The 242748-nt window shown below is 61.3% G+C and overlaps 7 protein-coding genes across 18 annotated transcripts; 1 reads left to right on the top strand and 6 right to left on the bottom strand.

Moving 5' to 3' along the window:
- FASN (fatty acid synthase) lies at positions 7691-22846 on the bottom strand. Its single transcript, NM_001099930.1, is given in 43 exon segments — positions 7691-8551; positions 8636-8734; positions 8829-9049; positions 9133-9363; positions 9546-9734; positions 9913-10158; positions 10246-10397; positions 10567-10658; positions 10786-10937; positions 11034-11235; positions 11316-11539; positions 11643-11765; positions 11889-12008; positions 12094-12272; positions 12362-12512; positions 12608-12811; positions 12979-13133; positions 13210-13328; positions 13427-13591; positions 13702-13801; positions 13804-14087; positions 14294-14598; positions 15114-15317; positions 15395-15574; positions 15704-15883; positions 16003-16086; positions 16168-16359; positions 16446-16560; positions 16563-16617; positions 16787-16902; positions 16994-17197; positions 17286-17420; positions 17548-17642; positions 18251-18440; positions 18516-18703; positions 18788-19250; positions 19566-19700; positions 19788-19903; positions 19994-20116; positions 20231-20431; positions 20644-20817; positions 21936-22088; positions 22707-22846. Coding segments are annotated over 43 exon segments (7533 nt in total). The 5' UTR covers positions 22834-22846; the 3' UTR covers positions 7691-8161.
- Positions 48589-125917, bottom strand: CCDC57 (coiled-coil domain containing 57). 2 transcript variants are annotated; one of them, XM_021066370.1, is made up of 21 exons: positions 125121-125917; positions 111724-112144; positions 110303-110411; positions 102527-102628; positions 101311-101468; positions 101096-101170; positions 100180-100380; positions 96847-97005; positions 93744-93906; positions 93306-93437; positions 88038-88257; positions 87202-87377; positions 84563-84573; positions 83230-83350; positions 80151-80327; positions 77044-77251; positions 54293-54390; positions 51375-51494; positions 50854-51076; positions 50366-50567; positions 48589-49920 (listed from the first exon to the last, which is right to left on the bottom strand). In XM_021066370.1, exons 1-21 carry the CDS (start codon positions 125743-125745, stop codon positions 49770-49772), a joined length of 3852 nt encoding a protein of 1283 aa, XP_020922029.1. In that variant the 5' UTR covers positions 125746-125917; the 3' UTR covers positions 48589-49769. The 2 variants fall into 2 exon arrangements, with proteins under 2 accessions (XP_020922029.1, XP_020922028.1); XM_021066369.1 differs by lacking the exon at positions 84563-84573 and having other exon boundaries at positions 83230-83333; positions 87228-87377; positions 125121-125915.
- SLC16A3 (solute carrier family 16 member 3) lies at positions 137771-148369 on the top strand. Of its 9 annotated transcripts, none has more exons than XM_021066362.1 (7): positions 140773-140926; positions 141657-141795; positions 144263-144389; positions 145362-145609; positions 146019-146162; positions 146280-147038; positions 147514-148369. In XM_021066362.1, the coding sequence occupies exons 4-7, from the start codon at positions 145387-145389 to the stop codon at positions 147762-147764; spliced, it is 1377 nt and encodes a 458-aa protein (XP_020922021.1). In that variant the 5' UTR covers positions 140773-140926; positions 141657-141795; positions 144263-144389; positions 145362-145386; the 3' UTR covers positions 147765-148369. The 9 variants fall into 9 exon arrangements, with proteins under 9 accessions (XP_020922025.1, XP_013845288.2, XP_020922021.1 ...); XM_021066363.1 differs by lacking the exon at positions 140773-140926 and adding an exon at positions 140947-141097; XM_021066366.1 differs by lacking the exons at positions 140773-140926; positions 141657-141795 and adding an exon at positions 137771-138095.
- Positions 150756-176395, bottom strand: CSNK1D (casein kinase 1 delta). Of its 3 annotated transcripts, XM_021066360.1 has the most exons (10): positions 175983-176395; positions 168991-169101; positions 159148-159296; positions 158507-158735; positions 158150-158320; positions 157556-157704; positions 155961-156132; positions 155309-155448; positions 153167-153230; positions 150756-152266 (listed from the first exon to the last, which is right to left on the bottom strand). In XM_021066360.1, exons 1-9 carry the CDS (start codon positions 176056-176058, stop codon positions 153198-153200), a joined length of 1230 nt encoding a protein of 409 aa, XP_020922019.1. In that variant the 5' UTR covers positions 176059-176395; the 3' UTR covers positions 150756-152266; positions 153167-153197. The 3 variants fall into 3 exon arrangements, 2 of the variants coding, with proteins under 2 accessions (XP_020922019.1, XP_020922017.1); XR_002336914.1 differs by having other exon boundaries at positions 153167-155448; positions 175983-176393; XM_021066358.1 differs by lacking the exon at positions 153167-153230 and having other exon boundaries at positions 175983-176392.
- On the bottom strand, positions 200375-204906 carry CD7 (CD7 molecule). Its single transcript, XM_021066357.1, is given in 5 exon segments — positions 200375-200714; positions 201341-201474; positions 201687-202001; positions 203178-203219; positions 203222-204906. Coding segments are annotated over 5 exon segments (624 nt in total). The 5' UTR covers positions 203247-204906; the 3' UTR covers positions 200375-200606.
- SECTM1 (secreted and transmembrane 1) lies at positions 205352-214792 on the bottom strand. The gene is made up of 6 exons (XM_021066356.1): positions 214545-214792; positions 207466-207611; positions 206996-207310; positions 206497-206529; positions 206128-206343; positions 205352-205756 (listed from the first exon to the last, which is right to left on the bottom strand). Exons 2-6 carry the CDS (start codon positions 207551-207553, stop codon positions 205722-205724), a joined length of 687 nt encoding a protein of 228 aa, XP_020922015.1. The 5' UTR covers positions 207554-207611; positions 214545-214792; the 3' UTR covers positions 205352-205721.
- TEX19 (testis expressed 19) lies at positions 229547-232072 on the bottom strand (the record flags this gene model as incomplete). Its single annotated transcript, XM_021068066.1, is given in 2 exon segments — positions 229547-231742; positions 231745-232072. Coding segments are annotated over 2 exon segments (1014 nt in total), but the record flags the coding sequence as incomplete, so codon positions are not given.

Here is a 242748-nt window from a genome sequence, read left to right as displayed (position 1 = left end):
GTGTCCGTGAGGATACGGGTTTGATCCTCAGTCTCGCTCACTGGGTTAGGTATCCGGCGTTGCCGTGAGCTGTGGTGTAGGTGGCAGTCAGCTTAGACCCCGCGTTGCTGTGGCTGTGGCGAAGGCTGGCAGCTGCAGCTCGGATTCAACTCCTAGGCTGGGAACTTCCATGGGCTGCACCTGTGGTCTTAAGAAAAACATCCGTTGGGCTCAGTGGGTTAAGGATCCAGCATTGTTGCTGCAGCAGCTCGGGTCACTGTTGTGGCTCAGGTTCTATCCCTGGCCCAGGAACTTCCACATGCTGTGGGCAAGGCCGGAAAAAAATAGAAAAAGAAAAAAAAAAAAAGAAAAGCATTCCCAGATAAAGATGGAGAGAATATGCTGCTAGCCGACCTGCCTTACATAAAATATTAAAGAAGTCTTTTATTTATTTATTTATTTATTTTTATTTATTTATTTTTTTGCTATTTCTTGGGCCGCTCCTGCGGCATATGGAGGTTCTCAGGCTAGGGGTCTAATCGGAGCTGTAGCCACAGGCCTACGCCAGAGCCACAGCAACTCGGGATCCGAGCCACGTCTGCAACCTACACCACAGCTCACGGCAACGCCGGATCCTTAACCCACTGAGCAAGTACAGGGACCGAACCCGCAACCTCATGGTTCCCAGTCGGATTCGTTAACCACTGCGCCACGACGGGAACTCCCTATTTTTTTATTTAAACTTTTTTTTTTTTTCATTTTTTCAGGGCTGCACCTGAATGAAACATATGGAAATTCCCAGGCTAGGGGTGGAATCAGGGCTACAGCTGCTGGCCTCCACCACAGCCACAGTAACACTGGGTCCGAGCCCCATCTGCAACCTACACCACAGCTCACGGCAACGCCGGATCCTTAACCCACTGAGTGGGGCCAGGATCGAACCTGCAACCTCATGGATCCTAGTCGGGTTTGTTACCTCTGAGCCACAGGGGGAGATCCTGGAAGTCTTTTTAGAATTAAAAGAAATGACATCAGGTTGTAACATGAATCCATATGAAAATATAAGGAACACCAGTAATTACATAGATGATTGCTTTAAAACAGTATAAAGACACAAACATGGTAAAAAACTACACACTCATATCTTATGAGCAGCGATGAAAATCCTCAAGACATTAGCAAACACGATCCCACCAACATATAGAAAGAATTACATACCATGACAAAGTGGCATTTTTCCTAGGAATACAGCGTTGGCTTGTTTTCTGAAAATCAGTTAATGTAACGAAGTATAAAAAACACATGATCATCTCAGTAAATGCAGATGACAAAATCCAACACCCACTCATGATTTAAAAAAAAAAAACCTTGGAGTCGCCGTTGTGGCTCAGTGGTGAACGAACCCCACAAGGATCCATGAGGATGCAGGTTCGATCCCTGGCCTCGATCATGGGTTAAGGATCCAGCGTTGCTGTGAGCTGTGGTGCAGGCCGGCAGCTACACCTCTGATTTGACCCCTAGCCTGGGAATCTCCATATGCCACCTTAACAAGACAAAAGACAAAACAAAACAAAATAAAACAAAAACGGAGTTCCCGGAGTTCCCATCGTGGCGCAGTGGTTAACGAATCCGACTAGGAACCATGAGGTTGCGGGTTCGGTCCCTGCCCTTGCTCAGCGGGTTAAGGATCTGGCGTTGCCGTGAGCTGTGGTGTAGGTTGCAGACGCGGCTCGGATCCCACGTTGCTGTGGCTCTGGCGTAGGCTGGCAGCTACAGCTCCGATTAGACCCCTAGCCTGGGAACCTCCATATGCCGCGGAAGCGGCCCAAGAAATAGCAACAGCAACAACAAAAGACAAAAGACAAAAAAAAAAAAAAAAAAAAAAAAACGGAGTTCCCATTATGGCTCAGTGATTACTGAATCTGACTAGCATCCATGAGGACGCAGGTTCGATCCCTGGCCTTGCTTCCATCCCTGGTGGCTTAAGGATCCAGTGTTGCCGTGAGCTGTGGCGTATGTAGGTCACAGAGTGGCTCGGGTCTGGCGTGGCTGTGGCTGTGGTGGAGTCCAGCAGCTGTAGCTCTGATTCGACCCCTAGCCTAGGAACCTCCATGGGCTACAGGTGCAGCCCTAAAAAGCAACAAGCAAACAAACAAACAGGAGAAAACCTTGATAAACTAGGAATGGGGGGAGAACTTCCTCAGCTTGAAAACAAATATCTACTCAAAAACCTTATAATTAATACTCAGTGGTGACAGACCAGACTGCTTTTCACCTAAGATCAGGACAAAGCAAGCACGCCTGCTCTCACAGCTCTTATTCAAAATAGTGTGGGCAATTCCAACCTGGCCAATAAAGCAATAAAAAGAAAAAAAAGGCATGTGGCTGGGAACAAAAGAAGCGTCCCACCTTGCACGTGGCAGATGGTCCTAATAGAAACTCCTAAGAAAGCTCCGAAAACAAAAAGCCCAATTCTAACAAATGCGTTCAGCAAGGTCCGTGCAGAAATTCAATCACATTTTTATTTATTTTTATTTAGTTATTATTATTTTTTGTCTTTTTGCCATTTCTTTGGGCCGCTCCCACGGCATATGGAGGTTCCCAGGCTTGGGGTCGAATCGGAGCTGTAGCCACCGGCCTACACCAGAGCCACAGCAACGCGGGATCCGAGCCGTGTCTGCAACCTACACCACAGCTCACGGCAACGCCGGATCCTTAACCCGCTGAGAGAGGGCAGGGATCGAACCCGCAACCCTATGGTTCCTAGTCGGATTTGTTAACCACTGTGCCACCATGGGAACTCCTCAATCACATTTTTATATACTAACCACAAACACACGAAAATTGACATTGTAACCCCGATACCATTTACCGTTGCGCCAAAGAAAAGTAAATACTTCGGAATAAATCGAACACAATATGTACGAGATCCACGTGCTGACGATCACAGAATTTTGGTGAAAGAAATCAAAGAAGACTTTCTTTCACGGTCTGGAGGGTCTGCCGTGATCACAGATCAGACGACTAGACAGCGCATAGATTCTGTCTATGCAGGTCAATGTGCGGATTTGATGTAAATCTATCCAAAAGATCCAGCAAGTTTTGTAGACATAAACAAATATATTTAAATGCATATGAAAAAGCAAAGCACCTAGAATAGCTAAAGCAACTTTGAAAAAGAGCAGGAGACTATACTCGTTCACTTGTAATAACGGAAGAGACTGTAAAAATAGAATATATACGTGCACCAGGCCACTTGCCGTACTCCTGGAATTAAGGCGACATTGTAAATCAACCACAATCCAATAAAAACTGAAAAAAGCAGACGGGAAAGGCATTGCTTTCCCCACTGTTCAGGCTCGCTGTCCAGCTACAGCAGCGAAGATGGTGGCTGTCCTGTCGGCAGATACACACGACACAGGGGAGAGAACCCAGAAAAAGACCCACACGGTTAAGCCCAACTAAACCTTGACAGAGGGCCAGCAGCCATTCTCCCGTGGACGGATCGTGCAACTGACCGTCTGTAGGCAAAACAGGAACAAAAACCCTTGACCTCAAACTTTATACCAACATTAATTCCAAATGGATCATGAGCTTAAATGCAAAAGGTGAAACTATAGGGATTCCCTGGTGGTCCGGTGATTAGGATGCAGTGCATGCTTTGTCTTATTACTGCCCCCTACTTGTTCTTTGCATAATTTGGGGAAGAAATCCTTTGTCGGCGCTGGGAATTCTAAATAGCAGCCCCCCTCCCCTAAGTCTGGGGCTTATCGTTTTGTTTTTTTCTTTGTTTTTTGGCTGCGTCTGCGGCAGGCAGACGTTCTCCGGCCAGGCGTCAAACCTGAGCCACAGCGGTGACCTGGACCACAGTGGTTCATGATGCCAGATCCTTAACCCGCTGGGCCGCCAGGGAACTCCTGGTATTGATCTTTATATACCAATGTCTATGAGCTCATTCCTTGCACAAAACCATACAACTGGGTTTTGTATATTGATCTTCTCTCCTGCAATCAATTGTCCCAAATGCACTCCTTCTAGGAGCTCTTTGCAGATTTCATCAGCTTTTCTACAAGGACAGTTACGTTGTCTGCAAATAGGGGAATTTTTATGTCTTCCTTTTTGATCTGTATGCCTTTTATTCCCTTTCTTGGAATTGCTGCCCTGGCTGGAACTTCCAGCACAAGGCTGAGCAGAAGGGGTGAGACTGGAACTCTCCGTCTGGTTCCCGATCTTGAATAACACGTCCTCTTTCAGCCTTAAGTGTGATGGTAGCTGCTGTATGTTTTTTGCCGAAGTCTTTAAGCGGGTTGAGGAAGTGGCTGAGTTTTTCTCTAAATGCTGCCTTCTACTGCCTTTGGCACGGATGAGCAACGAGATCCTGCTGCGTGGCACTGGGAACTCCGTCTAGTCACTCAGGATGGAGCCTGATCATGTGAGGAAATAAAATGTGTACGTGCATGCGTCACTGGGTCACCTTGCTGTACCGTAGGGAAAAAAAAATTTGTATTGGGGAAATAATTACAAAAATAAAGTAAATAAAAAAAATGCTGCCTTCTACATCCACTGAGATGACCAACGTTTTTATTAATAACATGGTGAATTATAGCGATTTTTTTTTTTTTTTTTTGCATTTTTGCCTTTTCGCCTTTGCTAAGGCCACTCCGGCGGCATGTGGAGGTTCCCAGGCTAGGGGTCAAATCGAGGCTGTAGCCGCCGGCCTGCACCACAGCCACAGCCACGCAGGATCTCAGCCACGCCTGCGACCTCCACCACAGCTCACGGCAACGCCGGATCCTTTACCCACTGAGGGAGGCCAGGGATCGAACCCGAGACCTCATGGTTCCTCGTCGGATTCACTTCCACTGCGCCGCGGCAGGAACTCTGGTAGCTTCCTTATTATGCCTTCTTTGGGGGTTTTGGTATCAAAAGTCACGCTGGCCTCCAGGAAGAGCTGCAAATTTTTCCCTTGCGGTGACCGAATCCCACATCCTCTCTTCATTCCCACTGAAGCCCTAACCCCCAAGGGGGCCGTATTTGGAGACGAGGCCGCCTACGAGGCGCTAAAAAATTCAATGGAGTCACAAGCGTGGGGTCCTGGCCCGGGAGGATGGGTGACACTCCAAGAGGAAGAGTCACCTTGGCCGGCGCTCACGCTGCCAAGGGCACAGCAAGGCAGAAGGCGGCTAAGGCGGAAGGCAGCTGCTGAGAGCCAGGAGGAGGGCTGTCACCAGCAACCAAATTGGCAGGAACCTTAGTTTTGGGCTTCCTAGCCTCTAGAACTGTGAGAAAACAAATTCCTGCTGTTTAAGCCATTCAGTCTATGGGATTTTGTTACGGCCGCCTAAACAGACAGAGACATCCAAAAAATGTTTATTTTGTTTTAATTTAAAAAATTTGTTTTGCTTTTTAGGGCCACACCTGCAGCCTATGGAAGTTCCTAGGCCAGAGGACAGGTTACAACAGCCACCCAGCAACGCCAGATCCCTGCCTGTGGAGCAGGGCCAGGGATTGAACCCACATTCTCACGGACACTAGTCGGGTTCATCACCCATTTGAGCCCCAACAGGAATCCCCCAAAACATTTTATGTAACTTGAGTTCTTTTGAACGTATTTCCATTCCAGAATTCTGGAAGCGTCTGAGTAGAACTGGTAGTATTTTCCCACCAGATACTGGGCAGAGGCTGCCACACAGGCCTGGCGTTTTCTTCACGGTTACGCTTTTAATCCCAGATTCATTTTCTTCCACGGATGCGGGCTTTTTCAGATGTCTCCTTCTTGCCCTTGGGGCTTGTGCGGAATTTCCTCATTCCCAAGTTGTCCAGTTGTTTGGCATGAAGTTGGTGGTGATAATTCCTCATTAGCCTTTTAACGTGTGTCGAATCTCAGCGATGTCGCCTCCGTCATCCTCTCTTTTCTTTTTGTGTCTTTTTAGGGCCGAACCCGCGGCATAAGGAGGTTCCCAGGCTAGGGATCTCATCGGAGCTACCGCTGCCGGCCTACCCCACGGCCATGGCCACGACCGCACCAGATCCCAGACAGGCCTGCGGCTCACGGCAACACCGGATCCTTCACCCATGGAGCGAGGCCAGGGATCGAACCTGCGTCCTCATGGATCCTAGTCGGGTTCCTTAACCTCTGAGCCACGAAGGGACCTCCAGCTCAATCTCGTTTAAGGTTTATGAATTACTGGTTTTCTCGAAAAGTGGTTTTTGACTATTTGATTCTCACTGATTTGTATTATTTCCTCTATTTTGCTTGGTTTGGGTGTCATCTGCTCTTCTTTTTTCAGTTCCACAAGGAAGAATTCGCAGCCACCGAGAAATGTCTGTATTGACACGGGCCTCTGGGTTAACTCTTCCCCTCACGCTGCTTTAGCTGCAGGCCGCAGATTTTGGCCTGCCGCCTTTGAATTCAGTTCAAGAGGCGTTCTAATTTCTTTTCTTCCTCCCTTAACTCTGGAGGTATCTGCAGTATGTTATTTGGTTTCTAAATCTCTGAAGATAGCCTAGCGTCCTTTTTGCTACTGGTTCTCATTTGATTCAGTTGCGGTCAAAGAAACTTCTTCATAGACGTTGAGCTCCTGTGAGCGTGTCCAGACTGGTTTGATGCTGCAGGATGCAAAGCATCTCGGTGAATGTTCCACGTGGATCTGGAAAGAGGCGCACTCTGCTCTCGTTGGGTGCGCTGTCCCCTGGTTGACTGTATCGTTCGGGACTGAGGTCCCTGTGCGTCTTCCGTCCACTCGTTCCCTTGCCAGGAGGGGTTCTGCCGTCTGCAGCTGTTGTCCTGCCCGATTCCGCTGTCAGAGCTGGAGCTTTGACTTCCTGTAACTTGGAGCTGCCGGAGGAGCCCCGGAGCTGCAGGCCTCGTGTCCTTTGCATCAGCTGACCTGCGTCGTGTCAAAGGCCCCTCTTCAGACCTGATAGCTTCCTCGCTCTGAAATGTACTGTACCTGATGTCAGCACACGCCCGTCCTAGAAAGCCTCTCGCTACCATTGGCGTGCTTTCAAGGTCCGCGCCTGTCGTGGCTGCTATCGGAGCTTCTTTCCTTTTTAAGGCTATTGGGTGACAGCCCATCTCGGCACAGGCCATGTTTGTGTGCTCATTTTTCTGTCCCAGATGCTTTTCGGCTGTCGTGGTGAGTGACGCTGCTGTGAGCATTGGTGTACTGGCTTCGGAGTCTGATTCCAGCTGTTCTGGGTTCTACCTGGGAGTGGAGTTACCGGCTCACGGGCTAGTTCTCTGAGGAGCGCGGAAGAGCTCCAGGCCCGCTTCTGGGCTCAACCGCGCACCCTCCTGGGCGTCTAGCAGTGGGCCTGTTCTCCCGGCCCAGAAGCCCCAGCCCCTGGGATCAGATCCGCGGGGGCCTCCCTCCGTCCCTCCCTCCCAGCGCAGCCGCCGTTCCTCCGCCTACAGCCGAGGGACGGGCAGCGCACACGGTCCAGGCGCTGCCGGGAAGGGCGGTGGCGACTTCAGGCAAAGGTGGTCTGAGCCACGGGGCCGGGCCCCCTCCACTCAGCTGAGGCCCGGCCGCGTGAGGTAAGCGGCTCGGGCAGGGGCCCCCCACCGAGGGGCCTGCGTGCCTGTCTCCCCCCGGCCGCGTTTCCCTGCTTGGAGGCCCTTCCCGCCGGCCGGCGGGGAGCGAGCGGGGGTCCCCTCCAGGCTGCCGGCGCAGGCGCGCGGGGAGAAAGGAAGGACGGACGCCGGGCGGTCAGAGCACACGTGCACTTTAATCGTGGGGGGGGCTCCAGAGGAGACAGGGTTTTCCCCAGGTTCGTGTAAAAATGAAACGGGGTCCAGATACTGTTTACACAGACAATGACAGTAAATTTCAAGGCCGCGACTCGAGCCACGTGTCTCGACAGACAGAACACAGGGGAGCAGGGGTGGGTGCCCGGCGCCGGGGCTGCTCCGCTCGCCGCGGGCTTCATGGGACCCGGGCCGGGCTCCTGCGCCGGCCTCCTGGGTGGCCCGGCCGGCGCCTCCCGGCAGCACAATAAATAGGAGAATCCCACGGAGAAGGGACAGGCAGCCCCGCCCCGCGAGAGGCTGGGCCGACTCTTCACAGACCGAGCAGGTCTCCGAGCGGTGGCGGTGGCGTGGGTCCCGGCCCCACACCCGGCGCCGCCTCGCCCGGGGGCGGGGCGGGGGCGGGGGCGGGCGCCGGCCCTGCGGGGCGGCCTAGCCCTCCCGCACGCTGACGCGCGGCTCGGCCAGGCAGCTGTGGATGATGCTGAGGATGGACTCCAGGCCGCTGCCCTCCAGCAGCGTGCGGTGGTCGCCCTCGATGACGTGCACCGAGACCTTGCCGTCGCACACCTGCGACAGGTTGTAGTCGGCGCCCAGGTCCTCGCCGTAGGCGCCGCCCGTCTTGGCGCGCAGCAGCGTCACGTTGCCGTGGTAGGTGGCCTGCGGCCAGTAGTTCTCGGCGGCGCGCAGCTTCTGGTAGAAGGAGCGAGCGGCGAAGCTGAGGGCGTGGCGGTCCAGGCCCGCGTGGCTCTGCGTGATCAGGTCCACGGTGGCCGCCACGCGCGCCTCCAGGCCCTGGAGCGGTATCAGCGCCTCCAGCACCTGCGGGACAGGACGGTGAGCGGAGCCAGGGGCGGGGCGGGGCGGGGCCGGACCTCCCGCCCCCGGGATGCCCCGGAGCCTCACCTTGCCTTGCTCCATGTCGGTGAACTGCTGCACGAAGAAGTACATGGCCTTGGCCTCGGCCTCGGCCTCGCAGCCGGGGGTCATCTTAGCGCGGACGCTCTGCAAGGGGAGGAGGGGCTGCTGTAGCCACAGGCTCCTGGGCGTGACCCTGGACCCCACGGCAGGCCCGGGGGGCGGGGGAGGCCGCCCTCACCTGCGTGTAGGCCAGCACGAAGGTGTGTGAGCCGTCGAACAGGAAGAGGCTGTGGTTCCCGGGGGTGGCGCTCTGCTGGGCCTGCAGCTGCGAGCACATCTCGAAGGCCACGCAGGCCCCGTAAGAGTAGCCGGCGATGCGGTAAGGCCCCTCGGGCTGCACCTGTCTGATGCACTCGATGTAGTAGGAGGCCAGGCTCTGGATGCTGTCCAGCGGGGCGGCTGTGGGGACAGGGGGAGGCTTAGCCTCTGCCGGGGGCGTGGGGGGCCGCGGTGGGGCCAGCCCCGGGGGGCCTCTGACGCACCTCCCGTGCACTGCAGGCCGTAGGTGGGGATGCTGAGCTTGGCGGCCAGGCCGTGGAACACGGTGATGGAGCCCTCGATGGGGTGGACCAGGAACAGGGGCCGCTCTGCGCTCTGCACGGAGTTGAGCCGCGTCAAGGTCGGGCCCTCGGGGTTCACCAGCAGGGTGCTCAGGTTCAGCGTTGCCTGCTGCCGCACAGGGCTGTCCTCGTGGGATGTGGGAGTCGCCGGGTCTGTGAAGAGGGGCGGATGCCAGGGAGGGCGGGGTTGTGCGGGCTCCCCGCCACAGACCCAGAGGGCACACCCAGGAGTGTGTGCGAGCGTGGGCACACAGCCGACAAGGGGCCAGGTGGACAAGCCCTGACCTAGGGGTGGCCCAGGCTGCCCACAGGCCGGCAGCCCCGAGGGGACGTACCGGCGTCCGTGCTGGTCTTCGAGGAGAGTTCCTGTAGCTTCCGGAGGCTGAGCTGCCGCACCTCCCGCATGGACAGCACCAGGTCGTGCTCTCGCTCCAGTATCTGGCGCACCTCCACGCCCATGAGCGAGTCCAGGCCCAGGTCCACCAGCGTGCTGTCCGGATTGATGGAGGCCACGTCCCGGATGCCTGGGGAGAGGCGCTCAGCTGGCGGTGGGGTACGGGCACCCCCGTCGTGGCACGCAGCCCCCACCCCGCTCTGCAGACCCCTCCTGTCCCTCCCTCCACCCGCGCGCACGGCCCCTTCGGCGGCCAGGAGGCCGGGCCGGGGCGCCGCGTCTGCCAGGGGCGCGGCGAGCTCCCTCACCCAGGATGTGAGCCACGGCCTTGACCAGGTCCTTCTGGCTGCTGCCGTCCCTGGGGGCGGCGGCCTTCTTCTCAGCCAGGACGAAGCTGCTCAGGACGGGGTGGGGCTGGCTCAGGAAGAGATCCAGCACCTCCAGGCAGGAGGCGATGCGCTGGGGCAGCGTCCCGCCGATGACCGTGTCGTTGGTGCCCATGGTCTCCAGGACGACGCCCACGTCGCCGATCGCACCCCACTGCACGGCGAGGCCTGTGGGCCGGGGCGTGGGGGGGGGCCGCCGTGAGCAGAAGCCCCGGGGAGGGTGGCCCCGCGGGCTGGGGGTGGGGGTGGGCCCACCTGGGAGCCCGTCGTGCCGGCGCTTCTCGCAGATGCGCTCCATGGCAGAGTTGGCGAAGCCGTAGTTGGCCTGGCCGGCATTGCCGCGCCCGCAGCTCACGGAGGAGAAGATCACGAAGTAGTCCAGCTCGGGACACGCCTCCCGGGTCACCCTGTGGGACCCTGAGTCACCCCCAAGCCGGCTGCGCCAGCCCACCGGCTGGCATGCCCAGGACCCCCGCCTGCCCGCCACACTGCCCCCACTTGCCCAGCCCCTTGGCTCAGCCCCAGCAGAGGCCTGCGGCCTGGTCTCTGCACAGCAGTGCGGCGGGGTTGGCGCACCTGTCCAGGTTCGCGGTGCCGCTGTACTTGGGCTTACTGACGTCCTGGAAGAACTCCGGGGTCTGGTTCTCCAGCACGGCGTCTCTCAGGACCTGGGGCGAGGGGAGCTTTGTACCCAACTGCCCTGGCCCCAGGGCTCCAGACGGCTGGCGCAGGGGGTGGGGGGTGGGGGGAGCTTCCCCGGGCGGCTGGCTCCAGCCCCTCCAGAGCCGTCCTCACCATGGCCAGGTTGAAGACGCCTCCCACGGGCCCAAGCTGTGTGGCCTCAGTGATGAGGCTCCGAGCGCCGTCCAGCGAGCTGGCGTTGCTGGTGGACACCAGGACCTGGACGCCCTGGCGTCTCCACTCTCGGACCTGCCTGGCCTGGTAGCCTGTGGGAGGTGGACAGCGGGGCTGGGCCATCAGGGCTCTGGCCGCGGGCCCCCGCCCGCCCGCCCGCCCGCCCGCGGGACCCCAGGGCCCCTCACCTGTGCGGATGCCCGAGCGGGAGGTGAGCACCAGCTTCTGGGCCCCTCGCAGCCGGAGCCACTGCGCCAGCTGCAGGCCGAAGCCGCCCAGGCCCCCGGTGATGACGTAGCTCTTGTGGGGGGGGCAGAAGGTCTTGGACAAGCCGGTCAATGCGATGGGCGGCAGCCCGCGCGGCGCCGGCCCCTGCTCCTCCTCGCGCACCTGCAGCGGAGCCGCACGCCTGTCAGGTGCCGCCCGCCGCCCGCAGGCGCGGCGCTGGGGCGCTGGGGTGCCCCGCTCACCTGGATGACCACTTTGCCTATGTGCTTGCCCTGGGCCATGTAGCGGAAGGCGGCCTCCACCTTGGTCCTGGGGAACACGGTGCACTTGAGCGGCTGCACCACGCCCTCCTGGATGCCCGCCTTCAGCAGCTCCGACACCTCCTGCCAGGTGGCGCCGCCCTCCTCAAAGAGCGAGTCCAGCAGGATCCCGTGGAAGGTCACATTCTTCAGGAAGACGGCCATGCCTGCGCGGGCGGGCAGGGGTGCTCCACGGCTCAGCCCCCACCCGCCCCGCCCGCCAGCCCCCCGCCCACCCAGCCGCCCACCAGGACTGCTGCCCAGCCTCACCCAGGGCGTGGTTGTTGGAAAGGTCGAATTTGCCGATTTCCAGGAAGCGGCCGTGCTGGGCCAGACACCGCACGCTGGCCTGCAGCTTCTCTTCCGCCAGGGAGTTCAGGACCAGGTCGACACCTTCGTCGGGGGAGAGGGGTTCTCGCGGTCAGGACTGCGGCCTGGCCAACCTGGCTCAAGCGGGTGAGGAGCCGAGGGGCCGTGACACGGCTGGACGCGGCTGGCGGCGGGGGCGCTACTCACCCTTCCCGGCCGTGTGCCGCAGCACGTGCTGCTCAAAGGACGTGTCGCGGGAGTTGGCGAAGCAGGTCTCGTCGAGCTGGGGGAACCTGGCCTGGAGGTACGCCCGCTTCTCGGCCGACCCTGGGAGGGGGAGGTGCTGCTGGGGAGCCTGGCCTTCGGGGGCTGGAGGGGCAGGCCCGGGCCCCGGCGAGGGCTGGCGGCTTACCCACGGTGGTGAAGACGCGGCAGCCCCGGCTGAGGGCGATGGCGATGGCGGCCTGGCCCACGCCGCCCGAGCCCGAGTGGATGAGCACCGACTCCCCGGGCTGCATGCGCCCTCGCACCACCAGCGAGTAGTAGGCCGTCGTGTAGACGATGGGCACCGACGCTGCCTCCTCCAGGGTCCTGTGGGCACGGCACGGGGGTCAGCTTGGGCTCGACCCAGGCCATGCCCATGGGGGGGGGGGCTCAGGTCACACCCCTCACCGACTCACCAGGTGGAGGGCACCTCCCAGGTGGCGTGCGGAAGCAGCAGAACAGAGGTGGCCAGGCCTCCCGCGGGCACCATTCCCATCACGCGCCTGCCGCTGGCATCTCGGCCGGAGAACTCCATGCCCAGCATGCAGTCTCGAGTGAGCCACTTTCCTGGGGGCAGACAGCGGGGTGAGGCCCTTATCTTCCCAGGGAGGTCCCCCCCCCCGCCTCCCCCAGGGCCGGCCCGGCCTGGGTGCTGCCCGCACCTGGGATGGAGTCAGGGGACAGCTTGCCCGTGGCCAGCATGACGTCTCGGAAGTTGAGGGAGGTGTAATAGACACTGCAGAGGCGGTCCTGGCAGGAGGCGGGCAGGGCGTAGTGCAGCGGGGAGCAGACCCAGCGGATGGAGGAGAGGTCCCCCCGGCTGAGGACGTTTACGAAGGCGTGCTCCGTCTGCTTCTCTGGCCGGTCTGGGGGTGGCAGGACGCGGGGCTGCCACGGGGCCACGTGCAGCCGGGGGCCAGGTGGGGCTTCCGCCCAGGTCCACCCCCCACCCCCGCCCCCCGCTTTCCTTCTCGGCCCTCCAGGCTGTGATGCGAGGAGCCTGGGGGGTGGGGGGCAGGCTGGGGGGGCTCACCCTGCTCCAGCGGGAAGTGGCGGAAGGCCCCCCAGGCTCCGTCCCGGTAGACGTTCATCACCAGGTCCCCCTGCAGCACCTTCTGCAGCTCCGAGGAGCTCGGGTGCATCTCAGGGGCGGGCGACGTGCTGCTGAGGTTGGACACCAGGACGCACCTGTGGGCAGCCAGGCTGGTGAGGGGAAGCTGGGGGGCAGGGGGGGGCCGGGGGCGGGGCTCAGTGAGCATCTCACCGAATGCGGTGGCCGCCGGGCTCTTTTCGGAGACAGTTCACCATGCCCACGACGCCCGAGGTGCTGCAGCCGACAGCCATCAGCCACACCGGCCGGGAGGAGGCGTCGGCCAGGATGTCCTGGAGGAGGGGCGGGGGGTGTTGGCTTCTGCAGGTCCCCAGGCCCACGTGTTGGAGCTGGGCGAGCTGGGCACGGCTGGGGCCTGGGAGCAACTGACCTTCAGTGAGTTGACCCAACGGAAGCTAGTGTCTTCCACGGACAGGAAGACGGGGCTGTCCTGTGGGGTCTGCTGGCGGCACAGGAAGAGCACGGAGCCGTAGAAGGACCTCTTCAGGGCCACCAGGTGCAGGGACGCCCCAGCGAACAGGCTCTCCCACTGGTCCTGCAGGGCCGGGCAGTCAGCGCGCAGGGGGGCGGGGCCCCGCCCCCTTCCGCCCGGGCCCCGCCCCCTTCCGCCCGGGCCCCGCCCCCTCCCCCCGGGCCCCGCCCTACCTGGCTCAGGAGGTGCCTGCCCCCTTGCTCAGGGGAGGTGAGGAAGCCGACCATCTCCCCGAGGGGGTGTCCTGCGAGCAGCGTGTGCAGCAGCAGGAAGCCCCCTCCTTCAGGGTGGCTGCCATGTTGCCAACAGCCACAGCCGGGTCGCCGAGGGTGGCCAGGGCACAGTTGCACACCAGGAGGTCAGCCTTGCCCAGGCTGCCAGGGGCTGGGTTGGCGGGGTCCCACTGGCCCTGGGTCACGTGGAGCTGCTCCAGCTTGGCCTGGGCGGCCTCCAGGGCCTGCGGGTTGCGGTCAGTGGCCGTGTAGTCCAGATCCATCACGGGCTGGGTGTTGAGCAGCGCCGGGATGCGGGAGTACAGTTGGCCGTCACCAGCCAGCACCTGGGGCAGAACAGCTTCCTGGATCGGCTGCCACGGGGCAGGCATTCCCCCCCTGGGCTGAGTGTCTCCCAGAAAGCCCGCCCCAGCTACCGGGAGCCGGCCAAGGCAGTGACCTCCTGTCCGACAGGCCCTGGCCCTCCTTAGCTGTGGCGCTGCCCTGCCTGGGTCCACACGCGCTGTGCTGGACCACCGCGCTCGGCACGCACCTCCACCACCTTCATCTTGGGGCTGGCCATGTTCTCCAGGGCGGTGTCCACGCACGCCTTGAGTGCCGGGGCGTCGAGGAGGCCGCTGAGCAGGGGGTCATCACACAGCAGAGGCCTCTCCTGGGCCAGCACCTGGCCCAGTTCCAGCTGCAGGTTCCCGTTGAGTTGCAGCTGGCAGGCGGCAGCCAGCAGCCGAGGCAGGCTCTGCTGCGGGGCCTCCCGGGGGGCCTGGGCACCGTCCAGCCCAGGCACCACCATCTTCAGCCCCTGCTGGGCCACCTTGGTCTGCAGTGCCTGTGCCAGCCCTGGAGAAGGGGAACAGCCTCGGTCGGGCTGGGGTTCCTCAAGCCCCCCCACAGCAGGTGGCTGCTCGGAGCAGGCGGTAACCAGGACCTACCTCCCACCCCTGCCCACTGACAGCAAACAGAGATGGGGTGGGGGCAGCCCGGTCAAGCACCAGGATCCGCCTCGGGTCCCCTGCCTGAGGCGTGAGCCCCAGAGGGTGGGTTCGGTGCCCTGATGTCCCTGGCTGCATCCCCCAGCTCTCTGCCCCTACCCCCGCCCACTGGCTCGGCAGGGGGCTGGCCTTGCGGGCAGCTGGCTGGGGGCACAGGCAGAAGGGGCCAAGCCTGGCCCCTCTGAAGACTTCGGCTGTGGGCGGGGGCCAGGCCTGGGGGCCCTGAGGGGGCAGGTTTGGGCTCCACAGGGAAGAGGGGCTGGGACGGGGCGGACGGGGACGCGACGAGCTCCCAGCTGCCAGAGACAGGCACAGGCCCTGGGAGCAGGACCCTGGGATGCAGGTGGTGGGTGCAGGCCTCACCCCTGCACAGCTGCAGCTCCTCCTGCAGGGCCGTGTTCCCGGCCAGGCACCCGCTCTCCACGTGGGGTGTGAAGCAGAACTTCTCCAGGATAGGCTTGAGATGCTCCTGGGGTCGCCGTGGGGCCACTGAGGAGTGGGCCCCCAAGAAGAGGGCGCCTCCAGCCACCACTGTGTTCAGATTCCTGTCCACCACCACGTCGGCCGCTGCGGGGACACGCGGGGTGAGTGCGGGTGGCACCTGGTGTGGGGACCCGGGGGCGCGGGGGCTGGGCCAGCGCTACCTTGGGTGGTGTCCTGCAGCGTGTACAGCTTCTGCCGGTGGGTGACGGGGTCGATGCGGATGGAGGTGAAACGCGTGGGCAGGTACAGGCCGAGCTGGCCGGGGGCCAGGATGGACATGTGCAGCATGGCGTCCAGGAAGCTCACCCAGCTGTCGTTCCACTGCAGGCGGCCCCTGTTCCCTGCGGCAAGAGGGACGTCGGCTCGGCTGGGCCCCGACCCGGGTGCCCCTGTGGCCCCCTCACGCCTACCATTACCCCCTTCCACCCGGCCCGGGCCCCAGGCAGCAGGAGGGTCCCCCTCGCCCTCACCTTCGAGGTCGCTCTCGAGGACGAGCTGGAAGAAGGGCCCGTAGTCATAGCCCCGCAGCCGCAGATCCTTGTACACGTCGCCCTGGCTCAGGCGGAACTCAGCCGTGGAGTCCGCGGGGTCCACGGCGGCCCGGGTGTCAAAGAGCTTGGGGTCAGGGCTCTCCCACTGGTACACCTTCCCTGGGGGGGGCGGGGTGCAGCAGAATGGCCTGAGCGTGGGGCAGGGCGAGGCAGCAGCCAGCGTCCCCCCGGAACCCCCCGCTGGGGACCCTGCAGCCTGGCCAGGTGCCCCTGCTCACCGCTTGCGATCAGGCTGCCGTTGCTGTCAGACACCTCAAAGGCGTGGGAAGCCTCTAGAAGCCGCACTTCCAAGGACACGGTCCCTGTGGGCAACAGGACCGGGGGTCAGCTGCGGGGGTCAGCGGCCGGCACCCCCGCCCACTCCCCTAGCACGGCCTCCCTACCGGTCTTGGGCAGGATGGTGGCCTGGTGCAGCGTCACGTCCTCAAACACCACAGGCGTCTCCTCCAAGTTCTGGCTCAGGGCTCGTGCCAGCGTCTTCCAGGTCAGCCACAGGTAGCCAGTGCCAGGGAAAAGGACCCGGCCGTCTATGCAGTGATCCACAAGGTAGTGATCCGGGGACTCCGGGCTGACGTCTGGAAGACGGGCGGCTTCAGCGCTGGGCGCAGGCGCAGGCGCTGCCCGCCCGCCCCGCCCGCCTCGCCCGCCCCGCCCGCCTCACCGAACTTATAGACGGCGACAGAGGAGCAGCTGGAGCCGCTGGGGAAGTCGGCCGCGGAGGGCACATCCCAGGCCTGGCTGTGGTCCCACTTGATGTGCGGGGAGATGAGGGGAGTCCCCGGGGAGCAGGGAACTCCACGGGTGGGAACAGACCGTTGGGGTTGACGCTGACGCTGGAAGGTCGGGGGGGGGGAGGCATGAGGACCCTCACCCAGGGCCCATCATTCTCCCCTAAGGCCCCGGAGACAGCCGAGGCGGGGCGGGGCGGGGTGGGGGGCACCCCGCAGGCCTGCTGCCTCCTGGGGACGGGGGCCTGGGGGGAGTCCGGGTGGGAGGACGCACCCCGCCAGGTGGAGCCTGCCCACGTTGCTGAGGAAGAACTCCAGGTTGTCCCTGTGGTCCTTCTTCATCAGCGGGATGATGGTGCAGCTGGACTCGAGGCTTCTCTTCAGCACGGCCTGGGGAGGCACACAGGGCTGGGCCTCTCCTGCCAGGCCCCTGCCTGCGAGGCCGCCACGACCCCGCCCGCCGACCTTCCCGGCCGCGCACCTGCAGCAGGGCGTGCGGGGCGATCTCCACCACCACGGCGTGCGCGGGCACGTGCTGCAGCGCCTCCTGGAACAGCACCGGGCTCACCAGGTTGTTGACGCTGTACTCGGCCGAGAAGGTGCGGGCCAGGCTGCCCTGCCACTGGGCCTCAGGGATGGAGGTGCTGAGCCAGCGCTTGGAGCGGGGCTTCGGATCCAGGATCACCTGCACGCACCGGACCGTCAGTCTGCGCCAGGGCGCGCGCAGCCCGCCAGCCCGCCCACCCCGGGAGCCCCTCTGGGCAGCAGCCCACCTTCCTGAGCTGGCGCAGCAGCGTGGGGGCGATGGACTCCATGAAGTAGGAGTGGAAGGCGATGCCGCCCGTCCGCACCTCCTTGACAAACACGTCCTCCCGCTTCAGCTGCTGCAGGAACTCGGACATAGCGGCCTGGGGGCAGGGGCGGGGGCAGGGCGCTGGACGAGCAGGCCTTGGCCTGCGCCCGGCTCCCCGTGCAGAGCTCACCCTGAGGGACGGGAGGGGACTTGGGGACGAGGCCTTGCCTCCCAGGGCCCACCTGAGGTCCCGAGATGGTCACCGTGTCTTTGGAGTTGTGGCAGGCGGGCACGATGCCAGGGGGGCAGCGCTGCTTACACTCTTCCCAGGACAAGCCTGGGGACAGAGAGAGCCTCAGAGGGTGGTCGTGGGGAGCCCGCACCCCTGCCCGGCCCCTCCCGGCATGGAGGCGGGGCGACGCTGCCAAGGTGGCCCTAAGGACAGGCAGTGATGACAACTGCAAAGCGGCACCTCTACGAGGGACTTTCACCCCTGCCGCGTCTGACCTCAGGCCGAAGGGCCGTTACTGCCAACCGTGGGTGGGCGCTGGTTTTGGCTCAGCATGGGCACCGGAGGCTCCCAGGCCCCGCTTGTGCCCTGCCCCGCCTGCCCCACGTGCGAGCAGCCCCCCAGGAGCGGCTGCCAACAGGGGGGAGCAGGGCTGGGTCATCCCAACTTTATCACAAACCCGGTGGCTTCCCATGTGAAAACCATGCCAGCCTCTGCTGACACCAGTCCCTGAGGGCAAGGGGCCGGGCACTGAGGCCAGCAGGCGCGGGGAGGCTGTCCAGGGCCGCGCACGGCCTGCAGTGACGACGTGGCAGCTGGTCGCCCCCAGGCCCCAGCCCAACACCACCGGCAAAGGCCCCTCCGTACACGCCCCTCCCAAGGAGCCCCTCAGGCCCGTGGGCAGAGGAGGGTGGGGAGCCCAGGGCAACACCTACCCACGGCTGCCATGGCCCCTGGCAGGACGTTGGCCTCCTTGATGCAATAGCCCCTCCAGTAGCTGGAGAGCACAGCCTCCTCCTGGGTCAGGCAGCCGTCGGCATAGCCGCAGGCCACCTCGCCCAGGGAGTGCCCGATGATGCCGTCAGGCTGCAGGCCCAAGGAGGTCAGCAGGTCTATGAGGGCGATCTGGGGGGACAGGGCACGTCACGGGGATGCCCAGCCGAGCGCCCGCCGGCCCGCCGGCCCCGGGTCTGGGCTCACCTGGATGGAGGTGAGGCTCACGAAGGAAGAGACGATGTCGTCGAGGACGGCCTCGTCCGTGCTCAGCAGCAGGTCGGACACCCGCAGCCCCAGAGGCTTCAAGGCCTGGTCCGAGCGAAGGATGGAGTCGCGGAAGCGGTCCAGGCGCATGAGGCTCAGCCCCATCCCCTGCCACTGTGCGCCCATCCCTGTGCCGGAGAAAGGCGTCAGGGGACGGCTGCGCGGCCCCGCCCCACCGCCCTCGGGGACGGCCTGGGGGGCGGGGGGCTCACCTGAGCAGATGAACCAGACCGGGCGCTTGCTGCCTGGCACCTGCTGCACCTCCTGGCTGCCGGCCTCGCCGCCCAGCACGGCGTAGCCGCGGAAGGGCATGGCGACCGGGGAGACAGCCGCGATCTCGTTGAGCATGCCCACAAAGGCCAGGTCTCGGCTGTGCCGGAGGCCCTGCTCCAGCAGGGTCTGCACGGCCTCGAGGGTGCGCCCACTGGCCTGCAGCAGACGGGGCAGCGCGGCATGCTGGGCGGGCGGTGGGGCGGGGCGGGAGTTGGGCTGAAGGATGACGTGCACGTTGGAGCCGCCGAAGCCGAAGGAGTTTATGCCCACGTTGCCCCCACGGATGGGCAGGGGCCGGTCCACCACCTGTAGCCGCCCGTCCTGCAATGCTGGGATCTCGGGGTTCGGGGTGTGGTAGTGCAGATTCGGGGCCCAGACCCCATGCTCCAACGACAGCAGCACCTGCGAGTGGCTCGAGGTCAGTGGCGTGGCTGCCCCAGGGGTGCTGTGGGCACATCCCCCGGGGACCCTCTGAGGCCACCTTACAGTCCTGCCTGCTGCCCAGGGTCCCCAGGTCCCCCCACCCCGCTCCCAGCTCCCTCCCCCGGCAGGCCCCCTCCCCGCCCCCCCAGACTGATGGGCCGTGTGGGAACCAGGGCAGGGACTGGCCGCAAGCTGGCACCCTGAGGTCCAGGCCTCAGTAGCTCCCACCCCACAGCAGAGCCTGCGGGGACCTGCCCCCCACTGGGCAGGACGGCCTCAGGCCCACACCCCTACCTTGATCAGCGCCGCGACCCCCGAGGCAGGCTCCGGGTGTCCCATGTTCGACTTGGTGGATCCGATCAACAGGGGCTCCCGGCGGGTGGCACACAGGGCATTCACGATGCCGTTCAGCTCCTGGGGGTCGCCCACCTGCGGGGACTCGGGGAGGTGAAGACTCACGGGAGCGTCTCTGGGGGTGGGGGGGTAGGGGGTGGACGCGGCCAGGCGGGGCCTCACCTTGGTGCCGGTGCCGTGGGCTTCGATGTACTCCAGGGACTCGGGGTCCGGCCCGGCTGGCGCGTACAGGGAGCGGATGAGCTGCTCCTGCACGTCTCCCGAGGGGAAGGTCACACCTGCAGTGGGGGCGGGGCCGGGCCTCAGCACCCCTGCCACCGGGTGGACCCCCCCCGCGCCCCCCTCCCCTCCCCGAGGCCCGCCCGCACCTTGCTCCTTGGAACCGTCTGTGTTCGTGCCCGCATTGAGGATGGTGGCGTATACCCGTCGGGCCAGGGACTTCTTGGTCAGCAAGACCGCCACCACGGCCTCCGCACGGCAATAGCCGGTCCCTGGGGGCAGAGGGCACTCAGGCCTGGGGGCAACGCCCAGTCCCCCCACCTGGCCAGGAGCTCTGGACAGCGAGAGGGGGGCTGGTGCCGCCCCGCGCCCTTCCGCCCCCTCACCTTCGGCATCGAAGGACCTGCAGGTGCCGTCCTGGCTGAGCATGCCCAGCTTCATGAATTGCAGCGAGGAGTTGGGCTTCAGCAGGACGTTGAGGCCGCCCACGACGGCCGCAGAGCACTCCCCTCCGCGAATGGCCTGGTAGGCGGACTGCAGAGCCAGCAGGCTGGAGGAGCAGGCCGTGTCTATGGTGATGCTGGGCCCTGCGGGCAAGGTCGCGGGCTGTGGGATCCCCAGGACCCTGGCAGCTTTAGCGGGTGCCCCCCACGTGGAGCCCATGACACGGGGACCTCACCCCTGCAGGGCGCCCCACCCCCCGCCCGGCGGGAGGTTGTCAGGAAGGGTCTCGGCTGCTGTCCGGCCCCACCGCCACTACTGGGAACCCGAGGCCCAGAGGGGCTGGGTGGGCGCTCACCCTTGAAGTCAAAGAAGAAGGAGACACGGTTGGCCATCATGGCGCGCTGGCAGCCTATCATGCTGTAGCCCACGAGGGTCTCGGGGTCTCGGCTCAGAGCCTCTGAGGCATCAGAGCTGCTCACACCCACCCAGACACCGGTGCTCGTGCCACGAAGGGAAGCAGGGTTGATGCCTGTGGAGGGCAGAGGTCCGAGCTGGCAACTGCGGCACCTAGCCCGCCGCCCAGCTCTGGGGTGAGAGGGGCTCCCTGTCAACCTGACTCTGGAGGGGCAGTCGGCAGGGGGCAGCCCAGGTAGAGCTGGGAACGGAAAACAGGTCACAAGGAACCGGGGCCTGGGGGCGGGCAGGGTGCCAGGTGGGGCTCCAGGCTCTGGGTCAGGCAGCAGGCAGAGACAGCCAGAGGTGGAGACAGAGGGTGGCATTGTCCCCAGGCTACTCCCCTGGCCCCTGGTGTTGCTGGCAGGGTCCGGTGGGCCCCAAGGGCGGCCTGCCCTGGGTTGGCCGAGATAAGACGACAGAGGAAGACAAAGGCTGAGTGTCCAGGCTTAGGAAGAAGGGAGGGACCCTGCCCAGCCCCCGGGGAGCGGTACCCAAGGTCGCCGGGTGGGGCCCAGGCAGTGGAAGCCCCCCTCACCCCCCATCAGCAGCATGTGTCCATGACCTGGTCACGCTCAACGTCAGCTCCGGGGGCTGGCTCACATCTGCTGCAGGCCATGAGACCTGCAAGCTGGGACGTCCTCCACCCCCATGGGCTGCCAAGCACAGGCAGGAGCGGGCAGGCCCGCGGCTCCCATCGCCGCCCACCTGCTAAGACGCCACACCCACATGGCCAGCCTCCTCTCTCACCAGGCAGGCCTTCCATGCTCCAGTGGCCCTGGCATGGGTCTGTGTCCTGGGACAAGGGGCAGCTGGCTTCAGGCACCTGTCTGAGGCCACACGCAACCCAGCGGAGGGGAGAGTGGATGGTGACGAGTCCTGGGGCCAGATCGCACCTCCCGCTCGGCCTGGCAACCTGCTCTCACCCCGAGATCAGCCATGCAACGGGAAGCGAGGAAACTGGGGCATCAGGACACACCCGGGACACTTCTGGCATGCGGTTGTGAAATGTGACCTGCCCGAGGCCCACGCCTTCCCAGCCACCAGCCCCAGCCCGCGCACCCCCCGCGGCCGCTTCTGGTTCTAGGCGTTCTGCTGCACACACGTGCTGGTTTCAAAAGCAGAAAGAGGGACTGTTTTCAAGAGAGGCAAGAACCTCAGGGCAGGGCCCCCGGCCGCCGCCCGACGACCCACCTCCGTCCACAATGGCCTCGTAGGTGACCTCCAGCAGCATCCGCAGCTGGGGGTCCATCGTGTTCGCCTGCTTGGAGTGGACCCCGAAGAAGGAGGCGTCGAAGCGGGACAGGTCCTTCAGCTTGCCCATCCGCCGGGGCAGGCCGTACAGCCCTGCGGAAGGCACGCAGCTGGAGCGCCGGCCGCGGGACCCCACAGCCCTGAGCCGCCGACTGGGGGGGGCGGCGCTGGCCGCCCCTGGGAGCTGAGGCTCCCCGGGACCGCTGTGCCCACTCCCAGAGCAGAGCCCCGTGGGGGCAGAGCCACCCCTTCCCACCCACCGCTGTCCTGCCCTGGCTGCAGACCCTCTGCCTGAGGCCAGGCCAGGCTCCGCCACACTGACTCACATCCTGCGGATCAGGTAGAACCGCTCCGCGGTTCCCCTGTTGGGCGTGAGGGAGTCAGAGTCAGACCAACTCCCCGGCAGGGAGCTGTTCCAGCAAACACGTGGGCTGGCCGTGGCCGGCCAGGCTCTGCGGGGACGAGGCCGCAGGGCTGGAGGAGCCCAGCCCCTGGCCCGGCCCCGGCCCTGCCCCCCGGCAGCTCGCCTAGCCCGTCTGTAAAGCGGGCCAGCCCTCGGCGTCCTGCAAGCGGGCGCTCCATCCCCAGCCCACTGGCCGGAGGGCCCAGGCTTCCTCGTCCTCGGCCTTCTCCTGGCGCCACCTCCAGGAAGAGCCTGCAGAGCACGCGGCGCACCACGCAGGGAGAGGAGGGCGCCCCAGGCCCACGTACCCGCCTTCCACCGCCTGTCGTCGGCCGTCACCATGTCCACGCCGCCGATGAGGTTGGCCCAGAACTCCTCCAGGTTCTCCGACTCGGGCAGCTTCCCGGACATGCCGGCGATCACCACCTCCTCCATGGCTGCTCTCTCTGCAGGGAGGGCCGCGCGGGCGTCAGCTGCTGCCCCGCACTGCCTCTGCCTCGTCGGCAGCCTCAGTGGAGGTCCATCCGGTCCGGGAGCCGCAGCTCAGAAGGCCTTGCGACCCAAGATCCGCACGGCCAGCCCCTGCGTCCGCGTGGGTCCTGCCTGCCCGCACGACGCTTGGGGCACCGGCCTTGGTCTGGGGTCAGCCCGCCACGGCCAAGCTGCCCTGGGCCCGCTCTCCAGCACTTAGCTGGCTGCTGACCCCCTGTGGGGGTGCAAGGTCGGAGGGCCAGTCCTGAGAAGGGCCCAAACCCTTCCGAGGAAGGCACCGCCCCGCCAGGTGGTCAGCTTGTTAAGAGAACGCAGCAGGCAAAGGAAAAAAGGCAAACACGGTGGTGGGAAGGAAGGCCCAGGCCCAGGCCGGCTCTGGACTCAGCGCCCACCGCTGCCCTCCACGCTGGGGCCACGGCTCGGGTGCTATGGGTGCCAAGGCCTCGTGGGACTCTGGGGGGAAAGTGGTCCCTGCCCCATGGTGGACAGGCTCAGACAGTATGGCTTCCCCGGCAGGCTCGGACCTGGACAACCACTCCTGGTCAGGTGCCAGGAAAGTCCTACCTGGACCCATACACCTGCACAGGTGAGGCCTTAGGGTCCTGCTTGGCTACCTTCATGCACCCTGCCCACCCACCCAGGCCCAGGTCCCCAAGGCGCCAAAGAGGGCGGCTGGGCCACTCTGAGCCTGTGGATCCAGGATGGGGGTTCCTGGGAAGCCCTCCAGAGAGGGGGCATGGCCAGGACTGGTCCTGCAACTTCCGCCAAGGCTCCAGGCCTCATGGCACTGAGGACCAGGGGACTGGCCAATCACCGGCCCTCCTGGGGCTCTCTGAGCAAGGAAGACCCCTAGCCAGTGGAGCCAGCATCCACTCGCTGGGGGTCTTCCACCGGTGGCCTGATCGCTCTGCTGTCCCGGCAAAGAGGGAGCCCCCTCCCCCAGCGCTGAATAAAGAGCCCTCTGCCGGCTCAGAGGCACCAGCTCCCGGGGCTGCCGCTTCCTCCAGAAAGTGCCTGTTCTGTTCTCCTCCTACTTGCTATTCACGCGGAGTCCGGCGGGCGGGCGAGGCAGGGGGGTGGAGACCCCTGCAGCGCGCGCGCGGCCTGGCCTGCGCCGCAGCGGGGCCGTCCGGAGCGGGAGCTGCTATCCCCCCAGAACTTCAGGGGCTGCGTTCGGAGCCCACGTGGTGGGGAAGCCGTCCGCACCCAGCCCCGCGCCTCCTCGGCCCACCCCCTCCTCAGTCCCTCCGGACGGCTGAGACTCGGCTATCCGGCACCCGGAGGTGGGGGGATGGCGCGAATGAAGGGCTTGGAGGCCCGGCCCGAAAGGAGGCTCTTGTGGGCGCCGGGAGCGGGGCGCGAACCCTACAGGCCTCGAGGGTCCGCGGCCTCCCGGCCCAGCCCAAGACCAAAATGGCTGTTGGCGGCGCTCCCTGGCGTCTGCCCCTCGCCATCCGCCCACCTGCCCCACCGGGCCTGGGACGAGGCGCTAGGGCCCTTCGCGGCCCGGCCTCGGGAGCCCCATGGGGCTCAAACGTCCAGGCCGGGGGCTCGGACCCCGGGACCAAGGCAGCCTGCGCGGGGCGACAGTCACCACGGTCGCTCCGGAGCACGCGCGCCCAAGGCCGGAGGATGCGGGTCGGCGGCGCCCCCTCGAGCCAGGCCGCGTCGCCCCCAGCTCGGCCCCGGCCCCGGGGTTCCCCCGACCCCAGGATCCAGGTCTCTGGCTCCCAAAACCCATCCTCGGCCCGGTCCGGCCGATCCTACCTGGTCTGGAGACGGGTGGCGGAGGGAGAGCGAGGATGGAGCGAGCGGAGGAGATGAGGCCCGGCCGCTGCCGTCTCTCTGGCTCCCTCTAGGCCCGCGCCGGCGCTATTTAACCGCGGCCGTCCCCGCGCGGACACGCCACATGGGCTGACAGCTTGGCTGCGCCGCCCAGGCCAATGAGCGTCGGGGCTGCGCCCCGGGACCAGGCGCGCCGCCGCCGGTGGGGTGATGCCGCGCGCCGCCGCCGGGCGCCGGGACCCTGCACGGAGGCGCGCCCTGGGGGCGTGGAGCTGGGGGCCCGGCACTCGGGGAGCGCAGGGGCGGGGCGCGGCGTCACCCCGCCCCCGACTTCCTTTCCGCGCCCCGCGCCTCCCGGGGCCACCTCTACCCTCGCGGACGTGGGGGCCACGTGTGCACCGCGCGCGCGGGGAAACGGGACGGGGCGTGCTTGGGTCACTCTGGGGGTCATACTGGGGCCACTACGGGGGTCGGACGGACCCCCCGGGCGTCCGGACCGACAGGCCCGCTTCCGAGCCCCTCGGAGCCGGGCCGGGGGCGTGCCTCGCTCCGCCGCCGCAGCCAATAGGGGACCGGGGGCGTGCGCGCCGACCCAATGGAGACGCGCGAGTGGGCGTTGCTAGGCGATAGGGTGATGGGCCGGGCGGGCCCCGGGCGCTGAGCTGAACGCCGCGGGGCGAGCGCGGTCGTTGACCCGGACGAGGGCGCCCCGCGCGGGGTTACTGCCGGTCACCCCAGTGCAGCCAGGCTGGTCCTCCTTGCTTTGCCGCCCAAATCCGCGAGGCCAGCGCGGGAACCCACGGGGACGTTCCTGGGGACCGGCGGGTGCTCCCCGCGGCTCCCTGGAGGCGGCCGCTGGGAGAGGGCTTGGCCATCTGGCGAGCGGGCTCTTCGTATGACTCGAACAAAGGAGCCTCGCTACACAGGGCACTGGCGCGCGCACAGAAACCGGTGTCTTGGCGCAGCAGCGCGCCCTCCCTTGTAATTCCCCTCCTCAAATGTGCACCAAATTTACCAAAAAACCCCTTAACTTCCAAACCAAAGGGAAAACAGTCCCCGGGGTCACGTGAGAATCCAGGAGGGCTGCCCTCGTGGCCTGACTGCCACGCCCTGCAGCGCTCTGGCTACCTCCTGGGGCCTCAGACAGACCCTTGGGAGGCCAGAGGAGCCCTGGCAGGTCCCCGGGCCCCGCAGCCTCATGGTCTTGAAATCAAACGCGGCTGCTTCTTGCCCCTGCTCTCTGGCAACCCCTCCTGCCTTGCCCTCGGAAGCTCAAGGGCTGTCCGTGGTGCATTGTACCGGCCAGGGGCGTTCAGGGCCGGCACAGAATGGGACTGGCACGTGAAACCACAGCTTTCTGTGCCCACACGCCCCCAGGCACCACAGTGCTCTCTTCCCAGGCCTCTACGTAGGTCCCGCTGGCAGCTCCATACCTTGGTCCCAACCTTCCCTTTGGCCTCGTCCCTGGGGGCTTCTGATTCACACACTGTAGGGAAGAGAGGGGTGGGCAAAGAGGGAAGAGCCCCAAGGTTCCATGGCTGAACTGCCGTCCCCACCATGCCAGATTTTCTGTAACTTCCCTCTTAAGAGCTTTCAGACCCCCGGCACCCCGGACAAGGAGTGGATGGCCATGCTGCACCAACACCCCAACTCTTGGTGCCTTGAACTATCCTAGGCTTACTTCCTGATGGTCAGTGGGGCTCTGCTCACTGCAGGGGGACAGGGGCCCAGGCTGGGCAGCTAGAACGAGACCCTGGTCTGCAGCCCAGCGGCTGGCGCTGCTCGTGGGCACTGAAGCACTCTGAGGAAAAGCAGCAGGGCATCTCGCTTCACTTTTTCCACTACAGGAAGTCACGAGGCCACCCCTCACTTAAGGAGGCGCAAGCCAGAAAGAGGGAGCATGGAGACCCCTGCCAGCTGGCTGCAAATCTGCTGCCAGCAGTCTGCTGCCTGGCACATCAGAGAGACCTGCCACTGCCTCTGCAGCTCCCCATGCATGGCAGCCCGGCACAAGCAGAGTGCCCGCCTGGGTGCTGGCCTGCCTCCTCTCCGTGGAGATCGAAGCGGGGGGGCGTGCACCAAGGTGAAATTCAAGAAAGGCCGCGGGGCTCTGCCCCAGGGGAGGCCCGGCCAGGGTGCAGCCCACAGGCCACGCGCCTCCAGGGCCGGCTCTCTGCTCCTCCTGGCAGGACAGCTGTGCCCGGGGCCACGCTCCCCTTTTCCACAGAAACGTGGCCCCTCGGGAGAGCCACCACTGGCAGGCACGCGCCAGCTGCCTGGCTCAGTCCAGGCCCCAGGATGACCTGAGGACCCCACGGACAGCTCTCAGTCCCCCTCCAACCCCGGGAGGAGAGGCCAGGGACAGCCAGGCCCAGCAGGGCAGGCAGCTGGCACTCGGGCCGGGAGTGGGCATCACACACACCCACTGGGTTGCCCGGGTGCTCCCCGCACCTTCTCCACGGCTCCCCATCCCATGTCACCCTGGGGGAGGCCCGAGGCTGGCAGGGAGGTCAGGAGGCCTCTCAGGGACCGCGTGAGGGCAGGGAAGCGTCTGCCCAGTGCCGGCCCGGTGACAGGCTCGGCTCCGGGCAAAGCTTCCTGGCCTACAGCCGCCTCACGCCCCAGCCCCTACACGGGGGCTGTGGGGCCCCGGCCTGACACGGAGCTGGTGCAGCAGGGCCGAGGGCAGAGGCTGCCGGGCTGGAGGTCAGAAGGCCTCCTGTGGGTGCTGCCAAGACAAGGGCCCCGACCCACGGCCCAGCCCCCTGGGTCGGGTGCCCCTTCCGTGGGTGGCTGGGTTTCTCTGCCCGTCTGCAGGGTTCCCTCCGTCCCCACGCGGACCAGGGAGCCTCGGCCGGGACCACACAGCGCGCCCTGGAACCCACGTTTGCAGCAGGGGCCGCGGAGCCCAACGGCGGGACGTCAGGCTGGGAGGGCTGCTCACGCGCGTGGCACCTGCCGTCAGGTCGGTCCCTGGCTCTCGGGGTTAAACCAGAATGTAAACGGAGTGGGGGCAGCGTGCGGGACGGTGCCAAAAGCCGTCATAGTTGGACCTTTGATTCACAAGAGACCCGGCCACGAGCGTCACTCGTGCAAAGCCCAGGAAATCTTTTACTGCCTTTCCCAAGTGGAAAAAACAACTGGGGCTTTGGGGCTGGTCTGGGAGGCAGCTGAGCAGCACTGCGGAGGCTGCTCTGCAGCTCGCCAGGGCACACACAGCCCTGATGTGGAGATAAAAGCGCCAAGGAGGAGGAGGGAGAAGGGGGAGGGGTGGGAAGGCGGGGGGCGGGGGGTGCTGGTGGCCGAGGAGGTCAGTCCTTGGCGTTGTAGTTACGAATCTTGGGGGGCCGCTGGCAGCCTTTAGGTCTGGCAGGACGCGCCCTGAGCTGTCTGGCGGGCTTGCCCCTCGCCTGGGTGTCCATCTTCATCCCTTCCATGGCAAAGACCATCTGGGGCCGCAGGGGGCTCCCCTCGGGGTGTTGGAGGCTGTAGGCCACTGGGGGTGCCGGGTGCTCTAGCAGGTGGAGAGAAACGGGGGGGGGTCACCAGGAGGTGGGAGGGGGCCGGATGCTGTGCTTGGAGAGCTGGGTTCACTCCAAGCCCGCCCCCTGTTCCTTGAGCACACGCAGGCCAGTGGCCGCCAGCAGTAACAGCCCAGCGGCATCAGCTGTGCCTGGGGGCCCGGCCCTGGCCTCCCGCACAGAGGGGCTCTGTGGGCACGTGCTCTCCAGATGCTCTATGGGGCTTGGCCTGGCCCTCCGCTGGGCACTCAGGACATCTGGCCCTGAAAGGGACATCTCCCGTCGTAACCGTTTCGTAACGGGTCCCACAGGGGTGCCGAGGTTAATGGTTGACTCACTTTCCAGGCTTTCAACCACCCCTGCCCTCTGGCCATGCTTGCCCGGCCCCTCTGGCAGCCCCCCCGCCCCAGGCGTGGACAGGCCCAGGCCCAGCGATGCTCCGGGGGCAGCCTCAACAACGTGGACAAGGGCTGTCTTTGCACCAGGGACCACGGGTGATTTTCAACAGTGCTTTGAGCTTTGCTCTCTTTTCCTAGTTTTTAGAACTAAGAATGTATTTCTTTTTTTAAAAGTACCGAGAAGATGTTGTTAAAAAGCAGTTATGAGAGTTCCCCTCGTGGCTCAGTGGTTAACGCACCCGACTGGGATCCATGGGGATGCGGATTCGATCCTGGCCTCGCTCAGTGGATTAAGGATCCCGTGTTGCCATGAGCTGCAGGGCAGGTCACAGATGTGGCTCAGATCTGTCATTGCTGGGGCTGTGGCGTAGGCTGGTGGCTACAGCTCCAATTGGACCCCTAGCCTGGGAACCTCCTTATGCCGCAGTGGGTGCAGCCCTAAAAAAAAAAAAAAAAAATATTGTCTACAAATGTATTTAAAAATTGAAAAATAAAACAAACAAAGCAATTATGACGTGCAAGCTCCGAGGCTGCTCTCCCTCCCTAGTGCACTGGCCCAGTGGGTGGCGGTCTGGGCTCCAGAATGGTCTGCACCGGGGAAGGACCCTGCCCCGGGGTCGGTAAGCCTGGCTGAGTGGCACTGGCATCCCTCACGGGGGCTGCCAAGCCACCACCTGGGCGTGGAACCCTGATGCTGTGGGGAGAGGTCTGGAGGCCCGGCCAGGACGTGGCCCAGCACCGCGAGCTGCACAGGCAGACCCACCTGGGAGAGTCTGGAGGCTGAGGCCAGGCCAGCAGGGCAGCCGCACAGCCTCTGGAGGGAGACGGGAAGCTGGGCTCTGAAAGCACACAGCCCACACTGCACTTCCTCCAGCGACCTCAGGCTGGGGGTCTTCCAGGCGCACCCGGGCCAGCCTCTCTGCTCCGCTCGCATCTGGAAACATCTAGAACCGTCTCCCCTTCCCAGAGCCTCCCTGGGGTCATAGCCGGTGGTGCCCCTCCTGTGTCCTCATGGCCGCTGTCCTCTGGCTGTGGGCCTCTGAGGGCGGGCGTCTCAGGTGGGGTGAGGATGTGGGTCCCTAGACAACCCCCCCGCCGGCCCCCGGCTTCCTTGGCCATGGCTGCTTCCTGCTCATTAAGAAAAGGCTTGGGAGTTCCCGTCGTGGCGCAGTGGTGAACGAATCCAACTAGGAACCATGAGGTTGTGGGTTCGGTCCCTGCCCTTGCTCAGTGGGTTAACGATCCGGCGTTGCCGTGAGCTGTGGTGGAGGTTGCAGACGCGGCTCGGATCCCGCATTGTTGTGGCTCTGGCGTAGGCCGGTGACTACAGCTCCAATTCGACCCCTAGCCTGGGAACCTCCATGTGCCGCGGGAACGGCCCAAGAAATAGCAAAAAAAAAAAGAAAAAGAAAAGGCTTGTGTCGGGAGTTCCCTTGTGGCTCAGCAGGTTAAGGATCTGGCATTGTCACTGCTGTGGCACGGGTTTGATACCAGGTCCAAGAACTTCCATGTGGGGCAATAGGCACGGGCCCTCCCAGCCCAGACGCCTCTACAAGTGGAGAAGGGGCCTCTGGCCAGCTCCAGCCGTTTGCCTGCTTTCCTGATGGAAGGCAGCAGCCAGTGGGGAGGAGCAGGGCCAGGACTCCGACCGCCGGGATGCTGGGGTCCCTCCCTCAGGGGTTTCCGGTGGTCTGAGTTCATCCCAGAGCCACCTCGGGCTCCCGGGCTCCCGGGGAAAGCGGGCTGGAGGGCGAAGGCCAGCCCGCCTCTGGCTGCGAGGCCAGCGCCCTGGGACCAGAGGCTGCCTCCCAGGGTCGCCCGGGACTGGGGTGGGACCTGCGCACAAGGCCAAGCTCCTGGTCTCTGGTTTTCATCCTTCTCTCTGCAGAGTCGCCCTGGGGGGTGACTGGCTCCTCCAGGACAGGCCTCCAGGGCAGCGCGGGCCTGGCTCAGGCATGAAGCCGGACAGGACAGGCCTGTTCGCCCTAGGATGTCTCCCTGTGCCCACGCCGTGGTCCCGCAACTCAGAGCAGGAGCTGGCACATGGCAGCGAGGCCCCCACCCTGCTGCCTGCCTTCGCTTCCTTACCCGGCCCGTTCTGCCGTCCTCCTGCGCTGGGTGCTAGGGGCACGGCTCTGGCCTCCCAGGCGCCAATAGTCCAGCCCCCACTCTCGGGAAGGTTCCGTGAGATGCAGGCGGGGCTCCTAGGGCAGAGGGGCATGTGCTTGCCCTTCGGTGGGTGGCCTTCCCCGAGACCTTCAGGGCACCCTAGGGCCTTGGGTGGGGAAGGCCTCGTGGACCAGCGCTGGGGGAGGCGGCCCAGTCTCCCATCTGGGGACTCCAAGGCTCTGCGCGCGGAGGCCTGAGCTGGCCCAGCTGGCCTGGCCCTTCCATGTTGGCCTCCAGGGTGCCTGCCTTGCGGGCTGAGCCCGAGGACACGCGGCCAGGCCTCTAAGGGCCACTGCACTGCTGAGAAAGGGGATATCCGCCCTGGCTCTCCAGAGCCTTCCCTGGAGCTGGGGCCACTCAAGACTCAGCTCCCGGCAGCGGCTTTGGCCACCAGGGACAAGGCCCTCTGAGGCTCACCTGGGCCTCAGCTGCTCTAGCCGGTTCTTCGGGCTCCTCTCTGGGGGGACCCCGCCCCGTGCCGACGGCCCCTCCTCTCTGCCAAGGCCTCTCTCCTGCTTCCCCGGGAGTCTCCTCACCCCCACCCTGGACCCAAGGGAATCGGTGGTTACGAGGTAGAGTCTGCTGCTGCCCCCACAATCCGCCCAACAGAGCCCGAGCCTTCAGTGTGGGATCCCTGCGGGCAGGACGCTGTGACCAGACCCTGAGCCTGCCCGGCCGCTGGCCCCTGGGGCAGAAGCTCTGGGCGGACACGCACTGCTCTGCTGGGCGGCGGGGAAGGAGGGCAGGCAGGAAACCCTTGAGTCTCCAGGGCCCGGAGGCCACTCCCAGCCTGGGGCTGCAGCAGCCTTCAAACCCACGCTGGGGAACACAGCGGCGCCCTCCTCCGCCCTTCCCGAGGCCGGGACAGTGGCCCTGATCCTCCTCACGTCATTTTTAGGGGCACCTCCTCCCTGGTTTGGGGCTTCCCCAAGCCCACGTGCGGGCACCCCTCCTTGTGGCCCAGCCTGGCTGCCATCGTGGGCTCTGGGAAGGGCCGCTGGGCTGCAGGGAGCCAGGCCTCGGGCAGGGGACCAGGGGTGACGCTCTGTGAAGAGAGCCGGCCGCCCTCTGAGGGAACCCAGCCCTTCTGGAGGCCCGTCTGAGACGCAGCTCCATGGGAGAGGGGCTGGGGAGGCCAGGCTGGGAGGGGGGCAGAGGAGCTGGCGCCAGGACAGAGGTCAGGACAGCGGGGGCTGGGCCCAGGGATGGGGCTTGGTCCCCCTTGGGAGGCAGAGTGTAGGCAGGAGTCGAGGAGCCAGAGGCCCCCGTCGGGACCCTGGCCGGCTGTGTGTGGGGACAGCCTGGAGCACACTGACCAGAGCGCTGGGGGGCTGGCCTGCCTCCTCTCCGTGGAGATCGAAGCGGGGGGGCGTGCACCAAGGTGAAATTCAAGAAAGGCCGCGGGGCTCTGCCCCAGGGGAGGCCCGGCCAGGGTGCAGCCCACAGGCCACGCGCCTCCAGGGCCGGCTCTCTGCTCCTCCTGGCAGGACAGCTGTGCCCGGGGCCACGCTCCCCTTTTCCACAGAAACGTGGCCCCTCGGGAGAGCCACCACTGGCAGGCACGCGCCAGCTGCCTGGCTCAGTCCAGGCCCCAGGATGACCTGAGGACCCCACGGACAGCTCTCAGTCCCCCTCCAACCCCGGGAGGAGAGGCCAGGGACAGCCAGGCCCAGCAGGGCAGGCAGCTGGCACTCGGGCCGGGAGTGGGCATCACACACACCCACTGGGTTGCCCGGGTGCTCCCCGCACCTTCTCCACGGCTCCCCATCCCATGTCACCCTGGGGGGAGGCCCGAGGCTGGCAGGGAGGTCAGGAGGCCTCTCAGGGACCGCGTGAGGGCAGGGAAGCGTCTGCCCAGTGCCGGCCCGGTGACAGGCTCGGCTCCGGGCAAAGCTTCCTGGCCTACAGCCGCCTCACGCCCCAGCCCCTACACGGGGGCTGTGGGGCCCCGGCCTGACACGGAGCTGGTGCAGCAGGGCCGAGGGCAGAGGCTGCCGGGCTGGAGGTCAGAAGGCCTCCTGTGGGTGCTGCCAAGACAAGGGCCCCGACCCACGGCCCAGCCCCCTGGGTCGGGTGCCCCTTCCGTGGGTGGCTGGGTTTCTCTGCCCGTCTGCAGGGTTCCCTCCGTCCCCACGCGGACCAGGGAGCCTCGGCCGGACCACACAGCGCGCCCTGGAACCCACGTTTGCAGCAGGGGCCGCGGAGCCCAACGGCGGGACGTCAGGCTGGGAGGGCTGCTCACGCGCGTGGCACCTGCCGTCAGGTCGGTCCCTGGCTCTCGGGGTTAAACCAGAATGTAAACGGAGTGGGGGCAGCGTGCGGGACGGTGCCAAAAGCCGTCATAGTTGGACCTTTGATTCACAAGAGACCCGGCCACGAGTGTCACTCGTGCAAAGCCCAGGAAATACTCTTCCTTTTTTTTTTTTTTTGCTTTGTAGGGCCACACTCGCAGCCTACAGAGGTTCCCAGGCTAGGGGTCCAATCAGAGCTACAGCTGCCGGCCTACACCACAGCCAGAGCCACGCGGGATCCGAGCCGTGTCTGTGACCTACACCACAGCCACAGCAACGCCGGATCCTTAACCACGGAGCGAGGCCAGGATTGAACCCGCTCCTCACGGATCCCAGTCTGACTGGTTTCTGCTGATGAGGGACTCCCGCCCAGGAACTCTTTTACCGCCCGTCCCAGGCTGGAGAACAACCCCTCGCTGTCCAGCAGTCGTTACACATTTACGCGGCTTACTGCCCCGGCAGTGCTCAGAGGACGCAGTTCCCATGAGGCCAAGGCGACAGGAGCCCTGCCACCTCTTTACTGAATTCCGGGGACCACACACTTTAAACCCCTCCGGGCACGGGCGTGAGTGTTTCTTAAACAAGCAGGATCACACTCGTGGTTCAGTAGAAGGGTCTGTGTAGAGGGTGCTCCCAGGAGAAGTGCTGACATGAGGAGAAAAGCAAACCAGAAGCAGCGGCCAGAGACCTGGGAAGTGGGGACAGCAAAGCAGCCCCAAAGGAGAGTTCCAGTCACAGTGCCTGGGGGGGCAGAGAAGGGGGGATTGGGGGGCAGGGCACTGTGTGTAAAGATGGGGGAGGAATTGGGGGGCAGGGCACTGTGTGTAAAGACGCGGGGGGGGGAATTGGGGGGCAGGGCACTGTGTAAAGATGCGGGGGGGAATTGGGGGGCAGGGCACTGTGTAAAGATGTGGGGGGGAATTGGGGGGCAGGGCACTGTGTGTAAAGACGCGGGGGGGGGATTGGGGGGCAGGGCACTGTGTGTAAAGACGCGGGGGCGGGGAATTGGGGGCAGGGCACTGTGTGTAAAGACGCGGGGGGGGAATTGGGGGGCAGGGCACTGTGTGTAAAGACGCGGGGGGCGGGAATTGGGGGGCAGGGCACTGTGTGTAAAGACGCGGGGGCGGGAATTGGGGGGCAGGGCACTGTGTGTAAAGACGCGGGGGGGAATTGGGGGCAGGGCACTGTGTGTAAAGATGGGGGGAATTGGGGGGCAGGGCACTGTGTGTAAAGACGCGGGGGGGGATTGGGGGGCAGGGCACTGTGTGTAAAGATGGGGGGGAATTGGGGGGCAGGGCACTGTGTGTAAAGACGCGGGGGGGATTGGGGGGCAGGGCACTGTGTGTAAAGACGCGGGGGGGGGAATTGGGGGGCAGGGGGACCACCCGCAAGCGCTCACAGGGCTGGGAGGGAGGGAGTTGCCCCAGGGCAGGAGGAGAGCATGGTAAGAATTACGTCAATGAGCTGAATTCACCAATGAGAAAAAGACTCTCAAATTGGTTCTATGTAGAAAACAAACAAGATCCAGAAAGATGTTGTGTAAAAGACCCATTCAAAACAAAAGACACATAGATATCCAACCAACCCAGAATTAGGGAGTTCCCTCTGGGCACAATAGAATTAGCAGCTACTCTACAGCACTGGGAGGCAGACCTCTGGCCTGGTACCGAGGGTTCGCGGATCTGAGGTTGCCACAGGCGTGGTGTAGGTGGAAATTGCCTCTGATCTGACCCCTGGCTCGGGAACTCCATGTGAACTCCATGTGCGACACGGCAGGCAAAACAACCAAAAAAAGGGAATTAGGCAAAAATGTCCTAAGAGGCAAAGAAGCACTCTGTGTGCTGGTGAAGAGACGCCTTTAAAACATGTCAGGTGACACGGGACAGCGGTGCAGCAGGTGCAGCGTAAAGCAAGTGGCAGAAACAGGTAGGTGAAGGGTTTAATCTCCCCGGAGATCACAAGCTCATACAGAGACGCAGAGACTCAGGCAAAGGTATGGATTAGCATGAAGTTAGGAGGCACGTTACCTGCCTAAACTAAGGGCAGCTCATGCACTTTCCTTTTCTAAGACACAGGCATATACAGAACCAAACCACTTATCAGGCCACAGGGCAGGTCTCAATGGTTCCAAAGAGAGTACAACAAAGCCTGAAGCCACATCAAAACCCTCCCAAGCCTGTACTGCCCTGACGGAGCAGAGCAATCCCGGAGCGCTGCTGGAAATCGCGGAGCGAGTCACGAGACATTTCCAAGCGGAGTCTCGGAGTTTGCAGGTCACGGCTGAAAGGGCCTTCGGTCCCCTTTATCCGGAAACACGGACGGTTCAAACTACCAGGAGGTGGGCCAGCCTCCAGCGTGAGGAGGCAGAGAGAAAGACACAGAACACACTCGGCAACAAGGAAAAGGAAGTCGGAGCGACAAGGGCAAACTCCAGCGAAGTAAGAACCCAGGCAAACAAACAGCACAGCGCAAGATTAACCTCTGTCAAGACTGACCCAAAAAACGGAGAGGAAACGAACCCAGCAGGGGTAACTCGGGTGACCGAGGAGCCATCCAGGCCGTCGCGTGGGGCGCACGCTGAGCTCCTCAGCCCGCCGCACAAGCGTCCAGTCCCTTCTCGGGAGCTGCGACGGCGACGGACCGGCTCAGACGGCTGGAGGAGAGCCTCCTGGAGCTTCACGGAAACCGGGTTTTCCAGGGACAGTCGATGTCTGCGGTGCTCACTTACTCAGATCAGCAGAGAGAGCGTGTGTGACAGCGGCCCAGCTCGCTGACGAGCGAAGCTATTCCCACCCCAGGGGAGGGCCGCGCAAGAGGCGGCTAATGCCGGCCGTGGTCGGCTTGTGCGTGTGGCTCTACAACCTGCACACAAACGGTGATCTGATCTGTACACATCAGATGAGTCTTAAAAACATATGGTCTTCACCTTAAGAGGAGCCCAGGTCTCACCACAAAGGGGAAGGAAAGGCGTGTCTGAATGCGGAAGACCACGCCTGACGTGTGACCCCCGCTTCTGACGGACAGCGAGACAGTGGAGGAAGGTTCTTAGCTCGGTAGAGGTGTGATTTTAAACACCCTCTGCAATCCTTTTTCGTTGTGGAAAACGAGCCCCAGTCCTCTCGAGTCAGGGGACGAGACAAGGGGACCCCCCGGCTGAGATGGTTCCAGGGTCCCCACCACCTCTGGCGGGTACGCGTCAGCCCTGAGGGAGGAAAGTCACCACGGGGACGACAGGGCCACAGGCCGCTCTCAGGGACAAGGCCCCAAGGAACAGCCGCTAGTGAAGCGTGGACGTTCGTGGGGACAGGGCAGCCTGGGCCCCGGAGCCCCCCAGCCAAGAGGACAACATCTTAGAAGCAGCGAGAAAACGCCAAACCCGCCTGCCGCCTGGCTGGTAGAGGGAGTCTCGCTGGGACGGGCCGGACGCCTTGCCGTCACTGTCTGCGGCTGGAGGACAGGGGTGGCGGCTGGTTTCCGTGGCCGCTTCTGCCACTAGCCGCTGGTGGCGTTCCCCGCCCAGGCAGGCGGGGTCCAGGCCACCACCGCTTTCCACAACGAGTGAGAGATGTGCCATGGTCCCCGGGGTGCAAATCACCGTGCGACTCCAGCAAACAGGCGTGTGTTTGTTTTACCCACGGGTTCCTAATGGGTTTTCCAGCCGAGGAACTGCGTCTTCACACGCGTCCTGAGTGCAGGTCTGCAGCCCAGGGCAGCTCTGGCCAAGTGGGAGGGGAGGCCAGCCGCTCCTCCACCCCAAGGCCTCCCGGAGGCCCTGGGCCCCGGCAGTGAGGACACCCCCTAGGAGTCCTAGCGCCTCGGCGGAGGATAATTAGGAGCAGCCAAGTGAGCTGATGGGAATTAGAGCAACTCTGCAGGGACCCACAGCGGCCAACAGGCGAGGGGACACCCTGTCCTTCCCACCATGGTCCTCGTGGCGCTGCCTGTGACAGACTCCGATCTCCTGGACTGGAGACAGGGACTGGGAGGGGGGGCAGGGCCAGGAGAGAGACAGACGTGGGGAGCAGGACGGCCGCCTGGTCCACGGCGGGTCCCCGCGGCTGCCCGCGGCTGCCCGGTGGCCCTGAGCTCAGGTAGTCCTGCTGCACCTGAAAACGGAGCTGCCACCGCTCGGTCATTCCCATCCAGTGAGACGCACCCATTCTGAGTGTGCAGCACATGCCGGGGGCGGCAGAGAGTCCACACAACCGCGGGCCTGGAGGCTTCCGTCCCCCCAGCGCCCCCCACCCCCGGCACCCACCCTCTGCTCTCCGTCGTTATGACTTTATGGCATGATGGTCGTCCGCAGAATTTCACTGTCTGGTCCTTCCGGAGGGCAGCGCGCTGCTTCTGCGGTCACGGCCATCGGGCCCTGCGCGTGTGGGACGGCGACACTACTCAGCACGGGACGCCTTCCGTTCATCTGCTCCCGCCCGAGTTCAGGCCTTTGGCTGCGGGACCCTTCTCCCTCGCGCTCTCCCAGCCACGCGGGCCGGAGCGGCGGGGCCGTGTGGGGTGTGGTTCACTTTTTAAGCAGCGGCCACGCTGCCTTCCAGGCGCGGTCATCCGTGCTCCCTCGGGTGGGTTCCAACCGCACCAGGCTCGGGTCAGTGTCCGGGTTTGGAGGTTTCCCGTCGTCGGAGTGACCGTGCCGTGTCCTCTGGCCGTGGCTTATATCCGCGTCCCCGGTGACGCGGACAGGGTCTTTCAGAACTTGCTGGCCACGTGGGCCTCATCTTCTGTAAAACGTCTGCTCGAGTATCTTGGCTGTTTTTTAAAATGGGCCTTATTTGTTTCCACGTAAATTTTAATTTTCAATTTCAATTGTAAGAGCCTGCTGGCATTTTGATTTGGATTGTGTTAAATCTATAAATTTTGTAAGAAATGACCTCTGAACATGGAGACCGGGAATGGGTCCCATCTCTCCGTTACCCGGGTCTTAACTTTCTCTGCAATGGTCTTTTTTTAAGCATACAGGATTTTGCTTAGTGTATCCCCAAGTATTTCATGGTTTTGGATGCTATCGTTAATGGTATTTTTATTGCAATTTCTAACAGATACAGAAATACAATTGATTTGGTATATTGATCTTGGATCATGGGCCTTTGCTAAAATCACTTTTTAGTTCTACTAAGGTTTTTTTGGGGGTATGCTATTTACGATTTTTATGTAAATAAAAATATAAATGTTTTACGTACTAGATGAGTACTATGTGAATAAAGACGGTGGGATGTCTTCTTCTTTTTTTGTCTTTTTGCCTTTTCTAGGGCTGCTCCCGCGGCATATGGAGGTTCCCAGGCTAGGGGTCTAATCGGAGCTGCAGCTGCCGGCCTACAGCCAGAGCCACAGCAACGTGGGATCCGAGTCGTGTCTGCAACCTACACCACAGCTTAAGGCAACACCGGATCCTTAACCCACTGAGCAAGGCCAGGGATCGAACCCCCAACCTCACGGTTCCTGGTCGGATTCGTTAACCACTGAGCCCATGACGGGAACGCCACACGGTGGGACTTCTTGTGCAAAATCTGTTTCATTACGTGGCCACAGCTCCACCAGCACAGCGTGGAATGGACATCAGCCTTTCGCCATCGAGTGAAACATTAGCTGTAGGCGTTGCCTAAATGCCCTTTATGGGGCAAACAAGTTCCTTTCTGCTCCTAAATTGCTGAGGGTTTTAAAGAAATCACGAGTGGGTGTTCCATTTGGTTAAATATTCTTCTGTATTTATTGAGACAATCATATGGTTTCCCTCTTTTTATTTTTAGCCTTTTCTAGGGCCGCACCCAAGGAATATGGAGTGGAGGGCCCCAGGCTAGGGGTCGAATCAGAGCTGTAGCCGCCGGCCTACGCCACAGCCACAGCAATGCGGGATCCGAGCCGCGTCTGCGACCCACACCACAGCTCACGGCAGCGCCGGGTCCTTAACCCACGGAGCGAGGCCAGGGATCAAACCTGCAACCTCATGGATGCTCGTCGGATTCGTTAACCACAGAGCCACGACGGGAACTCCTGGTTTCCTGCTTTGAATCTGTAAATACAGCATACCGATAGTCTAACGTGGTGCTAACCTGCGTCGGTGTAGCAGGTCCGGATGTACCACCTTTATCGCGAGCTGCTGACTGTGGTGCTCTAGTGCCTTACTCAGCATTTCCCGGCCTCTGCTCATTGAGCACAGCGCCCACAGTTCCCGCTTCCTATAACGTCTGTGTCTCCCCGCATCTCGCCATCAGGACAGTGCTGGCCTCGCAAGACCAATTATCTTCTTCCACCCTTTAGTTTTTAAAAAATGAGTTTGGGTAGGATTAATACTATTTTTTTCTTAAGTATTTTATAAACTTCGCCAGTGAAGCCATCCTGTAATTTTTCACTGGCTGTTGGACATTTTAACCACCTCGTTGAATTTTCTTGTCTTTTTTCAGAGCACTGGGCTTTGTTTTGTAGGCGGTTAGGTTCCCTATTTGGCCATGTCAAAGACTCTTCTTCAGCTTTTAGGGTAAGTCCGGAGGGGCTCGCACTCCAGAGGCCGCTGGCTCTGGGCGCAAGGTGTGGCTTCTCTGGGGCTGCAGAGGGAAGGCTGGAGCCTGAACACTGCCCCCCACGAGAGCCCTGGAGGTGGGGCAGCTTACAGGCTGTCGGTCCTTCCTTCGCCTGGGTTCACGGAGTTTGACTCTGTCCATCTACGGGCTGGTACCCAGTAAAGACGCAAGACAATCCCTGCACAGGCTCCCATGAGAGCCCTGGAGGTGGGGCAGCTTACAGGCTGTCGGCCCTTCCTTCGCCCGGGTTCACGGAGTTTGACTCTGTCCATCTACGGGCTGGTACCCAGTAAAGACGCAAGACAATCCCTGCACAGGCTCTGGGCGCTTCCTCCGCACCCCCGGCCGGCTCTGGACCCTTTCCTGCCACCCCAACCCTCTGCCTCCCCACGCTCAACTCCTGCTTCTCCCCCCGCCCCCCGGAGGGCGCTGCGTTCTGCTTGGCGTTCCTGTCGCTGTGCCTGCAGCCAGAAACCCTGGGGCGGGAAGCAGGGGATCCCAGTGGCGCCGTCTCTGTCTTCCCTCATTCAAGGACCACCGTCCTGGGCCCTCGTCTGATGCCTGAAGCGGCTGTTTCACACACTCTGTTTATGGAGGGTGCGGCTGCCCAGTCCTCAGCCCGGCCAGAAGCGGGAGCGAGTGCTGGTCACGCTGTGGCCCCAGAATAAACATCACTAACCTATAAGCCCATCTGGCTCTTTCTTCAAGTATTTACTTTGTTTTAAAAGTTATTTCAACACAAGTGTTTTCCAAGTGCCAGCCGCACACGGCGTTGCATCGTGACAACTTCGAAGAAAGAGCTCACCAAGGCCTAGCTCGCCGTCTGCTTCTCGAAACCTTTCCTTCGGAGGGTCTCTGAGGGGAGAGACATCTTGGAAGGTGTCCCAAGGTCTCAGGGACACTTGAGGCTTTGGCGAGTCTCAGCAAGTCAGGCAGGCAGGCTGCGGGGGGCTGCTCAGCTCACACAGACCCGCGGTGACCCCCTCTGACCAGGACGCGGGTTCTCAGCTGCAAGGGCTTGCCCAGGGCGGAGCAGGCCTCTTCCGTGGCTGCGCAGCCTGCTCCCCCGCCTGGCCCCGTCCTGTGGGTGAGGCTGGCACCAGCAGAGCCCCTGGGACAGTGCCGATCATGGTGCCCACGGGCACGTCCCACTGCCGCCTACGGCCCGAGGCCCCGGAGCCCTGCCCTTCTGAGGTCTGGCTCTTGGAATATCCTCCCGCGTGGGGGGGGGTGGAGCTTGGACCCCCACCCCACCAGGCTCCCCCGGGGCCCGCCCGCCTCACTGTGACGCACCAGAAGCCCAAGTCCACCTTCTAGAACGGGGTCCCAGGCCCAAGGGCGCCTGCTTTGCACACAGGTGTGGGGACCACAGCTGGGAAGAAGCAAAGTAACGTTCCTGGTGAGTCTGTCCCTGGAATCACACACGGCTCTCTGAGGCCGTCTGTACCCGGATCACACACCCTCTTTTTGCTTCCCTCTAGTCCGACCACAAGCGGCTGCTCCCTCTGCCTGTCCCTCGGCCGTGGCTCTGGGCACGTGGCCCTGCTCTCCTGTGCTCAGAGCCCGGGTTTCGTGAGAAGCACGAAGCATCTGTGGGGAGGCCAGACTGAGGGCACACAGACAAGGTGACTCCAAGGTCCTGTGTTCAGAGTGTGTTTTTGTGTCCTCGGAGCACAGCTGGGCTGGCAGAGCCACGGCTGAGTCACGACCTGACTTGCGAGGAAGGCCCCAAACTCTGCTTCTCCACTCAGGAACACAAAATGCCAGGATGAGGGGGTGTCCTGGGCCCCCTCGGAGGCTGGTGACCCCTGCAGGCCGGTCCACTAACCACGAGAACGAGAATGGGGACGGGAGCGTCTGCTCTGCGGTGCCATCACTGCGACCCTCCCAGTGGGAGACAGACTCTGGACTTCCCGGCTCGCGCTTCTTCCTGGTCTGGGAAGGTGCCCTGCTGGAGGCCGCCCCCTCCCCAGCCCAAGCTGAAGGGCCACAGAGACCACGTGCCACCTGGCAGGGATGGGTCTGGCTCCCGGGGTGCAAGCTCTCAAGCTGGGCAGTAATTTGGCCTGTCCTTTGATTTTGTAATTAGTTGCCAATATTCAAAATGGGGAGGTCCCACTGTGGCACAGCGGAAACGAATCCGACTAGGAACCATGAGGTTGAGGGTTCGATCCCTGGCCTTGCTCAGTGGGTTGAGGATCTGGCATTGCCGTGAACTGTGGTGTAGTCACGGACGTGGCTCAGATCTGGCGTGGCTGTGGCATAAACCAGCAGCTATAGCTCTAATTAGATCCCCAGCCTGGGAACCTCCATATGCCGCAGGTGCGGCCCTGAAAGAAGACAAAAAAACCCCCCACAAAACCCCACAAAAAACGAAACACGGAAACATTCTGTATAAAAAACAAGATTTCCGGCATCTCTCAAAACCCAGGACGACCTCGCTTTGCTGGCCCCACGCTGCCATGGAGGGCAGCTGTGAGGTGCTGGCATCAACTGCCTCTGCTGGACAAGGCAGCTGCCCAGGCCCCCCACCCCCTGACCAGGCCAAGCACTGCCCGGTAGTCAGCACAGCCCTGCCCACCTGCACTCAGTCACCTGCTGCCTGAGCCACTGGCATCCGGGACCCTTCTCAGGTGGGCTCAGGGAATCCACGAACAGGGGACTGTGTGACCTTGGGAAGCAGCCTAGCCTCTCTGGGCCTGGCCTCTTTGTCTGAATGCCATCCCGGGGCTCCTGGAGCAGCTGGAAGAGGACACACTGAGGTGGGCAGAGGGACAGCTATCGGCAGTGGCGGTGGCACAGGGCACCAGCAGCAAACTCAGGCTGAGGGAGGGCGGGAGGGGCAGGGGCTGCCTGTTTGCTTCCTGGAGCCTCCGTATAGCCCGCGCTCTGATTCAGGCATCTCCCCGGGGAGATGGGCCCAGAAGCATTCCCGCCACACAGAGGCTAAAGATAACTTTGGATCAGCAGCCAGTTAACAGGCCCGTGCAGGTCGCATCTTAGCGCCTCAGGCAACCCGTGTTAAAGGCAGAATGTAATTCTGCAGAAAACCAATGTAATTTCTAAAAGAACAAAAACTTAGACACCCTCCCGCAACATGAACCCTGGACCTCTTTCATTCCCTCATCCTGGGGGGCCTCTTCCCCCCAGGAGGAAGCAGGGTGCCCACCTGCTGGGGACCTGAGATGGGCAGGCCTGTCCGCCCTGGGGCAGGGCCAGGAGGCCCTTCCTCTGGAAGGCAGGCGCTCGCGTTCCTCAGGAGCCTCTGCCCATCATCTGCCTGGCCTCAGGGACAACCCTGGCCCCTGCGGGCCACCTGCAACTCCAGAGGGGGAGCGGGGCTTGGGACTTGGGACCTTGGGCAGTGGCCGTGGCACCAGCAGGCCCTCAGAAAATACAGGCTTCTAGCTGGACCTCCCTCTCTTTTTTCCTTTGCTTTTTAGGGCCATCCCCTTAACGCATGGAGGTTCCCAGGCTAGAGGTCAAATTGGAACTACAGCTGCACCACAGCCACAGCAATGCAGGATCCGAGCCACATCTGCAGCCTACACCACAGCTCACGGCAATGCCAGAACCTTATCCCACTGAGCAAGGCCAGGGATCGAACCTGCAACCTCATGGATCCCAGCCATGTTCTTAACCTGCTGAGTCACGATGGGAGCTCCCTGGACTCTCCTCTGCATCTGTGTGTGAAAACTGGCCCTCAGCCCCACCGCCCACAGCTGGCCCTTCCCAGAGTACTTTTCTATCCTTTGCCTTGATTTCAAGACCGGAGCCAAGGTTCATTTCCTTCTGCTGCTGCCCCTCATGGTCGCCTTGCAAAGGCCGCAAAGCTGAACACCAAGCAGACGTCAACCGGCTGGTCTCACCCATCATTTAAAATCTGCAGCTTTTTTTTTTTTTTCTTTTTGCCATTTTCTTGGGCCGCTCTCGTGGCATATGGAGGTTCCCAGGCTAGGGGTCGAATCAGAGCTGTAGCTGCTGGTCTACACCAGAGCCACAGCAACGCGGGATCAGAACCGCGTCTGCAACCTACAGCTCACGGCAATGCCAGAACCTTAACCCACTGAGAAAGGCCAGGGATCGAACCCGCAACCTCATGGTTCCTAGTTGGATTCGTTAACCACTGAGCCACAACGGGAACTCCTAAAATCTGCAGCTTAAAACCACCATTCACCCATCAGATTGGCCAAAAAAAGAAAACGTTTGATGAGACACACCAGAACTGGAGTGAGGGAAGATGCCTCACGCCCGGGACCATGAACATGACCTGTGCCAACCCTCCAAGGGTGATTAGGTAACCCGTCCTGGAGCGCGGTTTGCTCACCTCTGCCCAGTGGTGTCTCTCCGAGGCACTCGCCTGACTGCGCGCGCCCACAAGCACCCACACACACCGGCAGGGTCGCTGAAGCACCCAGGTGTCGTGAGCCGAGTGAAAGGTACCCACAGCAGGTCATTAAACTACTGAAAAGATCCATCGGCTCTGTGCCCACAGGCAGGGGAGATGCCACAGACAGGGGTCCAGGAAGCAGGGCAGGGCCCCCCGAGATCTCTGCTTCTATAGTGTGAGCCTGGCGTCTGCGGGAGAGGTGGGCACAGACTGTCACCTAAAACCCCAGGCGCTGTGCTGGTTTCCCAGCCACAAGGAGGTGTCACTCAGGCTGGACCAGGCCTGGGCCCCTCTGCTCCAGTGCTGCCCAGCCAGGCCACCTGCGCCTGCAGTGTAGACACTAGGCAGGCTGATGTCCCAACGAGCCCCTGGTCCACCGCCAAATGTCTCCACGGGCCAGGCCTGGCTCAGCTCTCCCAGGGCTGCCTGGCCGGCAGAGCCAGCACCCTGCTCTCTGCGGCTGCCCTGGCTGAGCGCTTCTGCTCTGAGAGCGCGGCTGGTCGTTCTGGATGGGTTATTTACACATGACTGGCCCCTGCCACGGTGCTTCAAAATACCTTTTCAATTGGGTTATTTATGAGGTCAGAAAGAAGAAATCTGAGATTTGAAGGCTATGACCTTCTAGCCAGTTGTAAACAGTTCCAATTCGGTATAATTGCGGCCTGACTCTGAGGCACTGAGGTGCCCCGGGGCTGAGCTTGGGGCCCAGGTGATGGAACCTACCTGCCGCCCACCCGCCCCAGGCTCTGGTCCCTGAGCTGCAGACACGGCCCTGCTGGGCGCCCATGCTTCTTGGTTATCTGCTTGCACGATCTGACTGACTGCCTATTGTGTACCTGCCTGTGCTGGCCAGGGGTCAAGGGTCAAGGAAGATGCAGTTGCAGACCCCCCACCCCGCCCCGCCCGCATTCTCCCATCGACAGAACAGAACCAAGATAGGTGACACAAACAACCCGTGGTGTGGAGGCTAGTGCTGGGGAGAAGGGCGGGCAGCCGGGTCGGGGCTGAGCCCTGGGAGGAGGTGGCCAGGGCGGGCTTTGCCCGCTTCAGGGAAGCAGCAGGTGCTGGGGAGAGGAGGGCCGGGGGTGCCCGCATATGCACAGGGCTCCGCAGGTGCGGGCAGGAGGGGGGGGGAAGAGTCCCGGAGCCACTGCTACCAGGAAACGTGGGGGCGGAGGCAGGTCTGGCCAAGGGTCTGTCCAGATGCAGCGAGGATTAGGGTCAGAGGAGGCTGGGCGCACTCCTCGGATCCAGGACAGTGAGGGACGGGCTACAGTGGCCCTGGGGTCTGCGGTGCCGCGGGGTGATCCAGACCCCAGGCCAGTGTCCAGGCCGGGGGGGCGGGGGGGGGTCAGGCTGCGGCTCGGCCTTGAGACCCGCTTGCAGCAGCACCCGGTCAGGCTCACAAAGGGCCAGCAGTGCGCATGTGCGGCGTGGGAGGGGGCGGGGCGCGGCCCTGGCTCCACCCCCAAGCCCGAGGGGCTGGGCCTTCCCCCTGCGCTGGAAATACCCCGCCCGCGGCCCCGTTCTTAACGCCCGCGCCGACCGCACACGTGGTTCAACGGCGTGGGTCCCACTTTCAACTCTGCTCGGGAGGGTGGGCCTGCCTGTCCCCCGCCACGCGCTGAAAATGTAAAGCAGGCGGCGCACAGGGCCTTCCAGTTTCAGCACCGAGCTTCCGGAGCGGCCGACCGGCCGGGGCCCCCGCGGGCCTCCCCGTCAGGAGGGCCAGCACGCTCACGGCCTCAGAGCTGTGGTCACCGCTGAGGGCGCCGGCCAGGTTTTCAAAAGTACTTTACACAAAGTGGAGACACCCCACGGTTGCTCGGTGAGACCGGCTCAGTGTTCAAGACGCAAGGAGAGGAGACGGGGGTACCTAAGACGGCGAAACGGCATCGATTCCAACCTTCTTTCCAACCAAGTCTCTCTCAAAGCCGAGGCAGCAGTGCACCGCTCCCGCCGCTCACCGCCAAGAGCTGCCTACCGTCCCAGGGGCAGACCCGGCGGCGGCCCACCCACAGCCCCTCCCGGCTCTTCTGCCCTGGAAGCCTAACCCTGTTTGGTTCCAGGCAGTGGGTTCTCAGGGTCTGCAACCGTCTCCCTGAGACCCATCAAGGGAGGCTGCATGACCCAGGTGAGATGGAAGAGGGGGGCCTGTTGGGAGCTCCGGGAAAACCTTCCTTTTCCGGTTAAAAGAGGGCAAAGCAGGGGGGGAGAGGGAGGCCTTCTGCCGTGATGCACAGAGCTGCGGCAGCCCTCGTGGAACCCTGGGGAAGGAAGCGTCCCAGTGGAGCCAGCCCGAGGCCCACTCACTTCCGGCCTGGACGTGCACGGTCTCAGTCAGGGTGTCCCGCCGCTGTGTGTGCAGGCTGCCTATCAGGAAGGCTACCACCTTGGCCCTCTCCTGCCCATTCAATGACCACAGGTAATTTTCTATGGGTGTCAACAGACAGAGGTTGGGAAGCGTTCTCTTTCATCAGGCTGTGCCACAACTTGTACCCAAAGCATTTAAACGAACGTGCAGTGCCTCCTCCCCTCGGCCGTCCCGTCCCGCCTCTGGGCTGCTCCGGCTGCGCGCAGTGGCGCCGGCCCTGCCCTGTTTCCTCCTGCAGCCCGAGTGGGCTCCTCTCGCCCGACCCAGGCGCTGTTCTCTCGGGGCTGCGCTGGGAGGCCGTGCAGATGCTGCAGCCCCAGAGGGAAGACCGACACGTGCCCTGGCCCTGGCCGCCTGCCGCGCGAGAGGGACGAGTCCCCCGGGTCTTCCCCTCGCTCCCCCCGGAGCCTGCACCCCCACCCCCACCCCCGCCAAGCATCCCGTCTCGCACTCTCCCACCTGCGGACAGACAGGCTGCGCCTCCGCACCTTCCTGCAGGGTCGTCCTTGAGCTGTGGCTGCCGCCGGCCCTCCGGGCGCTCCAGCCAGAAGGCTGGGTGACAGCTCCAGCGCTCCCTGAGGTGCCAGGAGGCCACGGTGCCGCTCTCGCTCTGGCCTCACGCAGACGACGGGCACTTGGCCGCCCGGGGCCAGCTGACCACGCCCCGCTCCCGAGAGCGCCGCCGCCGCATCAGCACACAGGACACACGTGTGCTCAGCTCCAGGCGCACCGCACTGCTCGCACCTGCTGTGGTCAATCAGGCTTTAGGGCCGCCCAGCACACACGCAGTTTCCACCTGGCCTGGGGCGGCTTTCGAGCCGCAGGCAGCAACGAGCTGCAAAAGCCCAACGTGTCACATGGGGCCCTAAAGGAAAGTTGCTGAACCGGATGCGGCAACTGCTCCAAGGCGGCCGGGCAGGCAGAGGTGCTTGGCCTTTGCCGTCTTTGTTTTGCCCTCATCAGTGGGATTCGAGGCGGACAGCCTCTGCTCATCCAGTTCTGTCTCCCGTCCCAGACCCCCCGGCAGTGGCCAGTGAGTTGTCACCCTTCAGGCCAGCCGTCAGGCCGTGCCCTCTGAGGGTAGCCTGCCTGCTCGGACAGCTTTCAAAGTCCCCCTTTACCCCGGGGCTCCTGGGTGGTGTCAGGGCAGATGCAGGCGTGGTTGCTTCTTAATCACGGGGCCTGGGGTTCGCTAGGCCTCCTGGGCTGAGACTGGGTGTGCGGCCAGAGTTCCCTGCCGGCCCCCGGAGCTCCGGGCAGTGCGGCCCAGGACCTCGCACGCTCTTCTCCAGGCTCCGCACCTGCTCCCCTCTTTCTTTGCTGTGTCTCTCTGGGTAGCGGGTATTAGGTAGCGTCACTCCAGTGAATTCTACTGAGTTCTTAACTTCAATAATTCCATTTTCCTTCTTCTTCTTTTTTTTTTTTTTTTGTTGTCTTTTAGGGCCATACCTATGGCACATGGAGGTTCCCAGGCTAGGGGTCCAATCAGAGCCTTTGCTGCTGGCCTACACCACAGCCACAGCAATGCAGGATCCGAGCCGCATCTGCGACCCACACCACAGCTCATGGCAATGCTGGATCCTTAACCCACTGAGTGAGGCCAGGGATCGAACCCACATCCTCTTGGATACTAGTCAGGTTTGTTAACCACTGCACCACAACGGGAACCCCCACTTTCCTTCACCTCTTAGAGCTCTCTGGTTCTTTCTTAAGGCTGCTTGGCTTTTCTGTTTCCTTCTTCCTTGACTGTGTTTTCTTGCTGGCATTTTACTCATTTAAACATGTGGGCACAGTTTCCTGTACCCTGGCCTCATCCCTGGTGCCTCGCATGCATGCTGTTGCTAGCTCTCGGAGACGCCACCAGCTCAGAGTCACTCTAAGTTAAAGTTACAGGCCAACCAGGGTTTCAGCTGGAACTAAACAAGTAACAACCTTCCCGCTGCCACCAGAGCAAGGCCCTCGGTCCTTCCAGCACAGGGAGGGCGTAGCCCTTTGAGTCCAGCGGTGGGGACACCCTGGGCTGTGCTGCTGTCGCCTGAACTCATCACCTTCCTGACTTTTGACGCCTCCTAAGCATGTTTCCACTATTTTCTTTTCTTCTTTTTAGGGCCACATCTGCTGCATATAGAGGGTCCCAAACTAGGGGTTGAATCAGAGCTGCAGCTGCCGGCCTACACCACAGCCACAGCAATGCCGGATCCGAGCCTCGTCTGCATCCTACTCCGCAGCTCATGGCAACGCCGGATCCTTAACCCACTGAATGAGGCCAGGGATCGAACCTGCAACCTCATGGTTCCTAGTTGGATTCGGTTCCACTGCGCCACGATGGGAACCCCATGCTTTCACTTTTTATTCAGCAGGTTTCAGTGCAAGTCTCAATCCAGGCCCTCGGTCTGTCACATTATGAGAAACGAAAGCCTGGAGACTGATACTCAACTGAAGCGTATTTAAATGTGAAGCAGAAAGAAAAACACTCTCTCACATACAGGCCTCAGAGAGTTTCTCATATAAAAATTCTCTTTTAAAATTATGTTGGGAAGAGAAAAACGGATCTTAAGAGGCTCCTATGAGATTTTGAAAGCAAATACGGACAAATTATAGGACGCAGTCAAGTGACTGTTGTCCAAAAGATAGCTGCCTGCAGCCAACTGCTACCGCTCGAACTGAACCCAAGGAAAATACAGGCAATACGGAAGTTGCTAAGTCTTAAGAACGGTACAGGTGAAATGAAAATAGGTCTAAGTAGTTGAGGAAGAGTGAAAACGGAGCGGGTAACTTAAAAACAGGCAGAAGGCGACGAAAGAGGTGATCTCAACCACGAGACTGGAGACAGTGCCTACGAGCTGCCAAGCACAGGACACAAAGACCGCCAGAGGAGGGCGCTGGCAGAGGAGCAGTTCATGCCAGCGGGGCCACGCCGATGGAAGCACAGAAAAAGCCCAGGGCGCCAGGCTTTCTCAGACGCCCAGAGAGCGCATCTGGGCTGCAGAGCCCCAGGGAGACGGATGGACCATCAGTGGTCGCAGCTGTAGGAGTACAGTCCTGTCAGAAGAAGCATGTCTTATTCTCCAACCAAGATGTAAAAACAGCAGAAATCACTAACTAAAAGACAGCCCCCCCCAAATCACATGACTCTGGAAACAGCGAAAACCCATTTGAGGAGTTCCCTGGTGGCTCAGTGGGTTAAGGACCTGGCACTGGCACTGCTGGCACAAGTTCAATCCCTGGCCTGTGAACTTCCGCATGCCATGGATGCGGCCAGAAATAAATAAGTCGATATAACGTGTGTCTGACAAAACCCCCCATGGGCAAAGTCAAAAAACAAATGGAAAACCATGGAAAAATATTTGCAGTTCATGTCTCAGAAAAGGTCTACTTTCCAATTTATATAACAAGCTCTGACAAATCAATAAGAAAATTATTCTAAACCCAATGTACAAAGGGGCAGAGAACTGAAGACAAGGAAAAGGAGGCAGCTCCAGTGTGAAAAGATGCACACCGTCCCCCAGGAGAGACACCACTTAAAACGACACCTGTCGGCCTGGCAGAGCTGCGCCTTGATGACACTGCTGCAGAGAGAGGGTCTGGAGGAAGAAGCTGCCCAGCCTTTGCTGGGTGGGCATCAATTGGTTCCCTCTGATGGAGCCCAACCGACATCTTTCCAAACTAGAGAAGCACGGCCCTGCGGACAGAGCCATCCCTACTTTGGGAATTTACATTTACGCCTTTTTTTTCCTTGGCTTTCTAGGGCCGCTCCCGCGGCATATGGAGGTTCCCAGGCTAGGGGTCGAATCGGAGCTGTAGCCGCCGGCCTGCGCCAGAGCCACAGCGACACCAGATCGGAGCCATGTCTGCGACCCACACCACAGCTCAAGGCAACCCACTGAGGGAGGCTAGGTATCGAACCCGCAACCCCATGGTTCCTAGTCAGATTTGCTAACCACTGAGCCACGATGGCAACTCCCCATTTACGCCTTTTGGCATTAATTTGCAATGGCCAAAGATGGAACTCACCCCAAACGCCCATCCATGGAGACTGACCCCGGGAAGCGGTGAGCTGACCGGGAGGGGCTCCAGGTTTGCTCCCTACCCCGGTTCCCTTCTGTCCACATCTTGCTACATCTGATCTCACGCAGTTCCCACAAAGGTGCCCCTTCGCAGTGGCAAGGGTTGAGCGAGTTTCCTACCCTGCCAGGCTGCCCTGGGCCTCGGGAGCCTGAGAGGACACAGAAGCCTGTCCCTCCCAGAGTGACAGACGGACCGTGCGGTGCCCCCCCCACCGCCCCATGGAGCCATGGAGGGTCCCAGGGACCCGAGGGCACCGCCGTGTAGACACAGGGATGTCAGCCGGACCCTGGGCTGGGAGGCATGCTCCGTCTCCAAGGGCCACTCAGGCGTAACTCAGAGGACAGGACTGCGGGATGGAGATTCCTAAAGCACCACGCGGCGGCCTGCAGGCAGCCAGCATCCAGATCGAGGGTCCTGGCAAGCTCATCACCTACCTGCAGGGGAGTCGTCCTGGGAGGTGAGGCCAGAAGGGCTGGACCCCAGGTCCAGCAGCCTCCATGTGTCCTGGAGGGAACTGCTGGCCAGTGATGAGGAGCCCTGGCTGTGGCGGCCGCTCGCCTCCTGGAATTCCTGAGCCAGGCGCGGCCGCGGAGAGCGGTTCTCCCTCCGAGGGGCTGGTTTGCAAGTCACCGTGGAGATGCCGCGCTGCCTCTGTGACTGTGAGGAAAGAGGAGTAACCCTGGGAGCCGCCCTCTCTCCTCCTGGGGTGAGACAGAGAACGTGGACATTGAAACACGAGAGGTGACCCAGACGGAAGGGGTGGGACTGGGGACCAGGGCCAAGCCCAAGGCCCTGTCCCTACAGCTTCGAGAAGGCCCCGAGGGTCGTGGGCTCCGGGGTCCCAGTTGGGGTCCCAGTCTTCCCAGGACCCAGTCCAAGGCACTCCCTTGCCCCCGGGGGGCGAGGTCACTCAGGGCGCAGCCGCAGCTCTGGCTGCAGGTGCTTCCGAGCCTACCAGTCCTGGTCCCGGCGCGCAGCCTGGCCGAGCATCCCTTCTGTGGACGGTCTGTGCCAAGCGGGCTTGGCTCTTCCCGGAGCATTCGGACACACCTTCTTTCTTGGCATTCTTCGAGTCCTGTCGTGGAAATTTAGGTAAAAGAAAGTCAGCAGGTCGTCGATGGGCTGCGTTACTAAGTCTTCCCTCAAGAGGAGGAAGAACCATGTTCCCCAAATTTCTGGTGTTCGGGACTCACTGGGCTCTGGACAAGTCCAGAGCAGGGACCAGGACGGCTGGTGGCTGATGATCTCAGTACCTCTCCAGCCCTCCCGGAGGCCAGGCACCTGAACGCCCCTCAGCTCTCCTGCAGTGCCCAGGGGGCCTGCACCTCGCTTTTGGGGCAGGTCTTTGGTGCCTAACTGAGCAACTGAGCCCCTGGGGCCCCTGCAGCCTGGACCCTCAGCACATCCTCCCGCAGGGGAAGCCCCTGTGGAAAGGCAGTCGGGTGGGTCAGCAAGGAGCATGGAAGCCCTGGACTGAGCAGAGAGTGGGTCACCTGCTGCGGGGCTGCCTTTCCTGCTCAAGCTGATTTAAGTTTTGAATTTTCGGCCAAGTAGTAACACATGCGTGTCTTTTGGTTTTGACTCCCAGTGCCTGGGTGGTACTGATAACAAGCACCTTCTTAAGTTTGTTGACTGACTCATGGAGATTCTTCCTCGGTGGCTTCTGCCTATCCTTTGCTTACTTTCCTACCAGTTATCTGTCCCTTTTCTTTTTCCTCCCTCACTTCCTTCCTTCCTTTCATTCCTTCTGCCACGCTTGCAACATATGGAAGTTCCCAAGCAAGGGGTCAAATCAGAGCTGCAGCTGCCGGCCTACGCCAGAGCCACACCAGATCTGAGCACAGCTGTGACCTATGCCACACCTCGAGGCAGCACTAGGTCCTTAACCCACTGAGGAGGCCAGGGATGCAACCCACGTCCTCACAGACACTGTGCTGGGTTCTTTTTTTTTTGCTTTTTTTAGGCCTGCTCCTGCGGCATATGGAGGTTCCTAGGCTAGGGGTCTAATCCGAGCTACTACTGCTGGCCTACACCTCGGCCACAGCAACGCAGGATCCGAGCTGCGTCTGCAACCAACACCACAGCTCATGGCAATGCCGGATCCTTAACCCACTGAATGAGGCCAGGGATCGAACCCGCATCCTCATGGATCCTAGTCAGATTCGTTTCAGCTGCACCACCCCAGGAACTCCCATGCTGGGTTCTTAACCTGCTGCGCCCCAAGAACTCCTGTCTGTTCTTTTTCTTACTGATCTATGGTTCTTTTCTGCATGTTCTGTCGCTTCCCATGCACCATCACCTATTACCGGGAATAAAGAGGAACCAAACGGGGATCCCAGTCTTCTTTTCTCGAATTTTAAGATGAGTTACCTCACTGGGTACAAAGAACACAAGACAGTTTTACAGCTTGAAGGACATCGATCGAGTTTAATAAAGTATCTCACGTACTAGAAAGAAGTGGGGCTCTAGATAACAACATATGTTCTACCATAACCTTCACGGATGACTTGGGAGCGATTTTTTTCTGAAAACATCCATCTAGAAGTTGAGGCAACCCGTGCAGACGACCTCAAAGCTACCAGCTTTCCACCGCCGCCCGCAGCGGGAGGCGGAGGCCCCTGGGCGCAGGCGCGTCCGTGCGCCCACGCGCGCCCGTGGGGCGAGTCGGCCGGGCGCTGCCCCCCACCCCGCCCGGGGCCGCTCGGCCTTCCTTCCTTCCGGCCTGTTTCCCTCTCCCCAGAGGCCGCCGCCCCGGTTCCCGGGCGCAGCCCCCACGCGTCTCTGCCCAGGCCCCCGGCCGACCTCGCGCGGTCGCGGGCCTGACCCCGCCCTCTGCCCCCACCCGCTCGCCCGCAAGCGCCGGCGCGGACTGGCTGTCGTCATGGCGACGGAGCGCGGCCGCCGCAGGCTAAGCCCCGCCCTCGCGCCGCCACCTGCGCCCCGCGGCGGGGCCTCTACCCGCCCGCCGCCTCCGTCGCTTCGGACCTGCGGCCCCTGCCCTGCCCGGTGGCCGCCCCCGCCCGGGCTCGCTCCTCCTCGCCAGCCGGCCCCACCCGCACCCGGGACGGACTGTCGCTGCTGCTGAGAGCAGAGCAAACGCACGGCACCTCGCGGCCCGGGGGCCCTCGTCTCTCACCTGCCTATTTATTTTTTTCTTATATTTTCTGCCTCTTTATTTCTTTAAATAAACTGCAAAGACAGAGATACACTGGGAGTCTAGGTGTAGAACACCCATAAGGATTAGACTGTAGACTTTAGAACGCTCCCACATCCTTTAAAGAAACTGAGCATCAGGCGTTGGAAGAGGACAGACACGTGCACACGCACAGCTCCAAGGCACTAACTAGTCAGAGTGAAAATCTCGCGAAGCACAGAAAAGAGAGGCAGGAACACCGCCACCCCCGCCGAGAGCAGAGGGCATCTGGCACACACAGGCTGTGACCCCCGAGGACGGCCCCCGCCTGGCTGTCTGGGCCGGCGGACAGAAGCTATGTGAAAACGCATCTCCATGATATAGTTTTAATTTTTAAAACCGGCAGGAGGAGTTCCCGTGGTGGCGCAGTGGTTAACGAATCCGACTAGGAACCATGAGGTTGCGGGTTCCGTCCCTGCCCTTGCTCAGTGGGTTAACGATCCGGCGTTGCCGTGAGCTGTGGTGTAGGTCGCAGACGCGGCTCGGATCCCGCGTTGCTGTGGCTCTGGCGTAGGCCGGTGGCTACAGCTCCGATTCAACCCCTAGCCTGGGAACCTCCATATGCCGCGGGAGCGGCCCAAGAAATAGCAACAATAACAACAACAACAAAGACAAAAGACAAAAGACAAAAAAAAAAAAAAAAAAAAAAAACATTTCTTAGATCAAGGAGTGTTACCTACCTGAGTTGTGAGACGGGGCTGCAGCTGTCCCAGGGGTGCCTGAGGTGCCTCACCCACGCCGCCCGGTGCCTCGGCGACAGGGAGACCAGCCGGCTTCCCTGCGAATGAGATGAGGGAGCGGGTTTGTCGTCTGTGTGCACAACCCTTGGGCTTCTTGCATGCTGAACAGAGCCCCCGGCCCTTCTCTCACAGAGACTCGGGGTGGACAGTCGTGAGGTATGTGACACAGACTGGCATTTCAGCAGAATTTGTGAACACGCAGAAACTTACTGCGGCTTCTCCAAGTGGCTGTAATGAACACACACGTTCACAGACCCCGAGACACACCCTCTCAACAGCACCCAGATGGAGGAAGCAAAATTTAAGGGTGTAAACTTGAGGACTGCTCTTGTAATCAATCAATGCTTCGGCATTCGGCCTCACTCGGGAATGATCTAGGCATCAAGTGAATATGCCCATCAAGTCAATTTGTGTTCTGTTACCTAAGACTCTTGGAGATTCATCTTCAAGATGACATGCTACAAAACATAATTACTATTGAAACGGTATTTCTCAGAATAACAAATCAACCTGGTTAAACAGAGGTTACTGAGGGCTCAGAGTCTGTGTGGAAGTTAGGTGAAAACCAATAAAGGCAGCCTCACTAAATCGGAGTTGGGGGGCACAAGGGGAGCCCTCACCCGAGTCCTACTCCCATCAACGCAGACCCCAAGGGACGAGACCACCTCCCCCCTCCATCAGGAAATGAAGCTGCTGCACTGCCCCCGGCGGGAGGAAGCTTTTCTCCTCGCCCAGCAACAGCCCAGCCAATGCGCTGTCACAACCCAGCCAAAACAAGCCACCAAACTCTAAGGTCTCAGTTTCCTCCAACGAACTTTCTGATTTTTTTTTTTACCTCTGCGCCTGTGGTATATGAAGTTCCTGGGCCAAGGGTCAAATCGTAGCTTCATCTGCAACCTACACTGCAGCCTGCAGCGAGGCTGGATCCTTAACCCACTGAGCAAGGCCAGGATTCGAACCTGCATCCCCACAGAGACAATGTCAGGGCCTTAACCCACTGGGCCACAGTGGGAACTCCTGGACCTGTGACAGCCCTTCCCAACTGCCCCTTCTTGTCTACGAGTTTCCTCTTCTTTGTCTCCCCAGACCTGCATGGAGTCCATTATAATTGTATGTCCCAAATTGCAGTTCTTTGCTGCTCCTGAATAAACCCATTTTGCCTATAAAATAACTGGCTGTTTTACTGTTTTAGGCTAATAGTTAAAACTATTGATATTGACCATATTGGAAACTGAATCAGGAGTTTCCGTCGTGGCTCAGCAGTGAACGAACCCGACTAACATCCATGAGGACACGGGTTCGATCCCTGGCCTCGCTCAGTGGGTTAAGGGTCCGGCGTTGCTGTGAGCTGTGGTGTAGGTTGCAGATGCCGCTTGGATCCCGCATGGCTGTGGCTGTGGCTTAGGCTGGCCGCTACAGCTCTGATTTGCACCCTAGCCTGGGAGCCTCCATATGCCACAGGTGCAGCCCTAAAAAGATGAAAAGAAAAGAAATTGATTCAGAGGAATTTTTCAAAAGCTTACAGATTCCTTCATTTACCGAGAGCAGGGACGGACACTCTGCAGTTCATGAACATCTGAGCTTAGTTCCGACGCCACAGTCCTGAGATGGGGCCTAAAGGAATGCATCCCTTTGTTCCAGGTGATAAAAGGGCATGTGAAGGACAAGATCTGGAAATGAATTTATTTTCCTTAGTTTATAATACCCAAGTTTAAAGGCTATACAATCTAGAAGATACACAAATGGCTAGCAAGCCATCAAAAGACAGATGCCCAACATCATTCGTCATCTGAGAAAGGCAAAATCAAAACGCGCTGAGATGGTCCGTCGCACCCCCAGGACGGCTAAGACCAAAAAGGCAGAAAGTAAATGTTGAGAAAAACCAGAGCCTCCTATGCTGCTGGTGGGAAAGTAAAATGCAGCTGGGAGTTCCCGTCGTGACTCAGCAGGTTAAGAGCCTGACTAGTATCCATGAAGAAGCAGGTTCCGTCCCTGGCCTTGCTCAGTGGGTTAAGGATCTGGCGTTGCGGCGGCTGTGGCGGAGGCCGGCAGCTACAGCTCCGATTCGACGGCTAGCCTGGGAACCTCCATATGCTGCAGCTGCGGCCCTAAAAGGCAAAAATAAATAAATAAATGAATAAATAATAAAATGCGGGTGCTGTGGAGAACAATTTGGTGGCTCCCCAATGCGTTCAAGTTTGAATTACTGTATCACTCCAGCCCTTCCGATTCGAGGTATACACCCAGAACTGAAACAAGTCCAAAGAAAACCTTGCACGTGAATTTCCATAGCCGTATTATTCACAACAGCCAAAAGACAGAAAAAACCCACATGTCCGTTACTGATGAATGGACCGAGGGGGGTGCAGCCACGCAAAGGAATATTACGGAGCCATGAAAAGGGGTGAAGCACAGACACTGCACCATGACCGAACCTCACACACACCCCGCTCGGTGAAAGAAGCCAGACGTAAGAGGGCACATGACACGCGACTGCACTGATGTGAAATGCCCAGAACAGGCAAGTTGTGGAGGCGGAGAGCAGAGCGCGGGGCTGCCAGGGGAGGGGCACAGGGAGTAACTGGTGGGGACGGGGTTTCTTCTGAGGCAACGAAAAGGTTCCGGAACTAGATGTGACTGCGTGAAATGACAACGATCGTACACTTTCCAACGGTCCACCTGCTGGAGGCCGTCGTACGTGTCCTACCTGAGTTGAAGACACCTTTAAAAAGCTATGGAAAGTGTTAACATCTCTGCAGTTTGCTCCATTTTGATGGGCTTGTCAGTTTGCTATTTATTGCCTCCGCCTAAAATATGAAAACGTAGTCTCCACCTTCTAAGAAATATGCCCGAACAGCAGAGCTTCCGTGTCTTACGGAAACAATTTTCTTTGCTTTATGTTGAGTTTATTATGTTTCATGGCTTGAAAACAACAAAGCTTTCCTACGTATGAGAGCTAAAGTTCTCTACAACGGCATTCGTTTCTGTGTTTATTTTTATTTTATTTATTTTTGGCTGCACTTGCCGCCTGTGGAAGGTCCCAGGCCAGGGATCGAACCTGATTCACGGCAGTGACCCGAGCCACAGCAGTGACGATGCCAGATCCTTAACCACTAGGCCACCGGGGAACTCCCTCTGTGTTTATTTTGAAATATTCGTTATCACTCTCACCTGAGTAGGTAGATACTGTTATCTCAGGCAGCCGTGACCCTATTTTAGTGTTCAGATCTCCTGGTGGCTTTTTATATTTTTCCTCATCAAACTGAACCTAGCTGTAAAATGAGATGAAACGCTCCGGATGCCTTTCTCACCTGAAATCATCTGAGATTTCCCCGGGCCCCAGAGAAGCCCGAAGATCAGTTCTTAGAAGAAGGCGGATGCTAGAAATAATTAGGTTTCAGCTGCTATGGAGAGCAGTGTGGAGGTACCTTAGAAATTTACACATACAACTACCATATGACCCTGAAATCCCACTCCTGGGCATCTATCCGGACAACACTTTCCTTGAAAAAGACGCATGCACCTGTATGTTCATTGCAGCACTATTCACAATAGCTGAGACATGGAAACAACCCAAATGTCCACCGACAGACGACTGGATTAGGAAGATGTGGTATATATACACAATGGAATACTACTCAGCCAGAAAAAAGAATGAAACAATGCCATTTGCAGCGACCTGGATGGAACTAGAGACTCTCATCCTGAGTGAAGTAAGTCAGAAGGAGAAAGACAAGTACCACATGATATCACTTATATCTGGTATCTATATCCAGCACAAATGAACCTTTCCACAGAAAAGAAAATCATGGACTTGGAAAACAGACTTGTGGTTGCCCTGGGGTGAGAGGAAGGGCGTGGGAGGGCTCGGGAGCTTGGGGTTAACGGATGCAAACTCTTGCCTTTGGAATGGGTTTGCGATGAGATCCTGCTGTGTCCCACTGGGAACTGTGTCTAGATCCTGGCATCGCAGCCCGACCGTGGGAGACTCGGAAGAAAATCGATAAAAATACAAATAAAGAAATAATTAGGTTTATTTGAGGCGTTTCCCGAGGAGAGCCGCCCAATCGGAAAAGACGCCCCGCTGAGCCACTTTACGCCGTGCTTGTCAGTGAAGGGTCGTCCAAATCACGCGTCTGAGGAGCTTCCCAGCGATGGGCCGGGGCCCCGGCTGCTCGCAAAGGTCCTCTCACCGGAGGCCCGCAGGGAGACCACGCGGCGCTTCGTGTCCTAAGCCGGCTGCGGTTCTGTGCCCACGTGGTCACAGTCTGACTTCTTTACCTGCAGCCGGCGTCTGGGAGGCCAGGGGCCTGCAGCTGTGGCTTCACATCTGCAGCTGGTGCCGTCAGCCAGGACCTGCTCCACGAGGCCTGACTCTCCACTTGATGCTCCTGGCTCATTCACGGTGAGTGATGTTTCAGGGTTATTTTGCGTCAGATCTCACGGGACTTTCCCCTCTAAAGGCTATTTTCACCCATTTTTATAGGTCAGGTGTAACAGTCACCGTCTGCTTTGAAAACAGTCATAAACATCTTAGATTAACTGTATCTAGAACGTTGGGGGAGGGGATACCTTTACTTCGCATGATGCAGAGACAACCCGATGTAACTTCTCAGTTGCACTATTTTTTTTTAGGGTCCCACTGCACCACATGGACGTTTTTGTCTTTTTAGGGCCGCACTGGCGGCAGATGGAGGTTCCCAGGCTAGGGGTCTAATCGGAGCCGTAGCCACCGGCCTCCACCAGAGCCACAGCCACGGGGGATCCGAGCCGCGTCTGCGACCCACACCACAGCTCCCGGCAACGCCGGATCCTTCACCCACTGAGCGAGGCCAGGGATCGAAGCCACATCCTCACGGATCCCAGTCAGGTTCAATAACCGCTGCGCCACGACGGGAGCTCCCTCAGTGGCCCTCTTCCTGCTGGGAGCTCCCTTCAGATCTGTTACTTCTGAAAGTTACTGGCACGTTAACCACAGCCACGGTAAGTCTTTGTCGTCTGTGTGACCAAAAAAAGTTTGCCATTTCAATCAACAAAGAATGTTGCCTGCCACGAAGCCAGCCGCCACCTGTGCCCCTGCCCGTCCCTCCACGTGCACCTTGAGGGGACCCAGGATGGAGAGAAGCCCCAGGCAGTGAGGAGGCACATGAAAGGGATGAATTCAAAGGGTCCAGGTTCTGGCACCTTCCCAGAGGAGAAAAGCACTAAAACCTTTAACCGGAGACGCAGATTCTGGGGATTAGCAATAATCTTTGGATGTTCAACAATTTCTTCTCAGCAAAATCTGCTGCACGTGCTGTCTCCTCCGTCACCTCTTTGGAACAGTCCTCGGGAGCCACAGGGAGGCTGCCTCCTGCGCTACTGTCCTCACTCGTGTTCCCGAATAAAACAGAATTCCCGGAGTTCCCGGCGCAGCTCAGTGGTTAACGAATCCGACCAGGAACCATGAGGTTGTGGGTTCGATCCCTGGCCTCGCTCAGTGGGTGAAGGATCCGGCGTTGCCAGGAGCTGTGGTGTGGGTCGCAGACGTGGCTCGGATCCCCCGTGGCTGTGGCTCTGGTGGAGGCCGGCGGCTACGGCTCTGATTTGACCCCTGGCCTGGGAACCTCCACACGCCACGGGAGCGGCCCAAGAAATGGCAAAAAGACAAAAAAATAATAAACTAATTAAAAAAATAAAATAAAACAGAATCCCCAACTTGTAGGTTGTGCACCGATTTTCAGTTGATCCTGACAAAGATTTTCTTTTCCTTTATTTAAAAAGGAAAGAAAGAGAAAGAGGAGAAAGAGAGGGAGCTGCGGAGTCGGGCCAGCGAGCTCCTCTTCCCAAGGGCAGAGGCCTGCAGTCTGGGCGCGGCCGTGCCCCACCCCGGGGGCTGCCGTGAGCTCCAGGCTCCTGGCCCGGAGCGCCGGCCGTTTAGGCGGAGCGGAATGAGGACTCACACCCAGGAATGAAGGCTCTGATGACGGATGACGCAAGGCTGCCGAGACTCCCGCCGAGGCCACTTTCCCGTTCTGCTTCCTGGATACACAAGCCACCTGCCCTCCTTCCTCCTTAGCTGTAAAAATGAGTGGTCTCTGGTTTTGTAACGGAAACGAAACACTTCTGCGTGGTATCTGCTCTCCCTGCCCGGGTCCTCCTGGACTCAGAAGCCCTGCTGAACACGCCTGCTTGCCTGGCAATGCGGCTCTTGGCACAGGTTCAGAGAGCCTCTGCCCGTTTTGTCCCGGGAGGTGACGGAGGCCCGGGCCGTGCAGGCGAGGCCAGATTTGACAGTGACACGCACTGACCCATGGGCCCGTCGCTCGTAGGGAATGGTGGTTGACGACGGAGCCTCCTAGGGAGACTGCCAGGAACCAGGCTCACAGGGAGGTCGAAGGTCATCTCCTGGCAGGTGCAGGGCCCTCGGGGTGATTTGGAAACCCTGAGAAAAAAGGCATTTGCTCAGAATCACCCAGCAGGTGAAACATGGTGAGTTCTTGGCTTCTTAGATTCGAAACAATAAACAAGACGCTTGCGAAAGCCCAATCTGAAATCCTTACAGAAACTTCCAGTAAAACAAACTCGAGAGGGCCACTGTGGCCACGTAAACTTGTTAAGATCACTTAACACAATCAGGCCAAATGGGACCAACGCTGTTTCGTGACCAAGAATAACTCTCCTTTGGACTCCCTGGTGGCTCAGCAGGTAAGGATCTGGTGTTGCCATTGCTGTAGCTCAGGTTCGATCCCTGGCCAGGACACTCACATGCCTCAGGTGCGATTTAAAAGGAAAAAAAGAAAAAAAAAAAAAAAAGAAAGAAAGAATGAAAAAAGAGGAGTTCCCGTTGTGGCTCAGCAGTTAACGAACCCAACCAGGAGCCATGAGGACGTGGGTTTGATCCCTGGCCTCGCTCAGTGGGTTGAGGATCCGGCGTTGCCCTGAGTTGTGGTGTAGGTGGCAGACGTGACCCGGATCCCACGTTGCTATGGCTGTGGTGTAGACGACCGGCAGCAGTGGCTCCGATTCAACCCCAAGCCTGGGAAACCTCCACATGCCTCAAGTGCCGCCCTAAAAATGCAAATTAAAAAAAAAACCCACAATCTTTCTTTGAGATTATTTTTTATCAAAAGCTGAGAGACAATAGGAAAAATTTTGTGCTTCAAGGACCTGCGATCCCTGAGACGCGCTCAGAGGCTGTCCGGTCTGCTTCTCACTGTGTCCAAGCCACCTCGGGTAGGCTCGGGAATTCGGGAAGTCGACAGATCTGCATATGACGCCTGGTCCTTGGGGGGTTCACTGGCTGCCCTCCCTCCCTTTTGAGAAGCCAGTTCTGCCTCCATTTGCAATTCAATTTTTTTTTTTTTTTTGGTCTTTTTAGGGCCTCACCCATCGCACAAGGAGGCTCCCAGGTTGGGGTCACTGCCAGCCTACCCCACAGCCACAGCACTGCGGGATCCGAGCTGAGTCTGCAGCCTACGTCACAGCGCATGGCGATGCCGAATCTCTAACCCACTGAGCGAGGCCAGGGATCGAACCTACATCCTCATGGATACTAGTCGGGTTCGTTAACCGCTGCGCCACGACGGGAACTCCTGCAATTCAATTCTTTTATTCCCCATAAATCTGTGCTCTTTGGATTTTTCTTTGGAACTGGTTCTCACATCTGTTTAATGAAAAGAACAAAATCCTAAATACGTGCTCATTTTCATGCCTGAGAGCCATATTTTACTTCTTTCTGAAAATGATAACATCTTGTTAAAGAATTATTAACCATTATTTTTTGTGTGTGTGTCTTTTTTTTTTTTTTTTTTGCCATTTTCCTGGGCCGCTCCCGCGGCATATGGAGGTTCCCAGGCTAGGGGTCGAATCGGAGCTGCAGCCACCGGCCTACACCAGAGCCACAGCAACGCGGGATCCAAGCCGCATCTGCGACCTACGCCACAGCTCACAGCAACGCCGGATCGTTAACCCACTGAGCAAGGGCAGGGACCGAACCCTCATGGTTTCTAGTCGGATTCGTTAACCACTGCGCCACGACGGGAACTCCTATTAACCATTATTAAACATCAGAAAGGACACTGAATAATACGAACCATGAGGAGCTTCTGCTGAAAGTTGGTATGACGGTGAGTGGAAGGAGAAACGGAAAGAAATACAAGAGCAGTGCAAGATTTTAGCCGGGAAAATGGTTCTTGGCATTTTAAGCGACCAAGTATAAATCGTTTTAGATAGAACGTTAATAATTAATAGGGCTGCTTAACAGACGCAAAAGTCGACTTCATGCTTAAAAACTAAAGGAGTTTTGAAACTCTCTTGTGTAGACCAACCAAGGGAAATCTCACTGAAACGGAGTTGGGGGGGAGCAGAAGGGGAGCCCCCCCCAGTCCCACTCACATGGCCACAGATCCCAGCAGAAGAGACCAGCTCCCACCTCCAGCAGGAAATGAGGCTGCTTCACTGTGGCCAGTGGGGGGAGATACTCTCCTCGCCCAGCAACAGCCCAGCCAATGAGAGGCCACTACACCAGGACCTCCTGGTTCCCTCCAATGGCCTCTCATTTAGGACAGCCCCTCCCACCCGCCCTTCTCCTCTATAAAAGAGCCTCCTCTCTGTTGCTTTAAGGACCTGCCTGAGATTTGCCATCGATGTGTGTTCAGAATTGCAATTCTTTGCTGCTCCTGAATAAACTCGTTTTTCTGGTAAAAAATATCAGTTTTAGGTTGACATGGCATGGACGTCCCACTGAGATCCAGAGCTGACCCCCCGCAGCCCTGAGGCTGGTGCGCAAACATGTGTGGGCCCCAGAACCCGCTGAGCTCGCTGTTTGTCCAGCCAACCCTGGAGGGGGAGGGTAAGCGCCTCTCGGGTCCGAGCTCCGCTGTCTTGCATTCTGAGGCTCCGGCCCTTATCTGGGACCTGCTGGCAGGCTTCGGCCTCTTTTGCTAAGGCCTTGTTTGGTCTGCGAGGACTCACTTGGCACCTCCTCCAGACCCTGTGCTGGCCTCCAGGCCCTTCCTTTTGGACCTCGGCCACTCGGCCTTTGTCCTGATTCTGTGGGATCCGGCCGTTCCTACTGGAGCTGGGCTGGTATTTGGCCTGCAGGCTGTTTAAGAATTACCCCTTTGCTTTAGAGGGAGAAGGAATTCTAAAAATTGAGATCCCGGTCCTCTAAGCGTCTCGAGGGCACCCCGCTCGGGGACCCTGGTTAAAAGCCAATTCCTCCTCGCGCACGTTTCTAACGAAAGGGACCAATTTAACCGAAAGTCATTAGAATATCAGTGACCGCCACGGTGGATTCTGGACTCCCCGAACTTCCCTTTCTTAAAACTGGGTTAAGCCGCCACGGCTCGCACATGATCAAAATTAAACTGGATGCCTTTTTTGATGGCTGTTTCGAGGCTTCCAAGTGGATCAGGAATCTGAAGGTGCTTCTCTGCACATACAGTGCTTACACTTACTGAGGCAAACAGTTAAGACAAACAGGCCTGACGCCTCTGCCCCTCGCCCCCGGCTCCCCCATCCCTGGTGTGGCCTTGTCCATCCCCACACCTGCCTTTGCTCCCAGGGTCACCCTCCCCTGCCCTGCCCCTCCCTCTCCGAATCGGCCCTTCGTAGTCAAACCTTCCGAGAATCCAGATAAACCCCAGATACTCATGTTCCTTTGACCAAGGCTGAGTTGCCAGGCGCAGCTAAAGACTTTCCCAAAGCACCCGAGGACCCGGAGGCTTGAAGAATTTCGCAGTTCCTCAGACCCGCCAGTCTGCCTTCTCAGATCTGTACCAGCGTTCACGTGCTTTGGGTGAGGGGCAAGCTAAAGACCGGATGAAATTAGCCCGATGGCAACACCCTGGAGGGGATTCAGAAAGAAAACAACCCTTTGGCTTCTGGCAAGAGGCTAGACTCCCGTCTGAAAACCTTCACTCCGAAGCCTTCAGATGGGAACAAAATTCACGTTTACACATCACAACTTGATGAGCCTGTTCATGACTGCGGTAACTGACTTCAGCTTGTTTTTAAAGGAAATTCAGGGCTTCCTTCAGGTGTCGAGACCACTCCCATGGTCCTTCTCTTCCTACGCACCAGTGGGGGCTGGATCCAAATCGTTCTCTTTCAGTTAACAGGACGAGGGCGGAACGGGAAACTGTGTCCACTCTAGATCTAGGTAACTTGGCCAATCAGCTCACTTGACCCCTAGATGAGTCCCCTAAAAGACACTCAATTCTTTCTAAACATGTTTCTAAAGTATATTTATTTATTTATTTTGAGGGCTGGGCCCACAGCACATGGAAGTTCCTGGGCCAGGGATCAAACCCGCGCCACAGCAGCGACCCCAGCCACTGCAGTGGCAATGGCCGGATCCTTAACCTGCTGGGTCACAAGAGAACTCCAAGAAAGACCACTAAATTCTTGGTGTTTCTGTCGTGGCACAGTGGAAACAAATCCAACTAGGAACCATAAGGTTGCAGGTTCAATCCCTGGCCTCGCTCAGTGGGTTAAGGATCCTGCGTGGCTGTGGCTGTGGTGGAGGCTGGCAGTGGCAGCTCCGATTAGACCCGTAGCCTGGGAACCTCCATAAGCCGCAGGTGTGGCCCTAAAGAGCAAAACAAAAACAAAACCCACTAAATTCTTAAGCTTCGACCCCCACAAATGAAGGCTCCTGAACAGAATCAAAAACTTTCCGGCTTCTGCTACTACTACAAAGAATGCTGACAAGTTTAATAAGCACCGGGGCACCGTCAGCCCTCAAACTGGCCTTTCCAACGACCTCACTCTCAAGGAGGGGCTTGAGGAAGGCTGGGGCTCTTTCAACCCTGTCTTTGCTTTGTTTTGTTTTTGGCTGTGCCCGTGGCATGTGGTAATGCCCAGGCCCCAGACTGAACCTACACCACAGCAGCGACCCAGGCCGCTGCAGTGACAATGGCAGGTCCTTAACCCCAAGCCACATGGGGCCTCCTCAATCCCCTCGCTGAATCGGCTTGGGGAAACCGCTCTCCAGGCGGGGGTGAGCGTCTCTGTGCTGCTGACACCCCACTCTGACGGCAGCCCCTGCCTCAGAGCACTCACTCGGTCCAAACAGCGGGGTCTCTACTCAACCTCGGGGGGCGCCTGTCTCTGAGCCTGTTCTCTGTTGCTCTGACCCTTTGGGAGACTCCTGCCCCTTCCTCTGCAGCTTCTCTGATGCTAGTCATTTACAAGGCTGAGGCTTCTCGGGAAAGTATCGTGCTGAACTCCTTTCTCCCAAAAGGGGGAAATAGGTTTTTTTTGGGGGGGGGACACACCTGCAGCAGATGGAGGCTCCCGGGCTAGGGGTCGAATTGGAGCTACAGCCGCCGGCCTACACTACAGCCACAGCAGCGTGGGATCCGAGCCACATCTGTGACCCACACCACAGCTCACGGCAACGCCGGCTCCTTCACCCACTGAGTGAGGCCAGGGATCAAACCCGCAACCTCATGGTTCCCAGTCGGATTCGTTAACCCCTGCGCCACGACGGGACCCCACATTTCATTTTCTTTTGCGCAGAAGCCTGGCCCCTGTATAACCTGTCGGATGGAGAGCCATGGCCATCCGAAGGCTCTCTAGATTTTAATACCATTCTCCCACGAGACCGATTGGTAGACGAGAAGGGAAGTGGTCAGAGGCGCCTTACGTCGCATCCGCTTTACAAGGAGGGAGACACTACGCTGAGGAAGCCTGTGGACGCTCTCAGTGTGGGATGCCAATTCCCTCAGGACCTAGGTGCCCACCGTATGCCCACCCGACGGGGTGCGACCCTCCGGCAGGTCATCCGCCTTCTCCAACACCGCCCACGGCTCCTCCTCTCCCCCTCCAGTGCCAGAGGTACATCCCCCTTCGCTGCCTTTGCGAGTCGTGGCAAACAGAGAATGGGGACCCACACGGGTCCATACGCCTTTCTCACTTCAGGACTTACGGCGGATAAAGGCAGATCTGGGACAATTTGCTGAAGACCCGGAGAGATGCACGGAGGCCTTTCAGGGTCTCACGCAGTCCTTCGACTTGGCCGGGAAGGACGTCATGTTCTTAGGAAAACAGACACGGCCGACGGTGAAAGAGAGCAAGTCTCAGCCACCGCGCAAGGCTGGGGCGACGGGCCTACGCGGAAAGTGCCAGAGGCAGTCAGGAGAGGAACGGACAAGCCTGCCCACGGGGGTCAGGCAGTTCCCGGCGCGACCCCCGCGGGTCTGCGAATGGGGGATGATGACGACTGGCGTGGGACTAAGAGCCTCGCGAGTCAGGACCACAGTCTGCCCCAGACCGTCGGGGGCCTGTCACGGGGCGCGGAAGTCCATCATCGGCTTTCTCAGAAACCCTCCGAGGGGCACTGAGCAAGCACACACCGATGGACCCAGAATCGATGGGGGCGCCAAACAATCCCAGAGACACATTTAGAGCTCAGTCGGCGCCGGAGAGACGGAGAAAGCCCCCACGTTGGCTTTCGGCTGGTCGGGACCTGGAGCCCCACCTCAGAGCAGCAACTCGAGTGTGTCACAGTCGGGTCCGGGAAGAACGAAAGGAGAGCAAGGAGAGAGACAGGGACCCGGCCGAGGCTCTGGCTCCAGCGCTGCAGGGAGCCAGCCTGGGGGCCTCCAAGGGGAGCGGACAAGCGCAGAGACCTGAGCCCGCAGCCTGTGTCCTCTGCGGAAACGAGGGACCCCCTGAAGTGGGAATGCCCCCAGGCTCAGACCCCAGCACCCAGGCCGGGTCCCCTATGTCGGGGAGATCACTGCAAGGGCTGCCCCCAAAGACGAAGGTCCCTGGGGCTGATCCTCAAACCCAGGATGGAGGCTGACCGGACGCGGGGCTGTCCATCTCGGCTCCTGTCCTCATCACCACCCAGGAGCCCCGGGCGGCCCTAAGTGTAGGAAGACAGCCTGTCCACTTCCTCCTGGATACGGGAGCCACCTTGTCCTCCAAGCCTGGCCCCCCTCAAATAAATCTGCCACCATTTGTGGCATTCCTGGCAAGCCGGTCACAAAGTTCTTCGCACAGCCTTTGAGTGGTGACTGGGGGCCCGTTTTCTTCTCTCTTGCTTTTCTGATTGTTCCAGAGCCAACTCCAATTTTAGGAAGAGCTGTTTTGTCACAGGCTAAAGCCCCCATCACAGGCCACGGAGCCTAATCGAGGTTTGTGCCTGCCTTTGACGGAAATGGATATGGACCCAGCAGTCTGGGCCACAGGACGAAAGACAGGAAGAGCAAAAAATGCTCGAGCATTAGAAATAACTCTTAAAGAGCAGAAGTTCTTTCCTTGCCAACAGCAACATCCTCTGAGACCCGAGGCACGACGGGGACTTATCCCAATCGTAAGAGACCTAGAGGAACGGGGTCTCACGGCCTATATTCGAGCACAAAAGCCTAATGGGGATTGGCGCCGAGTGCAGGGCCCTCCTCTGATAAATGAGGCGGTGGTCCCACTGCATCCGGTGGTGCCCCCCACCCTCCTCTCGCAGATCCAGGAACAGCAGCCTGGGTGACTGTAGGAGATTTCAAAGATGCCTTTTTCTGCATTCCCTTGACTGAGGCTTCGCATATATAGAGTCTCAAAACATGGACGGGAACTAACCGGCCAAAATTAATTTTAGGTTCACATGAACTGGGAAATAGTATCAAATTAATGTCTTATATGAAAATTGAAGCTTGTCGATCTAATTAATACAGGCATGGGCATTAAACATAACGCCTTGTACGTGGATTTATCAGAAGTCAACGAGACCCTGGGAGTCAGGTACGAAACACAGCCCAGAGGAACGCAGGATGATGAACCAGTGTGGTCAGGGCCGCCCTGAGACGTTCTCCGGGAGAAAAACACGTGCTTCCAGAAATTATGACAGACAGTCGGTGGCTGCTTTAGAAAGGAAGGATGTGTGAACTGCCTTTTATTAAGGGAAAAGAAAGTCGGTCTGACTTCAGCTTGTTGCTCTGGATGGAAAGACAAGGGACAGACTGACACATACAGAAAGTGATGCAGGTGGGCGGGAATGTAGGAGAAGCTGTCCCAAGAAAAACGTAGAAAGGAGAGACCCCGGCCATGCCGACTGAGCGAAGTCCAGCCAACTCCCCAACCACCCCTGCCCACACATCTGCTTCTGCAAATGTGGTTCCGCATCGACTCCCTGGCCTGACGTCACCCGGTCCCCCCAGCCTCGCGTGGACCCGGAAGAGGGAGCCCACAAAAGCCTTGCGAAACCCTCCTTCGGGGCGCAGACTCTGGAGAGCGGTCTCCTCTGAGCCCGCCGGCGTCGTAAACCTGGGGGCTCCAGCTCTCTGAGGGCCCGCTTGGTCTCTCGCCGGGTGAAAGAGCTGATCCACTGCGGCCACAGGGCTGCTGGAGCCAGTAGGCTACAGCCACGGGGCTGTCGCCAGAGCAGATACGCTGCGGTGCAGGGCTGCTGGGCAGCTGCCGTAACAGAGGCAGACTGTTCACTCGGGTCGTCCGTGCAGGAGCGTGGGCTTCGACGCCCGCTTGGACGTGGCCACTGATGAGCATGTGTGGCTTAAGGGCTCCGGGAGTAACAGCCCCGCAGGCCTTGTTGGCTGCAGGGAGTGCACCTGCGCCCAGAGGGACAGGAGTCCCTCACCCCGAGACTCCCTTTACGGGAAGAAAAGGTCAAAGAAACTCTGAGGCGTACGGGACATTTCCACCCCTAGGACCCTACTGGACAAGGACGGATGTGGGTAATTGAGCAAGGCCAATGGGAGAAGACCCCACCTCTCTGGACCCCATCTTTAAGGAACAAAAACCCCTATAAGGCAATGGGGGGGGGACTCTTCTCCCTGCTCCCAGCAGCCCTGGGAGCTGTTTGCTTTCCTTTATCTTCTTTATTTTTAAAATTTTTTTTGTCTTTTTGCTATTTCTTGGGCCGCTCCCACGGCATATGGAGGTTTCCAGGCTAGGGGTCCAATCGGAGCTGTAGCCACCAGCCTATGCCAGAGCCACAGCAACGCGGGATCCGAGCCGCGTCTGCAACCTACACCGCAGCTCACGGCAACGCCGGATCGTTAACCCACTGAACAAGGGCAGGGACTGAACCCGCAACCTCATGGTTCCTAGTCGGATTCGTTAACCACTGCGCCACGACGGGAACTCCTGTTTGCTTTCCTTTAGTAAAGACTTTGCTTGCTTGAAGAAGAAAAAAACAAAACAAAACGCAAAAACCAGAATCCTCACAGACACTATGTCAGGTTCTTAACCTGCTGGCCACAGTGGGAACTCTGGAAATCATTTTAAAACTTGACAGATGCCATCAAAATAGCCAAGTAAGTGATTTAAACAACACTTTGACCCCCCCCCTTTTTTTTTGGTCTTTTTAGGGACACACTGGCGGCATATGGAGGTTCCCAGACGAGGGTCTAATCAGAGGAGCTGGAGCTGCCGGCCTATGCCACAGCCACAGCAATGCAGGGTCTGAGCCGTATCTGCAACCTACACCACAGCTCACGGCAACGCCAGGTCCTTAACCCACTGATCGAGGCCAGGGACGGAACCCGCGTCCTCATGGCTCCTAGTCGGGTTCGCTAGCCGCTGCGCCCCGACGGGAACTCCCCACCCTGACGTGTTTTATTGTTTCTGTCTCTGATGGTCCTGGACCCGATTCTGGAAACACGACCGTTTGTCCCTTTCAGGCCAGCTGCCACCCTCCTTTGGGCAAAATCTCCCACTGGTATCAGCAAATCCACAGGGCACCTCCCACCAAGATTCAAACCTGGCCCCCGAATTAATCCGTGCCGCCCAGGCAAAGGGCCTTTCCCTTGCGGCCTAAAGTCCCTGAGAGAGGGTGTGAGGCGGGGCCACCCTCCTCTCCCTGTAAGAAACCCCTGCCTCCCTCTGCAGCTGGCTCGCCGTGGCTGCAGGTCTCAAACGGCAATTCTTTGCTGCTCCCCCAGAAACCTCTTTTGCTGGTAAAATAACTGGCCATGGCGTTCCTGCTGTGGGCACAGGCTTGATCCCCGGCTGGGCACGGTAGGCGAAAGGATGTGGCATCACTGCAGCCGCCACGTAGGCCACAACGGAGGCTCAGATCTGCTCCCGGGCCCAGGAACTCCACGGGCCATGGGGCAAAACCGAAAAAGGAAGAAACAAAAAAACCAAAAAAACTGGCCACACCTCTTCGTTTTAGGTGAACATTCCCACCAACTTGAGTTAAACAGAAAAGCTGAGCCGTAACGGCAAACTACCCGGCAACTCATGGCACCGAGGCCAGAGTCCCTGGAAACCTCGGGGACGGGGTCGAGGGGCTGCTCGGATGGGAAAGCCACCCTTGAACACGCAAGTACTGCACGCAAAGGAAGAAAATAGGTGCCAAAGAAATCCGGGAAGGACAGTAAAATAAGCCCGAGGGAAGTAATGGATGAAGATGAGATGGAAACGTCTGGAAAAGACACAGGAGTCCACACGCTGGCCTTTGAGGAAACCCCCCAGAAGCCAGCAGAGAAGTTCTCCCCCCCTCCCCCTCCTTCTCCCCCCCCCCCCTTTCTCCCCTCCCCCTTCTCTCTCTCCCCCCGCCCCCGCTCTCTCACAGCACCGCCCCGTTAATAAACCCATCTAATGTGCTCCAAAGGAGATTAGAAAAAGTGATGTTTAAAGAAATAGCGGCTGAGAGTTTTCAGAAATGGAGGAAAACCCCAAACAGCAAGGCTTAAGATTTAAAAACACACTGATTCCGGAGCAGGTTAAATGAAAGCAGAGCAACCCCCACTTAGACTCAGGACTGAACAGGAGCACATACTGCTGAGAAGAAAAATCTGGAAGCAGCCGGGGAGGAGAGAGAGGCCGCCAGGGAGGAAGGCGCTCAGACTGTGGCCGGCTTCTCCCAGGACAGCGGGTATTGTTTGGAAAAAAGGTGCGAGAAAATGCCAGTCAGAGGTCCCTGTCCCCGTGCCACGCTCCAGGAAGCGCGTGACGAGACCCCCGTCCAGCAGATGGAGAGCGGCCGCCGCAGGCTCCTCCTAAGGAGGTCTGGGCCCCGAGCGCGGCAGCCCCTTCCCCTCCCAGCCCCTCGGGGGAGACGCGGGTGCAGGGCGCGGGGCAGGGCGCTGCTGTCGAGGAGCCAGCACGCGGGAGGCCACAAAATGGGACTGAACATCACTGCCTCTAAGTCAGCACCGTCTCCAGCAGGGCTGCCCACGCAGACCTGAGGCTGGAGCGAGCTCGTTAAGTGTGCAGAGGGCTTCAGTCTGCCCACAGGGCCTGAGCAACAGCCCTGGGCCAGCCCGCTGGACACTTAGATAAAAATAGAGCCGGATCCCCGATGGGTCCTCTTCTACCGACTCTTTCTAGTTTTATTTTTTGTCTTTTTAGGGCCACGCCCGCGGCATACGGAGGTTCCCAGGCTAGGGGTCGAATCAGAGCTGCATCCGCCGGCCTCCACCGCAGCCACAGCCACGTGGGATCCGAGCCACATCTGCAACCTACACCGCAGCTCACGGCAATGCCGGATCGTTAACCCACTGAGCAAGGGCAGGGACCGAACCCGCAACCTCATGGTTCCTTGTCAGATTTGTTAACCACTGCGCCACGACGGAAACTCCCAAATCATTTCTTGATGAATCAAAAATTCAGCAGAAAGAGGACCTCCCGTCGTGGCTGAGTGGTGAACCAACCGGACTACTAGTTAGTGATTTGTGCTTTCCAGCAGAAACCAGCGATTTCACAGCACGCATTTCAAGGTTTATAGCACAAGCAGCCTTTTCACGATCAGAAAACAACAAAGACTTTTCAAATGTCAAATGTCAAAGGCTCCACCCTGTGTGGTTCCGGGCCTCCGACATTCTGGAGAAGGGGGCCTCCGACATTCTGGAGAAGGCGGCCACAGAGCCGGTGAGGAGGGAGCGGGGCAGAGGCCAGGCGCGAAGCCCCTCCGCGCCCTGCAGGTGGGGACCTGTCCATCACCTCCCCTTGTCCACGCCCACAGGGGCCCGAGCTACACCTCGGGCTCTGGCTGAGGGCTCTCTGGTGGTGACAGACGACGGTCCAGGGCGGCGGCCGAGGGCGGGGCCTGCTCCCTTGCGCCGTGAACCGCAGATGCGCCCCCCGCCCCGAGGTAAGAGCCGGGCAGGATGTGGGCAGCAGGGCGCACGGGAGGGACGAGGGACGCGGGACGCGAAGCCGGCCACCACAGCGGGGCCCCAGGAGTGGAAACGGCCGGGGCCGAGGAGAGGTGGCTCCCGACACTGCCACCCACCCGCCTGGAGGAGCGGAGGGGCGGGCCTAGCTCAGGGGCCCCGCCGGCTTCGGGCCACGCACCTGTCCGCAGACGCGGACCCAAGGCCTGGACCCAAGAGGGTCGTTCGTGGCCGTGGGGAGCCCGACCCTAGGCCTCGGGGGCTGCGGAATGAATAAGGGCAGCATCTTCATCCGGCGGCGACCGGGCTGCTCCGGCAGCTCCCGGGGGGTGAGGGCCCACCGGAGGCCAAGCCTGGAGGGCAGGGCAGCCGTGAGCAGAGCTACCGCGTGGGCGAGGCTCCGCCTGGGCCGGCCGGGCTCGCGTTTGTGCTGCTGTCAAGTGATGGGAGGACCCTTCCTGGGCAGCGCGTCCCTGCACTGCGTGATGACCGCGGCCACCGCCACGGGGTTCATGACCTGACAGGTCATCTCTGTAAGAAAATGCAGACAGACCAGCCTCTGCTGTCAAGTCTGAACGCCCACGAGGGACAGGAAGACCCCCCCGCCCCCGCCCCGGCCCCCACCCCGCGGTGCTGGGGAAGGAAGCAGGTGGAGAGAGGCCCCCACTGCCCTCTCTCCTCTCCCCCTCCCCGGGCTCCTCAAAGTGCTGACGCTCGTCCGGTCTGCCCTGGGTGTGGGCACGCGTGGGCACACACACGGACGCGCACACGCTGCGCGCACGCCTGGGCTCCATGCGCACTGCTCTGCCGGTGGATCCCTCCCTGCGCCCAGGCTGCTCCTCCCGGCCCGAGATGAGGACACAGAAGTGGTTCTGAAGTCACGGGGACTGGCCGCGTTTTCACCACACTTGACAAAAGAACCGCCCAAGTGGGCGGGGCTTGCGGACGGTGCCGCCCCTGCTCCCTTGAGCAGCTCTGTGCGGAGGGGGCACCCAGGCCCTGGTTCTGGTGCCCCGAGGGGGGCACCCAGACCCCAGCTACCCTCTCACTGCAGCAGAAACGCTGCGGCAGATGCCCCTGAAGCAGTACGTTTCTCAAATGTGGGAGAAAAAGATCTGGGGAGACCCACCCATCCGACGGGTCTGAATATTTAAACATTTCAAACAGGCAACCAAGCGGCTTCCCCAGTGAGGGCTCCTGCCACCGAGGCAGGGTGTCCCCACGCTCTCCCGCACACTGAGCGTGGGCCTTTTAGTCTGAGGTGGCAACTCAGGCCCCTGCGGAGACGCCTGACACCCGTCCCTCAGCAGCTCTGTGCGTTTTCTCCAGGAGGTGCCACCCAGCACTCTGCCCGTCCCTGGTACCGACCCTTTGTACCTGTCACCACATGGCCAACATTTCCCGAGTCTGCTCTTTGTCTTTTATCTTTATGGTGACTTTTCCTTAGAGACATTTTAAAATAGAATGACGGAGGTCCCGCCATGGCGCCGCAGAAGCAAATCCGACAAGGAGCCACGAGGGTGCAGGTTCCATCCCCGGCCTCACTCAGCGGGTCAAGGATCCGGCGTTGCGGTGAGCTGTGGTGTAGGTCGCAGACGCGGCTCGGATCCCGCGTTGCTGTGGCTCTGGCGTAGTCTGGTAGCTGTAGCTCCTACGGGACCCCTAGCCTGGGAACCTCCATGTGCCGTGGGTGCGGCCCTCAAAAGCAATAAATTAATAAATAAATAAAATTTTAAAAATAAAATACGATGTTAATGACATCAAATCTGCTTTCCCATGTCCAGGTGGTTTTAAACTTTTACCCTTATTTGGGGAGCCTTCTACCCAGCCTGGGGTTGTTGCAAAGATGAAGTGAGCTAGTACGCGCACAGCCCAGGGGAGGGCAGGTCTCCCACAGACTGGGAGAAAATGCCTGCCAATGAAGCGACTGACAGGGACTCATCTCCAAAACTTATAAACACCTCCTGCAGCTCCATGCCAAGAAAACAAACAACCCCATCAAAAATGGGCAGAAGACCTAAACAGACAGTTCTCCAAAGACGACATACGGTCGGCCGAGAAACACATGAAAGGATGCTCAGCGTCACTCGTCATTAGAGAGACGCACAGCAGAGCCGCGACGAGGCACCAGCTCACACCCGCCAGAATGGCCTTCATCCAAACGTCTGCCAACAGTAAGTGCTGGAGAGGCTGTGGCGAAAAAGGAGCCCTGTGACACTGTCGGTGGGATTGTGAACGGGTGCAACCACTGTGGAAAGCAGTAAGGAGAGTCCTCAGAAAGCTAAACACAGAACTGCCATGTGACCCAGCAATCCCACTCCCGGGCACCTACCCAGAGGAAACCACGACTCGCAAGGACACATGTGCCCCGATGTTCACTGCAGCACTGTTCACAACAGCCAAGACATGGAAACCACCTCAGTGTCCACTGACAGAGGCGTGGATCCAGAAGGGTGGTACATATACACAAGGGAACATGACTCAGCCATTAAAAAGAGCGAGACACCGGCATTTTTAGCAACACGGATGGACCTAGAAACTATCATGCTACGTGAAGTCAGCCAGACAATGAGACGCCGACATCCAGTGCTTTCACTTACATGTGGAGTCTGAAAGCAGGACTCAAGGACCCTCTTTGCAGAGCAGATGCTGACTCACAGACTTTGAAAAGCTTACAGGTTCGGACTGAGACAGGTTGGGGGGCGGGGGGATGCTGGGGACTCGGGACGGAAATGCCGTGACGCTGGGTTGTGATGGTCACCGTACGCCGTAAACGTAACTGAGGAATAAACATAAATGAAAAATAAAGACACCCATGGAAGACGAAAGCAACCACCGCCACAGGGGACAGATAAGGACGTGGTACATACATGCAATGGAACATTACTCACCCGTAAAAACAATGACATAATTCCATTTGCAGCAGCATAGATGAATCCAGAGATTAACGTACGCAGTGACATAAGTCAGAAAAAGATAAATATAAGATCACTTCTATGTGGACTCTAATAAAAATGATACAAAAGAATTTATTTATAAGACGGAAACAAACGCCCAGATTTTGACACCAAGTTTATCGTGACCATAGGGGACCGGGGGGCGAAGGGACAAAAGAGGAGGCCGGGAAAGAGCACATCACACGCCTGCTTCTCAGTCAGACCATCTCGGGCCTGCTGCACAGCTCGGGGAGATCTACTCGGCCTGCAACCACCCACACGGCAAAAAAGCAGCGTGTGTGCGCGTGCGTGCGTGCGTGTGTGTGTGTGTGCGCGTGTGCGTGTGCGCGCGCTACTGACCCGTAAGTCAACTGTACGCCAATAAAATCCAATTGAATAAGCCGATAGATGAAAAAATTAAAATAAAATGCTAACGACATCAAATCTGCTGATCTTTGGCGCTCCCATGTCCAGGTGGTTTTAGACTTTCTACCCTCATTCAGGGGAGCCTTCCACACGGCTTGGGCTTGTTGCCAAGGCGCAGTGAGCACAGCCCAGGGGAGAAGGACGGCTCCAGCGAATCCCACCTCGCGGCACAAGGTAGTCAGCGAAGGCGGGGAACTGGGCAGAAAGCCCACACAGACAAGGCAGCAGAGAGGAGCTGAAGAGCGAGTTGAAAACCTACTGCTGAGGAGGTCTCTCTAACGCTCGGTCACTGGGGGTCCCTGGCCCCCCGACCTGCAGGGGTGCGGGGAGCAGGCCTGGGCAGAGCAGACCGTGAGGTCGGCGGGCAGCATCGGGCCCCGCGCGGGTGGGGGGCGGGCAGCAAGACAGCCGGGTGAACAGGTGGGTGATGGACGGCGGCTGGACAGGCAGGCGGACAACTTACTGGGATACTTGGCCGTGAGGCCTGCTGACCACAGGGACCCGCGGGAAGGGGAGAGACGGGTTCACCGAGGTGAAAGGTCAGAGGGACAGGCAGCCATGGCTGTGCTCACAGGAACCTTCTGGGGCCGTGGGAGCCGGGGAGGGTGCCCCTGTAGGGCAGCGCTTGGCAAGGAGGCCAAGGTCCACTGGCAGCCTCGGAGGACAGGGGTGCCAACCTGCCGCCCTGCACCCCGGGCGCCGGCACCGGGGGCCCAGACCCGCGGCCATCCAGGGGTCTCCCAAGCCCACGGCCTGACGGGGTCTCTTTGGGAGTCTTACGGACGCATTCAAAGCTACGGCTGCTGCCCACACAGCTTAGCGCCGGGAAGAGCCCACCGCCCAGGCCCTGTCTTCCGGGCTCTGCAGGTGGGGGAGCCCGAGCGCTCGAGAGGCCCTCGGCAGGGAGTGCGGGCCCGGGGCCTTCCCGGCCGCTCTGTGCTGCAAACATGGGACACGGGGGCGGCTTTCTCGGGAACCAGCACCCCAAGCACGATGGGGGCCTGGCATCTGCAGCCCAGAGGCCGTGCCTCGCCCAGACACTGCTGCTTTGTGCAAAGGAGACTGAGGCCCCAGCCGGCCTGGGGACACGCAGCCTCTGCCGCAGCCACAAAAGGCCAGCTGCTCGGCTAACCTGCAGTATTTTTCTCACAAACGCCGCCAGAGCGGGCGCCTGGGAGTCCCCACGCGGAGGTGAGGCGCCCTGGCCTCCCCCCCGTCCCCCTTGACCCCCAGCCCCAACCACGGGGGTGAGGCGGGCACTCACCAGGGCACTCGCCACCAGGGAGGCGGCCCAGCTCTGCACGGAGCCGGTTCCCCAGCTCCAGGAGCTGCTCCTTCTCCAGGCGCAGCCGCAGGATTTTCCTTGCCGCCTCCCTGAGCTTCCTCTGGAGCCGGGGCACACACAGGGCCTGGGGGGGCCGTGCCCCCGGATCCCCGGTGCCCGCACGCCCTCCGTCTGCCTCCGTGGGGCCCTGTGAACAAACCTGCTGTGAGAAGCGCCCCCGCTGGGAACAGGTAGGAGGGCGCGAGGCCAGAGCGGCACCGCTGGGCGAGGTCCCTCCATGGGGACGCACCGAAGGGCAGGGTCTCGTGCTGCGGTGCCCTGGTGGCAAGACGCAGCCGCCTCCTGGCTCACAGTGGGCCTGGGGTGTCAAGGCCTCCAGGCTCCCTGGCCAAGGCCTGCCGGTCTGCGTTGACTCTGTGCCCCCCAAACCTGTGTGTCCCCAGGGACCAGGAGGAGCCATCGTCCCCGGACCCCTGAGGGCTGCCCACATGCTCTGACCCTGCTTCCCGTGTGCCGCCCGCCCAAGGTGCAAGGAGGCTGGCGGCGCCCCAGCAGGGCTGGGGGGGGCGGCGGCCTCCTTCTCTCTCCCTCTGTCCTGGAAGCACGGCTGGCCCCTCCACCGGATCCCAGCCCAGCCCCCCACCTTCTCTACCTGCGGTGGATGCCACCCCTACCATGTGCGGCCCGCCCAGGGGAGGCAGAGGGAGGGGGCAGCGGCCACCTGGGGCCTCAGCTTCTGGGCCTGGGGGCTGCCCTGGGCCAGCACCGAGCTGAGCTACAGCCCATGGACCCGGCTTGGACTCCTGGTCCCGCCGCGAGGGCCCGGCGGAGGCACTGGGAACAGGGTGGGGGTGGGGGAGGGGAGGTGGGCCAGCGGGGCGGTGGCGTCCGAGGCCCCGAGGGAAGCAGGTGGCCTACTTAGCCTGGCTGCTCTTGACACCTATGAAAAGCCACCCTGTGCCGTTCCACCCCCAGGAGCTGGCACCAGAAGGAGGAACTGGCTAGAACAGAGCAGCACGCCCTGTCCCGGCCAGTTTCCTGGTGCACCTTTGCAGGCTGCGGGCGCCAGGCTCTCCTGTGGCTTGGGGCCCACGGTGGTTGCACAATGTCCCCGGGCACATGCCTGCTGTGAAGGGGGCCGAGGTGGCCAAGGGAAGGCCAGGGAAAGGCCTCGGGCCCCGGCCCCCAGGCAGGCCTGGCTTGGGTGCTGGGGCACAGGAGTCCCTGTGGCCTCCAGGCAAGCAGCCCTGGGGCCGGGACCCAGGCCGCCCCTTCTCCAGGCCTGAGCCTCCACAGGGACTTGCTCTTGGAGTCTCCTGTTCTTTTAAGTGGGGGACAACCGCAAAAGCAGACCCGCAAACTGCAGAACCTTACAGACTGAAAATCTCTTCAAATTCGGTAGCAGGCGCGTCCCGACCTTGACCGGCCCCCGCGCCACACGGGGTGGGGGCTGAGGGGTGTGTGATGACTCCCGCCTGTCCCCACAACACTAGGCTCACCATGAACTGGGACGCCCAGAGCTCCTGCCCCCGCTGAGCTCAGGCCCCGAGGCCACGGGCCCACCAGCCCAGCCCCCGCCCTGGTCGGCTCCCAAGGGCCACGAAAGAGGTTCCTGAACTTCCAGGCTGAGCCGGCGGGAGGACTGCCAGCCAACACTGCCCCCCAGCGGCCGAGGGCAGTGGGAAGGCCTGGGGCTGCCCAGCGGTGTTTGTGACAGAGTGACAGTGTGACCCTGCAGCGCCCGCCCCATGGGGGCCGCTGTAACCACGAGAGCCCCCAGGCTCCCAGGCTCCCTTCCAGGCGGCACTGGCCCCTTCGGGGCAGAGCCTCAACCCTGCACGGAGGCCCTCAGCTGCCCAAGGCCCCAGGCCACTGTCCCGCCCCTCACGGTGACTGCCCCCCGCACACACGCTCCCCGCGCCAGGCGAGAGTGAGCTGGACACTCCGCGCCCCGGAGCCCTGCAGCCAGCACGTCCTAAGAACCACCGGTTCTCAGAACCTCCCGTCTCCCAGGGGCTCAGCCATGTGAGCCGACGCGGGGGCCTGGGAGCCTCCAGCCGCGTCCAGAGCACGTCCTTTCCGGCCTCTCTGAGGCCTGTGTCTCGGGCCCGGGGCCCAGGACCCCGCGCGGCTTTCGGGTACAGGGTCCTCTTGGCAAACACCCGGGCTGTAACTCCCTCACGTGCACGGCCTCTTTCCCTTCACTCTGAACAAGTGGGACCAGCTCGTGACGCCAGGGCTGCAACGGAGGCCGCGAGGGCCAGGGCTGCAGCGAGTGCCTGGCGCCCTTGGAGCGGCTGTGCTGTGGGACAGCACGTGGGTCACGCCCGTGTTGGCCGCCAGCCGGCCCAGAGCCCGGCCTAGACCACGAGGCTCCTGGGCGTCCACCTTCCAAAAGAACCGAGGGCCTGGCCCTCCTCCGGGCCCCCCACACCAGCTCCTCCCCTGCAGGCCCCCCGAACTCCACCAGGCAGCCAGCCCCGGGCCGCATTTGTCCAGCCCAGGCCCTTCGCTGCCTGGACACGAGGCCCTTGTCCTCTTGCGCTCCCAAGGGTCGCTCTCAACCCTTGGCCCCTGTGGCTTCCAGACGGCGTCTAGCGGTCCCCGGACCCGCTCGTGAGCAGGTCACTGCCTGCAACCACAGGGAACACAGGTAACCGATGGGCCTGGGAAGCGGGTCGGAGGACACCCGTGAGGAGAGCTTTGTGTCCCTGCACTCAGGGTGCAGGAAGGTGGCCTGACTCAGCGATGGGCCCAGCGTGCTGCCCCGGAGCCCTTGCCCCGGCTCAGCCTGGCCACAGACACCCCGAGAAGCTGCTGGGACCTGCAGGGCCCACCCTCAGGCATCCCGGGAAGGAAAAGCTGCCATTTTGCGCGCGGAGGCTTCCCAGGGCCCGAGGCAGGCGGTCCAGGAGCCGGTGTTGGAGGAGACAGGAGAGCCTCCTCACGTGTGCAGGCTCCCCACCCGGTTTGAACCCAGGGGCTCGGAGACCTGGAGGCCGGAGATGGGATGGCAGCCCCGCCAGAGGCAGCAGAGGGAGGGCCAGGTGGCCAGGACCCAGCCGAGACCGGCACAGGGCACCCACCTCTGCTCCGAGGCCCGCAGTGTCCAAGGTGTCCCCGCCTTCCTTCCGGGCCGCCCCGAGATGCTGCTCCAGCTCAGCCACCTGCCTCCGCAGCTGCAGAACCTCCAGGTGCATCTGGTCCAGCTCGTGGGGAAGCTCTCGCTGGACGGTGTCCACGTCCAGGGGCTCCTGCAGCACCTGGGAGGCCGTGCGGGGACAACGTTAGGAAGGCGGCCGGCTCTGGGGGAGGACGGGCAGCTGGGACGAGGACAGAGGAGGACGGCGGTCAGTGCAGGAAGGGCGGGAGGGCGTGCGACGGCTGCCCACCCCCCCCAGCCTCAAAAGGGGCCGTGGCCCCTGCAGCAAAGCCCGGCTGGGCAGAGGCCGTGCGCGCCGGGGTCTGCACGGAGGCCCTCGTCCCGCAGGCCAAGGGCGGCGTGGGGAGGCCCAGCAGGGCCAGAGGTGGGTGGACGGGCTGGCAGGGAGGTGCGGCCGCAGGAACAGTTGGGGCGGCTGCAGGCAGCCAGCAAGTGCCCGGGCAGAGTCCTGGCCGGAGCCCGGGGACCAGCCTCAGCCTTCGGCTGCTCTTGACATCTGCCCCCGCTCCCGACCCCAGGCGGGAAAAAGGAACAGGCAGAAAGCCACAGCTCTCTGCACCGCACCCTGCCCGTCGGAGTCTCAGGAAGATAAAACGCCGTCGGCCTGTGGCAGAGGCTCCTGTGAAGAGCGGCAGCGGGAGTGTTTCACGTCTCGTCTCACAGACACTGGAAAGTGACCCCGGGCTGAGCAGACACCGCTAAGGAAAACGCAAAAGCTCCTCGAGGCGGACTTTTTCCCTCAGGATAATCAAGCCACGCGGGACCACTGAGGACAGACTGACGGCTCTTACTTCCATGTCTCCTTCCTGTTAGTAGTGTGAGTGGGGGGGGGTTGAGTTGTATGCTGGTGTGTGTGTGCATGTGTGCGTGCCTTCCATGTGTGCGTGCGCGTGAACTCCTGACAGTGGGCTAAACTGGGGCTGAGGTCTGAAGACCTCCCCTCAGAGTTCCCGTCGGGGCGCAGTGGTTAACAAATCCGACTGGGAACCATGAGGTTGCGGGTTCAATCCCTGCCCTTGCTCAGCGGGTTAAGGATCCAGCGTTGCCGTGAGCTGTGGTGTAGGTTGCAGACGCGGCTTGGATCCTGCGTTGCTGTGGCTCTGGCGTAGGCCGGTGGCTCCAGCTCCGATTGGACCCCTAGCCTGGGAACCTCCATATGCCGTGGGAGCGGCCCAAGAAATGGCAGAAAGACAAAAAAAAAAAAAAAAAAAAAGGCCTCCCCTCCTACGTGACAAAGACCCACGATCCCAGAAACAGAAATGCCGTCGAGTTCGTCTCCACTGAGACAGCAAAAGTGCACTTTCCGCCAGGATGAGGCCTCTGATTTCCGGAGCACTGCCTGCCCCTTGTGGGGACGGAAAGCTCGAGTGACGTGTCACCAGCCGGGTGATCTGTTTCACAGAAGGTGCAAAGCCCACCAGGCACTGGAATTTACATGCTTACGGACTTCAGAGGACACGTGAAAATCGCCTCGCGGGAATGTGCAAAAGGCGACGGAACCGCGTGGTTCCCCAGGAAGATGGGCTGCTCCCGAGGACACTGCCAGACTGAGAAAAGACAAGACATGGGATGGCAGCAAACGTTCACGACCTGCACATGTGACAAGGGGCTTGTATCCAGAACGCACAAGCCCTCTGAGGCTGCAACAACAGACAACCCGACTGAAAGTGGGCCGAGGGTGTTCTCGGGAAAGAAGAGGTACGAACGGCAGCAGTGAGCGCGTGAGGGGACTCTCAGCATCAACCCCCACCAGGAAAGTGCAAGTCAAAACCACAGCGCTGTCCCAGAGTCAAAAAGACATAAGGCGGCGGGCGCTGGGCGGGCACGGGACGCGGGACCCTCGTGCGCCCAGCCAGGTGTGGACGGCACAGAGCCGCCCTGGGTGCATTTGGTGGGTGCTGGCAGTCAGGTGCAGAGCTGCCCTGTGACCCGGAAGGTGCTCCATGCACACGGCCGGGGAGCCGGAGCGGGCGTGGACAGACAGCAGCCCGGGGTGGAGCAGAAGGACACACAGTGTGGGATGAAGCCCTGACACCTGCCACAGCGCGGATGCACCCTGGGGACACTGCCCATGCAGGGAGCCGGTCTCAGGGGCTGAGGCTGTGCAGTTCCAGTGCCATGCACTCGCCGCATGAGGGCCACGGAGACAGAGGGGCAGGGGGTGCGGAGCTGGTGCCCAATGGGGACAGAGCTCTGTTCAAACGATGGACATGCCTGACAACAGACTGCTGACGGCTACACAATACCATGGGTATACTCGGTGCCACCAGATTGTACCCACAAAAATGGTATATTTGAGCCGTTCCTGCTGTGGTGCAGTGGGACGCGAGTTCAATCCCTGGCCTGGTGCAGTGGGTTAAGGCTCTGGCTCGGATTTGATCCCTGCCCTGGGAAATTCCGTATGCTGCTGGGTGGCCAAAAAAACCAAGGTATGGGAGTTCCCACTGTGGCTCAGTGATAATGAACCCAACTAGTATCCATGACGATACAGGTTGGATCCCGGGCCTTGATCAGTGGGTTAAGGATCCAGCATTGTCCGGAGCTGCAGTGTAGGCGGCTGTGGTGTAGGCCAGTCTAACTCGACCTCTAGCCTGGGAACTTCCATATGCCACAGGTGCGGCTCTAAAAAGAAAAGAAAAGAAAAAAAGGTACGTTTTACCGCATGGCCTACCCACCCCGGAGTACCAGCTGGAGCTGCGCTGGGAACTCCGCAGGAAGAGCCGGGTCAGCCCAGCACTGGTGACCACCTTCCGGCAGCTGGTCCCCCGTTAGGATGGTCCCAGGACTTGCCCGAGCACCTGCTGGAGGGGCAGAGACCAGGCCCCGTGCACCTGCTCCAGCTCCCTCCCTTGTGCACCAGGCCCTCACCACACATGCCTCCCTGCGGCTCCTCAAATAACCCCCGCCTCGGAGGGGCCGTGGCCGGCCGGGCTCACTCCCGGCCCAGGAGCGTTCTCCAGCCGTTAGGCCCTCACAGCCCGAGGGTCAGAGGGTGGCCATACCTTCCGTCTGAGCCGCGCCACCAGGAAGTTCAAGAGCCGTGCCCTGTCTCGAAGCTTCCGGAGCGCCAGTCCCGCGGAGGTGCTGTCGCCGGGCACAGCTCCTCCTGCAGAAAGAGCGACCCTGTCAGACGCACCTCCTACAGCCGGGGGGGAGCTTCCACTGAAGAAGTCACCGTGCAGGTTAGAAGTTCTGAACTGTCCCCAAAGCACGGCTGATGAAATCTCAAGGATGTATGTGGAGCTCTCCTCTCAGAAGTATTCATAGCTTATTTTAAAGAAAGATAAAAGACAAATGAGCTGAACGTTCATCTCAAAACCTGGGACTGTGGTGCATCTGGGGAGCACGTGGACGCGGGTTCGATCCCAGCGCGTGGGTTAAGGATCTGACGTTGCGGACCTCCATGTGCCTCAAGGGAGCCCAAAAACTTACTAGGGGAGAAGCAAATAAAGTAGAGGAGGGAGAGAATAAAGCCAACAGCAGACACCGAGGAAACGGAAAGCAGCGCGGGTGCTGAGGGCAGGGCAAGACCGGGCTGGGGTTCCCTGCTGGCCTAGAGGTTAATTACGGGTTTGACGCCGTCGCTGCTGTGACTCGGGCTGGATCCCCGGCCCAGGAATCGACTGGGAACCATGAGGACGCATGTTCGATCCTTGGCCTCGCTCCGTGGGTTAATGATCCAGCGTTGCCGTGAGCTGGGGTGTAGGTCGCAGATGCGGTTCGGATCTGGCCTCGCTGTGGCTGTGGTGTAGACCAGCAGCTGTAGCTCCAATTTGAGCCCTAGCCTGGGAACTTCCATATGCCGCCGGTGTGGCCCTAAAAAAAAAAAAAATTAAAAAGGCTCTTAAAAAACAAAAAGAAAGACCAGAGTCGGTTCTTTTCAAACTAAGTCCCTGGTGAGATTCAGCAGGAAAGGGGGACAGAAACAGCGAAAGCAACGGGAAGGCTGCCCCGGCGGATCCTGAACAGCGCGGAAAGGCAGGCAGCGAGGCTGCGGGCCTCGGAGGCAGAGGCGGGGGCTCCAACCCCAGGGAGCGCCTGCCTTTCCCCACCGTGCCTCCCCCTTCAGCACTGGAGCAGCCACAGCCCGGAGAGACCGCTGAGCTCAGCAGGAGGCAGGGCCGGACGAGGAAAACCCCATGGCCGCTAACAGAAAAGACGCGGAATTAAAACAGACTCTGTGACAGGCAGGTTTTCCCGACCTGAGACTCAAAATGCCCAGGACAGAAGCGAAGTCACTCGTGGTACTCACAAGGGAAGTCTCGCCCCGAAAGAAAGAAGGCACCACCGGTCGGCAGACGCTGGAACTCCCACAACTCCAACAGGCAATCTGACACGCTCCCTCGCTCTCTTTTTAACATCCACACTTTCTTCTTGACTTTTTAAGGCCATATCTGCAGTATATGGAAGTTCCTGGGCCAGGGGTCGCACTGGAGTGCATCCGCCGGCCTACGCCGCAGCCACAGCAAAGTGGGATCCCAGTTGCGTCTGCGACCTGCACCCCAGCTCCCAGCAACGCCGGGTCCTTAACCCACTGAGCGAGGCCAGGGATCGAACCTGCGTCTTCACGGACACTGTCAGTTTCTTAACTTACTGAGCCACGACAGGAACTCCCAAGAGAACATAATTCTAAACGTACGTGCATCTAACAATGTTAACCAAAAATGGACACAATTGTGGTTTAAAAAAAGATCTGTATGACAATAGGAAGACTCTTCCTTTTTTTTCTTTTTGTCCTTTTTTTTTTGCCATCTCTTGGGCCGCTCCCGCGGCATATGGAGGTTCCCAGGCTAGGGGTCCAATCGGAGCTGAAGCCGCTGGCCTACACCAGAGCCAAAGCAATGCTGGATCCGAGCCACGTCTGCAACCTACACCACAGCTCACGGCAACGCCGGATCCTTAACCCACTGAGCAAGGGCAGGGACCAAACCCACAACCTCATGGTTCCTGGTCGGGGCTGTTAACCAGTGCACCACGACGGGAAGTCCAGGAAGAATCTTCTTTAATCTAACCAAAAGGAAGGAAGGAAGGAAGGCAGGAAAGCGAAAGTAAACATGAAAGTAAAATGTGGAAAGTCTCTCTCTGGAGTCAGGCAGAAACTCGGGCATGATCCCTCACACGGGAGATTCCGGCCCAAGGAAATCGCACAAAGAAGCAAGAGACACCAGCCCTGGAAAAGAAAAACAAAACCGCACCATCTGGGAGGCAATGCCTCCGCAGGCAGAGGGCCCTGCTGCCCTGCCCTTCCTGGCGGCCACCCCGTCCCCTGGTCCCCCGGGCGCCAGCCGCCTGGGGGCCTCGCGGGGAGGGTCACCTGGCGGGGCGTCCGAGCGCGGAGCCCGGGCTGAGGGGGCGGCCTCCGACTGGGCGGGAGACGCGCGGCGGCCGCGGGAGCCAGGCGTCTCCGTCGGAAAAGGAAGTTGGAGCGAGGAGACGGGACGGACCCTGCGCTGCGGGGCCTGCCCAGAGGGCCAGCCGGACGCCCGGCTCGCCCGAGATCCACGCCTGCCGGGCCTCGGGCCGTGGATCCAGACGGATGCCGCGGCTGCAATTTACGGCCGCGCGCCTGCCGGCCTCGCCTCCGGGCCCGCCCCGCTGTCTGGTCGCGGGTGTGGGTCTTTGGTCCACCCGGAGTTTGTGTCTGCACCCGTGTTGGCGGGTGTGCCGACCTCCAGGGGTCCCTGCGCCACTGACAAGAGTGCTGTCTCCCCTGCCTATTCCGCCTCCTTGGTCACAGACTAACACGGACAGACGTGGGGGGCGTTCTGCTCGTGGGACACGGCAGGGGGCGAGAACAAGTGCTGTGTGGCACCCCGACATGCGGGTCTGGGGACACAGCGGGCCAGTGGGCGGAGCAAAACCGCAGCAGACTCACAGGTGCAGAGAGCAAGCCCACGGGGAGCGGTGGGGAGCAGGGAGGGCGAGACAGCGCAGGGGAGTGAGACGGACAAACTGTCAGGTATAAAGTGAAGAAGCTGGGAGTTCTCATCGTGGCTCAGTAGTTAACAAACCCGACTAGGAACCATGAGGTTGCGGGTTCGATCCCTGGCCTTGCTCAGGGGGTTAACGATCCAGCATGGCCGTGAGCTGTGGTGTAGGCTGCAGACGCGGCTCGGATCCCGAGTCGCTGTGGCTGTGGTGGAGGCCGGTGGCTGTGGCTCCGATTAGACCCCTAGCCTGGGAGCCTCCATATGCCGTGGGAGTGGCCCTAAAAAGACAGGGGAGAAAAAAAAAGTGAAGAAGCTACTGCCCAGGGAACAGGCAACGTTTTACAATGACTTCTAATGGAGTAAAATCTATGAAATGTTTGAATCACAGTTGTACACCTGAAACATAACACTGTAAGTCAGCGATACCTCAAAAAAACAGCAATTCACAAATAAAAAAAGACCGTCTAGGAGTCCCCGCTGCGCTGCGGCGGAGGCAGATCCAGCTAGGGTCATGCGGACTTGCGCTGGATCCCTGGCCTCGCTCAGCGGGTTGGGGACCCGGCGTTGCTGTGAGCTGGGGTGTAGGCTGCAGACGCGGCTGGGATCCCGCGTCGCTGTGGCCGCGGGGAAGGCCGGCAGCTGCAGCTCCGAGCGACCCCGAGCCTGGGACCCTCCATAGGCTGTGGGTGTGGCCCAAAAGAGCAGAGACCCAAACCCAACAAAAAAGACCTTCCATCACCAAAGACAGCAGTGAAGGCACAAAGGTCGGTGGTTTCGGCCCCCGCCTCAGGGTCTGCCGTGGAGCCCAAGCAGACGGACACCACAGGGAACACGGAAAAAGTCGACGGGTACAGACGACAGCCACTGCGGCAGCCACTTCATAGCCACCGGGAGGCCACGGGGAGAGGGCGGCTGCGTCCACACTGACCACACCCACGGCTCGGAAGGCAGACGAGCCCGCGCGTGATCCCACCTACACGGAAAAGGGCAGCCCCCGCTGCGGGCACCCGATGGCTCTGGGTGGCACGTCTGCCGCAGCTCCGCGGCTGTGCCGCTGCTCAGGGACTCACCGGCAGCATCTGCGGAAGCCGGGACACCGGGCTGAGCACCGGCGCAGGACGAGGGGGTCTTCCAAGGCTCTGACACTTCCAGGTGTTCCTCCAGGGTTTTAAACTTATGCTTTAGGTGTCGCATTTCTGCTTCAAGAGCCAGAACGTAACCTTGCAAAACCCAGTGAACACAAGGGCACATGCGTTTACTCTCCGCCCTTCATCTGTCACCCGTGCTTGCCTGCCGACCCACGACTCTCCCACGCCGGCCTTGCAAGGAGGTCTGCCCCCGGGACTGGCACAGCCGCGGCTTCGGGCACCTGCACCTCCCTTCGTGGGTCGCCCACCGGTGCCGGGGTCCCCGCCATCCCAGCCCCTGCTCGGCTCTGGTCTCTCCCCGTGTTGTGCGCACGCCCTGTGCCCCCCCCACGCCCAGGTGCGTGTACATCCGACTGAAGGTGCCCTCCCCTGGGGAAAAGCAGCTGCCACTCTGCAGAAAGCACTGAAGGGGCGTTCTCGACGCAGCTCAGCGGCTAACGAACCCGGCTGGCATCCATGAGGACGCGGGTTCGATTCCTGGCCTCCCTCAGTGGGTTAAGGATCCGGCGTTGCCGTGAGCTGGGGTGTAGGTGGCAGACGTGGCTCGGATCTGGCGTGGCTGTGGCTGTGGTGCAGGCTGGCAGCGACAGCTCCGATTCGACCCCGAGCCTGGGAACCTCCATGTGCCATGAGTCTGGCCCCCAAAAGACACACACACCAAAAAACCCCAAACAAAAAACAACCACTGCAGCGGTGTCAGTTTGTGGGTTCAGCAGACCCTCCCCCGCTCACCAGGAACGGTGGGATCGGCCGCTGCCTTTGGGTCCTGGGTGGCCTCGGGGGCCCCCGCCCCTAAGCGGGCAGGAGGGAGCATCTGATCGCTGAGCGTTTCCATCTCTTGTCTCATCTGTGCGATGACACTTCGCAAGCTCGCGTTCTGCTCTTGCAGCTGCTGCACCGAGAGAGCCGGAGAGCCGGTCCCCGTTTCCTCTTCACGAGGCCTCAGGAGCGTCTGTCAAACACAGGAAAACAAAGCAAGAAACAGAGGCGTCACCACTGAGAACCGACGGCTGGCTCCTGCACCTCCCGCCCTCTGTCCCTGCCCCCGGCTGTCCCCGAGGTGGCTGGTGTTGACAGAAGCACGGAGAACTTTTTCCTTCTAGGTTTCACAAACACGAGACCACTGGTTTCAAACAAAACTTTCGTTGAGAAATGTGGGGACCCTGCCTCTTCGGTTAAAAAGCCATTACTGGACTTCCCTGGGGAAGCCGAGGCACACCCTCAGCCACATCTATGAGGGACAGAAAAGATTCAGCCCTTGTAGGCAGCTACTGCAATGGCTTTTCCCTGGAGCCAAGTGGTTAAGGATTTGGTGTTGTCGCTGCTGTGACTCGGGTTCGCTTCCTGGCCGAGGAATTTCTGTAGGCCGTGGCACAGCCAAAAAAAATAGCCGTTGTGCATCTATTAGGGTGGCAGTGACAAGAAGACAGACAACAACTAGTGTTGGGAGGATGTGGAGCAGACCGAGCCCTGTGGGCTGCAGAACCCGACGCAGAGCAGCTGCTCCTCTCAAGGGAACCGCGGAGCCTCCACACAGAGAGAGCTGAGAACACACAGCCCCACGGAAACCCGAGCACACGTTCACAGCAGCAATATTCAGAGCAGCCAAAGTGCAGAAACACGCAAATGCCCACCACCAGGTGAATGGATCAACACAAAGCAACAGGGTGGAATATTATTCAGCCACGAAAAGGGTGATGTCCTGACACAAAGTACAACATGGACAAACCATGAAAACATCATGCTAAGTGACAGTTAGGACTTTAAAGCAGTTCCCATAAATATGCTCAGAGATTTTTTTTTTTTTTTGCTCAGAGATTTATAAAGAAAACAAGAACACGAAAAGAGAAATGGGAATTTCCACTGTGGGCAATGGGTTAGGGATCCAGTTTATCTCTGTAGGGGCGCAGGTTTGATCCCTGGCCCAGCCCAGTAGGTTAAGGCTCTGGCGTTGCTGCAGCTGCAGCGTAGGTCACAGGAGTGGCTCACATTCCATCGCTGGCCTGAGAACTTCCATATGCTGTGGGTGCAGTGGAAAAAGGAAAAAAATCAGAGAGAGAGAAACGGAAGAGGGCGTTCCCTTGCGGCACAATGGGTTAGGGACCCGGCGTTGTCCCTGCAGCATGTGTGTCACTGCTGTAGTGTGGGTTTGACCCCTGCCCCGGCAACTTCCACATCCCACAGGCACAGCCGAGAAAAAGAGAGCGAGAGAGAGTGCAATGGCAGATACACACAAAGAGAGAGTCAAATGCGACCTACAGAGACAGAAACCGCATGATCTGAAAGAAACACTTACTGGGACGGCTGCGGATTATGAGCAGGTCGGAAACTGCGGGGGGAGCGGCGGGTGAGGGTAAACACAGGGCAGTACCCAAACTCCAGCAGAGAGAGGGAGGCCGAGAAGAACCAACAGCGGGGGGCACTGGCGGCCGTGCAACAGCGAGTGGCCGACACACGCACCGGCCCAGACCGATGAGGAGGACGGGGAATGTGCAGAACGTGCGGGCCGAAGATTTCAAACCTGATGAAAAGCTACGTCCGCGGGTTCAAGAAGTTTAACAAACCCGAAGCAGGATAAACACAAAGAAGCTCACAGCAGCGGGTGCCTCACAGTCCAACTGCTGAGAAAAGCCTCGTAAAAATAACCAGAGCAGGCTTTCCCGTCGGGGCGCAGTGGTCGACGGATCCCACGAGGAACCATGAGGTGGCGGGTTCGATCCCTGGCCTTGATCCATGGGTTAAGGACCCGGAGTGGCTGTGGCTCTGGCGGAGGCCTGCAGCTGCAGCTCCGATTCGACCCCTAGTCTGGGAACCTCCATATGCCGCGAGAGCGGCCCCAGAAAAGACACAAAGACGAAAAAAAAAAAAAAAAAAAAACAGAAAAAAGATAGGTGACGATACTGCCGAGGAGCAGTGACATACAACAAACTGCCAACTTCCCGTGAGAACCAGGGCGACCTAGAAGACGCCGGAACCACACTCAGAAAGAAAAGCCCGTGAGGCCTGCAGTGACTGAGAACAGCCTCCGAGAGGCGCGGCGAGACACCGCCTTGGCCCCGGAGGCGTTCGCGGCCGCAGGACTCGCCCGGCGGCGGCGGCGGCGACTCCGCCGGGAAAGCCCAGGAGAGCGGGAGGCACCGCGGCCCAGGACGGGGGGCGGAGGAGGGCGGCCCGGGTCTGCGGGTGCCCGCGTCTGGCCTGGCACCGCCCAGCCCTCCGCGGAGTCTGCTGGAGGAAAGCCCCTGCCTCCTGCTGGACACGCTGCCCCCCGCAGAGGCTCCGTGCTGGGAAGTCGCGCCGCAGCCAAGAGCGGACACCGCGGGGGCCGCCACCCGGGGATGCTCGGCGCTGCCTCCCTGTGCAGCCTCCGTCCGACCTCGGCGTAGGCAGGGATCCTGCTGCTCCCAGAGGAGCGTGTGCCAGGAGGGCCCCGCCCTGCAGAAGCAAGCGCCACCCGCTGCCCACTGACAGCTGCCACTTTGCCAGGGGGCCACACCCCGCCGTGGGAGCCAGGAAGGCTCCGCGAGGGGGGATGCAGGTGCTGTGTCCTGCTGGATTACCTGCAGGGCTCGGAACCTCACTCCACTGTGTCAGCCAGAAGCTTGGGCAGCCCCGGCCCCCATGCCGTCCCGGCTCAGAAGCCACGTCTCTCCGTCAGGGCCGGTCACGTTCAGACCACCCGCTCCGCCACGCCCCGCTCGCTTCGCCCCCGTGGCCGCGTGGCCAGACCCTCTGGACAGGGCCAAGGTGTGGGTGCCCCCTGCCACGCGGGATGGCCAGGTGCCTGTGCCCGACTGCCAGGCATTTCTAAGGCTCCTTGTTTACTGAACAAGGAGAGCGCCGAGAGGCCTCCTCCAATGCTGAGCTGGGGCCTGGACACAAACAACTTGGAACTGCCGGACTGGGGAAAGAACACGACAAAGAACTGGGGCGGGGGATGGCTCACTGACAGAAAAAGAGGCCTTCGTTTTCTCCTGCGCCCTGGAGGAGGCGCCCATGCAAAGACCACCTGCCGTGAGCCCTGGGACCGTGGGGAACCCTGGTGGCCAGAGTCGGTCCCACCTCGCCTCCGGGGACACCGGTGCTCCCAGGCCTGACCCCCTGCTGACCTCGACTGTTCCTGGGGGCTTCTTCAGGCACGCCTTCCAGAACTCGACCCCTCGGGCATGCAGCCTAGCAGCCCAGGTGGGAGGCTGAGGGGTGCATTCCGGACGCCGCGGGCTTTCCCAGCAGCAGGCTGGGGCTCTGCAGGCCCCTGTGCAAACAGGACTGTCACTGGCCACACGGCATGGCTGGTGGAGGCCACCTCGTCCAGGCGAAGTCCCGGTCAACCCTGACCAACTGCCGGCATGCACCAGCCCCAGAGGCCACAGGGGGCCCCGGCAGCCTTTCCCCGCAGGGAGCCCGTGTCCCTCGCAGAGGGCCCAGGGACTGTGAGCTGTGCCCCCGACAGTGTGAGCAGGCAGGGGGATGCCTGGAGACGTGGCTCCTGCTCACCCAGAGCCCCTGCGGGCGGATGGCAGGAAGAGGCCGGTACCCCGGAAACAGCAAGGGGTCTGGGGCTCCGCTGCCCTGGAGGACCGGGCGAACGGCTTTCCACAAAGGGACGCGGAACCAGGACGGCCGCGTCCGAGATGGTCTGGTTGTGCCAAGTGTCGCTGCAGCGGCTCCGCAGGCCCCGTCCTTGCGGGTTCCCTCCAGGCCCCAGGTGGACGGGGACAAGGCCTGGGCCGAGCAGAGTGCACGTGACACCCGAGTCCAGGCACAAGCCCCCCTGTGGCCGCTTGCAGCCTCCGTGTCCTCGGCGCTCGTCCTGGCGCCCGTCGGCTGAAGATGCGTCGCCCTGTGCTGCCCCGTCGCCCCTCCCCCCTGCCGTCTCGCGTGTTCCTTCCCACGGACGCAGGTCCCACCTGCTCCAGTGTGACCTCCTCCTCACCAACTCCGTGCCGGAAGCCCCATGGCCGTGAAGGTCGCCCGCCGGGGCACTGGGCCCACGGTCAGCCAGGCCCGGCCACAGCGGTGGGAGGGAGCGGCCGTCTTCACGGCTCTGGTGGCTCCGTCACCAGGCAGGGAGAGGCAAGGGGAGGACTCGGTTCTCGTGTCACCGGGGGCCCTTGCGGCGGCGGCGCTCTGGGCACCTGAAGCAAGCCGGCGGGGGCACCGCCCAGGTCTGCCAAGTGAGGGCCGGCCGGCTCCACAGCCGGGATGGCGTGCGGTGGACGCTGGCCTTCCCGCTCCTGCGCGGGGCCGCCCGCCCCGCCTCCGTCCACTCAGCCACCAGCTCAGTCTCCAGGTTCGACAGTCCCCGGGGGCCGCTAAGACAGAGTCACTGATGTCGACGCCGACGCTGTGTGAGAGCGTCAAGCTCTCGGAAGAGGCAGACGGGCACCTGGTCTGCGTCCTTGTCAGCGAGGGGCTGGGTGAGTGACGAGGCGACACAGTCCGGGGTTTTGTGGACACTCGGCCGCTGGGCGCCTGGCGGAAAGCCTGCCCGGCTGGGTCCCCATGACAAGCCTCGGGGGGGGGGCACAGGGAGAGCACGGGGACCTTCTGGGGTGGCCACACGCTGCGCGCATCAGCGGCGTGGGTAGCAGGTGCCTCTCCCTGCACAGCGATGCCCCCATTTAAACAGACAAGCAGGAGGAGACGCGAGTCCCGCACGGCCTGGAGCGACCCCCAGCCCCAGCCCCTCCCTCCCGCTGGCCCTTCTAACCAGGGACCCTCCCTCCGAGCTGCGACAGCTCAGGCCAGTCGATCAGGGTCCACCTCGGAGGCAGGCCAGGCGGGGGGGTGAGCTGGCACCAGGCGCGGGTGTCGTCCCCAGGCAGACTCAGGGCGCACGCGGCCCGGGCGGCCCTGGGAGGAGCCCGCCACACGGCCTGCGAGCTGTCTGAACCTGGGGTCTCTTAGGACCGCAGAGGCGGAAGATACAGAGCGAGAGCAGGCTCCCCTGGGTTAAGGCTGGGACGGAGAGGCCCCCACGTGGCCCCAGGGCCTCACCTGCGCCTCCTCAGGGCGGGGCCCGTGCGTGCGCAGCGCCTGCAGGGCCTGGTCTCGCTCCCGGGTCACCGCCTTCAGCACCACGTCCTGCTCGTGCAGCACCCGCTCTGCCTCCTGGAGCTTGGCGGCAGCCTGGGGAAGAGGCAGACTCGGCTCAACCTGGGGGGGCTACGAAGGGGCAGTGTCGGCCCCCAGGGTCCAGACGGTGCCCCTCGGGCCTCCGCGAAGCAGGCAGCCCGCTCGGGGGCCAGGGACCCAGCAGCCGGGCACACGAGCGCTGTGATCACCCCGAGTCCGGCTGGTCCACAGCGAGCTGCTGGGCGCGGCTGGGGTTCTGAAGGCAGAGGACGACTGGGGGCAGCCCAGGCCGGTTCCCGCGCTGAGTGGAGCTCCCCGCCCTTCTTCCCGCGGACGGGAGTGAGCCCTGGGGGCGCAGACCTGGTCTCTGGCTGCGGTCAGGCCCTGAATCAAGTCCTCGGACCGCTGGTACTGCTCGCGCTCGACGCCGTCGCAGCGGCGCTGCCAGTCCAGCTCCAGCTGCACCTTCTCCCGCTCCAGGCTCTGCTCTCTCTCCGCCGCCAGGGACAGCTGCTGCTTATACCTGGGGTGACAGAACCAGCGTCAGCTCCCCGCGCCCAGGGGTGGGAGGCAGCTGAGCGGGCGGCCCCCAGGCCACGCCCCCACTTGCAGGCCCAGCATCAGAGAGCAGCGGGGCGGCGAGAGAGAAGGGCCGGCTCCAGGAAGAGGAGCCAGGGGCCAAGAGGAGCCCAGGAGGATGACTGCAGGCGAGGACGTGGCCGTGCAGGTGGATGGACGGAGCTGGAGTGGCAACGGCCAGCGGGGCGTCCAACAGGACGCACGAGACCAGCATCCATCCACGAGGGGGCTGGGAGAGGCCAGGACGGAGGAAGGACCAGCACGGAAGCAGAAGGTGAGCCACCTCAGCCGCGGAGGGACACGGTCCGCGGGGCCAGACGGGCGGCGCCTCACGCCGGGAAGGCAGCTGGCACGGAGAGGGAGGCTTCTCGGCAGCCACAGGGCCACGCGGACCAGCGCGGGTGGGGGTCCCTGGTGGGCGGGGCCGGGACAGGGCAGGAGGTCACCCTCCCCAGGGGGACCCGGGAGGATGTGTCGTGCCCACTGCAGGGGACGCTCCTGCTGGCCACACGGAGAAGGAACGTGGCCAGGACAGCCCAGCTGCCGGCCAGCAGGGGTGGAGGAGAGGAGGAGACGGAGGAGACGGAGGCCTCGCCCCCGAGCAGACCTCCCCAGCAGCCTGAACAGGCCGGGAGGTGGCCGCGCCCGAGAAGAGACGCAGCCGAGGGAGTGGGCCGTGCTGGGCCTCTGAGCACAGAGGCCGAAGTCCCGGGGGCGCGGGGCGGGGGGGGTACCGAGTCAGGCCGCTCCGATGGCGTCACGCGCACAAAGCGACGACGGTCACCCTCGACGGATTTAAAATCCAGAGGGAAAAGGATGTGCATCCGGCACCCAAAGCGCAGCCAGGTCCCCACTGACACAGGAGGGAAGACGGAGCCCCGGAAGACAGAGCCCGGAACCGGTCGCCCGGAGCCGGTCACCCGGAGGCGGACCGTCGGATGGCGGTTCTTACAGGCCGCGAAGATCCCGTCCCAGGCAGCAAGTCTTTAAAGCGCCCGCTGCTGGGCCCCAGGCTTTCACACAGTGGACGCGGGACCTCACCCGCCTGAGCTCTCTGCGCCCTGCCTCCCGGGTGGAGGCTGTCACCCTGTCGCCCAAAGGCCAAGGCCCAGGACGCTCCGTGGGAGGTCGCGGGGGGCACCGCTGCAGCATCTGGGACGCGGCCTCGCTTCCGCGAGCAGGATGTGTTCGACGGAGGCCGCTTTCCGAGAGAAACCCCTCGGTTAATCCAAGTCAGGCTCGGGAACGCAGACCCGAGTCAGGCCCGGGCAGATCCCGCTCCAGGGCCCTCGCGTCCGCCCGGGGCCGTGCCCTGCCCACGCTGAGGGAAGGGCTCCGCGAGCGGCCCCGACGGGGCGGCAGTGGAAGCTGGGGTGGGAGGGACGAGAGCCCCGAGCCACAGGAGGCCGAGCAGAAGATGAGCACACACGGTCACAGACGTCCAATCCCCGCGGCTGCGAGGGGGAGCCAAGCTCGGGGCCAGCTCGGCGCCTCCACAGACACCTGTCGGCAGGCTTGCCCTCCCTCTTCAACAGCCAGGACACCCGATGAAGCCGAACCGGCTGTCAGTTCCTGGACAGCAGGCCGGGGAGGCCCATGAGCCGCAGAGGCAGTGGTCAGGGTAAGACGGAGAATGAGACTAAAGACAGGAAACGCAGTGAAACCGAGCGTGAGCTCTTTGGAAAGATCTGTGAGGAGGACAAACCTCTAGCTAGACTGATGGAGGAAAAAAGAGAAAACGCAGGGGTTCCCCAGTGGTGCAGCAGGTTGAGGATCCAGCATGGTCACTGCTGTGGCCCGGGTTCAATCCTTCGCCCAGGAACTTCCACCTATCAGAGGGACAGTAAAGAAACCCTCCAGGAGCTCCCGTCGTGGCTCCACAGTTCACGAACCCGACTGGCATCCATGAGGACGAGGGTTTGATCCCTGGCCTCGGTCAGTGGGTTAAGGGTCCAGGGTTGCTGTGGGCTGTGGAGTAGGTGGCAGATGTGGCTCAGAAGCGGTGTGGCTGTGGCTGTGGCTCCCAGGCGACCCCTAGTCTGGGAACCTCCACGCACCATGGGTGTAGCCCAAAGAAGAAAAAAGAAAAAAGGAAAGAAACATTACAAACAACTTCATCCCAGTAATAAAGACGAAAGAGACAAACTCACCAACTGACACAAATTGCCAAAAGTAACACAGGAAGAAACTAGAGATCCTGAATATGCAAATAAGCACCCAAAGAAGCTAGACACAGGAAAGAGCAAACTGCGGGGCTCCTCCCGTGAGGCGGGGTCCCCCAGGAGGCGAGCAGCCTGGCGGCCGTGCTGGGTGCGTGCCTGTCAGAGAACACGTGCTCGGTACTCCAAAGACGCCTCAAGAAAGAGCAGCCTGACAGATGAACCTTTTCGGCAGAAGAGAAACGCACGCCCCTGCAGCACAGACTTGTGGTTGCCGAGGGGGAGGGGAGGGTGGGCGTCTGGGCTTAAGAGGTGCAGACCGTCGCCCTTGAGCCAGGAAGCAATGAGATCCTGCTGTGTCGCCTGGGAACTAAGCCCAGTCCCTCGGGGTGCGGCATGACAGTGAGAGCCAAAGAGTGTGTACCCCTACGTGTGACGGGCTCACCTTGCTGCACAGGAGAAAACGGACAGAACACTGTAAACCAGCTATGATGGGAAAAATACAAATCATTATAAAAAACCAACCAAAACCCCCTGTCTCTCAAGTGTCCATTCCCTCGGAAGGAAGAGACTCTCAGACACCAACAATCACACAAAAGGCTCCAGAGGTTTCCTGACCGGGACCAGACGGCACGCGCCCCTGGCCAGCCCCGGGGCCCCACTGGCAGCCCTGCTCCGTGGGGAGGGCCTCCTCCGCCCGCTGCCCCACCTGCCCCGCTCAGTACCTTCCGACGTCCTGCTGGCATCTGGCCAGCTGTGCCTTCAGCTCCCCCTCTTTTTCCCGCAGCGACTGGACCTGCAGGTCTTGGGCCGTCATCTCCCTGGACAGCCGGGCCACCTCGGCATCCCAGGCGGATTTCAGAGCCGACGCATCTTCCCGGAGTCTAAACAGAGACGGGAGCCACGTGAACGAGGGCGGGTTCCCGCCGGAGCGCCCTCACGCCCGCCCGCACGCGCACGAGCGCGAGCGCGAGCCCGCACAGCCCGCACGGGGAGGGCAGACCAGGGGCTCTTCACGCAGGGCAGGGGCCTCCTCGCCCTCCCCGCCCAGATCAGGGGCTGGTCCCTCCCGAGACCCGGCCTCCATCCCCCACCAACCCAGGCCTGGATCGGGCACCGGCAGCAGCCAAGCCCACGCCAAGCCCGCTGCAGGCCCACGCCAGGCCCGTGGGGAACCGTGGGCCAGGACACACCTCGCGGAGCCCAGGGTCCTGAGGCAGCGCCAGCCGTCGTGCCGCTGCCGGCCCAGCACCGGCCCCCTGTGTAGACGGTCACACGTTTCCACGCCAACAGAGAGACACGGTCCGGCAGAAACCCTTCCGCTCCCGGGAGCGGCACCAAAACTGGGCGAGTCTCCCGGGAGGCGGAGCTTCGGGGGCAACACCTGCAGATGCTGACCAGAGGGGCCGAGCTACCAGCCGCACAGCGCCCGCGGGCCGTCACCCCATCTGCAGCCCTGGCCTGCCCCCTTCTAAGCTGCACGTGGCCCCGCTGCAGGGTGGATGTGTGGCCACGCCCGGCCACGGCCCAGAGCCACGAGCCCACGGGGCAGAGGCGGACGAGGTCCGAGCCCAGACAGAACCCACCCCAACCCAGCAGACGGGAAGAAGGGAGCAGCCTCCTCGTGGGAGACTTCTCTGGAGGTTTCAGCTTAAAGAGGCCTCACTCAGCATCAAGGCAGATGACTCAGCAAAGGGTCAGCTGATCCCCGGGCACCCCGCGTCCTGGCCCGGCCCTGCGTGCGGGGACAGCGCGGCTCTCTGCTCAGGGCAGACCCGCCGCGGCGCAGGCTGGGAGGGTTTGTGCCTTTTCCAGCCGCCACCTCTTCGCGCCCCCGGGGCTTCAGCGCGTCTTCCCACACGGCTCTTGCCGCCGTCCTTCCCACCAGGTCACTCCGCTCCTCTGCCCAGCCCGACTCTTCCAGGGCTGAGGCTGTGCAGGGCGCCCCGGGCTACGTGGGTCCAGGACTGGGACCTGGCTCCTGCCCCCTCCGCCAAGACCAGCCCAGCGCGAGCAGCTGCGCGTTCAGAGAGCCCGGGAACTCGCCCTTTCCGAGTCCAGCCCCCATCCAGCGCTCACACCAGCACTGCCCACACTGCTCCACGTCCACGCGGGGCTCCCGGGCAGGCGGCCGGTCTGAACTGAGATGTGGCTTCAAATCTTAGCACCAAAAAGTGCAAATCACGCAACAGTAACTTGCTCGGTACGTTCATCCTTCGTTAGTGATCGCACACGGCTCGCTCTGGCTCAGACGAAGAAGGGTGGTCGCAGGAAGTAACCTCGCCTGTTCCTTTCTGCGTCTCAGCTGTGGGTTCGGGAAGCAGGGGTGCATGTGGCCCACGCACGGTACCGTGTCGCGGGGGCCAGGTCTCACGCTCCTCCCCGCTGCCACTCACGAACCACGCTCCCAGGAAAACCTCTCCAGCAGGCCCAAAGAGACGGCGAGCTCGCCACACGTGCTGCTGCCCAGCAGGCCCATCGGGAGCCGCCTCACAAAGATGGACACTGGCGCGACACCCAGGCTCTCCTGGGGACCACAGCCCCGGCCTGGGGTCACACGGGGAGCAGGAGGGAATGTGAAGGTGGAGACCCCGAGAGGCCCCTGGGCCCAGAGAGCTCCCATGCACGCGACGCCACACAGAGCCACCTCTGCTCCCCCAGCCACTGCTGCTGCCTCTAACAGACCCGACCGACTGTAACACGAGCCACGTCTAAGGAAGCTCAGGAGCGAGTGTACCTCGCGTATCTCACAGCTGCTGGGCCCTCAGACAGAAACAGAATCTGGCAGAGAATTCGGTAAAGAAGAGACAGAAATATGCCCCAACAAAGGGGAAGCCAGCTGCTACACAGCAGACTCTGCAAGGGACCTATTTGTCTGATTCACGCTCCGGAAACACAGCTGCCCTAAGGACCACTTCCTTCCTGGCCGCCAAGACGGAGGTCAGTCAACTTCAATCACGGGCACACGCCCCCCCACCCCACCCCAGACACCAGGCACAGCGGGACAGAGCGGCTCACAGCGTGGCCTGGCCTAGACGCCAAAAAGAAAACTGGGTTTGTTTGGGTTTTCTGCCTTTTTGTCTTTTTAGGGCCGCACCTGCGGCACATGGAGGTTCCCAGGCTAGGGGTCGAATCGGAGCTGTCGCTGCTGGCCTACAGCACAGCCACAGCCACGCCGGATCCGAGCCACGTCTGCCACCTACACCACAGCTCACGGCAACTCCAGATCCTTAACCCACTGAGGGAGGCCAGGGATTGAACCCGAAACCTCATGGTTCCTAGTTGGATTCGTTTCTGCTGCACCATGATGGGAACTCCAGAAAACCGGGTTTAAAAAGAAACTGGAACCCTTGTGAAAAACGGCGCATCCACTGTGGAAAAGTCAGGCAGTTCCTCCAAGAGCGGAACCCAGAGTCCCCAAGTGCCCCGGCAAACCCACCTCCGGGAACGCGCCCCCAAAGAGCTGAAGAGAGACTGCACAGGTGCCGCTCGCTCACACTCACGGCGGGACTGGTCACCGCAGCCAAAGGCGGAACCGACCCAAACGGCGGCACCGGCGGAGCCGATAAAGCACGTGCAGCTCTCACCCAACGCTGCGACGCGCCCGCCTCCACCTCACGGAGGGGGACCGGCCGCAACACCCTGGACCCTGGCGCCATCACGCCCAGGGGACCCGCTGCAAGGGTCCTGCTCCCCTGCACCCCGGGGTGGCCAAGTTCATGGACAGGACAGGAGGGGCCCGGAGTGGGAGCGCCGCGCACGGTGGACGCAGGCCTGGCTCCGCAAAGCGAAGGCCTCGGGCGAGTGGGGGGCAGCGCCCGGCAAGGGAACGCCCTAACGTGCTGAACTTAAAGCCGGCTCGCACGGGAGGCTCTGGCCGCGTGTATTTCACCACCAGCACCCGCGCACTGCCGCACGGCCGCCACGCTCACCGCGCGGCTTCGAAACAAAGAGCGAAGATTACGGTGAGAACACCGACGGGGACGCCCCCCCGGGGGGGCCCACTTCCCTTCCTCTGACCCGGGGAGCAGGCAGCCAGGCCCTGGGCCCGGGCTCACTTGTCAATGGTGGCGTCCCTCTCCCGGGAGGCGGCCGTCTGTCCCCACTCGGCCCGGCGCAGCTGCACCTCCAGGCCCTCGCAGCGCGCCTGCAGCTCCAGGGCCCGGGCCTCGGCCGCCCGCAGCTGCTCCTCGTGCGCGCTCTCGGCCGCCGCCAGCGCCGCGTCTCTCTCCCGGGCCAGACGGTCCAGCTCCTCGTGCCTGAAACACAGCAGCAGCGTCCCGGGCAGCTCGCGGGGCCCCGGAGCCCTGGAGCCGGGTGCTGAGCGGAACAGACTCCGTCTCAAGGAGACGGCGGCTGCTGAGCGTCGCGAAGCGGAGGAGGCGCTGCTCGCTCTGCACCTTCATTCTGTTCGGTTGCAAAGAATCGTGAGAAGCCCCAGCGCTGCTCCGAGAGACGAGAGACGGCTGGCTCAACGTCTCCTCCCAGTCACTCAGCTCACTTATCTTGCCGACTGGCCAGTGTGTCCCACCGTCTCGGGGCAAAAGCTCTGCCCAGGCCCGTCGCGGGGCCGTTCCTTTCCGGCGGGCCACACGCGTCCTCCTCACCGCGGCACAAGCCGGGTCGGGTCCAGACGGCCGGGGAAGCAAGGGAGTTATTTCCCAACTGCTTGCTTTCATGCCCCTCGGTTAGTTTTTCTCCACACAGGTCCCTCGTCACCTCGGCCGCGTGTGCGCCTGCCGGTCCCGCGGCAGGGGAGGGACGGGGGTCTGCGTGCGCCCGGCTCCGACCGGGCCGTTCGTTTCAAGGAGGCACGTGGACGAGGGCGAACTGCCCTCGCCCCCCCCACGCGGAAACACGCCCCCTGGAAGGGAGCGCGAAGGCTGACCCGGACGAGGGACCCACAGCAGGCCTGGGACCTTCTGCCGCCTGGGGGGGTACCGTGCTCCCCAAACTGGCACGAGACACACTCACTTCCTCCTGAGCGTTTCCTCTTCTTTTTTCCTGGTGACACGTGCCCAGCGAAGTGTCCCCTCTAAGTCCTTTATCCTGGAAAGAATCGGCCCCCAGTGGGGAGGCAGATAAGGCCGCAGCACAGCCTGAGCCAGACGGGCGGATGCCTCCAGACCAAGTCCAGATGCTCAACACGGCAGCCACGTCCACCCACGGGGCAGGGCTGGGGGGCACACCTGGCGTCCTTCACGGCGGCCAGGTCCCTGAGCTCCAGCTCTTTGCGCTGCAGCTGGCCCGCCAGCTCGGCACGCGCCGCCTCCGTGCTCTGCAGGGACTCCGCCGCCTGTGCCCCGGCCTCTCTCAGGGCCGCCAGCTCCTTGTTCAACAGCTTGACCTTGGAGAGGGCAGACATTCAAAATGAGGCTGTAAGCGGAACAAGATGAGGCGTGAGGACAGCCTCACTGTCTTACCAGGAGCAGCAGAGAAGAAAGCCTGGAACTCAGGGGCCGTGAACCAGTGGGAGCCTCCTCAGGCGCTCCCAGCATGTGGGGTCCCGACCCCGGCCGGCCTGTAGGCGCTGGACTCACACGGCAGGGGTGGTTTAGGGACGGGGCTCCCGTGAGGGCTCAGGCGGCCCGGGCTGGGACCGCGGGCTACAGGGGCTGGTGGCGGGGGCAGGGGTCTGTCTTACTAAGGCCTGGCTGGATGCTGCCCAGGGCAACCAGCTGGGGCCCTGGGCCCAAGCCAGGTGTCACCCCCGCTTCCTCGTCCCCCACACACCCCTGTCCCCTCCAGGCTGGTCCTTGTCTCAGTGAGTGGTTCTGGCGCCTGCCCTGGGCTGGGGTGGGGGCAGCACTTTAGAGAACTCGAGTTCGGGTGTTGGGGGCGTGAAGCACAGACAGGCCTCCTGAGAGCTGGGATGGGCAGCATCCCCACACAGGCCCATTCTTGGGGTCCGGGTCACCCCCCACAGGCCCACGCTCAGGGTCCCAGGTCACCCCCCAAAGGCCCATTCTCAGGGGTCCAGGGTCACCGCCACACAGGCCCACTCTCAGGGGTCCTGGGTCACCCCCCACACAGACCCACTCTCAGGCTCCAGGGTCACCCCCACACAGGCCCACTCTCAGGGGCCCCGTGTCACCCCCACACAGGCCCACTCTCAGGGTCCCGGTCACCCCACACAGGCCCACTCTCAGGGTCCTGGGTCACCCCCACACAGGCCCATTCTCAGGGGTCCCAGGAAGCCACAGGCCAAGGACAGGGCTTACAAGAGGGCATTTTATTCTGGGGGTGCCGCTTCCTGGAGGCCGGGTAACAGGACCTGACACAGCAGCTACCGCAGCACCCACATGTCACCCCAGCCCCTGTATAAAGGGGCCTTGGTGTGAACCCTAACTCCCAAGGGGCTTCCCAGCTCCGAGGGGACCAGGCACAGCTGCAGGGCGGCGCTACCTTGAGCTCGTGCGCCCGGACCACATTGCTCATGCTGTCGGCCTGCAGGCGGAACCCGTGCTCCCGCTTCTGCATCTCGGATTCAAACTCCTGGAGCAGCTCCTGGAACAGGAAGGGCTCGTGGTGAGAGCGCCACGTGGGGCCCCCTGGAGCACGCAGTCCACAGCGACCTGTGACCCTGCACAGAGGGCATCAGCGGGTTCGCGGTGCCCCGGCCGCCTACGTGGGCAGGTCCCGGCGGTGCCGGGCACAGACAGCTGCTGGTGGCTCAGAGGAGAGGCACCAGGCCCGCCAGCCGCCCTCCCAGCCCACGGCCGTTGGTCGCTGGTTCCCGTCTGTCTCGAGCAGGCGCCCCCCGACGCCTGACACCGGCTCACGGCTCCAACCCCTGGCTCTGGCTGCCCTGGCTTCTGAGCCTCACTCCAGGCTGAGTCCACGAGGCCCAGGTACAAGAACCACTGGACCACGACCACCGCCCTGCAGCTTTCAATCCCAACTCCTGACCCCGCCCCCTCATCACTTCCCTGTCCACGTCCCAGGTCACCCCCACAGCGTGACCCTCTCTGGGGTCCCCCGGGCCACCACCCCCCTGCAGCTCTCCTGGGTCCAGAGGCCTCCCCTCTTGGGTCATTCCTGCCAGAAAGGACCTTCCTGCCCCTCGTCTCGTCCCAGGCTCCCATTTCCGCTTCTAGTGCGAAGCTGCCGGTCAGCCCTGGGGCCAGGGAGCCTGCCCTGCCCGGGCCTCCTCCTCCAGGCAGGCTGCTCTGCGCCATCTCTTGGTTCTCAGACTCAGAGGAGAAAGTGGGGCAGGAGTTCCCGTTGTGGTGCAGAGGAAACGCATCCGACTAGGAACCATGAGGACTCGGATTCGATCCCTGGCCTCCCTCAGTGGGTTAAGGATCTGGTGTTGCCGTGAGCTGTGGTGGAGGCCGGCAGCTGCAGCTCCAATTCGACCCCTAGCCTGGGAACCTCCATATGCCGCGGGTGCGGCCCTAAAAAGACAAAAAATAAAACAAAGGAAAGTGAGGCAGCCTTAGGCTGAGCCCTTGTCCCCCCCGCAACAGCACCCCACACAGCACTCACTCAGTGGTCACGCTCCAGCCACCCCACGGGCGGCCGTGGCCGAGCCGGGCGGTGCACACCCCCACATGTGGGCTGGGCCCCCCGCTTACAGCTCCCCCCAAGACACCGAAGACCTCGTCCCAAGTCTCCTAGCCCAGCTGCGCTTGTGGGGTTGGGGCCTGGCGGTACCTTTGGGTGTTTTTTGTCTTTTTGCCTTTTCTAGGGCCGCTCCCGCGGCATATGGAGGTTCCCAGGCTAGGGGTCAAATCGGAGCTGCAGCCCCGGCCTACACCAGAGCCACAGCAACGTGGGATCCGAGCCGCGTCTGCGACCTACGCCACAGCTCACGGCAACGCCAGGTCCTTAACCCACTGAGCGAGGCCAGGGATGGAAGCCACGTCCTCGTGATTCCTAATCGGATTCGTTAACCACTGCGCCATGACAGGAACTCCGGGCGGTACCTTTGTTGGCGGCGTCCCTGTCTGCTCGGTACACCCCGCCCCCGCCCCGTTCTCCCCTGCAGGGTCCCGGAATTTCCGTCGCGGGTGAACCCTGGATTCATCCTCCGTGTCTTTTAAATGTTCTCTAGGATGTTCTGTCTTTTCTTCTATTTCCTGAATTTAGTTTTCAAATCATACTTCTAATTGTCACAATCCTTCTTGTTCTGATGCCCTTTCTCCTGGCATCCTGTTCTCGAGTTTTGGACACAAAACACAACTCTGGGGGTGCTCGTCACAGGGCGCCCCGCAGCACGCCCTGAGAGGCTGAAAACGAAGCGCTAGCGGGTGAGGGGCCCTGTCCCCACCGCCGGTTCCAACAGGCTCAAGTTCTCGCCTGGGGGAGGGCACAGAATGAGCCCGGGAAGGAGGAACACGGCCAGCCCTCCTCCAGGGCTGCCTGCGGGGCCCAGAGCCACAGGCAGACAGCTGCACCGGCAAGGACGGGCAGGGCCACGCTCGGGCAGGGCCACGCGCACAGCCTGGGCCGCCGTCTCCCTGCTGGCCAGGCAGCCCACCCCGTCGCCTCACACCTGAGTGGACCACACGGTGGCCGGTTTTGGGGTCACCGCCTCAGGAGTCGTCTCCGTCCTACCCGGGTCACTTCCCCCGTCTCCCTGGGCTTCTTCTCGTGTTGTGGGCATTGCTGCTGCATGATCCCCCTCAGCTGTAAGCCTCTCCTCCGGACTGAGGCAACAGAGAGCTCACTGGGACGTCAAAATTAAAGACACCTGCTTCTCATGCGCGACAGGAAAAGAGGAGGCACAGAGTGAGAAGCTACTTCAAATGTATGCATCTAAAGATGAGCTTCTGGGAGGTCCCGTCGTGGCGCAGCGGGTAACAAATCCGACTAGGAACCAGGAGGATGTGGGTTCGATCCCTGGCCTCGCTCAGTGGGTTAAGGATCCGGCGTTGCCGTGAGCTGTGGTGTAGGTCGCAGCCGCGGCTTGGATCCTGCATTGCTGTGGCTCTGGTGTAGGCCAGTGCTGCAGCTCCGATTCGACCCCTAGCCTGGAAACCTCCATATGCTGAGGGAGCGGCCCAAGAAATGGCAAAAAAAAAAAGATGTGTTTCTGGAGTACACAAGAAGCACTCTTACACATTGATAATGCGAAAATAAGGAGTTCCCTGGTGGCCTAATGGTTAAGGACCCGGCACTGTCACTGCTGGGGCTTGGGTTGCTGCGGTGCTGCAGGCCTGCTCCCTGGCCTGGGAGCTTCTGCCTGCCGTGGGTGCGGCCAAATAATAATAGGAAGACAAATAACAAGTTGAACAGACACGTCCCAAAAGAAGACGTGTGACAACGAGCGCAGGAAAAGGCGCTCAGACGCTGATCATCAGGAGTGCTCAAGCCACAGCCCGGCACGACTACGGGCCCACGAGACGGGGGACAGAGAGAGACCGACGGCGCCGAGGGCCGGGACCGGAGCGACCAGAAGGCCCATCTGTGAAACGCCCCAACCGTCCAGGAAGACGGCTGGGCAGGCTCTGACGTCAGAGCCAAGCCAGCACCGCATGGCGGTCACCGAGCCCGCGCCCGAGGATGCGTGCGGCGGCACGGCCGGGGAACAGAGCAGCCCGAGCGCCCACACAGCTGCAGGGCACCGGGCAGAGAAGGGACGAGCTACGCCCACCCGACAGACAGACGGGATGCCTCAGACAGCCGGCAGGAGCCACCTCCCAGCTCCCGGAGCAGGGAGCCCCCAGCCGGGGGGCGGGGGGTGCTCCTGCTGGTTGCACAGGAGAACCTGCCTGGAACCCTGTGGAAGCACACGCTTAGCACGGGTGCCGGGGCCGTAGGAAATTACAGCTCAGCAGGGCTGAGTCCTCCGGGAGGTGACGAGGGCGCATCACCCCCACGTCAGACCTGCGCTGCAGGCACAGGGGCCCGCAGGGCCGCCTTGCTTCTCCCCCTGGGCAATTCAGCTTCTTGAAAGAAAGCTGCACCGAGCTTCTGCCGGAGCCTGGGAACCCCATCTGCACGCGAGGGGGTCCTGGCCCCAACTGCGGACCTCCGACCCCCGTCTGGCCGCACGGCACACGCAGGCCCCTGGCCTCCTGAGCCCTAAGCCCTCGCGGTGGTGCTCCTGCCCCCATCACCGCTGTGGGGCCTCACCGCCCTGGTCCTTTATCATCCCGTTTCCAGCGGCGTCGGAAGAGTGGACAAGCGTGGCCGACGTGCCACACGGACCAGAGGCCTGGACACAGCCGCACCAAGTACCCAGTGAGGGAGAGAGTCACACTGGAACGGGTCAGTGCGACTCCAGTCCCTCTCCTGCCCTAGAATCCCACAGCGACTCCATCCGGCACCGTGCTGAGCGGGGCGCAGATGACACTCATTCCCGCGGGCCAGCTGCCCAGACGCCGGCCAGCGCGAGGAGCTCACGCCAGGGACGAGGCGGTGAGGACCGGCTTGAAGTCACGGACAGCACAGCACACTAGCGGATTCGAGATCTCTGACCAAGTAACAGCACCTGCTTTTTTCTTTTCGGCTGCCCCTGCGGCATGCACAAGTTCCAGGGCCAGGGATCAAAACTGCGCCACGGCGGCAACCAGAGCCACAGCAGTGGCAAGGCCAGGTCCTTAACCCACTGAGCCACCAGGGACCTCCCCAGGGGCCTGCCTTGAAGAGGCCTGGACAACTCCCAAGAAGGGGGTCTGGGAGAGGCCGATACACACACAGCAGCCTCCCCGCCATCCTCAGCGACACTGCGCAGAAACACAGCTACAGACACGAGCGTCACACTTTCTAATCCTCTGCGAAGCGAGATGCAGTAGGGGCACGCGAGAGACTGGGATCAGGACAGAAGGATCCCAGGTCGCTCCTTCCAGCACTCTTCACAACAGCGAAGCCCTTGGTCCTGCCCCAGGTTCCGCAGGCCACGGCCGCCAGGGGGCAGGAGGCCCGCAGGCCCGCGGCGGGAAGCAGTTGGTGCGAAGGCAACGAGGCGCTGCGTCCAAGGCCAGCCGGCCCACGCCTCACCACCCTCTCTGCTGCCCCCACCCCGTCTGACGTCCCCTCCCCTTCCTGGTCCTTGCATTCAAGGCTCACCCTTTGGGGAGCCCCAGGCTCTCAGCTCTGAACCTGTGACGCCCCCACCTCCCACGCAGCCTGACCAGCCCCACCCCGACCCCCCGCTCCCTGCTGGGCTCCCGAGGTCGGCCCTCAGCTCCAAAGCGCCTGCCTCGTGGCCCGCCTGCCCTCTCAGCGTGTGTCCCCACCTGCCCGCTGCTGTGGGGCTCAGCCCACCTCTCACCAGTGCTGCAGCAGCCTCGGGGCCCCACAGCCTGTCCTCAGTGCAACAGCAGAGGACCCTTTAAAAAGCACCCAAGAGCGTCTCCGCTCACCTGGAGCACAGGCCTCCCCCGAGGGCCTGGGAGGGCCACGCCGCCCCGCCTCGGCCTGGGGAACCTGAACTCTGGCCCCAGGCACCCGTGCTCCCTCCCACACCCCCGGCACCTGCAGGCTTGCGCTCACATGCTCACATGTCCTCTTCCCCCCCGGGGCCCCGCCTCCGTGTCCCTCCGTGGCTTCCCCCCAGGGACGGTGCTGTTCCGCCTGCACTGTGCACCCAGGGCGGGCGGGGCCGGTGCTCAGGCCCAACCCTGGGCCCGGGGCGGGGGCCTGGCAGAGACCGTTTGTTACAGGATGAGTAAGCCCATGAGCTGTTCTGTTTCTCCTCCAATGGCTTCTAATCCTGTGACTGCCAACCAGCAAGGGAAAAGCTTCCCCAAGTCCACCGTCTACAACCTGCAGGCCCAACCAAGCGCTAAGCAGGGTAACTCGGTGCCTGTCGTCTTCTGTTTCTTTCCCGAAGGAAAGCTCACTGTCAGCACTGAGTGCGTTCACCCTCCGACGGGTGGACAGTGTGCCCACAGAGCCTCAAACGGAGACAGCAAAGCGGCTAGGGAAGCCCCAAGGCGGACAGAGGCGGCGTGGGCCCGGCTGCCCGGCCCAGAGAGCCCCTGGCAATGGGGGAGCCGGGCGCCCTCTCCTTCGCTCCGGAGACAGCGCCGGAGTGAAAACCCAGTCTGGAGCGCCCTCCTCACGGCCGCGAGGGCGCAAAGCCAGAACGAGCCTGAGTCTCAGCAAGGGCTGCGTGTGGACAGGCGGGGCTGCCCCCAGAGACCCAGGCCAGCGGCCACAGCTCCCCCGGGTCACCGCTGCCTCCCAGGGCCACGGCCCCCGCCTGGCCGGAGCCCTTCCGAAGCGCCGTCTTTGGAAGCCTCCCTTGAGGGACACGAGTCACAGCTGGGCTTTTCCTGGCCACCCAGCTCAGGCCCCAGTGACCTTGGGCTGTTTCCAAAAGTCAGACTGGCCCCGAGGATCCCACAGGAAAGCCCTCCGAGGAAGCTCAGGGAAGGGCGTCGCGCGCAGCACCGAGGACGGGGCTTCCAGACCCGGGCGGAGGCGGGGGGGTGGGGGTGGGGGGGGCGCTCTCTGCCGCCGGCCACGCGGGAGGCTCGGGCAGGTGCCTGTCTACCCTGACCGATGGGCACAGCATGGCTCACGATGCTGCCCTATCTCAGGGCACTGGCGCGGGGCCGAGGATGGCGGGGCGGGGGGGGGCTGTCCTTGAGAACTGCGGGGCCCTGCCCAGCACAGAGCAGCACAGGCTGGTGTAGGAACACACCTGCCCCGCGGCACGTCTCCTGGGAAACCAGGGCCCGAGCTCGGGTCCAGTGGCTCACTCAGCATCACTCCGAGGGCACAGCAAGGCTGACGTCTAGATCCAGTTCCTTCTCCAATATCACAGACACGAGGCTAAAAATAAGGCGTGAGTAGTTGCCCCAAGACAGGCCGACAGCGCCCGAGTTCACACGTTTGGGTGTCTCGGGCTCAAATGACAGCTCTGCCACTTACTAAGATGGGTCCTGGGCGGGTTACTTAACACCTCTGGACCTCAGGCCCCCGTGTCTGTAAAATGTAGATCAAAACTGGCCTCTGCCGGAGTTCCCTTCGTGGTTCAGTGGTTAACAAACCCAACTAGGAACCATGAGGATGCGGGTTCAATCCCTGGCCTTGCTCAGTAGGTCGGGGATCCAGTGTTGCCGTGAGCTATGGCGTAGGCCGGCAGCTGCAGCTCCCATTCAGCCCGTAGCCTGGGAACTGCCATGTGCCGCAGGTGTGGCCCTAAAAAGACAAAGCAACAACAATAACAACAAACGTGTTGAGCAGATAAATTCACCCCCCTGCTCGAGGAGCGTCATGGAGGCAGTTTCCATCAACACCAGCCACTGCTTCGATGACGCAAGTTCGGCGCCTCCTGGGAAGAGACCAAGGGACCCCAGGCCCCTGCACGCGCGCAGCTCTGCTGGACGTGCGCTTTGGCCGCACATGTGAAGGAGAGGCTCCCGCAAACCCCACACAGCTAAGACCTGCGGAGGTGGAGGCCGAGTTTCAAGGACACCGAGGAGAAATCTGGGTGACAGGTTTAAGTGTCACCAGTCAGCTGACGCATCTATATTTAAACTTATGATCATTTACTGTTTTGTTGAAAGAAATGCAGTTACTACAGTTTGTGTTCCCAGGTCTTTTCTACAGTAAGTCTCTCTGGATTTAACTTCAAATACCTTTTTCTGAAATAAATAAAGGAGGAAATGTTGATTGATTTCTGAGGAAAGAGAACCCTGGAGTCAGCACCGAGGAAGACTGAGACACCCCATCCCACTTCCTGCAGCCCTCAGGGTACCAGGTGGCGACAAAACGACCATCTTCTCCACCTGGTACAATTCTGCTGTCAGAGCGGGCAGGCGGGCAACCGAAGAGGGACTGGAGCCTCGCTCCACCTGCCAGGCCCCACCTGCCCCTGCAACGAGCCCAGCCCACCTGCTGCACCAGCCCCTGAGACCCCGCCCCCACTGCACCAGCCCCTGAGACCCCCCCACTGCACCAGCCCCTGAGACCCCCCCACTGCACCAGCCCCTGAGACCCCCCCCACTGCACCAGCCCCTGAGACCCCCCCCACTGCACCAGCCCCTGAGACCCCCCCCACTGCACCAGCTCCTGAGACCCCCCCGCTGCACCAGCCCCTGAGAACCCCCCCACTGCACCAGCCCCTGAGACTCCCCCGCTGCACCAGCCCCTGAGAACCCCCCCACTGCACCAGCCCCTGAGACCCCCCCGCTGCACCAGCCCCTGAGAACCCCCCCACTGCACCAGCCCCTGAGACCCCCCCCCAACTGCACCAGCCCCTGAGACCCAGCCCCACCCCACCTGCCGCTGCAGGGCGAGCTCGCCGTCCAGCTCCTCCAGCCTCCGCTCCAGCTTCCACTTCAGGTTTCTGTACTGCTCCTGCTGCTGGTCCAGCTCACTGTTCCTGTCACTGGGTGAAAAACACGGTGTTTGGAAAGTCACAATGAACAGCCTCCAAAGTACACATTTGCAGGGTCACCTGTGCAAACATGAAGTGATAGGTTTCACTTTTGCAGGTGGCTCTGGCAGGACACTTGGGGTCTGCATACCACACGTAGACAGGTGGCTGCCTGCAGAAGAGAATGTGACGTGGGACCCAGGCTCTCACGACGTAATTCCCAAAGTGCCCAGGACACAATCAAAAGTACCGGCCATGCCGAGAACCAGGAAAACCTCCACTTGAAGGAGAAAAGAAAACCGACAGACACTAACACCAAGATGACGCGGATGCCGAAATTACCTAACGAGGATTTTAAAGCAACTGTCAAAAACGCTTCAACAAGCAATTTCATATAATCTTTTTTTTTTTTTTTTTTTTTTTTCCGGCCGTGCCCGTGGCATGCGGAAGTCCCCAGGCCAGGGCTCGAACCTGCACCACAGCAGCAACCTGAGCCATAACAGTGACCACACCAGATCCTTAACAGATCCAGTGCACCACAGGAGAACTCCCAGACAGCCTTAAGACAAACGGAAAACAGAGACTCTCAGCAAAGAAAAAGAAAACACAACAAAGAATGAAATGGAAACCTGAGCACTGAAAAGCACCACCCCAAAACGGAGGGCAGTCCGGTTGGGCGGCCGGCGGAGCAAATCCGTCAGAGGAAGAAGGAGGACAGAGCAGCAGAAGCTACGGACCGAGGATCAGGGGAAACGGGCTGAAAACAAATTGAGCAGAAGCTTCAGGGGCCTATGGGAGGAGGACAAAAGAGCTGGCATTCACCCTACTGTCACTGGAGCCCCAGAACGGAAGGAAAAAGAGAGTGGGGCCCAAATGTACTTGAAGAAACAGCGGTTGAAAAGGTTCCAAATACAGTGAAAAGGAACCAAAAGCCCCGGGCAGACGCTTCACAGAAAGACACAAAGCACTTCCAGGCGAGAGCAGAGCGCGGTAGGTGAGGCCTGTCTGCCTCACCTGAGTGGAGCCCCCAGGACCTGAGGGCGCCTTCAGGGTCTCAGCCCACGTGCCTCGAGGTAGCTCACTCAGTTTTGAATGGAATCCGTATCTCACCTCATCGAAATAATCATAAGCTCAAATACGCGTTATGAAAATGATATAGATTTGCAATTCATGCGAGATTCCAAACAGCTAAACCCCGAGAGACGCCCGGGTGCGGGTGCGGGTGCGGGGGCCGGCGCGCCCGCCCTGGACCAACAGTGGGCGGGGCCGAGGCCGGGGGCGGGGCCGAGGGCCGGGGCGGGGCCGAGGGCGGGGCGCCCCTCACCTGTGCACCCGCTCCAGCTCCAGGCGATGCTCCCGCAGCCTCTGCTCCTGCTGCTGCTGCGCGTCCTCCAGCCGCCGGGCCTCGCGGGCCAGCGCCTGCCTCAGCTTGGCCACCTCGATCTGGAGCTCGCTCACCTCGGCCTGCCGGGCCTCCTCCAGGCCGCGGGCCCGGGCGAAGGCGGCGTCGTAGCGCTCCAGCTCGCGGTCCCGCTCCTCCAGCACCTGCAGGTTGTAGACGAAGTCCTCCTGCAGGCGCCGCAGCTTCGCCTGCGCCTCCTCCAGCTGGCGCTGAGCGTCCTGCAGGGCGGCCTCCTGCACCTGCCAGCGCCGAGCCTGCAGCGCCCGCCACTCCTCCTCCTTGCGAGCCAGCAGGGCGTCCAGGGCCTGGTCCTGGGGCCCAGGCGGGGGCGGCATCTCGGCTGCTGCAGCAAAGAGAAGGCGCGGGTCGGGTTCACCATTAGGAACCCCGACTTTCACCTCAGATCCCCGCCCAAGTGGCCGCTGTCCCGGAAGCGGGAGGATGCCCTGGCCGGTCACCGCTGTCCAGCCACACCGAGTCCTGCAGGGCCAGGCCGCTCCCACCGCCCTTCCTGCCCCCGCTCTCCTGGAGAGTCACCACCCAGGACCAGGTACCTCGTCCTCCGCTTCTGACCTGCTAAGCACCGATACTTTCCCAAACAATAAAGTGCCAGAAAAAAATGAACTAAAAAACCCCAGATATACGTTCCACCTTTTTTTTTTTTTTTTTTTTTGGTCTTTTTGCTATTTCTTGGGCCGCTCCTGCGGCAAATGGAGGTTCCCAGGCTAGGGGTCAAATCGGAGCTGTAGCCACCGGCCTACGCCAGAGCCACAGCAACGTGGGATCCGAGCCGCGTCTGCAAGCTACACCACAGCTCACGGCAACGCCGGATCGTTAACCCACTGAGCAAGGGCAGGGACCGAACCCGCAACCTCATGGTTCCTAGTCGGATTCGTTAACCACCGCGCCACCACGGGAACTCCTGTTCCACTTTTGAAAGTATTAAACAGCATACAACTGCGTTGTCAAACTGCCCACAAGCATCTGAGCCCCCCCCACCCTGCCCCGGTCTGCCGAGGACGACCTGCCAGGGGCCGGGCTGCCCAGGCCACAGCACACCCCCCCCCCCACCGGCACCTGCAGAACTCTCCCAGTGCAGCCGGCTGGCAGGGAAGGGGTGGATTCCGATGGGAAAAGCCACTTGGTGGGGGCCCTCCTGGCCTGGACCCACGGGCTGGGCCTGAAGCTTTGCTGCACAACCAGCCTGGAGGGTGGCCGGCTGACAGAGGTGCCCTGGCATCTTCCGGGGTGGGGGGTGTGAGAATGAAACTCTGCTCTGAGCGGCTTTCCGGGGGCTGGGTGGAGGGACAGGCATCTTGTCCCCAAAGAATCTGAAATGTCTGATTCGTTTGATTTGTTTGTTTGTGGCCTTGGCCTCGACATGAAGAAGCTCCCGGGCCAGGGCTGGAACCTGCACCAAAGCAGCAACAATGCTTAACCCCACTGAGCCACACAGGAACGCCTGATTCTGTTTTTTTTTAACCCTTTCCTTCTAGGCTTTTTATTTCTATTAAAAATATTTTTAATTGAAGTATTGTTCCTTTACATTATTATGTTAGCTTCAGGCGCACAACATAGCAATTCAATATTTCTTCCTCCAGGCTTTTATTTTAATGATTTTTTTTCCATTATAGCTGGTTTACAGTGTTCTGTCAATTTTCTACTGCACAGCAAGGTGACCCAGGCACACATATGCGTATATATTCTTTTTTCTCGCATTGTCAGGCTCCGTCACAAGTGACTGGATATGGTTCCCGAAGCCACACAGCAGGATCTCCTTGCTTATACCTTCCGAAGGCAGTAGTTTGCTGATTCATTTTATTTTGTTTTTGTGTTTCTCTCTTTTTAGGGCCACACCCATGGTATATGGAGGTTCCCAGGCTAGAAGTCCAATCAGAGCTGTGGCTGACAGCCTACGCCAGGGCCACAGCCACGCGGGATCCGAGCCGCATCTTCGGCCTACACCACAGCTCACGGTAACGCCGGATCCTTACCCCGCCAAGCGAGGCTGGGGATCGAACCCACATCCTCATGGATGACAGTCAGGCGCGTTGACTGCTGAGCCACCGCGGGGACTCCTGCCCATTCACTTTAAACGGGTCTTTTTTAAGAAGAAAAAGACACAGTGTCCCAGGTGGTCTCAAGCCACAGGGAAATACACACTCACAGGCCCTGGGGCAGAGGAGCGAGCACTCGGGGCCTGTGAGAGCACCTGTGAGCTGGAGAGGCCCCCCAGCCCCTCCCGAGGGGCACCAGCAGCATCAGTACTGGTCCCCCCGGGTCACGGCAAACATCCAGACTCGGAAACAGGAACAAGAGAACTCGGGGCGGGGGGGGGGTTCTTCTTTTAAAACGAAACAGAATTCTTTTTTTTTTAATTATTTTCTCTTAATAATGATTTTTCTTTTTTCCATTGTAGCTGGTTTACAGTGTTCTGTCAATTGTCTACTGCACAGCAAGGTGACCCAGGCACATACACGTACACATTCTTCAAAAACTAAACAGAATTCTTGATCCAGCAAACACTCTCTAACCCATTTTATTTATTCATTTATTTCGGTCTTTTCTAGGGCCTCTTCCCGCAGCATATGCAGGTTCCCAGGCTAGGGGTCGAATCGGAGCTGCAGCCGCCAGCCTACACCACAGCCACAGCCATGTAGGATCCCAGCCGCATCTGCGACCTACACCACAGCTCACAGCAACACTGGATCCTTAACCCCGTGAGCAAGGCCAGGGATGGAACCCGCAACCTCGTGGTTCCTAGTCGGATTCGCTAACCCCTGCGCCACGATGGGAACTCCCTTCTCTAACCCGTTTTAAAAGAACCCTACTTTTTAGAGACACGAGGTTCACTTCAGTCCTGAAATTACTGATAACAAAACCCAACAACTGCTCCACAATGAAACATTATCTTTAAAACCCAGTGGAAGGGGAAGCGGAAAATTTTTTCCTTTACCCAGCAGCACTCTGAGAGCACTGGTTTTACTGCGATCCAGCTCTCGGCGGGACTGCAGAGCTGCTGCCACTCCACAGCCCACATCCCTGCTCAGTTTATGAGCTGAGAGCCCTCTGCCCCGTGATCACTAATATGGCCACTAGCAGAACACATAAAACAACAGAGAAAGACAAAACAAAAACCCCAGAACCCCACCAAAAAATGATCTATGTAGTCAGAATGAGTGCTACAGGAGTTCCCTGGTGGCCTGGGGGGTTAAGGATCTACTGTTGTCCTGCTGAGGCAGAGGTTCGATCCCTGGCCCAGGTACTTCTATATGCTGTGGGCGCAGCCAGAAAAAAAAAAAAAAAAAAAAAAAGAATTACTACTATAACATCTTGGTAACGAAATGAAGAAAACAGTAAGGGAGGAATTGTCATAATGGCCTGGGCTGGTGTTTAGAGAATCCCCAAATATTCCGTCAGGACCAAAGAAAAACAGGGTGTGTTTTCTGGGAGAAGATGCATGTTGTGTGCCAGGATGCCCAGCAGACAGTGGGGACACAAAAGCTTTTCTTTTTTTTTTTGCCTTTTCTAGGGCCGCTCCTGTGGCATATGGAGGTTCCCAGGCTAGGGGTTGAATCGGAGCTGTAGCTGCCGGCCTACACCACAGCCACAGCAATGCGGGATCCAAGCTGCACCTGCGACCTACACCACAGCTCACGGCAACACCGGATCTTTAACCCACTGAGCAAGGGCAGGGATTGAACCCGCCACCTCCTGGTTCCTAGTTGGATTCGTTAACCACTGCGCCACGACGGGAACTCCCCACAAAAGCTTTTTCGACATTTGTTATCTCTGCACTTAAAACACAGAAAGTAAAATAAAAAAACACAACACAGGAGTTCCCGTCGTGGCTCAGCAATAACGAATCCGGCTAGTACCCATGAGGATGCAGGTTCGATCCCTGGCCCCGCTCAGTGGGTTAAGGATCTGGCATTGCTGTGAGGCTGTGGGGTAGGCTGGCAGCTGCAGCTCTGATTAGACCCCTAGCCTGGGAACCTCCATATGCTGCCGGTGTGGCCCTGAAAAAAAGCCAAAAAAAGGGAGAAGAAAACACAACAGGATGAACGTTAGCGGTGAGCAACAGAGGCCACGTATTTGGTGAGCACTGAGCAACGCGTCTAAGGGCTTGCTGGAAGGCAAAGCGCAGAGGAAGACAGGGTCCGTCCTAGGATTTGCACGTTTCATAAGGAAAAAGCAAGGCAATGTCTCAGGAGAAGCCCTGGCATTTCGATCCAGACGAATTCCTTATGCAGTTCTTCCTGTGAGAGCCCAGCGGGGCGCGCTTTCTCTCCACAGGGCAGTCGGGGTTACAGGGTGGCTGGTGAAAGCGGCTGCAGAAGACAAAAGGCCGAGTCTGGCCAAAGGCCAGTCTTGTGCAGGGTGCCTTCTCCACACCAGGTGACAAGGCCGACCATTGCTTCAGGCTGGTCCCACAGCCCCAAGCTTCCGGCGTTCAAGAGGAACTCAGTCTGGTCCACACACAGCAAAGTCCAACACTGAAGCACCTTGGTTTGCAGCAAAGAGGGGCTTGATTCTCCAGATGGTGGAGGGAGGGAAATGGAGCTGAAATCCACCTCCCCAGAGGCCGCGGGCTCAGGGCATTAGGGCATCAGGAAAAAAGGGCAGGCGGTCAGAGGCCTTCCTGCTGTGGCCCCGCAGCCTCGCTCAGCGGGTTAAGGATCCGGCCGTGCGGTGAGCTGCGGTGTCGGTCGCGGACACGGCTCGGATCCCGCGTTGCAGCGGCTGCAGTGCAGGCTGGCAGCTGTAACTGTGATTTCACCCCTGGCCTGGGAACCTCCACATGCCGTGTGTGCAGCCCTAAAAGGACCTTGAAAAAAGACAGCAGGCGGTCAGAGGCCTGGGGAGGGGGGGTGAGGAAAGGGGGCTGGGAGGAGGTGTGGGACTGCCCGGCACAGGTCTAACTAAGCCACAGCCCCTGCCCGCTCGGAGGGTGGAGGTGTCGCCCGCGCCCCCACGCCAAGCTGGAGGGTCCGAGGCCCCAGCCAGTCTGAACCGGCAGCGCCTGGCACTCGACTCAGGCAGACGGCTTTCTTTCTGGTCTTAAAGGTCCTGGGACGACCTTGATTAGTGGAGGCAGGTGCAGGGTTTGACGAATCCTCGGGCGCAGCTTCGTGGCATCCCGACCCACCAGGTGTGGGGAGCTCCCGGCCGGCGAAGGCGAGACGTGGACGCCAGTGTCCCCCTGCGCGCGCACCCCTTGCCCTGCGTCGCGTCCTCCTAAGAAGCTGGCGGCCCGGTCAGCAGAGCGCCTGCCGGAGCTGCCGCTGCTGAAGCTGAGGCTCCGCAGGGCGGAGGGACCCTGATTTTCCGCGTCGGGCGGAAGCGGAGGCCACCACCTGGGCCGGCGGCCCCTCCAGGCGGCGTCTGCGGGGCCGGCACCAGCCCCGGGCGGTCGGTGTGGGAACCGAGGTGAACGCGGGACGCCCGCCCGCCGGCTCGCTGGCGTCCGCGGGGACCTGGGGGCGCTTGGTGGAGGCGACGCCGGCGTCGGAGCGAGCGCAGGTGGGAGGGCGGTCAGGGCCCTAACCGCGGGGCGGCGCGGGGGCTCCGCGCGGGGCTCGCAGCAGAGCGGGCCCCGCCTCCTGCCCGGCCGCGCCCAGCACAGCGGGCCCCGCGCGCCCCCGGCGGGCTCGCTCCGTCGGTCGGTCTGTCCCCGGCGGGGACAGACGGAAGCCCCGCCCACCGGCTTGTTCAAAGTTCGACGGCGGGGCCGCTCGCCCGTCGCCCTTCCCTGCCCCTCCACACGGCAGCCCCCAGGAGGCGCTCCCAAGCTGCGTAACTTTGCGGGGACACTGTCACACCACACACACAACCGTGGGGCTCCGGCAGAAGAGCTGGGGTGGCAGGGATCTCTGCTCCCCGGTCCCCGCCCTCCAAACCACCCCTTCCTCCCAAGGCTGGAGTCTCCGCCACGTGGCTCCACCCCCAGGGGATGGGCCCGCACCTGCTGAGGCGCCGGCCCACCTGGGCTACCGTACCCGCCATGGTTTCCCCCACTCCGGCCCCTGCACTCGGCCCCAAGCCTCCACCCTTCAGAGTCGTCCCAAGAGCTGTGATCACTTGACCCTTAAGCGTGTTAAGGGTGTACCAAGGAACTAGGGGCAAACGAAGGACAATTACTTTAAAAAGTTTTGATTTCACGGAGTTCCCGTCATGGCACATCGGAAACGGAAACGAATCCAACTAGGAACCATGAGGTTGTGGGTTCGATCCCTGGCCCCGCTCAGTGGGTTAAGGATCTGGCGTTGCCGTGAGCTGTGGTGTAGGTCGCAGACGTGGCTCAGATCTCACATTGCTATGGCTCTGGCGTGGGCCGGCAGCAACAGCTCCGATTTGGCCCTTAGCCTGGGAACCTCCATATGCCATGGGTGCGGCCCTAAAAGGACAAAAGACAAAAAAAAAATTTTGATTCCAGGAGTTCCCTGGTGGCACAATAGGTTAAGGATCTGGCCTTGTCACGGCAGCAGCTCAGTCGCTGCTGTGGTGAAGGTTTGATTCCTGGCCCAAGAACTTCCACATGCCGCAGCAGGTACGGCCAAAAAAAGTTTTCAATCAGTAAAAACTGGAGGTACTGGGTTCAAATTCAGTCAGTGGCCAAGTACTTCCCCCAAGTAGACAGCAAAGGAGGTCCTCGGCTATGTCCCGAGTCACACTCTGTCCCGTACGCCAGTCCCTGGCCCCTTGAAGGAGATAACAAGCATTTTACTCCAACTCCATTTCGAGTGGGAATCACTGTAGCCAGAAAAATAATGATACCAAGTAGTGGAAAATTCCCTCCCTCAGACCCAGCAATCTTTCTTAAATTCCACTTAACAAGTATTCAGGAGCTCCTGCTGTGGGCAACAGGATCAGCAGCGTCTCTGCAGCACCAGGAAGCAGGTTCAACCCCCAGCCAGGCGAGTGTGTTCAAGGATCTGGTGTGCCCGCAGCAGCACGGTAGGTTGAAAGTGCAGCTCAGATATGACACCTGGCCTGGGAACTCCAAGGTCAGGTCAGGCAGGCCCCCAAGCCCAGGACCCCTGGAAAGCAGGTCAGGCCGGCCCCCAAGCCCAGGACCCCTGGGAAGCAGGTCAGGCCGGCCCCCAAGCCCAGGACCCCTGGGAAGCAGGTCAGGCCGGCCCCCAAGCCCAGGACCCCTGGGAAGCAGGTCAGGCCGGCCCCCAAGCCCAGGACCCCTGGGAAGCAGGTCAGGCCGGCCCCCAAGCCCAGGACCCCTGGGAAGCAGGTCAGGCCGGCCCCCAAGCCCAGGACCCCTGGGAAGCAGGTCAGGCCGGCCCCCCAAGCCCAGGACCCCTGGGAAGCAGGTCAGGCCGGCCCCCAAGCCCAGGACCCCTGGGAAGCAGGTCAGGCCGGCCCCCAAGCCCAGGACCCCCGGGAAGCAGGTCAGGCCACCAAGCTCAGGGAAAGTGCATCAAGGAACAATAAGGCGATGCGGTGACCTCCACGGCTGGGAGTTCACCCACTACCCGCCTAACGCCTGGCCCCCCAAACCCTAACATTCACACAAACCCGCTGACTGCGGTGGGGCTGGTGCACAGCCGAGCGGGTTCTGGGCTCCGGCACAGGCCTGTCGGCAGAAATCAGTGCACACACAGGCCACGAACCGGGATTCAAGCAAATACACAACCTTCGATGGCGCCGATGCCGTGCCCGGGCGAAGTGCAGTGAGTCATCGCTGCGCTGCCTCAACAGTGCACCAGGCCTGCGAGGAAGGGCCTCCCTCCTCTGAGGACCGCCCTGTGTGCCCTGTCCCGTGCCAGGCGCCCTGCCACCAGGCTCGCCTCTTAAAGGCATGGTCACACAGCCACCCACGGGAGTTACGGCACGGAAATCTGGACACGTGACCCTGTGCCCGTGGCTTGGGGCCTTTTCAAAGTAAAGCTGCACCTGTTTGGCACAGGATTCAAAGATCCCTAGGGTGGCCTGGCCCGTCTTGCCCACCACACCCAGCACAGCTCCCTCTGCAGCTCCGGTGGCTCCCCAGAGACAGCTTTGGCCGTGCAGGCCCCCCCTCCCCGTGCCCCATACGCCCAGCACTGATGCTCCCTGCCTTCCTACCCCCTCACAGACAGCCTGCCTGCCTCTGTCATCACAAATCCTGAAGCCCCAAGGCCGAGGTTAATCCGCTTTTATTAAATGTCACCGATTCACGATCCGGAGCCAGTCTGTCAGCCAACCAGCGGATGCCCCAGCAGGCACCCAGGGTTCAGGAGGAACCACGCAAAACTTCTGGGGAAACAGCAGAAACCTCCAGAAAGGCGGGGCAGCACACTGGCAACTCAGCTCTGCCCACAGCGTTCATGGTCCCTACGAAAACCAGCGGGGTCAGCAGGGGACGGGCCGGGTCACCTCATCTCTGACTTTCTTATCTGTAAAATGCTGGGCTTTTTTTTAAACTCAGTGCATTGTATTACATTTACAGCTCTACAACGAACATCACAACCCAATGAAAATGCTGAGCTTTCTAACCTTCCGTTTTGAATCTAAGGGGGATGTCTGCCTGTCAGGTCTGAAAGGCACCTGCAAATCCCTGGGTCTTCGCAAGGTGGAAATGACTCCTCGTGAAAGCCATGCTTCCCACACGAGGAAGCCGGGCAGGCTGCAGCCAGACACAAGCAGCAGAGGCCCCGCCGGGAAGACCCCCTCAGCCGCCAGATGACACAGCGGAGCCGGACCAGCTGGGACACGCGCGGGGCCCCAGCCCGGTCAGATCAAAGGGAGCCGCGAGAGGGCGGCCGACGAGGGAGAGAGACTCGGCGCCCTTTCCCAGACCGGGTGGGAGCTGCGCCCGGGGCCACAGCCAAGCATCCCCAAGCCAGCAGCGCACTCAAGAGAAGAGGCAAAAGATGGGCCCGAAGTCGCTGCGAGGAGGAGCCGTGCCGAAGAGCCAGAGCCTCCCGAGCGCAGTGGGCCCTGCAGAGCGGCCGGTCCTGCCCGGCAGGGGCCGCCCCCAGTGAGGGGGCTGCAGGGGCTGCGAGCGGGATACACGGGGAGGAGGCCCCAGAGGAAGACGCCCTCCACGCCACCCTCAGGCCTCGCCGAGCACCGGGTGGGCAGAGGAAAGCACAGCCATCAGAGAGGAAGCCCAGGCTCCCCACCTGCAGCTGCGACAGCGGAACTAATCCCACTTTCGTTGGTCTGACCAAAAACGTGGAGGAATTGTTTTAGAACATGCACTTGAAAGTGCGCCCTTGGGAAAGCATTGCATGACCTCAATAACATATAAGCAGCTGCAGACGCTAGCATTTACGCAAAAGGACCGTTTGTTGCCAAGGCTGAAAGTCAGTCCCCAGACGCTCGCAAACGCGCCACGTAGGCGCACTGGCTGAGCAGAGAGACACCCAAAGCAAGGTCCCTTCCCCCCTTCCTCTGAAAGACTGAGGTGCCTTTGGCTTTCCACCCAAACACCTTTTTTTTTTTTTTTTTTTTTTTGTCTTTTTAGGGCTGCACCAGTGCCATATAGAAGTTCCCAGGCTAGGGGTCTAATCGGAGCTGTAGCTGCCGGCCTACACCACAGCCACAGCCACATGGGACCCAAGCTGCGTCTGCGACCTACACCACAGCTCACGGCAACGCCAGATCCTTAACCCACGGATCGAGGCCAGGGATTGAACCTGCAACCTCATGGATGCTAGTCGGATTTGTTTCCACTGAGCCATGACGGGAACTCCCCAAACACCATTCCTTATGCAGAAGAACCCAGGTCTGCCTCGGTCAAGAATACTGTCCTGTTGTTGCTCTGCAAACATATTTAACAAGCTGAACTGACAAAACATTTTTGTGGGACTTGAAAGTCCAGAGGTGGCTCGTCTCGGCCTCAGGACAGGGACTCAGTGTCGCACCCTCTGGAATCCCAGCATGGGCCTCGGGAACTCAACTCAGTGCAGGGGATCTTTCGGGTGCTCTGGGGGATGAAAATTAGGGGCCTGTGATCCCAAGCCTCTCCTCCTGCCCTTCACTGACTGCCAAATAGTCCCACCACCATGTGCAAAGCCTGAAATGAGAGAGGTAAGCAGCAGACGGACCTCAGTTCCACGGCAGGAACTTGCTGGGGGAGAGAACACTGCTGCATTGAGAGGAATGAAATGCTTTACTTGAATTTACAGCTGCCTTGCCCCCTTCTAAAAAAAGTAAATGGGGAGTTCCCACCGTGGCTCAGTAGAAATGAAGCTGACGAGTATCCATGAGGATGCAGGTTCGATCCCTGGCCTCCATCCGTGGGTTAAGGATCCGGCGTTGCCATGAGCTGTGGTTTAAGATGCAGATGTGGCTCAGCTCCCGCATTGCTGTGGCTGTGGTGTAGGCGGGCAGCTGCAACTCCGATTTGACCCCTAGCCTGGGAACTTCCAAATCTGCAAGAGCAGCCCTAAAAAGCAGGGGAAAAAAAGTACACAAATGAGAGAGAAAAAGAGAAGTCCAACAGCGTGTACTTAAGAGCTCTGCTAACTTTTAGAACCACATAAATGCGTCACATCCTGAAACTTAAAATCAGTAAGGACTCACCGTGAAATATAATCAGAAACAAATAAACCTATAACTTCATTATAAATTAACGACGTAAACACTATAGCGACTCTGTAAAACAGTATCTTGACTACCTGTCCTAAGGATAAAAACAAACACGCGCAGGCATATATCCTGCTCTAGGTAAGTCGGTTTTTTTTTTTTTTTTTTGTCTTTTTTTAGCTATTTCTTGGGCCGATCCCACGGCATATGGAGGTGCCTAGGGGTCCAGTCGGAGCTGTAGCCACCAGCCTACGCCAGAGCCACAGCAACGCGGGATCCGAGCCGCGTCTGCAACCTACACCACAGCTCACGGCAACGCCGGATCGTTAACCCACTGAGCAAGGGCAGGGACCGAACCCGCAACCTCATGGTTCCTAGTCGGATTCGTTAACCACTGCGCCACGACGGGAACTCCTGTCGGTTTGTTTTTCTCGGAAACACGGATGGGCAGCCCCGAACCTACTTTACGTGCAGGCTAGCGCCGAGCGGGAGGGTACCCACGCCGAGGACAACAGGAGCCAGATTTCGAGAGGAAGAGAAATGTGCGACGAACCCTGCGGTGACGGACTGGAACTGGAGATCTCAGTATAAACTCGGGGTTTTTAAAATTATTATTTTATTATTTGTTTTTTTTTTTTTTTTAGGGCCATACTCGCAGCATATGGAGGTTCCCAGGCTAGGGTTCAAATTCAGAGCTGCAGCTGGCTGCCGGCCTCCACCACAGCCACAGCAATGCGGGAGCTGAGCCGGGTTTGTGACCTGTGATGCAGCTTGTGGCAACGCAGGATCCTGAATCCACCGAGTGGGGCCAGGGATCGACCCTGCATCCTCATGGATACGCGTTGGGCTCGCTACCCCTGAGCCACAGCGGGAACTCCTAAACCCAGTTTTGAACACACGCTGACATGTGGATCTAGAAATAGATACAGATGTATATACAGGGCGTGCAGTGTCCTGGCTCCCGGCTCCTCCCGCCGAGAAAGCCAAAAAGCAATGACACTCCAGCAGCACACCTCCCCACATCTTGGTTTATGGAAAACACCTTCTCAACTAAAAGGAGCCAACACTCCTCACAGAAATGCCTGATTCCAGCCTAGGTCAAAGAAGCACTGATGAGTCTGGGACATCTTTTGGTGTCAAACATGAGGAGGTGCTCAAACTGTTGGGGACAAGGACACAGGGTAAAAGGACATAAAAACCAAACAGAACGGGCCAGATCTGGACAACAAGAGCACCAAAATAAATGATAGGAATGGATTATAACCTGTGAAACAAACATAGAATTAAAATGTCTACACCAACATAAACAACTGAATAAATTAAAACATGGAAGATTCGTCCTTACGGTAGAATTCCCACTAATAGGAGTTCCTGTCATGGCTCAGCGGAAATGAACCTGACTAGGAACCATGAGGATTTGGGTTTGATCCCTGGCCTCACTCCGTGGGTGAAGGATCCGGCGTTGCCGTGAGCTGTGGTGTAGGTTGCAGACGTGGCTCAAATCTGGCATTGCTGTGGCTGTGGTGCAGGCCGGTAGCTGTAGCTCCGATTTGACCCCTAGCCTGGGAACCTCCACACGCTGAGGGTGTGGCCCTAAAAAGACAAAAAAAAGAAAAAGATTCCAACTAATAAAAGCAGAAGAAATAATGTGAATGGAAATATCATCGCCTGGCAAGTACATTTATAATTTTTTTCAGAAAATGCTCACCTCCAGATGACTGGCAGTGTGGTTAGAAACAAGCTATGTACATAGTTTCAGAGTATCTCCCCACAAAATATTTACTATAGATAAAGGGGGAAATGGAAGCTTAATGATGCAAACACCTTGTAGATATCACCTAGGACAAAGGACCAAAGTTAGTATCAGAAGTAATAGGAACATCTAGACACTTAGGATGGAGGACAATGTGACAAAAAGAAAGTACACATGTGTGTGTGACTGGGTCTCTTTGATGTGCTGTAGAAAACTGACAGAACACTGTAAACCAGCTATAACGGGAAAAATAAAAATCATTTTAAAAGAAGTAATAGGACAAACTGGCATCATGTGCCTCCTGAGAGGGTGCAGAGAAAACACCATTCCACTGGTAAGGTTTTTCTCACCAAAAATACAAGTTATCGTAAGGGAACTTTGATAAACCCAAAGTGAGGAGCATTCTGCGAGACAACTGACTCATAAAGGTCAAGGAAAGACTGGGCAACTGCTCCAGATTAAGGAATGAGAAAACGAAGAAAACACGGATGGTCCTAGCTTGGATTCTGTAAACAGGTAAAGTCGTCGCAAGATAACTGCTGAGTTTGAATAAATCCTGTATATTTAGACTTTTGCAACTTGTATGTGAGTCTCAAATAACAAAGAATCACTCTGGACCAGCCTGCCTGGCCTTGGACCCGAGCTCGCCGGCTGCGGAACCGGCTGCGGAACCCGCTGCGGAACCCGGCAAAGCCTCTCGGCTCCGCAGCGCCCCGCTCTTCAGGCACCTGGTAGGGGCGAGTTAGGGAACCGCGAGTTCCCAAAACAAAGCGCGACGCCCACGAACGCCTCCAGTGCCCCGACCCCGGCGGCCGGCCGGGCGCTGCAGGGAACAGATGAGCAGGGAACAGCCCTAGCTCGGTGAACAGGGCTCCGCAGGCCAGCACCAATCGCGCACCCAGCCACGCACGGTGGGCCGGCACGACTCCGGTTTTCCAAGGAAAGCACGACACCCGCAACAGGTGGCCCGAGAGGCCGCGCCCTCCCGCGCTGCGGTCCCCCAAGCCCTGCACCGCCCGCGCCCGCGCCCGCGCCTCACCCGGAACGCCAGCCGCGAGCAGCCTCTGGTCCCGCCGCGTTGCCATGGTGACCTGAGTCCGTCGGCCGAGGTCCGGGCGCGCTCGGTGCAGCGCTCGGGTCCCGCCGGCCAGAAACGCGAGCTCCGGCGCCGGGTTCCGGGCTCCTCCCGCCCCCTCCTCCCACCGGACTCGGGCGGATCCGCCCAGGGAGGAAGGCCTCGGACTATCCAGGGCCCGGGGTCCTGGGGTGGACGGGCGGCGGCCGAGGCTCCTCGCAGGGACGGTCCTCCCTCGCCCAGCGGGACTCCGCGATCCCGCCCGCCTCGTAGCCCCGGGCTGTTGGTGGCTCCGGACGGGGCGGGGCGGGACTGGACCTGGCAGCGGTGGGGCCCGGGATGCGAGGGGCGTGGGGGTCCTGGGGCTGCACGTGGGCTGGAGCACAGTTACCGCGGGGCGAACGCCCGGGCCCACAGGACGTGGGGCGTCTCTCCCTGCAGCGTGGCTCCTCCAGCCGTAGAAGAGGCCGACACGGCATCCCGGGCGAGGCCGCTGGCCGCTGGTGCAGAGCGGGGGATGCCCTTTGTTCGGAGCTGTGTTGCACAGTGTGCTTGGCTTGTTTGGATTCTTGAGTTTGTGTGCCCTCATAACCTGTGCGTTTGGTGTTAATGTGTTCAATTAAGAGTTAAAAAAAGAAAAAAAAAACTCTCACAGAGGCAACAAGCAAACTTTACGCCAAGGCCCCCACCCGTGCTTAGGGACACCCTCCCCAGCATCCGAGGTTCCACCCAGGCTGAAGGGAAGGCAGCTGTCCCAACCAATGGAGACACCCACGCTCAGCCTCCCCGCCAGTGGCACCACAGGGCTCCGGGCAAGGATGGGCACAGAGGGGTGGGGGGGGACACAGTCTTGGGTCCAGTCCCTCCTCTCCAACGGTGTTTTCTCCACCCTGGCAGCCTTCTGGCAGCCCAGGGCAGTCCCCAAGCTGGTCCTGCCACTCCTGGATGAGCATCCCAACCTGGCTGACAGTAAGAACGGCTCTGCTTTAGGAGGCAGCTCTTGAGGGAAGTCCAGGGGGTATTAAATATCAGGCAGATCAATAATTCAAGACCCGTGGAAAGTGGAAGGTGTGAGCCTATGGGTGCAGAGAGCAGGTGAAAACAGCTCGGCCTGCCTGGAGGAGCCACAAAAGGTTCCCACGACCTTTAACCTACATCCTTCAGGCCCTGGGCAACCTTGCTGCCTCCAGACCTGGTTACCTGCCTGACAGTCCTGGTTCGAGTCCTAGTTCTACTTGTGGTTGCCAAGAGGAGGGGATGGCGGGGACTGGGGGTTTGGGGTTAGTAGATGCAAACGGTCGCACTGGGAGTGGATAAGCAATGAGATCCTGCTGCACAGCACAGGGAGCTGCATCTGATCACTTGCGACGGAACCTGATGGAGGATAATGTGGGAAAAGAATGTATGTATGCGTATAACTGGGCACTTGCTGTACAGCAGAAATCGGTGGAACATGGTAAATCAACAATAGTAAACATTTCTTTAATTTAATTTTATTTTTTTGCCTTTTAGGGCCGCACCAGCGGCATATAGAAGTTCCCGGGCTAGGGGTCGAATCAGAGCTACAGCTGCTGGCCTACGCCACAGCCACAGCCACGCAGAATCCGAGCTGAGTCTGCAACCTACACCACAGCCCACAGCAACGTCAGATCCTTAACCCACTGAATGAGGCCAGGGATGGAACCCACAACCTCGTGGTTCCTAGTCGGATTCATTTCTGCTGCGCCATGACGGGAACTCCCAATACATTTTTTTAAATCCTAGCTCTGCTTCAGCCTTATTACAACTTTCTGGGACTCTGCTTCTTCATAAAGCAGGGACAACGCCCAGTGGATGCCCATGGATTTGAGGATCAGAAGCTACACAAGGGCTGGTTCAGCCCCGGGGAAGGGGCTCTGGGGTGTGTCTATGCAAAGCCGAGGGGCCAGAGGACGTGCTCCTTTGAATAAAGATAAACAGGAACAATGAACACAGGCTCTGTACCTCACCGTCCATGCCCTGAGACCCACCCCAGCAGAGCCCTGTCCCCGCAGAAGCCCCCACTAACGCCAACCCAGACTCCGACCCTAGCACGAATCCCAAGGGTAGCCCAGGTGGAGCGTGGCCTTGCTTCCCGCGGCAGGGCCAGCTCCCACCACTTCAACTGCCCAGCATCCCAGAACCTCTGACTCCCTCACCTAGCCCCACCTAAGGCTTCTGAGGGGCCAGGCCCAGAGAGATGTGGCACACACACCTGCGCCCGGGCGTCACACAGCCACAGAACAGCAGAACCAGCGGTGGTGGTGGGGTCGCCACCCTCCAAGGGGCCTCGTCACTCCTGGCCGGCCCCGTAGCCCCTCCAAGGTCTTCCATCTGGAGTTCTGGGGCTCTGGAGCCCGGCCCCTTACCTGTGCCTCACATCCAGGAGCCCAGTGGGGGTGGAGAAGGGACATGCTGACACCAGGCCCTGGCATGGGCCGTCTCTGCCCATCTCACTGCCTTGAGTGCCCGGCGCCTCTGTACTGCCCAGTCCCCGGGCAGGCCCCTCACACCCCGCTCACCTGACCAGCCTTCAGTGACCTCCCACCCAGTGGCCCCCTGGCCATCAGGGGCTCCTGTCCGCTGAGCCCACAAGGCCAAGGCCGGCAGCAACGCACAGTGGGCCCTCGTTTCTGCTCTGACTGCTCTCTGCCCGGCTCCCTGCCCTGTCACCACACGGGTCCAGGCAGACCCACACCCTTCCCGCTCTGCCCAGAATGCCCTCTGCCCCCCTGCAAGCCGGGTGACCTCCGGCCGGCCTGCCGCACCCCCCCTCCCCCGATGCCCAGGGCTGGCTGGCCATGCGTCTGTCCTGTGGTAGCAGTGACAGGAACCACAGGCCAGGGCTTGAGGCAGCAGCTCTGGAGGCCACAAGCCGCAGTCAAGGTGCCTGTGGGGCTCTGGTCCCGCCCAAGGCCCCGCTGGGACCCTGACCCGCCTCCTCCCTCAGCGGCAGAGGCGTCACCCCACGGCCTCCCTCCCCCCTGCCGTCTCGCATGTTCTTTCCCACGGACGCAGGTCCCCACCCTGCTCCAGCGTGACCTCTGCCTCACCGACTCCACCTGGGTCGCCCCACGGCCGTGAAGCTCGCCCCACGGCACTGGGACCGAATGCTCTGGAAGAGACCACCCCTGAGGCGGTCAGGCGGCTTTGGCCAGGCCAGCCTCCCTCAGGCCACCCTGAGGTCACCGTCACAGATGCGAGACAGGACAGTGGCTGCTGAGGGCCTGCCCAGCCCCCTCGCGACCGGTGTAGCCAGGACCCGGCTGACTGCGCGCCCCAGGCCGCCAGCTCCTGCTGGTGCGGGAGCAGCAACACGCAGCAGCCCTGACGGCGGCCCAGCGCCCGGCCGGGACCTCCCCGGCTTGCCCTGGGGGGCCCTGCTGCCCTGTCTCATCGCCCCCTCAGAGTCACCTCACAGATGGGGAACCCGAGGCTGGGGTCCAGGCGTGGCCGAAGCTACCAGCCTGCGCCCATCAGCAGGCCCCGCGCCCAAGCCCAGAGCCAACGCTGACACGGGGGGCAGGCTGGGTGGTTGTGGGGGCAGAAACCAGGACAGTGCCCATCAGGGGACAGAACAGAGCCTGACCTTGGTGGCCATCGAGGGAGCCCTGGGTGGGCAGCCTGGCCTGGCAGCTGGAGGTCCCCCGGGACGGAGGATGTGGGGAGCGCCAGGGGCGGGCCCAGGAGGCCCCGCTTGGACTGCCTGTGACTTCAGGACCTTCCTCCGGTCTTTGGCCTCAGGGCTCACGGTGCTGGGAACACAGGATCTGGGTGGGGCAGGCTTGGCACCGACCTGCGTGGCCACGAGCAGGTCAGTTCCCCCTCGGGTTAGGAGGGCGCCTGCAATGGCCGCTCCACTGGTTCACAGGCCCCAGGGCAGGAAAGGCCGGGCTGCCACCTGGGCCTCTGCGTGTCCTTCTGAGCCTCAGAAGGGCAAACCCCTGGTGGGGCCGGAGGAAACAGCAACCAGCAGGGGGCTCCAGTGGGAGATGTCTTTCACCTCTACAGGTGCCAGGTTGTGGCCGATCGGCCGGAAGATTCCCTGCTGCCTGCAAACCGGGGGGGGGGGGGGGGGGGGGGTCAGGGGGAAGAAAGACTGGTGGGGGGGGCATCCTCACGGCCCCACAGCCAGGAAGGGACTTTGGTGGGAAGGTCAGTAATCCTGGAAGGGACAGGAGAGGGGACCAGGGAGCCCAGTGTGGCCATATCCTAGAGGTCAAGGCCTGGACCATGGACACGGGATGCTCGCAGGTGGGCACCAGGAGGGGCTGCGCCTTGCAGGTCAGTGTAGCCCCACACGGTACTGCGCAGGACGCTGGTGCCCCCACCGCAGCCTGCGAGGGGGTTCTGGGGCCTGGGGGCTCCTGGAGAGTTTGCCTGTCACCGAATCCCCAGAGGCCATGAGGTCCACCCTCCGGGGTGAAACAGGGGCGGGGGGGGTGGGGGTGGGGGCAGCGGCCAAGCACAGTGGGGACAGGACGCCTTCCTGACTGGGCCACCCTCTCCCGGCTCCCCCAGGCCCTGGGCCGCGCTCGCTGTGCTGAGTCACTGGGAGCCGAGCGCTGCGGTCGGCGCAGGAAGGTTGGGCAAGGCCTCGGCCTCCCGGCAGCTGGCACACAGCCCAGCCCCAGCCCCGTCCCTCCGCCCCACGGTGGCTCCCTGGCTGGCTGCTGGCCAAGGCCAAGGCCTGGCTGCAACCCCCAGCTGGCCTGGACAGCACTCCTGGAAGGGACGTGGTGAAGGTGGAAGGGGGCGCGGGCTGCGACTCCCACCCTGCACCTCAGGAGAACCTTCCAGGGTTTCCGTGTGCCGGGCAGGGGCTACAACCTCTGTCCCCTGGGGCTGAGATTAGGGGGTTAGTGGGGAGCTGTAACTCCAGGTGCCACCTGGAAGCGGGCAGCCCGGGTGAGCGAGCCTGATCCCTAGAGAGCGAAGTCGGGAAACAAGGGGGCCCACAGCTGGCTCAGCCCTCAGCAGGTACGAAGATCCCCAGTGAGCGGGAGGTCAGGGCCAAGAGCGTGGGCTAAGTTACCGGGGCCACCGGGCAGCCCACCTGAGCAGCGGATGCCTCAACGGTGGCCTGGGCCAGCAGGTGGAGGCCTGGGCCAGGAGCGGGATGGGAGGCTCCCTCCAGCCGTGGCACAGGGCACGGGCTGCAGGGTGGCGAGGAGGCCGGACCATGCGTGGAGGCGCCAGTTCCTGAAATCCCCACTGGTCATCGCGAAGGGCCAGCCTGGGCCAGGCCCACCAGCAGAGGGGCCCCCGCAGCCCACCCTCAACAGACTCTGTCCCCAGTCCTTCCCTGCCTGGCCGCTCCACCGCTCTTAGCAACACCTCCCTCAGGCCACGGCTGGTGGGGGCAGACAGCGGCAGGCTGCGGGGTGGGGGTGCACGGGGAGGAGACCCCGAGGAAGAACGGGCCTGTAGGAAGCCAGCAGAGCGGCTGTCTGCTGGGCGCCTGACCTGGGCGGCTTCCGGCAGGAGGGGAGGCGTGGGCAGTGGGGCCCATGGCTGGAAGGTCCAGGAGGCTTCAGGGAGAGGAGGGGTGTGGACACAGGGAGCAAAGAGGGAGGTGGGAGGCTCCGGCTGGTGAGCAGCACGAAAGGACAGTTCCCACCCTGACCCACGCACCCCCAGGTCCCAGGCCCACCCAGGACCTAGCCGGGCTCTGAGGAGGGGCAGAGGGAGCCCTGACCCCCTCCTGCCCTCAGCCCCCAGCTCGGGATGGAGCAGGGGCAACAGAGCCCTAGCGTCGCCGGCGGGGAGTGGATGAAGAGGACTGGGTCTGAGGGCCTGGGGCAGCAGGTGGGGCAGGGAGAGCCCAAACCCTAGGGGCTTGCCCTATCCAGCCTCCAGGCCAAGAGGTTGGGCTGAGAGCCAAGGGCTGTGCCCCCACCCACCGGCCCACCTGCCCAGCCTGATCCCAGGGAGAGATGGGTCTCTTGCATGGCCTGACCTGGCCTGGCCTCCCTAGGCGAGTGGCCTTCTGCTCCACATCCATCAGTAGGGCCTCCGGCTCGAGGCTGCTCATCGGCCCCCTGTGGCCCACAGGCTGGAGAGGACAAGGGTGGGGGCAGGGCTTTGCGGCTCTGGGAGTAGGAAGGGGAGCCTGCGGCAGCCTCTGGACCCAAGGGAGGCCTCTGTCCTGCAATGCCTACTCCAATTTAAATACAGGGACAGGCTTTTTTTTTTTTTTTTTTTTTTTTTTTTTGTCTTTTTGCCATTTCTTAGGCCGCTCCCGCAGCATATGGAGGCTCCGGGGCTAGGGGTCCAAACGGAGCTGTAGCTGCCGGCTTACGCCAGAGCTACAGCAACGCGGGATCCAAGCTGCGTCTGCAACCTACCCCACAGCTCATGGCAACGCCGGATTCTTCACCCACTGAGCGAGGCCAGGGATCGAACCCGCAACCCCATGGTTCCTAGTTGGATCCGCCAACCACTGCACCACGACGGGAACTCCAGGACAGGCTTTTTTTTTAACTTATTTTCGTAGTTGTGAAAGTAATAGATTAACAAACGGCACTGAGATGAGTGGGTCTCCAGCTGCCAAATAATGAAGTCTGATCCGAGCTCACGTCACACACAAATGTCTCCTCAAGGCTCGACAACCTAAACCCAAGGAGCGAGACCCAAACATCCTTGGAAGAAAACGTGTGGTAAGTCTTCAAGGCAATGGCTTCTGAGCTGTGACACGGAAGACACAGCAACCAGAGAGACAAACGCCTTCTGCATCAAGGGGCAGAGTCAGAGGGTGAAAGGCAAAGAGGCCCAGGAACATGCATCTGATAGGGTCCAGAACACAGAGGAAACTCAGCCAGAAAAGATCATCGAATTTAAACAATGGTCTAGGACTTGAAGAGACATTTCCCCAAAGATGATGTGCAAGTGGCCAGCGAACTCCGGAAAAGATGCACTGTCACTGGTCACAAGGGAAATGCGAATCAAAATGAGAATGCGAGACCGCTTCGCGCCTGTTGAGATGGTTTGATTTTTCTAAAACGGAAACTTGCCCGTGTGCTGCTGGGAACCTACAAGGGTGCAGCAGGGGAGTCCCTGGGTTGGCTCAGTGGAAATGAGTCTGACCAGGATCCATGAGCACCCAGGTTTGACCCCTGGCCTCGCTCAGTGGGTTAAGGATCCGGCGTTGCCGTGAGCTGCCGTGTAGGTTGCACATGCGGTTCGGATCCTGCATCGCTGTGGCTGTGGTGTAGGCCGGTGGCTGCAGCTCCAATTTGACCCCTAGCCTGGGAACTTTCATAGGATGCACATGTGGCCCTGAAAAGACAAAAACGGGGAGTTCCCATCATGGCTCGTGGCTCAGTGGTTAAAGAACCTGACGAGCATCCGTGAGGACTCAGGTTCGATCCCTGGCCTCGCTCAGTGGCTGGAGGATCTCGCGTTGCTATGAACTGTGGTGTAGGTCGCAGAGGTGGCTCAGATCCCGCGTGGCTGTGGCTGTGGCTGTGGTGTAGACCAGCACTTACCGCTCTGATTGGACCCCTAGCCTGGGAACCCCCATACGCCGCAGGTGTGGCCCTAAAAAGACCAAAAGAAAAAAAGGCAATAACGAAACAAAGCAAAACTAAAAACCTTTCCTGTTCATAGACACGTTACTGACAATCTCCAAAAGGGGGAAATGACCCCAATGTCCACGGAGAACTGGACCTCCAACTGTGGGCTGGCGTTCACCCCTAAAGGGAGTGAAGGGGCAGAGGCAACGTGCGTGGACCTGAGGACACTGCAGCGTGAAAGCAGCCAGACACAAAGGCCGCCGGCCCCCCTCCCCGGGTGCTTTTCACGTGGCGGACCCGGACGAGGCGGGTCCACGGGGGCGGCGCGGGTCAGCCATTCCCGGAGGATTCGGGAGCGAGAAACGGGGCGCGACGACGTCTCGGATCCGGGGAGGGTCTTTACGGGGTGGTGAAGAAGTTCTGAGACGAGCGAGGGCTGGTGTTTGCACAATACTGGGAGTGCACGGACGCCACTGAGTTGCACACTTTACATACTAAGTGCGTGTTATGTGAACATAACCTCAACTGGAAAAAAGGCAAAGACTCAACAAATAGACACTCCCTGCAGGAACACTGGGAAAGCCTAGAAAAGTGCAAAGGAGAAAGGGAGTATCGCCCCACCTGACCCCCGGGGGCGTGGGCCTCTGTCGCTCCCAGGCCACGCGGGTACTTTTCTAAAAGCAAGCACGTGGCCTTTGCTTCGCCCTCCGGCGCTGCTTCCCGCTTCGGGGTCGGCAGGCAGCAGGACTGCAGGCGTCGCCTGCAGAAACAGGACCGGCTGGGTAAAATGAGGCTGACCACAGCACACTCTGTCACCCAGGCTGCTCTCAGGGGCCGAGTGGCAGAACTGCCACACCTGAACCCCCAGGGCCCGGTGAGGGGCCTGGGCCAGGCCAGGAGAAGAGGCAAAGGGGGGCACCGTGGCTGAGCAGCTGGGGTGTGCATGGCAGGGGAGGGGGCAGGGTCTGCACAGCCCTCTGGCCGCTCGATGGTCAAGTCCACCCCCTGCCGAGACCCACCTGGAAGGGGCACTGCCTGGAGACTTCTGGGCTGGGGTGGAAGGAAGGACCAGCGGTGCCCTTGCCAGGGGACCGGGGGTCGTGGCCCAGACAGCAATCCTAGTCTGGCACCTGCCACCCCTCCCCTTCCTCTCAGGGTCCAGGGTCTGTGTCCTCCGGGGCATTCCCAAAGTGGAGCCAGTTTTCCTTTCGAGTGGGGCCTGGATGGAGGACTGTGCCCACAGGAGGCAGCCGGGGTGACGGCGCTGGCTTTCCGGGACCAGTCGGCAGAGCCTCCGAGGCTGCTTTGAATCATCCCTCTGGGGGCGGCTGCCACACGGTGCGAGGACACCCAGCCCTCTGGAGAGACGCCGGGCCTCCCCCCACCCCAGCCAGGCTGCTGTTCCTTGCCCCCCGAGGGGGGCGGCTGTGGGATAAGGAGGAGGGAGCTGGGGTGACCCCCTCGTGACTGACCTTGGCCGGAGTGGTGGCAGCCAGCCTGGGCCTCCAGGTGGTCACCCACCAGGCCCAGGCCAGAGCCTGCCCCGTCCCCCCAAACTCTCCTCCCCACAGCACCCCAATCCCACCCACATGCTCACCCCGAGCCGTGCCAGCACCAGCCCCGGGTGGGGAGTGCAGGCGCAGCAGGCTGAGCTGGGCGGGCGCTGGCCTCTGCAGCTGGCTCTGCCTCTGCCTACAGCCTGGGCCAGCCAAGTGGTTAATGTGTTTATTTTACTGGAAGCCAGAGCCGATTCCAAGGAAAAGCCCAGGGGCCGCAGGGGGGCGGGGGGGGGCTTGCTGGGAGAGAGGCCTGGGCACCACTGCCCTCTGGCTGGAAAGGCGGCCTCCCCACCCAGATCTAGGCCTCAGGGAAGCTTCTGCTGCTGCACCTCCTGCAGGTGTAGTGTGAGAGCGAGGCCCTGCTGTGACAGTCCTGCCTCCAGGTCCCTAAGGAGGGCGGGCTCAAGAGCCAGGACTCCAGGGCAGAGGGAGCCCCATATCCATCCCAAGACTCACCTCTTCAACAATCTGGCCTGTGCTGGCCCCGACCTTGTCCCCAGGGTGGTGGCAGCCAGTGCTGGCTAGCACAGGCAGGCCTGGGGCAGGACAAGTGGCCGACTGGGGCCTGGAGTCCAGTGGGAAGTGTGGAAGGCTCAAGGATGGGGATCCCTTGGAGATCTCATCATGGCCCAGTGAGTTAAGAACCCAACTAGTATCCATGAGGACGCAGGTTCGATTCCTGGCCTCCCTCAGTGGGTCAAGGATCCAGCGTGGCCATGAGCTATGGTGTAGGTCACAGATGCAGCTCAGATCTGGAGTTGCTATGGCTGTGGTGTAGGCTGGCAACTGTACTTCCATTTCGACCCCTAGCCTGGGAGCCTCCATATGTCACAGGTGTGGCCCTAAAAAGAAAAGAAAAGAAAAAAATTAAAAGGATGGGACGCCTCCACGGCTCCATTAGGCCCCAGAAGTTTCCTTGGTGCCAAGATCTGACCCTGGGCAGGAGCGAGAGGCCTGCACCCCCACTCCGCAGGGGCGGCTGAGATCCTCAGACGTCTCTGCAGGTCTCCCAGCTCACTCTCAGGGAGAGCCGCCCTGCAGAGCCTGGCTCCACCCGCCGTCTGGGTGGGAGGTGGAGATCGGAGGTGGGGTGAGGCTCCACGTCCACCTGCTCCTCCCAGGAGGCTGGAGAGACCCCAGGAGCTGCAGCTGGGGGGGGGGGGGCGGGACCTGCAGCTGTGGTTTGCAACGACCGGAGGCGTTGGGGTCCAGGAGGTGGAGAGGAGGATGCGGCCAGTGGGGCACTGGCAGGGGCACGGTGGACCGGGGTCGGACCTCGCCGGGGCTGGCTGCACCCCCACCCTGGGTCGCCACCCCCTTCTCTTTCAGGAAAGGGCAGCCTGGGGTGGAGGGCTGGCCCAGGGCCACAGTGGGGAACTGGGCATGTGAGCCAGGTCCAGGGAGGGTACCCCTAGCCTTACCTCCACCCCAACCCACCCCCCGCTCCGAGGAGCTGGCCCCACTCCTTGCCTGCTGTGCTCAGGGCTCCTGGCCCTGGACATGGGATGGAGCACCCGGGGGAGCTCAGGGTCCAGAGGGCTGTGGGTCTCAGGTCCGGGTGGTTCCCCGCCCGGGGCGGCCCCAGGGTGAGCCTGCTCTGCCCCGCTGGCTGTCAGTAGGCTGGCTCCCGCGCAGGGCCACACACGGCAGCCAGCACGCCATCACCCCACTTTGGTCCTCCACACCCCAAGAGAGCATGCACCCTGGAACACAAGTCAGCCTGCCCTCCGTGCCCCCAGGAGGGGCCACACCCAGGGACGACCTGCCGGGCCCGGGGCTGGGGCCCGACCTCTGCCTCCCCAGGGCCCCTGCAGGCCCACAGTGTCTCTGGCTAACCAATCCCGGCGGGACCCTCAGGAACCCTCCTTCTGGGGGGCAGGGGGGATCCCGGCACTCCCCCAAGTCACTGGGTGGGGTGTCCCAGGTCTCAGAGAAGACCCAGCCCCCCGTCTGGGGGAGGCTTGGCTGCTCCTCTCAGCTCTCCCAGTTGAGGGGTAGGAGGGGATTCTGGGGCTGCAGGGAATCATTGGTTCTGGCGTCAGGGGTGGGGTCTCCAGGTCCCAAGCCTCATGAAAACGGGCAGGTGGCAAGAGGGGCCCGGGCAGAGCGGGTGTGCGCCTCGGTGATGGGGCAGAGGAGGGTGGTGCCCCAGAGGTTGGAAGTACCGCCCCGGGGAGGGACCCCTTCTGCAGCTCTGCCCTGCACCCCCACGCTGCTACATCTCTCACCTCCAGCAGTAAGGAGGCCAGTGACTGTCACTGGTGCAGGCAGGTGGCGGCTGGCTTGCCCAGACCCCGTGGGGACCCCCTTCCTCCCCAAGAGTCCCTACAGAGAGCCAGGGTCCAGGTCAACTCAGTGGGCCTCACCTGGGAGTCTTGGCCAGGCTTCTGGAGGCTTGGGCCGTGCCCCTGTAGCAACTGCTTTGGCACGTTGGGGTGAGGGTGGTTGGGCCGAGGCAGGGGTGGGCTGGCACATCCTCTGTGAGTGCCAGGGCTCATTTAAGAGGGAATGGGTGGGTGATGGTCTCCCAGTGCCGGGGAAAAAAAGAGCACAAGGCCTCAGTGGACTTGGTGTCTCAGAAGGAGTGGTTGGGGAGTTCCCACTGTGGCTCAGCGGAAACCAATCTGACTAGCATCCATGAGGACACAGGTTCGATCCATAGCCTCCCTCAGTGGGTTAAGGATCTGGCGTTGCCCTGAGCTATGGTGTAGGTCGCAGACGCGGCTTGGATGTGGTGTTGCTGTGGCTGTGGCATAGGGCCGTGGCTACAGCTGCGATTCAACCCCTAGCCTGGGAACCTCCACATGCTGTGGGCGTGGCCCTAAAAAGACAAAAAAAAAAAAAAAAAAAAGAAGGGGTGGTCAGATGGTGAACTCTGGGCCAGGAGGCCAATGCTGCCTTTCTGCCCACCCCTCTTTACTGTGCCAAGGGGGGTGCCCGCCCTCCAGGCCTGGAGGGGTGGTCCTCCAGGGATGGTCGTTCTGCCACCCTGGCCCAGAGGGACTGGGGTTGTTGCGATAAAGCCCAGGCACCAGTGCCTGGCCTCTGTGGTCCCAGGAGACTTGGCTATTGTTTTGAAGTAAACTCGGTGGAAAATGGTCACGTGGCTGGGGGGCCGCCCCCAGGAGGTATCCTGGGCCCAGGCCACACCTCTCTGCTGCGGCAGCTCCTCAAACCTGAGTTCTCTCCATGTGGCAGATCAGTAAACCCGGGGTTTGGCGTTCTCGCCGTGGCTCTGCGCGTTAGGAATCCCGCTAGTATCTCTGAGGAGTCGGGTTCCATCCCCAGCCCGGCTCAGTGGGTTAAGGATCGATGTTGCCATGAGCTGCGGTGTAGGTTGTGGACACAGCTCAGATCCAGTGGTGCTGTGGCTGTGGTGTAGGCCTGCAACTGCAGCTTCCATTCGACCCCTAACCTGGGAACTTCCACATGCCACAGATGCGGCTCTAAAAAGCAAAAAAAAAAAAAAAAAAACCAAAAAAAAAAAAAACAAAGAAAAAAGAAAGAACAGAAAACCCTGGGTTTGAAGCGCTTTGCCCAGGATCCTGCCGGATGGAGGGCGCGGGCGTGGGCATGGGAAGCTCGCAGTGGGGCCCCTTCACCCCAGCACAGGCAGTGCGCGCTTGCGGGGGGGAGGGGCCGTAGCCGCATCTGGCTCCGCGGCGCTCGGAGCCACAGGGGGAAACGGAAGCCACAGAGGATGCCGGCCTTGCCCAAGATCACTCGGGCAAGCGCATGGTGGCCCGGAGAAGCCGCCGCCGCCCCGCCCCGGAGGAAGGAGGTTTGGATGGGGGCGCAAATCCCAGGGGACTTGGCGAAGGAGGCCTGCAGACCCCAGAGCTGAGCAGGTACGCGGGAACCCCGCCGGGTCCGCGGACACTTCGCCGTGTGGGGAGCACCTGTCAGAGGGCGCGGCCCTGGGCTTGGGGGCGACGGGCGTGCTCCTATCACGTCCGGGCACAGGGAGGCGAGCGCGGACCGAGTGGGAGATAGAGGGGCAGAAGGGGTCCCATCGCCGGGCCCCCAGCCCAGCGCCAGGGGCTGGCAAGGCTGGCCTGTGGCGCGGGTCTGGTGGGGAGAGAAGGCGCAGCCCGTGCCGGGGTCCGCGCCGTCGGGGAGCACTAGGGCGCCCCTCCCGCGGGGTCCGGAGGGGCGGGCCGGGGCGGCGCCAGGCGGCGGTGACGTGCACGGGGACGTGCCGCGCCAGCGACCGGAGCACTGAGTCGCCCCCGGCTCGGCGCCTGGCAGCGAGGCGGGCAGAGGCGCGCGGCGGCCGAGCGGCGACAGGTAGGCGCGGCCCGGATGCTCCGCGGGCCGGGTCCTGGGACCTTCCGAGCCGCCCGCGCGCTGAGTCTGCGCTCGGCGTGGGGGCGGCCTCGGGGTCCGCGCTTTCGCGTGGGGGGCGCCTCGGGCACAGACGAGGCCCTCGCCGGCGGCTGCCCCCATTGAAGGGCCCCGGGGAGCCAGCCTCGCCGCTTCGCGCCCTCGGACCCGGGTCGCACGGCCGCGACTTCCCAGGGTCGCCCGGGGACCCGTCTGTTGGGCGCCCCTCGGGGGCTGGGCTCGGGCCCGGAGACGGCTCCGCCAGGCTGCAGAGCCGGTCCCGGGTATAAATAGCTCGGTCCGCGGTCCGCGGCAAGCTGCCGGGGCGCGCCGGCTATATTTGGTGGGGCTACCGCCGGCCGGGGCCCCCTTCGGGAGGGAGCGGGGAGCACGTGCGCACCGGGCGGCGGCGCCGAGGCCGTCCTCTCTCACCTCCTTCCTGCTGTCGCCGCCGCCCCGAACACTCACCAACCCACACCGGACGGTTCCTTTCCAGACCCGGGCAGAGGAGGGGAGCCCCTCGGGGACCAGACTGGAGTCCTGAGTTCGCTCGCGCCCTCCCAGCAGGCCCCTAGCCCTGGGAAAACCAGGCGACACACCTGGGGGGCCTGGGTTTACTTACCCGGAAAGTTGGTTGATAAGGCGCCTGGATGCTGAACCAGGCCGGTGGGCAGCAGGCATGAGTGGAAGGGAGGCCATGGGGGTCGTGGCCGCTGGGGTGCCTGGAGTCGTGGTGAGGGACAAAGACTTCTGTCCCGGAAGCCCTGAGCTGCCCATCAGAGGCGCTTGGGCTGGCGGGGTCCCTCTGTGTGCTGACCATGGCCAGCTGAGGGGTCTGAGGCGCAGGAGATGGCAGCCGAACTCACCAGCCTTCGTGCAATCCAGGTCAAAGGGCTGCTCTGAAGCCAAGAGCAGGGGTGGGTGCTGTGCGAGCTGGTGGGTCCCCTGCCTCATTCTGAAGGACCAGGATTCTTCAGGGGTCAGATGGGCACTGGGAGGGACAGGGACAGATGCCAGCCTGTGTCCTGGAGGGTGGACTGGGTCCCCTTGGGCCCAGCGATTGAGGAGCTGCTCGCATTCTGGGAGGTCTGCCCCCAAGGGGTTCTGAGGGCCCCGGGGGTCAGTGCCCAGGCAGGTGTGTTCCAGATAATGCCTAGGGTGGACACTGGGAGGCCTGACCCCAAGGCAGGCTCTGTAATGACCTCATGTGACCTTGGCTAGGGCCTGATACCCAGGAGGCAGCCCTGCTCTCACCCACTACAGCTGGACACCTCAGTGTGGAGGGCTGCACCCAGCGGGAGGGCTTTTGCTCCTGGACACTAGTGCGTGCGTGTGCGTGTGTGTGCGTGGAGCGGGGCCTGTGGGGTCTCACTCACTGGCTAGCGATGTCCCTCTTGACAAGGCTGATTTGCTCCAGGGTGGTCCTCGCAGTCACCTGGTGGGTGTGGAGAGGGTCACTGCTCCCCCTCGAGGCGAGGAGCCCGGTAGAGCGACCCCTGGACTGGCCCTTCTGGGCGGTGGTCAGGGGAGAAGACGGCCTCGCAGAGCAATTGATCCACTGGAGGTGCCTCCGCATGGGCCTCGGGCATGGATCGGGCCTCGGGCCAGCCGGGCACTGGGCCCAGAGGCAGGGGCGGGGCAGGAGCGGACAGGGCCTGGGGCTCCTCGTGGCATCGCTTGCAAGTGCAGACCTGGCCTCAGGGCAGGAAAGCGGGTCCCAGAGACACAGAATTCTCAGTCAACTTGCGAGCCCGAGCCGCGCCCACCTGGGAACCCGAAGGAGGGAAAGGGAGGCGGGCCCCGCCCTGGAGAAGCCTCGGGGTCCTCTTCCGCGCGGCGGGGACGCCCAGTGCAGCCCCGGCACTCGCTGACCTCGGCAGCCCCCTGCCTTGGCTGTACGCTCCGGCCAATACGGTAGCGGTAGCGGACGGCGGGGGGGCGCCTACTCCAGGCAATACGGCGGCGGCTCCTCCCTTGGCGCGGTCACGTCCCCCACGTCCCGCGCGCGGCCAGGCAGCGGGTCCGGGGCGGGGCCGCACGTAGCATCCTCCCTTTTCCCACCCCCCCGCCCAGCAGGGTCAGCGCAGCCCGACCCCGACCCCCCGCCTGACCAGCCGGAAGCTGGCGCGGGAAGGGGCGTCCATCCAGCTGCCTCCGGGAGGGGGTGGGGTGGGGGCGGGGCCAGGGGAGTGGGTGGAGCTCAGGGTCCGTCCACTTACTGCCCTTCCCCTCCCCCACTTGCCCCAAAGGCCCTGTGTGGTGGTGGTGGGAGTTAGGAACCCAGTTGGGGGGGCAGGGGCCCCTCCTGGCTGGTGGAGCTTGCTGACACGGACCACCCTCTGGGCCTTGGCCCTAGGTCAGTGGCTTTAGGGTTGTGCGGCTTCAGGGAGTTGCGGAGTGGGACAAGGCGACCACGTGAACAGGCAGGCCGGGCACTCCCAGGCTGGGCAGGGTTGCGTCTGCTCAAGTCCGGACTCCGTCCTGGCCCCTCCCCATCACCCCCCTCCCAGAGGAGGGTCTCCTCCTGGTGAGCACAAAAATGTCCCAGGCCCCCTCCAGTGGCCTCCTCTCATCATGGGGTGACGGTGGTGGAGTGGAGATGACTCGGAGCTCGGGGCTGGCCTAGGGTGCCGTGTCCAACCTGGCAAGTGAGGCCACTGTCTCCATCCCCACTTGAGGGCCCGCGGGGGCACTGGGCACGTGGGAGGGCCGCCTGGTCAGGGGAGCTGGAGTGGAGGGCCAGGCCCGGCCGAGCAGGCCTGCATCACACCTTCACCCACTGCCCACCTCCCTCCAGCCGCAGCTGCAGCCACAGGCGGGTGTGGCTAGGGCGGGCGTCTTGGGAAGGGACAGGCACTCTGACCAGCAGTGCTCTCTGAGTCCTGTCTCACGACAGGGGCAGTGGGAGATGGAAGAAGGGGAGACCCCCCCTCCTGAGGATGTGGCACCCTCTAGCCGTCAGCCACGGATTTCAGGGGCCTCGGGGCCAAGGAGCGGGTGCTGGCCAGGCAGGCTGGGCTGTTCCCTTGGTGTGGGAAGAAGAGTCAGGAAGGAATGTAACTGCCCTTTGCTGCCCCACGTGCCAGGAGCTGGAAGTCCAGTGAGGTAACCAGCCAGCCTAGAGGGCACACCGCCTAAGCACCTGGGACAGGCTGCAGGCTCTAGGGCTCTGGGGCCCCCCTGAACCCCGCCCCAGGTTCATGGCCCACCCTGGGGACTGACAAGGTGGGTGAGCGTCTAGAGCGTGCGCGTGTGCGCGCGTTTGTGTGTGTGTGTGTGTGTGTGAGAGAGAGAGATGGGGCCAGCAGACACAGCCAGGGCTGACTCCCGGGTGGAGGGGAGGGTGGTCGTGCTGGGAACTCTAGCTCTCTGGGTGGAGATGCGGGGTGGGGTGAGGTAGGCAGAGAAGGAGGGCCCTGGGGGAGGGGGTGACGCAAAAGCTGGAGCCTGGCCTGAGGTAGGACCCTCGCCCGGCGAGCAGCTAGGGAGAGTCCCAATTTGGGAGGACAAGGCGGACGGGCCCTCCTGAGGGGGCCCCATGCACACCCCTCCTTGGGCCGGGACCTGCCGGGTGGCCCCTAGAGCCTCACCTGACCCAGGAGTGGGCACACGCACCCCACCTGGGAGATCAGCTTTCTGAGGCCCACAGGGCGGGTTATTTCTGGGCTGGGGACGTGGTTTGCGTGCTTCCTTGGGAGAGTAAATGTCACTGCAAGGACAGCTGGCCAGCATGTGCCCTCAGATATGCTGGTGCCACCCCCCCCGCCCTGCACTGAGGGTCCCCCCGCCCCACCCGGAGGGGCTGCTCCTCCCACCCAGGGTTCTCCTTGAACTTCAGCCAGCTTGTGTTTGAACTGCCGCCTCTACCCGGCGGGCAAGCGGGCGGGTCTGATGAGGCCCCACTGCCTGCTCTTGGAAATCCCAGCCCCTTCTCCACCCGTGGAGCCCTGCTGGGTGGACTCCCTTGGCCCCCAACCTAGAGCCCACCCCACCCCGGCCTCTATCCCCTTCCCTGCCTGCCTCCCCGGGGGCAAGCCGAAAGCTCCCCGAGAAGCCTGTTTGCGGGCCGGTGGGTGCAGGAATGGGTGGGGTCTTTACAGTGGGGCTGGCACCCCAGGCTGAGGGGTTGGTGGGAGAGGGGACCCTGGGCCTTGGTCCAGGCTCAGAAGATGGCCCTCTCCCCACACGAGCCTCACGTGGCAGCCACTTGGGCCACAGAGGTTCCGGAACAGGCTGTGTCCTCCTTCCCCTGGGCCTTGGCACCAGCCCTCTGCCTCCCTGCTCTCCTAGATGCTAGTTCTCCAGGAAGGGCCCGGCCCTGGTGGGCAGAGAACAGGCCTCTGTGACCCCCACCCCTGTGAGCACTGGGTGCAACCAGGAAGTTTCCAGAGGGAGGCTCGTCTTGTTCTATGACCTGAAATGCGTGAGACTTGGGCTCTTCCTACCTGCTCGGCCCAGACCCGCTCCCTCTGGGCCTCTGCGTGGCCCGTGTGATTTACTCACGAAGCCCACGGCCTCAAACAAGCCAGGATCCTGAGGACAAGCAGGCTCTCAGCGCCCCATGCCCGTGGCCAGCTGCATCGCTGGGTGCCGGGTCTGGGGTCCGCGTGCTTTCTGCCTGAAACGGTGTCACTGCGCCACAGCGCCTTCCTGTTCCTAAGATACAGCTGCTGTTGTTTTCAGCCACTCTGTCGCATGTAGCTTGGAGACAGACCTCCCACACTTACCGCTGACAAGGGAACGGGAGGGCCACTCGGTGCCATCTGCCCTGTCCTAGGCCCAGGCACGTGGAGACCCTGGGGGCAGGCCACACTGAAGCGGTGCTCACTGTCCCAGCGCCCTTCCTTGGGTTCCATCCCAGGTTCGGTGTCCGCCTCGGACGTGGAAGTGGCCACCCAGGGGCTGTGCCCGCGTCTGCAGGGGAACGGGCTCCCTTGGCTGGGGCGCCCCCAGGCCCCTTTCGGCTGCGCAGCCCTTGGCCTCAGATGCACCCTCCATCCTGCCCCTTGAAGTCCAAGCCTTCGGAGCACCGGGGGCCAAGGGCCGAGAGAGGCGAGGGCTTCTGGGTTTCCCGAAAGTGGCGCGCGTGGCACTGGCCCAGCTGGGAGGCAGCGCGGGCTCTGAAGGTGGGCCTCTGGCCCAGCCTAGGGTGGGGGCAGGGCCACTGTTCTGCTCCAGTGGGCTGTGTCTGCCTGGTCATCACCCGGACAGCCAGCTGGCTCCTGGGGGTCTGGCCACCACACAGTGCTAGTCACGAACAGTGGCTGTGGCTTGGGACCTAGAAAGCCCTTAAAGCGGTACCCCCCCACACACACACTCTGAATCAGAGCCCAGACCCCACCACACTGCCGACCTGGGGCCCCCAGGGGGCACGGCGGCTGTGACCGGGGTGCTGGGAGCAGGCTGGAGGTGGGGGTCCACATTCTGCTCAGACTGTCCCAGGGCAGAGGCCCTTGTCTGTCCTGGGGTCCCACCCCGGGTTCTGTGTCCACTTTGGACACAGAGGTGGCCACCCAGGGGGTTGTGCCAGGTCCAGAGGGACCCAAGGAAAAGGGGCAAGGGGTGGAGCCAGGACAGGTTATGAAACCGGCGGGGGGGCGGGCGGGCTGAGGGAAGGGGCCTGGTGCTGGCCCAGCGTTCCTGGTCAGGAGGTGCTGGGGGCATCTGTGCAGGTGGAGCGTTCACATTGCAGCCCCACAGGCCCTGCACGCCGGGTCTGCAGCCTGCCGCGGGGGCAGAGACAGAGCCTCGGCGGACAAGCCCTCCCGGCCCAGCGCCTGCCGCAGGAGGCCGACCGTCCTCGGAGCAGCTTCTGCCAGGTGAGGCGGGAAGGGGCCCTGGGCTGGCCCGGGGCTCAGGGGGTGTCTGCAGTGGCGACGGGGCGGGCAAGGAGCGAAGAGGGGGTATCTGCAGGTGGAAATCTGGCCTTGGCGTTTCGCGTTCCTGGGCCTCAGAGGAGCCGAGGCCCCTGGACTTAAAAGAGGGAAGTCGGCCGGGCTTCTGCAGCGGGTGCGGCCCGCCCTCTCCGCGCCTGGCAGCGGCGCTGGGACGCTGGGACGGTTTGTTGGGTGGCTGGGTGTCAGCCCGGCCCTCCTGCCCGTTCCCCGCCTTCCACCTGGGCCCCTTCCTGTCCCAGAGGGCTGTGCAGGCGGGAGGAACGGGTGTGGGGAGCTGGGGGGCACGGCTTGAGTCCACGGCACAGGCGCCCCAGCCTCTTCTTCCGGCGCACTTCTGGTGTGGGGTGCCCGAGTGGGCAGGAGAGCCCTGTCCCCCGGGGGTGGGAGAGCTGGGCGGCCACATCTAGGCTGAGGGCTCAAGGGACAGCGCCCTACAGCTCAGGCCCCAGGTCCCCACCAGGGCTGGCGTCGCTGCCGGAGGAGAGGGGAGGTGTTGGCAGCCAGAACCAGGCTGCAGGGGGAGCTGCTTCAGACGCAGGGTCAGGGGGGAGGCAGAGCAGGGCTGACTTCCCGCCTGGGGTCTGTTGTCTTCAGGAGGTAACCTGAGACCTGGCTGAGCCCAAAAAAGCCACTGCCCTTTAGAGCCAGCTGAATGGGAGCTGGCCAGGCCTGAGCGGGGGAGGGAGGAGGGTGGAGGCACGCAGCTGCCCGTCACCCCAGACCCTCCTGCCCCGCGCCGGGCACAGGTGAGAGCCAGACGCGGGGCTCCCAGGTAAGGCGGGGCAGCTGCCGGGGGCTGAGGCCTGACGGGGCGGGGGGCCGGCCCCCGGGGCCAGCTCTGTCCCCACACTGCCGGGCTGCCGCAGGTGAAGAGCCAGGCTTCCTCTTTCTCAGGGACGCGGAACCAGCCCTCCTGGCCATGGGAGGGGCCGTGGTCGACGAGGGCCCGACAGGCATCAAGGCCCCGGACGGGGGCTGGGGCTGGGCCGTCCTCTGGGGCTGTTTCGTCATCACGGGCTTCTCCTACGCCTTCCCCAAGGCGGTCAGCGTCTTCTTCAAGGAGCTCATGCGTGAGTTCGGCATCGGCTACAGTGACACGGCCTGGGTCTCCTCCATCCTGCTGGCCATGCTGTACGGGACAGGTGAGGGGCCGTCGTGCCCGCGGGACGCTTCTGAGAGCTCACCAGGTTCGGTTCTGGGCAAAGAGGCCCGGGGATCGGGGGTCACCTGGTGTTTGCAGCCCAGCCCCCGGGGTTGCCCAGAGGGAAGCCCTACCAGGGCTCCGTGGTCGCCCAGGCTGCCTGGGGCCCTGGCCAAAGGGCTGTGTCTGCCCAGCTGGGCTGGGTCCCGGCGCCAGTCCCCACAGACGCCTGGGTCCTGCCGCCTGCGCAGCTCCACCGGAGGAGAGGCCTCTCATGGGAGGCTCTCCTGGTGAGCCCCGCTTTGCCCGGACGGCGAGCTGGTGACCTGTGTCCGCTGAGCCGGAGGTGGGGCACGGGGAGGGCGGGCCTTGGCCTCGCCCCCCCGCCACAGCTGTCTCCCACCCGCCAGGCCCGCTCTGCAGTGTGTGTGTGAATCGCTTTGGCTGCCGGCCCGTCATGCTCGCGGGGGGCCTCTTGGCGTCCCTGGGCATGGTGTCCGCGTCCTTCTGCGGAAGCATCGTTCAGCTCTACCTCACCACTGGGGTCATCACCGGTGAGCGGGGCCCGCGGGAGCGGGCGGAGGGAGGAGACAGGGCCTCTGGGGGTGGGCAGCGGGGCGCCCCTGCCGGGCCCCCGCCCGTCCAGCCCTCACCCGCCCCGCTCCTTCCAGGCTTGGGTTTGGCGCTCAACTTCCAGCCCTCGCTCATCATGCTCAACCGCTACTTCAACAAGCGGCGCCCCATGGCCAACGGGCTGGCGGCGGCGGGCAGCCCCGTGTTCCTGTGCGCCCTGTCGCCGCTGGGGCAGCTGCTGCAGGACCACTACGGCTGGCGGGGCGGCTTCCTCATCCTGGGCGGCCTGCTGCTCAACTGCTGCGTGTGCGCCGCGCTCATGCGGCCCCTGGAGGCGCCCGGAGGCAGGCAGGGGCCCGGGCCGCAGCGGCCGGCGCGCCGGCTGCTGGACCTGAGCGTCTTCCGGGACCGCGGCTTCGTCATCTACGCCGTGGCGGCCTCCGTCATGGTGCTGGGGCTCTTCGTGCCGCCCGTGTTCGTGGTGAGCTACGCCAAGGACCTGGGCGTGCCCGACACCCGGGCGGCCTTCCTGCTCACCGTGCTCGGCTTCATCGACATCTTCGCCCGGCCCACAGCGGGCTTCGTGGCGGGGCTGAAGCGGGTGCGGCCTTACTCCGTCTACCTCTTCAGCTTCGCCATGTTCTTCAACGGCTTCACGGACCTCACGGGGTCCACGGCCGGCGACTACGGCGGCCTGGTGGTCTTCTGCATCTTCTTCGGCATCTCCTACGGCATGGTGGGGGCCCTGCAGTTCGAGGTGCTCATGGCCATCGTGGGCACCCAGCAGTTCTCCAGCGCCATCGGCCTCGTGCTGCTGCTGGAGGCCGTAGCCGTGCTCATCGGGCCCCCGTCGGGAGGTGAGTGCCGGGCGGGGAGGCTCGCGGCAGCCCGGCCAGCAGGCGTCGGCAGGGAGCACGGCCTCGCGCCGGCCCCAGGAGCCACGTGCTTGGTCCCCGGGGGAGGCGGCCGTGGGCCCGGGCCCGAGGAAGGGCGTGCTGGAGACAGGCGGTGGCGACGAGGCGGCGTCCTGGCCCTCCCTGGCTGTCCCCGCACCCAGCTGTGGGTCTGCGGCCTGCCCTGCCCTGCAGTCTCCCGCCTCCTACTCCACCCTGGCCCCTCTGGCTCTCCCCTCCGGCAGCGGTCTGGGGCCTGAACTGCCACTGCCTTGCGGTCCTGGGGCCCGGGCGGCTCCCGGCAGGGCCGCCGGGGGGAGGCTCTGCTCCAAACCCTCGCCAGAGCCACGCTGGCCCGTCCTCTGAGTCTGTGCTGCCCGAGGGGCGGGGGGACGGGGGGCAGTGAGGGGGACCCTGGCTGACCCCATCCCCTCTGCAGGCAAGCTCCTGGACGCGACGCATGTCTACCAGTACGTGTTCATCCTGGCGGGGGCCGAGGTGCTCACCTCCTCCCTCGTGCTGGTGCTGGGCAACTTCTTCTGCATCGGGAGGCGGCCCGCGGCCGCCCCGGAGGAGGCCCCCAAGCCCCCCGAGGACGTGAGGGTGGACTCCCGGGAGGTGGAGCATTTCCTGAAGACGGAGCCCGAGCAGAACGGGGAGGTGGTTCACACGCCGGAAACCAGCGTCTGAGCCGGGGCGGCCGGCAGGGGCGCAGGGAGCCGGACGGGGCGCGCCAACGCTTGTATTTATTTCACAGACAGGACCAGTGGGCGGGGCCGTCGGCTGGGCACCAGCTGCCCGCGCAGCAGGTCATCGCCCCATCGTGTTTTTCGGGGGAGGTGGCGGGGTGGGAACGCGTCGTTCCAAGGCGGATCTGTGGTGAAGCCAAGCCGCGAAGTTACAAGCCATCTGCGCCAGGGGCCCCGCCTGCCACCCCCTGCCCCGAGCCCAGGGCCCACCGCGGGGCTTGAGGACCTAGAAACCCACGCCTCGGAGACAACACGACTTTCACTGGGGCAGGGCTGGGCGCTGCGGATCGGGCACCGCCATGACGGCCCTCCCTGGTGCCACGAGCTCCCCGTCCTGCCGGCTCTCCCTGGGCACCCAGCCCACCCCTCTCTTGAGGGTCTAGTGGACAAAGCCCCCCACCCCCGAAGTCTGGAAGGGCTGAAATAAGCCTGCGTGTGGGAGGCGCCGCCTTCCCGGAGTGGCAGGAGCTGTGTTCCCCGCAGGGCAGCGGTCTGACCCGCGTGCCCGGGATCTCACTTTCTCAACAAACAGCCTAGTTATTTTTACAAAGTGGTTCTGGTCCGTGTCAGCCTCCTGAGTACCGCTGGTTCTGGACCCTGCCCTGCTGGGCCCCAACGGCTCAGAGCATCCCACGGCGCCCTGGGGGCTGCCGGGGGGTGGGCCGCACGGCGGCTGGAGGGTGGCGCGGGTTCTGTACACGCTGCGTGTGTTTAAAGAAGGCGGTCTGCCTGCCTTCCGTTCACCGGCCCCCCGGTCAGTCGCCCCACGCGGTCTGCGCGCAGGGCGGGTCTCTGCTCCCCACTCTCCTCGCCCCGGGGACCTCACACCCACCTGCCCTCGTGGCCAGCGGCGGCCTGCGTGGCTGGGAGCCGGTCAGAGGCCGCTGGGGCCGCCTCAGTAGGTGGTGCGTCGAGGGCGCTGGGGACGGCAGCGGGCACCCTGGCGGGCCGCGTGCAGCCGGAGAGATGCCACGTCCCTGCTCCTCTGCAACGAAAAGCAAGCGAGAGCTCACATCTCGGGCTGCCCCCGGGACGGCATCCTGAGGGGGCTGCCGCCGCCTCCTCCATCTGTCCCTTGAGCTCTTAAGGGGGAGCCGGGCGCCCTTGCCCCTCTGTGCCCGCTGCCAGGTGCTCGGGTTGCAGCGATGCTGGGGTGAGGGGCAGCCTAGCCTCACTGCCCTCGCCCCAGGCAAGGCAGAGCCAGGCACACCACACCTGTCAGGGCTCAAAGGGCAGCCCCACCTACGCTCCCACAGCCACCTGCTGAGCCAGGGGCGGCAGGGAAGGGAGGCTGCCCAAGCCCCTCCCCCAGTCACCCTGGCCTGCTCCGTGCGGACCCCACCCCTCCTGGGTCTCCTGGTCTGGGTGCGAATACCCTGCCACAGCAGCCTCACCCTCACCCCTGCCCCAGGCTCGGAGTCCGCAGGTCTGTGATTCTGAGAGGGCCGACATGTGGGACCTGCTCCCCTGGGGGCGGGACCCACAGCAGGTCGGGGGTGGACCCGAGGCCCTGCCTGCACAGCAGTGACAGCCCAGACTGGAGGCTGATCTGCAGGGCTAGGATGAGGGGACACAGGGTGACCGGACCGGCCTGTCTGCCAAGTCCTCTGACGGGTACTTGCAGCTGTGCCCAAGGTGCACAAGGGAAACGTCTGATGCCCAGGAAGCCAAGGGCCCAAAGAGCGGTGCTGGGGGGAGGGGCGGGCACGGACAGGGCGCCCCTGCCCTCTGAATGCCTTGCTCAGCATCCTAGGAGGACATCAGCCTACAGCAGAGTCAGGCACCTGGGCTGCCAGCCTGGCCAGACCTGAGGTGCCCGCCTGCCACACACACGGGGGAGGGCCTGAAGCGGAGAGGAGCCTGGCAGCAGGGCAGAGACCGCCACCCTCCTGCCCGCCAGTCCCCTCGTGGCTTCCTGCTCTGCCCCGGAACCCAGAAACCCTTATGGGCCGTGGTGCCAAGGGCTCCGGGCAGGTGGGGAAGGGGGAGCAGGCCAAGGACAGAGTCCACCTTCCTTCCCAGGGCTGCTCTCCCGAGCTCAGACCCTGTGACGTGGGTCCGGGACCGGGCAGTGGGCCAGGCAAGGTTCCCCCTCCTGCAGGGAAAGCAGAGCTCAGGAGCTCACCTGTCAGCAGGCTGGGGAGGGGGGGCCAAGGGCCCAGGCCCCCTTGGGAACCTCAGGGACCACCTGGCACGGCAGGAGAGCCAGCCAGAAGGGGTAAGGGGCTATGCTGCCCCCTCCCCCGGGCCCAGGGCAGTGTCCCATGGGCAGGCAAGGCCAGGGCCTCCCCGTGCCCAGCCTGTGCTCAGCGTGTTCAGCTCCAGAGTTGAACGTGGACCAGAAAGTGCACATCTGCGGTCCCAGGTGCCCCCCGCCCCGGCCGGCAAGTCCCCACAGACAGGAGGGCCTGCTGGGGCCACTCGGGTGGACCCGGGCCCACGCCTTCTTACTCGGCGCCGCCCGGGGCTCCCTGGAGCTGGGGACATCTTGCGCTTTAACGACTCCAGGGTGAGAAGGAAGTGGAGGCCACAGTGCAACGGACGGACGGATCGTGCTGGCTGATAGGAAGGGCCAGCGCCAGGGTGCGGGGTGGGCAGGGCGCTGCCCTGACTGGAACAGCAGCTGCCAGGCCTGAGCCCCTGGGTCCCAGCAGGGCCCCCTTGGGAGCTGCCTCCTGGGAGCTACGTGCACCCCTGCGGGCAGCAGGAAGACAGCTGGGTGCCAGCGCGCAGGTGTCTCCCCACAGGTATCCCCAGGGGGCGGGGCCGTGCCATGTCCACAGTGTCACTCCACCTGCCCCCCCATCAGCTGCCAAAAGACAGCGACAGCTTCAGAGGAGAAACACGACGCCCGGCCTCAGAAAGCTAGTCTCGCGTCAGGGACGGACACCGAGCCTGGAACTGATGAGGTAAATAACGAGCAGACGGCAGGTCAGGGAGCAGAGGTGGAAGTGGTCACGAGTTTATTATTTACACGGAGGGTGGACACGGGTACAGTGATCCAACAGAAGCGCAGCGCAGGGACCGGCCGCCGGCACACAGGCGATGCAGACGTTGCAGCCGCGGCGCGGGGCGAGGGCCGCAGCTGCCAATGCCTCCCCGGGAAGGCAGGCGCCCTCTGCGCAAGGCACTGGGCAGCTCGCGCTGACCCTCCTGGGTCTCAGCCCACGCGGCCGAGTGCCCGCGCCCCAACACACGGAGCAGCCGGCTCGGGATTCGGAAAGACGCAAACGGCTGTGCTCCGGGCCGGCCACTCGGCAGTCAGGGTGTCCCAGGACACGGACGCCTTTCAGGCCCCTGGCTGCCCAGGCCCCCACCCCCATCCAGACCCTCGCCCTGCTGGGTGGTCAGGCTGTCAAGAGTCCCCTGCTTCGCGGCACTTCAGAGCCGATCCCCCTGGGTGCGCCGGCCTGCCTGGGCCTGGGCAAAGCTGGCATCCGGGGCGGACGCCACAGCCCTTGGCCATTCATCCGGATGCTAACACGGACGGAAGACCAGTCTGCGCTATTAACGCCGACAGTCTGTTTAGAGAACCTCCCAGACGCGAAGGCGCGGAGGCACCCGCCACTGAAACAAGCACCCCGCCCCCAGGAGGGCCCCACGTCTCCAGGCTCAGCTTCCTCCTCGCCGTGGCTGCTCAATCGGGAGGCACCTGCTGCGCCCGCGCTGTCGCCGGCACTGTCCAATCGCTCTGACGACTCGAGTGCCCAGCGGGTCCACTGTGAGCAGGCGCTTCAGTCCACGGGGATGGCAGGGAGGGTCAGGGAGGTCACGAGACACAGGCACACACGGACACACACGTTACTTACACACGCGTATACACGTGCCAGGCTCCCAAGCGGCCCGCACAAGACAGCACGAGACACAGACCGGGAGGCCCCGTGGGCTCCTCCGCGCCCGGCCTGCCCTCCCAGACTCCACGCCAGCGTCTGCTTCGGATTTCTTTACAGACAGCAAAACAGACAGGAAAGAAACAATAAAAAGACAGGTTTCTTTACACAGATTTAAGCCAATAATTTTTAGCAAAATGATACAAAACTGTCTTAGCCGAGTAGAAGGTCGGTGGTTACGGCAGACTCGGCAGGGGCACGGGCGCGCCGCCACCCGAGGGACCGGACCAAGAGGCTCTTGGATGGGAGTCTGATTCTCTCTGCGCTCGTCTCTCTTCTTCCCAGCCCCGCTGCCACCGAGCTCGCGGGGCCTCGGCGCAGCCCCTGGCGATGGCAGCGCGTGCAGTCTGTCCGGTTGGGTTTGTGTTTGTTTCCCCGTGGGCGTCGCTGGGTGGGTGGCCTGGAGAGCTCCCGGTGGTAACGGTTCGGTTCTAGACCGGGGCGTGTCACTATAACAGAGTAGGTCGGCCATGCATGTCTGCCCTCAGCCAAAGGAGCGCTCTCACCGGTGCACGGCGGACTGGAGACCGCTGGCAGCCACCCGACCGGCAATCTGTCGGAGCCAAAGCACAGGAGAAGGTCAGCATGAGGCCTGAGGGACGCAGCCGGTCAGGCTTGGACACACCACCAGGGACAGTGCCCTGGCACAGGGGACAGACACCGCCTGGCCCCTCTGCACGCGCACCCCCAGCCGCTCCGGAAGGTCCCTCTAAGGCCAGGACACGTGCAGCAGAGAAAGTGACAGAAGACGGGGAGGGAAGGAGAGCCATGCAGGCGAGGAAGCCCGGCGGCGTGGGGCCGAGAGCCGGTCATCAGACCAGGGCCCGAGCGGAGAAGGGACGCTTGCTCCCAGCCGCTTCCTGGAAAGGAGCCTGCTGCTCTGAACACAGGACCCAGGCCCCGGTGGCCCTGGGGCTCCGGTGGGCAAGACCTACGAGCACTCCCCACCGAGACGCCCCCAGAGAGCAGCGCCCAGCAGACAGAGCCAGGAGGAGCCACAAGAGTCGCTGCCGAGAGGAGCAGCGTGGACGCCCAGCCATGCACCGACGGCAGGGAGCAGGCGGCTGTGGCTGATGGGTTAATGCAAACGAGCGCGTGGACGAGGTGCTGGGCAGAGACCGAGCTCGCAAAGAAAAGCAAACGAGGACGACAGAGGTCAACGCTAAGGAAGAGAGATGACAAAGCCGGGACAGCCGAGACCAGGAGTGTCTCCCGCAGCGAGAGCGCAGGGGCCCCCCTCCCCCTGCGGCCCTCTGCCAGCACGACGGGACGCACGTCCACACCAGCCTTCGGGGCCACGGGAGCCACCACCGGGCTCCCGCGCCCCACGCCGGTGCCAAGGGCCAGCGGACAGCTGCCCCGGAATCCGCCTGAGGAGAAGACCTGGGCCAGGGGCCTCGCCCGCTGGCGGCTCCTGGCATGCAAGCCCCCCACCCGGCCTGCGCACACTCACCCAGCGCTGCCTTCCGACGGGAGCCGTGCAGCTACTTGCCGTGGTGTTCGAAAGGAATGCTATTCTGAGGTGGGGGGAAAAGACAGCTGTTGGGGAGGGTTCGCGGCGGGACCAGCACGGAGGCCCCTCCTCCTTCCTCCTGCACCAGCGCTGCCTGCGCGAACCAGGCCCCCGGCCGGGCCTCTCCCCGCGGAGCGGCCTCTCAAGAGTGGTCCCTGGACCTGCCGACACGGAGCCCGCCCCCAGGGCTCAGGCTGTAAGAGGACGGGACCCTCGACGGCGGCCCCTCCATCGGCTCTCACACCCACGGCTCCCCGAGGCCCAGGCGCGCGAGGGCTGGACGCGGGGAAGAAGACCGGGCTCCGGGCCTCGGGGGGGCAGGGGAGGCAGGGATTCGCACAAGTCAGTCCCTGGCACCAGGAGCCGGGATCGTGTCCCTCGACAGCACTGGACGGAGGGGGCACTTCTCAGAGAAACGCCACCGCCAGGCTCGTCCGCCAGCAGCCCTCCGCCGTCTCCGCGGCACTCCAGCCACGACCAGGGACACAGGCCAACGTCCCCCCGCCCCCAGCTGAGATCAGCAGGCCTCCTCCCTAAGGGGCAGAGGCGGCTAGGGAAGTGGCCACCCCAGCCCACTGCGACCCTGCACCCCTGTGTCACCACCCCTGCTCCGCTCGCATCTCTGGGGGAAGAAGCCAGACCGAGCCTGGAACAGCCCTGATCATGGAGGCCCTTGGCGGCCAGGAACGGCGCCTGCCAGCAAGAGTGCCAAGGGATAGAGCCGTCCTGGATGGAGGGGACTGGGGCTGTGCCCTCAACGCAGAGGTCCTAAGGAGACCCCGGGGGGAAGAGGGACAAAGTGGAGGCGCCCCATCCTCAGAGCCACGGCACACGTCTTGGTAGGAAAGCAGAGAGAGAACAGAGAGCAGAGGCAGGCCCTCACGGGGAGACTGGGCAGCAAAGCCCAAGGAGCCGGCGGCAGAGGTGGTCGCAGACCCGAGGCGCTGGCGCCCCTGAACCCCTGGCGCTTCCTGATCCTTCCTTGTGTTAAAGCCAAAGCGAGGCCTGCCCTCCTTCGTCCCAGCCGAGGCGCTCTGGGCCCGTGCCAGGCCACTGAGGCGTGCATTCCAGGGCTCGTGGGAACACACCCGGAGGCCCTTTCTGTGTCCCGAGGGAGGCAGGATGGCTGGGGGCCGGGAGCCGCATGGGGCCGATCTCGAACCCCTGACCAGAGCCTCTGTGCCCCATGATTCCGACCAGCTGCGTCTCCAGCCAGAGAGAAGCTTAATGGGCGAACAGCAGCCCGTTTCCAGTAGAAGTGCCAGCAAGCGACAGGTGCCCTGTTTACTTCACGCAGTTAAGAAAACGTGGTCGGGGCACCTCCTCTGCTGGGCACACCCGCCCTTTGCCTGGCCAGCCGGCGCTGCAGAACCAGGCTCTGGGCACTTCGCACAGGCCCTGTGCCTCCAGATCAACACGCTCAACCCGCCAAATTCACCGACAAGCTACCCCCAGCAGACAGCATGGGGTGACCCCGGCCCCACGGGACACTGGCTGAAGCAGAGAAGAGGCCCACCTGGACCATTCTTCACCCTGCCCGCCTCCTGCCACCCACGCGCAGAAGACCTGCCAGCACGCAGGCGAGGAGTGGCGCTGCTGGGCAGGGACAGCGAGCAGAGCGAGTGGGCACAGGGCGTGGCTAGAGAAGACATGGCGCCGGGCGCCTAGGACGCCCTACAGTGACTGCCGGCGGGCGACAAGGGCTCTCCGCGGGGGTGGAGCGCCCGGCTGACAAGAGCGAGGACAGAGGCTCGAAGGCTGGGCCAGGCGCGCTGCAACACCAGGCGCCCACAGGCTGGGGGCGTCCGCCCAGGGAAGACGGCGCAAGAGAAGAGGCGCCAGCGGGCGTCCCAGCACAGCCAGGGCGCAGCCTGGCCCCAGAGCTCGTCCCTGGGGCCCTCAACCGAGGGCCCCACGGTAGCGAGGGACACGAGGTCCCCGGCAGTTCAGACGCTCCGAAGAGGGAGAGCGAGAAGGATGGAAAGCAGGAAGCCTCCGAGGCCGTCGCCCACTGCGGGGGCCGCAGGACCGGCGCGCAACGCGGCTGCGGAGCGCAGGGCCCGGTGGCGGCCGGGCGCGTACCTGTGAGGTGGACATGCGGGAGGTATCTTGCCGGCCCGTGAGGTCGGACGAGGAGATGTTGACGGGGGCCCCGCGGTGCAGCCGCATACTCACTTTCCGCTCTCTTTCCATGCCGGACACGGGCCGAGGAGAGGTGTTCGCTGGAGGAGAGGGAGACAGGGCAGCGTGAGGCCTCAGGACGCGGCCCCACACTCCGCGAGGGCCTCTCCTCGGGAGCCGTGTCTCACGAGGACCCGCGGCCACGGCTGCGCCGGCGTCGGGCTGGGAGCGCTGTTGCACCCGGACTCTGGGCCGGCCCTGCGTCGGGGCCCTGGCAGCACCCAGCTGACTCCTGGGAGCCAGGCGTCCAGCGGGAGGGCGGCCGAGGCGACGGGCGAGGAAGAGAACGGAGGGGTAGGTGGTGGGGAGGACTCAAGTCTCGAGACGAGCGAGACGACAACGCGGAGCTCCCGGGGGGGGACGCAGCCCTTCAGGAGGCCAGCACCCGCCAACAGACACTACCAGCCGCCCGGGCACCTCGGGATAACAACCGACGGGGACGGGGACCTACAAGGTCACACGCTGGCGCGGCCGGAGCAACCGACACGCGAGCCGGAGGGCCGGCCGCCGGCAAAGCGGGTGGCGGCGCATGCTGGGGCGCCAGGACACTCACCCGTGTGTGAGGTAGGGGTGAGGGGGGTGGGAGGGGCCGCCTCCTGGGTCCCCCTCAGCCGGCCTGAGGCCGTGGAGGGGAGGCCGCGGGTGGCTGGGTTGCGGGAGTGTCTCAGCCGCTCCTCTCGGTCCCGGCGCTCCCGCTCGGCGTCGTCGGCTGCCCGGCTGGCTCCCTGCGAGGAAAGAGGGCGAGACCAGGACTGAACTGGGCTCGGCGATTCTCAGCCACTGCTCCAGCGACGCCGGGCATGGGGGTCCGTGGGCCGGGGCAGCCGTCGCCAGCCACGCAGCAGCCCAGCGGTCCCCCCCGGAACCTGGCGGCCCGGCCCGCCGGTGCGCAGAGAAAGCCCCAGCCGCCGCCTCCTCAAAGCCGGGACCGGCGGCGCCCAGCGGCCCTGCCCCGTGGGACGGGAGCCAGCCTGGGTCAGAGGTGGCCCAGCCCCGCGACAGTCGGGGCCCGTGAAGCCGGAGGGAGAAGCAGCACTCGGTCGGCTGAGGGCTCCAGCCAAAGCCCCGAGCCCAGAGCCCCAGGCGAAGGTCACGGCGGCGCGTAGGTGACGAGGCGGCCGGGCTGCTCCCGGAACAGTGAAGTGTAACCGGAAGCCTGGGGGCACCTGAGGAAGTGCGGTGCTGGCAACCGTCCTAGTCAAGGGCACTCCCGCCGGCCCTCGCAGCCCCCGGCTCCCGAGCTGCCCCTGGCGCAGCCACGCCCTTCCGTCCAAACCGCACAGGCAGCTCTCTGGGCACAACAGGGACCAGCGGTGCCAACACGGTGCAGACGGCAGGTCCGAAATCATCTTCCGGAGAACAGACCGTGGCAGAGCGGCTCTGGCAGGAGGTCCAGCGCGGTGGCAACTCCGGGCCACCCACACCCCCCTCCCCGGGGCTGTCCCGACGGCCACCCTGACAGAGGGGCCTGGCTCCCAGGGGACACGGACCAGGCCTGGCGCTGGCCCCACTGCAGGAGGCTGCAGCCACCTCCACCTGATCCCGGGGTGAGCACTGCACACCTGAGGCCCCGGGAAGGGGCTGCCTGCCCTGCGCTGGGGCCTCAAGGGGAGGTTCTGTCCCCATCAGGTTCCGTCACCCCAGAAACGTGCCTGCTTGGGCTTGAAGCGCAGAACCAAAAACTTAGAACCAACTTTGAATGAAACACTGGAACGCCGGCAGTGCTTCCCGAAGACTGATCGAGTGCATTCGACAGACTCAGCGACAGGAGGCCTGTCTCAGAGCAACACCAAATCGCCAGCCTGCTCGGCTCCTGCTCACGCAGCCAGGCTCCCGCCTCGGGAACACATGGCGCCCCTCGGAGGCCGCGCAGGGGAGGAGGCAGGTCCTCACCCCAGGGGGGCAGCCACGCCCCAGTGACCCGGCCACCCAGGCCACCGGCTGCACACCCCAGGATGGACGACGACGACGACAGTGACCTCAGGGGGCAGGCCTGCACCACAGACACCCCCGTGGCCCTGGCTGTCCTGGAAGGGCCTTCTTGGTCTCGGAGGCCCTCGCGCTCCCCACATCAGCGACGCCACCCGAAGCCCGCCCTGTGGCGTCCGAGGAGGGAGGGGAAGGCTCGGCGGCGGGTGGCACACTTACAAACTTGAGCATGTTCCAGTCAAAGACGTAGTCGTAGGAGAAGCCCTGGCGGTGGAACAGGTTCCTGAAGAGCTGCCTCAGGTACGAGTAGTCAGGCTTGTCATCAAAGCGCAGGGAACGGCAGAAGTTCAGGTACGTGGCGAACTCGGCTGCAAAACACGGGAAACTCAGGGTAACCAGCTGTGGCCCGACCGAGGGCCGCACGGGTCTGTCAGCAGGACCCCTGAGCAGGCCTGCCACGTGCCGGACGTGAAACGCGGGCACACACTGAGCAAAGAGGCTGAGAAAACAGTGCCGCGGAGCCTAGGCTTCATTGGGGGAACCTTCCCCAGGGGGCGCCCGATGAAAACGAAGGGCCCCGGGAGGCACGGCTTAGGAAGACAGGGGAGCCTTCTTCTAGGGACAGAGGCCACCTGCCCCTGTCCCGCCCCAGCGCAGGGGTGTGGGCAGGGCCTCGGCCCGTCCCTGGGACACTCACGGGGGTGTGGGGGACCCCGCCCCCCAGCCTCGGTCCCCGTCCCTGGGACACTCACGGGGTGTGGGCGGCCCCGCCCCCCAGCCTCGGGCCCCGCCCCCCGTCCCCGGGACACTCACAGGGGTAGCCTTTGCAGAGCACCTCGATGGGCGTGGACATCTTCTTCTCGCTGATGCGCTCGTACTTCTGGCGCTTGGTGGCCGCCTTCAGGCCCTGCCAGGGCAGCGAGCCCAGGTTGAAGTACATGAGCACGTAGCCCAGAGATTCCAGGTCGTCCCTCCGAGATTGTTCTGGGAAGAGGGCCGAGGGTCAGGGCGGCACGCAGGCCTGCGCGGCACAGGCCGCCCCTGCTGTGCTGCCGGGAGGCGCTCTCAGCCCGGATGGCAAGGGCGGCAACAGCGTCGCGGGGGCCGCCAGGGAGCCAGCCCGCGCCCGCCCCACCCCAGCCGGGAAGGGCCCGGGCCTGGAGGCCTCACCGATGCCGAGGTGCGTGTTGATGGAGGCGTAGCGCGCGGTGCCGGTGAGGTTCTTGTTCTCGCGGTAGGGGATGTGCTGGTGGGTGCGGGCGTCCCGGTACTTCTTGGCCAGCCCGAAGTCGATGATGTACACCAGGTTGCCCTTCTTGCCCAGCCCCATGAGGAAGTTGTCCGGCTTCACGTCCCGGTGGATGAAGTTCTTCGAGTGGATGTACTCGATGCGGCTGATCTGCGGGGAGGGGGGGAGCCAGGTCAAAGCCCAGGGGGCCCCACAGGAGACCGGTGCCCACACTCCGCAGCCCTCGGCGTCAGAAAGGGGCACAAAGGAAGCACCCACGTGGTGCAGGTTGTAGCTGCAGCTTGGGCGCTGTTCCTGGCCCAGGAACTTCCCTATGCTGCAGGCACAGCCAAAAAAAACCCCCCAGCATCCTACACCAATTTAAAAACGTGTGGGGGCACCGAGCCGATCCCTCCGGCCCCGTCCTGGGCTCTCACAGGGGGGCAGCCGCAGCCTGACGTGACAGCTGTGCTGTGGACACAAAGCCCTGGAGGGCCCCGAGCCCTTCCTGCCCTCCCCATGCGCTCGCAGGCCCTGCACTGTTGAGCCAGACCCAGCGTGTGACCTGAGAAGGCGCTCTCACCATCTGGTCAGCGAGCAGCAGGACGGTCTTGAGGCTGAACTTCCTGGAGCAGAAGTTGAAGAGGTCCTCCAGGCTGGGCCCCAGCAGCTCCATGACCATGACGTTGTAGTCGCCCTCGGCCCCACACCACCGGATGGTGGGGATGCCCACTGCAAGAGAGCCAGCGTCAGCCCGCCCCCACCACCCTGGGGCACTGCGCTGGCACCAGTGACCAACTGCACCAGCCCCTCGATGAGGAGTGGGGGAGGGGCTGGGCTCCCCCCACACCAGCACCCGGCTTCCCGGAGCCAACATCCTAGAGCAGCCTGGTGCACCTGTCACAACTAAGGCACGCATGTGGTGCTGTCATTAGCAACACACTCTCTGGGTCCCCTCAGTTCCAACCTCACGCCCTCCTGCTGCTCCAGGACCCCGGACCCCTGGACCCCCGTCGCCTGGGGCTCCTCCCGGCTGGGAGGGTCTCGGCCTTTCCTGGGGTGAAGGGCCCGGCAGTTTGGAGGAGGGCTGGGCAGGGGCTCGCAGATGGCCCTGTGCTGGTGTCCGTCTTCTCCCCGTCGTTAGTCTGGGCATGTGGGTTCGGGGGAAAGTGCCCTTCCCATCACGTCGCATCAGGGCCCGGGCTCTCAAGGCCACTCATGGCCATGGACGTGCCCTGGGCCCCCTGGCGGTCCTCCTGCTCTCTGGGGGGAGGTCACCAGGCACGGCCCACACGGAAGGGGTCTGTGCCCTCCCGGAGCAGAGCACCGACATGCGGGTCTCGGGAGTTCTCTTCTCCCCGTTTAGGCGCTCAGTGTCTCCCATCCGTGCGGCCCGCTCTCCAACAACGTCCTGGACCCTGCTGCACAGCATGTCCCAGCCTTGGCTGCTCCTTAGCGGCCCCTCGTGGCAGGCGCTGCCCGTTCTGAGCACTGCCTTACCTTCCGATACTGTAAGACGCTAATAGTTTTAGTTCTGATACCAATGGGACAAACGCTTCCTTTTGTTTTTCATTTTTTGGGCTTTTTTTTTCCGGGCCACACCTGTGGCATATCAAAGTTCCCAGGCCAGGGGTCCAATCAGAACCGCAGCTGCCGGCCTACAACACCGCTCGCAGCGATGGCGGACCCTTTAACCCACTGAGTGTGAGGCCAGGGATCAAACCCGCAGCCTCATGGGTACCAGTCGGGTTCACAGCCCACTGAGCCGCAATGGGAACGCCTGTTATTTTTAAATTAAGTACCTTAACAACGCACTTCAGCAGTTCCCTGGCTTTGCAGTTAAGGATTCAGCTGTGGCACGGGTTCCATCCCTGGTCTGGAAACTTCCACATGCCAAAGGTGCGGCCAAAAAATGAAATAGTTTTAAAAACATACCTTTGACACATGACACAGGCATACACACGATGCAAGGAAGTCTGTGGCACCCTAGTGAACACAGACGGGGTCTGCTTTCACCCCCCACCCCCTGGACGAGGGCCACGAGGGACTGCGCCCTTCCCCGGCTTTGATGACGTGTACGCACCACACGCACCCGCTCAGCAAACACAGCACAGGCCCGGTTTCTCATAATTAAACAGGATGCAGAGGACATTCTCACGTGTGTCCACTGGTCAAAGGTCCCACGCGTGAGTCCCTGTTCTTACGTAGTTCTCCCAGGTTTGTACCGAGAAACACAGGGCACAAATCGTCTGACTACACAAGATAACGTCACACTGCTTTTGAAAACAACCCCGTTCACAGCCGGTCAGAAGCGAACAGGTTCCAGCTCAGGCAGGATCTCATCAGAGCTCTTAACTTCCACCAGCCGGGTGGGTGGGTGTGAAACGGTTCTCACCGAACTCCCAGTTTGCATCTTTTTTCATTATTTACTGGCTGTATGTCTCCTCTTCTCCAAAACATCTAGTCATATCTTTTGACGATTTTTTTCTATCACAGGGTCTTTTATTTACAGCAGTTCTTTTATAAATTCTGGATACTCAACTATTATCATTTTTATGAAAGGCAAATAAATACCTTCTCTCTGTTAATGGATGTTTTTTACTTTCTTTGGGTCTTGTGATGAACAGAGACGCTACTTTTTTTTTTTTTTTTTTTGTCTTTTACAGCCTCACCGGTGGCATGTGGAGGTTCCCAGGCTAGGGGTTGAATCGGAGCTGTAGCCACCGGTCTACGCCCCAGCCACAGTAACGTGGGATCCAAGTCACATCTGCGACCGACACCACAGCTCACAGCAACCCTGGATCCCTAACCCACTGAGCGAGGCCAGGGATCGACCCCACGTCCTCATGGACGCTGGTCGGGTTTGTTCACCACCGAGACACAATGAGAACTCCGAGATGCTAGGTTTCAACGAAGACAAACGTGCTGATCTTTTCTTTCTTGCTTTTGGGGGCCGCACCCCGGCACATGGAGGTTCCCAGGCTAGGGGTCACATCGGAGCTGTAGCCGCCGGCCTCCACCGAAGCCACAGCAACGCGGGATCCCTAACCCACTGAGCGAGGCCAGGGATCGAATCCACAACCTCGTGGCTCCTCGCCGGACTCCTTTCCGCTGCGCCACGACGGGAGCTCCAAGGTCTCGGCCCGCTCCTTTACTGCTCTTTGGTGTCTTACGCGAGAGCCCATCCTGACTCTCCGTCCAGCCAAGATGGACAAAGGGACCCAACTTAGGTTCACACACAATAACCAGGAGAAGACACGAGTCGACACGACCGTGGGCATCGAGCGACACCACCACGGAGACGCGACACGCCAGTCCTGCCTGAGCGAGCAGAGGGGCAAACCGGGCAGCTCCAACCCATCACAGAGCTGAGGACGTGGAACCTCAGTGCTGCGCCCAAAGAACACCAGATACGCCAGGAAGCGGCAAACAGGACCCACGCGGAGAAGACCCGTGAAGACAGACTCAGGTGTCAGAGGCAGCAGAGGAGGAAGCTACCATAAACAACAGCTGTGTCCCGCGTGAGACGAAGTGGAAGATGCACACCTCAGCTCCCAGAGACGAGACTGCACTGTCCAGGAGGATGTGATTAACAGCAGGTCAGACACTGCGGGGCAAGAGACGCCTAACTTGAAGGCACAGCGACAGAAGCCACTGCAAAAGCCAACAAGCGCTCAGAGCTACAGGAGAGCCTCACGACCCTGCCACCTGAAACTGGAGCCCCACGGAGAGGGGAGGAGGGAACCGAGAGCACACGGAGGGGAAGCCGAGGGAGACACAGACGCCAGCCCAGAACGGGACACTCCAACTGCTCGCAGCTAGGGACAAAGAGACCACCCTGGAAGCAGCCAGAGAAAGGGCACCGTGGAGGAAGACCTTCCCAGCGCTGGGCACAGAACTGGCCATCCGCAAAAACACCTCGGAGCTAAGATCCAACAGTCACAGACCGAGGAGGTGACCAGTCAATCCCCAGCAGGCCCGCCCTGTGACCCCTGCTACGGGACTCCACGCCTACACAAAGGGATGAGGCCGGGGGAGTAGCAACCCAAGTACATAAAGACAACTGACATTTAAAAGATGCGACGGCGTCCACAAAAATGATGCCGCAGTAAACCCAAACGCGGGTGGGTTTCTCCCCGCAGACAGGGCTCTGTGGGAAAGGCACCCCACATGCACTCGGGGGTGGGTGGTGACACATCAAAGACAACCACCCCGAGTCGGCTCAGGCAGGGCGAAGGAATTCAACAAAGGGGCTCAGCACAAAAGTCATCCTGAAACCCAAGGGAAAACTTCATCGACCCAAAGTAAGCCGAGAAAGGGGGAAACGCAAAGCCAAGACCAGATGAGAGGACAACTGACAGCAAAGCGAACCCTGTCGCATAGAAGTTTCGGGACTACTTGCTCTAATTCTGTGAAAAAGGCCAAGCATGAAGTTGAAAGGGACCGAACTAAGGGGGCACCACTCTGCCGCGCTGTCCAGCGCTGCCGGGAAACGGGGCGTCCTGGGGGAGCAGGCAGAATCGCGAAGCCCTCGAGACCCCTTTCCACGAGAAAGTGCGGCACCAGGAGGCCCTGTTCCGCAGAACCAAGGCCCTGGGCTTCAGGCCACACGCCCTTTACTAAGGAAGGTGCTGTGTGGCTATGAGTGGGCAGCAGGCACAGGCAACGACAAGGCCACCGCTTGGTGAACAACAAAGGCCACTATCAGCACCAGCACGTCCCTCCAGGGCCCAGTGCGGCTGCTTACGGAAGAGCAGTTCTGCACAACGTCTCTGAAGGCGCCCCCGAGCTCTACAGCCGAGTCCGCCGAGTCCGCAGCCGGAGCCTCCGCAGAGCTCGGCTGCTCAGTGGTCTCCAGCAGCGTCAGTCCGTAGGCGGCCTGGGTAGCGCGGCCGCGTCAACGGCAGTTCTTCCAACCCAGGGCCTGGGGGGTCTTTCCATTTCTTTCCATCATCTACAAGTTCCTCTGCTGGTATCTTACGGTTCTCCGCATGTCACTCTCCCGCCTCCTTGGGCAGGTGTACCCCGAGGTATTTCAGACTCTCCCGGGCACTTCGCTGTGAGTGTAAGTCCGTCGACCTTGCCCGCTGCGGCCCTGCGGCCCCGCCCACCCGTCCCGGCAGGCGGCCTGGGGCCTCCAGGGTTTCTCCCACAGGCCGCCTCACGGCACCTGCAGATCAGGACGACTCCACCTCCTCCTCGCCAGTCGGGCTCCTTTATTTCCTCTCCTCATCCGACCGCTCTGGCGAGGACGGCCATCAGCGCTGAAAGGGTGAGGTCGCCCCGTGTCACACCCCTCACCGCTCTGAGGCTCTAACTGACCCAAGCGTGGCCGACAGACGCTGCTCCCGGCTCGCGCCCCCCTCTGGACTCCCGCCCACTGGCCTGGGAGCACTTGTGTCCCTTCCACGTGACTTGCCAGCTCTTCCTGCCCCACCTGGCACCTGGGCCCCTCGTGGTGGCAAGTGACACTAGAAGCCATGACCAGGGTGCCGGGTCGTCACCAGCCCAGGCGTTGTGTGTGGGCGTGTGGCATCCATGCCATCGTCGACTCGGCCCTTCTCAGCCTGCTCTGTGGGAAGAGGCCTGCTGGCCTTGGCCGGAGCCCCGGAGCGCTGGGAGGCGGCATCTTGCCGCGGTGCCCTGACCACGAACAGAACGGCTGCCGTTGACCAGTCTTTGTCAGCGTCCTCCAACGAAGCTTAAAATTTTCCATATACAGGTCACACCTATACCCCACGGATTCTTCCGCTGCTGTAAACAGTATTTTAAGAACGACGCGCTGGACTCTGGACTTCTCCGGCCAGCAGAGCCGCCGGCACCCGAGGCCACGCCTGGCCTCCAAGCGGATGTCTGAGCCCCAGGGTCAGACGCACGCGGAGAGCGTCCAGAGCTTCACGGAGGACGAGGCAGCAGAGCTGACCTTTTGGAAGGCGGCCGAGGGCCTGGAAGCTCTCTAGCCACCAGCCTTGGCGGGTGTTCTGTGTCAGGAGTACAGAGATGGACGGAGACAGGCCAGAGGCGGCTGTGGGCAGGTGTAGACCTGCGTGCCAAGGAACCCACTTTTTCCCCGGCCTACCCCAGAAGCGCCCCCTCTGCCAGGGCTTCACCCCACAGTGAGCCGGCCTCCTTTCAGGAGCAGGAGCTCACACCCCTGCCCTACCAGGACTGAGCCACAGGGGGTGGAGGAAGTGGAAAAAGCTGGGGTGCCAGGCGCCGACCCTGCTCGTGCCAGTGCCTGAGGGCGTGGGGGACAGCCCTCCCGCATCCGCTTGTTTCCTGGCGTCTCCACCCCAAACCCCAGCTTTGGAAAGAGGCCGGGCGTTTTCCTAAAAGGAAAAGCTACACGCTAACGACAGAAGACCAGGCGCAGGGCCAGGCAAAGTGCTCTCTCGGGGGGCCCTCAGGGCCGCGCTGGTCTCCTCCAGACCCACTGGCGGGGCGGGGTGCCGGGCTGAGGCGAAGGGAGGCAGGCCAACAGCTACAGCCCTGCGGCAGCACAGGCCTACTGCTCCCTGGGGTCCCTTTTCGGGGTGCTAACGGCACTAGCCCTCTGCAAACGACCCATCTGCGCGTTTCAATCCCTTTCTTCACAGAAACTCGTCTGGGTACCTCAGTCTCAGGCCAGCGGCGGTGGCGGTGGCTCCCGGAAAGCACGGCAGGCACCAACTCTGGGGTTTTGACACCGAGGAGGACAATTTTTTGGAGAGCAGAGTCTACCGCACCATCTCACTCTGCCGATTAGAGCTGGCTCGTCGGCCCTCCTGAAACCCTCCAACTCCACCGTTCCACTGGAGGCCAGGTTTTGACTCTGTTGCCCTCCAGCTGAGCGCCTCCTACCAGAAGGCAGGAATGAGCACGATCAGGAAACGTGGCTCGGACGGGGCAGGGGAGGCCAGGCGGGGAAGGCTGTCTCCGCGCTGGAAGCCTTCCTGCACCTCCCCCGGCAGGCGTGTGTCCCTCCCTGGCCCTTCACCAGGGTCCTGTGCCCCCACCCTGAGCTACCGGGTGGCCACGGGAAGCAAGAACCCAGATCCTTAAGGCTTAATGAGGCGTGGCTCTCTCCCCTCGGCGTCCTGAGACCAGAGGCGAGGGCTCCTCCGTAGCACCTGGTGCCAGCGTCCTGCCCATGGCAGCAGTGGCCAGTGTGGCGGCTGAAGGACAAAGGGTTTGGTTCGCCTGCTGGACTCACTGCACCTGAAGGCGGCAGACGTGCTGACACCGGGTTCTGCCGCCCCACCGTTTGCGAGGGCTGCGCGGGACCCCGTGAGCACTGGCTGCAGAGGAGGTGAGGCGCAGCCGCTCTCGGTGCAGCGTGTGGGTCTTTCCCCAAGTTCTTCCAGGGTTTCCACTGTTTGCAAACTCCCTACTGTACTGAAAGAAAAGCAGCCAGACATCAGTCCCAGCATCGCCAGATCTGAGCCTCATCTGCGACCGACACCACAGCTCACGACAACGGCGGATTCTTAACCCACTGAGCAAGGCCAGGGATTGAACCTGTGTCCTCACGGATGCCAGTCAGGTCTGTTGCCTGCTGAGCCATGATGGGAACTCTGTCTCCACAACCCTTAGGTGGCCTGCGCCAAAAAACGGAAGCAGCTAGAAACACTCCGTTCCTCGCTGCCAGCCTCCTGAGCCAAGACCATTCCTGGACGTGATTCGTGACACTCAGGCTGCTCAAACCTACTTAACCTCTGATCCCAGGGAGAGAAGCAGGGGCCCCGGCAGAAAGTGGGGTCGGGACCGAGAAGAAGCCGATGGACGGGGGTCTCCTAGTCACGAGCACGAGCACGAGCACGAGCACTCCGACTTCTTCGCTCTCCCATCCTCGCTCTTGAAAACAACCCCGTGAAAACGCCGTCTGGCCTGGCTGGGACACCGCCGGCCACGCTGGAGAGGGGGCAACGGCGAGGCTGAAGAGGATGCGGATCCAACAGGAGCCCCAATGCCGCGCAGGCGGGAGGGTAAACGAGCGCCCCCTTGGAACGCACCCCTGCTCCCCAAAGCCCCGGTGCCACCCTGCAGGCCGCTCCAGCAAACACAGGGGCACTCTCGGGTTCTGCACCTGCAGACGTGGGCTCGGGGTCATCCAGGTCCCATCTTTAAGAGCAAAGTGCTGAGCGCCAACCTCGGCTCCCAGCCCAGGGAGCACGGTAACAGCAACGAAAACCATCAAAGCACAGCTGCGTCACCGCAGACCCACCTCAGGAGCACAGCGAGTCAAAAAGGAAGGTCGCAGAACGCACCCAGCAAGACTGTACTGTGTCTATTTGGAAGCGGGGGGACTGGGGGGCGAGTGGCAGGGGCTGGCCACCGCCCGCCCGCTCTGACGGCCTGTCACAGCAGCTCCTTCCTTCCAGCCACTGGCCGCACCTACACGCCCGGCCAGGCGCTCTGCTCGCAGCACTCCGGCCAGAGGACGAGGACGCTGGGTCACCTGCTTCGTCCTACGTGGACTCTCTGCAAACCACGTGCCACAGCCCCAGGCAGCACACGGCCAGGAAGCCACACGCAAGAACGGGCTGCTACCCATACAGACGGCCGCCCTGTGACCTGAGACAACTGGAAGGACACGCGGGGCCAGGGGTTAGAGAAGCAGCGGCCGGGATGCGGCCCTGCTCCCAGGCACGGGTCTTGCCAGCCGCGGACGCCAGCTGCCCCTGGCCCGCGGCCCCGGCACAGGAAATGGTCACCCCGCCTGCTGCCACTTGCCACCTCTTCCCTCATCGGGGCCAAGGGCACCACACACACCTGGGGGCAGGGGGGACAGCGCCCGCCTGGACAGGCCTCCACCTGACTTGTGGGAGGTTTCAATGCAAACATGGGGACTCGGCATGAACGCGAGTAGTTTTTCACGAAGTGTCTGCCGATTCAACCTGAGAACCACGTAAATAGCACGGCTGGAGGGACACCTTGTGCTGTGTCAGCAGAGAAAGGCTGGCTTCGGGGAGCACGTCATCGGGTTGTGAAAGACAGACTTCCGGCAGGGTGAGCGCGACAACAATCTAAAGACAAGGGAGGCAGGTCGCCGGTGGCGTTCCGCGCTCCGTGTCACCGCCCTTGAAGCCCCACGCCACGCATGTTCTTAGGTGCCATCGAGGCTTCCAAATAAAAAGACGGCAAGCGTCTGGGCCCCACCGTGGGAGCGGACCAGGCACACGAGTGAGAGACGTGACAGCGGCGCCGCCGGCCCTCGCCCGCCCTCCCCCGGCCCGGACTCCGACGCCAGGCCTCTGCGGCCTCGCGGAAATGCTGCTCCTCGGAGCACAACGTCCAGCCTCGGGCTCCTCCCCACCCCGAGGGCCGCAGCCCACGTCACCGCTTCCGCCGACAGCTGCGCAGAGAAGCCCGCCGAGGGCCGACACACCCGTGGGGTCCTCCACCGACCTCTCCCGGGCACGAGGGGAGCCAAAGAGTCGCCTCCCCACAGGCCGCCCGAGAGCCCGCAGCCTCTTCTGGCCCCGGGGACTCGGGACAGGAGGCGCAGGACGAGGCCGCTGCGGTGCGCGGCGCCCCCGCAGGACCGCGCTGCTCTAGGACGAGCCGCGGCTGGAGAGACACCCTGTGCGGTGACAACAGAGAAAGGCTGGCTTCAGGGAGCAGCACGCATTCACCCCCTTCGCAGAGCAAAGATGTCAAGACGTGGCTTCGCCAGTCCCCTCCTCCCCGACAGAAGGGCCACAGGGCCCGTGCAGCCAAGCTTTCCCCTGGCAAAGCGCCGAGAGCCCTCCCACCCCACGCCCGCCAGGAAGGCACCACGGGGGCTTCTGATGGACGCGCTGCCAAAGAGGAAGCAGCACGGCCCGCCTCCGCACAGCAAGCCCTGACCCCGGAGAAGGCCCGAGACACCCCGGGCCACGCCCTGGCCTCCTGAGCTCCTTGAGGAGTGGCCCGGGCACACCCTTCAAAACGCTACAGCATCCCCAGGACTCTGAGACCCCCAGCAAGACCCCCTCCTGCTCCGCCAGCCAAACAACCAAAGTTGAGAGAAGGCTAGCACCCTGACCTCAGGCGGGGCACCCTCCGCCTTCAGGCACCCTCGGGCCCCAAGGCGGGTTCCTGGGGCGGGGGCAGTAACTGAGCTGGACAGGGTGGCTGAGGCCGTGCCCCTCGCTCAGGAGAGTCTGCAGGGTCTGGCCCAAAGCCGAGGGCGTGACAGAGGTGGCCCAGGAGAACCAGTGACGTCCTCCAGGTCAGCGTCCTCGCAGGCCGTGTCCAAAGACAGTCACGTAACAAAAAACCAAGCAAGGGGATGTTTATGAGAAAAGCACGAAACGACGTTTTGAGGACGGAGGGTCCGCGGACTCAGGCAGAGTCTGAAGAAGCCATGGGACGGGCTCAGGGTGTGAACGGTTCCCCGCCCCACACAAAGCAGCTCACGACACCTGTACTGCCCTGGCCTTCGCTGCCACCAGGCGAGCCGTACCTCCTCCCTGCATCATCTTGTAGATTTTGCTCTCGATGTGGAGCTGAGGGTGCTTAGTTTTGACACATTCAAGCTTGATGGCAACTTCTTCTCCCGCAGCAATGTCCGTACCTTGGCAAAGAAAGAAAATCACAGGCATTAGCCATCTGGAGTCCCCCACCCAACCCAAGTCATCCCACACGGGAGAGACGAAGGCTGCAGGGTGACAGGCGCACCCCACTCTCTGCTGTCAGATGTGGTCAGGACAGGTATGTCCCTGTGGGAAAATACCCTACTTTTCACCTTTTTTTTTTTTTTTTTGCTTTTTTTAGGGCCACACTCACGGCACATGGAGGTTCCCAGACTAGGGGCTGAGTCGGAGCTACAGCTGCCGGCCGACACCACAGCCACAGCAACGTGGGATCCGAGCCGTGTCTGTGACCTACACCACAGCTCACGGCAATGCCAGATCCTTAACCCACTGAGCAAGGCCAGGGAGCGAACCTGAATCTCCATGGGTCCCAGTCAGGTTCACTGGCGCCGTGCCATGACGGGAGCTCAGCCACCCTCTTCTTGACTACAGTAAGGGCCAGCACACGTGACACCCGCCACCCTCCAGGCATCAGTGGAGGCCCAAAGCTGCGCTGCAGGACCTTCCTCCAGAAGCCGAGGGAAAAGCAGCCTCGGCGCTCAGCCCGCTCCCCCTTGCTTTCCTCGCCAGTTCCTCCGAGTACATGCACTTTAATCCCTCCCGCTAGCAGTGCTGTGTGTGAAGGAATTAACGCTCTGATCAGCAACCAGACGGAAGCCGAGACACGGCCTGCTCAGGGAGACCCGTGCTGCGGGGCAAAGCAACCCCGCCGGTCCTGGGCGACTCAGTTTCTCTTGCCACCTGTCTTCGGTGGGGAGACCTGCAGTCTGCGTCCTGAGGGACTTGTGGGGTGAGTGGGTGATGGTGACAAAGCACTCGGAGACTCCTGGACAAAAGGCAGAGAGAACTCGGCAGGCATTAGAGCAACAAGACCTGCAGGAGAGCTGTCAGCTGAGTCACAAACCCAGTAAGTGCCGAGGAAGGACAGGGAGGCATTCTCCCCTCGTCTGCTCAGATCGCTGACGATATGTGACCACTCCTAGCCCACCTGGATCCCAAACTGGTCCCCGATGCTGGGGTTCCGGGGGGTAGGCACCACCTGGTCACTGCCAGTGACCATGCTTGACTGAAGAACTCCACCACCATTCCACAGAGACTCCTGGGCACTCAGAAGAAAGACAGGTAATACATTTTGTTCTTCCTGCCTGAGGTTGGGACAGTCTATCAAGAGAAACGACTTCATCATAAAGTGTACCGTGCAGATGAAAAATGAATGCAGAGTTCCTGTGAGGACTGGAGCCCTGCACTGAACTCGGAAGCCCAGGAGGAACGGCTGACTCATCTCACGAGTTACATCAGCAACTCCCCGCCCCCCAGGGCAGGAGCAGTGAAGCCTCTGCTGAGAGCACTCCTGCTCCTCCAACTTCGCTGGCACTGTCACCCTTGCTAGGAGGCAGGTCCTCAATGACAAGACAGCCTGGGCCCGCACAGGCTACCTACAGAACTAGCATCTCTGAGAAGGCTAAGAACGCGTCTAGCTCCACCATACTGCAGCGGACAAAGCTAAGGTTTGGAAGTAACCCTGCAATACTGACAGTCTTGGGGACAAATGACCACAGGCAACTCTGGAACAATATGAATTCTATCCTCCCGCAGGATCACACCAGCAACACCGCCAGCCTCCCGCAGGACCACACCAGCAACAGGGCCAGCCTCCTCCAGGACCACACCAGCAACACGGCCAGCCTCCCGCAGGATCACACCAGCAACACGGCCAGCCTCCTCCAGGACCACACCAGCAACAGGGCCAGCCTCCTCCAGGACCACACCAGCAACAGGGCCAGCCTCCCGCAGGACCACACCAGCAACACGGCCAGCCTCCTCCAGGACCACACCAGCAACACGGCCAGCCTCCCCCAGGACCACACCAGCAACACGGCCAGCCTCCTCCAGGACCACACCAGCAACACGGCCAGCCTCCTCCAGGACCACACCAGCAACACGGCCAGCCTCCTCCAGGACCACACCAGCAACACGGCCAGCCTCCTCCAGGACCACACCAGCAACACCGCCAGCCTCCTCCAGGATCACACCAGCAACACGGCCAGCCTCCTCCAGGACCACACCAGCAACACGGCCAGCCTCCCACAGGATCACACCAGCAACACGGCCAGCCTCCTCCAGGACCACACCAGCAACAGGGCCAGCCTCCCACAGGACCACACCAGCAACACGGCCAGCCTCCTCCAGGACCACACCAGCAACAGGGCCAGCCTCCTCCAGGATCACACCAGCAACAGGGCCAGCCTCCTGCAGGACCACACCAGCAACACGGCCAGCCTCCTCCAGGACCACACCAGCAACAGGGCCAGCCTCCTGCAGGATCACACCAGCAACACGGCCAGCCTCCTCCAGGATCACACCAGCAACACCGCCAGCCTCCCACAGGACCACACCAGCAACACGGCCAGCCTCCTCCAGGACCACACCAGCAACACGGCCAGCCTCCTCCAGGATCACACCAGCAACAGGGCCAGCCTCCTGCAGGATCACACCAGCAACACGGCCAGCCTCCTCCAGGACCACACCAGCAACACGGCCAGCCTCCTCCAGGACCACACCAGCAACACGGCCAGCCTCCTCCAGGACCACACCAGCAACACGGCCAGCCTCCTCCAGGACCACACCAGCAACACCGCCAGCCTCCTCCAGGACCACACCAGCAACACGGCCAGCCTCCTCCAGGATCACACCAGCAACAGGGCCAGCCTCCTCCAGGACCACACCAGCAACACGGCCAGCCTCCCACAGGATCACACCAGCAACAGGGCCAGCCTCCTCCAGGATCACACCAGCAACAGGGCCAGCCTCCTCCAGGACCACACCAGCAACAGGGCCAGCCTCCTCCAGGATCACACCAGCAACAGGGCCAGCCTCCTCCAGGACCACACCAGCAACACGGCCAGCCTCATCCAGGACCACACCAGCAACAGGGCCAGCCTCCCACAGGACCACACCAGCAACACGGCCAGCCTCCCACAGGACCACACCAGCAACAGGGTCAGCCTCCCGCAGGATCACACCAGCAACACCGCCAGCCTCCCGCAGGATCACACCAGCAACAGGGCCAGCCTCCTCCAGGATCACACCAGCAACAGGGCCAGCCTCCCACAGGACCACACCAGCAACAGGGTCAGCCTCCCGCAGGATCACACCAGCAACACCGCCAGCCTCCCGCAGGACCACACCAGCAACACGGCCAGCCTCCTCCAGGATCACACCAGCAACAGGGCCAGCCTCCCACAGGACCACACCAGCAACAGGGTCAGCCTCCCGCAGGATCACACCAGCAACACCGCCAGCCTCCCGCAGGATCACACCAGCAACACGGCCAGCCTCCTCCAGGACCACAGATGTGAAGGTTGCCCTGAGTCTGATGACTCAGAGAGGAGGTGGACAAGGGTTCCCTGCCAAACAGACTCAAGGGCAGCACAACACTAAAGGCTGCCTTTTTTGAGAGGTCTTCCCCCACTGGGTGAAGCAGCAGAGCTTCAAGTTCTGTGCCTCCCATGCAAACCAAACATCAGAGACCACTAAGCAAAACTGAGGTCCACCAGTCCCCAGCCCTGCAGTCCTGTCCCAGCTCCCTTGGCTGAAAGCAGCCCATATGCTCCACTGGTTGCGCTGCCCCATGTCTACTCCTCAAGCCACCACCAGCCCACATGGGGACACACAGAGGACAGCCAGGAAGCACCCAGGAGCTGACAGCAATGTGACACTGCGACAAGACTTTATTTTACAAAAGTGCCGGTCTGTAACATCAGAAATTACAAAACCCAGTCCTTCACCACAGGTAACTTTTAGAAGTACTTCTACATGGGGAACAAAAATCCCCAAGACACCACGAAGCTCTGGAGGCCAGATTCGGAGCATGTCACATTGACTCACGGGGCGTGTTTATCTCGCAACAACCTCAGCTCTGCCGTGCAGCTCCAGTGCCAGTCACACAGGAGTCCTCCTCACTAAGCAGAGACGTCCGGCTACGTCAGACACAGGCTAAGGCTGGTCCTAGGAAGACAAAATTCCATCTCTCAAGCTGCGCAAAGGCAGATGGTAAATTACCTGAACTTAACCCCCAGCAGGACCCTGTCCTGGGACAGAAAGGTAACTCCCACGGATGCCTGTCTTATCGCGAAGAAACAGGGAGAGGCCTCTGAACAGCAGGGCAAAGGTCATTCTCGCAGGGCAACCACTGACGAGACAGCTGACAGAGTCTGGTGACTTCTCACCAGAAACCACCCTGAGAACACAGACAGAAAACGACGAAAGCTCAAGCTGAGCATGCAGGCAGCTAACTGCTCTCCTCTTCTGACAGCCAGCCGGCCAGCACTTCAGAAGCCCTACTACGCGCCAGACATCCAGCTAGGTCCACTGCAGAGAAGCACCGTCAGCGAGTACTAAGCTTTCCTTCCTTCCCAACAGGCACCTGTGTCCGTGATGAAGCCACAGACACAGTCCGGCTGGGTAACGTCTGGACAGGAGAGGCCATCCCCAGTGAACTGATGGAGCGAAAGGCGCGAGCCCAAGTGCCAAGAACTGGTAGGAAGGAAACCTCCATCCCGCCAATCGTGACGGGGGGCGGGGGGAGAACAGTTCCCTAAGAATAGGGGCTCACGTGTTTGGGAAGGACTGGAACAAGCTGGCAGGGCACAGTGCCGCTTGCCCACGTCAGCACAGCAGGCCGCTGAGAAGGGAGGGCAACACTGGGCTTTCTGGGTCCAGGAGGCACTTGGCAAGCTGAACAAGCTTTCTTTCCTCCCACCTCAAATACCTGAAAGCACCAGAAAGTCTCAGGTGGAAATTCAGGACCCCAAACCCCAGGCCTAAAGACAAGGTGAACCTACCTGGAGGAGTCAGGAGCCTTCTGACACTAGGGCGAAGGGACAGTACTAGGCGTGGTTTTAACTGTCACGCCAGGATACGGAGAACATACTGATTTTTAAGATGAGGACCCAATTCCTTACCTAATTAGTCTCCTAACAAACAGAAAACACCCGTGATATAGACAACTCACTCCATCACGTGGTCTTCGTGGCGGATCTGCCCTCTTCCACCCTTAACCACAGTATATGTGAGCTTCCTCAGACCCGCCTTCCCGCTACATCTTAATCTAACGAGACCACTTTGCGGCTCTTCTGTGGGGTCGCAGGCAGCCTGAAGGGACCACCATATGGGACAAGAGCCAACGGTGACAGAAAATAAATCAGTTGTGCGAACGCCACACAAGTCAGTCAAAGTCTATTCCAATAGGTGGGCCTCACGGCACGCCTGACGGGGGTTCCCGAGCCTCAGGTCCGGCCCTCTTAGAGTCAAGGTGGAGGAGACTGAGGACAGACCCCTCTGAGGCCGGCAAGCCCGATCTGTATCAAGCACCACTGGTGCGTCCATCACAAGGTGAGGCCCGGAGGACACAGCTGGGGACAGGCCTTCGGTGTCTCCCACGAAGCTCCCATATTGGTGAATGTCTTGGTCACAACATTCCTCCACTTGAGCGTCCAAAAGCAGCTTCAGAAAGCAGCCGTCTGGCAAAGTCTCAGAAAGGAGAACAAAAAGCTTCAAAATATCTTTTTCTTATCTGTGGAAAGGCGGCTAATGGATCGGTTCTGGAGTACAGCTCCTAGATCCTAGGTTAAAACTTTTGCCAAAATCTATTGTTCTATAAATAAGGCAAACAGCTTGCATTTACCCAGCGCTTCGCCTCCAAAACCCTGCTGAGAAGGCAGCTCCCGACGACTGGACATAAATATTTAAGTAGTAAAATGCAAGTGTCTCTGAAGTGTATCCTACTTGGAGAGCAGCGCACATGCTGGAGGGACAGGTACCCTGTGGGGTAAGGGTACCAAAAGCAGTTCCCAACTCCCTCAGTGGGGGCTCCTCTTACACACCAGCCCACCGAGGTCGCGCACCCGCTCCAGGTAACGAGAGCCCAGGATGGGGCGGGGAGCTCGCACACTTGGGACCATCTGAAAGGCATAACCAGGAGCATCAGGGACCCTCGGCGACAAGCGCAGCAGCCGAACGGAAGCCCCGGGGCGGGCTGCGCCACGGGCGCATGTTTACCCCGAACTTGCGCAACGACAGTCCCGCCGCACAGCAGGCGTGCCGGGCTGGGCAGCCCCGACGCGGGGGTGGCAGCGAGTGGCCCACAGTTCCTCCGAGGAATGCCGCTGAGTTCTGTTTAAACTTCCAACTTTAAGATCCAAGCCCACCCTCTAGCACACGGGTGTATCCGAGCCTTCTTGCGCTGGAGACCTCAAACAATCCGGGACATTCTAACCCCAGGTTTTCCCGTCTACCCCGAGAACTTTCGCAGCAAAGGACAAGCTCCGGGTAGCGCTGCGCCACTCGACCTGCCTCTACTTCAGCCCACGCCTAAACGCTGACTTCGTCCTGGGTCGCCTGAGCGTCGTTCTGGTTGACGGCCAGGGACAGAGGCTGCAACTTGGAGGCGCAACACGTACCCCACCACCGCCCGACGGGCCCCCCGCGCGGCCCCGCGCTGCACCTGCGCTCCGCGGCCGGAGGGGCTGGGCACCGCCAGGGGCAGCGCGCAAGCCTCACCTCGTCTCGTGCCCGGCCGCAGGGCGCAGGACGCGGGCCCGCACGCCCGCCGACCGCTTTGTCGCCTGCGGGGTCGCCGGCCGTCCCGGAGGCCGCGGGCAGGCTGGGGCGGCTGCCCCGGGGCGCGGGTCGGGGGGGCCGCAGGCTCCCGCCCGGGGAGCTGAGCGGCGCGAGCCGTGAGGGCCCCGGGGCGAGTCAGGGGTCCGGCCGCCGGGGGCGGGGTCGCCGGGGCGGCGGCCGGAGCGGAGCCCGGCGGCCGGGCGCCGGTTTGGGGGCCGCGCCCGGGGGAGGGGCGCCTCACCGAGATAGATGTCTCCGAAGGACCCGCTGCCGATCTTCCGGCCCAGCCGGTACCTGTTCCCCACTCTGAGCTCCATGGCGGCGGCGGCCCGGCTCGCTCCTGCCCTCCCGGCCGCTTCCTGGGTCTGAGCTCGGGGAGGCGGCGCCGCTGCTGCCGCTACTGCGGGTCCGGCTGCCGGCTCCGCCCCCCTCACGGCCCCGCTTTCACCATCGCTTTCCGGCCGCCCTGCCGCTCCCAGCGCCTCAATACGGGGCGGATGGGACAGTCCGGGCGCCGCCGCCCCTGCTCCGGCCTCCGCCAACCCCGTTCGCCCTCTCCCCGCCGCGGATGGACTCGGATCTCCCGGGCCTAAATCCCCCTTCAGGGGCCTGAAGGAGCCGCCGCCATCGCGCTGTGACGTCACTTCCCCTAGCAACCCGGCGGGGCGGGGCCGCGGCTCCAAGCGACGGCCGGGGCGGGGCGATCGCGACCGCGGGGCGGGGCCTGGGGGCGGGCCTGCGCAGCTCTAGGGGTAGGGACCGCGTTCTCCCGATCCACTGACGCACCCGGCCAGGCACCTCCCCCCGCTCCTTGCCCCCTGCCTCTGGCAGCAGCCCAGGGCCCAGAGCCCCTCGCCTGGACCCCTTCCGCCGGCAGGATCTATGGGCTCGTGCAGGATTCCCTGCAGCTGTCTGGGAAGCCAGCGTTTCCTTGCTGCAGGCCTGGGACAGGCTCCCAGGCAGTGCCCTATAGGGGGGGGTAGGCACCTCCCTGCACCGGCACCTGCAGGGAGTAATATGCTCCCTCCACTAGGTGCTAGGTACGCTTTTTTGTTGGGTGCCAACAGCCTCAGTAGTGTCCCAGCTCACACGGACTCAAAGCTGACACCCAGCCTGTGCCTGACACACAGTGGAAAATATATAGACATATATAGAGAGAGATTTCATGGCCACACCAGCGGCATATGGAAGTTTCCCAGCAAGGGATTGAATCTAAATGGTAGCTGTGACCTACACGGCCATACCAGATCCTTTACGCCGCTGCAGCAGGCTGGGCATCCAACCAGCCACCTCCACAGCCACCGGAGCCACTGCGGTGGGCTGCTTAACCCACACCGCCATTGCGAGAACTCCACAATGCGCCCATTCAGAGTGTGCGAGTCAATGGTTTTAGCACGTAGCAACCATCGTCACAGTCAACTTCACTTTTCCATCACCCCAAAGAGAAGCCTCCACCCCACAGTCATGCCCCAGGCCCACGCATGAACAAAGTGCTGTGCTCTGAGGTCGCAGGGCCTGGCTGCAGACCTTCGCATTTTCTCGTGTCCTGAAAGCACGCTCCTCCCTTCTCCCGTTCAGGCCCTTCGGGGAGGGAGCTTGGTGTGTGTGCATGTGTCTGTTGGGCCTGGTGGGGGCTGGGAGCTGCTGGGGTCCCCCCGCTGCTGCTGCTGTCACAGTGGCCTCGCACCTCCCGGCCACTGCTTCCATTCTCTTTCCTCCTCTGGCTTCTGGTAGTTTCTGCCACTGAGCTCCCGTGACCTCCCTCTGTGCCTCTTCAGCTAACTGGCTGGTCCTGGTCGGCCAGTTCTTTGTCTGCAGGGAGTCACAGGTCACTGGCAAGAGCCAAATGATGGGGCAGGGGTGGGGTCATTTGCATAAATTGTGACCACCGGATTCATAAATTTTTTAAAGTTATACTCCATTTGTAGTTATTATAAAATATTGGCTACGTTCTCTGTCTTGTACAGTATATCCTTACAGCTTATTTTGTAGATACCTGTTTATACCTCTTAATGGCGCCTATCTATCTTTCTTGCTTTCCGTGGCAGAGCTTCAGACAGCTGCAACGGTGCTGTGCTGCGTGCCCGCGTCTTGCTATTTCTGTGTCTTGACTCTGTAACCTAGACAGTGGAGAAGCCCGCAGGCACAGGGGAGGGGGCGCCCAGAAGGCGCCGTCAGATGGGCCCGCCCAGGGCAAGAGGATGGCTTTGTCCTCGTCCCTGGTGGGGCCACAGGTGCCCAGGCTCCTCTTCTGGCACATGTGACATGGGAGGGGACATGGGCCAGAGCCCAGGAGTCCGAGAGGAAGAGCTGCCAGAGGAGGCAGTGCGAACACCTGGCCCCCACACGCCACAGAGAAAACCAACAGAGATGTGCACACACACACACACACACACACACACGCAAAGGAATCCTTGCAGCCGAACTAGAAAAATGTCAGCCAGTGACCGGAGGGAGAGGCCACCATTGATGAACACCTGGACGTGCAGGCAGAAGGACCACCTCACCACAGAGGGAAAGCGCCAGGATGCCAGGCACCAGGAGGAGATGCGAGGCTTGGACCTCGGCCGAGGGTAGAGACCCAGAGGGGGCAGGTGACAGGTGGTGAGTGTGACCAGGACTGTGGGACAGATGACCAAACACCTTCTGAGCCGAAGGGGGATCCCGGGCGTGGGAAGCCAGGACAGGCCAACCCAGGCCCAGCCCGATAAAACTCCTACACCCCATGGGGAAAGAAGAGGTTTTCAAAACTTTATTGAGAAAGCAGATGCTGACAAAGGAAAAAGAGGCAGGCTGGCCTCCGGCGCCTTGTGTGACTAGAAGCCTGCAGAGGCTGGGGGAGAGCACATTCTAGCAGCCTTGGCCGCTCCCAGGACGCAGGGGCCGGCGCAGACACCACCCGACTTGGATGCCCTGAGGCCAGCCAGGAAGGGGCCCAGAGAGGCCTCCTGGGAAACGAGAATGAGACAGAACCAGGCCTCCAGGCAGAGAGGTACAGGGACCACGGAGAAGTGCTCAGCCTCCTCTGCCGGCTCTCCCCCAGCGCTCGTATCCACACGTGTGCGACGGGTGCACGAGGCACAGCACGGCCTCGGGCGCACTCGTGAGTTCACATGTGCACACGCATCCTGCAGACGGACACACGGGCACACACACATGGTTTGTGTGTCTGTGCTTGCGTGCGGCTGACACGGAGTGGAAGTAGGTAGTGACATCTCGCGGGGTCGGGGGAAGGAGGCTCTCAGTGAGGATTCTTGCTGTAGAAGGGGCTGCTGCCAGGCCATCCATCTGTGGCTAGCGCTGAAAAAGCGGAAGTTGGGGGTGGGGAGTCAACGATAGACTCCTTCTGAGGTCTCACGACAGGTGGGCAGGAGGGGAGGACACAGGAGTGAATCCTCCAGGGATTTCCTCTTGTCATTCGGGAGGGCGCGGAGGAGAGGGACCTGATGGGGAAAACAAGCTGGGGTCTTGTTTAGACGGCAGGAAAAGAGGCAGGAAAAGACCGGCTGCTTCTTGACCTCGGGGAGGGGAGGGCCCTCCGAGGACGAGGTCGGGGAGAGAAAGTGCTGCGGGGCTTCCAGGGCGTGGACCCCAGTGGGGAGAGGCCTGAATCGGGGGTGGGGGGAGCAGCTGCCTCTTCCTCCGAGCCGGCCCTGGTGGGTGTGACAGCTCCGGGAGGTTCCCGGTCCAGCCTCCCGCACGGTCCCCTCGCCCCTGTGCCTGCTCTGTGACCCTCACGGTCAGAGCTGGAGGAAGGCTGAGGAAAGTGGCCACACCTCAGAGGCCTGGGTGGGGCTCTCCCATGGGGCCTGTGTCCCCCACAACGTGCTCTCGACGTTCTCCTGGGCCCCGCGGGGAGGCCTGCTTCTCGCCCGGCAGGTGCCCACAGAGCAGTCCCCAGCCTGCATGTTCCGGGTGGCCACATTCGGTGGACCGTTTGGGGTACGGATGGTCTCGGTCAGGCCAGGCTGGCGAAGCTGTGTAACAAAGAGCCCCCAGACCTCGGGGACTGATGAGGCGCGTTTACGTCTTGCTGATACCCCACCTCCAGCCTCCATCGTGGCTGGGAGGGGACTCTGCTTGTCGGTCACTCGTCGGCCAGAGAAATGAAGCAGCCGGCCCCTCAGATGTTGAAGGAAGAAGAGGGGACCTGGAGGGGTTCTGTGGGCTGGCAGGGGTGGGCTCTGCACCCAGTTCACGTGGCCCCTCCATGGAAAGGCTCTCTGGGGCCCCTGAGCAAGCGGGAGGCCGTCCAAGGAGGGCCCTCGGCCTCCGGAGCTGGGAGGCTCCTCAGGGCTGGGTCCAGGCATGTGCACAGGGAGGCTCCAGACGGTCACGCAGGCCTGAGAGCTGGCTGGGGGCTGCCCCCTCAAGACCTCAGCCCAGGCCTGGAAGGTGGGGCATGGGGAGGGCCTTCCCCCTCCTCCTCGCCCCCAGTGCTCCCCTGGCCCTTGTGCCCTTTCCAGGGGTATGGCTCTCAGGCCATCCTCCGCAGGGGACAGCCCAGGGGGAGGGCAGGGGGTTCGGCCCCCACAGATGGTCCCCCAGGAAGGGCTCACTCCTCACCCCGCCCTGAGCCGAAGATGAGGCCCTGCTTCCTTCACGGGAGGCAAACACCCCTGACTGATGGAAGCCATTCTTGATCTTTAAAGGGCAACCGCCAGGCCCGTTGCCCCTGAAGGCCAGAGCCCAGCCGCAGGGGAAGCCCACCCCACCGCAGTATCCCACATCTGCCCTCCCACGGCCCCCGGGGGGAGGCCACGCTGGGGTGGCCCTGCGGCGGCCCTCCCCCTCCCCTACTTGCAGCCCCGTCTTCTCCCCCAACAGCCTCGCTGGGAGCAGGACCCCAGCAGGGCCCCCTCCTTCCTCCTGAAAAAGCTGAGTCAGGCTGTGCACAGCAGCCTGCGCTTTGGGCCGGGCTCCTCCTCCGTGACCCAGGCTCCTGACCCGCCAGGCTGTGCACAGGGGCTCCTTTGCCCCACAGCCCACAGCCCAGCCGGCCCCCTCTGGAGCCCCCTGCTCAGATCCAGGGCAGTGGGGACCATGCCCACCCCCCCCACCCCTGCCCCCCACATCAATGGTCATCCCCACTTAATTTGCAGAATTAATTCACCAAGCGAGCTGCGGTGGGGGCAGTGGGCGGTGGCGAGCTTGCCCAGTCCACCCCCTGGGAAGGGACGCCGTTACCAACCGGACAAGGGCTGGGCCGTGCCCGGGCGGGCTCCTGGCTGGTGTGGGCAGGGGCCTGCGGTCTGAGGCTTCTGGCAGCTTCCATGGGGAGGTGACCCGCCCAGAGACCTGAAGGAGGAAGCGTGGCCTCGCCTGGGGATGGCAGCGGGGCCCGTGGGGGCCTCCCAGGGGTGAGAGGCTGCTTGTGCTCATGCCCAGCCGCTGGCTGAGGAAAAGGCCAGGAAGCACTGCGGTCACCCCGGGCCCTGGCCAGACAAGCACCCGCGGGCTCGGGTGGAGCAGCCTTCCAGGCTCTGGGCGGCTGGGATCCGACGCTGGGAGTCCCGGGCCTCCAAGCTGGGGGCGGTGGGGCCGCTCACAACGGCGGCCAGGTCTTCGGTCTCCGTGTGACCAGGCCCGGCTCAGGAGCAGCCCATCCTCAGGCCAGCCCGCAGTGGGCAGAGGCTCTGCGGGTCCTCAGCACTCACACACAGGGCAGTCAGAGGGGCAGCAGCATCTCAGCAAGGCAGCCCTGACCTTTGAACCCAAGCTCCCCACCCCTCTCTGCGGCTCCCTGATTACTTTCCAGCCTCAGGGAGCTGATTTCCCGCCTGAATGCCTGGCTCAGGTGGGCCGTAAAGAACAGGTGCCTCCTGGAGGTGTCACCCACAGACACAGAGGGCCCCGGGGCCCTGTTCCTGGACAGGAGGCAGGTCCCTGCGGCCTCGTCCGGAGTCCTGCCCTGGTCCACATGAGCCGCAGGATCTCTGGCGGTGACCCCTCCAGCGGGAGGCCTTTCTCCCAGCTGTCCCCTCTCACCTCTGGCCTCGCCACCCTCTGTCATCTCTTGCAGGCAGGGTCCAGACGTGCTCCTGCCGGCCCTGGTAGCAGGCTACACACTGTCCAGGGGCCAGGAACAGCGGCCTGTGGGTAGGCAGTGAAGCCCTCACAACGGGGGCACCTGTGCTTCTGATCTGGCCAGAAGGAAGTTGGGGTGCCCCTTCCCTGATGGGCTGTGGCTGCCGGCCTGTCCCTGGCCTCAGGTGGTGTCCTCTCTCGTAGTCACTCTGTGTGCCCAGGGCCAGGCCAGCTGGGGGCGCTCAGACCACTGTCTGCCCATCTCCGCATCTGCAGCTGTGCTGTGCAACTGGGCGGTGAGTTACTGGGCTGAGCTGCTACCCCAGGTGCCACCCGATGAGCTGGCAGCCACGGGCACTTCCGTGACACCCCTTCCCCTGAGGCCTCACTGGTCTGCCCACCCCAGGTAGGTTGGAGCCCGTCACACACGTGGAGGGTCCTACGGAACAGTCCCTGACAAGGTGGGGGCCGGGGCCTCTGACAACACAGGTCCAGCAGTCTGCTCCAGCCAAGATACCCCCAATCGCAGCCTGCAAAGGGTGTCTGGTCGAGTGACCCGGCCCTGGCCAGCCCTGACCTTGTTCCCCGGGAGGCCTCCAGGAGCAGAGGGTTCCGGAGTCAAATCAAGGCTAGACTCGGAATGCTCTCCGGCGGGGCTCCTGCTGGGGAGTGGGGTGGGGGCTGGGGGCAGGGTCGTGCCCCGAGAGGGGCGCACAGTTGTCCCGAAGGTTGAAATAATCGTGGTGCCGGGGTCATGGGGGCAGCTGACTCCAGACTAGCTCTGCTCCAACTGAGCATGGGTCCCAGAAATGCAGTTTAATTCAGAGCAAATCCAAAGACACGAGGAGAAGATACAAAAGAAATTGAAAAGGGCAGAGGTCAAGGTTGGCGTGAGGGAGAGCAGGAAGAGGGCAGAGGGACAAAACCCAAAGCTGGTCATTGCAAGAAGAACCACAGGAAAGCCCTCCAGCAGAAAGGCAGGAAGAGAGACAAGCAAGCAGAAGAGCCAGAGAGCACGAGCTGCAGCACAACCTGAGTTTCCAAATAATAGAACGTGGGGCGTTCCCATCGTGGCTCGGCAGAAACGAATCTGGCTAGCATCCATGAGGACACAGGTTCGATCCCTGGCCTCATGTAGGGGGCTAAGGATCCAGTGTTGTCATGAGCTGTGGTGTAGGTCGCAGACACGGCTCCCTGGTGGCCTAGTGGTTAAGGGTCTGGTGCTGTCACTGCTGTGGGGCACGTGCCATCCCTGGCCCAGGAACTTCCCCCATGCCATGGGTGCAGCCAAAAACAATAATAAAATTTTTAAAATAAAAAAAAATAATAGAATTAGGAAACTGTACACACTAACAAAGTTGAAAACCGAAATGAGGTAGATAAATTCCCAAAAATATATAAAGTGGGAAAAAGAAGAGCAGAATGAAGCAAAAAGCAGGAATAGATTAAAAAGTGGTTGCCAGGGCCGTCCCCTCCCCCAGCCTGGAGCCAAAGCTGCTTTTATGAGAGTCCCACCCTGATTCCAGGGACCAGTTAATTCCTGCCTTGGACAGAATGTTCCAGAAAGTGGAAGAGAGTGGGATGTGTCCAGCTCACTCTGGCTCCTAACCAGACAAATGAGAAGAGAAGATGAGAAGCCCGTTTCACTCAGGAACTTGGATGCAAAAGATCTGAGATAAAACGCTAGGTCGGGCCCCCGTGGTAAGTGAGAAACAGGCCTCAAGGTCTGGATTTAACATCAAACACCTCGCGTAGTTCATCCTCACAGCAGAGGGAGAAAGGTGCTGCGAAGCATAGGAACGGAAGAGCATTTGACACTTGCCTGGAAGAAAGCAGGTCTAGTCTATTTGTTACTGATTTTTATTTATTTACTTCGGTCTTTTTAGGGCTGCACCTGTGGCATACAAAGGTTCCCAGGCTAGGGGTCCAATTGGAGCTGTTGCTGCCGGCCTACACCAGAGCCACAGCAACGCCGGATCCGAGCCCTGTTTGCAACCTACACCACAGCTCACGGCAACGCCGGATCCTTAACCCACTGAGCGAGGCCAGGGATCGAACCTGCGTCCTCATGGATACCAGTCAGATTTGTTTCGCTGAGCCTCAACGGGAACATCAGTTTTGGGTTTTTTGTTTTTTTTTTTTTAAACTTCTTTGCAGAACAGATACTGACTCACAGACTTTGAAAAACTTATAGTTTCCAAAGGAGACAGTGTGGGGGGTGGGGGGTGGAAATCCTATAAAACTGGATTGTGATGATCTTTGTACAACTATAAATGTAATAACCTCACTGAGTAATAAACAAAGAAAATGGCTCTAAAGAAAAAAGATATTTGCTGCAGGCTCCCATTGTTACCATAACAAGGAAGATCTCCCCCATTACCCCTAGCTGGCTCATATTGTACTGATAATTAGTATTCACTTAATATTTAAGTCAAACCATCCTCTGAGGTGAAAAAACATACACGCAAACAAAACACACAAAACCCATCGGAAGGGCTGCCTATGGGGTCAGGGAATGAGAGCAGGAAATGAATCAGTAAAATACAAACAGACGAAACAAGAAAGGGCCTCGCACTACAAAGCACGATCATATTCCACAACCTGAGACGTGTGATGAACTTGACTCTCAGAGAAAGAGGGAGCTGTGAAACTGGAAGGCTAGCCCCAAAGCCACAGAGCCCGCCTGCTTCTGGCTAGGCTGGTGAGGCCTCCCAGCCTGTTTACTCCGCTAAGAGGGCAGGGAGGGGAGGCACCAGCCCCGGTTCCCTCCCGCAGGGCCTCCAGGTGAAAGGAAGGGTTACTGAGCCATTGCGTAGTGAAACTGGGAAATGGTTAAAAGACAACATTGAAATGTGACCTAGGAAACTCGCTGTGAACTATCACATGTAAATGTATTCTTTGGCTGCACACCAGCATGCTTAAGTTCCCAAGGCCAGGTTTCAAACCCATGCTGCAGCAGTGACCTGAGCCACAGCGGTGACAACACCCGTTCTTTAGCTGCTAGGCCACTGGGAACTTCTGAACTATTTTTAAATATAGAGAAAACTAGACAATAGGGAAAGAGAGTCACCCCTCGTCAGGTGAGGATGCTTGAACACTCTTAGCAAATGAAAATACAAGACATCCAATCAAACTTCTACTTCAAATGAACCCGGAATAATTTTTTAGTATGCGCCACAGAGTTAAGGCTACTGGGACTGAAAGTATATTAGTGCTTTGCCTAGAATGGGCGGGGGGACTGGACCCAGAATGGCTGCTGATGGGTACAGGGCTTCTTTCTGAGGTGATGAAAATGGAAATTCGATAGAGGGGTTTGGTTGCACAACTTTGAATATACTGACAACCACTGAAACACACCCCCCCTTTTTTTTTAACTTTTTAGGGCTGTTTCCGTGGCATATGCAGGTTCCCAGGCTAGGGGTCGAATGGGAGCTACAGCCACCGGCCTACACCAGAGCCATAGCAACGCCAGATCCAAACCGCATCTGCAACCTACACCACAGCTCACGGCAACGCGGGATCCTTAACCCACTGAGCGAGGCCAGGGATCGAACCTGCAACCTCATGGTTCCTAGTTGGATTCGTTTCCATTGCACCATGACGGGAACTCCTGAACCACACAGCTTAAATAAGCGAATTTTATAGTAGGTGCGTTGCATTTTTTTTTTTTAAACAAGTGGCACATGGAAGTCCCCCAGCCAGGGGTCAAGCCACAGCCACTGTAGAAGCAACGCCGAGTAGTTATGCTGCGAGCCGCACGGGAAGTCCGGTGCGTTGTATTTCAATTAAAGACCCGGCATTTATTCCGCAGCCCCCTGTGCTCCCTCCTGGGGCTTATTCTTGCCACGTCGTAGCGGCCATAGAGTGGTGGGCCAGCGGGGGAGGCTTGCAGGGACTGGCGAGCCAGGACCCCAGAAGCACACGTGACTATGCGCCCCAGGCCGACCACCGCAACGACCCCTGACCTCGCGGGCTTATTCGGGACTTATCCCAAGTCACCCTCTGGGAGATGCAGCAAGGGGCCTCGTGGTCCAAGTGGGCGCCCCTAGCGTCTCGAAAGCTCTCTGCGGTCGCCAGCGCCCCCTCCAACCGCCCACGAGAAGCAAACTCACAGCCGCAAACGCCAGCACGCCAAGCTGCGGAGAAGGGGCCAGCTCCACCTTAAATAGACCTCCTTGGGCTATGATTGGCTACTTAGGATCATGTGCCCATCTCGGGCCCAGTCGGCCTCTGTGATTGGCCAGACTGGGTCATGTGCGGAGTAGCCGCGGCTAAGGGAGCTGGGAGGGTCAGCCGGGCGGGGTTCCCTGCTGATCGCCGAGGCTGCGTCCGGCTGGCCAGCTCAGAACGCTGGAAGCCTATCCTCCCGGGCCCCTGGCCCTGGGCAAAGCGCTCGTCCAGGGTGGAACACCCAAAGACCAGACCCCCGCCTCACCCCCACCCTGCCCTTCAGGGCTTTGTTCAACGGATAATGCAACTCAGCAAAGTGGAAGTAATTTTCCAGTAAACTCCACCGAAACTTTGCCATTGACATCTGTCAGTCCGTCTTTTTTTTAGGCCTGTAAATGTGTTATAAACTCTTACAATACATAACAGCATACAGACATAGGGAGGTACCTTTTAAAGCTGGAAAATGCTAAACACCTTGGGTATGGGAGGAGAAGCACAGCGATAGACGCCAATTACTGGAAATGCTCTGATGTTGCTGCTGGAGGTTGATTTGCAGGTGCTCATTATATTATTACACCACTATGGTAAAAACATACTTTTTTATAAAAAACTTAATATTATTATTATGTTGCAAGTATAAGCACACTCCCCCCGAATACTTCAGCACCCATACCCTTAGCATGTAGCATTTGTTCACAGATTTTTAATGTTAAATTCACAGTGAAGTTGGTAAATCCTAGTCATACATTTGCTGAGCTTTAGCAAATACAACCACTGAGTGAGCCCAGACGCTGTCCAGGCAAAGAGAACAAGCCCACCACCCGGAAAGTTTCCCCCTGCCCTTCCCATTCCATGTCCACCCCGGCCGACCAGAGGCATTCACTGTTGTGATTTTTTTCCACTGTGGTCTTGGATATTCTAGGAGTCGCATACATGATGCACCAAGAACATAGTTTTGTGTAAGGCTTCTTCGCTCAGGGTAATGTTTTTGAAAACCATCCGTGTTTGGTGCATCAGCAGTTGGTCATTTCTGTAGCCGAGGTCGGCTCCACTGTGTTCCTCTACCTTGTGACGGACTCTTGGGCTGGTTCCAGGTTTGGCCTATTGCGAATAAAGCTGCTGCTAACCTTCTTTTGGATGTCTTTGTGTGGACATATGTTTTTATTTCTCTGGCCAGATATCCAGGACCAGGTCAAAGGATAGGAGTGTTTTGTGTCACTAGAAGCCAACACATCGTCCACCACGACTTTCAGTTTGCACACCACGAACAGCGAACAAGGGCTCCACGTTCCCTACATGCTCATCGGCACTTTGTATTTTTCGGCCACAGCACACAGCGACTTGCTGTCCAGGACCAGGGACTGAACCTAGCCTGCAGTGGTGAAGGAGCCAAATCCTATCTACTTGACCCCAGCACTTAAAAAATTAGCAGTCATTCTACTAAAGACGCAAGTGGTATGTCACTGTGGTTTTCAATTGCCTTGTCTTGATGACTAGGTACTTTGTTCTTCTTTTGAGAAGAACAAGTTTTTGGTGGATTCAAAATACCCGTCCCCGTGTTTAAACCCTTGTTTCAGACAGCGGAAGTGCGTCTGGTCTGTGGGCCCACCTAAACTTGTGTGTTGCAGGTGGTGTTGCTGAGGAGGACCTGCTGGCCTCTGGCAGTTCTGGGCGGGCACTCCTCACAGTGCCAGCTTCAGTCACGCTGCAGGGAGGTATGTGATAATAAAAGAGGAAGGAGGTTAGTGTACATTTTGTTTAACTTTCCATCATGTAGGCAACTCAAAATGTCAATCTGAAAAAGCGCACATTCCACCTTCTGCTTGTGATCACCTTAGCTTTTACTTCCGGATGCTTTGGCCTCGTGTCCTTTAGTTACGGACGGCTCCCAATTTACTTTCTTGGGCTGGTTGGTTCTCCTCTTCAGGGTGAAGAGGTCATACACCCTAAACATGGATTTGATTTCATAAAAGACGGTTGTATTCATGTTGGAGCTTTGGCTGGCCCTTTCTCCAACGTGGTCAAAAGAGCAAAAGTGAGATACTATGGAATTTTCCAATTTTGACTTTTTACTGTGGAGCAGTGGGAGTTCTTTGCATAGTCTGGAGACCAGTCCGTGTCAGATACTAGGTTTGCAAATATCCTCTCCAGTCCTAGTGGCTTGCTGCTTGTCTTAGTGTCTTTTCATGAACAGACATTTTATTTATTCATTTCTTTTCTTTTTAGGGCTGCACCTGCGGCACATGGAAGTTCCCGGGCTAGGGGTCGAGTTGGAGCTACAGTTGCAGGGCCTACGGCACAGCAACGAAGGATCTGAGCTGGGTCTGCAATCTATACCACAGCTCACCAGCCATGCTGGATCCCCCACCCACTGAGCGAGACCAGGGATGGAACCCGCATCCTCATGGATACTAGCCAGATTAGTTTCTGCTGCTGGGCCAAAACAGGGACTCCTTGTTTTATTGTATTTAAATTTTTAGGGCCACAGGTGTGGCATATGGCAGTTCCCAGGCTAGGGGTTGAATTGGAGCTGCAGCCACCAGCCTACACCACAGCCACAGCCACACTGGATCCCTAACCCACTGAGTGCGGCCAGGGATTGAACCCACATCCTCATGGATACTAGCCAGGTCATTTCCGCTGAGCCACAACAGGAACACCCAGGAACAGACATTTTAAATTTCAGTGACCTCTAATTTCTCTATTTATTCTCTTAGGGTTACTGCCAAGAAGCCTTAACCTGCTCCTAAATCAAGCAGATTTTTCCCCGTTTTCCTTGAAAACTTTACTCCTTTAGCTTTCACCTTTAAATCTAGAAATTAATTTTTAGACACGACATGACGCAGGATCTCTTTTTGCGATGTGGATGTCTGCGTTTAATCGCATCATTTGTTGCAAGGACTTGAGGCAAACAGGCACGGATGTGTGCGGAGTTAACAGGCGCCTCCTCCGAAGAAAGCAGCCTGGCCGCGGACCCTCCTGGGGTTGGGAGCGGGCCTGCCTGGCATGGTGTCCCTTCACCCGAGGGCTGCCTCCTGGGCTCTGGTCCGTTGACGCCTGCGCTGCGGCCCGGGGTCCTGAACCTCCGCATTCAGACCAAGACACTGAGGGCGTCCGGGCAGAAGTCTCCTCCCCGGCGCACGCGCTCCCTGGGTCACCATCCACTTGGGGCCGCACGGACAAACCCCGGCGGGAGTGTCTGGCCTGGTCGGCAGCCGGCTTCCGGGCCCCCGTGATCCTCAGTGGATCCTGTCCTCCCGCCGCTTCCGCCGCCCCAAGTCCCCAGCGGTCGCAGATGCCGCGCCTTCTCCACCCGCCCCGCCCCTGCCGCGCCTGCGCCCTGAGCCCCGCCCCCCCCCCCCGGCCTCCCCGCCCCCCGCCCGGCCTCCCCCACACCCCCGCCCCCGGGCGGCGTCCCCGCGCACCCCCGCGGCACTCACGGGTCGTCTTTCCTTCCCGAGCTGCGCTGAGCTGCGCCGGTGGCCTTTGGGGGTCCGGGTCCGGCCTGGGTCAGACGCCTCTCCTGCGCTCTGACTCCGGTGAGGCTTTAATTCGTACAGGTCTTCGAAGTGCACGGGGTACCCACGGTTACGCTGTTTCTAAATAGAATAAAGCGCTTCCTGACTTGCACTTAGAGTGGGCCCACCAGCGCGTCTTAGTTTTCCTGTAGCTTGAGACGTTTTGCTAGTTCATCATCCTAAGGTTGCTGACAAGCCCAGCTCGGCGCCCCTGGCCTGACACTGGGTCCTGACACCGGGTCGTGGGGAGGGGAGGTGGGACGTGCGGCGGCGTTTACTGCCGGCGCCAAGTAAGGAGTCCGGGCAGCTAGTGCCCAGAAAGCCAGAACTCCCGGTGCCTTTCAGGAAAGCGTCGGTTGGCTTGTTTGTTTTGGCCGAGCCTGCGGGCATGTGGAAGTTCCGAAGCCAGGGAGCCAGCCCGAGCCTCCGCAGTGGCGATGCAGGACCATGAACCCGGGTGCTGCAAGAACCCGTCTAAGGGCAGAGGGCACAGAGGGTGCGGGATCAGCTCCTGCACGACTCTCTGGTTGATGGTGAGACAACAGGGCGGGGTCACGTGGGGGGGGTCACAGCATCTGTGTTTAGGCTCCAAGAGGCCGGGCCACGTGCCCCTAAGCAAGTAATTAACATCTTCCATTTGGTGGCGGGTTTTCACGTGTGTAGAACAACTCAGGAACATGCAGCAGGTACCCTAGGGAGGCGCACAGGCCCTGGGGGAGGACTGTCCCCTGCCCCCTAGGTCCTGCTCAGTAAAGGAATGACTCGTCATTGCTCTCCACACTTCCCTCTCGGCCCACGGTGACTAACCACTGTGAAAGGGAAGGCAGTTTTCCCAAGGGGCTTCGGGGGGACGGTCCTCTTTCCCAAGACACCTCTCTGGGGGCAGTTTGCTCTACTGAGCGCAGTGGAGGCTCCGGGAACCTCTTATTTGCTGCGGGAGAGGCAAAGAGAAGCACATCGGAAGATGAAAAGGGAGCAGCCCTGGCCCTGGCGGTGGAGGGAGAAGCGGCCCCCAGGCGGCCAGATCGCAGCATTTTGTCACCATCTCCCATCTGAAAGGACCCAGGACAGGATTCTTCCATCTTCAGCGAAGTCTGTGCTTTAAAACTGATAGGATGGAGTAGGATAGTTACACAGGCAGTTGCAGAAGTCCCAGGAGGGAAACCTAGGGGACTTTGGGAGACCCTGTAAGTTAATAATCACTCAACAAAGCCATCAGAACATTGGGGGGTGAAGCAGGCTTGCTTCGCTGTAAACCATAACTGCAAGCACGAGACATGCTGACACACAGGCTGAGGGCATTCAGTGAAAGATGAAAGCAGGCCTGCGTTCCAGTTCAGCAAGACAGGATCCCCAGGACCCAGCACAGGAGTCGGAGGGAAAGATGACCTTGCACGTGGGAGCCTCACGAGACGGAACTTGAGATGATGATTCAACATATGTTAGCGGCTGTGACCACCTTTCTGCTGATTTGAAAAAGCACCAGGACAGTCCCAGGTTGACCTCATGGGATCAGAGACTCTCTCACCCAGTCTGAAGAGGGGCTAGGGACCTCCACGTAAAGCCGGACCTTCCCTTGAAGGACGAGGAAGAAGGGGGTCTCTCCCCCTCCCCGCTTTCCCTGGGTTATAAAACTGGTGCCACCGGATCCCCGGGCAGAGCCTCCTTGCCTGCCCGCTTGCATCTCTCACAAGCATCTTATCTTAATAAATCTATTTCTCGCCTATCACTTTGTCTCTTGCTGAGTTCCTTCTGCGCTGAGACACAAAGAACCTGAACTTCCGTAAATCAAGGCACCAGGTGAGCGATTCTAATTTGAAAACGGTAGGTTCAGGGAGTTCTCGTTGTGGCTCAGTGGTTAACAAATCCAACTAAGAACCATGAGGTTGCGGGTTCGATCCCTGGCCTTGCTCAGTGGGTTAAGGATCCAGCGTTGCCGTGAGCTGTGGTGTAGGTGGCAGACGCAGCTCGGATCCCATGTGGCTGTGGCTCTGGCGTAGGCCGGCGGCTACGGCTCTGATTGGACCCCTGGCCTGGGAACCTCCACATGCCACGGGAGCGGCCCAAGAAATGGCAAAAAGACAAAAAGCAAAAACAAAAACGGTAGGTTCATGTCCCAATCTGGCTTCTGGCTGGGTTCCAGTCAGAGGTGTTGTCTGTTTCAGAAACACTCGAGGGAGGTCCCGTGGGGGCTCAGCGGTGACCAACCCGACATATGTCCATGAGGACGGGGGACGGATCCCTGGTCTCGCTCGGTGGGTGAAGGACCCGGTGCTTGCCATGGGCTGGGGTGTAGGTCGCAGACCTGCCTCAGATCCCAAGTGGCTGTGGCTGTAGCTGTGGCTTAGCCGGCTCCGATTCAACTCCTAGCCTGGGCACTTCCATATGCCGCAGTTACGGCCTTGAAGAGACTGAAAAAAAAAGCCCAAAAACTTGATAAAAGTACAAAGATGTTTTCTATGTTTAAGTTTTTGTTAAAAAAAAATTTTTTTTGTCTTTTTCTAGGGCCGCACCGGCAGCATATGAAGGTTCCCAGGCTAGGGGTCTAAACGGAGCTGTAGCCGCCGGCCTACACCACAGCCACAGCCACATGGGATCCGAGCTGCGTCTGCACCTACACCACAGCTCACGGCAACGCTGGGTCCTTAACCCACTAAGCGAGGCTAGGGATCAAACCCGCAGCCTCATGGTTCCTCGTCGGATTCGTTAACCACTGAGCCTCGACGGGAACTCCAAGTTTTTATTAAAAATTTTGATAACATTTCATTGTCATTTTATTGTTACCTTTGCAGATGATTTGGAACTGAATTAAAACACAAAGTACCAAGGGGGGCATTCTCTGTTTCCTGGCATCCTGGTGTGAGGACGGTGCTGGGCGGGGGTGCCTGGCCTGGGTCCCTTCCCTCTGAGACCTGGGGGTGGGGGGAGGGGACGAGCGAGTGGTGAGAAAGGGGGAGGAGGTGTTGGTCTGGAAAAGCTGGGAGGGGGTGGGGCTGGGGGCACCCTGGAGGGGCCCAGGTGGGTGGTGGAGGGTGGCAGGGAGGAATGCACCGTAGGTGTCCATTAGGCGTTGGGGGCAGGCTCGCCGGACCCAGACGCTTCCAGAGCCTGCGTGCGCTGGGCCGTGGGCTTCTGCCTCGAGATAGCTTCTCTTCCTTTGTCTCGGATGTGTTCTGGGTCATTGTCCCATGACGCATATTTCGACCGTGGACGAGCGGGCCAGCGCACCGGAAGTCTGTGCCTGGAGTGATGACGTGGCCCAGGGAGAGGAGCCGTGGGAACACTCGGCCCCTCTGACTCCAAACCCAGAGCCACAGCCTCGGGACCTGTCTTTCTTCTTTCTTTTGTCTTTTCTTTTTTCCTGCTGCACTGTGGCACACAGAAGATCGCGGGGCAGGGATTGAACCTATGCCACAGCAGTGACAATGCCAGATCCTTAACCCACAGAGCCACCAGGGAACTCCAGGGGTCACCCTTCTTGAATGTCTGCTCCCCACTGTGCCCCAAGCCTCCTCCCAGCAGGGCCCCCCAGGGACGGCTGGGAGGTCCAGCCAGAGCAGCGGACCCTAGAAGCCCCTTTGAGGCCCAGGCAGGGGGGCTTCTCAAAGTGGCTCTGCCCGCTGTGCCCCCAGCCGTGCCCCCCAGGCCTTTGTCCAGGGCGGGGGAGCAGTGGGCAGGCTGATCCGGGCGCAGGAGTGAAGGCTGCGGAGCAGGAGCTGTCTTCGAGGCCATGTGAGTGTGTGTGTCAGTCTCCCGAGCCCACCAACGTGGCAAAAACAGATTTGAGTCCGTAACTGCCAGCAGGAAAGAGCTGAGCTCCTTTCCAGATTTGTGCAGAGATGAGGAGGTTGGAGGAGACGGCTTGGGGGGGTCAGGCACGTGGAAAATTGCACGGGTGGGGAGCCAGCTTGGTCCACGTGAAGGCCCCGTGTGCTTGCGTACTGGTGCTTGTCAGACCTAGGCTCTGCTGCCCCACAGGCTGGGCGACCAGGCCCCATCCATGGGCCAGAACCCCCCTCAATGGCCAGAAGGGGAGGAGCGGTGAGGCCTGAGGATCTGGAGCCCTGGAGGGGGTCCCAACCACCCCAGCCCTTCGGGGCGGTCGTTAAAGTTCCCAGATCCTGGACCCCCAAACCATTGTGAAGCGGTAGGGGTGCCCACTTCTCAGGGACACCCTGACAGCCTGGTGACACCCTCTCACCATTCCATGCCCCTCAGTCAGCCCACCGCAGAAGCCACCTTGAGGCTGGGGGCTGCAACTCTTGTCCAAGGCCACCTCCGGACCTCCGTCTCCCGTCTGTCGGCAAGGGGCTGGACTCCCATGAACCCGGCACTCAGTCCCTTCCAGGCCTGGCATGTCCATCCGGGAACTGTGGCTGGGTCCGCTCCCTGCCCTGTCCCAGTCCTGCCACCAGAGGGCAGGCAGCTCCACGCTCCACAGCGCTCGAGGGCGGCAGCTGCGGCCTGGAGGACGGGTTCAGTTAGGGCTCTACAGCATCCACAGGGGCTGGGGGACCCCGCTCAGGACCAGCTCGGTCACCCTGCTGTGCCAGGCTGGGCACAGGCTCATCACCTGTGGGCAGTGAGGGCCCTTGGAGGCAGCCAGGGGCTGGCGAGGGTGGGGGTGTGTGCAGGCTGAGCTCTGACACGGCCGCTCCCCAGGGCTTCTTCCCTTGTTTGGACCCTTCCTCTGGCTCCAGAAGAAGGGGTGGAGAGGCAAGGGGTTCTGGGGGCCATGGTGGGTAGCGGCTGAGGTGATTGATGGAGGGTAGGGGTCAGGACTGGACCTCCCCGCCACAGGTGCCCAGAACCCACTGGGTGGGGCCATCAGGGTTGTGCCCATGTCAGGGAGCAGAAGCAGTGGCATCTTGAGAGCAGATCTGCGCTCAGAGCAAGCTCTCCAAGTGAAGAGGGAGGAGGTGACGCAGGCCTTCCGGTCTGTGTGTGGGGCAGCAGGGACCCAGGTGAGAACTGGGGGAGCGGAGCCCTGGCTGGAGCCGAGAGGGGTCCAGGCAGGGGTCCAGCATGTGTGGGCTTGGCCTGGGCCATACAATGTCCAGGGACTGGATGAGAGAGGCAGCCCCACCCCTAAGTGGCTTGGATACCAGCAAGATGTGACCGGCCGTGTCACAAGGGCCACCTGCCCAAGCTCGGTGACCAGGACCGGGTGTCCCTTCTGACGAGGCCCAAGCCAGGAGCGCCAGTGGCTCCCAAGGCTCTGTGGCTGGAGGGCCGTAGGAGCCCCGATTCCTGGGGCTGACCACCATTTTCTGGCCCTGTGGTCTGGCAAGTGACAGCCCCTTGGCAGGGGGACATTGGAGCCCAAGGAGAGGGAGAGTGGTCGAGGGGACATCCCAGCCTCTGCCTGGTCCCCCAGGGGACCCTCACCTCCGGCGAGTGAAGGCTGAAGCCTCGAGCCCAGGTGGAGAGAGACCCACGCGGCCAGGTGGACGGGGGTGAGAAGGCAGAGAGAGGACCCTGCAGCCAAAGTGGTGGCTTTCTGGACGTGCTGAGTGTAGACTGGACCCCTCGCATGGACCAGATGGGGGGGGCGGTCCTGGGGGGAGGCTGCAGCGGGGCCCCCCGGGCTGGGGCTGGCCTGGGCCAGTGGGCTTTCACAGAGGGCACCCAGGAGAGGCAGGATGTGGCCTCCTTGCCCACCTATGAGAAGCAGGAAGCGCGGCCGCTGTGGTGCGAACCCGTGGGCCTGGCTGGGTGAACTGGCCTGCAGAGCTGTGGGTCCAGGCTGGCTCCCCATGAGCGGTGCCCCCCCACTGTGGGGTCCTCACGGGGTCGCCTACAAGGCGCCGTCTCCACCTGCCTCTGGGGGCTCTCCTCATATCCCGGGGAGGCCTGGAGCTTGTGACCCAGGGGACAGGTACCCACAGACTCCACTCAGCTGCAGCCTGGGACGCCCCTCCAAGATCCCCAGGCCCTGGGTGCCACGTCTCTCCAGGTGCTCTGGTCAACAGCAGCCTCCCCTCCAGTGGCCGGCAGTGGGCACAGTGATGACGTGTAGCGCCCAGGACGGGGTCCTCCAGGCTTCTGGAATCTTTGTCCGTGGTCTCTAGGCAGGTTTTGCTGGGACTCAGGAAGCCCCTAGACAGTGCTGAGCTGTGAGGAAGGGCCCTTTGCTGCAGGGCCTTGGGGCTGGGGGCCCTGAGGCCTGCTGTTGTGTGTCGCTGGCTTCTAGGACCCCACGTCCAACTGTCAAATGGGGACACCCCCCACCGCAGGTCTTACAGTGAAGCAGAGCCCCCTCCCCAACCCCGGGGCAGCTCGTCTGAATGAGGGGCAGGGGTTGTGATGCCACTTCTGAAATGCAGCCACGGCACTTCCGGGGGCTTTGGAGTCTTTCCTGAAGGGAGCCCGCCTTCCTTCTTGGGCGGCCCATCGGGGTGGGGGCCAAGGCGGGGTTGGGTCAGTGGGTGGGGGGCTGCGGATGCATTACGTGATGCCGGAAGCCCAGGACTCCAGCCTGAGTGGCGGATGCTGGGGGTCTGCGGGACGGCGGGAGCTCCAGGCCAAGGCATCACCGGAGCAGGCAGCCCCCTGCCCAAGGCCGGCCATCCCCCGAGAGACCGGGTGCTCAGGAGGTCCTGGACACCTTCTACCAGATGGCAAGGAGGTCAGAGTGCAAAGCCAGGGCCTGGGGGGCAGAGGGATGTGGGGGCCCGGGACCCGGAGGGGAGGAGGGCGAAAGCGCCTCCAGGAGCCCGGACAGGTGGGGCGGGCTGGGCCCAGTGCCCGGGGTTGAGGGGCAGACTGTGGCCGCACTGGTGGCCAGGTGGGGGCAGGGTGGTGTGCACAGGAGTCCCTGGCCCTTCGGGGCTGTGGGTTTTCGTTTGCAAAGGTGGTGATGGTGCCCGGGCAGGGGTAGGGGTGGGGTCGAGGTGTGAAAGGCAGATGCCAGGGTATGGGGGCCACTTGTGCTACTGCCCCTGGGGGTGGGGGGGCTGCAGGACTGAGCTGGGCTGGGGGCACAGGTGTGGCCGGCAAGGGGGTGAGAATTTGAGGGGCCCTGCAGGCCTCACCTCTCCTTCCTGCGTGCAGCTGGGGGCCCGGGCACAGGAGCCGCAGGCTCTGTGGTGAGGCTGCCAGGCGCTGTGGGCAGATTGACGTTTCTGTGGCTGCTCATCTCTGCCTGTGAGCGAGGGGTTCCTGGGGTTGCCCCTCCTCCTCCCCAGGCCCTCGGACCTGAGTCCTCCCCAGGGCAGCGAGGGCAGCAGGCAGACTTAGCTCCAGCCCTGCCCCTCGGCCTGGTGTCTGGCTGAGGTCCCCCTGCCCCCCAGGACATGGCCTTGACCTCTTATGCCCACAGGCCCCCATCTGCAACCCCTCCACTCAGTCCCGCCGGTCCGCCAAGGCGTCCAGAGCTGACCTGCCACCGTCCTCAGCCTCTATCTGCTCTGTGCACTGCAGTCCTGGGGGCCGATTCATGGCTGGCCGCCGTCCAGCCAGAAGAACCGTAACGCCCTCAGTCAGGCCACCCGGCTCCGGGCCCTCCCAGAGTGAGTGTGTGACCTGCTGGTCCCCTCGCCTGTGTCCCCTGCCCCCTCTGCACTCCTGCTGGCTCCAAGATCAATGACGCTTCTGCTGTCGATCTGGGGAGGGATAGTGCACTGGGGTGAACGGGACCCCGAAATTCATGTCCACCTGGGGCCTCTGACTGGGGCCTGATTTGGCGGTGGGTCTTTGCAGCTGTCATCGAGTTACCAGGAGACCCGGGTGGCCCGAAACCCGGTGTGGCTGGTGTCCTTAGAGGCAGAGAGAACTTTGGGCCCAGAAGACCATGTGTTGACTGGGGATGAGGGCAGGAGCCCTCGCTGGCACCGCTGGGAGCTGGGAGCAGCCTGGAGCAGACCCTCCCTCAGAACCTCCGAGAGGAACCAACCCTGCCTTGGTTTTGAACTTCTGGCCCCCAGCATCGTGAGAAAATCAGTTTCTGTTCTAAGCCAACCGAGCTGTCGTAACCCGCAGTCCGCTAGGGGCGCTGTGGGCACCTGCACAGGCCTGTCCTCACATCCCAGCTCCCAGGGGCTCTCCGGCCCCCGACAGGAAGGTGGGGGTCGGGGCGGGCGGAGCGGGTGCCCTGCGATGCCGGCGGAGGTGTGCGGAGCGTGACGGTGTGGCAGAAGTCCTGGTGCGTGTCCGGGCCGGTCAGAACAGGCTCAGCCCCAGGACTGCGCCCAGCCCGGCAGCCTGACGCTTAGCTGCACCATCCCCCCTTTCTCTTTTTGGAGACGCTTGAAAAGTAGAATTTTCTGAGATCTTTGGGTTCACGGAGAGCCCAGGCCCCTGCTCGGCTTCCCCAGCCGGCCGAGCACATCCTGGTCCAGCAGGGCCCCCCCATCCCCACCCCCACCCCCACCCCCCGCCCCCGCCTGGCCAGCGCTGGGCTTTGGGGCTGAAGGGTCGCTGCGCTCTTTTCTGGTCACCCGAAGAGGCAAAGGGGAGGCAGGGAGCAGGAGAGAGAATTGTGAGTGGGGTCAGCTAATTTTAAAATAGTGTCATTTCCCAGATATTTTGGATGCTGTAAAAAAAATTGTTTTCTTTTCTCATTCTAAATTAGCACTTGCTTTTGTGCCGGTTTTGTACCTGGGACCTCGGAGGGCTGGGCTGCACCTGTGGCCGGCACCCTGGGATGGTCAGCGTGGTGGCCACCGGGGCCTCAGCCTGGGTCCCCGACAGAGGCCCCGCCCCCGGCCCCGCCCCGCCCCTGAAGCCCAGGGCTGAGTCCGTCACAGGTACGTCTGCTGAAGGTAAACCCGCGGGCCTGTTTGCAGCCCCCGCAGGCAGCGCTGGGCCTGCAGACTTCATTCAGTTCTTGGTTTGCTCAGCCCCTGTTGACAGAGAATGTTCATTTCAAAAAGTTTCACGGGTGGTGAGCGGTCCTGTCTGTTTCCTGTCGATGAGCGTGGGATTCTCTTCCACTAGCAGGAAGATTCCGGTCTGAAGGGGCATTGAACTCTCAGGCGGAAGTGGTTGCTTGGTCTCTTTTCCCAGCGGGTGTATCTTTTCTGGCCTTCGTGTTTGGCTATTTTTAGATCCCCCCGTCTGCACGTTGGTTATGTATTTTGTTCTGTTGTTGCTTTGTCAGAAGGTAGGGGGGACCCTTCCAGCTTTCTCGTTGGTGCCTGTTTGCTTCGTACCTCTTCCATTCTCTTCCTTCCAATCTACGGTGTCCTGCTGAAGGCGGGTCTGTCTCTCGGCACACAAGACAGTGTTGAATCTTTTCTTCTAAATCCAATCTGAGAGGACCTTAGTATTGGTGAGTTCAGCCTGGGGTTCGAGGGCAGGGAGGGGTGCACCCCCTGGGCAGGTGAGAGCCCACCCTCTGCCCCTCCCGCCTTCTGGCAGGGCCTGTGCTGGGAGGATCCGCAGCCATGCCAGGGCCTTGGGGGCCAGAGCGGGGAGCAGCCCATCCCCCAGGCACATGTTTCCATCGCTGTGCTCCCCCCGGCCCCCCCTTCTCCAAACCTGAAAGCCCCCAGGGGCCCCAAAGCTGCAGTCTGTGGTGGGGGCCCCCCACAGTCAAGGCCTTTGCCTCCAGCTTCTGTGGGCTCAGCCCACACCCGCACAGTGTAGGACATTTGCTCCAGGAGGCCGCTGAGGCCTGACCCTGGGCTCCCGTTTTACACTGAGGAATCCGAGGTCCCAGAAGCTCCGGCTCAGGGGACACACGGAGAAGCAGGGCCCGGACCCAGCCAGGGGTGCTCCAGGACCGAAGCGCAGATGTGCTCCATGCCAGCGATGCTCGGGGCGGGGGGGAAGGGGGCACGCAGACGAGGGCTCCACCCTGCCCGCCCATCTCCACAGTCCCGTGTGGACCGAGAAGTGACCGGTCAGGGTTGGTGAGTGGGCGTGGCCTCTGGTGGCAGGCGCAGCAGGGTGGAGAGGGGCCCGCAAGGGCTCCAGAGGAGAGCAGGGGCCCCACTCCCCCAACTTACAGATGAGGACCCAGGCCCAAGGGCAGGGCTTGCCCAGGGCCACGCTGCCAAGTGGTCCTGCGTAGGCACCAGGCGTCAGCAGGCAGCTGGCGGACACCACCAGGTTCCTGGCTCTGCCTTTCCTCGGGGTCCTTGGAGGCAGGGTCAGAGGCGCTGTGCTCCTTGCCTTTGCCCGGCACCCGTGTGGATCCCAGCTGCAGGCCCAGGGCCCTCCACAAAAGGCTGAGAGTGGCCCGAGCTGCCCACCGCAAGCCCAGGGCATCCCTGGCAACACGCAGTCCCAGCCAGTGTCAGCAACCCTCTGCTGTTCCATGGTGTCACCACGTAGACACAGAAGCACACACACCCATCTGTGCTTTACACCTGCGGGGCCACAACACGCTCTGCACCCCGCTTGCGTCTCTCCAGTGTCCCACGAAGTTCCCACGGATGCCCCTGGTGCCCTTTGAACATCTGAGCTGGTGCGCGACGTCGCCAACGCAGCACATCTCTTATCTGGACATTCGGGCAACTTCTCAGTTGATTTCCGTCCTGGAAGCAACTCTGCCGTGGATCTCACTGCAGTTCATTTCTATGCCCAAAGCTCGTTTCCCAAAGATACGATTCCGGGTGAAAGGGACGCCATCTGCTAATGACAGTTTAATCTGCGCAGAATCCCAGGCATGAAGGGCGAGCTCGGCTCAGCTGGCGGCCAGCACCGTCTGCTTCTCCCCATCCAGGACCCCAGCCTGCGGGCGAGCAGCCCTTCGTCAGCCCCGCCCCACCGAGCGGCTTTGGCTGAATCGCCCCTCCCCCAGTCCGGTCCAGGGGCCCGAGGGGACATGTGTCCCCCGCCCCTTCCTCTCCATGGACCGTCTCACCCACAGGCACTTAGGCTGCCCAAGTCCTAGGAGACACCAGAGGGGGCTTCAGGCAAGGCCCCCTTGTGGGTTCTGAGCTGGCTGAGAAATGGACACTGGCAGGAAAGGGGAGAAGAGAAGCCTTTATTTCTGGCAAGGCCGGGCCGCCCCCGCCCCCGCCCCCGCCCCCCACCAGCTGCCCAAGTGCGTCGTCCTACAGAGCAGCCCCCCGCCCAGTGGTGCGAGGGTCAGGGCAGCAGCGGGACAGAGAGGCTTCCTTTCTGGGGGCTCCAAGGTGGGCTCTGGGACGCAGTCAGGAGGGCTTCCGGGAGGAGGCAGCGGGAGGCTGAGTGCTGCAGGCTCACTGGAACTGGCTGGGGAGGGACACGGTGTTGCTGCGGCTGAGGGACATGTCCTCGTAGATGACACACACGGAGCTCTCGCCCCCCGCACAGCAGAGTCTGCGGATCTGGAAGAAAGCCTCATGTCTCCCCCCGGGCAGCCAGCCCAGGGCCCCTCCGTCTTCCAGACACCTCTGCTCAGGAAGCCGTTTCCCAAGGGGCCATGCCAGCCCCCCAGCTCTCCCGAGCTGCCAGGCCTGGGGAGGCGGAGGGGGGAATGCAGGCGCCTGGGAGATGGAGGTGCCAGGCGAAAATGGGGGCAACAGCCGAGGGGCCAGGCCGAGCTGGCCCGCGTCACCGGCTCCTCCCACCTCCCGGCCATGCCCATGCAGATTCCCGCAGCCACAGATCCCGCGTTCCCATTTGCACACGGACGCGCACGGGCTCTCACACACGCACGCTCTCAGTCCCACGGGCACCCCCAGACTCTCAGATAGTGATGCCCCGCTCACTGCCCTTAGGTGTCTGACCAGGCGTCCTCCCGGGGCCCCATGCCCGGCCCTGCTGGGGCTCAGTTCTTAGGTTCCTCCCAACGTGGACCCTGCTGTGCACACGCCCAGCTCCCGAGACTGGGTGGAGGGCGTGGGGGGGCGCTGGGCTTTCCCACACCGCCAGCTCCCTGGGCACCCCTGCCGGTTCCTCCCTGCTCCCTGAGAGGAGCTGGCTGGTGGATGACATCCGAGGCCACACTGACCTGTGTCCCTCGGCGCGCACACACTGCCCCCAGCCCCAGCCCGGCGAGGAAGCAGACCGCAGCCAGGGCTGCAGAGAGGGCCATGTGTGTCCACTGAGCCTCCCGGCAGCTGTTCGCAGCTTGAGGCAGTTTGTCTGGGAAGAAGGGACAGAGAGAGGCAGATGGCAGGCGGGGAGTCCCAGAGAGCCTTGGGGGTTCAGGAAGGGGCTCTGGAGTGTGTGTGTGCGGGGGAATCCAGGAGGCTTCCTGGAGGCGGTGGGCTCCAGCTGGAAGGCATAACCGGAGCAAGCGCAGAGGGAAGAGCCCCAGGCAGGGCCAGGTGGGCCGGGGGGTGCACCCTCCCTACCTGTCACCACGACCAGGGTCCCGGGGCCCCAGACCTCGCTGTCCATGATGGCCTGGCAGGCGTAGGCCCCCGTGTCGGGCAGCTGCAGGCGGTGCACGCTGATGGTCAGGTTGTGCTGCAGCCCCGAGAAGGTGACGCGGCCCCTGAAGCGCTCGTCCACGGTGGCCTCCCTCCCTTCCTCGTAGTAGATCACGTTGCTGGCCTTCGGCAGTACTCGCTTCAGGTAGATGCCCAGCAGGGGCCCACGGCTGGAGCAGGTGATGTGGATGGAGCCTCCTTCCAAAGCGATGGCGTGGCCGGGGGACTGCCACACCTCTGCAGGGGGACCGCCGGTCACCACCGCTGCAGAGGGCACGGGGGCAGGGGAGTCTCCTGGGGACAGCTCACTGCTGACGTGTCACCGGGGATGGGGTGGCTTCCGTGGCCCAGCAGCCCCACGCTGACCTCCCCTGGGGGCTGGGCCACTCGCGACACCCTCTCCCACCAGAGGAGGTCGCAGGTCAAGGTCAGGGACGCTTGAGCTGGGGCCTCTTCCCTCCAGAGCACCGGGACCCCTGCTGAGAGCTCTGGAGGGGGGGGATGGGGGGCATTCCCCAGCTCCACAGCCTTTTTTTTTTGTCTTTTTGCCTTTTCTAGGGCCACTCCCGTGGCATATGGAGGTTCCCAGGCTAGGGGTCGAGTCGGAGCTGTAGCCGGCAGCCGACACCAGAGCCACAGCAATGCGGAATCCGAGCCGCGTCTGCGACCTACGCCACAGCTCACGGCAACGCCGGATCGTTAACCCACTGAGCAAGGGCAGGGACCGAACCCGCAACCTCATGGTTCCTAGTTGGATTCGTTAACCACTGCGCCACGACGGGAACTCCCAGCTTTTCCCTCTTAAATGACCAGTTCCCAGAGAGCCAGGGCATTGTCCTGCCTGCCCAGCCCTCTCGAGGCCGACTGCCTCTGTTTCCCCACCGTTTCCAGGCACCTGAAGCCAGCAGCTCCCTGGGGTGGGTACATCCTGGCTTGTCCGTGGGATGCCCAGAAAGGCTCCTCGCCTGCTCACGGGGGCCCAGCAGGACCAGCTTCCCGGGGGGGCAAACATAATCCAAATGTCAGCTTCTCAGCAAATGAAATTCTGCAGCCCTTTTGGGGGCAGGGGGCACAAGAATGGTGCCTGCAGAGAGCCCCTTCCCACCTGTATGACTGGTGTCTCCTTCTCACCGCAGAGCCTCTCACAGGAGGCATGTGAAGGACGAGGCAGCCTTGCTGGTTGTCGAAGAGAAAGTCCCCAGAGCCCCCGTGAAAAGAAGAGCCCTCCCGCGGCGGCTCTGCACCCAGATGCCGCCGTCTTGGTGCCCATTGTTCAGGGCTGGCCCTGACTCTCTGGAAGGGCTGCGGGCTCTGAGGGACGCCCACGCTCCACATCCAGGGACCATGCACCCTGGGAAGGGCACCCTGGGGGAGGGGGCATGGCCGGGGGGGGGGCAGTTGGGAAGCACTCACCTTGGGCAGCCCGGTTGAAAGAGAGGGCAAGGAGCAGGGGAGCAGCGGGAGCCCCAGGAGCCGGGCCATCTCGCTGGGTGGCAGGAAAGGGCAAGGCCCCTCTTAAGGGCCTTCACGACTCTTCCTGTCTACAGCGGCACCCAACTGAGTGCAACCACCTCACAGGCGCAGCTCTAGGGTGGTGGGGGCAGGATGGAGCCGGAGGTTGGGGGGGGGGCTGCCTGCAGTGACTGGAGGTTGGGCACTTCCAGGAGGGCTTCCTGAAGGTGGTGCCCTGAGCAAGGAGAGGCACTGCGGGCGAGGCTGGGGGGCCACCTGCATGCCCTCCCCCATCCTGCTCTGTGCCCACAGGTAGACTGTGGTCCTGGCCTCTGGCATCTCCACAGAGCACAGCAGGGAGAGGAGGGGGAGGGAGGAGGTCAAGGTTGGGTGGGGACAGGACCAGGAGGAAGACAAGGGGGTCCCCAGGTCGGGTTGGGGGTCCAGCCGCCCTGGTCCTCTGGTTCCCTTTCTGCTGGGACCTGATCTGTGCCCAGAAACTTGGAGTAGCTCCCCACCCCCCAACCCCACCCCTGCAGTGGGAGGGGTAGGACTGCCAAACTGAGCCCGTGGGTGCGATGTGGCCCTAGAGATGGGCCAGGGCACATGGCCAAGGCTGCGGCTGCCCCAGTGGCTCTGATTCTGCCTCGTGTAGGTTCGAGGGCTCAGCTCAGTCACCACCCTGCCCCCCAGCAGAGGGAGACCTGTGCCCTCACGGAGGTCCCTGGGGAAGAAGAGACTGGATGATCAGGAGGTGACTTTCTCCACCCGGGAGCCCTGGGCCAGACGGCCCAGCCTCAAGCCGCCCAAGGCCACATGCGCATGTGTGCACAGGAGCGAGCGCCCGGCTCACACATGGACCCACAGCCCCCAGCTGTTTCCTCCCCGGCATCCCCTCCACTGGCCGGTCGGACGCTCCTGTCTGCTGATGGCTCAGAGTCCCGGGGTGTGGCTGGGGTCTGGGGTGGGGGCAGTTTAGCGGGGGCTGCCTTCCTGCCCACAGCCTCTCCTTGCACTCGAGACGGATCTGTCTGGGGACAGACCCTAGGAGTTGCCCCGAGGGTCCTAGGAAGTTGCTGGCCGGAGGGGACGAGGGCACCGGCTTTGCAAACGAGCCCCCTTCCTGGTCTCCTGCTGCCTTTGTTCACCACGGACACTCTCCGGATGCCTGCACGTGCCAGCCGCTGTGCCAAGAACGGAGGGCAAAACAGACAAGACGCTGGTCTGTAGGAGCAGGCCTACGCCAGGGCACACAGCACGTGTCAGGGGAGGGGCCGCAGGAACGAAGGGCCCAGGAGGTGAGGAGGGGTCATGTGGTATCTGGGAACAGGGCTCCAGCCAGAGGGCTTGGCAGGTGCAGGACCCCTGAGGCCAGAAAGTGCCTGGTGTGTCTGAGGGCCTGCGAGGGAAGGGCCAGTGTGGCCGAGGAGGGGAGGGGCTCGGGAGGGCCTCTGGGACACTGCGAGGACCCAGCACTAAACTTTCTTTAGGGAAGTCCTTGAGGACACGAATAAGCAACATGCAGAAACTGAAATTAGTCACAGACACAGACCGGCCTCTCCTAGGTTTCTCGCCTGGCATGTGCAGGGCCTGCCCAGCTTGTGCGAGCCCCTCCCCATGTGACAGCAATGTTAAAATCACCTCTGACATCTCTCTCTCTCTCTCTTTTTTTTGTGTGTGTGTGTGGCTTTTTGTCTTTTTAGGGCCACACCCACGGCATACAGAGGTTCCCGGCTAGGGGTCTAATCGGAGCTGTAGCTGCCGGCCTCCACCACAGCCACAGCAGCACGGGATCCGAGCTGCATCTGCAACCCACACCGCAGCTCACGGCAATGCCGGATCCTTAACCCACTGAGCGAGGCCAGGCATTGAACCTGCGTCCTCATGGATCCTAGTCGGGTGTGTTAACCGCTGCGCCACGACGGGAACTCCTGACATCTGTTTAAATGCATCAACACTTCTGGTCTGTTTTGGGGAAAATGTAAGAGACGCCCACGGGCCCAGAGCACGGAAGTCCCAGACGCCCGGCCCCTTGTGTCTGACGGCCTGGCCCCGTGTGGCACAAACCAGCATTTCCACGGGAGCCATGGCAAGGCAAACCAAAATCGGTAACAGATACACACACACGAAAGAAAACGGATCCAAATGCAATGCTACAGAGAGTCCTCGAATCACAGAGGACAAAAGAGGAAAGAAAAAGACCTGCAAAAACAAAAGAACACACTCCACGGAGGTAGACTTTGGAGTATGATGTCATTAGCACAAAGTTGTTTAGCGGCAGGTGTCGGGGAGGCGGGGCGTGTTGCTGGAGCCACCTGGCCGGCAGAGGGACGGCTCTGCCCCCTGGTGGTGCTGGTGGAGCCGATGCTCCGTCTCTGGAACCAGTCAGTGCTCCCCTGGCCCCCACAGCTGCGGGCCGGAGGGTCCTCAAACACTATTCTCGCTCACGGTCCAAAACCAGGAGTGTGTTCACAGGCAAGACCCCCGCCCGGGCGGTCTCTGGGGTCACAGCAGCATGGCCCTCCGGCGTCGCTCGGGGCCTGGACGGGGCAGAGGAGGGGATCCTCTCGGGTCGAGGGCTTTGGAACTTGAGATTTTTGTGCTTTGGGCCACAGGAGCTGCTGTCCTGCCCGAGCTTCCCCTCTGTGTGGAGCCCAGAGCCTCCCTATCTGGGGGGGGAGCCGTGTGCAGACACTCCCACCGTCCACACATCCCAGGTCTCCTGCCCCCCTGTTGTCTCCCAGGGTGACCCAGTGGCCTGGCTGGAAGGGGGCATCCGTGTTCTGGGGGAGAGGACACCCTGGCTGGGACCCTGCCCCTCCCCACCTTCCCCGCCCCTGTGGGTACCGTGGGCGGAGTGGCCATGCTGGGTCCGAGAAGACCCTGCCCAGCCCTGCTGCAGCGACCGTACCTGCGCGACCTTGGAGCGCCTCCTGGAAGCACGCCTTTGGAGCCAGACCAGCAGGAACAAGACGGCCACCGGGCTGAAGGCCAGATAAGCCAGTTGGACCGGGATCTTCTCTGGACTGGGCGTGGGCTTGGGGGGCAGCATCTGGGGGCCTGCGGGCAGCGGCGAGGCCTCCATCCTCTGCCCGCCTTGGGGGCACCCTCCGGGGGGATGTCACCTCTGGCGGGATGCCCGTGGGGGGAGAGTGGCAGGCGGACAAGTGTACAGGATGGGCCTGGGCACTGGGCACAGAGGGCGGGGCGGGGGTGTCGACCCAAGGGGTGTCCTTGGGGCTCCCCTCCTGTGCCCTAGGATGAAGACAGAAACACTTACCCCAGGAAGGCGTGAAGAGCTGGTCCTGGGGTTCTGCCAAAGCGAGACACCGGGCAGGTTGGGGGGCTGCCCAAGGCCAGCCCCAGTGTGCCCCTCCAGCCGGGTGTCAGGGGAGCCCTGGTCCCAGGAGTCCAGGAAGTGTGCATTGGGTCCCCTTCCCAGGGCTCAGCCAGGCTGGGGGTGCCATCCTCAGCCCCCCATGCTCCTGCTCCCCGTCCCCAGACCCCAGGGTGCCCACCAGGGCATTACATCGAGGCATGGGGGCGGGGGGTGATCTGGAGAGTTTGGCAGCAAAGGAAGGGGGGGTTCGGGAGGAAGGGGACCAGCTCCCAGTGAAGACAGGGCAGGGGGCCCGGGGCATGTGGACAGGGGCTGCCCCGGGAAGACGCTGGACAGGGTGGGCGGAGCAGGACGCCAGTCCCTGTGCCTCCGGGCCCCTCAGCCGGGCAGCAGCTCCCCACCCCGGCCTCGGCCCCTCCCTAAGGCAAAGGCGGCTCACCCAAGACGTTCAGGACGGTGGTTCCGAAGCTCCGCTGCAGGCCCGCCAGACTCCACCTGTATGTCCCCGCCTGGGCGTCCTGGGCCTTTTCAATCACCAGCCGTGCCTCGCTCCCCTGAACCCAGAGCTGCCACCCATCCCGGCGGAAGCTTCCTGGGGCCTGCTCATCGAAGACCAGCTGCCAGCTCTCCCCGGGGTGGGCTCGCAGGGAGACGCGCACGTGGGAGAAGGGGTTGGCCATGCTGCAGGCCAGCTCGGCGTGCTCGCCCCGGGACACCGACACCACGCCCGCCGTGCAGTTGGGGCTGTCCCAGCCTGTGGGGGGATGTCGCACACGCTCGGCAGGGCTGGGCGCCAGGACGCCCACCGACCGCCCTCCCCGGGGGCCTGGGCCCCTCCTGGCCTGACCCGAGGCTGGCTCCCACCGCTGCCTGGCCCCTGCGGGATCCCCCCGGCAGAGCAGCGCGTACCTCCTCTCGGAGCGCTCCCCGAGGCGGCCAAGGGCAGGACGGCCCACAGCAGCCTGGCCACCAGGAGGCGGGACACGGAGGCCTGCATGGCCGGCGGCCGGGGTCGGCCCCGGGGCCCCTGGTCCTCAGCGGTGTTGCGGATGCTCCTGGAGGAGGGAAGGCCCAGGGGTCACGGGTGCCCTGGGCTGCTGCAGAAGCTCCCGCAGAAGCTCCCCAGCTCCTCCTGGGCCACTGTGTCCCGACCCTTCTCTGGACTTCATCATGTGGCCAGGGGACACTGGCAGACAGAGGACACAGGAAGCGAGGCCCGGGAGATGCCCCCGCTCACGCCACAGGCATCCTCCTCCATTTTATATAAAATGTGCAAAACGGCTGGGCTGTGTGTCCCACAGGGTTACAGCTGGAGGCGACTGGCCTCGGCCCCCAGCCCCCTCCCGCTCCCGCACGCCCGGCTGGGCACGTGGGGACTTGCTCTCAGCGACAGAAAGTCCCCCGTGGAGCTCGTGAGTTATCTGGAAAACGGGACTTTCACTTCCTCTGAAATAAGCTCCCATCTTCAGCTCCCACTAAAAGCGAAAGATGAGCTTCACTGATTCAATTAAACGACTGACCCTTTGAGAAAAAGAATGACAGTAGTGACGATAGACTGTTTTGTTTTTGAGCAGTTGCAGGCCGACAGGAAGACAGGGCAGGAAGTGCGGAGGCTCTGCGCCCCCGCAGGACAGGCACCGCGAACCCGCGGGCCCTTCGACACAGCTGATGAGCCTGTTCAGCCACACTGGCCGCAGCCCCACGGTCCGGCAGGGCCCCCCCGGTGCGGGACACCCAGTGGGCTTGGGCAGAGGTGGGACGCATCCATCCTTAGGCACCACGCAGAGCCGTCTCACTGCCCTAAGCCCTCTGTGCGCCCCCAACCCGACTCCTGGCAACCTCTGATCTTTTGACGAAGGCCATAGTTTCGCCTTTTCCAGGATGTCAGGGCTGGGATCGTTCGGTTTTGAATGCAACTGCTTCTGATTTTTTCCCCCAGTTTTGGGGGAACTGGGCAGAAGGGCCAGGAGCAAAGCCAGACGGGAACCTAAAGGCCTCTGAGAGATTCGGGCCATTGGCGATCAGGCCCCGTCCTGACCCGTGGGGCTCTGGGCTGAGCAAGGAGAATGACTGGGGGACAAGCTGGCGGCAGCACAACCCTTTCCCCAGTGCTGCAAGTGCGGAAGCTCGGACTGGGGTGGGGGGGGCAGGGGGGCTGTGATCCTCCCCGCCCCACCCCCAACTGGGCTCCTGCCTCTAGCTGAGCGACCACCAGTGGTCTTGCCCCCACCTGCCTCCCCCTGGGGCTCCTGTGGGGCTGGGGGCCTGAGGCCTGCATGTCCGGCCAGTGGGCCAGTGTATGGGGGCACGAGGGGTTCTTGGTGGGAGTGGGGCGGGTGCACAACCCCGCTGGTCTGGGGGCCTCGGAGCGGCAGCACAGGGAGGCCCACTGCGCCCTGGAAGGAGAATGGCTGTGTCCAGCTTTGAAAGAAACATCTCATTTGAGCCAGGGGGAGTTTCAGGAACATACGATGCAAACTGCCCAGCACTCTCCTGTCCTCCTCCTGCAGGGCCGGGCCTGCGGAGGCTCTGGGCTGACCACCACTCTCCTGGGGGCACGGGGGACCTTGTCACAGGTGTGCCCACTGGCCCAGGGGTGGCCCGAGCGGGCTTGTCCTCCTGGGGGACAGACTGGGGGAGCAGACAGACAGATGGCCAGGCCCATGGCGGAAGGGGCCTTCTTCTCCCCTAACACACAGGGGCTCCTGGGGTCCTGGGGGGCTGCTCACAGGGTGTGATGGGCCCGTAACATCGCAGCCCTGCCCTTCGCTGGCCTCCAGTGCTGACCATGGACGAGAAGCCAGGGCAAACGGGAAGAGAAGCCAGGGCTTGGTGGTGTGTCCTGAACTCTGTCCACCAGTGGCAACTGCTCTGCGCTGGGTGCCAGCTTTCCATCTGCGTGGACGCCCATTTAATCGGCCGGCGCCCACAGCCCAGAGCGGCGTCACTGTGATTCTCACCACCGGTCCAGTTCATCCGCTCATCTGCCCACGACCCAGCGCCTGGGAGCCCACCGCCCATGCCGGCCGCGGCTGACCTCCCCTCCCCTGCACCCACCCACCCCCTGGCACCACTCCTTTGCTTTCGGAGGCACTGTTTTGCGCCTCTGTGCATCCCTGAAACCCAGAGATGCTTTATTTTAGTGGTTTTTAATCTAGGTCAGGCTGCCGGGCAGTGTTTGCTAGGGAGCCGCGAGGCCCAGCCCGGGGACGCGGGGTGTAGGTCCCCCGGAGCTGAGTCGCCCGGCCCCACCGCGCTGAGCTCCCGAGGGTCCGGTGGGCGGAGTCTAAGCTCGCGGGGCTGGTGTCGGCCCCGCCCCCGCCTTTCGTTTTCCGGGCTTGTTCCTATTTCTAATTTATTGTCGAAAGAACGGCGGTGTCTTTTCTCACATATGCACCATGTTTGCAGTTGAGGAGGAAAGAGGCACCCGAAAACGCTGCCCTGAGAGACACGCTCTTGTACACGAGTGTGCACGCGTGCGCGCCAGCTCACGCGAGGGGGATCGGCTCAGACGAGGAGGCTCCGCGGCGACGCCCACTGCCCACCCTCCCCCGCAAAGCGCAAACACTGGGGTGAGCAGTGGCCCCAAGACACGTCCACGCAGAACCTGTGAGGGGACCCTGCTGGGAAACGGGGCCCTCTGGGGAAAAAGGAGGCCGGTTGCGAGGAGTAGGGACCCCATGGAAACTGGCGCCTTTTTTTTTTTTTTTTTTTTTTTTTTTTTTTTAGTACTCAAATGAATTGATCACATCTGTAGTTGTATAATGATCATAACAATCTGATTTCACAGGATTCCCATCCCACAGCCCAGGCACATCCCCCCACCCCCCAAACTGTCTCCTCCGGAGACCATAAGTTTTTCAATGACTGTGAGCTGGCATCTGTTCTGCAAAGTTCAGTCTGTCCTTTTTTCAGATTCCACATGTCAGTGAAAGCATTGGATGCTGGCGTCTCATTGTCTGGCTGACTTCACTTAGCATGATAGTTTCTAGGTCCATCCATGTTGCAAAAAATGCCGGTATCTCGTTCTTTTTAATGGCTGAGTCATATTCCCTTGTGTATATGTACCACCTCTTCTGGATCCACTCCTCTGTCGATGGACATTTAGGTTGGGAAACTGGCGTCTTGATGAGAGAGGGGACACATCCCGGCAGGGAGCGGCCAGGCGGGGGAGGCGGGAAGCCTCAAGCCCAGGGAGGTGGAGCTGGAAGCCTGCTGACACCCTGGTCTCCCACTGCTGGTCTGTCCCCAGGAGGGACCCCAGCCTTCCCCTCACTCAGGGATAACCAGGCACAAACCCCAAACACAGGAGGGAGCCATCTGGCTCATGCTCTGTCCGTTTCTCTGCATCTGCTTCTCCCTTTGCAGGTCACCCTGGGTGACCTCTACCTCCCGGGGGCCCTCGGCTCCTGGTGCCACCTCCCCCAGGGGACTCCCAGCCGGGGCTTCGAGAGACTGGTGGGCTCGTCCTGTCTTCAGCCCTTCTCATTCCCACGCTGCCATGGCCTTTGCAAATCCTTCACCAACTCTTCCGTGATGATAGAGCTTTAGCAGAAACACACCATCACCATGGCAACTGCACCCCCATCAACTCTCCCGATTGTTTCCGGAATAAACACTTCATGTGTTTGTGTCGTTTATGAGGCCTTGGGCAGGACACCCAGCATTCCTGGCTCCTCAAGGTCCCCTCCCCCCAACACCGCCCTGCCGCCTCCACTGACCTCGGCACAGCGTCTGCCCCCCCCATTTTCCCAGCCGTCCAACGTGGGTCCGGGTGCCCCATCGACGGGAGTCAGGCCACGCAGGTGCGCGTACACACACGCACACGCACACCCTGGGCAGGTGCCTCGGCTAAGCTGGGTGGGTCAAAGGTCAGCCTTGGTCCTCAGCTGGACCAGGTGACGCGGAGATGGGGGCGGGGGTGACCTGACACATGCTGACCTGCCCAGCTGGGCTTTGGGAGAGAGTGCGTGTGCTGCCCGGCGAGAGGGAGGCCAAGGGAGCAGCAGGCTGGGCCCTGAGGTCGGCAGGGAGGATGGCGGGTGGCCTTTGGGGGTGTGGACGTGGCCCTCTGAGCAAGGGGTGTGGGGTCCCCGAGCCCAGTCCGTGCCGCGGGCTGTGCTTCACGCCGGCGTTGCATGTTGGGTCTCCTGGCAGGAGACTCTCACGGGCCTCCCTGCCCCAGGCTCTGCGGTTCTCAGCGCCCTGCGGACCCGGTGATCTAACCGCCAGGTCACACTGACTCATTCTGAAAACACGACTCTCGGCTTCACCTTGAGAAATCCACGTCTGTGGTCCTGAGACGTGCTATTTCAAGGGATGTTTTCACACACAATGAAGTGGCCTGAAGCCTCCAACCGGGAAGTCACAGGCTTGCGAGCGCCGCCCAGTGTCCTCCTGAGGGGTGTGACCTGCGAAGGTGGCCCTGGCCATCCTGTCATGTTGTCACGGGCAGTGGGGGACTGCTGAAGGTGTGGGCTCCAGGCTCCTGTCCCCACTGCCCCAGGCCACCCCCGCCCCGGTCTCCTCCGAGCTCCCCCCAGGCCGAGGGGCTCTGCCCCCACACAATGGGCTCTGGGTCCATCTTCACGCTCTCATCGAGGGCCCCCTTGCCATGAAAGCCCCTGCCCCTGGGTGGCTCCAGAAGCCAGACAAGGAAACGCCTGGGTTGTCCCATCTCTGCCCCCAAACTGTACCCACCTCGGACCAGGGTCGCCCCCATCAGAGGAGAGAGGCTGAGTGGGGGAGATCCCCAAGCGGGGGGCAGACCCCGAAACCACAGACAAGCCTTAACTCACTGAGCCGATTCCGTAAGTGGAGACACGCCTCCACCTCATGGAGCGCGGAAGGCTGTCTGCACAGAGCACGACTGGAGACAGAGGCCCCCTGTTACCCTCAGGCGTATCCTGCTGCCCTGATCTGTCTATGGCTGCACTGTTGTCTCGTCTTTAGTTTTCTTATTTTGTATTTATTTTGTCTTCCCAGGGCCACACGTGGCATATGGAGGTACCCCGGCTAGAGGTCTAATAGGAGCTGCAGCTGCCAGCCCACCCCACAGCCACGTGGGATCCTTAACCCACTGAGCGGGACCAGGGGTCGAACCCGAGACCTCATGGATGGTAGTTAGGTTCGTTACCGCTGAGCCACAATGAGAACGCCTGTCTCATTTTTATTTATTTTCTATTTTTATTATTTATTTTTATTTTTTGCTTTTTAGGGCCACACCTGAGGCATATGGAAGTTCCCAGACTAGGGGGCCAATCGGAGTTACAGCTGCCGGCCTACGAGACAGCCGCAGCAATGCAGGATCCAAGCCGCGTCTGCAACCTACACCACAACTCACAGCAATACCTGATCCCCGACCCACTGAGCGAGGCCAGGGATCAAACCCGCGCCCTCATGGATACTAGTCGGATTCATTTCCGCTGTGCCACAACGGGAACTCCCTTCTGTCTCATTTTTAAACACAGGTATATTCTATGCAATATTTGGGATATGCTGGTATTTCAAAATGCTTCATTATCATAAATTCACATGGGTCCCTAAATCTGGCAGCTCCACACGGCTCCCCACCTTTCCCTGACACTTCTGCAGACAGAAAACCACACAGCAGAGGGGCCCAGGCACAGAGAGGAAAGTGAGGGGTGGAGGCAGAGGCGCAGACGGGTCCGTGTGGCATGGCCTGGAGGGGCCTCCAGACCTCTGGAAGTGGAAAAGCACAGGCAACAATTCAGATTTCTCCCAAATCACTGATGCTGAATTGGCATCTGCACATATCAACACGGGGTGACACTGCTGGGGTCTGTGCGGCCACTGGGGAGCTGCTCACATTTGGGAGCCAGCGAAACACCTCAGAAAGTGTGTGCAGTGGCCAGCACCTTTTCTGCTGTGAGACCTCGGGAAACTGAGGCAGCAGGTTGTGGAAGGGAGGGTGTCGCCTGGCCAGGTCTGCAGGGGCCCTGCATCGTCAGGGATCTCCACGCCCACAGCACCCGAGGGCAGCTGGCACAGCTTTCCCACCTGCTGCAGCGGCTCCAGGAACACCCACCTGGATGCACCTGGGTGTTTACGTGGGAGGGGGAGCTCGGCGCTGATCACCGTGCAGGGATGTGACCTACCGGCTCCAGAAGACAGAGCCCCAACCCCGGCTCAGAGGGAGAAAGGCCCCAGTCTGGGGCACCCCTACCCAGCCGGGTCCCTGCTGGGCAGTTAGAGTCCTCCGGGCCTGGGGCCCGAGCCTGCAAACCCTTCCCACTGCACAGCTCAGCACCCGCTGTGCCTCTGCTCCGGGACACAGACACCTCCCCTGAGAATCCTCCTCCTTCGCACCCGCGGGCCCCCCCTCCGGCGGCCCCAGCACCTCCCACTCCCTTCACAACCTCGGGCCCCAGGGACAGGGGCCTCCAGGGGCCCCGGGGTTTTCAAACTGCAGATCATTAACCAGTAGTGGGTGTTGAATTGAATTTCGCAGTTGTTGCTGCGGTCAAACCAAAAATGAAAGCTGAGCAAGGACAGGGGCCGTCGAGTGCCTTCCCCTCACCTTCGGGGGAGGGGGCTGGGATTTTATTGCTTTATGAGTGTTTGTGAGTAAATAAGCTGTGGCTGTGAGTGTCCACGTGTGCGTGCGTGTGTGTCCCTGTGAGTGCACATAAGTGTGAGTTTGTGCCCGCGAGTGTGAGAACCGCCGTGCTGGGTCGGGACCGGTCTGGGGCAGGAGGGGCTCTGTCCTGAGCGCTGGGCGCCCTAACCCGAGATGCCACCTCCCGGCCCCTCTGAGAGCCGAGCCTGGGGGCGCCCTGCAGAGACTCAGTCCCCGCCGCCTCGAGAGCCCCTGGCCCCTTGCCTCCCGCGGCGCGCAACCTGCGCCTCGGCCCCTGCGCGCCGACACCCTGGCAAGAGGCGGCGGGGGCGGGTCGAGGAGCTCGGCGCCCCGCTTTCTCCACCCCGGCGCGAACCCACACGCCCCGAGCTGCCCGCGCGCCCCTTGCCTGCGACTCCGCTCCGCTCCCCCGCGCGCCTCGCCTGCGACTCCGCTCCGCTCCCGCGCGGCTTCTCCACGCCCTCGGCCGCCGCTCCTCGGTTCGCCGGGTGAGAAAATCCCAGGGCGGAGCCTGCGGAGGAGGCGGAGGAAAGGCGGCGGATCCAGGATGGGCAGGAGGTGCAGCACTTGGTCCGGGATTCGGAAAGGAGTTCCCGTCGTGGCGCAGTGGTTAGCGACACCGACTAGCAACCATGAGGTTGCGGGTCCCATCCCTGGCTTCGCTCAGCGGGTTAAGGATCCCGCGTTGCCGTGAGCTGCGGTGTAGGTCGCAGATGCGGCTTGGATCCCGCGTGGCTGTGGCCGTGGTGTAGGCCAGTGGCTACAGCTCCGAGCTGCGGTGTAGGTCGCAGATGCGGCTTGGATCCCGCGTGGCTGTGGCTCTGGTGTAGGCCAGTGGCTACAGCTCGGATTAGACCCCTAGCCTAGGAACCTCCATATGCCTCTGGAGCGGCCCTAGAAAAGGCAAAAAGACCAAAAAAAAAAAAAGGGAAACCCCAAGTTATGGGAAGTCACTCAAAAAGAGCTTCGGAACTGCCCTGAAGTGATGGGAAACGCCTGTGGTTTTCTTGGTAGTGAATCCCTCACCGCAATTTAATTAGAAGCATTGCATTAGATGGTCATTCTGAAGAAAACTGCAGGAAATGGTTTTTCAGGAGCCCCCGTCCCTGGAGGTCGAAGCTCTAGCTCCTCGGAAAGGATGCGCCTCTTTCTGCGGGCAGGAGCCAGGTGGGTTCACTTCCCTGCGTGGACTGGGGGACCTCCAGTCCCCTCCTGTGTGCCGCGCCCACACAGGGCAGAGCCACCGGCTGAGAATCCATTGGGTCTATGGGGGGCCGGGCAGGGCGAGGGAGCGGGATGGCAGCCACGGTGAGGGGTTAAGAGGGTGCGGGGGGGGGGGTCCTCCCGGCTCCCTCCCCACTGAGGGACCCACGGGGTGGGCGTGGAGACGCCTTGGGGACGCACCGGTGTGAGCGCGTTTCCAGAGGGTGGAGGCTGCTGGGTGCTGACCTGGGAGAAGCGTGGAAGCCGGAGTTCATTGCAGGGTCTGTGCAGTTTTCTGTACACACGGGTCTGGTGCTTATTATAAAACCACTAGGATAAGTTTCTCTTTGACCCTCTGAGCGGGGCAAGGGGATACCTGCGAGCTACACAGATGTGGAAGGATGGGGGTGCGGGAGTCACTCCTGTTCACCTCTAGGCCCTGTTCCCCAGGTTGCTGCAGGGAAGCAGGCGTCCTGGACTTGAACCTGCACCCTGGGTCCACGTCCAGCCTCCCCAGCTCTCGGGGAATCGCCAGCCCAGCCAGCTTCACTGCTGACTAGGAGTTGGCTGCTGGTCCTTCGCCCATTCGTTATCACTCCCCGCTGGCCAGCCTGCGTAGCCTCTCTAAGCTCCGTCTTCCCTGTGGCAGAGCAGCCGGCCAGGTGCAGACGCGGCCACGGAGCCTCCAGTCAAGGGCGACAAGGGGTCACGTGCCGGGCGGGGCCCGGCTTCCCCAGGAGGAGACCTAGAGGTCGCCATGTCGTGGGTGGGGGCCAGAGAGGGGGTTTGTCCCCTCCAGAGTGGGACTGACATCGGGGAGACGGTACTGAGCGGCGGCTTGAGGCGAGATCTTGATTCTCTGCTCAGGAATGGAGCCTGGGCAGCCTGGGAGGAAACCGGGAATTAAAGCCCCGAGACCCCTGGGGGCTGGAAGCAAAAAGCAGGTTGCCCGATTCTTAGCCTTCTGAAAGCAAGGGTGTTGCAAGGAGGAGGAGACGGTGAAAACAGGCACAAAGTTTATGGGGATCGGGAGGGCATCGGGAGGGCACACGCCGGGGGAGCAGGGGAGCGGAAGCCCAAGAGCGCACGCAGAGCGAGTGTGGACGCCCCATGGTGGGGAGCCGCCAAGGGACGTGGGGCAGGCCTTCCGCGTGGTTGTTTTTCTCTGGCCACTTATCTTGCTTTATTTCTCACACCTGACCACACCCAGGGCCTCACCTGTGCATCTTTTCGCCCAGGTGGATTCCAGCCCGGGGTGGGGGGTATCAGGGGGGGCTAACTCATCCTGGGCTGGCACCCTCCCTTGTGACCCCAGGCACCTGTCTGCGCATGTGTTGTTGGAGCGGTCTGTCTCTGCTCCAGCAGAGCCTGGCGCCTGCTGTTTGCTTTTTCCTTAAAGTGTCAGAGAGAAGCCAGGGCCAGTGCACTCGGCTGACAAGTGGCAGCTGCTCTCAGCCCAGGGCCCCTCATCAGCCCTGGAAGGCAGGGGGGTGGGGGGGTGGCGGGTCTGGAGGTCAGGGGTTGAGCGGGGTGTCCGAGGCAGGGTGGGGAAGGCTCAGAGGTGTACAGAGGAGGAGTTCCCATCGTGGCTCAGCGGTTAGCGACCGACTAGATCCCTGGCCTCACTCAATGGGTTATGGATCCAGCGTTGCCATGAGCTGTAGTGTAGATTGCAGCTGAGGCTCTGATCCTGTGTGGCTGTGGCTGTGGCTGTGGTGTGGGCTGATGGCTACAGCTCCAATTCGACCTCTAGTCTCAGAACCTCCATATGCCACAGAGGCGGCCCTAAAAAGACAAAAAGACCAAAAAAAGAAGGGTACAGAGGAGGCAGAGCCCACAGATCTTGGTGGTTTAGGGGTGGGGAGAGGAGTGCCAGCTGGGCATGTGGCCTTCTCCTTCCACTAGAATCCAAGGTGACACGCTGGCCAAGTGTGGGGTGGAGAAAGGGACGAGGTGGTCCCCAGGCTGTGGGCCCACAGGTGGCAAGTCCTCGTCGGGCACAAGGCTAAGGGTGCTGGGTGCTGGGGCTAAGGGTGCTGAGTGGGTGATGCCCCACGTTGCTGAAACGAGAGGTGAATGCAGAACTGAGTCTGGGGGACCCTTGAATTGTGGGTGTGGCAGAGGAAAGGCCCAGACGGGATAGGGCAGAACCTTCCAGCTGCCCCACAGGTGGAGCATCTAGAACCAGGTGGGCAGGCAGGACAGAGTCCCTACACCAGGACGTGGTAAAGGAGTGACTTTTGTGACTTTTGCCCAGTGGGCAAATAAAGCACAAATCCAGTCGTCCTCGCGGGACGATGGCACCAAGTCACTGTGACATCCAGCCCCCAGAGGGGCGCAGAGGCCAGGGCCCCAGACCCCACCCTGCCCCGAGGGCTGTAAGGGAGCAGGACCCTGGGGACCCTGGCTCAGGTCCTCCACCTCCGTTTGTTTATAGAAAAACCTCAGTCAAAGAATCAATTTAATCAGAGAAATGAGAAAATATAGAGAAGGAGGAAAACAGTCTTTTAGTCATTCAACAAAGTCAAGAACCTTGAGTTCTTCCCCAAGGACTCGAGGTAGCATCCCCAGCCCTGTCCTCCGAGCTGTTTTGCAGATGCCGAAGCCCCACCAGGCGGAAGTCGACTGGATGCTGCCCCCAGCACGGAAACCCCCGAAACCCCCGACCAGCTGGAACCAGAGGAGGATGACGCCCACTCCCGATGACCTCACCACCAGCCAATCAGGAAAATGTCCACGAGCCGATCCCGCCCTGCTCCTCCCCCGCTGGGACTCCTCCCTCCCCGCCCCGCGGGGCAGGGGCCACGGTCCTTGCGGCTCTAGCCAGCTGTTTCCTGCTGTTTCCTCGTGCTCCGTCTCCCCGTGACTCTATTTGGTGTCAGTGCCCAGAGGCGGCCGAGATTCTGGCAGTAGGGCCGAGGAGGCATGAGAAAGAGGCCTCACAAATGGCCTGGCCTGGGGACCCAAGTGCCCCACCCCCTGGGCTGAAAGCAGGGGCTGGTCCCTGAGGCCACCTCCCAAATCAGCCTGCCCTCCTGCCCATCCAGCTCAGCGGGGGCTCCTGGGCGGGCCTCCCACACCCCGAGGGGCCTCCAAGGCTGAGGGCTCACAGATGAGGTGCCCCAGGGACTTTGATGGGAAGGGATGTCCTCATGAAGCCCTTCGGTGTCTGACAATGAACTAGTCTGTTTATGTTGAACGCAAACCGCTGGAATGTCATAAAACCATAAAGTGAACAGTGCTTTCAGAGGTGACTTCCCAGAGGCAAGGCCGTGGGCGCTCAACCACGTGACTCCTGGGCAATCATGTGCCTGCGTGGGCACGAGCCGGGCCAAGCCTGTCTCCCTGCTTTTAGCAATGCCGGGAGCCCGTCTCTCTCCAGAGGGTCACCCTGGAATCTCAGCTGCGGCGAGAGGTGGCGGTTCGTTTTCTTTTGACTCTAGGAGTTTGCAGGTTTCAGTTGATTGGCTGCCCAACTAGAAACACATCCAGCGGCGAGTTCTTCCTGGCCCAGAAGTGCTGCCGTGTTTGTCTCCCGGCTCGTACGTTCATTCTGACTGCTGTCCTCTCTCTCCCGGCTCCGGCGCATTGATGTTCCGGTCTTGTGCCTCAGCTGTCACACACACGCACACACACACCTGCTGTTGTCAGTGCCCCAGAGTCCTTGAGATGACCTGTCGTCTGGGTCCCTCCCGTCACGGCGGGGTCAGCGGGGTCGTGTGGACCATTCACAGGCTTGCGGGTCTGGATCAGCTGGAGCTGGTCTGCCAGTGACGGGGGATGTGGGCCGTGGTCGCTGGCATGATAGAGGCATCCATTTGTCCCTGTCGTTCTGGAGCTTTCATGCTGCGTTTGGAAGCTATTTTATTAGATGCAGAAGCATTTTATTTTATTTTTTGCTTTTTAGGGCCACATCTGCAGCATATGGAGGTTCCCAGGCTAGGGCTTGAATTGGAGCTACAGCTGCTGGCCTCCACCACAGCCACAGCAACGCCAGTTCCGAGCTGCAGCTGCGGCCTGCACCACAGCTCACGGCAACGCTGGATCCTTAACCCGCTGAGCGAGGCCGCGGATTGAACCCACAACCTCACGGATACGCATTGGATTCGTTTCCGCCACGCCACGGCAGGAACTCCAAGAGGCATTTTAAATTGCTCTCTTCTTGGTTGGTCGAGCGTTTGTCAGCAGACAGCGACTCTTTCTCCCTAACCGTGCACTTGTCTTGGTCTCTCTAGTCTGATATGAGCAGAGCAACCCCACAATCCCACCGTCTTTGGCTGGAATAGCCCTGAGGAGTCATTTTCCGGCTTTGACTTTCACCCTTGTGCCCCCACAGGCTTCGGGCACGTCTCTTGGGAGGGGAGACTCCAGACGTCTATCCCGCTGCCCACCTGGTCGTTGAGCCCACTTTGCCTGCATCAGATTACGGCTCAGCATCACCACGCATGGCCTGGCAGCGGGCAGACTTTCACCGGAATTTGGACAAGCAGCTTCCCCGGGGTGGGGGCCACCTTCTGGCGCCACGTGTCTGCTGGCACCAGGGCCCCTCTGCGTGCACACCCTCTGGGGGCCAACGGGCCTGAAAGTCCGCATTTGATGCCCAGGGCCGGGGGCACAGTCCCAGAATCCCCGTCACCCATTTACTCTGTCCTTCGCAAGCCTGGGTCGGGGCGGTCCTGCAGGCAGGGCCGCAGAGGGCGTCAGAGGGTCTGTTCCTTCCATCGTCATCCTTTGGGGAAGAGTTAAGCTTTTCCTCCTCTTCGGTGGGGGGAAGGAAGTGTTTTCTGACTCCCTTCCTGGGGCTTGTGGTGGCTTTCAGATTTTTAACTCCAGGAAATGCGCTTCCTTCCTCTTCTTTGGCCCTGCCCCCGCCCAGAGGTCCCAGCCTCCAACCCATGATCACACCTTTTTTTTTAGCGAAGATTTTTCCTCGGTTCTTTTTTTTTTTTTCTTTTCTTTTTCTTTTTAGACCCACATCCCCAGCATCTGGAGGTTCCCAGGCTAGGCATCTAATTGGAGCTGTAACTACTGGCCGCATGCCACTCTCATAGCAACACGGGATCCGAGCTGCATCCGCAACCTATACCACAGCTCACGGCAACGCGGGATCCTTAACCCACTGAGCGAGGCCAGGGATCAAACCCGCGTCCTCATGGATGCTAGTCAGGTTCGTGAACCGCTGAGCCACAGAGGGGACTCTTTTTCCTCGGTTCTTTGCTGTTCCTTTCTGTTCTTGTTCTTCTAACTTCTCTCTGTGTTGGGGATTGTTTAGATTTTAAATTTAAGCCGAATTTGTTGTTTTCCTTCTGACAAGGCTGCGTTCGAGCATCTCATTACTTCGTCCTCCCCTGACCCGGCCTTCAATACACTTGGGACCTTGCTGTCTTTGTAGCTTCGTTTTAGCAAGAAGCGTGTTTTCAGCATTCATCCTTCCTAATCAAGACCAGATACCTTTCCATCCATCTGAGCGCTCTCTTCCCTTCTTCGTAGAAGTGGCTGCTTTGTTGCCGCTTCCGTGAAGTAGCCTCACCCCTGCCTTTCTCGGGGTGGGGGGGCATCTGAGCAGGAGCAAGAGTGATGGGGTGGGGGAGCAGGTGGGGATGAACCCGGCCCGCAGCTCCTTCCAGGGTTCTTGCCGGGGTGGCAGGTGACCCGCAGCATCCAGACCTGCTCCCCGCAGAACCCTCACCTGCAAAGCTGTAGATGTACCTGGGGTTGTTCTGGGCAGAATTACATTCATTTCTACGTCCTTGACATTTGTTGGTTGGTTTAATCTCATAAAAGAAATGTTCGCATGTTGAGATACAGGGCAGAAACTCTGGCTGATACATGAGGTAACTTGAATTTATTTTTTTTCCTTTTTAGGGCTACACCCGAGGCATATGGAAGTTCCCAGGCCAGGGGTCAAATCGGAGCTGCAGCTGCTGGGCTGCACCACAGCCACAGCAACGTGGGATCTGAGCCACGTCTGCAACCTACACCACAGCTACACTTTAACCCACTGAGAGAGGTCAGGGATCGAACCTGCATCCTCCTGGACACTATGTTGGGTTCTTAACCCGCTGAGCCACAATGGGAGCTCCTTGCTCTGGCTGATACGTGAGTTAACTTGAATTTACGCCAACTGAAGCAGCCTGTGTATGGCCACTCAAACATACGTTGCGCGTCTGCTTTAATCATGAGAGAAATGGACACACTGACCAGACGTAAGGAAGTCATGTTAAAAATAAAGATTAGGAGTTCCCGTCGTGGCGCCGCAGAAACGAATCCGACGAGGAACCATGAGGTTGCAGGTTTGATCCCTGGCCTTGCTCAGTGGGTGAAGGACCTGGCGTTGCCGTGAGCTGTCGTGTAGTTTGCAGATGCGGCTCAGACCCTGCATTGCTGTGGCTGTGGCGTAGGCCCGCAGCTCCAGCTCCTCTGATTAGACCCCTCGTCTGGGAACCTCCATATGCCGCCAGTGTGTCCCTAAAAAGACCAAAAAAAAAAAAATGGTCAAAGTGTTGTTTAAATCACTTGCTTGGCTATTTTGATGGCATCTGTCAAGTTTTAAAACGATTTCCAGAGTTCCCACTGCGGCCAGCAGGTTAAGAACCTGACATAGTGTCTGTGAGGATTCTGGTTTTTGCATCTTGTTTTGTTTTTCTTCTTCAAGCGAGCAAAATCTTTATTAAAGGAAAGCAAACAGCTCCCAGGGCTGCTGGGAGCAGGGAGAAGAGCCCCCTCCCCCATTGTCTTATAGGGGTTTTTGTTCCTTAAAGATGGGGTCCAGAGAGGTGGGGTCTTCTCCCATTGGCCTTGCTCAATTACCCACATCCGTCCTTGTCCAGTAGGGTCCTAGGGGTGGAAATGTCCCGTACGCCTCAGAGTTTCTTTGACCTTTTCTTCCCGTAAAGGGAGTCTCGGGGTGAGGGACTCCTGTCCCTCTGGGAGCAGGTGCACTCCCTGCAGCCAACAAGGCCTGCGGGGCTGTTACTCCCGGAGCCCTTAAGCCACACATGCTCATCAGTGGCCACGTCCAAGCGGGCGTCGAAGCCCACGCTCCTGCGCGGACGACCCGAGTGAACAGTCTGCCTCAATAAGATTCCCTCCCCAGGTGCCAAGGCCACGCTCACGTGCTCACTCGCTCTGTACCTGCTAGTCTGTGGTCTGTTTTTTGTTTTTTGGGTTTTTTTTTTTGTCTTTTTAGGGTCACACCCTCAGCACATGGAGCTTCCCAGGCTAGGGCTCAGATTGGAGCTGCAGCTGCCGGCCTCCACCACAGCTCAGAGCCACACTGGATTCTTAACTCACTGAGTGAGGCCAGGGATCAAACCCACATCCTCGTGGATCCTGGTGGATGCTAGTCAGGTTTGTTTCCGCTGAGCCGTGGTGGGAACTCCTTTTTGTTTCTCTAATCCTTGAAGGACTGTGGTCCTGACTTTGTTCTGACAAGATTTAAAACTGTGCCCAAAACGCTGCTTCCCTGGAGGAGTTTCTCCGCGTCGTCTGGGCAGCGGGCTTCAGGGCCAGTCCTCCGTTTGGCTGTCACATGAACGTCTTTTCTCTCTTATTGTTTACCGGTGATTTTTGCCGACACGTCTCTGTTCTAACAACATGGGTTCTTTCCCAAGTCATCTGCTCGCTCAGCAAACCTGGGCCGAGGGGGAGCCAGCGGCTGGGACCCGTTGCGGAATCCCTGGACGCTCGGCCGCGGGGGGCGGGGGAGGACGGTGCGGAGGGGCTGAGGCCCATCGAGGTCAGAGCCCTTCGGAGCAGTTTCCCATCCAGTCCCGCCCAGAGTGAGCACGGCCCACGGCTGTCACCCCTCGTGGCCCGTCCTCCCCCGTTAGCTGTCAGCCTTTGTTCCCAGAACTGCAGGAGCCAGGACACTTCCCCGGAAAACTAGTCCCCAGCGAGTGGCAGGCCAGGCCCTGGGCGGGGCCCACCTCGATCCCAAGGGCAGAGGGGGGCAGTTCCAGAGGCTTTGCCGCTGTCCCTGGGGGGCAGGAGCTGGGAAGACCTTCTCCAGGGGCTGCTTGAAGGTGGTCCTCCAGGGGCAGGGTCCCCGGGGATGCTGTGAGGCAGAGGGGCCACCGGGTGCTCTCCTGGAGGGGCTTCTGGGGCCACCGCATGGTCTGGGGAGAAGCCGAGGACCCGGCTGAGGCAGCTCTCATGACACCGGCTTCATCGGCTGCAGGCTCCCTGAGCAGCCCCTGTGCCCGGAGTGTCTGGCGTGGACTGAGGGTGACACGGGGGCGCGTCCGACGGTGCCATTCGGGCATCGGCAGAAGCGGGCGGCCAGCCGCCAACTGCACCGACGGGTCCGCCTGGTTCCTCTTAATGCACAGGAACATTCCGTACCCCTCCCAGAAAAGCCAGGACATGAGATGTCATCAGGAATTAAGTCTGAGTTGAGGAACTACAGGTTTTGCAGTTTCTTCTACTTTTTTTCCTGCCAAATTTCTACAGTGGATATGTGCCTGAATCATCAGGGAAAACGTCTTTACGAATAAGCAAGGAGGGGGAGTTCCTGCTGTGGCTCGGCAGGTGAAACCCGACTAGCATCCCTGAGGATGCGGGTTCGATCCCTGGCCTCACTCAGTGGGTTAAGGATCCAGCGTGGCCGTGAGCTGTGGTGTAGGTCGCAGATGCAGCTCGGATCCTGCCTTGCTGCAGCAGCTACAGCTCTGATTGGACCCCTAGCCTGTGAAACTCCATATGCTGCCAGTGCAGCCCTAAAAAGAAAAATAAATAAAATATAAAGAAAAACAAAAACCAAAAAACTCCCTGACTGTCCATACCTCACGGCCCTAGTGTGAGGTTGGAAGTGGGCGTGGGGTGTGAGGGTGAAAGTTGGGGGTGCAAGTCCCCAGGTGGGGGCTCTGAGCCAGACATGAGGCAGGGAGTAGCCTTCAGCCCCCAGCCTTGGACAGGGAAGCACTGCTGTCCTGGTGTCAGACAGCAAATAAAGCTCCCCACGCCCTCGGCACATGGACGTTCCTGGGGCAGGGACTGAACCCACACTGCAGCGGTAACCTACGCCAGAGCTGCAGCAATACCTGGTCCTTAACCCACCGTGCTGGGCTGGGGATTGAACCTGTGCCGTCACAGAGACACTGGGTTCTTACCCCTGTGCCACAGAGGGAACTCCCAGAAGTTTTAATTTTAAAATTAGAGTTCCCTGGTGGCCTAGCCGTTAAGGATCCGGCATTGTCACTGATGAGACTCAGGTCTCCACTGTGGCATGGGTTCGATCCCTGGCCTGGGAACTTCTGTATGCCGTAGGAGCAGCCAAAAAAAATTAAACATTAAAATAAAAGAAAAGTAGCCCCCGCCAGGGGCTGGGGCAGCCCCGCCTGGAAATACAGGATGGGACTGGCCCCGTCTCCCACCTGCACACACCTGGGGCACCTGGTCACTTGGTGGCTTCTGGCTCTGCAGGTCTGAGTGGTGGATGCTGTGCTCACCAGTTGCGGCTGCTCCTGGGTCACATGGGGCGAGGCGACTCTCTGTGCGCTGTGCGGCACCTGTCCACACCTCACGCACCGTGGCCATGGCAATGTCAGAGATTTGTTTCAGGTGGGTCCACCCGGCTCTGCGGGAGCCACCAATGGCAGGCCTTGTAGCGCCTAAACAGACCAGAGGGAGAGGTCCCGGCCCTGAGGGCGGGCCAGCGGCCAGAGCTCTCTGCCACCCCCTCAGGACACACGGTGGGACAGGTCACGGGTCACAGGCTCCTGATGCCCCAAAGACATTCCCGTGGTTCTCTTTCCTTAGAGCTGGTGCCCTCTGCCTCTGATTCCTGCTTCCTTTGAGGGGCCTCAGGTTTCCTGTCCCCACTGTGGGAAGAGGGTTTGGGTTTCTCTTTCACTTCTGGGGCCCATGGTTGGAGGGTGGAAAGTACCGGAGCCCAGGGCCTCTGGAGGGGCGGCTGCACCTGCTGATGAAGAAGGGGCAGTCAGGGTCAAGGCCCCTCCTAGGCCTCCTGCGATTCCTGGTCACCTGAGGCCACTGTCCTGCCCTGGTCACCTGCTACCTTTTCTTCATCCCCCCACCCCCACACTGGATGCCCATTCCCCCTTATTCGGAAACCACCCTAAGAGTTAGAAATAAAACAGCGGGACCTTCCGCCCAAAGTCATTGCTGAGACACAGAAACAGTGTCTGCACAGAGGCTGGGTGTGGTGTCCCCCCAAATCCACACGTGAAATCCTGCCCCCAGGGTGACTGTGTTGGGAGGCAGGGCCATTGGAAGGTGACTGAGCGAGAAGTGGGGCCCCATGAACGGATTTCTTGTCCCTTTGAGGGTTCAACTCCACCTCTTGGGGCAGGATCCGGACCTGGGGCACCTTTAATTAGAGGGTGATTCCGCGACCTCCACCACCTGCCCGGCCCTCCCTGGTTTTCCTGACGCCTGGGTAACTTTGCTGATTTACGCTCGGCTGAGACATGGAGCCACATGCATGGTTTAATAGCATCTTTCTTAGTGGTTTTCCTAATTATGAAACTGTTACAACTGGGGACACATCTGCTAAGACCCAACAGTCCCGTTCTCCCAAGCCATTGATATAAAAAAACTTTTAAACTTCTACCCAGAGAACGGCAGTTATTTTTTATTTTTCTTTTTAGGGCTGCATCTGCGGCACAGCGTATGGAGGTTCCCAGACTAGGGGTGGAATCAGAGGTGCAGCTGCCCGCCTATGCCTCAGCAGCAGCCACAGCAACGCAGGACCTGAGCCACGACTGCCGTCTACACCACAGCTCACGGAAACGCCGAATCCTTAACCCACGGAGGGAGGCCGGGGATCAAACCTTCCACCTCACGGTTCTTAGTTGGGTTCCTTTCTGCTACGCCACAGGAGGAACTCCCCGCGTTCATTTTAGGAGCCACGGGAAACACAGGGGAGCAGAAGACCCCATCCCCACAGGTGTGGCCTCTGCCAACATCTGGTTCTCGGTCCTCTCTCCCTGGGACCAGGCCCTCTGCACCCCAAGGTCCTGTAGTCATTAATCGCATCTTCTATTTACTCCAATTCACAGACACAGCCCGGGGGGGGGCAGGAACCTCGGGGGCGGGCCGGCTGCAGGTGCACATGTGCACGCGCGCGCACGCCTGGTCTCCCGGGCCGGGCGGCAGCAGAGCTGCCCTGCGGGTGGCTCGGGTGTGCCCCCAGCCCGCAAGACTGGGCTCTGCTGGGAGGGATCCTGAGCTGGCGGGACCCCCGTGTCCACCAGCTTGACTTCCCTGATCAGAAAACAGAGGCCAGAGCAGACGGCAGAGCTCGAGTTCTCCGAGTTAAGGGATTGGCCCTTAGTTCCAGTTCTCTGGAGCTAAGGCTGGGCGGCGGCTCCTTCCCAGGAAGCGGAGCTTTGGGTAGGGAAGCACCGGTCAGTCCACACAGCCTGAAGTCACCAGCAGGGGGAGCCGCTGGCAAAGGCGAGTGAGAGGGAAAAAGGAGTCTGCTGGAAGTGCCCAGGTGACAACTTCGTGCTTGTGGCAAAGGGGCCCCTGGCTGACGGGCTCCTTGGGCGAGGAGGCGGCTTCCTCCAGAGCAGCAGGGCGCAGGCGTCTAGGCTCCGAACCGTCCCTCTAATCCAGGCAGCCCAGAGACTCCACCTCTAAATCAGCTGGGGGGGTGGGGTGTGGGCGGCCACACTCAGGGCCCGCTCTGTGCCCTGAGGGGTGGGGGGATGCACCCCGAGCCAGGAGCAGGCGGTGGCAGGGAGCACACACAGGGACCTGGAAGCCAGCGTCCAGCGTGTACCCCGCCCCCACCCAGTGTGATGGGGAGACAGGGCGGGGGCGGGGGGTGGTAGGAGGAGTGTGAGCACAAGAGTGGGGCCACTCCCAAGCCTTGGGATTTTCCCTCAGGGGAGCCCACAGCCCGACCCCAAAGGCACCCTGACCTCCACGTCTCCAGACAGCGAGAGGGGAGCAGAGATGGCCTGGCCGGTGTGGGAAGACTCTCCCGACTCCCCAGGGGCACCCTGGGCCGGTGGTGGAGGTGACAAGACTGGGCTTCCTGGCACTGGCAGGAGCAGGGAGCCATGGCTGGCGGGCATGCTCAGTGACAGCGGTGACACCAGTCCCAGCCACTCCTGACTTGCCACCACCACCCAGCCTGCAGGGACTCTGCATGCCTCTGCAGCATCCGATGTCCCAGGCCCCCCAGGGAAGGGTGAAGCCAGAACCCGCCCCCCCACTCAGAGGTGGGCGAGCGCACCGACAATTCCCAGGGCAGGTGGTCTGAACCAGGCGCTCTGCAAACCGGGGGCAGCTTTCGGCCGTGGGGTGAGATGGGCATTTAGGGACCACGGGTCTGGGCCACTGACCGGCCCCGTAAACCTGAGAGGAAAAGCCGATATCGCTACATTCCCGGAAACAACACAGTAAACCCGAGTGGCTGTGGGTTGGGGCTGAGAACCTCACTCTGAAGGACGGTCAGCCGGACGCAAGGGCATTTGAGGGATGCCCTGGGCCCGGCCTGGTCGCTGGTTGGGTCCAGCCTGTGTGGGGGCAGCATTTCCAAACTGCCTTGTCAGGCCTTCCCGGTTCTGCTGGGGACACACCAGTGCCCCCACCTACGGCGCTGCTCAGACTGTGAAAGGGCCCCCCCAGGAGGTCTCTGCTGACTCCGCAGGGTGCCCTGGCCGTGGCAGGTGCATGAAATGCCCCCCCTTCCAGGGTCTTGCACACCTCCCCACCGCCTAACTGGTCCCCAGGAAACCCATCTTTAAATGGAAAGGTAGGAAACCACCCATGCACAAAATGCCACCAAAATCAGAAGTCATGAGCAGAGGAAGGTACAAATGCAGGACACTGGGATGCACTTGCAATTAAGTGACCAGCCACTTAAAGCAATCTCATATAGAGACAGACTCCTGTATCAAAACTTCAGGGTAACTGCAAACCAAAAATCTACAAGTGATACACGCACAAATACGAAAAATCAACCCAAATACAACACCAGTCATCAAACCACAAGAGGAGAGAACAAGAGAAGGGAAGAAAAAAGAGCAACAGAAACAAACCCAGGAAACCCACCTTTAAATGGATGTGTGCCGCTTCAGTGGCAAGGATGGCTGGTGTATGCAGACCACCGGGGCCACTCGGCCCAGGGCCCTGCAGTTCTCACACCCATTTGCTCCTGTCCTGCTCCTTTCCTGTCTACACAACCTGCTGGAGCTTCTAGATGCGTCACAGGTGCTGGATTCAGGAGGGAAGCCCTGGCCATGAGGGAAAAGAGGGGACTCTGTGCCGCAACCAGGATTTGGACCTGCCCAGGGCAGCCAATGACATGCAGCTCACCCAGATCCCGACCCGAAGGTCTCGGGGCGGCACTGGCCACAACCAAACATCAGCGCCCAGGCCCCTCTTCCAGCACCTCCCGAAGCCATTCTTCCTAACTCAAGAGTAACACGCAAGTTTCTGTTGTGGCTCAGCAGAGACAAACCCGACTAGTATCCATGAGGACGTAGGTTCAATCCCCGGCCTCGTTCAGTGGGTTAAGGATCCAGCGTTGCCATGAGCTGTGGTGTAGGTTGCAGACATGGCTCAGATCCTGCGTTGCTCCGATTGGACTCCCAGCCTGGGAACTTCCATATGCCTCAAGTGCAGCCCTAAAAAAAAAAAAAAAGGAACATGCATAGACCACACTTTAAACAAAATTTTTTTGGTCTTTTTTGGGGGGCCACACCCAGGGCATATGGAGGTTCCCAGGCTAGGGGTCCAATCAGAGCTGTAGCCACCAGCCTACACCACAGCCACAGCATCTCCAGATCCGAGCCTCCTCATCGACCTACACTACAGCTCACGGCAACGCTGGATCCTTAACCCACTGAGTGAGGCCAGCGATCGAACCTGCGTCCTCATGGATGCTAGTCAGATTCGTGAACCACTGAGCCACGATGAGAACTCTAATATACATCATTTTGAAATAAGCAAATACTGGAAGTTAACTTTTATAAGGACAGTCTGGTAGTTCCTGTTATGGCTCAGTGGTAATGAACCCAACTAGTACCTATGAAGATGAGGGTTCAATCCCTGGCCTTGCTCAGTGGGTTAAGGATCTGGTGTTGCCATGAGCTGCAGTGTAGATCATAGATGCAGCTTGGATCTGGCGTTGCTGTGGCTGTGGTGTAGACTGTCAGCTGCAGCTCCGGATCTGACCGCTAGCCTGGGAACTTCTGTATGTGCCATGTGCGGCCCTAAAAAAACAAAAAATTAAAATTAAAATTAAAAAAATTAAAAAATAAAAGGACAGTCTATAAGTGCATGATGACCAGAGGATGAGAAGAGAGACTGGTCCCACAAACCTCTGCTGAGACGCGGCAGAGCACGTGGATAGGCTTCCGCCCTGCAGTGTCCAGGTCCCTTGGAAGGACAGAGGCGACAGAGGTCAGCAGGTGCGCAAAGCAAGTGAGACAAGGAGGGGTGGGCTGGAAGGACCGGCTCTCTGGACGGTGCCCCCCTGGGCACAGCTGAGGTTCCTCCCTCACCACCTTCTCCATCCTCAGCCCCATTTTTCATCACCCTGCTCCTCCGAGGACTGGAAACTCCCCCGCGGGGAACTCTCCATCTGTTCTGTGACCCTTGTGCCTGGAACAGGGTGCATGTGGCACACAGCAGGGCTCATTAAATCTTCAGTGATTGACTGCGCCCCGCACCAATCACAGAAGAGTCATCGCACAAATGTGAAGTGTTGACATGGCAATTTACCAACATCCTATTCACCCAAAGGTCTGCGTGGCGCGGGCCCGTGTCATGTAGATCATTGGTGTGAGTTAGTGTCAACGGGCATGTGTATGTGCGTGCTGGGTCCAAAGTTCCATAAACCAAGCCTGGGACTTTGACTGAACATTCATTTGGTTCTGGGAGTATCTGGAGGTAGGCGGGAAAACAGACACTGCCCACCAGGGCTTCTACTCTTCCAGAAAGACTTTCTCTGGCCCCAGCCTCTGTCCTTCCTAAGAAATAAAATAGGAAAGACCCAGACAGGGTCACCCTCAGGCTTCCTAACCATCACTCACTGGGAAGCTATAGATTTTCTCAGTCATCCTGGTCAACTCCGAGGGCTCAGCAGGGGTGGCCAGGATTGATCGGTCCCTGAGGGCAGACGACAGGTGAACCAACAAGGACTTTCTGAGGAAGAGCTCCGGGCAACAGCTTGGTGCAAAACTCTCTGACTTTATTTTGTTAAAAATGACACACAAATAAACGGGAACTAAACAGCCAAACTGCATAAAGTAGGAAATGTTTGAAACAAGGTCTTTCCTGCTGCAGAGCCCCCAGTGCTGATAATGGGGCCCAGAGGAGCCCAGAGGCCCCTGGGTAGAGGCAAGCACTCAGACCCCAGCGTGTCCCTGCAGCTGTGTCACACTTAAGATGTCCCCTCCACCCCGGCCAGGTGCACAGATCTGCATCACTCCTGCCTTTCACATGTTCCACAGCACATCCTGAATAACCTCAATTTCCTGATTCCGTGACATCGGACAGAAAACTTCTGTTACAGGGGTTTGGACCCTTCTACCTGATGCTGTGGCGGGTCCCATTTCTCAGCGCCCAGACCACTCACCATTCTTCCCCCACAGGCCCAAGTCCCCATCCCTCGCCAGGTGCCACCCCGGTTGTTGCGGCGAGGCGGCGGCCAGGCCTGCCCAGCCTCCAGTGTCCTGGGGAAGCCAGGACAATGGTGACCACCCGGGGCCTCGGTCCCTCAGTTCTGGGGCCCTGGGCCGAGGGGCTGGAAGCGTGGCAGCTCCCCCAGGGCAGAGGCTCCCACGACAGCCAGGCCCTCCCCAGGCCCCCAGAGCCCGCCGCCGCTGCTGCCGCCGCCGCCAATGGGATCCCACCCCAGGGGCCAGGACTGTGGCCTAGAGGCTGAGGCCCCCTCCTCTGCCTCCCTCACGGCCCTGGGTAAATAGGAGAGAACGGTGAACCCCCTCTTGAGCAGGGCTGAGTCCGCAGGGACCAGCTCTTCATCCTCCCCTGAAGGGGAGGATTCCAGAACGCTCAGCTTCCACCGGTGCAGCTCTTGCTTCTGGGGGGCGTCTTGGTACTGCACCACCCACACTTCATCCGGCTCCAGCAGCAGCTCCCAGCACTGGCCTGGGGTCTGCAGGGCCCACGCCGCCTTCATCTTCCGCAGGTAGACGGCGTCATAGCAGCCCACTATGTACAGGACCTGCAGGTCCAGCAACCAGGCCCTGGCCTCGGCGGGGTCCATGGCCTGGGTGGTGCCCAGCTTCAACACCATGGGCTCCCCCGGGGGCAGGTCCGCCTTGAAGAACCCCTGCCTCGGAGGAGACGGGCTGGGCCAGTGCGAGCAGACCGGAAGCCTCCCCAAAAGCCAGGGAAGGCCCTGAGTCCAGTCGGCTGCCTCGGCGCCCAGGCCCAGGGGGCGGCGTCCTGAGGCTCCAGCTCCGTGGGCACAAAGTGGTGGTGCAGGCCCACCCCTTCGGACTCCACGGGCCCTGCGGCCAGGGCGGGCTGCCCCTGGCCCGGCCCCAGGGGCGACTCCTGCTCAGACCCCTCCTCCGTGTAGTCCATCAGCTCGGGGTCCCAGTCTTCATCTTCCCAGTCTTCGGACTCCAGGAACGCTCGAAGCTCCTGAAAGGCAGTCCTGAAGCAGGCGAAGCACATCCTCACCCGGCCGCCATGCTGAAGCTGGTACATCCAGGACGCATAGAGGTGGGACACGCCCTCCGCCCAGTACCGCCCGCTGACCGGGGGCACATGGCCCCGCCGCCCGCCGCCCGAGTGGTGGACCCAAGGGCAGGACTCGCTGGGACCTCAGGGGTCTGGCCCGCGGGGGAGGGTCGGGAGGAGGAGGAGGGCGTCTCCTGCTCGGGGACCTGGGGCGGGGGGATGACCCGGGTCCCGATTCCACAGGGACCTGCAGAGGCCGGGAGGGGTGCGCCTCTGCAGCGTCTTCAGCGGATGCAACGGCCGCGTCCTCAGGGGGCTGAGAAGGAAAGCATGTGAGGTCAGCGCCCCCCGGCAGGCCGGGTGGGAGCCGACCCTGCAGGGACCACAGGGCACAGGGGCCTTGCGCTGAGACCCCGCCCTCGTAGCTCTGCCTCTGCTCAGCTTAGCTCTTCTGGGGCCTGTGGGTCACACGCGCCCCCCCAACTCCCAACACCCCACCTCTGGGACCCCCCCCATCCCAGTCAGTCTTGCCTGACAGAACCTGAGAGAACTTGAGGAACCTGACAGAACCTGAGAGAACTTGAGGAACCTGACAGAACCTGACAGAACTTGAGGAACCTGACAGAACCTGAGAGAAGCAGACAGAATCTGTTAGAACCTGATGGAACCGGAGAGGAACTGACAGAACCCGAGGGAATGTGACTGAACCTGACGGGTCAGCATCTGAGAGAACCTGTGAGAACCTGAGAGAACTTCACTGGCCCTGCTGGAATCTGAGGGAACCTGGCAGAACCTGAGAGAAACTGACAGAACCTGAGCGAATCTGACAGAACCTCACGGGACCTGCTGGAATCTGAGGGAACCTGGCAGAACCTGAGAGAAACTGACAGAACCTGAGCGGATCTGACGGAATCTGACAAAACCTCACGGGACCTGCTGGAACCTGAGGGAATCTGACAGAACCTGAGGGAAGCTGACAGAACCTCAGGGACCTGCTGGAACCTGGCAGAACCGATGAGAACCAGCTAAAATCGGAGAGAACCTGATGACAGAACCCGACAGAACCCCCCCCCCCCACCTGAGCCGACCCGTCTGGCCCGAAGCCACGCTGGACCACAGGGCGTGGCGGGTGGCGGGTGGCGGGTGGTCTTCAGCCTCTAAGCCCCGCGCTCAGCCGGCCCGTGGGCCCCAGACCCTCGCCTCAGTCCGAGGGCTCTCACCAGGCCGGGCGCCGCCCCGCTGTGGGCGCCCCAGGGGGGAAAGGAAGGGCGCGCGCCCACCTGGGCATATAAAGGGCCATTTCCCATGGTGCTCTGGGCTCATCTGCATATCTCCCATGAGCCTCAGCCGCCAGGAAGTAAAAGCGCCGAGTCCGCGGCCCAGCCCGGCCGGCCCTGTCCCGCTCTCCTCCGCTCGGGAGAGCCTCGCACTCGCAGGCGGCAGGGGGCGGCCCGGGGTGGGGGCGCGGACCTGGTCCCCAGCCTGTCCCCAGCGTGGTCGGCCTGTGGCCCTTGCTCCGAGGGCTGAGACGGCTGTTCCTGCCGCTCTTTCAACCCGAGGGTTTCTGGGGTCCTCGTCCCTCGGGGGTGACCTGCCCGGCCTCGGGCCTCGGGCCTCGGGCCCCGTCCTTCCGCGGTTGCGGTGGAGTCCTTCCTCGTAGCTCTTGACCAAGTTTCTTCATGAATTTCAGAAACTGACATGGTGCCAATCATTTACATTTTAAGCACATGTCTGTCTCTTCGGCTTTTCTCACTTGTAAAACAAAGCCTTTTTAAATGAACACCGTTTTTGAAAATAGGCATTATTTTTGAAGTCGTTTTGTGTTCACAGCGAGATTGAGCAGCCAATGCAGAGAGCACCTGTATTGGTTTCCTCACCCGCCATGAGCACAGCCTCCTTAAAATCTGCACCGGGCGGTACAGCTGCAAAAATCAAAGAGCCCGTAGTGACACACGCTTATCAGCCAAAGCCCGCAGTTTACATTAGGGTTCATTTTTAGTGCTGCAATTCTCTGGATTTGGACGAAAGTATTATGACACATATTCACCGTTATTATTATTTATTTTTTTGTCTATTTTAGGGCTGCATCCGTGACATATAGAAGTTCCCAGGCTAGGGGGCGAACCCGAGCTGTAGCTGGGGCCTGTACCACTGAGTGAGGCCAGGCATTGAACCTGCGTCCTCACGGATGCCAGTCAGATTTCTTAATCACGGTATTGCCGTGAGCTGTGGTGTAGGTTGCAGACGCGGCTCGGATCCCGAGTTGCTGTGGCTCTGGTGTAGGCCAGTGGCTGCAGCTCCGATTCTACCCCTAGCCTGGGAACCTCCATATGCCGCGGGAGCAGCCCAAGAAATAGCAAAAAAAAGACAAAAAAATAAAAATAAAAAAATAAAAATAAAAACTTCTGCTCTGCAAAAGACACTATCAGAAAAATGAGAAGACAAACCATAGATTAAAAGAAAGTATTTGGAAAAGACATACCTGGAGTTCCCATTGTGGCTCCGTGATTAAGAAATCTGACTGGCATCCGTGAGGACGCAGGTTCAATGCCTGGCCTCACTCAGTGGTACAGGCCCCAGCTACAGCTCGGGTTCGCCCCCTAGCCTGGGAACTTCTATATGTCACGGATGCAGCCCTAAAATAGACAAAAAAATAAATAATAATAACGGTGAATATGTGTCATAATACTTTCGTCCAAATCCAGAGAATTGCAGCACTAAAAATGAACCCTAATGTAAACTGCGGGCTTTGGCTGATAAGCGTGTGTCACTACGGGCTCTTTGATTTTTGCAGCTGTACCGCCCGGTGCAGATTTTAAGGAGGCTGTGCTCATGGCGGGTGAGGAAACCAATACAGGTGCTCTCTGCATTGGCTGCTCAATCTCGCTGTGAACACAAAACGACTTCAAAAATAATGCCTATTTTCAAAAACGGTGTTCATTTAAAAAGGCTTTGTTTTACAAGTGAGAAAAGCCGAAGAGACAGACATGTGCTTAAAATGTAAATGATTGGCACCATGTCAGTTTCTGAAATTCATGAAGAAACTTGGTCAAGAGCTACGAGGAAGGACTCCACCGCAACCGCGGAAGGACGGGGCCCGAGGCCCGAGGCCCGAGGCCGGGCAGGTCACCCCCGAGGGACGAGGACCCCCAGAAACCCTCGGGTTGAAAGAGCGGCAGGAACAGCCGTCTCAGCCCTCGGAGCAAGGGCCACAGGCCGACCACGCTGGGACAGGCTGGGGGACCAGGTCCGCGCCCCCCACCCCGGGCCGCCCCCTGCGCCTGCGAGTGCGAGGCTCTCCCGAGCGGAGGAGAGCGGGACAGGGCCGGCCGGGCTGGGCCGCGGACTCGGCGCTTTTACTTCCTGGCGGCTGAGGCTCATGGGAGATATGCAGATGAGCCCAGAGCACCATGGGAAATGGCCCTTTATATGCCCAGGTGGGCGCGCGCCCTTCCTTTCCCCCCTGGGGCGCCCACAGCGGGGCGGCGCCCGGCCTGGTGAGAGCCCTCGGACTGAGGCGAGGGTCTGGGGCCCACGGGCCGGCTGAGCGCGGGGCTTAGAGGCTGAAGACCACCCGCCACCCGCCACCCGCCACGCCCTGTGGTCCAGCGTGGCTTCGGGCCAGACGGGTCGGCTCAGGTGGGGGGGGGGTTCTGTCGGGTTCTGTCATCAGGTTCTCTCCGATTTTAGCTGGTTCTCATCGGTTCTGCCAGGTTCCAGCAGGTCCCTGAGGTTCTGTCAGCTTCCCTCAGGTTCTGTCAGATTCCCTCAGGTTCCAGCAGGTCCCGTGAGGTTTTGTCAGATTCCGTCAGATCCGCTCAGGTTCTGTCAGTTTCTCTCAGGTTCTGCCAGGTTCCCTCAGATTCCAGCAGGTCCCGTGAGGTTCTGTCAGATTCGCTCAGGTTCTGTCAGTTTCTCTCAGGTTCTGCCAGGTTCCCTCAGATTCCAGCAGGGCCAGTGAAGTTCTCTCAGGTTCTCACAGGTTCTCTCAGATGCTGACCCGTCAGGTTCAGTCACATTCCCTCGGTTCTGTCAGTTCCTCTCCGGTTCCATCAGGTTCTAACAGATTCTGTCTGCTTCTCTCAGGTTCTGTCAGGTTCCTCAAGTTCTGTCAGGTTCTGTCAGGTTCCTCAAGTTCTCTCAGGTTCTGTCAGGTTCCTCAAGTTCTCTCAGGTTCTGTCAGGCAAGACTGACTGGGATGGGGGGGTCCCAGAGGTGGGTGTTGGGAGTTGGGGGGGGCGCGTGTGACCCACAGGCCCCAGAAGAGCTAAGCTGAGCAGAGGCAGAGCTACGAGGGCGGGGTCTCAGCGCAAGGCCCCCTGTGCCCTGTGGTCCCTGCAGGGTCGGCTCCCACCCGGCCTGCCGGGGGGCGCTGACCTCACATGCTTTCCTTCTCAGCCCCCTGAGGACGCGGCCGTTGCATCCGCTGAAGACGCTGCAGAGGCGCACCCCTCCCGGCCTCTGCAGGTCCCTGTGGAATCGGGACCCGGGTCATCCCCCCGCCCCAGGTCCCCGAGCAGGAGACGCCCTCCTCCTCCTCCCGACCCTCCCCCGCGGGCCAGACCCCTGAGGTCCCAGCGAGTCCTGCCCTTGGGTCCACCACTCGGGCGGCGGGCGGCGGGGCCATGTGCCCCCCGGTCAGCGGGCGGTACTGGGCGGAGGGCGTGTCCCACCTCTATGCGTCCTGGATGTACCAGCTTCAGCATGGCGGCCGGGTGAGGATGTGCTTCGCCTGCTTCAGGACTGCCTTTCAGGAGCTTCGAGCGTTCCTGGAGTCCGAAGACTGGGAAGATGAAGACTGGGACCCCGAGCTGATGGACTACACGGAGGAGGGGTCTGAGCAGGAGTCGCCCCTGGGGCCGGGCCAGGGGCAGCCCGCCCTGGCCGCAGGGCCCGTGGAGTCCGAAGGGGTGGGCCTGCACCACCACTTTGTGCCCACGGAGCTGGAGCCTCAGGACGCCGCCCCCCTGGGCCTGGGCGCCGAGGCAGCCGACTGGACTCAGGGCCTTCCCTGGCTTTTGGGGAGGCTTCCGGTCTGCTCGCACTGGCCCAGCCCGTCTCCTCCGAGGCAGGGGTTCTTCAAGGCGGACCTGCCCCCGGGGGAGCCCATGGTGTTGAAGCTGGGCACCACCCAGGCCATGGACCCCGCCGAGGCCAGGGCCTGGTTGCTGGACCTGCAGGTCCTGTACATAGTGGGCTGCTATGACGCCGTCTACCTGCGGAAGATGAAGGCGGCGTGGCCCTGCAGACCCCAGGCCAGTGCTGGGAGCTGCTGCTGGAGCCGGATGAAGTGTGGGTGGTGCAGTACCAAGACGCCCCCCAGAAGCAAGAGCTGCACCGGTGGAAGCTGAGCGTTCTGGAATCCTCCCCTTCAGGGGAGGATGAAGAGCTGGTCCCTGCGGACTCAGCCCTGCTCAAGAGGGGGTTCACCGTTCTCTCCTATTTACCCAGGGCCGTGAGGGAGGCAGAGGAGGGGGCCTCAGCCTCTAGGCCACAGTCCTGGCCCCTGGGGTGGGATCCCATTGGCGGCGGCGGCAGCAGCGGCGGCGGGCTCTGGGGGCCGGGGGAGGGCCTGGCTGTCGTGGGAGCCTCTGCCCTGGGGGAGCTGCCACGCTTCCAGCCCCTCGGCCCAGGGCCCCAGAACTGAGGGACCGAGGCCCCGGGTGGTCACCATTGTCCTGGCTTCCCCAGGACACTGGAGGCTGGGCAGGCCTGGCCGCCGCCTCGCCGCAACAACCGGGGTGGCACCTGGCGAGGGATGGGCCTTGGGCCTGTGGGGGAAGAATGGTGAGTGGTCTGGGCGCTGAGAAATGGGACCTGCTCGGGCCCCAGGGGAAGCAACACAAATGCCAGAATTGGGGAGAGAAGAGTTTACTGGTTGGCTACCGTGGCGGGAGGGGTAGGACACTGATGACGATGTGCCGGCGGGATCAGCCACGTAGAGTGTGAGTGTGAAGCGTGCACCAGCCCAGCCTGGACTTGTGGAGAGGTGCTGTGAGTGGCACACCAGCTTAGGCCCAGGCTGAAGTCCTGCTGACAGCGTCACCTGATGGTCTCTGGGGCGCTACCTGACCCTGTCAGCAGCGCTGGATGCTCTAATCTGTAGCGGAGAAGATCTGATTCCAAACGTTGGCCATTTAATGCAGTTTGACAGTTTAGTTTTCTTTGTTGTTTTTAATTAAATAAAGCACTAAAAGTTTTGCATCAAGCCCCTGTGCTGCTGCTTCCTCGCATAGCCCTTGTCAACTGGTCTTGTCTTAGGTCCGGGTTGAGCTATTCTTACAGGTTAAGGTCCCCTGGGAGCAGGGGACAGAAGGGCAGAGGAGGGTTCTGGTTAGTTTTTGGCTCATGGGAGGAGTTTGTTTCACAGGTGTTTATCACATTATTTACAAAGAACAAGTACAAACACACACACTTACAGTAAGGGCCGGGCTTTGAACAACACGTATGTCATCAAATACAGGGGGGGTTTTTTGTCTCTTTTTTTAGCGCCGCACCCGCAGCACATGGATGTTCCCAGGCTAGGAGTCTAATCAGCTGCAGCCGCCAGCCTCCACCACAGCCACAGCAACGTTGGATCTGAGCTGTATCTGTGACCTACACCACAGCTCACGCCAACGCCAAATCCTTAACCCACTGAGCGAGGCCAGGGATCGAACCCGCAACCTCATGGTTCCTAGTCGGATTTGTTAGCCACTGAGCCATGACAAACTCCCGAATACAGGTTTTAATGAATCTAAATCTGTGGCCTTAATATTTAAAAAAATCCCTGAGGCAAAACCATGTACAAAGACTGCGAATCACGTCCATGACTTGGGGTGGGGGGACGGTGCCAGTGCCCCCACTCTGCACAGACTCCCTGGAGAAGAAGCTCTGGCCGTCTCGTCAGCAGGGTGCTGTGGGTCAGGAAGAAGCTCTTAGTTGGCAGCTAGTCTCTCTTGAAATTACCGGTCTGGAAGTTTCTGCAATCCTGCGTGGGGGTCTCTGGCTGGCATGGCCCCCATGTTTCAAGGACTGGCTATGTCGCTTTCAGTGACAGATGCAGGTCTAAGGGTCCACGCTGGCGCCTGGGGGCTGCCACTGCCGTCCTGAATTTGGAGGACAGTCTTCTCTCATGTGTCTCTCGAAAGTGAGTCTCGAGGCCGTAAATCACGAAGGTTTCCGCTGCTCATTAAATGGAGGGAAGGCATTAATGCAGTTGCCAATCAAAACACATCATTTCCACACAACCTCATGATTGTGGGCATTTATTCACTTGGAGTCTGTATTAGAACATGCCCCTGGCTCTCGTTCCAGGTAAATCCAGGAGCTCCCATCGTAGCGCAGCAGAAACGAATCCGACTAGGAACTGTGAGGTTGCAGGTTCGATCCCTGGCCTCTCTCAGTGGGTTAAGGATCTAGCGTTGCTGTGGCTTGGTGTAGGCCAGCAGCTGTAGCTCTGATTTGACCCCTAGACCGGAAACCTCCATATGCCGCGGGTGCAGTCTTAAAAAAGACACAAAACGGAAGTTCCTGCTGTGGCACAGTGGTTAACGAATCCAACTAGGAACCATGAGGTTGCGGGTTCCATCCCTGGCCTCGCTCAATGGGTTAAGGATCTGGCGTTGCCATGAGCTGTGGTGTAGGTTGCAGATGCAGGTCAGATCCCGTGTTGCGGTGGCTGTGGTGTAGGCCGGTGCTACAGCTCCGATGAGACCCCTAGCCTGGGAACCTCCATATGCCGTGGGAGCAGCCCTAGAAAGGGCAAAAACACACACACACACACAAAAAAAACAAATCAAGTAAACCCAGCTTGCTCCATCCTGCGTCACCGAGCCGCCTCTCTCTGTCCTCCTGGTTAAACACTTGTGTGGGGCAGACTTCTTAGTGAGCCGGCCGCTTTGCCACACTGTGGGGCGCTGAGGTCTGGAAGGCAGCGTGGCCGCAGGGCCCAGCAAGTGCCTCCACCCTTTACCAAGAGGTTGCAGATGGTTCCTCAGCAAGACTCGTCTGAAAATGGGGAAAAACATCAACTGACAAGGTGACGGTGAAGATGAAATAAGATCAAATGTACCCTCAAAAAGTAAACCTACAATCACCATGTGAGCCAGACTTGACTCCTGGGTATAGACCCAAATACATATATTTGCCTTTTTAGGGCCACACCCATGGCACATGGAGGTTCCCAGGCTAGGGGTCACATCGGAGCTGTAGCTGCCAGCCTACACCACAGCCACAGCAACATCAGATCCTTAACGCACTGAGTGAGGCCAGGGATCGACCTGTGTCCTCATGGATGCTACTCAGATTCGTTTCTGCTGAGCCATGATGGGAACTGCTAGACTCAAATACATTAAAAATATGTGCGTGGGTGGAGTTCCCGTTGTGGTTCAGTGGTTAACGAATCCAACTAGGAACCATGAGGTTGCGGGTTCGATCCCTGGCCTCACTCAATGGGTTAAGGATCTGGCGTTCCATGAGCTGTGGTATAGGTTGCAGACGTGGCTCAGATCTGGCGTTGCTATGGCTCTGGTGTAGGCCGGTAGCTGTACCTCTGATTTGACCCTAGCCTGGGAACCTCCATATGCCACGGATGCGGCCCTAGAAAAGATCAATAAATAAATAAATAAATAAATAAAAATATGTGCCCACGTGTGCCCACGGCAGCCTTATTCACGACAGTCTAGAGGTAGAAACCATCTGGCAGTCCATGAGCCTCTGGATGGAGTGACAAAGGGTGATCCAGCCTCACAACGGAGAGCTACTCAGCCATGGAGAGGAGTGCAGGTTTGGCCTGGGCTGCACCGTGGACAAATCTTGAAACAGCGTGATAAGTGAAGGAAGCCTGTCACAAAAGACCGTGTGTTATATGACTATATTTCTTTTTTGGCCATGCCTTTGACATACAGAAGTTCAACCCATGCCACAGCCACAACCTGAGCCATTGCAGGGACAATGCTGGGTCCTTAACCTGCTAAAGTCCTGTATGACCTCACTTACATGAAGTACCCAGAAGAGGCAAATTCCTAGAGACAGGAGCAGATGAGTGTTGCCAGAGACGGGCGAAGGAGGCATGGGATGTAATTGCTTAATGGGGGCAGGGTCTCTGGAGTTCCGTCATGGTGCAGTGGAAACGAATCGGACTAGGAACCATGAGGTTGTGGGTTCAATCCCTGGCCTCGCTCCATGGGTTAAGGATCCAGCGTTGCGGTGGCTGTGGTGTAGGGTTCAACCCCTAGCCTGGGAACCTCTGCATGCTGCAGGTGTGGCCCTAAAAAGCCAAAAAAATAAATGGGTGTAGGGTCTCCCGAGATGATAGGAATGTTCTGGAACTAGCGAGGGTGGCGGCTGCACAATGTTGCGCACGCGCCACGCCCACTGAAGAATTAATTTTCTGTTATGTGAATTTCACCTCAATTTTTTAAAAATGTAAAACTTGGAGCCCACTGGCCTAGGGTTGGATGACTGTGCATTCTCTTTCCAGAGGGCCTGCGAGGAAGAGCCCCACGGTGCCCCAGACCCAACAATGCCGCTCCGATGTGAATTAATCCGCTCTTTCCATTAAAACAGCCACAGTGAGTTCTGGCCTTTAGTGGAAATGCAGGCCTTCAGGCTGCAGATAATTACACGGTGATTTTACCAACAGTCACGCTCATTTGCACCCCCAGCCTGGGCGCCTGAGCAGGGACTCTCTGTCCGGTGTTGCAAATAACGTTAATTACTTGTTTTGGTTGATCGGCAGCCAAACTCCACTGGGGTCCTGTGTTTTCTCAGTGCCTGGCCTGCATCTGCGAGGCGCTTGGCAAGAGCACAGGACAGAGCGGGTGGGGCCCAAAGGGAGGGGAGGTGGACACAGGGCATGTGGCAACCTGCCTCGGGTACGCGGCCTTCCAGAAACACCTACTGCAGTGCAGGCGGCGTTCCCCTGGGCAGGGGCCATGGGGGTGGTGCCACAGCTCTCCCAAACCTGGTAGCAGTTGCCCAGCAGGGGTGGGGTGGGTCCTATGACCCCAGAGCCCTGCCTCGCTCTGTCAGCATCTGGCCCAGGAATGGGGTCCTTGTCACGGGGAGGTGGTGCTCATGCAGAAAGTCCCCAGGAGAGACCTGCAGAACAGGGACCCCACCCCTGGGACTCTGGCTGCTGCAGAGGCCCCTCCAGGAGTTTGGGGGCTCGGGCGCCCCACTGCTGTTTCTGTGGATGGGGCTGAAGGGCCTCAGGAAGAAGGGGGGCCTGACCTGCTCGCTTTCCAGGAGGCAGGGAGGAGGGCGATGGCTGTGCTGAGGGGGAGGCGCCCATCTCTGTCACCTGGACAGAACCAGGGGTGGAGCCCACGGACACCGAGCAGACAGGTGGCCCCGGCTGTCCTGCCTTGAGGAGAAATCAGGAGGCCCCGAGGTTCCCAGCCCATCCCACACGGACGCGCGCCGCTGCAGCCTCTGCGTCCGCAGGTTCGTGGACCCTGAATTGGGGCCTCTTTCCACAGGTCCCTAAGTGGCCCCCAGGAGGCTGCAGCAGGCCCACATGGCTTCGCTCAGGGCCCAGTGTTGATTCTGAGACAGTGTGTGCGTCCTGGACACTCTTCCCATCCTGCAGCCCCGCTTTCCAGTCAGGCCCCACCTCCTGGTGCCAGCTTCACGCTCCAGCCCCAGGATTGCCCGCAGGGCGAGGCGCTGGCGGACGTCCCGGGGTGCTCCAGCTGGGAACCCGCGTGTTTTAATTGGTTTGATTGAGGACCTCAGCCTCCAGCTGGGTTTCCGGCATGGTGGTTGAACAGATTGTA

Source organism: Sus scrofa, chromosome 12, assembly GCF_000003025.6.
Source record: "Sus scrofa isolate TJ Tabasco breed Duroc chromosome 12, Sscrofa11.1, whole genome shotgun sequence".
Classification (NCBI taxonomy): Eukaryota; Metazoa; Chordata; class Mammalia; order Artiodactyla; family Suidae; genus Sus; species Sus scrofa.
Note: the sequence above shows the minus strand (reverse complement) of the source record. Positions and strands in the feature narration are given on the sequence as shown.

Bases quoted from the DNA above. Each gene is read 5' to 3' on its own strand.
- CCDC57 (XM_021066370.1), bottom strand. From the start codon at position 125,745: ATGAGGGCACACAAACTCAAGAATCCAAACAAGCCAAGCACACTGTGC. The intron at 101,171-101,310 runs GTGTGCCCCCCA...GATTCTTTCCAG, and splicing joins GCCGCCGTGAAGGACGCCAG to GATAAAGGACTTAGAGGGGA. The intron at 93,438-93,743 runs GTCTGCGCCCCC...CCTCTTCCCCAG, and splicing joins TGACCGCAGCCAGAGACCAG to GCTGCCGCCAAGCTCCAGGA.
- SLC16A3 (XM_021066366.1), top strand. From the start codon at position 145,387: ATGGGAGGGGCCGTGGTCGACGAGGGCCCGACAGGCATCAAGGCCCCG. The intron at 145,610-146,018 runs GTGAGGGGCCGT...CCCACCCGCCAG, and splicing joins GGCCATGCTGTACGGGACAG to GCCCGCTCTGCAGTGTGTGT. The intron at 147,039-147,513 runs GTGAGTGCCGGG...TCCCCTCTGCAG, and splicing joins CATCGGGCCCCCGTCGGGAG to GCAAGCTCCTGGACGCGACG.
- CSNK1D (XM_021066358.1), bottom strand. From the start codon at position 176,058: ATGGAGCTCAGAGTGGGGAACAGGTACCGGCTGGGCCGGAAGATCGGC. The intron at 169,102-175,982 runs GTGAGGCGCCCC...TTCTTTGCCAAG, and splicing joins CTTCGGAGACATCTATCTCG to GTACGGACATTGCTGCGGGA. The intron at 155,449-155,960 runs GTGAGTGTCCTG...CCTCTCCTCCAG, and splicing joins CACCCCTACCTCACACACGG to CGAACACCTCTCCTCGGCCC.
- SECTM1 (XM_021066356.1), bottom strand. From the start codon at position 207,553: ATGCAGGCCTCCGTGTCCCGCCTCCTGGTGGCCAGGCTGCTGTGGGCC. The intron at 206,344-206,496 runs GTAAGTGTTTCT...GCATCCCGCCAG, and splicing joins GCTCTTCACGCCTTCCTGGG to AGGTGACATCCCCCCGGAGG. The intron at 205,757-206,127 runs GTACGGTCGCTG...TGCCCCGTCCAG, and splicing joins GGCGCTCCAAGGTCGCGCAG to GCCCCGAGCGACGCCGGAGG.